We start from the raw sequence: 263,148 nt of genomic DNA, 5'->3' as shown, positions 1-263,148 counted from the left end.
AGAACAAATGCATCTATTGATTAAGTGTGTCATTTTATGTGGCACAGTTCAAGGCACCCCAGAACAATTACAAAATAACATCAAAGATCACTGATCACAGATTACCATAACAAATATAAAGAAAAAGTTTGAAATATTGTGAGAATTACCAAAATAAGACACAGGGACATGAAGTGAGCAAATGCTTTTGGAAATATGGTGCCAATAGACTTGCTCAAAGCAGGTTTGCCACAAAATTTCAATTTGTAAAAAACACAATTATCTGGGAAGTGCAGTAAAATAAGTTATGCCTATATGTCACTGGGCATTTTGTTGGATGTGGCTGGGTTGTTCCATGAGGGAGGAGTTTGAAAAGAGAAGCTTGGTGAAACACTATAAAAAACAGGTTGGAAACATGTTAATGTAGGCTCTTTACAAAGTGTCTTGCTTGTTTGGAAGCAATGAGATCATGTGTTGTAACCAAGCAGGACACATCATCCCCACCCTGCCATGTCCTCCACATTGTCTGTAGAAAAACTTTAGCCTCCTAGGACTTATCCGAGTTCCAATGAGTAAATTTATTCAGAGAAGTGAGAAAATGCATAAGGAAAGGAAAACAGTCAAGCAAGACAAAATAATAATTGTTTTGCCAATAAACAAAGTCAAGGACCTGTAGTTCCTCCTCAAGGGCTATAGATAATATTCTGAGCCATATCCTTTGAGCTGTTTTACAGATAGTGAAACCCCCACCATGTGGAAGAAGTTAACTCTATGTTGCCCACAAACATGTAGACCCCAGACCAGTTGGAACCAGAAAGTTGATGGTGTTGATTCCCAATTATCTCACCACCAACCAGACAGAAGAATGTACACAATCTGATCTTGCACCCCACAACCCCTCCTCCCTCACCCTCTCTTTAAAAACCTTTCTCTGAAAGTCTTTGGGGAGTTCAGGCCTTTTAAGCACTAGCTGCCTAGACTCCTTGCTTGTTACCCTGCAATAAGCCCTGCACTTTCCTTCACCACACCCAGTGTCAGTAGATTGGCTTTACTGTGTGTGGGCAAGTGGACTCAAGTTTGGTTCAGTAACAGTGTGGCTCTCTACCACTTAGTGGTTGGGTGTAGTAGCACCATAATGGGGATACTGAGTATCTAATTAACCCCCCTACAGCTATCCCATCTCCCAGAGTTAATAGGTGATGCTTCCCTTGAATTTTGTTATATAGAGGTATGAGAGCTGTAGACCACAAGAAGTATGGGCTGCTATTTGGAGAGGTTTTTGTAGGTATGACTCCCACACTTACCTGTCCTTGGCTGGTGCTTACCTACTGGCTGATCCAGCCCAGCTGAATGAGGTGTCAATTTCATAAGATATAAGTAATGTTTTTCCTACCTTTAAATCAGTGACCATTGGTCAGACAGCTACAAAAGAAAAAAAAATGACCCTTCTCCTGTTGCTTGGCAATATGACATCTTTATTTGAAAATTCTCAGCAGAATGTGGCAGAAATAGTATACTCACAAAAAGAAAAGCCAGTGCTATGTTTATAGTGGGTTTTGTTACTATTTCCATTCCTTTAACAAAGATAGAAGTGAAAGGTACTGGTGCTGTAAAAAGATAAGAATCTGCAATGTCCAATGTACAATTAGTCAAGATTTGGATAACATTATAGCCATTCAAAATGGGACAGGAAAATATGAGCACAACACTGAGGTTAAAGAAGAAGTAAGGAAAACCATGAAAAGCTTAAGACAACATTTGGAAGAACCAAATGCAACACCATCACAGGTACTTTGAAGAACTCTTTGTGGTATTGAGATGCTATAGGAAAGAAACTGATTAAAGAAGCAAGTAAATAGAACTCAAAATAAACATCAACCTCAAAACCCAACTTAATTGTATTGAACTGAAATTCCAGAGGAGTATAATTCCAGACACAGAGAACAATTTCTTATGCATTATTCCAGCGTTTGAGATGACAAAAGAATTCTTATTTACACAACTCATGACAATATACAATATTAAATGCCAGTACCTCATTATTCAGTGATGGCAACTTCAAGATGGCACCAACAGAGTTCACTCAGTTATTTACTACACATGCTGTAGTGTTGGGTTATACTATGCCATTGATTTATGCATTAACAATGGAAATGCGAGATGACACTTACAGATATATATATATATATACATATATATTTCATATATATATACATATATATTTCATATATATATATGAAAGTTCTTGAATTTGCATGGGAAAGAAATCTTGATATTATCTCTTCACTGTGTGTGATGAATTTCAAGATTGCAAATATGAATGCAATCTCAAATGCAATTTGACTATTCCTACCAAATGCACAACTAAAAATGCTTGTTTCACTTTTCACAATCATTTTGACAAAAAATATCTTCTTTGAGTCTAACACATGAGTGTATGACAATGGAAAGTAACATTGTACATGTGCATAAACATTGTTTAGACTTCCACTTATGTCTTTGGAAGATGTAAATGAAACGTTTGAGTATATTGTGGAGAATGCAGAAGAAAATTTAGATGAACTGATGGATTATGTTGAGAGAGTGTATGTCCATGGAAGGTATGGCGGAGAGAGAAAACAAGAAGCTCCAAGATTTCCACCAGAAACTTGGAATGTTTATACATCAGTACTGAACAGTGATCACAAGATGAATAATGCAATGGAAGACTAGCATAGCAAATTTCAAAAGCTGATGGTAGTGCATCATCGCTTAATGTGTCCTCACATAGTTTTCCTTTGTATATGCACACTCTTGGTGTCTCTTCTTTTAAGACCACAGTCCTATTGGATTAGGGCCCCATCCATATGACCTTAATTATCCTTAATTATCTTATTAACGACCCTATCTCCAAGTACAGTCACATTGGGTGTTATGACTTCCACACATGAATTTTGAGAGGACACCATTCAGTTCATAACAGACTCTTGCTTACCTTCACAAACCACCCCATGGCACCATCTTCCCAAATTGTTGACCAAATTCTATCGAACAATTCTTATGCTATCAACCTTACAAAATTACTTCTTATTTGGTAATAAAGTAACCATGATTATGTTGCTAACTAACAAGAAATTTTCAAGATAGTAAATTAGTTGAAAATACAGTGTATAGTTGTTCTCTGAGGAAAAAATGCAAATTCAATCATTCAATAAGAAAGCACAGATTGTTATACCTTTGCACAGTAACACATCCATCAGACCAGATAACTGTATATTCATGCATCGTTTGGTCTGTCAAAATAAAATTGTTATAACAAGACATCAATGTAGACTGCTTTGAAACTAAATACTTCATTTCAATAAATGTCTTGGCTTCTGCTATGATTCCATCTTACAATGCAATAACATTTTATTTGATCCACATCCTAATATTCTCCAATATTCTCTGTTAATTAAAGTTTAAGAACAATTGATTAATTAGATAGACAAAACAGATGCTTCTTCAGATCCATAGATTGTATACTTCAAGCTTATTTTCAGTCTTTGCCAGTTGTTTATGTCTAGCTTTCAGAAAATGGTAGGTTGCTATACTGTTGGTAGTGAATCATTGTTACATATTGTGCTTCATCTGAGTCACATTGACCTGAGGTTCATAGACACTGACTCACTCTTGTCACTTAGGACCTATTTAGTATTTTTTGCCCAACCCAAATCTTTAAAAATACTAAAGATATTATTCATCATATCCATTATGAAACTCTGGATTTGACAGTTGAAGTTAGCCAGTTATTTACATTAATATAGTTAAATTTCTAAAATTTACTTATTGAAAAGAATAAATACAGAAAATTATATTTTTCACAATTGACTTCTCACTATTGCAGCAAACTAAAAATATTTCTTTCTGGATGATTAAGTTTTTTGGGGAAAAATTTTTAATTTTTTTAATGTGTTTATCTTATATAAGATAACTTTTACTTTGTAACAAAACCAACATTACCACTAATAAAACATTGTTCTTTTATTAAATTTTAGAGTATTGGTAACAGATGCTTGCTGATCAAATAGTTTATTCACTTGATTCCTAAGAAATTATGTGATACTTCTGGAATGACCTGTTATCACAGAGAAATACCTAACAATGCATGCATATTACAATGGTGGGCAAATTGAAGAAATTTGATAGGTAGTAATAATTATAATAAAAATAGTGATTAAGATTCAAGGAAAACATGATTTTCCATATAAAAGTGGATTCAATTCCTGTATTTAATCAGAAATCACTCAACATACAATTATTGAGTGCCTACTATGTGCAACTCTCAGCAATAATCTCTGAGAATAAATAGTGCATCAAACAAAAACTATAAATATAGTTAACACAAAAAGAAGGCTCTTTTCTTCTGTTTACAGATTTTTTGGAACCCTATTTGCCCACATACAACATAAATTCAATTTGCATGATTTATAGCATAATACTTTGAGTGGGATTTTTTTTTCCTTCAGTACTCCATGACCACCCCAATGCAAAATTACTACTAATATCTATTTTTTTCTCATATGGTTCCATCATTGCTGGAAAATGTTAAAGAGATCTGTTCCTGAATTCTTCTTGAGAATTCTGAAATTTGGCTCACTATTCTTCATTTACTCCTCCAGCACTTCCTAGAAGAGAAAACTTGAAGTTGTTGGCCAAAGGCAAGAATATAAAGTTAGGAAGAAGTTGTGCTCTTTCAACTCTTTTTAGCTCACTGGTATTTCACATACATTAAAAAAAGAGAGAGAGAAAGAAAAGAAAAATGATAAGAGAAAGAAAGGAAGAGAAAAACCACTGTGTTAGCCCAGTTAAAAAAGTTTGAGAACAGTCAGCTCTATCACAGTTTTTCTTTGAGAAATTTAGAAAAAGAAGGTCAAAAAGGAAAAAGTCTCCATTCAATGTTATGTTTTGTAAATGTATTTCCCAAAGGTTTTTCAGCTTTCCTATAGGAAAGAATCAGAGTTCATTGATTCAAATGGTCATCTCTGCCTATGGGATTAAAATCAGATGAACCTAGATCTTTTTCTTGGCTAAAAACCTCAAAAGAAAGGAGAAGGGATACAATGGTGGTTGACTACAGATGAGAAAAAGAATTGGTTTGATTCACAGCTTTTCTGTAGTTCAATGAAGAAAATTTTCTATTATTATTCCCTGAACTCAGCTCTGTATTGTATTACTAGGCTAAAATTATCTTTAGACATGCTAATATATATATATATATATATATATATATGTATATATACATGAATGTTTCTATTAGAATTAAAATGCTCTTTGCAATTATTTGATATCAATCTAGTTGGCTAGAATTATATACATCTATTTATCAATTTGGAGATTAATCTCAAGTAAAATAAAGTAACATTAAATTACTAAAATTATTGCTTTGTGTTGGTTGAAGTGAACAATACAAGATAATTTGAAAATGAAGTGCAGAGGCTGTCTGGTGCAATTTCATGCAAACTGACTTAGAGTTTTGTTTTGAATATTAGGAAGCTGACCTAAATTGGGAAGCTACAGAGCTTTCTATGAACAATTGTGTATAGGTACATCAATTTATTATTGTTGATCTTTGAAAAATGAATATAAAGCTTAACTCAGGTGATTATACATACCAAATTTGAAGTTGATAATCATAAGGATATTTACTATGAAAACTTTGCCTCAAGACTTGGATGAGTCTCCACTGGATTGCTTCTTGTTAATATCAATCTCATTTCACAATGCCTAGGAACCCATGTCCTAAAGGAGATCTCCTTTTGGTTTTATTCCCATTTATTTTGTTAACTTACAGTTTTGACAAATACTATAAATTGACTTACTATACCTTCTATAAAATGGAAACAATAGCATTTGTTCTTTTCTTTGTTCCCATAGCATATATATAAAGTGATAATACGGAGAGTTTCTATAAGTACTTCCAAAAAATTGATAAGACTTCTCCCTGGGCACAAAAATAATCCTCCTTCAAAATAGTAAGCATAAATTGTAAAATCAACCATGATTTAACAAATATTAATTGTGCAATTTCTCTATATCAGACACTGTGATCAATGACATAAAAATGAAGAAGACAGTGTCCCTTTTCTCAAAAATTTTACCACCTAATAAGGGAAATAAATAAATATAAAGTGGTAAATTCTGTATCTATGGTGAGGCCCTCACTTCAAATCATAATTGTCAGTCTAATCTGAAGGTATCAAGAAGTAACTTGGTAAGATTTGATGTTTAAATAGAGTCTTGAAGGATGATTCTTCAAGCTCATCCACAAAAAATGAGGAGGAATTCTGTGTGCAAAGACACAGTGACATGAGATGGGAGTGTGTGAATGTGGTGCAGTATGGCTACACATTAAATGTATGTGTGAGGATTATATGAATCAGTACTCTTTTGATTGCAAGAGAAAGAAATACAGCTCAAATGAACTTAAACATATAAGGAAAATTTGTTGATTTAAATAACTAAACTACAAAAAGACAAAGATAGTCTTTAAGGCAGTGGGATCCAGAGACACAACTTCTATTAGGACTCAGTTTCTCCATCTTTGTCTCTTATCTCTTCTTTGTTTGTTATCTTATGGTTTGTTCCTTTTCACTATGCAGGGCTTTCTCTACAGTGCAAAGAACACAAGCACTGGGAGCTCGAGATTCACATTCTAACCTAACATCAAGAGAAAAGAAAGCTTTTTTCTTTCTTCCAGCTACAGAATGAGAATTTCCAGGGAAGGAGTAATAATAAAATAGGTCAGTGTGAGTCTTATAAAAGGGAGCAAATATAATAGCTACAACCTTATTACAGATAAGATAGGTCATAGACCATTGAGAATTCTTTATGCTATGCAAAGTTTGGTTTTCATCCTTTATCTTAAAGGGCAGCAGTGAAGGGTTTTACATAGTGGCATAATAGATCAGGTTTCTATACTTAAATCACAGAGTATGATAGCAAGGGCTTCCCTGGTGGCGCAGTGGTTGAGAGTCCGCCTGCCAATGCAGGGGACGCGGGTTTGTGCCCTGGTCCGGGAAGATCCCACATGCCGCAGGGCGGCTGTGTCCGTGAGGCATGGCTGTTGAGTCTGCGCGTCTGGAGCCTGTGCTCCGCAATGGGAGAGCCCACAACAGTGAGAGGTCCGCGTACCGCAAAAAAAAAAAAAAAAAAAGAAAGAAAGAGAACAGAATGACAGGAGGTGGTTGCCTTGATCTATATGTGAGATGATAATGGCTTGATTTAGAATAATAGCAGTAGTAGTCTAGGAGAAATGGAGTAAATAGGAGCTAGTATTCACTAGTCATAGGTGTTTGAGAAGGAAAGTTGTATGGAATGACAAGAAGATTTCTGGTTTGAGTGCTAGGTAAATAATGGCACTGTTAGCTAGAATGAGAACTATGGAAAGAGGAAAGAGGTTCATTCTGAATAAGTTGAGGATTGTGTGAGATATCGAGGTGATGTCCAGCAGCATCTTGATTATCTATGTCTAGAGCTCAGGAGACAAGTCAGCTAAGCTGGGAATATAAAGTTGGGGGATATTCACATAGAACTGGTAGTTGAAGTCATAGAGGAGGCTGAGGCAGGCAAGAGAATATGTAAGGTGAGAAAAGAACAAAATACAATTGTCCCTTTATATTCATTGGGGACTCATTCTAGGACCCCATGCAGATACCAAAATCTGAAGATGCTCAAGCTCTTTATACAAAATGGTGTAGTATTTGCATATAACCTACACATATCCTCCCATATATTTTAAATTATCTCTAGATTACTTATAATACCTAATACAATATAGATGCTATGTAAATGGTTGTAAACCCAAGGTAAATTTTGAGTAAATGGTTTCTGGTGCAGGGCAAATTCAAGTTTTGATTTCTGAAACTTTCTAGAAATTTTTTTTTTTTTTTGATTTGTGTTTGGTTGAATCTGTAGATGTGGCAACTGAGAATACAAAGGGCATACTGCACAGAACACTATTGAATTAATGGATGACTGTGATGACTTTGTAAAGTGTCCACTTCACTGAACTATATTTCTTAGAATTCTCTTTTTTTGGTACATTTCCAGTTGAAGTGGACTGGTGATTCTCTTGCTAGAGATAAAGAAGCAGAATGGAGGTGACAGCTATTTTGTTCTGTGGTCAAATATGTGGAGAATATTCAATATGTTCTTGAGAAGAATATCTATTCTGCTCTTGGGTGGAATCTTCTATATATGTCTATTAGGTTCAATTGTCTATAGTGTTGTTCAAGTCCTCTGCTTATTGATCTTCTGTCTGATTGACCTATCCATTATTAAAAGTAGAGTATTGAAATCTACTATTATTTTCACTATTTCCCTTTTCAATTCTGTCAACGTTTGCTTCATATCGTTGGATGCTTTGCTGTTTTGTACATAAGTGTTTATAAGCATTATGTCTTCCTGCTGAATTGATTATATTATGATTATATAATGTCCTTCTTTGTATCTTGTAATGGTTTTTGACTTAAAGTTTATTTTGTCTGCTATAAGTATATCCACTCCTACTCTTATTTGGTTACCATTTGCTTAGTATATCTTTTCCCGTCCTTTTACTTTCAGCCTATGTATGCCCTTATATCTAGAGTGAGTCTCTTTTAAGCAGCATATATCAATAGACCTTATTTTTTCACCCATTCATACACTCTATGTCTTTTTATTGGAGAGTTTAAACCCTTTATATTTGAAGAAACTGGTGATAGGAAAGAAAACCTTATATTGTCATTTTGTTTATTGTTTTCTGTATGTTGTAAAGCTATTTTGTCCCTCTTTTCCTCTATTGCTGCCTTTCTTGTGTTTAACTGATTTTTTGTAAAGACAGACTTTGATTCCTTTCTTGTTTTCTTTTGGGCATCTTCTATAGGTATTTTCTTTGTTGTTACCATATGGATTACATAAAGCATATTATAGCTAAAACAATCTATTTTAAACTGATACCAGCTTAACTACAGTGACATAACAACTCTACTCCTTTAAATTTTCCCCACTACTTTACATTATCAATGTCACAAATTACATCTTTTTTATATTTTTTATCCATTAACATATATTTATGAGTATATTTTTATGTTTTTATAATTTAAATTCTATACATGAACTGAAAATAATTTATGTACCACCACTACAATATTACAGGATTCTGTATTTGTCTAAATATTTACCTTTACCAGGGAGATTTATATTTTCACATCCTTTTATGTTCCAGGCTATGGTCTTTTATTTTAACTTGAAGAACTTCCTTTAGCAACTCTTGTAATGCATGCCTAGTGGTGATGAACTCCCTCAGCCTTTATCTTGGAAGTTCTTTATTTTTTCTTCATTTTTGCAGGTCAGTTTTGCCCCATATAGTATTCTTGGTCAGCAGGTTTTTTCTTTCAGTACTTCGACAATATCATCCCACTCCCTTCTGGCTTGTAATGTTTCTGCTGAGAAATCCTCTAATAATTTATAAGAGGACCCTTATATGTAACAAGTCGCTTTTATTTTGATGCTTTCAAGATTCTTTGTCTTTAATTGTGTGTCTCGTGCATTTATTCTCCTGAGTCAAATTACCGATGGGTACACTGAAAAATGAAATTCTTGGACTTACAAACCCAATAGCAAGACCATACTTTCCTAATCAGTTTATTTCCCTAGGAGGCCCTCTCTTAACAGCAAGCTGTGAGCTCCTTGAGAGTATCTTCCTTCCTTTTAGCTGACCTAGTTACTGCTCAGTCAATATTTGTTAAATAAGTGAATGAGTAAATGGCAAGCCAGAATCTTTAAATGATTGTTCTATAGTCCAACTCAACAATATGGATCATATCTGGAGGATTTTGAGTTTTTTTGAAAGAAGAATCATTTGAAACCAAGGGAGTGTAATGAAACACAGCATAAATAATATTAATCTCTTTATTGTCTTAGAAACATTTTTCTAACATCTTGCTTTCTTTATGAAGATAATTCTCACAAAAATTGTTCAGCATTTGATTATACGGTTGCCCTGATACATTATTCTCAGAAAGAGGCGCTGAACCAGAATATGGCTTTAGCTGTTGTAGGGTGTGATGGCACCCTCTCAAAGTTCTGTGAGCTCTGATCTCCTGTGGGTTGTTCTGTAGAGTCATGGACTTAGAAGTTAGGTCCACCTTGGTGTAGATGTTCCCCTAAGTTTTCATGTGGGTGTTGAATGACTTCTATTTTTAAAAAGTTCATTTTTCCCCATTTTTGTCCTACACAAATAATATTGGTTGTCAATTAGTTGTCCAAAATATGTCCTCATCCTGGCTCTTCAATACATTTCAAAGTAATATCAGTAATATCTTTGAGTAGATAATACAACCCACTCACTAAGTCAGTTTCTTTAGGTATCATGACCACAGACAAGAAAATTTCTTATTTAACTTCTAAAAATAGTAATAGAAAACAGTGGTTTCTTGGTGATATAATCAACTTAATATCCATAATCTTCGATACAAAACCAGTATTAACTAGAATTATGAATGGATTTTCCAACTTTATGAAAAAAAACCAAGTGTACATTTCAGAAATCTTGGTCAATTTGGATTAAATGAAATTTATAGATCAGGCTATCTAAATTTCTCTGGTTTAGTTAGTGTATGCAAAGTAAGGTTATGCAGCTGAATTAATCACAAGCTCAAGCTAATGTTTTTTGCATCCTTACTAATCAGGCTAGGATTTCTGTTCTATGAATGTAAGCACAGAAAGTTCAACAGTTTTGCTAGGGGCATGTTCTAAGTCATGGGAATTAAGTGAAAAGTCATCTTTCACTCCCTTGCTGGACTAAAAACAGAATCAATCCTTAATACCGAGTTTTAGATAATGTGGAATGTGTTGTATTCACAGAGCATATACTTTCTGAGCAACAACGAAGGTCATTATAGGATTGTCAGCTGAGTCCACAATGGTTCTTTGAATAGTGAAAAGTGATTTTGCATATTATGCCTTGGGATATTCCTTTACTTTTTTTTCTCCCTCCAAGAAGATTTTGTGGATTGCAATAATGCTCCACATGCTGATTTTTAGTATGAGATTTGCTACTTGATGTGCCAAAGGTAATGGGCAATAAAGCAGATAGCTTAGAAAGTTTGCGTTTTTCTCTAAGAGAGAAAATATTATATTAATTTAGAAGCCCTTATAAAAGATAGCAGTTGGGAAATTACATAAAGCAAAGTTCTTCACTCTTAAAGTTTTAGAATGTAACAATTTTGAAAAAAATCACAAAACATTGATTGAGGTTTTGCATTTAAAATTTCTATTACCCCAACCCCTATATACCACAGACCCATCTTGCTCTCTTAAATACATCAAAACGCCAGTGATTTCTTCTTCACTGTGGTGACTATAAGGCTTCATAACATCAGCCGAAAGAATTTCATGTGAAAATACTCCTCAGCTCCAAATCTGTACAATAGCTTTAGAAAACCTATTTCACTCAAATAATTGTGTGACAGCTAAGAAATACTGGAATGTGATTCTCTTCTAATTTCTATAACTTTACGTTTTTGTCCAGTTTTCTGATATTCTGGGTATTTGGCAGTTCATTGAATGTGGCAACTTTGCCTAAGGTCACCCAGAACATTTGAAAACCACAGTACTCATTTGTTCATTATTTTATTTGTTCAACCATTGAACAAATATTTATTGGACCCATCTTCAAGTTAATCACTGTACTAGTGAACCTATCTTTTCCCAAAGGCCCCAGGTGCTATTCCTGGGAGGTCTCATCTTCCTCTGACACAAGTGATTCCCTCAGTTTTGCCCAAATCATGCTTCTCTGGCATTCTCAACACCAGTAAGCCCAAGGATACATGGATAGTTGCTGCTCTCCAGTGGCAATGGATTCTATTATCACTATTAATATATTGCTCACCCAATTGCCCTTCCAGATCCCAGAATAGCACCCACAACTGAACCAAAAGGCATTCCCCTTATCTAAAGAAATCTGTGAAGTCTTGTGTATTCACTGTGCCCAATTATCCCATGAAGCCAACAATGTGTCCAACAAAAGTTAGACCCTCTCCCTTCCCCGGCTTCAAAAAGACACTTGGCTAACACTCCAGCTAACACCAGAAGCAATACCAGCAAACAGCTATTGCCCTCCTGGGATGGAACTGCCACTGTTGAGATACAAACACAGAAAGTCAAATTTCTGCCCTTGAGGGGCTCATAGCTTAGCTCAGTCACTGCTGTGTTACTTACCACTGCCCTTGCTTTATACCCTCTCACATATCTAGGTCTAGAGCTTCCTGATGCTCTGATTGGTACTCCCACTTGAGACTTTTTAACTCAGCTGATCACTGGAATTTGAACACTTTATCCCAAAGTTCTCTTTGGGTAGCAGATATGATCTCAGACACTTTGGCACCCAGATTGGCAATACAGAATAGATGGACCCATGTGCAATCGGCCAAGAGAGATCACTGCATGCCTGCCACTAAGGTACCTGGGTAACTGGCACACTTGTCATGGGCTCTAGGAGCGGCACATAACCCCTAAGCCTTACTAGGCTGAGGATGGGTCACCTGTGTCACTCTTCTTTTCCACTTATTCAGTACCTACCAGGACTCAGGCTTAGTCCCAGGAATTTAGCATTCATTAGTACTAATCTCCACTAATAAATTCTTCTACAACATAGGTACAAAGAAGCTTTTGTCACCCAAGGACACAAAGCCAGAATTCCAACCTCTTCAGCTTTCTGGTTGTGGTACTAATTCCCTGATGGGATTGATGTTCTACCTTGAAACTAGCCCATTCGGCTGGTACTTGTGTAATCTGCCTGGTTCTTACCAATTCCTTTCTCTTCAGAGAAGAGAAAGAAGAGACAGAAGAAGAGACAGAAACCTCTTCCCTAATACCCCAAGACATTCTCAAAGACACTTATATTTTGTAGCTTTTATTTGGACAGACTCTATGGGTCCTGATGCTGCAGTTTATCTGCCTGAAAATATCTCCATCATCTTACTGCTGCTGACTTCACCCACCAGGTCTAACTCCTTGGATGATGCTGACCATATGAGTGACATGGGAAACCACTAGTTTTCAAAGTATCAGACTCTATACTAGGACCTTTGCATTTAGTAGGTAATTTATTGATCACAAAAATTCTATGATATGGACATTGTCATCTCTGATTTATGAATGAGGCCCAGAAAGGTTAAGCCATTTGCCCAAGTTCTGTGACTAGAAACTGGATTCAAACTCATTGTAGTACTCCAAAATCCATATTCTGACGCTTAGGAAATATTATGATATAGGGCTTCATTTAGAGGATCAATCTCTCTGATTTAGGATGACCCATCAACCTGATTCTCCTAGGACTCTCCTGGTTTTAACTGAGAAGTGCCTCTTTTCTCCGAGGAAACCCCTCAGTCTTGGAAAAGTCAGTACTATTGGCCCCTAGCCTGTGTTAGAAGCCTTAACTCTGGCTCTTCCTCTTTTTGTGGTACTACATGGTCAGGCCTGCAGTAGACCCAATGTAGCAGTAGACACGTGAAGGCCAAAGTAACTCCTTCCTGGTGTAACTTAGGAAAGATTAGAGGCTTCTAGCACTCTGACCTCGAGAGTTACCCAATTCTGAGACTGTTTTGAGTTGTGTTGGTAAGGAACTAGGGGAGCATTGGGAAGCAATGTCCTTAACTCACATATTTTTTTACTTTGTACTGTTGGTTTTTTCTCAGTAGTAAATAGAAGAGACAACAATCTTCAGCTGACCCGAAGTTGTCACTCTTGGCAGTCTTAAAATCTGAACCTGTCTTTGGTGAAATGGCCTTACTTACCTTCCCTAGACCCATTCTTTGTCCCATACAAGGCTAGGTTTCTGGAATGTTTTTCCCATGGGAGCCATCTACAGCTTCAGAGCCCCCATGCTCTTGGGATGGCTCATGGTTGGATTCCTCCTCAGGTGGGTAGCAGAGGCCCATTTACCATGAAGTTATTGAAACTTAACAAGGTCCTGCACCTGCATGAGTCTTTTCAGAGTCCCTAAGAAAGACTTCAGTAACGTATTCACATGATGGAACTTTTTTTAAATAATATTTTTCAAAAGTAAGACATTTTAACCTTAACTTATTAAGACAGGTGTCTCTTTCCATACCTATGACTCCTGCATATATTGTACCTTTGATGGGTGACTTTTGCATAGCTGTGACTATACTTTAGGATCTGGCTAAGGAAAAGGTAAGCTGGGAATATGTTGTATTAAATGAACTTTAGAAGGATGTTTTAGAAAGTTTCAGTAAAACAAATGGAAATTACAGATAATTGATTTGACCTTATACTTTGTTTTAAAATTTACCTATTAAATATGCTTTTTAAAACTCAGATTAAAAATTAAGGGAGTAGGAAACAGAATCAAAAGTATGTACAAGGAAATTAAGACAATGATTCTACAATGAGAAATGAATTGCAGCACAACAAAAACTCACATAATACCAAAATCAGGAATTCTTTGTATGAGGGGATCATTTCCAAATAGAAATAATGAATAGGCACTGGTTTATTTGAGAATCCAATTAACAAAGAGAAGTAAATCATATTAACACATTTGAAGAAAATATTTAAATTGCCTGCTGATTTAACCAATATGAGCAATGAGAAATAATAAAATACTCAGAATACTACAGTATAACAAGAACACTAGTGACAAACTGGTTAATGCCAATTGTCGATTCAATGGCCACTTGAAAGTGGTCATTGCACAAGAAAACTTGAAATGCCCTGAAATGAGACAGCTAATACATAAAAGAAATTTTGATAGAGATTTTCACAACTTTGAAAACTATCCTAAATGTCCACATAACATTATTAATACCAAATCACAAATCTAAAATATTTTCAAAATTACCAACACAAAAATACAATTATTACTCAACCATGCTAAAAGAAATAATACATTTTCTATATTTAAAAATTTACATTCACAGTCATCTAGAAGTTCTTGATAAAGAGCGTTATAATTTAAAAATGCTGGAGAGAAAAGAGATGCCTAATGGAGCAAGGTCCTTTTGGTGATGGGACAGGAGGCACCAAAAGGAAGAAGAGTTGAACAGAAAGCAATGTTGCTTCTGCTGGGATTAGAGACAGGGAGGAAGGTTGGGCCGGAGACAGTAAACCTGGAGGTATGAGCAGGGCCAGCTTCAGGGGCCTGCGACTGTGAGGTGGCAGGGGCTCACCCTCACAAGGAGCCTATGTTTGCCCACTTTCAAATTCTTAATAATGTTCTCTTTGAACTTGCATCTCGTATGTGGAGTCCAATGGGACCATGAAGCACGCACATGAACAGAAAAGGTACGCCTGGCAGCTGTGCGCACACACTCAAGTTCAAGCCCACAGACACAACAGTCAACAGGCAGCCAACTGATATGCATTAAAGCATATCAGGGAGTTATTAGAATATTTCAAAGAGTTCAGAATTTCTGGGTTTGAAAACTGCAACACTGCCAAGCAAATGTCCATTAAATTGCCATGGTATAAATTTACATTTAAAATTAAATTCAGACTTAACACAGAACTGATAGTATGAAAAGTTAAATCTTTTTAGAAAAATTGTTCCACAAGAATCATCAGCTCTAGATGTACTAAAACTTATATTTCAAAATAATTTGTCAGAAATTTATCTCAATGCTGTCATAACCTGTAAAATACTCTTAAGAGATCCCAAATTATCAAAAACTATTTGCAATCTTGCATTGGAAAAGAGCAACTGATGTTGCTTTCAATTATATTGTTCGAAAATGAAGTCGCTGAAAGTAAAAATTATGCCAAGCTAATTAATGGACTTGTAGAAAAGTGAGCCAGAATAATCTTGTGATTAGAATGTCACATTAATAAAATATTGTCAAGTATTGTATTATATACAATTATGATACCAAAGGTATTATTTTTTTGTAATTTGTAAGCTTATGTTTTATTCATCTGTCACTATTACTCCTAATATATACTGCAGTTAATAAAATATTTTTAAAGGAAAAAAATTTACATAATTGCTGTCATTTGAAGTGGTGATTAAAGAGTATGCAGGGAAAAAATGTTTTAAAAACATTATAGAAGTGGGATTTCCCTGGTGGTCTATTGCTTAATACTCTGTGCTTCCAATGCAGGGGGCACAGGTTTGATCCCTTTCAGGGGACAAAGATCCTGTGTGCCTCGGGGTGTCAAAAAAAATCCCATCATGGAAGTGAATCCAGAATTTAATTAACTAAAAATAATATTATTTTTCTAGTTTTGGTGGTGTTTGTGACATTTGTCAGTTTTGTTACATTTAAAAATGTTATTTAACTTTTTTCTCAGTATAAATAAATAGTTATTTTTATACCTAATTTCATAATCTTATTCTGGATTTGAGAGGTCACTTCCCATAGTTTAAGCTCCAGATCCCCCAGAGCCTAGACCTGCTTTCTTCTTACTTGCAATGCCTGAGGGCTGTAGATTCAATCAACCAGGCCGGCCTGGGCTATTTCTGTATGCAGAGTCAGACTCCATCTTACGTAACTAGAACTTCCACTTCTTTCTTCAGGCACTAGCCTGAGAATTGAAACTACTCAAAACTTTCTCATTTTAAGAACAGAAGATAGTGATTCTCCAAAGCAATGTTTTGGAAGTATACTTATTAGGATACAAAAGTGTCCACCACTGCTATTTCTCCCAGTACATTTTAGAGTCTGTTTCTGAAGTTTTGGCTTAAATACTACAGAGCTCCAATAGATGTTCAATCATGTATTAATTATTTGCATGCAGTTAGAAGATTTGACAGTAAGTAAAGTTTTATAAATTTAATCAGTCTGATAGTAGAATCAGCTGGTTTTGCTTTATTTATTGTCATTATGTTACTGTAGTAGCTTTACAACTGGAAAAATCTTAAACATGAGATATCAAATATACCCAAATATACTCCACCCTATCCACCTCCGACCATCTGGTCCTTCACTTAACCTAGATTCTACTCATTTATCTATAGCATCAAGGAGTCTGGCAAAACTAGATCCTACTGTATAAAAAATTGAGGTGAATTAAATGCACCATAAATCAGTTTACTTAAAATAATTTCAACCTTTTGGGGACTATCTAGTTATTTACTAATATGAACAATCAAGTTTATTTGAAACATCTACCTTATTTATTAGAAACAGCCTAGGTCCCATGACAGTGAAGTTTGTTCAAATTATGACTTATTCTAAATGTATAACTTATGTATAACTTATGATTTCAGAACAACAGAGCAATAGAATAAAAAGGGTACAAGAGCCACACCTGGAGGTGACAGACTGAATCCCTGAGAATAAATGTTTTAGCGCATGAAATTTATATCAGGAAGTAAAATTAATATAAACTATTTAAAGCAGCCTTTGGTCTTAAGGCAGCTGAATTTAGACTTTGTGAACACTGTATTAAGAGTCAGTCAGAACTGGGTTTAAAAACTATCTGACACGGCCAAGTTATTGAGTTAGCTACACCTAACTTCCCTGGTATGTAATAATAATAATACTGACCTTATAAGGATATTGAGAAAAATGTACATAATAGACACCAATAAAAGGGTGATATCTTTAACCCTGTTCTAATAAAAGTTATACAATGATTTTTAAAAATAAGAGTGGTGTCTATATTATCTATATAAAATAACTTCCATTGTTTATTATACTTCATTTACCAATGTACAATTTTTAAATAATTAGGAGAAACATTTGGATGGCAGGGAGGATCTTTCAAAATATATTTGTCAACCTTATAGGAAGGGAGGGAACAAACTTCCTACTATTCCATAGACGCCGAATGTAGATGAGACAGTTTATCACTCACAGCAGAGTACACAGCAGGGACATCAGTAGAGTGGTGCCGGATCCTGGGTCCCCAAGTCCTACGGGCAACACCATGGGCCCAGATGGATGCTTAGAGCCAAGGGACAAGCAATCCTTGAGCAAGCAGCAAACAAGCCAGTCCCACTCCATGAGGGAATGAGGCCATTTTCTGGTCATCCGAACCTGCTTAGTGGCCCATGTGGCTAACTATGAAGACTGCTCAGGATCAGGAGATGGATAAACCTTGCAGTTTATGCACATGGCAGGAATATTCAGGGACACTCAGGGCCCGTGGACAATCGCTTTCCCTGACAATGTTATTTTCAAGAAATAACAATCTTCCTTTGAAGTTAAACACTAACTGGAGATGCTATTGTTTACATAATCTAATTCTGATTCGACCTTTTTACAAATTAAAGGTTATGAAATGATGAAGAACTTTCTTATCCTCTTCCTACCTGTCTAGAAGTTTAGACTTTAGAATTTAACTGGTATAGTATAATATAAACTGCTCTTGTAATACAGATTGACCATTTCATTTTGGCTATTGTGTTACTCTTTCTCATCTATACATGTTTTTTTCCAGGTCGGTTTCTGCTTCCATCTTCTACTCAGCCACAGGAGGATGTGGTAAATGATGATACAAAAATACAAAAGTCCAATAACAATCCACAAAGCATTAGCAGTTAAAAAACAAGTAGGTTGATTTTAGACTCTCTCATTGCCCCTTCACATTAGTAAATTGTTGGCAAAGTTACTGTAAGTCTCAGAACAATTTTTAACTTCTACAAAGCAGAAGATGAAAAAAGTATGTAAGATTATGCTAAATATCATTTAACACCATAGATTTTCAAAAGATCAACTGCCTTATATGATGTTAAATATAGTTGAATGTGGTCCCACATCTCTGCACCACTTGCCAAGTTTCCGTCGGATGCGATTTGCAACAACATATTAAACCTCCATAAATAGTCATTATAATGTAAACACTGAACACGCCTTATTGCAGCAGTGAAAGCAGCCTCTCCAAAATATATAAAACAGAAAACAAATCCTTGAATTTCATCTCAGGGCAGAAGGTGGATTTGAATTTGGAAACATGCCAAATGGTAATTTTGGGCACAAATATTTCAGACAAAGCTGATCCATTATGAGTAATAACAGCATATGTTAGTTTCTAAGTCAGTTTGTGCATGCCACAGAAAGCACACCCAAATAGTATGTGAGATCATTTACACTTCAGCAAAGTTATGAAGAGTAAATCATAACAATGTAGGTATAATCAAATTATACCTTCTATTTTAAATATGCATAAAAATCAGACACAAAAACAACAATACGGAGAAAAAGAGAATCTTAAATGAATTAAATCAGCAAATTAACTTTTTTTCTTTCTTTCTTCTTCTTCTTCTTCTTATTATTATTATTATTTTATTTTCACATAGCCAGCTGCCATGTCTCTTGATAGTTTCCTTTTAGCTAGCTAAGCCTCAGAGGATTAAAGAACACATTTGGCCTTTATGGTTTTCTGTGTCTGAATGTGTATGTCCTGAGGAGAAAAGGAGCTGTGCAAGAAGCTATTAAGCCTCAGTGAGTGAGCACGGATGTGGAAGATTTGAGTTATGTTCACCGAAACAGATGGCATGTCCCAGAATTCCCTGAGCTGCCTCAGGCTTTTGCTGGTGTCAACCCTATGGTAAATGGGTTTTCATAATGAATTTACTGTTAATTTCCACACACACACACACACACACACACACACACACACACACCATTAGAATCACATTAAAGGGCTGACTAAATGCCACCAAGACTCCAAGCATGACTGTCTTTTGTTCATTTGGAAGAAGCTCTGAAGAATCCAGAATCTCAAATCACTCATTCATGATAGCTTGCGGAGAATAGCAGGTCTCCCTGTGGCTAGAGAGGGGCAAATACTTTTGGGGGTTCCCAAATCCCACTCACTAGAGCAAGGCTTCTAATTTTTTTCCAGATAATCACAGTAATGGTCACTGCTCTCAATACCAAATATAGGGTATCTTATCAAACTAACTTGATTTTTAAATTTTTGTTTAGTCATTTCTCTCTAAAATATGTTTTAGCAAATAAAGCAAAAAACCTTTGGTTGGAATAAATAATGTAAATGTATTAGAGAAACACATATTCCACAGAGACTACCGACTATGTGTGGAATATCTAGAGGATAAAATAGCTTAATATAAATGCTCTGAAGGTAAGTATAAAAACAACAGGGAGAGTCACAGAGACTGACAGAAAGACAGACAGATAAGAGCATTATCAAAAGGGGACACTCAAAGTGAGATCTGTTTTTCAGAAAATAGCAAATCTACTAGTACATCTAACAATAATAAAAACAGCAATCAATTCTGTTGATTGAGCACCCAATATGTTTCAAGCACTATACTAGACGGTTTTCATTGTTTCTTTCTCATAAAAAGTGTCAAGAATAAAAGCTAAAAGCATTTGTAAATGCTTCCTTCATGCCAGGCTCTGTTGTCAACACCCACACCATCACCCCCAAGCCATACTGTTGTCCTTTCAATGTTTTAACACTTGAGATTTTTCTTGCAGCTCAGTTTTCCTCTTTGGAGTCCTCTTGTGTCAGCTTCACCTATCCTAAACTTGCTTTTTTGGGGGTATCTCCCTCTTCTCCATGACTTCTCACTTAAAAATCATCTCCTCTAATAAGCGTTGGGTTTCCCAACTGTCTCACTCAATCCCTCCTCTCCCCTCCTCCTTCCCAATCCCTCCTCTCCCCTCTTCCTTCCAGCTGTGTTATTCTCTATCATGGTGGTGACTTGCTTAGTTCCTCAGGACACTTTCTCAATTTGTAAGTATTTATTTGCCTTATTTTTGTCTTACTGCAGTAAAGTATCTTAAGGTCAGGTTCCAGCTCCTTTTCAGTCAACAGTCAATACACAGCACATAACAAGGAATGTGGTGCATGGTTGGTTGGTACTCAATAAACATTCATTAGATGAAAGAATGTGCTAAATGCCTTGCATTAATTATCTCATTTAATGAATGATCTTCCTGTGAGCTTACTGAGGACAATGTGCCCTTGCCCACACAACTAATAAATGCCTATGGTAAAATCCAAAGTCAATTCTGTAGGACTTCAGACGATGACCTTATCCGTTATATGCCTATTTGACAATCTCACAGATTCATAACATCAATTTGGTATAGATGTTTAAGATTGTTTTGTGTTTTTTTAAAAAACAATCTTTCACAATTTTGACCAATACACAAATCATTTTCAGTTTTGCTTTAACACTACCGTTCTTAAGTGTTCATCAGCTACATTCAGCTTAGTAGCTCATCAGCAACTTGGAGTAAAGTAGATCAAGAAAAGGCAAGACATATAGCTTCCGCAATATATATAGCTCTCACTGTATACAAGCCCAAGGAATAAAAATCTCCCCTTGTTTTAATACCACAGTATGGGTTAAAGCCACATGAAAGATAAGGGGGCTTTGTTACATGGGGCTTTGGTTAGAACCTGAAATTAATCATAATTCTATTTTACTGAGGCTTCTAACTTTAAGCTACTATGATGTATGTTTGTTTATTTTTAAAGAGAAAGCAATGAAGTTTCTATGGACTGAATTGTTTCCCCCATCCCCCATTCATATGTTGAAGTTTTAACTTCGGAAGTGATGGTATTTGAAGGTGGGGCCTTTAGGAGGTTTAGATGAGGTCTAGATGAGTTTAGATGAGGTCTTTAGAGTGGAGCCCTCATGATGGGATTTGTGCCTTTATAAAAAGAGACATTACAGAGCTTGCTTCTTCTTTCTCTCTCTTTGGCAGGCACCAAAGAAAGGCCGTGTGAGGACACAATGAGAAAGCAGACATCAAAAACCCAGAAACTAACACAGTATTGTGAAGCAATTATACTCCAATAAAGATTAAAAAAAAAAAAAAAAAAACAAGGAGAGAGCTCTCACCAGATACTGACCCTTCTGTCACCTTGACCTGGAACTTTCAGGCTCCAGAACTCTGAGAAACAAATTCCTACTGTTTAAGCCACCAGACTGTGGTATTTTGTTATGGCAGTCCAAGCTGACTGGGACAGTTTCCTCTGCCAGAAGCAAAACCCCACATAGTGTGACTACTTGATATTGTTTCCCATACATCATTTATCTGTGACTTTAGGTCATGTCCTTATGCTACTATCTTTCTCATAGTCATTGACCTTTGGGATATTGGGGAAATTTAAAGAAATAGAGACTACTTGCATACTGCCTTCTAAATATTTGTTTGGTGACATAGCATTTCCCATATTTTTGGAACTGAGCATATTTTTATGCTAGGAAAAATATTACATAAACAGTTTTCACAAAACCATTAATACACCACAGCATTGTAATATTATCCCATATTTCTTCCCAATCCCATCTTTATTTTATATATATAGGAAAAATGAGCAGAAGAGATTCTTAAATATATCTTTTCTCCTAGATAGTCTAAGATTTTTATCTCTGAATTTGTCATTATGCTTTGAAAACTAATGATTTCAAGCTCTATAGCTCCATAACTTTCAGAAAGTAACTCCAGGTATAAACCAATTATACAGAAGGGGAAAAAGCATAAACTAAAGCAAAATTGTGTATAAATCCAGCTAATTTTGCCCTTAGAATAAATAGATACACATGAAGATTAAAACAGAGAAGAAAATATGGATATTCATGGAATTTTCAAAGAAGAATATTTAGATTCTTGGTCATCTTAACCAGAGTTTAAAAAGATGAACTTTGGGGAAAACTTTCTACATCGTAGAGTTGCTTTAAGTATTAAATTATTATAATACTTTAAAGTATTTAAAACAGTGCTGACACAGGAGGTAATCAATAAATGATCATTTATATTTCACCCTTTAACATCTTAGACACTCTCCTGTGTGGCTCAACCACACTGACTCCAATTTGTCAGCTCCATCTCAGGTCCCAGTCCTAGCTCCAACTCCTTCCACATGACTGAGCTTCAGCCTACTCATAAGGAATGTACCCAAGCCAGATAAGTTCCCTATCAACATTTACTCTGCCTTTATCTGATATGAAAACTGAAGAATGCCTTTTGCTGATGCAGATAGTGGCCATGAGACCCCTGGTGGGGGGGTGCAGATGTGCCTCTCGCTAATAGTCAGATTCTACTTTTAGCCTTGACCCCTTTAGATCCACGTATACCCTTTTCAGCACAGAGGGCAGCTGCAAATGCCTCCTCTGGACCATCGTCAGCCCGATCCTCCCTATATGTAAGTTACCCACAATAATCTTCATAATTGCATTTTATGGAGTTGTCTGCCTCATTTTTTGGTATCAAATTTTCTTCTCATTTGGGAGGGTATTATTCAATATCTTCACCTTCCAACACTCTTATAAAATGAATCAATCAGGTGTACCTTATAACCTAGAAATATAACCAGCTCTTTATATCTTCAATTATTTTGTCAATTTTAATATTGATTTTGCCTCCTCTTGGCATTGGTCAAGGTGAAGAAGAGAATAATCTCTGGACATGTTATATTGTTTTATCAACAATGGCTTGAATTAGTTTTTTTTTTTTAATTTGTTTCTCCTTGATGTGCCTTTCCACTCCTAATCATGGAAAGAAATAGGATGCTATGTGGATATCCTGACCAAAGAATTTTGCTATGAAATTCATGAGATGGGGCATGTATGGCTGTTAGCATAACTGATGCCATCTTGGGCCCTTACAGTTTCTCCTGTCGTTTCACTGACTCTACTCAGGACTGTATTGTGAGTAAATCACTCTCTGTCATCAAGGGCATTGTAGTTAATATATATTGTTTGTTAATCATTAGGATCAAGTAGCCTCTACGGTCTGTTAGTCCCCAAACAATGATAAAAAACTTCACTGACATATTCCCAGTGCCCACAAGACTAGTTATCAATTCATAAACTTTGACTTAGGAATGCACATTCTGTTTCCAAGCACCCACCTCCATACCCTAGGTTAACTATGAAATTATCCCAATGGTCCCCCGGTAGTGCGGAGTGCAGCTGTGAATGCTTCTGGATCGTTGTCTGCCTGATCTTGATCTCACTCTGTAAGTTATGCAACTGACCCATTGATTATATGGCTATGATGCTCAGTTCAGTGGGCACTTTTTGTTCCCTCTGTCTTCCAACAGGGTGATGCAACTAGTTGTTTAGGTCACAGATTGGGAAGTGGGAGTTGTCAGGTCGGGGAGAGGAGAAAATAGAGGCTGGAAGGAGGCTTATTAGTGGGGGCTGGAAGAGCAGTGAGGAAGTGCTGTTGGAGACTAGTAAGAATGCAACTGAGTTACATAGTGGCAGAACAACAGAGAATACTGCCTGCAGGAATTTGAATATAGAAAATGAATTTATGGATCTGGCTAAGGAGAGTGTCAGGTAGCATTGAAAGTGCCATTTGGTTTTGGTTTTTGTTTGTAGGTGTTTCTTGTAAGGTGAGGGAAAGGAGAGATGAGTTAAGAGAGAAATTTTCAGTTTGAAAGCAGAATGTAAAGGAAATATAGAAAAGCTAAGAATTGCTTGGTTAAAATATAAAACAAATTCGCATTTCCATCCTGTAGAAGATTCTCATGTAAGAGATGATCTATAAATAAATATAAAGTAAATATCTATTTAAATATGAAGTTATAAAACCCCTTGCTAAGATCTCAGAAAGACTAAGGGTGGTGGCTAGTTGACCCTAATCAGTCAAAGGTTTTCTAAAAATCAAGTGTGTTGTCCCACAGCAGTTTTATATGCTCAAAGTAGATAGAGATCTGTTCCAAAAAGAATTATGTATATCACTTTTAGGGCATGGCATCAACACCAATAAGATTCATGACAATTTGAAGAGAATGATATTGATGCAAACCCTGCCTCCTTGGACCAAAAGGAACAGAAACAGGAAAAGAAAGGCCTCTGGAACTTTAACTTTCTATGAAAAATAGAGCAGGCTAAGACAGCTAATCAACTGCAAAAGCAGCTATTTCTATCAAAAAGAGAAGACTTCTCAGACAGCAGAACCAAAAAGTCTGAAGCTGAAGTCAAGATCCAAGAACAATGGATTTGAGAATCACTCCCAGGCTGCAGAACTTGACCGTAATTAAGGAACCTGCCTTGCTCCCAGAGGAGGGAAAGCTGGTGACATGTACCCAATTGTTTTTCAAAATTACAAGAATATCATGACTGCTATGTGCTTCCCACTCTTAGTCTCTTTTTTTTCTTAAAGTTTTTAAAAATTTTAGATTACTTTTATATTTACTGAAAAGCTGCAAAGATAATAGAGAATTCCCATATACTCTTCATCTACTTTTCCAAACTATTAACATTATACACAACCATGAAGCATTTGTCACAACTAAGGAACGAATATTGTAATTACAATATAGTAATTACACTGCTAATAATGAAACTCCACAGTGTTTCATTATTAAATAGTGAAAATTGTCACTATTTCCCCCACTGTCCTAATGTTCTATTTCAGAATATTCTGCAAGATACCACAGTGCATTCAGTCATCACGACTCTTCAGTTTCCTCTGTGATAGTATCTTAGTCTTTGCATTTGATGACCTTGACAGTTTTCAGGTGTACTGGTCAGGTATTTTGAAGATGAACTGGGGGTCTTTGACCCTCTAGTTAAGTTTTTCAGTTTTTTTTTTTAATGGACTAGAACCAGCCATCTCTCCAAGGAGCTCTGGTTCCTTCTATTGCTTAATAGAATTAGAAAACAAGATGTGGGTGTTGAATATTCCCATTGTTCCATTCTTACTTTTTTTGAACAGAAGTGTCTATTATGGTTATTCTGCCCCTCTCTTACCATTGTATACTGGTAAGAGAGTATATGTGTGTGACTGGAAGATCATTTGTGTTTCTAGTTCCCAGCTCTTAGAATCAAAAGAAGCTGCACCTGAAGAACTGGACCTGAGGAGCTCCACCCACACTGAACCAGACACTGGTTATGAGATACTGGACTCAAAACCTGATGCTATAATTGAGATGAGAATTTGGAGTCCTTGGATGTGAGTGAGCATATTTTGCATGTTGAAGGAATGTAAATAATTTGTGTGACCAGAGGTACACTCTGATATATTGTTTGATGGTTAAAACATTATGCACATCTCTTTGCAAAGTGGCTCTGCCACTCCTCCCATGCAGAGATAGAGTCTATTTCTCCATTCCCTTAAAATTGAACTGGCATTGTGGCAGAAGAAATGTGGTGGAAGTGACATTTTTTGAGTTCCTGAGCATAGGCCTTAAGAGCCTTGCAACTGCTGCCTTCATTCTCTTGGAATCCTATGACTTCTCTAGGTTTGTGAAGAAGCCCAGCCATCCATGCGATTGCAGGTGAGCCCCGCCCTCAGCTAACTCACCAGCTGAATGCAGCAACATGAGTGAACCCAGGGGAGCCCAGCAGAATCCAGCTGACAAATAGAATCATGAGAAATGATAATTCACTATGTTTTGGAGTAGTTTGTTAAGAAGAAATGGATAATTAACACAGTACAACTGACTACCAAAAAAAGATCATATTTCTATTGATCCAATATGTAGGTTCTATTTACCCAAGTCAGGGTTTTGGTAGGCAATAAGATATAGTCAACTGTAATAGCAAGTTAATATCTTAATTTTCTCTTTTCATTTTATAGTATTTTTACTGATGACATATGGAATTAATGTTTTACTGGAAAAGAGTTTTATCAGTAAAAAATTTGAGAATTGTAACAAATTGGCAAGGTATTTGGAGAATTGAAACTTCTGATTCCCCCTCAGATGTCATCATAGAGATACCTACTTACTCCGCCTGAAACTAGAGATTAGTTCTCTGGGAGTCAAGGTTAGGACACTGCAGTGTAATTGTGACTGGAAACTGGCAGGCTTATATTGTTCAGTAGAGACAGCAACATTTTCATGAAGAAAGTTCTATTTATCTCTCCAGATTTACTTCAAGTTACTCACCTTGTTTATTCTGTCCTAAACACACGGGCCTTCTGAGTCCGTTGAAGATAGATGCCAGCCTCTTTTCCTTAGGTGATTCCTAGGTTTTTAATATCTTTACATAGTGTTAATTTGGATTGACATCATTTCGTTCATCTCTTCAACAAACACATATTAAACATAACATTTAATGAACCAGGAATACAACAATGATTACCACATAGCTGATGCCTTTAAAAGGATACAAATGAAAATTTATCATGAAATACTGTCAGTGTAACCTTAGAGGAGGGAATGGGTAGGCATCTAATGTAAACTGGGTGAATTGTAATAAAGACTCTAACTCCATTATTTGACTACTGCTGACAGCTTTCAAACCAAACACCTTTCTTTTCCCCTCTGCCCCACATCTAAGCAAACTTATAGGAAGGCTTGAATGCTTCCTTCTTTGTTATGGGAGGTTCAAGAAGACTTTCCCTCGCCACACCTAACCACCATAAAAATCTTAAGCTAGTCTCCTTGCCTTGGTCTCTCAAATCATTTTTTATGAGGGTAGGAGGCCTGCCCACTATCCCCAGAAAGCTGATTATCTAAGTAACAAACATTTTCAAACCGTCTTTGTGCCTGTGTGGCACCATCATTCTCAAGACAAATTTTGAGAAAGCGTAGCCATCTGGTCTCTAAAGAGTGACCACAAAAGAGGTGATCATGAAAGGTAGCCTGGATGATATTTGAACAGCATCTTAAACTGTGTATACTTAGCATGTAGGATTATAATTCTCTTTTTACCTATTTATGTCTTGCCCGGAAGTAACTAATATCCTTAAAGGAAAGAAATCACTCATTCTTGTAACCATATCAACCAGCATGGTACATGGAATGTAATAGATGTTCAAATACTTTTTGAACACATGAATGGTTTTCAGATGCCAAGAGAGAGCACGATTTTAAGAAAGAGAGGGTAGTTGAGAATATGCAAAGCAAAGAGGATAAGTAAGATGTGTATTAAAAAGTAGCTACTTAGTTTGGGAATTTAGAAGTAAATGATCATGTTTTTTCAGAATCCTTTAAAGTGATGAGGGCAAAAGTCAGACTGTGAAGGCCAGAGATGGGCAAGTTGAGACAGTAAATGTTGACTACTGTTTTAGCAAATTGGAATAAAGATTATTCAGGCAAGACTGAAGATAAGCATAGAGAAGAGCCAGAAAAGAAAGCATGGCCAGGTGAGGAATTTTTTTTTTTTTTTGAGGAGGGGAGTAAGACGACAAAGTTTTTTTTTTTTTAATAAACTATGGTTACATCCAGTCAAGCAAAAGAGATTAAGATAAGACACTAGAAAGAAGAGTTAATTGATAGATCTTGCCGGGAAAGGCAAGATGGAAGTTTTGGATTTTAAAAAATGAAGCTAAACTAACAAAGAAAGGTAGGGAGGAGAAAATTGCATGTGGCAGACTTGATCTTGATTAGAAGAAAGTACACCTCAACCAAATATACTCAAACAATGTAAGTACTTATGGATATGGATGTGTGTATCTTTTACGTGGCTAGAATCAGTAGGACATTGAGGGAGAAAATGCATAATGGCTTCCTAAAGTGGTGGAAGCAAGGTTATCTGTGGAAGGCCCTGAGGAATGGGATTTAGAAGGAGAATTAAGGATGTGATGATGATTTAGAACACTGGAAAGTAGGAATGGCAGAATCACTAAGCACAGAGAAGTGAAAGCATTGACAGACAGCACATAAGGCCCACCTCGTGGTAGAGACTAGGACTTTTCAGGGACACTAATCTGCAGAAATGTGACATTTTCCCAGTCTGTATATACCACAGGAATTGGGATACAGGATCTCAAGACTATACATATTAGATTCCCCTCCATTCTCACTCAGACTGCAACTAATTTTTCTAACATTTATTATGTCCTGTTTTGCTTTATTCTCTCTCTCCCTCACATTGCTGTTAACCTAGATGGTTTGTCCTGGGCGAGTGAGGCATGGGAAAATGTGCAGAGAGGTCCCCCTCACAGCTCCTCTTGGACTTGGGTTGCAGAACATTGCTATATAACATTCACTTTAGAACAATTTCTGATTTCTTTAAAAAGAAAGAAATTTTAAAAAGATTGAGATAGAGTCCAAATACATATTTTTATTAATTTTTGGATCTTCTGAACATTTAATGTAATTAAATCAATTACCCATAGAAAGAGAATCACTTTAAAAAGTGGATAAGGGGGCTTCCCTGGTGGCGCGGTGGTTGAGAGTCTGCCTACCAATGCAGGGGACACGGGTTCAAGCCCTGGTCTGGGAAGATCCCACGTGCCACGGAGCAGCTGGGCCCGTGAGCTACAAATACTGAGCTCTGCGCGTCTGGAGCCTGTGCTCCGCAGCAAGAGAGGCCGCGACAGTGAGAGGCCCGCGCACCGCGATGAAGAGTGGCTCCCGCTTGCCACAACTAGAGAAAGCCCTTGCACAGAAACGAAGACCCAACACAGCCAAAAATAAATAAATGAATAAATAAATTAAAAAAAAAAAAAAAAGTGGATAAGGAATATACTGAAGTAAGAATATTCCACAAAAATGAAACCTGAAGACATACATTCATACATCTGGCAGTGATTCATAATTGAATATTATTTTCTCTGTAGTTATGAAGGTTTACATCAACCCCATTCCCAAACTAAAAGTAGCTGAGTAATATTACTGACAACATCTCTTTATCCTAGCTCCATAAGGGCAGAATAAAAGATTTTAATTACAATTCACTCTGGTAGCATTACACAGGAAATTTCAATGAAAATGCTGAAAGAAAATAATCACCCATGGAGCCTTAGGCTGGAAGGGAAATCTCTCTCTCTCTTTATGAAGTGTTTCTAATAGATATGTGTGAGGAGCAGCTTGGAGGATGAGACCATTTTCTTATATGACTATATTAGTATCTTTCAGAAACAGTATAAATTTGTGAAACAAGGAGGAGACTGAAATTTTCCATGATGAAAGATATTAAATACAAACTTCCTGTCTTAGGAAATTCACCCAAGAGTATATGAATAGGGATAGTATGTTTCAGATACTTTCTGACTCTGACAAACTCATATTGATCAAAAGGTATAGTGAAAAAAAAAAAAAAAAAGGTATAGTGAATTTGACACAGTCCTTTGCCATGTTATGCCCAGTTCTGGTAACTGAAGCATAGCACTCTAGATCCACTATATATCCACAATACACTGTGACTGATGCACAAGCCCAAATAAAACAAGTGGTGAACACATATGTGCCTAAGACTTAGAGTACAGGGCTTCTTTCTAATACCAGACTAAAGAAAGCCTTTGTGACAGTGATTCCAAACTTTAGAGTATAAAATGAAAGTGGATGATTTTTTAAAAACTCTTATCCACAAAGTCACTCCAAAGAAATTCTGATCCACTAGGTTTTGGGTAGGGTGCTTAAATCTACATATGTAGAAAATACCCATGGTGATTCTTGTGCAGATATTATAAAGATGACATTTTAACCAAGATTTAGGAGAGAGCTGGCACCATCATTTTCTTGGTTTTAATTGATTAAGCCACTAATCTGTTAAGTGAGACCCTCACTACTTCAATCTTTTCATCGGCAGAGTGAAGAGGAGCAATTGAAAAAAAAAAAGGTTTACACAAGGCAAGAATTGTATGTCAATTCCATTTTTGGCAGTTACACTGCTATTCTCAAATTTTAATTCCAGAGCCAAAGGCATGGGTCCAAACTCCAGGAAAAGCTGATATGTGGGAAGAACTGTGTTTGGTTTCATAAACACCAGTTCCACCATGTCTGTGTCTTTGGAGTAAGGTGAAGGGGTGAGGGCTTGGTCACCCAGTTATGCCTGAGGCACACTGTGCAGCCTGTCTCCCAAAGCCATATCGTCATTCTCATCCCTGCCCACAGCAGCACCCTGAACTCCAAAAGAGATTTTTAACCAGCCTTCCCTCATCAAAATTCATTCTGTGCTTTGTTTTTCTCAGCCCTTGATGACAGTGTCATAAGCTTATCAGATGAACCAGTTCTTCCTAACGCTAACACAATGCATGGCAGGACTTACATGTGTTCTTCCTTTCTTATAATATTTACTCCATCCTAAATAAGTGGTTAATGCTGAGAATCTCAGGCCCCTTGGAAGACTGATGAAGTATATATTTGGACTCAGGAGGCAGCTAGATATTCCTAAAATCATAGGGTTTGCCATGCCAACCAACCTCCTCCTCATCTACTCACTACCCGCCTTTATCCTCAGCCTTTCCTCCTCCCCCAAAACCATCTAGTGCCTAGGCATTGCATTCACTGCCCTCCCTTCCCAATACTCTCTCAGGCTTCATTAGCCGAAGGAAAGGCACCTTTATTTAAACAATAGATCCCTTGTTACAAATTAAGAAAATAGGGAGCATGGAAGCTTGAGAACTCTGTAGCATATAAATCAAGGTGTAAAGAAGTGTAGAAATAGGGCTGTTAAATATGGAAGTTGATTTGGAAAACATATTGCAGTCTAATAGAGTCTATCTTTCTTTACTTTTCTACCCTCACAAGGCCAGAAATTGCTTTAAAACAAAGAAGGGACAAAAGGCAGCTTTAGAAGCAAAGGAAATAAAGATACAATTCTATTTTTTTTAATTGAAGCATTTTATTTTTTTAATGCAACAATTGTTCTTGTTAAGTATAAATTCTTACTGGACTTATTCATTAGCCAATTTCTAAATGTGGCCATAAAAACAAGAGGCTCCAAATAGGCAAAAATACTAAATACTTTCTATACTTAGTAGAGAGACTGGTCTTTATTATTTAGGACAGAAAGGAAATATGTTTGACCAAGATAACCTTCCTGTTGCTGGATCAATAGAAAATGAGTGAGGATTTTTCATAATGGGCACTTTGAAAGCCATAATTTCAGAGCACTTAGCTAATTTGTAGTAACCTAGTATTCTTTCCTTCTTAATAAAAAAACAAACAAACAAACAAAAAACCACAAAGAAACAAACAAAAGAGTGGAAAGCTGTCACTGTAGTTAGCATCAGGACTCTGTTCTGCACCTGTCCCTGTGACAACTGGTAGAATTAAGCATGTCTCTTGTTATTTTCTTTAACAATATGATAGTTAAGGGAAAGCTAACTAATTCAATTCTATCTTCAAAACAGGATGGCTAATCATTAGAAACTATCACCAGAATACAATGTCTCAGCTTCTGAACAACCACTGGTATACTGCAAACCCATTCTGACCACTTCACATGTTTCATGGCCAGAATCTCATCTCAGTAGCCAGGTATGGCTAGTAATATTTATGCTAACCTATACTTTCTAGCATTGAAATGCTTTAACCAGACAGTTCACAATTATTTCTCATGTTTTTGATGCAAAAACATCATATTATATTAAATATAAATAAAATTCTAGTAAGCCTAATTTTCAGACATAAAAAGGAATTTTTTAATATATAAGAAATTTATAACTCCCTGCTATGGACTTGTGTCTCCCTAAAATTCGTATATTGAAGCCCTAACCCCCAATGTGACTGTATGTGGAGATTGAGCATATAGGTAAGTAATGAAGGTTAAATAAGGCCATAAGGGTGAAGTCCTAAGCTTATAGGTTTATAGGATCCTTTAGAAGAGACCAGAGAGCACTCTCTTTCCACCATGTGAAGGACACACCAAGAAAGTAGCTGTCTACTACTAGCTACAAGCCAGAAAAGAAGTTCTCACCAGAAAATTGCATCAGTTGCCACCTTGATCTTTGACTTCCCAACTTACCAAACTTTGAGAAATAAATGTCTATTGTTTAAGCTCACCAGTCTGTAGTATTTTATCATAGTAGTCTGCTAAGACATTCCTGTTATCATTATTCCTGCCACCCTATCTCAGGACACAACACCCACTTTTCTGCCATACTTTCTATCTTCTTTCCCTAATTTATTCTTATTCTTAGCACATATTATCATTTAACTTATAATAAAGGTATTTAAAGTTTATCCCATTTATTTTGTCTTCCCTTGTTAGAATGTAAGTTCCATGAGGGAAGGGATGTTTTTTCTGCTTTATTCACTGCCATACCTCCAACACCTAGAAGACTGACTTATCTTCTTTTTCTTTGAGCAGTAACCTTTAAAATTCTGGAGAATATTGAACTCAGCCTAGAAACTCAGGAAAGACAAACAACAGTATATAAATGAAGAACCCAAACAAATTAAATTATATATTAATTAAAATTAGAACACAAAGGATTTAAACCTGGTGTAAAAGGATTGTGTAAATGTAGTGTTGCAGCAAAAAGTAACTTTATTAGCCTTCCATAAATTGACATACTATACCTTACAATTTTAGGTTTAAATTTTGTAAGAACAAATTACAAAGAATATTTAATCCAGGAATTGTCAACACATTAGACTGTGGTCAGTCTAAGACAGCAAAATGTATCATTTGCTTTACAGGAGGGTGAATAATTTGAAATAATGGACACAAATCCATTTAAGCATAATAGTTACCATATTTCAGTTTATTTCCATGTAAATTGGTTGTTATATGTTGAGTCAGTGCAAAGGATTATTTAAAAGATAATTAAATGCATTGAAAAATATAAAAATATGTGTGACATATTAGATGATACGATTTTTAACTAAAAATCTTAAGGTTGTGCAAGCCTCACTTAACTCCCTATTGAAAATTTGGCAACAAAATCACTGCCAAAAAGCATATTTTACATTGAATTAGACGATCATCCCACAGTATGCAGAACATGCATTTCTAAGCACATGTATGTTCAAAAACATACTAATATATTTTGGTAACCACTAAATGTAAAACATTATCCATACAGGGTATTAACACATTAATGTTTTCATTAAAAAAGAGAGATTTCTTTCCTCATTACATTACACATTTATACAGTAGAGATCTGTCACATAAATTACTCCAAAGTAATTCAAGTTAGACTTTATAACACTTGAATCATATAATCAGGGGAAAATAACCTTTAAAATGAAAGACAAATGGTAAAATTTAAGGGCATTTAATTTGCATAAATATAATTTAACAGTCTTTTTCCTGGTTACACACTTTATGGTTAATTTATATATGTCACTCTATTAGGTCCTTAACTGGTCTTATAGGTCAGTTTTAATTTTTCCCAATTTTATTTTACCATAATAAGTAATATGAAAGTAATTTATCATATACAAAAATAAGGTAATCTCATAAAACTAATTAATCATGACTAGAAACAGTCTAGCATCAGTGCCATATTATAGTTCTCCTGTTATTAATGTCTGCTTTGAAATAAACGTTTATGTTTTAGAATCTTGTGTGTCTGAAACTCATATTCAGTTGTTGAGTTTTCAAAACTCAATTTCAGGGATTCCTACAGGTCTAGTCACTGGGATCTTAGTATGCAGGATAAGCCTTAGAACAAAGGGTTATTTATGGTACATGTTTTGATCTTCCTTTACTTTGAATATAATAACATTTGACACCAAAGTTATTAGTTTTTAAGTTTTATCCATTAGATGTCTATTATAAACACTGAAATGCATTCAAATACATCTTCTCATACAACTAGGTGTCAGCTTTGTTAATAAAATAGAAGAAACCATCCATTGATTACCTGTAATGATTTTAACGCCATCTACAGTCCATAATCTCTGACAAATTAGAAAATGTCTACAGTGCATGCATTTAATAATAGACTAAATTTGCATAGAAATACATCAATTTATACACAGCAAAATATATTTCTTTCTTAACTTCCCTTGACTCATGTTTATGTGCCAATGACCAATGGATTAGCGATGGTGAATGTTGCCACCATCGGAATAATTTAATCAGAAAAGGAGAGTGAAATTCCTTTCTCTAAGGAAATTTTACTTCTAATTATTACTTCCACATTTTCTTGGAACAGTATTTGATGGGAAGAAAAGTTGGCTTCACTCATTTCAATCCAAATTAGTGATGAAAGGATTGAAGGTTCCTGTGGGACAAAAACTACCGTTTGTAGTTCATGTCAATCAGAATTGACATGGCTAAATAAGTTACGAGAATTTGAAATGTTTATTATTCCCCTTTCATTTCATTACATTGTCTGTCTAGGACTCAATGGTAAAAATAAGGGCCATGTGAATGTTTACTACACATTTGCTAGGAACCATTACATCACACGGCAGATATTAGAATTTACTCTTACAGATGTTCTCAAAAACACCTAAATTACGAGTCTTTAAATTTGTTTTCAAACTACTTCTCAAACTCACTTTAAAGTACTTGGCTTTTTGTTAACTGGTAATTTCTAGAACAGTTAAAATGTCTTAAGACTAAAGCGTGCATCTACATCTATCTTTGAAAGTGAGATTTCTTCATAGGTAAATCAAATTGTTAGATAAAAATATGAAACTATATAATTGTATGTGATTGAAAATATATGTAGAAACATGAAAATAATAACTTATACAAGTCAGCCTGGCCTATGGTATTTATTTGTCAATACCTTGGTGGTTTAGTGGGTTAAAAGATAATCACTTACCTAAGCTCCCTTCTAACAAAAGAAAAGAAAAAGCATTCTAAGGAGATCTATCTATCTATAGGGGTATAGATAGATAAATGTATTATATTATATTGACTATCTCTCTGAAATAGGAAAGTCCCAAACTACTACAGTTAATCCTATATTGGAAAAGTACAAAGCTATTCTACTGGTGATATTTTCTTTTCTAAAAATCATATTTGTGAAAAAATCATAAGGGGTTCAACTTCTACATTCTCTGGTTCCAAAAAAACTAAAGCTGAAAATGGAAACTTTTATGGAGTGGGAATGTGGAAATTAAGGCTATAAGTTCTGAAGATCCTAAGCATTTCCAATATTTACAGCAAAACAGACTAATGTCAAGGACATGGTTTCACTGGGATACTACTTAAGTTGAAAACATTCCTGAAGACATCCACGCATGGAAAGGTATGGAGAAGAATGGTTTCTAGTTTGCCATTTGTTTTTGTTTGACTTACTTTCTGTGAATTTCATAATCATATTGCATGAAGTAACATTTAAGCTTATTGATATTTAATGGCTTCTTTGGTTAGGGAAAATGGCACACTTGCTAAGTTGTTTTTATGTATTAGTTACAGGTGATCCTGCATTTTTACAAATGGCTTGCAAATGTTCTAAATCTCTTATCATATGACAAAGTATTTCTGACTTTTACAAATGAACTACAACAAACTGAATTAACACAAAATACTTTGGTATGAAAAAAGGAAATAAATTCATGTTTACCTTTCAGTACACTAAAACTAAATGCATATTGATTTTTATAAAATAACTATGCAATAACCTACAAAGTGAATTTGCTTACTAACAAAGATTAGATAAAATTGTTGGCAAACCTTGAGCAGCGGTTATGTGGTTAGTAAGTCACATCACACATTTTAGTAGAGGTCATTTGTAGGATCTACACAACAAGAAATGTTGTGAAAATACTTGAGTATGGCCTCTTCGGGGCAGTTGCTAAAGAAAAGAGCTGTACTGCAGCAAAAGAGTCTCAGATTTCACTGTGGTCACTGAGTTTGCTCAAATTCTGAAATAGAAGGGGAAGAAATTAGCAATTGCTACTTACTTGACCCTTAAGTTGATATCACAGTCAAAGAACAGTAGTAACTGAAGCAAGCTGTCCAGCCAAGCTAAGAAAATGGATATTCTCTGAGGCATCAGAGCATAGAAGTTTAAAGCTCCAGGTCCTAGGTCAGACTGCTGACTTTGAAACTGGCTCTCCCACTTACAAATGGTATAACTTCCCTGGACCTCAGTTTCCTTATTTCTAAAAATAGGTTCAATAATAGTATCTACTTCATGAGGTTGTGGCAAATTTAGTGAAGTAACATAGGTAAAGCTCTTAGCACATTCCTGGAACATAATGAGCACAAAGTGAATGTTAGGTATATAACAGTAGTAGCAGCAGCAGCAGCAGCAGTAATAGTAGTAGTAGAAATGACAATAATAACAGTAATGTTATTATTCTGTAAATACATACTCTTCTAATTGCACATAATAGGGATGACTCAGAGAGATAACAGTTGCTGTTCTAGGGATAAGGAAAGGCCAAACAATTCAAAATCAAAGAAAAATTATGGGAAATCAAAGTTCTAGGAACAGTTCTTAAACTAACCATACAGCCCAGTATTGGAAGATAACTTTGACACTTCAAACCGTGTGAGTGTTGGGCTTTGCAAATAGTATTTCCAAAGGTGGCAGTATGAGCTAAGAGTAAAGGGTATGAGAGCAGCAAAAAGCTATAAGGCTATATTTAGAGTTTTTGCATTTGACAGAGGTGGATTCCAATTCCCAGGATAGTGGATCCTGGAAGATGCATTTATTTTCATAAGCAAGCAGTTTGCACTTAATAGGCGATCACCAAATCCTCTAAGCAGTGATATTGTTGGAAGATCCAAATTATTAAACAATTCATAACTTGTCCAAAAAAGGAATGAAAAAATTCCTTTACTTGTAGCAGAGGACTCTGAGGAAGGGGCACATTTTAATAGGTTTTTAGATGTCAGTGGGATAATAGGCTAATACAAAAAATGCAAAGCCCATGTATTCTACATTCCAATTTTCTTATAATTCTGGCATGCAAACTTGCTCAACTCACCTTATTTAAGTGGATGTTACTTATTGCAGCAGATACTGATTCAAAAAAAATTGGTTTCTCTGAATCTAGGTTTCCCCAGTATTTCATTGCTTTTATCAAAGAAGCTATAAGAAAACACAAGTGATATAAGGTCACATGGAGCAGCAGAAGGATCATGTCCAATGTTAGCCAAGGATACTCCCTTACCTGTGCAGTGGACTAATGATACATCCACACTCTTGTTCTTGCAGTCCATGAAAACCTGGAAGAATTAAAATAGAACACCCACAATTAATTCAGGATAGCTGGCAGGAAGGAATAAGATGAACTTCAGAAGGCAGAATTTCTAGTTAAAAAAAAAAAAAAGCCAATGTTTATGATACCACACCACCAGGGGGTGGCATTGTAACACATTCAGGCATACTCTGACCCACTTCTATAAGAGATGGTCTTAGCAAAGGAAGATGAACGCCAGCAAGGCATTTACCATTTTTTCTTTCTTTCTTTCTTTTTTAAATAGATCTTTATTGGAGTATAATTGCTTCACAATACTGTGTTAGTTTCTGTTGTATAACAAAGTGAATCAGCTATATGTATACGTATATCCCCATATCCCCTCCCTCTTGCATGTCCCTCCGACCCTCTCTATCTCACCCCTCTAGGTGGTCACAAAGCACTGAGCTGATCTTCTTGTGCTATGCTGCTGCTTCCCACTAGCTATCTATTTTACATTTGGTAGTATATATATGCCAATGCTACTCTCACTTTACCCCAGCTTCCCCCTCCCCCTCTGTGTCCTCAAGTCAATTCTCTATGTTTATGTGTTTATTCCTGCCCTGCCACTACGTTCATCAGTGCCATTTTTCTTTTTTTTTAGATTCCATATATATGCATTATTATACAGTGTTTGTTTTTCTATTTCTGACTTACTTCACTTTGTATGCCAGACTCTAGGTCCATCCACCTCACTACAAATAACTCAATTTCATTCCTTTTTATGGCTGAGTAATATTCCATTGTGTATATGTGTCACATCTTCTTTATCCGTTCATCTGTCGATGGACATTTAGGTTGCTTCCATGTCCTGGCATTTACCTTTTATGTAACTAAGTTTTGCTGCTTACATTTTCCATTTTATTTAATAAAAATAAAAACACTACCTTTCCTTCCCTGTAAGAATGATATAAAATTGTTTTCAACCGTCTTTTATTGGAAGTCAAGGACCCATCTGTGAATATGATGAAACTGTTTACCTACTGCTTACTTTAATATTTTACAACAATTTGCACATATTCATGGATTCTCTAAACCCCATCCATGGACAGTAAATTGAGAACCTCACTATAATCAAAGCCAAGTTTGATTGCCCAACTTCCATTTTTATGGTCCACCAAGATGAGAGATCCTGACTAATTTTCTTGGCATACTGCAGGGTCTTGCCTTCTTTTAAGTCCTAGAAAATCTCGAGTAGTAACAACCTTACTGAAGGCCCTGATCTTAAATTCACCCAGACCAAAGTCAGCCGACAAAACTCAGTAAATCCTGAAGTTTTAGTAACAGTAGGATGGATTTGGTTACGTAATAGTAAAGTGTCATACGTATAAAATGTAGAATGCTGCATTTACAAAACTTTTTAAGGGTATGCTTGATACACCCAAAAATTTCCCTTATATTCTTCCAGCAATAAGCAGTTATCTCTATGGTAGAAGAATTGTGGAATAATAGGAGACATCACTCTGGGCATAAATAAACAAGCAAATAAACAAATAAATAATACATGGTCTGAGACTTGCCATTGAATAAATGGCTCCTGTTTTCCTAAGTTGAAATGACAATTCAAAGTGATCTGTCAGTGTTTTACTTTTTCTTAAGCTCAGTGAAGCACAAACACATTGCTATGGGTGGTTTATTGATGCTGATAAACATATTCTCTAGTTCACTAAGTAGAAGTGTCCTAAGTAGAAGAACAAATAGCATTCACTCCATTTTCTTCAACCTATACCTCTTAGGAGAATCTTCCTTAACCAAAGTGACTGAGAAAATAATCCAGGGAGTGTTTTTGGGAAGCAGGAAGACATGCATGGCTGAAGAGATTCTGTGGCTCTTTAGTCTGGACCCTATTTCAGGGTGGCAGGAACTAAGAAATAGTATTAGTTGCAGTGATATTATTTTAGGAAATGACTTTTGCAAAATGAGAACAAATAGAAGCTAGCATTATTGAGTACTTAACTAACTTCTAGAAACCTTTTTATATGCTTTATATACAATATATCATTTCTAAGCTTCACAACAACTCGAAGTATTTCTAATTCCAGTTTACAGAAAAGCAAACAAATACTTAAACCCAGATCCTAGAACTAGTTATGTAGCTAATATTTGGACCTAGAATTTGTCTATATTTAAAGTTTATGATTGTAACATCCATCATAATTTACTGTAACCATGATGAAATAAACTAAATAGTAATAAGGAAACTAAAAATAGCAAATTAAAGGGCTTCCCTGGTGGCGCAGTGGTTGAGAGCTCGTCTGCCGATGCAGGGGACATGGGTTCGTGCCCCGGTCCGGAAAGATCCCACATGCCGCGGAGCGGCTGGGCCCGTGAGCCATGGCCGCTGAGCCTGCGCGTCTGGAGCCTGTGCTCCGCAACGGGAGAGACCACAGCAGTGAGAGGCCCGCGTAACACACACACACACACAAAAAGAAAGCAAATTGATACAAAACTGCTGGTTTTGTATATACAGAAAGGCAAATGTCTTTCTGCCCATTTAAAAATAAAATGCATCAGTTGACTTATTCCTTTATTATGTTGTGCAGTATTTTAAAACCATTAAGATGAATTCTTAAAAGTTTCTTTCTCACCATGCCCAAAACCTAGATTATTTGAATTCCTCTGAATTTTCAACCTTAGATCTTAAACTCACTGACAATAAGTAACCATTTCCTCTTCTTTACTAACTCTTAAGTCCTGATTTGCAATATCTAGAGAGGACAGCTAATAAATACTGGAATATATTCAAAACAAATCTTAAATACAATTAAACGAAAAATATACATACTGACTTTTCCCAGTAAAAGGACAATCCTAGTCTAGTGTTGCTCAAAACATAATCCTTGGACAAACTACATTGTTTTCAATGAATATTCCTGGGCCAGAACCAGGACTCAGAAAACTGCATTTTTTCCCTTCCAGTTTTATTGAATTATAATTGACATACATCACTGTATAAGTTTAAGGTATACAGCATAACGATTTGACATACATACATCATGGAATGATGACCACAATAAGTTTGGTGAACATCCATCATCTAATATAGATACAAAATTAAAGAAATAGAAAAAAGATATTTTTCCTCTGATGAAAACTCTCAGGATTTACTCTCTCAACAACTTTCATATATAACATACAGCAGTGCTCATTCTATTTATCATGTTGTACCTACATCCCTAGTACTTTTTATCTTATAACCAGAAGTTTGTACCTTTTAACTGCCTTCATCCAATTCCCCCTCCCCTCACCCCTTGCCTCTGGTAACCACAAATCTGATCTCTTTTTCTATGGGTTTGTTTGTTTGCTTGCTTTTGGAGTATAATTGACCAACAACACTGTGTTAGCTCCTGTTACATAACATAATGTTTCAAAATTTCTGTACATTTCAAAATGATCGCTCCATCAAAAGACTGCATCTTAAATAAGCTCCCCAGGTGATCCTTATACACATAGGTTTAACAGTGCTCTTCTAGACCTTGGCAACACAGTAAATAAAAGTGCTGAACACAAGAAGCCCTCTAATGATGAGAGACTCTCTGTTTACAGTCAGGATTTAGATGCAAGAAAAGTATTGAGGTTCAACCCTATGCCAAATTGTGCAAAGTTTTTATGGTGAGCAACAAGAAATTAAAAGCATATTACATGTGGAAAATTTACCAAAAACAGCCACTAGATTTAAGGCCTAGGATATTTAAAATTCTTTTGCATAATTTATTTCTTTTTTTAATATCTACTAAATCTGAAACAAAATCGTTCCCCCCATTTTTACAAAATGAATAAACTGAGATCCAGACAGGTTAGACAATTTTCCTAACACCTCCCAGCGGGTGTGATAGATCTGAGACTACGCTCTGTCACATAGTAAGCTGCTTCTCTTCACATAGTCCCACCCTATCTTCACAGGAAAGCCAGACTGAAGCTGCCCTTTGTACTATCTTGAGTTTGAAAGGTTGGACATTTCAAATTTAAAATATGAATGAATAGAGACAGTTATGCAACACCATGAGAAAGCAATCAAAATCTACAATGTGAGGCCTTCTAGGACTACTGGTTTTAACTCTTTAAAAGTCAATGTCCAATTTTGACTTCTGGCCATGAAGAGTAATTAATATAAAGACTATCCTATCCTTCGTAAATAAGTAGACAAATGGAGAAAATATATAAATTGTTTTCCGGCAATGGGAACAGGCAGAAAAGGGCTGAGTTTTCTGGAAGAAAAAAAAACAAACGAGGTGAGCTCTCAGATCATCTCAGCATTCTGCTTCAAAGCAGTTTGTGGACCGTGACATGATGAGCGGGGGGGACCCAAGCAAAATGCAGCCACTTTACTGAGCTGAGAAGACAGAACTGGCATTTAGGAAGGATTGAGTGGGTGAAATTTATGGGAGAGAGTAATGGAAAGAAGGGAAATATGCAGGGAAAGAGCTCCAGAAATTGCCATAGGTTATGATTAAGTTTTTGGCTGAATACAAAGCCTCACACAGCAGAAGACTGTATGAAGCCAGGGTAAGAGAACCGCTGGGGAACAAACCGCCAAAGGCGAGATGAACCAAGTTCCACACAGCAGAAACTAATGGAGGACTGAGGACAGCTGAGAAATAGACATTGCTTGATCCTCAAGATCCTCCCTCATATTTAGGGTATTGAGGAGAGAATAAATGGAAATAAGAAAGGGAGTACATTCCTTGTTGACTTAGTATTTACTCAAAAAAAGAGGAGGAAACAATTCCAGAAGTGTCTGAGTTTTCCTTGAATTGGCAATATTAGGTGTTCGATCTAACTAAATGGAGGCTTCAGTTTTAAAGAAATAAAACTTTTATTTTTTGCAACCGGGATCATGGAGACCCCATGGATATCATGGGGTAGAGGACACCATTGTCTGAGAGAATGGAGAAAAAACCCTGCACTGAGTATTATTTCAGAGACCAGGAATGGTTTCAGGTCAGACTGTACCCATCCATGATGTGAGAGACAACATCCTGCCATCATCAGGCCACTTGCTCATGGAGGGGACTTTTCTCCTTCTTTCTAGAAACCTAGGAGTTGACTGCCCAACATCTGCTATACCCATTATATCCCAAGTCTATGTTCTGTTCTAACACCCCACATGAATATCCACCTCTACTCCTCCCGCGCTCTCCAGATTCACACACAGCTAGAAACTTCATGGCATCTCCTGAAAAGAAATCTACAGTAGTGGGAGTAATAAAGTCTATGCCCTTTGGAGAGAATGGGTGAGATGAGTATTGAAACAAGCAGGATCAAAATCCCAGAGCTGAGAGAGAGGCTGGTGAAACCGTGTTACTAAAGGGAAGGGAAAGAATCAGTCCAAACACAAGCTGTGTAAATACCTCAACAAGCATGAAGACTCCAGAATAGTCATAAAAGGTCAATCCACTGCAATCTAGGATTAAAGAACACTTCTGATTCAGGCAAGGCTGTGTTGCTTCTTCTGTAGGAGGAACAGAGTTGAGTTAGGGAGAATTCTTAGAGATTTTTACTGTTGATATTGTTGAACATTGGGAAGATTAATGGTGGCCTCGTGTTTAACAAGGTCAATTCCAAACACTTTTAATTTTTACATTTTTCAGTTAATTACTAATTATTTTTGAACTCTTTGATTTTTGAATATTCAAATGTTGTCTCAGGTAATTATTACATAACTCAGATAGGAAGATGGGCTAACTTAATTACCAGTATCATTTCACAGATAAACAAACTGAAGCTCAGCAAGTTTAGACGATTCTGAAAGGAGACCTGGCAAGTTAGTGCCAAACACAGCCCAGAATCGAGGCCGCTAGACATCCTCAAAGTTCTCTTTGCACAATATCCCACATTTTCTTTCATACGTATGCCCAGAGGTAGAGCCCTATTTTGTGGTGTCTGAAGTTTATACAATTTTTGTGTCACACTAAGGAAAAGATTCTATCTTGGAGTGTGTCTCTCAGACTTAGAAGCATTCTGTGTGAGGGGCCTGAAAATTAAGCTTCATTTGGTTCATAGTAAATCTGACTCTGAATGCACCTGATGGGAATTTTGTTTTTAATTAGGAGTTCATGACCTCTTTCTCACTAATGTCCTCAGGGCCACAGTTTTCTCATGTGAAATGACATATTTCTAAACAGTGACAGGCCACCACATCTGAGGTCCCTCTAAAGAGTGATAAGGTTCTGAGAGCAAATCATGTCGGCCAAGATTCCCCCACCATTAGTAGGGGGAATTCAAATAAACTCCAATTCATTCATTATTATGAAATTCTCTGAAAATATACATTTTTAATTGGAATAGTTTTTCTATTTAAAATGTCCATGGTTTTCCTCTATAGTGGCTACAGAAAAATTGGAATATGGTTGTTTCTCAATTAGCATTGAAGGGAAGTATGAGGGAAACTCGGTATTTTTAAAAACTAAGAAATGCTACAAAGTAATTTTTTTTTTTTTTTTTTTTTTTTTTTTTTTTTTTTTTTTTATAAATTTATTTATTCATTTATTTATTTTTGACTGTGTTGGGTCTTCGTTTCTGTGCGAGGGCTTTCTCTAGTTGTGGCAAGCGGGGGCCACTCTTCATCGCGGTGCGCGGGCCTCTCACTGTCGCGGCCTCTCTTGCTGCGGAGCACAGGCTCCAGACGCGCAGAGCTCAGTATTTGTAGCTCACGGGCCCAGCTGCTCCGTGGCACGTGGGATCTTCCCAGACCAGGGCTTGAACCCGTGTCCCCTGCATTGGCAGGCAGACTCTCAACCACTGCGCCACCAGGGAAGCCCACAAAGTAATTTTTAATGTATTTTAAGAGTAGTATTCAGGTATAGGATTTGTTTCCAAGTTTCATCTTTAGATGTATATTCATATTTATTAATTGAAATAATAACGATAGAGCATGAGTTTGTTCAAGAAATATTTTGAAATGAAGTGAACCATACAAATGTGCAAGATCCTATCCCTTTCTTCCAGGAGTTTATCCTTGAGTGCCAAGGATAATATTGGTAAATAACACATGATTAAAAATGAAAAAGAATGGAAAATTAAAAGAGGAAGAAGTCTCTTTGAAGCAATCAGGGAAGGCTTCACACAAAAGTAAGCTTGAAGGGTATGTTTAATTCCAAAAAGTAGAAACAGGATGGAGTTTTAAGCACTCTAATCATGTGGACAGCTTTAATTAAACACTAATGATAGTCTGAGATCTCAAACTTTTCCTGCTCCCAGTCAATCAATATTTATTGGGGGCCTACCTCATGCCAGGCACTCTAGTAGTGCTTTCTGTTTCCCTTTTTCTCCAATGAGAAGGAGGGCTGAGGGTAAGTATAGATTCAGGCTATGATACTGGCTCCAAATGGTAAATTAGAAACTCAAATAAAATGAAAAGTGACCACAACTTAGCTCTTCCACTGACCACACAGTAGTAACCATTATAATTCAATATTTGCCTAACTAAAATAGGACCTAGACCTACTATACCAGGGCTCTTATTTATAGATTCAGATATAATGTGCCCCTGCTCATTATCAGAGATTGGAGAGAGGGTTTAAGAATACAGGAAAAATAAAAATATGTATCCTAAGCAAAGATAAACAGTGGAATGTTGATTGGTATTTATTCCTTTTATCTCCTAGTCTCACAAACACACACACACATGCACACACATATGCACACATATAGGTTGGCACTACATTAATTAGTTTAGAGATACATTTATTCTACCTTATTTAGAATTACAGAGGCAGCATTACTAGATCAATATTAAAATATTTGCTAAGACATTTGGCCAATTATTTGTTTGTGATATGTATTTCCTTGCACATTTTTTATGATTCATAAATATATTTTTATCCAATTTGGAAATATTTTATTGAATTTTAAGAGTATAAGAATCTATAACAATTAAATATCAGATAAGCTTTCCTGCAAAATTTCAACAATTAACAAGATAAACATACATAAAATATATATAATGGAGTAGATATTTCCTTACAAAGTTAGATATAAAAAAACTTTAGTAAGACTAATCGTTTGCAATGTACCATGGAGTTCAAAATTTGAAGGGCTTGTATGCAATTCTCCTGAATATATCTGTTTTAGAAAATAAACTGTATATGATTTTTTAAAAGACATCTCAGACCAGCTCTGTTTACATCTTTTCAGAATGTCAATAGTGTACATATCTTTTCAAGCTCTATGTTTAATGAAAACATATTTATACCATGGAAATCGGCAAGTGCAACAAATCAGTGCTTTTCCAACATCCCATGCCATAACCTCCACTCCAAGAGTTATTTGTCAAAGACTTACCAGCACATCACTACGTAAATCTGGGTACTCTTGTTAAACAAAGAAAATAATCAGTAATGTTTAAAAATTCAATGGCTTGGATTAAATAAATAACTGAAACCTCTGACATATTTAGCAATAGATCTTTTTTTTTTTCTTGTTTTTTTTAGCAATAGATCTTAAAATGACAGTGATGCTCTACACACAGCCTGCTGTCTCCACCTCCATCTTGAGTTGGGATGCTGTGCCACCACTTTGAGCTAGAAACTCTGCTCTGAAGGTGCTGGGTTTGAGGTCTCTGCACGCTGCACCCTATGAGCCAGTGAAACTAGACTAAATGCAAAACAAAAGAAAAAAAAAAGTGGCCTGGAACTGTACCAGCAATATTTTCAATGTCCTCCTGTATACAATTTGATGAGTTTGGACATACGCAAAAACTCATGAAAACATCACCATGATCAAGCTGAAGGTGTCATTACTGTGATCTGTGGGATGATTCTGCACACGAGCCGGTATTTATCTTTCCTCTCATCAGACTTGGAGCCGTGTGGCTGGCAGGGTCTTGGTGCTCTGGCTGGGTGTCAGCTCTGTGCCTCTGAGGTGGGAGAGCTGAGTTCAGGACATTGGTCCACTGAGACCTCCCAGCTCCATGTAATATCAACCAGTGAAAGCTCTCACAGAAATCTCCATCTCAACCTTAAAACCCAGCTCCACTCAGCAAGCAGTAAGCTACAGTGCTGGACAGCCTATGCCAAACCACTAGCAAGACAGAAACACAACTCCACCCATTAGCAGAGAGGATGCCTAAAATCATAATAAGGTCACAGACACTCCCAAAAAAGCCAACAGATGCAGTCCTGCCCACCAGAAAGACAAGATCCAGCCACATCCACCAGAACATAAGCACTAGTACCCACCACCAGGAAGCCTACACAACCCACTGAACAAACCATAGCCATTGGAGGTAAAGACCAAAAACAATGGGAACTATGAATGTGCAGCCTGCGGAAAGGAGACACCAAACACAGTAAGTTAATCAAAATGAGAAGACAGAAACACACAGCAGATGAAAGAGCAACATAAAAACACGCCAGAAAAAAAAAAAAAGAGAGAGAAAATAGGCAGTATTCCTGAAAAAGAACTCAGAGTAATGATAGTAAAAAGGATCCAAAATCTTGTAAATAGAATGGAGAAAACACAAGAAACGTTTAACAAGGACTTACAAAACTAAGAGAAAACAAAAAATGATGAACAACACAATAAATGAAATTAAAAATTCTCTAGAAGTAATCAACAGCAGAATAACTGAGGCAGAAGAACAGATAAGTGACCTGGAAGATAAAAAAATGGAAATAACTATTGCAGAGAAGAATAAAGAGAAAAGAATGAAAAGAATTGAGAACAGTCTTAGAGGCTACTGGGACAACATTAAATGCACAGACATTTGAATTATAGGGTTTCCAGAAGAAAAAGAGAAAAAGAAAGAATCTGAGAAAATATTTGAAGAGATTATAGTTGAAAATTTCCCTAACATGGGAAAGGAGATAGTCAATCAAATCCAGGAGGCACAGAGAGTCCCATACAGGGTAAATGCAAGGGGAAACACACCAAGACACATATTAACCAAACTACCAAAAGTTAAATACAAAGAAAAAATATTAAAAGCAGCAAGGGAAAAAACCAAATAACATACAGGGGAATCCCCATAAGGTTAACAGCAGACCTTACAGCAGAAACTCTGCAAGCCAGAGGGAGTACCAGGACATATTTAAAGTGATGAAAGGGAAAAATATACAACCAAGATTACTCTACGCGTCAAGAATCTCATTCAGGTTTGATGGAGAAATTAAAAGCTTTACAGACAAGCAAAAGCTAAGAGAATTCAGCACCACCAAAACAGCTTTAAAACAATTGCTAAAAGAACTTCTCTAGGCAGGAAACACAAGAGAGGGAAAAGACCTACAATAACAAACCCAAAACAATTAAGAAAATGGTAATAGGAATATACATATTGATGATTACCTTAAATGTAAATGGATAAAATGCTCTCACCAAAAGACAGAGGCTGGCTGAATGGATACAAAAACAAGACCCATATATATGCTGTCTACAAGAGGCCCACTTCAGACTAGGGACACATACATCCTGAAAGTGAGGGGATGGAAAAAGATATTCCATGTAAATGGAAAATCAAAAGAAAACTGGAGTAGCAATACACATATCAGACAAAATAGACTTTAAAATAAAGACAATTATGAGAGACAAAGCAGGACACTACATAATGATCAAGGGATCAATTCAGGAAGAAGAGATAACAATTGTAAATATTTATGCACCCAACATAGGAGCACCTCAATACATAAGGCAAATGCTAACAGCCATAAAAGGGGAAATCAACAGTAACACAATCATAGTAGGGGACTTTAACACCCCACTTTCACCAATGGACAGATCATCCAAAATGCAAATAAATATGGAAACACAAGCTTTAAATGATGCATTAAACAAGGTGGACTTGATATTTATAGGACATTCCACACAAAAACAACAGAATATGCTTTCTTCTCAAGTGCTCATGGAACATTCTCCAGGATAGATCATATCTTGGGTCACAAATCAAGCCTTGGTAAATTTAAGAAAATTGAAATTCTATCAAGAATCTTTTCTGACTGCAATGCTATAAGACTAGATACCAATTACAGGAAAATATCTGTAAATAATACAAACACATGGAGGCTAAACAATACACTACTTAATAACCAAGAGGTCACTGAAGAAAACAAAGAGGAAATCAAAAAATACCTAGAAACAAATGACAATGAAAACACACAGACCCAAAACCTATGGGATACAGCAAAAGCAGTTCTAAGAGGGAAATTTATAGCATTACAATCCTACCTCAAGAAACAAGAAACATATCAAATAAAAAACCTAACATTACACCTAGAGCAATTAGAGGAAGATGAAAAAAAAAAAAACCCAAAGTTAGCAGAAGGAAGGAAATCATAAAGAGCAGATCAGATATAAATGAAAAAGAAATGAAGGAAACCATAACAAAGATCAATGAAACTAAAAGCTGGTTCTTTGAGAAGATAAATAAAATTGATAAACCATTAGCCAGACTCATCAAGAAAAAAAACGGGAGAAGACTCAAACCAATAGAATTTTAAATGAAAATGAAGAAGTAACAACTGACACTGCAGAAATGCCAATGATCATGACAGATTACTACAAACAACTATATGCCAATAAAATGGACAACCTGGAAGAAATGGACAATTACTTAGCGAAGCACAACTTCTGAGAGTGTACTAGGAAGAAATAGAAAATATGAACAGACCAATCACAAGCACTGAAAATTAAACTGTGATTAAAAATTTTCCAACAAAAGGAAGTCTAGGACCAGATGGCTTCACATGTGACTTCTCTCAAACATTTAGAGAAGTGCTAACACTTACCCTTCTCAAAGTCTTTCTAAATATAGCAGAGGGAGGAACACCCCCAAACTCATTCTACAATGCCACCATCACCCTGATACCAAAACTGGACAAAGATGTCACAAAGAAAGAAAACTACAGGCCAATATCACTGATGAACATAGATGCAAAAATCCTCAAGAAAATACTAGCAAAAAGAATCTAATAGCACATTAAAAGGACGATAAACCATTTATCCCAGAAATGCAAGGATTCTTCACTATACGCAAATTGATCAATGTGATACATCATATTAACAAACTGGAGGAGAAAACCCGTATGATTGTCTCAATAGATGGAGAAAAAACTTTCAACAAAATTCAACACCCGTTTATAATAAAAACCTCTGGAAAGTAGGCAAAGATGGAATTTACCTCAACATAATAAAGGCCATATATGCCAAACCCACAGCCAACCTTGTTCTCAATGGTTAAAAATTGAAACCACTTCCTCCAAGATCAGGAATAAGACAAGTTTGTCCATTCTCACCATTAGTATTCAACATAGTTTTGGAAGTTTTAGCCACAGCCATCAGAGAAATAAAGGAAATCCAAAGCGGAAAAGAAGAAGTAAATTTGTCACTGTTTGCAGATGACATGATACTATACATAGACAATCCTAAAGATGATACCAGAAAACTTCTAGACCTAATCAATGAATTTGGTAAAGTAGCAGGATACAATGTTAATGTACAGAAATCTCTTGCATTCTTATACATTAAAGATGAAAAATCTGAAAGATAAATTAAAGAAATGCTCCCATTTACCATTGCAACAAACAGAATAAAATACCTAGTAATAAACCTACATATGGAGACAAAAGACCTGTATGCAGAAAAGACACTGATGAAAGAAGTTAAGGGTGATACAAGCAGATGGAGAGATATATTATGTCTTGCATTGGAAGAATCATCATTGCAAAAACGACTATACTACCCAAAGAAATCTACAGATTCAGTGCAATCCCTATCAAAGTACCAATGGCATTTTTCACAGAACTATAACAAAAAATTTCACAATTTGTGTGGAAACACAAAAGAACCTGAACAGTCAAAGCAATCGTGAGAAAAATAAATAAATAAATAAAACCAGAGCTGGAGAAATCAGGCTCCCAGAGTTCACACTATACTACAAGGCTACAGTAATCAAGACAGTATGGTATTGGCACAAAAACAGAAATATAGATCAATGGAACAGGATATGAAGTCCAGAGATAAACCCATGCACATATGGTCACCTTATTTTTGATAAAGGAAGCAAGAATATACAGTGGAGAAACGACAGCCTCTTCACTAAGTGGTGCAGGGGAAACTGGACAGCTACATGTAAAAGAATGCAATTAAAACACTCCCTAGCACCATACACAAAAATAAATTCAAAATGGATTAAAGACCTAAATGAAAGGTCAGACACTATAAAACTCTTAGAGGAAAACATAGGCAGAACACTGTATGACATAAATCACAGCAAGATCCTTTTTGACCCACCTCCTAGAGAAATGGATATAAAAACAAAAATAAACAAATGGGACCTAATGAAACTTAAAAGCTTTTGCACAGCAAAGGAATCCAAAAACAAGATGAAAAGACAACCCTCAGAATGAGAGAACATTTCTGCAAATGAAGCAACTGACAAAGGATTAATCTTCAAGATTTACAAGCAGCTCATGCAGCTCAATATCAAAAAAACATATAACCAATCCAAAAATTGGTAGAAGACCTAAATAGACATTTCTCCAAAGAAGGTATACAGATTTCCAACAAACACATGAAAGGATGCTCAACATCATTAATCATCAGAGAACTGCAAATCAAAACTACAGTGAGGTATCACCTCACAGCAGTCAGAATAGCCATCATCAAACTATCTACAAACAATAAATGCTGTAGAGGGTGTGGAGAAAAGGGAACCCTCTTGCACTGTTGGTGGGCAGGTAAATTGATACAGCCACTATGGAAAACAGTATGGAAGTTCCTTAAAAAACTAAAAATAGAACTACCATAAGACCCAGCAATCCTACTACTGGGCATATTCCCTGAGACAACCATAATTCAAAAAGACTCATGTACCACAATGTTCATTGCATCCCTATTTACAATACCAGGACATGAAAGCAACATAAGTGTCCATCGACTGATGAATGGATAAAGAATATGTGGCACATATATACAATGGAATATTACTCAGCCATAAAAAGAAATGAAATTGAGTTATTTGTATTGAGGTGGATGGACCTAGAGACTGTCATACCGAGTGAAGTAAGTCAGAAAGAGAAAAATAAAAACCATGTGCTAACACACATATATATGGAATCTAACAACAACAAAAAAATGATTCTGAAGAAGCTAGGGTCAGAGTAGGAATAAAGACACAGACATAGAGATTGAACTTGAGGAAACTGGGAGGGGGAATTGCAAGCTGGGATGAAGTGAGAGAGTGGCTTGGACTTATATATACTACCAAATATAAAGTAGATATCTAGTAGGAAACAGCCACATAGCACAGGGAGATCAGCTCAGTTCTTTGTGGCCACCTAGAGGGGTGGGATAGGGAGGGTGGGAGGGAGATGCAAGAGGGACGAGATATGTGGATATATATATATGTATAGCTGATTCACTTTGTTATAAAGCAGAAACTAACACACCATTGTAAAGCAATTATACTCCAATAAAGATGTTAAAAAAAAAAGACAGTGATGATACAATTTGATAACAAAATTAATGAAGTCTTTTTTTACATCTCCTTACACAGCATTGTTCTTAACAAATGTCATATGTTTTTTATAATATATTACATATTTCAAAATAAGCTAAATCTAAACTCCTTAGTCCAAAAATTTATGTAGAAAAAGTTATCATTAATATCTAATCCCCCAAATTATATAAATTATGAATTTTTGAGATTTTTAAGCCTTATTATTTATTTACTAGAAAGCATAATTGTTATTGGCAATATTTAATATAATTAAATATATATATTCAATATAATCTGAAAAATATTAACAACTATTTTATTTGGAAAATGTCAATGCATTGCTTTTCCTGAAGGAGGTACATAAATTATTACCCATAATTAACTTTATGGCATGCATTCTATCATCCCTATTCCTTAGCAAGCCAAACATGGCTAATCAATCATGGTAATTTTTCCACTTAGGTCAAAGAAGACCTTAGAATTTTTATCAATTCAGTGCTGCAGGACTTCACTACTAGTTCATAAGAAATTTACTTGTTGATCTGAAAATAACATTCCAGTGAAAAAACTCTGTATATATTATTTGGAGAGATTGATCACTAGATCTAAATGATTCGGAAATGGTGGCTAAAAGGTACAGAAAATTATTTAAGAACTAAGTTCCTTTCTCTTTTCTATCCTAGCACATTTATTTCACTTGTAAATTATACTTGCCATTCTCTGTATTTTCTTGCAATTATTTCATTATTTAAGTGATGATAGATTGTTAACTATGAAAATGTTTGGGTTTAATCAATAGAGAAACAAAAATTTTCCTTCCATTGCTTCAGTGTGCTTGCTCTGTCTTTCATTTTTACATTCAAGGTTGCTCTTTTCTGCTCCTTTATTCAAAATGCATGCACATTTTCACATCATCCAAAAAATAAAAAATAAAAGAAAGAATTGTGCCATGTATTTGTGGATAATCATTTAAGTAAGCTATATTAAGAGAAGCAATTCATGATGTTTTTTGTAAATAAAAAGACATTCTTAATGGCAAAGTTACCATTTCACTCAAATGGAAATTTAAATACAACGGACATTTCTGAAATCTTTCCAAAAATAAGTGAAATTTTCTTTTACACTCTCAGTTTTGCCATTGTAATGATTTTATGGCTATATCCTCGTGTTCTAAGCTTCTAAGTAAATCAACCAGTGCAATAAAAATCCCATTGTTATAGAAAAGAGTAAAGTGAATGCACAGCTAATATCCTGCCTTATGCAAAATGAGGTAAGCTTGGAGCATGTACAAAGGAGACAACTAATCTGTACCCATGTGGGATGTGGTAAATGACGGGCTTTATCTACAAAAAACAACATTTCAGAAAGAAATTAACAACCAGGTGTGGATGAGCAATTAACTCCAGACTGTGCAAGCCAGCTCTTTCCTGTGGAATATTCATTAACTCCTTTTATTAAAAAGTATTCATAGCTGCATAATTTAGGAGTGCTTCTTTTATGCTTCAAAATGTTCTTGACAGTCTGTGAGTCATTCATAATTTTTTAAAAGAAGGCATTTTCTGTTGATATCAAGTAACTATTGAGAAACAGATTTACATCTCAAACTTCTCAAGAAAACAAGGATCTCAGAAATATTTAGGACAAACCAAAACACTATCTTTGGAAAACATGTGCACATATTATTGAGCATCTCTAATTCATTCATTCATTCAAGCAGTCAATCAATATAGAAGTATTGGGTGCTTAGTCTAAGCATTGTCCTAAAAATACAAGCAGAATGATGGACAAGAGAGATGATGGTCCTTACCCTCAATAGACTCACAACCAAGCTAGGAAACCAGTCAGTTGAACTAGTAATCTGAAGTGTTACAAAGGCTGGGAAAGTTATGCAGAAAGTGCTAAGGGGGTACAGGATACACCTCATATTATAGACAGAATAATGACCCCCAATTATGTCCATATCTTAATCCCTAGAACCTGTGGAATATGTTGCCTTACATGGCAAAAAGAATTTTGCAGACTTGATTAAATTAAGGATCCTGAGATGAGCAGATTACCCTGGATTATTGCGGTGAGGGAGGTCCAATGTAATTACAAGGGTTCTTATGAGAGGGAGGCAGGAGGGTCAGAGTCAGAGGGGGAGATGTGGTGATGGAAGAAGAGGTCAGAGAGATATGAAAATGCCAACACCGCTGGTTTGAAGATGGAGAAAGGGGCCATGAGCCAAGGAAAGTGAATGGCCTCAAGAAATTGAAAAGGACAAGGAAGTAAAATTGTTCTCCCCTAGAGTCTCCAGACAAAATACATCTGGTTTGGGGAACTAGAAGTGGGGGTCGGTTGAGAGAGGGGAGCTAATTTAGGTTTCAGCACCCATGATGACAGAAATCATGCCTGCTTTCTTCATCCTTGAATATACAGCATCTGTCATCGTGCCTAGGACTCAGAAGATGTCCATTAAATACAAAAATATTTGCTGAGTGAACAAGGACATGATAATACAGGAGTGAAAGGAAGAATGGGACATGTAACCTGAGATTTGGAGGATAGTTTGAAGTTAAACAGGTAAGAAGGTGGTGGAGGGAGACCTTCAAGAAGGCAGAAGAGTAAGATGTGGAGATCACCTTCCTCCCCACAAATACATCAGAAATACATCTACATATGGAACAACTCCTTCAGAACACCAACTGGATGCTGGCAGAAGACCTCAGACCTCCAAAAAAGCAAGAAACTCCCCTCGTACCTGGGTAAGGCAAAAGAAAAAACAAAAAACAGAGACAATAGAATAGGGATGGGACCTGTGCCGGGGGGGAGGGAGCTGTGAAGGAGGAAAGGTTTCCACACAGTAGGAAACTCTTTGCGGGCGGAGACTGCGGGGGCGGAGTGGGGAAGCTTCGGAGCCATGGAGCAGAGCACAGCAACAGGGGTGCAGAGGGCAAAGCAGAGAGATTCCCACACAGAGAATCGGTGCCGACCAGCACTCACCAGTCAGAGAGGCTTGACTGGTCACCCACTGGGACGGGTGGGGGCTGGGACCTGATGCTCAGGCTTAAGAGGTCAGATCCCAGGGAGAGGACTGGAGTTGGCTGCGTGAACACAGACTGCAGGGGGCTAGTGAGCCATGGCTAGCCAGGAGAGAGTCCGGGAAAAGGTCTGGAACTGTCGAAGAGGCAAGAGACTTTTTATTGCCTCTTTGTTTCCTGGTGCATGAGGAGAGGGGATTAAGAGTGCTACTTAAAGGAGCTCCAGAGACGGGCGCCAGCGGCGGCTATCAGCATAGACCCCAGAGACAGGCATGAGATGCTAAGACTGCTGCTGCAGCCACCAAGAAATCTGTGTGCAAGCACAGGTCATTATCCATACCTCCCCTCCTGGGAGACTGTGCAGCCCGCCACTGCCAGGGTCCCATGATCCAGGGACAACTTCCTTGGGAGAACACACAGCATGCCTCAGGCTATTGCAACATCATGTTGGCCTCTGCTGCCGCAGGCTCACCCCGCACTCCATACCCCTCCCTCACCCCAGCCTAAGTGAACCAGATTCCCTAATCAGCTCCTCCTTTAACCCTGTCCTGTCTGAGCGAAGAACAGAAGTCCTCAGGCGACCTACATGCAGAGGCAGGGCTAAATCCAAAGCTGAATCCCAGGAGCTGTGCAAACAAAGAAGAGAAAGGGAAATCTCTCCCAGGAGCCTAAGGAGCAATGGATTAAATCTCCACAGCCAACCCGACATACCCTGCATCTGTGGAATACATGAATAGACAACGAATCATCCCAAATTGAGGAGGTGGACTTTGGAAGCAAGGATATATTTTTTTTTTCCCTTTTTCTCTTTTTGTGAGTGTCCATGCGTATGCTTCTGTGTGTGATTTTGTCTGTATAGCTTTGCTTTTACCATTTGACCTAGGGTTCTGTCTCTCTGTTTTCTTTTTTTTTTTAGTATAGTTTTCACCACTTGTTATCATTGGTGGATTTGTTTTTTAGTTTGTTTGTTCTTTCTTTTGTTCTTTTTTAAAATTAATTAAAACAATTTTTAAATAATTATTTTTGGGTTTTTCTTTTAATAACTTTTTAATTTAATTTAATTTAATTTTATCTTTTTCTTTCTTTCTTTCTTTTTTTCTCCCTTTTATTTTGAGCCGTGTGGATGACAGACTCTTGGTGCTCCAGCCAGGCATCAGGTATATGCCTCTGAGGTGGGAGAGCCAAGTTCAGGACATTAGTCCACCAGAGATCTCTCAGCTCCATGTAATATCAAATGGTGAAAATCTCCCAGAGATCTCCATCTCAATGCCAAGACCAAGCTCCACTTAACGACCAGCAAGCTACAGTGCTGGACACCCTATGCCAAACAAATAGCAAGACAGGGACACAACCCCACCCATTAGCAGAGAGGCTGCCTAAAACCATAATAAGGTCATAGACACCCCAAATACACACCACCAAATGTGGACCTTAGAAAGACAAGATACAGGCTCATCCACCAAAACACAGGCAACAGTCCCCTCCACCAGGAAGCCTACATGACCGCTGAAACAACCTTAGCCACTGGGGGCAGACACCAAAAACAACAGAAACTGCGAACCTTCAGGCTGTGAAAAGGAGACCCCAAACCCAGTAAGTTAAGCAAAATGAGAAGACAAAGGAACACACAGCAGATGAAGGAGCAAGGTAAACAACCACCAGACCTAAATAATGAAGAAGAAATAGGCAGTCTACCTGAAAAAGAATTCAGAATAATGATGGTAAAGGTGATCCAAAATATTGGAAATAGAATGGAGAAAATGCAAGAAATGTTTAACAAGGACCTAGAAGAACTAAAGTGCAAACAAACAATCATGAACAGCACAATAAATGAAATTAAAAATTCTCTACAAGGGATCAATAGAAGAATAGCTGAGGGAGAAGAATGGATAAGTGACCTGGAAGATAAATAGTGGAAAACACTACTGCAGAGCAGAATAAAGAAAAAAGAATGAAGAGAATTGAGGACAGTCTCAGAGACTTCTGGGACAATATTAAACACACCAACATTCGAATTATAGGGGTCCCAGAAGAAGAGAAAAAGAAAGAGAAGGAGAAAATACTTGAAGAGATTATGGTTGAAAACTTCCCTAATATGGTAAAGCAAATAGTTAATCAAGTCCAGGAAGCACAGAGGGCCCCATACAGGATAAATCCAAGGAGAAATGCACAAAGACACATATTAATCAACTGTCAAAAATTAAATACACAGAAAATCTGTTAAAAGCAACAAGGGAAAAAACAAATAACATACAAGGGAATCCCCATAAGGTTAACAGCTCATCTTTCAGCAGAAACTATGCAAGCCAGAAGGGAGTGGCAGGACATATTTAAAGTGATGGAAGGGAAAAACCTACAACCAAGATTACTCTATGCAGCAAGGATCTCATTCACATTCAATGGAGAAATTAAAACCTTTAAAGAAAAGCAAAAGCTAAGAGAAGTCAGCACCACCAAACCAGCTTTACAACAAATGTTAAAGGAACTTCTCTGGGCAGGAGACACAACAGACGGAAAAGACTTACAATAACAACCTCCAAAAAGTAAGAAAATGGTAATAGGAACATACATATCAGTAACTACTTTAAGTGTAAATGGACTAAATGCTCCAACCAAAAGACATAGACTGGCTGAATGTATATAAAAAGAAGTATAACTATACAAAAAGAAGAATGTAAATATGCTGTCTACAAGAGACCCACTTCAGACCTAGGGACACATGCATCCTGAAAGTGAGGGGATGGAAAAAGATATTCCATGCAAATGGAAATCAAAATAAATCTGGAGTAGCAATTCTCATAGCAGACAAAATGGACTCTAAAACACAGACTATTACAAGAGAAAAGAAGGATACTACATAATGGTCAAGGGATCAATCCAAGAAGAAGATATAACAATTGTAAATATTTATGAACCCAACATAGGAGCATCTCAATAGATAAGGCAAATACTAACAGCCATAAAAGGAGAAATCGACAGTAACACAATCACACTAGGGGAATGTAACACCCCAATTTCACCAATTGACTGATCATCAAAAATGAAAATAAATAAGAAAACACTACCTATAAATGATACATTAAACAAGATGAACTTAATTGATATTTATAGGACATTCCATCCAAAAACAACACAATACACTTTTTCTCAAGAGCTCATGAAACATTCTCCAGGATACATCATATCTTGGGTCACAAATCAAGCCTTGGTACGTTTAAGAAAATTGAAATCGTACGAGGTAGCTTTTCTAACCACAACACTATGAGACTAGATATCAATTACAGGAAAACATATGTAAAAAAATACAAACACATGGAGGATAAACAATACACTACTTAATAACCAAGAGATCACTGAAGAAATCAAAGAGGAAATCACAAAATATCTAGAAACAAAAGAAAATGAAAACAAGATGAGCCAAAACTTAAGGGATGCAGCAAAAGCAGTATTAAGAGGGAAGAGTATAGCAATACTATCCAACCTTAAGAAACAAGAAACACCTCAAATAAACCAACTAACCTTACACCTGAAGGAATTAGAGAAAGAAGAACAAAAAAACCGCAAAGTTACCAGAAGGAAAGAAACCATAAAGATAGGACCAGAAATAAATACAAAAAATAAATGAAGGAAACGAGAGCAAAGATCAATAAAACTAAAAGTTGTTTTCTGAGGGCTTCCCTGGTGGCACAGTGGTTGAGAGTCCACCTGCTGATGCAGGGGACATGGGTTTGTGTCCCAGTCCGGGAAGAGCCCACATGCTGCGGAAAGGCTGGGCCCATGAGCCATGGCCACTGAGCCTGTGCGTCCAGAGCCTGTGCTCTGCAATGGGAGGAGCCACAACAGTGAAAGACCTGTGTACCACAAAAAATAAATAAATAAAAAGCTGTTTCTCTGAGAAGATAAACAAAATTGAGAAACCGTTAGCCAGACTCAGAAAGAAAAAATGGGGTAAGACTCAAATCAATAGAACTAGCAATGAAAAAGGAGAAATAACAACTGACACTGCAGAAAAACCAAGGATCATGAGAGATTACTACAGGCAACTATATGCCAATAAAAAGGACAACCTGGAAGAAATGGACAAATTCTTAGAAATGCACAACCTTCCTAGACTGAACCAGGAAGAAATAGAAAATATGAACAGACCAATCACAAGCACTGAAATTGAAACTGTGATTAAAAATCTTCCAACAAACAAAGGCCCAGGACCAAATGGCTTCACAGGCGAATTCTATCAAACATTTAGAGAAGAGGTAACACCTATACTTCTAAAACTCTTCCAAAATATGGCAGACGGAGGAACACTCCCAAACATATTCTATGAGGCCACAATCACCATGACAACAAAAGCAGACAAAGATGTCACAAAAACAGAAAACTACCGACCAATATCACGGATGAACATATATGCAAAAATCCTCAGCAAAATGCTAGCAAACAGAATCCAACAACACATTAAAAAGATCAAACTCCATGACCAAGTGGGGTTATCCCAGGAATGCAAGGATTCTACATTATATGCAAATTAATCAATGTGATACACCATATTAACAAATTGAAGGAGAAAAACCATATGATTATTTCAATAGATGCAGAGAAAACATTCGAAAAAATTCAACACCCATTTATAATAAAAACCATTCAGAAAGTAGGCATAGCAGGAACTTATCTCAACATAATAAAGGTCATATATGACAAACCCATAGCCAACATCATTCTCAATGGTGAAAAATTGAAACCATTTCCACTAAGATCAGGAACAAGATAAGGGTGCCCACTCTCACCAGTATTAGTCAACATAGTTTTGGAAGTCTTAGCCACAGCAATTAGAGAAGAAAAAGAAATAAAAGGAATCCAAAGTGGAAAAGAAGAGGTAAAGTTGTCACTGTTTGCAGATGACATGATACTATACATAGAGAATCCTAAAGATGCTACCAGAAAACTACTAGAGCTAATCAATGAATTTGGTAAAGTAGCAGGATACAAAATTAATGCACAGAAATCTCTTTCATTCCTATACACTAATAATGAAAAATAAGAAGCTGAAATTAAGAATACGCTCCCATTCACCACTGCAACAAAAATTATAAAATACCTAGGAATAAACCTACCTAAGGAGACAAAGGACCTATATGCAGAAAACTATAAGACACTGAAGAAAGAAATTAAACGTGATACAAATAGATGGAGAAATATACCATGTTCTTGGATTGGAAGCATCAACATTGTGTAAATGACTATATTACCCAAAGTAACATACAGATTCAATGCAATCCCCATCAAACTACCACTAGAAGTTTTTACAGAACTGGAAGGAAAAATTTCACAATTTGTATGGAATACAAAACACCCCAAAGAGCCAAAGCAATATTGAGAAAGAAAAATGCAGCTGGAGGAATCAGCAACCTGACTTCAGACTATACTACAAAGCTATGGTAATCAAGACAGTATGGTACTGGCACAAAAACAGAAATATAGCTCAATGGAACAGGATAGAAAGCCCAGAGATAAATCCATGCACATGTGGTCACCTTATCTTTGATAAAGGAGGCAAGAATATCCAACGGAGAAAAGACAGCCTCTTCAATAAGTGGTGCTGGGAACACTGGACAGCTACGTGTAAAAGAATGAAATTAGAACACTCCCTAAAACCATACACAAAAATAAACTCAAAATGTATTAAGAACCTAACTGTAAGGCCAGACACTATCAAACTCTTAGAGGAAAACATAGGCAGAACACTCTATGACATAAATGACAGCAAGATCTCTTTTGACCCACCTCCTAGAGGAATGGAAATAAAAATAAACAAATGGGACCTAATGAAACTTAAAAGCTTTTGCACAGCAATGGAAAACATAAACAACATGAGAATACAACCCTCCGAATGGGAGAAAATATTTGCAAATGAAGCAACTGACAAAGGATTAATCTCCAAAATTTACAAGCAGCTCATGTAGCTCAATATCAAAAAAACAAACAACCCAATACAAAAATGGGCAGAAGACCTAAATAGACATTTCTCCAAAGAAGATACACAGATTGCCAGCAGGCATATGAAAGAATCCTCAACATCATTAATCATTAGAGAAATGCAAATCAAAACTACATTGCGATATCCTCTCACACTGGGCAGAATGGCCATAATCAAAAAACCTACAAGCAATAAATGCTGGAAAGGGGGTGGAGAAAAGGGAAGCCTCATACACTGTTGGTGGGAACGTAAATAGATAGAGCCACTATGGAGAACAGTATGGAGGTTCCTTAAAAAACTAAAAATAGAACTCCCATATGACCCAGCAATTCCACTACTGGGCATATACCCTGAAAAAGCCATAATTCAAAAAGAGTCATGTACCACAATGTTCATTGCAGCTCTACTTACAATAGCGAGGACATGGAAGCACCCTAAGTGTCCATCGACAGATGAATGGATAAAGAAGATGTGGCACATATATACAATAGAATATTACTCAGCCATAAAAAGAAACGAAATTGAGTTATTTGTAGTGAGGCGGATGGACCTAGAGTCTGTCATACAGAGTGAAGTAAGTCAGAAAGAGAAAAACAAATACTGTATGCTAACACATATATATGGAATCTAAAAGTAAAAGAAAAAATGGTCTTGAAGAACCTAGGGACCAGACGGGAATAAAGATGCAGACCTACTAGAGAATGGACTTGAGGACATGGGGAGTGGGAAGGGTAAGCTGGGACAAACTGAGAGAGTGGTAGTGTATATATGGACATATATACACTACCAAATGTAAACTAGATAGCTAGTGGGAAGCAGTCACATAGCACAGGGAGATCAGCTCAGTGCTTTGTGACCAGATAGATGGTGGGATAGGGAAGGTGGGAGGGAGGAAGATGCAAGAGGAAAGAGATATGAGGATATATGTATAGCTGATTCACTTTGTTATAAAACAGAAACTAACACACCATTGTAAACCAATTATACTCCAATAACTATGTTAAAAAAGGAAAAAAAAGGGAGAAAACTCAAAACAATAGAATTAGAAATGAAAAAGAAGTAACAACGGACACTGAAGAAATACAAAGCACCATGAGAGATTACTACAAGCAACTCTATGCCAATAAAATGGACAACCTGGAAGAAATGGACAAATTCTTAGAAAAGCACAACTTTCTGAGACTTAACCAGGAAAAATTTTTAAAAATATACAGACGAAACACAAGCACTGAAATTGGGACTGTGATTTACAATCTTCCAACAGTCATAAGCCAAGGACCAGAAGGCTTCACAGGTGAATTCTATCAAACATTTAGGGAAGAGTTATCACCTGCCCTTCTCAAACTCTTCCAAAGTAAAGCAGAGGGAGGAACACTCACAAACTTATCCTATGAGGCCACCCTCTTAATAAAACCAGAAAAAGATGTCACAAAAAAAGAGTACTATAGGCCAATATCAGTGGTGAATATAGATGCAAAAATCCTCAAAAAAATAGTAGCAAACAGAATCCAACAGCTCACTAATAAGATCATACACCATGATCACGTGGGGTTTATCCCAGGAATGTAAGGATTCTTCAATAAACGCAATTCAATCAATGTGATACACCATATTAACAAATTGAAGGAGAAAAACATATGATCATCTCAATAGATGCAGAAAAAGCTTTCGACAAAATTCAACACCCATTTATGATAAAGAAAAAAAAAAGCCAGAATGTAGGTATAGTGGGAACTTACCTCAACATAATAAAGGCCATATGTGAAAACCCCACACCCAACATGGTTCTTAATGGTGAAAAATAAAACCATTTCCACTAAGATCAGTAAGAAAACAAGTTTGCCCACTCTCACCAGTGTTATTCAACATAGTTTTGGAAGTTTTAGCCACAGCAATCAGAGAAGTAAAAGAAATAAAAGGAATCCAAATCGGAAAAGAAGAAATAAAGCTGTCACTGTTTGCAGATGACATGATACTATACATAGAGAATCCTAAAGATGCTACCAGAAAACTACTAGAGCTAATCAATGAATTTGGTAAAGTAGCAGGATACAAAATTAACGCACAGAAATCTCTTGCATTTCTATACACTAACAATGAAAGATCAGAAAAGGAGATTAAGGAAACACTTCCATTTACCATTGCAAGAAAAAGAATAAAATACCTAGGAAGAAACCTACTTAAGGAGACAAAAGACCTGTATGCAGAAAACTATAAGACACTGATGAAAAAATTAAGTATGAAACAAACATATGGAGAGATATACCATGCTTTTGGGTTGGAAGAATCAATATTGTGAAAATGACTACACTACCCAAAGCAATCTACAGATTCAATTCCATCCCTATCAAACTACCAATGGCATTTTTCACAGAACTAGAACAAAAACTTTCCAAATTTGTATGCAAACACAAGAGACCCCAAATAGCCAAAGCAATCTTAAGAAAGAAAAACAGAGCTGGAGGAATCAGGCTCACAGACTGCAGACTATACTGCAAAGCTACAGTAATCAAGACAGTATGGTACTGGCACAAAAACAGAAATATAGATCAATGGAACAGGATAGAAAGCCTAGAGATGAACTCACACACATATGGCCCCCGTATCTTTGATAAATTTGGCAAGAATATCCAATGGAGAAAAGACAGCCTCTTCAATAAGTGGTGCTGGGAAAACTGGACAGCTATATGTAAATGAATGATATTAGAAGACTCCCTAACACCATACACAAAAATAAACTAAAAATGTATTAAAGACTTAAATGTAAGTCCACACATCATCAAACTCTTAGAGGAAAACATAGGTAGAACACTCTATGACATAAATCACAGCAAGATGATCTTTGAGCCACCTCCTAGAGAAATGGAAATAAGAACAAAAATAAACAAATGGGGTCTAATGAAACTTAAACGCTTTTGCACAGCAAAGGAAACCATAAACAAGATGAAAAGACAACCCTCAGAATGGGAGAAAATATCTGCAAGTGAAGTAACTAACAAAGGATTAATCTCCAAAATTTACAAGCATCTGATGCAGCTCAATTACAAAAAACAAACATCCCAATCCAAAATTGGGCAGAAGACCTAAATAGACATTTCTCCAAAGTAGATATACAGATTGCCAACAAACACATGAAAGGATGCTTGACATCACTAATCATTAGAGATATGCAAATCAAAACGACAATGAGGTATCACCTCACACCAGTCAGAATGGCCATCAACAAAAAGTCTGCAAACAGTAAATGCTGGAGAGGGTGTGGGGAAATGCTGGTAGGCATGTAAATTGATACAGCCACTATGGAAAACAGTATGGAGGTTCCTTTAAAAAACTAAAACTAGAACTACCATGCGACCCAGCATTCCCAGTACTGTGCATATACCCTGAGAAAACCGTAATTCAAAAAGAGTCATGTACCACAATATTCATTGCAGCACTATTTACAATAGCCAGGACATGGAAGCAACCTAAGAGTCCATCAACTGATGAATGCATAAACATGTGGCACATATATACAATGGAATATTACTCAGCCATAAAAAGAAACTACATTGAGTTATTTGTAGTGAGGTCAATGGACATAGAGACTGTCATATAGAGTGAAGTAAGTTAGAAAGATAAAAATAAATACAGCATGCTAACACATATATAAGGAATCTAAAAAAAAATGTTCTGATGAACCTAGGGGCAAGACAGAAATAAAGACATAGACATAGAGAATGAACTTGAGGACATGGGGAGTGGGAAAGGTAAGCTGGGATAAAGTGAGAGAGTGGCATGGACTTATATATACTACCAAATATAAAATAGATAGCTAGTGGGAAGTATCCTCATACCACAGGGAGATTAGCTGGGTGCTTTGTGACCACCTAGAGGGGTGGCATGTGGAAGGTCGGAGGTAGACGCAAGAGGGACTACATATTGGGATATACGTATATGTATAGGTGATTCAATTTCTTGTAAAGCAGAAACTAACACACCATTGTAAAGCAATTATACACCAATAAAGATGTTAAAAAAAGATGGTGGAGATGAACCTGAAAAATCACAATGCTAAGAGAGACGTTGACAGAGTGCCTCTTGGTAATGGCACAATGTGACTAAAGTGTTTTGGAACACAACATACTAAACATGTTAATGGAAGATTTGTTCACATTTGTGCAATTTTTGTTTTCATTCAGAGAAATATGATGATTTCCATCTTATTATTTATGTAGTTTATATGTATTTACATATTTTGATTTTTCAATCCAATCTTCCTCTTCTATAAAGATTGTTTGGAGGGGGTATTTTTTATTCTCTTTCCTCTTTCCTATTCCCTTTCCCAGCTGATAACTCCCTTTGCTTTAGTTACTTCCAGATCTCTTCAGTGGTCCCCAAAACTCATGGATGTCTCCTGATGATCTCCCAGTATCTTAAATTCACCATCTCCTAAAATAAACTTCCCTTTCCTTTTAGCTACCCTCCTGGATTTCCTGTTATTTATCCCAGTTTGAGTGGTTCAAAGCTTCAAATCATCATTTGTATTGCCCTCTCTCTTCCCCCAACACCCAAACTGTGCTGGTTATGTTAATTACATACTGAAATCTCTTTTAAGTCCAACCTCTATCTCCATTTTCACAAGCTTTCAACCAAAGCAGAGGAAGATGGTGCTGTCTGTTACCTCCTTTTCCCTGTATTAGCACCAACCAACCCTTCTTGGTTGTGTTCCTGCAGACTGCATCTGGCTCAGAACTCCCAAATCCCAGCTTTAAGCACCCTTTCCTGTACACATGTCTGTCTTCGACAGGGACTTGAGTTCCTCCTCTGTCCCTAACCAACTGCACAATCCTGAGCAAGTTAGTTATCTATGTCCTCAACATTTTCATCAGTAAAATGAATAGTATCCTATTACCTATTTGAAAATGGAAGTATAGTTGCCAATTATCTATTTCAGTTATTCAGAAGAATGTCCTTTGAAAACTTGGAAGTGCTATACAAATATTAGCACTGTAATTTTCATTCACTGACCTAGTGTTCATTGGACAATGAAGGATAATGCAATGGAATTTAAAACACATTTCTTCCCTTAAAAATCTAGTTAGGAGGAAAATATGGATGAATGAAACAACTTTATAACCATGTAAGGCGATATGTGACTGAGTGAGGCATGTGGTAGTCTCTCCATATTACTATGATTTCCATCTTACAGCTGAAGACACTGAATTCCAGGCTGCACTTGACTGTATATTCCCCTCTATGGATCTGGCTGACTTCTTTGTCTACCTGAGATTGCCAAAGAGTGTGTCCTTTCAATTTACTTTACTTCTCTATTAAACCTTGAAGAAAACATAGTATTTGGATTGGCAAAAAAGTAGATTGTTCTAGAATGGAGAAGATAAATAAAGGATCAGATCTAGGGACAATAAAATTAGATGTAGGGGTCATGAACTGATTCATCTGATTGGGATAGAGAACTTGTGTAATGTGTAGTAAAAGGGAAATCAGTTTGAGAAAATAAGGAAGGGCTTTAGTTGTCAAGATGAGGAGTGGGCACTTGATCCTCAGAAGGGAATCTTTATAATCTCTAATGCATAAGAAGGCTTTTTTAAAAAGGTGATTTAAGATTAATGTATTATTACATCACAGAATAGAATAAAGCTGGGATAGCAACTACATCTCAGCTTGTGTGCCAACACCAACCATTTGTAGCAGCTTCTTACAACTGCCTGTTTAGAAGATTCTCAGGTTACTTTGGCTCATAGGAGGAAGTGCCTTGATTAATTAATTCTGTCTGATGTAAGCATGGGAAACTGGGTATTTTCTATCCATGGAGTAAGACAAAGACTGTCTCATAGCAGAAAAAAAAATATGAAAGTCATACTAATTCATTTTGAATATGGTTAAGGACAGAATTAGAGTCACAGAAGTGAAAATGTAAAGGCAATAAAACCAAGAGCTATAGGTTTTACTAGTTAAATTGAGAGAAGAAACCAAGAACATGAGCAGTAAATGAAACCTGAGGATCTAAAGCACAGGTAAGTGAGAACAGGAGGTTGCCCCTGAACAAGAGTGAGAGATGGGAGAACCTAGATACTTTGGAGTGTCAGAAGAGGGGAGAGAAGGAAAATACCAGAAAAATATTCTGGTCAACCAGTCCTAGCTACTATAAAAGGGTCACTGGGTGCCAAAATTTCACAAGGACAGGGCAAAGGTGACCATGCCCATCAGCTACTGCTCTGTGCAAAGTGAGCCTGATCTAGTGATGCAGAGGTGAGAATGCCCTTAAAAAGTTTCCAGATTAGCAGAAAAGTGAGACCTTTAAGAAATGATCATTAAATAAGTACAATACCAGTATTATACAAGCGTCCTTTGAAAGCACAACGTAGGAGAAAGTAAATTCGCTACAAGAAGTCAGAAGAGACCAGAGAAGCTAACATCTGAGCTGCACCCATGTTGATGTGGGTCATGCAATTAATTCATATATTTATATGATATTTATTTTATTCTATTCTATATGTTATACATGTATTTAGAATACTTTACATAAAGTAATATAATAGATATTATAATATGTATTTATTATAATATGTATTTACATAAACATTCCATATGTTCTTTATCCACTGTACTGTTAATAAATATTTTAGTTGTTTCTGCATTTGGGAGAATTATAAACAAAGCTACTATGAACAATCTTGTATATGTTTCCAGGTACAGATATTAAGAGATTCCTTTTTTATTGTCTTTAGAAGAACAAAAATCAGTATGTCAGCTTTTCCTGTGTTTTTTTTTTTTAAGTTTATATAATGGAGTTTGAATTTAATGTTTTCTTTCATCTTTTTATTTTTGCCCAATTAAGTTTATAAGACTCATCTAGTTTTCATTATTGTATATGTATATAGTATAATAAATATATCAAATAAAAATTCAAATGTACAAATATTCCATAGTTATATATACCTGATAATTTTTTTTTGAAATATGAGCTGTTTCCAGGTTTGTGTAGTTACTAACAATACTGTGTGAACATTCTTGTTTATGTAAATTGCTAGAATGTATAACTGGGAGTGGAATTGCTTGTCATAAGGTATGGTATCTTCAACTTTATATGATATTGTGAAACTGTTTTCCAAGGTGGTTGTAACAGTTTACACTCCCACTAGCACTGCAAGAAATTTTTTGTTGCTGTACATCCTCACCAATACTTGGTATTGTCAGACTTTTAAAAATATCAATTATATATATATATATGTGTATATATACATATATATACACATATATATATACATATATATATGTAGTGTTACTTATGAATTTAATATACATTTCCTCAATAATTATTATAAATAACAATAGTGAATTTAAGCATATTCTCATATGTTTATTGGTATATTTGAAAATGTCTCATTTTGTGAAATGTCTGTTCATGTCTCTTGCCCATTTTCCTAACAGGCCATCTGCCATTTTTACTCCTTGATATCCTGGGGAGTGCAATTCTTTCTCCATTCTATTTGTTACACCTATCTCCTTTTACTCTGGCTTATCTCTTTATGCTTTATATGATGCCTTTTGGTAAACAAAAGCTCTTGATAATAATCTAGTGAATTTTAATGATAATGTTTAACATTTCTTATATATATTCTCCTATGTTCTCTTCTAAATTTATAATTTGTCTACCACTCCTAGGACTTTGATCCAGCTGGTACTGATTTGGGGTATGGCATGAGATAAAGGTCTAATTTCATTCATTATGGATACATGATTGTCTCATCATTGTATATTAACAAGACTGTCTTTTACTCACTGCTCTCCAGTGCCACATTTGTCACAAATAAAACACCAATATATGTGAGATTTTTTTCCTTACTTCTGTGCTCTCTACTCTGTCCTATTGATCTGTTCACTTATCTTTGAACCAGTACCACACTCCACTGATTATTAGGGCTTTATAATACATCTATACATACATAAGAAAACATGCTCTCCCGCTTGTTCATATATTTCAACAGTTGTGCCTATTCTTGGCCATTTGTTTTTGTACAAAATTGAGAATGAGCTTGTCAATTGCCATTAAAATGTCCTATTGGAATTTTAATTGTGATTCAATTTATATCTATAAATAAACTCGAGAACTGACATCTTTTCAATATTGTACATTCTGATCAGTGGACATTGTATTTCCTTCCATTTTTACAAAAATAGTACCATTAATTTGTGTTTCAGGTATTCTTAACACCTCATAATAAAGTTTTACACCTTCATCCTTTGTAGGTTTATACATCTTAAATTCACTTCTAATAGATTAGGAGGATGAGAGGGAAGAAGAAGAAAAGAAGGAGGAAGGGGGAGGACAGAATAGGAGAGAGATAAGAGAAAGAAGGAGGAAGAGAGAAAAAAGAGAGGAGGATGGAGTAGGCAAAGAGGAGGGAGATGGAAGAGGAGAGAATAGGAGGAGGGAGGAAGAGAAGGTGGAGAGGGGAGGGAGGATGTAGATCAGGAGGAGAGAGGGAAGACAGAAGTAGGAGGCAGAGAGGGAGAAGGGGAAGAAGATTTCATTCTCTGGTCTATATTCAAGTCAGTACACTTAGTTGTTTTTTAAGCTAACTCACCATTGCAAATGCCATTGGATAGAGAATTGAGCAATGTGTTTTGTTCACACTGAAATGAAAACAAATATAAAGAAGAATAACATTATAAAAATTCATTTCTGTCCCTGAAAAAGAACATCATTCTTTTCTCCATAAATAACAAAGAAAACTTGTATGCAATAATTATTTTTCCTAGTTTTTTTTCAGAATGATAAATACAACAAACTAAAATAATAAAATAATTGGTTCTAAGCTTATGTTAGCTCAGTAGATAATTTAAATTATCAAGTCAGACTATCTTCTTTAGAACGTTTTCTGCAAGATTAAGTTTGTTTTAATATTTGATTAGGAATTGAACATTTGTACGTATTTTTCATTGTAGCGTACCCAGTCAGAAATTAACTTCATTAACACAGCACTCTCAAAGAGAGACCGCCAACCATATATTTCATATTATACAAAAGTTAGCTGTTCGCTTAATATGATAAACTCTAGGTCCATCCATGTTGCTGCAAATGGCATTATTTTATTCTTTTTTATGGCTGAGTAATGTGAAGTAAGCCAGACAGAGATAAATATCATATGATATCGCGTATATGTGGAAGCTAAAAAATAATGATACAAATGAACTTATTTACAAAACAAAAACAGACTCATAGACATAGAAAACAAGTGTATGGTTACCAATGGGGAAGGTGTGGGGGAAGGATAAATTAGGATTTGGGGATTAACATATACACACTACTATACATGAAGTATATAACCAACAAGGACCTACTGTGTAGCACAGGGAAATGTACTCAATATTTTGTAATAACCTGTAAGTGAAAAGAATCTGAAAAAAAAAGATACATGTGTTTGTATAACTGAATCATTTTGTTGTAACCTGAAACTAACACAATATTGTAAATCAACCATACTCCAATAAAAATAAATATTTTTAAAGTTAGCTGTTCATCTGAAGCTCCATGAAAATGTCCAAGAAAAAATATTCCTGATTTATGGAAATGCTGGAGAATGAAAACGACTCTATATCCTACAATTAAACTTCTTTGAAATTAAAAATAATTGATTCCTCTAACATTATAACATGCCCTGTACTTCTCAAAAATGTGTTATTGTTATTACTGTTAATGATGATAACAATTGTTATTTCTTGAGTACTTATTATATACCAAGAACTTTACATTAATCATTTAATCCTCAGAATAATCCTATGAATTTACTGATCTCATTTTTCACCCGAAAGTTGGAAAATTTCTGAATTTGGAAGACTTCTAAAGATTGAAATGGTTAAATAATCTGACCAAAGTCACAAAGCTAGTAAGAACTGAGTTAGAACCTGAGCTCATGTCTTTCCACTCTGCACCTCATGCTTCAAACTTCTACATTATATTGCTTTTCTCATGAAATCAGATATCATCTTAGAGGGTGACCACACAACATCTATTTTCCCTTCTTAATCCCAGTGGTTCAGCGTATATATTTTAAGTCTGATTCTGACAGTTATCAAATAGTTTTCACCAGGTTATTTTACATTTCTAAGTCTCAATTTTTCTTTTTTGTAACATTCAGGTAAAGTCAGTTACATCATGGGGCTGATAACAATTAAGTTAGATAGCCCACTTAAAGGGACTTGCCCTTGAGAGACAGTCAACAAATGTGATTCCTTTCCCTCCTCTTAAAATACCTTGTCTGAAATCTCTCCTGCAAAAGAAGTTTAAATCAGATACTCCCCCCTCGAGAAGGTGGAGAATGACTCCACACTCCTTAAGTACAGGCTGCACAGAGTGACTTGCTTTCAAGGACTACAGCAGGGAAAGGGGGAAAAGGAGTAACTTTACAGTGAAGAAACCTGACAAATACTATCTCATCCAAGTGATCAAGGTCAACATCAACAGTGATAAATCATGCTTATATTATGTACCCTTGAAACAATGTGATGAAAATGGCACTTCACCTCTATAGTTTTCCTTCTGAAAACCCATATATCCAGTCCTACTATGAGAAAAATAAGAGATAATTCCACCAGAGGGGCATTCTACAAAATACCTGACCAGTACTACTCAAAACTGTCAAGGCCATCAAAAAAGGGAAAGTCTAAGAAACTATCACAGCCAAGAGAATCTAATGAGACAGGACAACTAACTGTAATGTAATATCCTGGCTGGAATTCTGGAGCAGTAAAAGGACATTAGGTAAAACTAAGTAAATCTGAATAAAGCATGGACTATAATTAATGATAATGTACCCATATTGGTTGATCGATTATAATAAATATGTCACACTAATACAAGAAGTTAATAATAGAGGAAACTGTGTGGTGTGGGGTATATAGGAACTCTCTATACTAACTTCTCAATTTTTCTCTGTAAATCTAAAACTGTTCCAAAAACTAAAATCTACTTTAAAAAAAAAACCTTGTCTGAGCAAAAGAAAATTTTAGGTAAACAGCAGATTGAAACTTCTCTTGCAAAGTGAGACCACAAAATGGTGATAATATTATAGTGAATATCTGTAGCCTATATAATAATGAGCATGAATCCATCAAACACTAGCAGCCTGAGATCCTTCTAAGCTTCTGCATTCAGGGAGACATTTAATAGTGATATACAGGAAGTATAGCAGTATAACGATATAGAAGTATATTGTTACATAACCTAACAGGGGATCCTTTTTCAGTTTATGTTTTGAATAGGATGTAAATCTTCCTGCTCTGGAATGTTTCTAATGCCCTTCCATCACTACTATCTGTTGAAAATTCAGCTGTCAGAGAAGAGAAGATCAAGTCCCTGGCAGAGCACTCCAGTTCAAGGAACAACTATTGACTGCTATGTTCAGCCTGAAAAAGGGAGGCAAAGCTGCAGCAGAGATTAATTGATGCAGACTTGTTACTCCAAAACTGAACTTACAATAAGTGCATAGTCCTTAAAATAAGTAGATATCCTAGGCAGACAGTGTGTGACAAGGACAATATGAGTTGCCCAAAAGAGCATCCATGCTCAAGACTATCCTTTTAAGCATTCTGAATAAAGGTTTACCCCAGGTTCCTCTGAGAGGAGGAATTCCAGAGTGCCATCTGAGTCCTTGTTGTGTCCTTTAAAACTCATAACATACAAATATACATACAATATTTGCTTTATTATCATTAGAGTAGAGCTCAGTTTCAACAAATTCTTTCTCACCAACATAAAGTTCTGAATTAAAGAATCCTTTTGGGTGCCATTACGTACCAATAACCTAGATTCAATAAACTCTATTTGATTTTTAGACTCAATTTTCTGAAGTCCCAAGTAGGTAAAATCATATATGTAGAACCTTCTCACAGAAGACTGTGTTAATGAAATTTGTTTCTAAGGTACACCACAAGGTAAACACATGCCAATTTGCAATTTCTGAAAACAAGTTGGAGCAACCTTAATCTTGCAGGAAAATATTCTAAGGAAAACACTATCGACTATCGGTAAATAATTTGTTATAAGAATCCTCATGTCAGGTACTCTACTAGAAATGATGAAGTCCACAAACTAGTGTATTATTTCAATAAGTAAATTTAGATTTTGGTAAAATAAGACCACAACTTCTTGTGTGTTAATTAGGTTATTTGACACTCTAGACAGATTTTCCCACAATATTTTTATGCATGATGTTATGAGCTTAATGTCAGCCACAAGAGCCTTCCTCTCTCATAATACAGTTTAACACTCTGTAAGGTATAGAATGGCTTTGTGATTAAAAATAGGCCTAATATACAATTTGAACAATTAGGAATATATCTCCCCCTTTGGCATAAGAGCAAGTTCTTCTCACCCCAAAATCAAAGGTGCTAGTTCCTAATATTCCAATGAAAGTTGACATCCTAAAGATCACAGTGAGGGGTAAAGAAGGTCTGGAGATATATAGACAGGGCCAGCTTCATGGGCTTGAGCCCTGTGCAGTCACATAGGACCCCATGCTTAGAAGGGTCTCTCATTTGGCTTAATGTTCTGCTGTCACCATTTTGAAATTCCTAACAACTGTTGAACAAGGAACTTCACATTTTCATTTTGAACTGTGCCCAGCAAATTTCATATCTGATCTTGTATTTAGGACCTCTGTTGTGTGGATCACTATGAGGCAGAAGCATGAAGCTGCAGAGACAGGAATGTGGAATTAGCTCCTGAGACACCAGAAGTGGAAGGGCCAAGGTCTCCTATGCATCTGACTGACTGGGAGATAGTATATGCTCAAGGATACAAGAGAAAAAAGAGATCTTTGTTATCTAAAAGTCAAGAAATGCTTCATTGAGAGGGCATTATTTGCACTCAATCAAACTAATAATTCTAGCTAAGATTTTATAGTATTGAGTAGGTTAGGCACTATTCTAATTTCTTTGTGTATATTAACTCATTTAATCATCTCTAGTACTGATTAGGAAACTGAAACAGAAAAGATTAAATAACTTGGCTAGGGTCCCACCATTCCTAAGTGGCTCACCCAGGCAGCTTAGCTCCAAAGTCCATGCTCTTAACATTGCAGAGAGCTTAAGGATTCAAATGATTACAGATAGCTCATTCACATGAACTCATCCTGATGAACATTTGATTTGCTATCTGTGTTAATTGAAATAATTTATGAAGATAAAGAATGATGGCATTTTAAAATAACGTTATAATGATGGCAACAGTTTATCCTTCTCTGAGTCATTTACCATATTCTCTTTTAGAGGTAGATCTAACTCTTCTTTCTCTTGGTAAAAAGATCCTTTGATTTAAGTGATTTGTCTTATGTATTCTCCTCAGGGTTATAGCACTTAGTACACATGTCCATTAGATATGTGCTGAATTAATGAGTAAGTGAACAACTGAACAAATGAATGAACAAAAGCGATTACCTAAAGGCTAACTACAAGAGCCAAATAAAATGTATAATACAATATAAGGTTTTGCTCAGGAAGAGGTCTCTAAACACTTTTATAACATATTATATTTACATGATAACGTTTTTGGGGCATCATGTTATAAGGTTATCTGTAGCATGATATTGTAATCATGAAAGAGTTGACCCTACCTTGCTGATTTCATCAAGTGGCTGGTTGCTGACATTTTCTTTTTGGATTATGTTCATTAGATCAGTATGAAACTTCTTTACATTCAGAAAAACAAGTGGGTTGTTTATTGAGATAATTTTCACCTGCTGCAGGGTTTCCTTTTACAAGAAAAAAAAAAGGAATAGATTCAGAGTTCTGAATGAAATAAATCCTACAATGAATTGAAATCCTACAAGTCCAAATGCCACTCATTTATGGAAGCAATCTCCTGGCTGATGTTTTCATTAAAATTTCTTTGGAGAATTTAGTATACTATCATACTTCTCAGGGAAAATATGTACTTCCTCTTTATTAAGAAACATTAGTAACCATGAGATAAGTCTGCAGCTTTTCAGAAAAATGCTCCTTATTCCTACTAATTGGGTTTTGGGGAGGCAACAGCCTAGACTATCCAAAGAGTATCATGAAGACTTATCCTCCTAAAAGTACCTCTTCCACTCAGTCTAGAAATTTAAAATTCCTTTACCTAGCCATCAGTATTTTTAAAAATGAAAATATGTCCTAAAGGGTCACTGTCAGTCATTTACCTCATAATGACATAGTCGTCCTTAGGCAGGAATATAACCTTACAAGTGACTGATAGTTCTAACTGAGGGAAAGAAACCAAGAGGTATTATCAGGAAGGTAATTTCACTTTGGGCAGGCCTAGATTACATTGGATTTAGGATATAGGCAAGACATGAGGAAATGGGGAAGGAAAAATTTCAAAACAAAAGGTGTCTGCTTTGGCCATTTGCCCAGGTCTTCCTGGCAATACCATCTTCTCCATGACCTTTGGGGCAGGGGTCTGTCTTAGAAACTGAGAGGATGGTAAGTTCTATGAAATGATAACTCCTTACCAACTAAATAAAGCAATATCCCTTCAGACTTTAGTACTCACATTGAGGAGGAGACACATACAGGCAGAGATAGAAAGGTAAAAGAAAATATCAGATATATGAATTTGGACAATTAGTTTAACCTCTCTTAGATTCCTTGCTTTTTAAAGTAGGTAATTTTTTTAAAACAATTCCATCATTTAATAAGTCTGAATTCATTTTTACCACATGGTATTGTACATGGTCAGCTGTTGAAACAGATTTCTTTTAAACAGATCTTAGTTTTAAAAAAGTCATAGATACTGTGAGTTCTGTATAAACTGGTGGATAGTAAATTAGTTCCTTTGTTTTGACTTATAAGCCTCAATTTCACTGCAGAGTAAAGAATGTAGGCCAAAGAAAGCATAATTGGTCACTCATATAGAACAGTATTATTTCTATAATTTCAAGCTTTCTGAATGGATGGGTTCAAGCCTGATATAACTGTAAAAAGCTTACTTAGTGAAAAGACTAGATGGAAATCATACAAAATGTTATTAACTTTAATCAATAACTTAAACAGCACTATGTTACTAATTGCTATTCAAACTCAAAAATCTGTTTTTGAACCCCCATGAAGGCAGCAGGGGTACACAACCATGCCACCTTGTACTTAGGGGAGTGTCAATATATATTTCAACAGAAACTTTGGCTTTAGGAAAGAGTCATAATGGCTTTATAATGTCAAATAATGGCTTTAATTGTCATTTTAAGTATACCACAGGGGAAAGTGTGCTTTAATTAAATATATATACCAGTGATGCTGGTAAGGTTGAAAGTTACTCCTAATTTTGATAGCTATAAAAACTAGTTTGTACATGACAAGACAATGAGAGAAAAACAAGCAATTCCTTTGAAACAAATAAACAAACAAAAAAGTTCACAGTGTTTTGTATCCAACAGTATGCATTTTATGACAATAACGTACAGATTGAGCACACTAGGTCTCTATATCCTAAAGAAAATGAGCATTTACATTATTCATGGGCTGTACTGAATTTTAAAAAAAAGATCAACTATACACTCACCCCTTACACAGGATAAACTGTCCTGGGCTGTATAGCTTTAGCACCATCACTAAAGTTGTTTGTAAAAGCTGACCAATATACATTTCAGTTTTAAAAATGAAGGATATATAGTATATGTTACAAGTCTCAAGTAGGCAGTGTCAAAATGACATCTATTTCTTTGCTTGCTTTGTGATCATACCCCTTGGAGGTGTTATGGGTCTCATGGTATTTGGTTTCTTTTTCTCTGCAGGATTAAAATCTGAAAAGGACATATTAGTGTTTCATCCACACTCATCATGGCACCTGCATTGTCAAACCCTCCACAACAATTGGGTGCAGAAAACAGAGTGACCAATTGTCTCTTTGCAAAAAAATTATATCCGTCTTCAACCACCTGATAGGCTCTACATATAAAATCCAAATCATACTTATGGAGAAATTTTGCAACCACTTCTGCACCAAATGTGAAGGACACGCCTCTGTCATTTTCCACCCAGCCTAAGACATCTTTATCAGGGTCAGACCACAAAAGATCACAAAGAAGACTTTGATCTGGTACATCAATTGGTCGAATAATTCACTGAATCTGCTCCATAGACTGAAGATCCTGGTGATAAACTTCCATGACAGCAGAATATTTTCTCATCCATGATGGCTGCTATCGGTAAACAGTTAAAGCAATCTGTGAAAGTTTTCCATAGTTTAATGTTGTATCTTCTTTTACATTCATCATAAAATCCATAAATTCTATTGATGCTGGCACATTCGTGATTTCCTCTGAGAAGAAAAAAATTCTCGGGATATTTGGTTTTGTAAGGCAATAAGAGGCAGATAGTCTCCAATGACTGCTATCCCCTGTCCACATAGTCCCCCCAAAACAGGTAATTGCTTTCTGGAGGGAAAACACCATACTCAAAAAGTCGAAGCAAATCATAGTATTGCCCATGGATATCACCACATATTGTGAGTGGTGCTTCAAGTTCCAGTAGGATAGGCTGACTTTGGAAGATTTCTCCGAACTTTAAGCAAAGTCCTCTGATTTCGTTCTCCTGTAGCTGGACATTCTTACCAGGTTTGGACCCTCTCACTTCCAGCAGCCATTGGATGATGCTGTCGATGTTCAGTTTATATCTTCCATTACGCTCCCCCCGCCGACCTTCCCGTAGCGGCAACAACTACGGCTAGTGCCTTGGGATTCACGCCTCCTTTCCCACACCACCAGCACAGACATGGTGGTGGCAGCGGTGGCAGGGGATCCCTGTTTCCTCCTTCTCTCCCCACTGGAACCACGAGAGCTAACGTAGGTAAATTTTTAAGCTAGATAATGTCAAAAAGTTTCTATAGCTACACAACTGTTTAAACTCTAGAAAGTTAGATTTGCTGAAAATAAACAATTCAAGAAAACAAAAACGCTTAAGTTACCAAATTAACTTTTTTTTTTTGCTGTACGCGGGCCTCTCACTGTTGTGGCCTCTCCCATTGCGGAGCACAGGCTCCGGATCCGCAGGCTCAGCGGCCATGGCTCACGGGCTCAGTCGCTCCGCGGCCTGTGGGATCTTCCCGGACTGGGGCACGAACCCGTTTACCCTGCATCGGCAGGCGGACTCTCAACCACTGCGCCACCAGGAAAGCCCTACCAAATTAACTTTTAATCAAGAGGAAATCTCTTATAAGCCAAAAATAAAACAATTATTTGGCCTGTCAGGTTTAGTTATGACAAAGACCCACATCTTAAATTGACTCATTAATCACACCACATGTTTGTGCCAATATGGTTTAAGATAATATACTTTTTAAAGATAGATATTTATTAAGGAACAGAGACTCAAATGGGGCAAGAAAAGAAATTCTCAATAGAGTTGAATTCACTGAGTGGGGAGGGGTCTTCCAAATTGAGAATGAGTGTTTCATGTGAAGAAGGGGTGGGAGCATGCATAAACAGAAGGGAGGAGTGACAGATCACCACTACTCTTGAAGTTAGCTAAAAATTCCACCTAAGAGTTCATATTCAAATTTTTCTCTATCTTACTGTTTTCCCTCTTAGTTTTGATACAAAACATTAAATAACTAGTGAGGTGTAATATTCTAATAAGATTTCCATGTGACACAGTTATTATTCAGGTAGGTAGCTAGACTGGAACAAATCAAGTTTTAAAGACATGGAGAAATTTCAGCACTTTCATCTTCCTGCAAATCCCCTCATTCACTTCCTCACATAATTAGCTTGACAAGAAGGTATGAATTAGGTAGAATTTATTAACCAGTGATCTTTAAACTGAAAAATACCAAACTTGAATTCTGTTTCAAAGCTAAGAATGTCAAGGCTATTGGAATACGGCTGTACTTGTGGGGTGGCTACACTGAGGACTTTAGAGGCCTGAGTCAGTCTGGGACTTTGTATGAGCATTAAATTCCCATGGAAAATTTAAAGGAGGAAAAGAAAGGGATAGGAAAGGAAGGTAGCATTGGTGGAAAACTCGAGCCTGGGACACCTTCAAAGTCTTTGAACTCCAATAGCTTTCTATGAAGCAAATCTTTCCATACTTGTTAAAAAACACAAGCCATTTCCCTAGGTGTCACAGAAGGACTCCTGCTGCTACTTTCTACTTCCAGTCTACTCAGAAATACCCTGACACTGATCCTTCTGATAGGAGGCCAGTTCTCTCTGTTCTGAGGGCAATCATGAGGTACTAAAACAAGCAAAAATGAAAAATAAAGAAAAAAAAGGTTAGTGAAACATTACAAAGCAGGTTCAAAGTAAGGCCAATTTTTTAATTGACAAAAATTCAAGTTGACATTTTCTTTCTTCACTTTAAACTTGTTTGGGTCATCCTTCAGAACAAGAAGCTAGAACTCAAACATAATTGGCCTGCCTAAACATGGATTGAGTGAGACAATTCATATGTTGTTTCCTTAAAAAGGTGTCCACTGTGCAAGAAACAAATCCTAGTGGCATCAATTACCCTCTGCTAATAAAACAGAGGGTCACTGATTGTGTTAACAAATACCATGACCCCACTTTGCTTTATTCCCTTCCCTATTCCCTATCTTCCTCCATCATTTTATTTGGAATAGACTATTAGTTTAGTTTGACTGTTTTATGTCAACTTAATAATGGAAAAGAGGTTTCCAAATAACTGAACTAGTCTGGACCATGATTATTCTGTGAACTTTACATCTATGACCCATGCTACCCTCTTATCTGCATGCTGATACAAGTTTTCTGTTGTTGTTCTATTGATTTGTTGCCTGTTGATTGCTATATATATGGTGGTTACACATGACACTGAAAGTTCAAACTAATCAACAATAGAATTATCATTTTTAAAGTAGTAATTTATCTGCTTATGATACCTTGAAACTATCTGACCTACAAAAATTATTAGTTGCACGAAGGAAAAGGAAACTAAACTTACATCATCCATTTCTGTCTTCACTTTAAATTCCATTTCTTTCATATTTTTTATACTCAGAGTCTTTGCTCTAGAATTAAGGCAGATATAAAATACAATGTCATTTCCAAATTACTACATTAACCATGAAGAAATAAAAAGGATAAGTCATTTTATTTTAACAATTAGAACATATTTAGAAGGGTTTAGATGCTATATCCCATTTGTTCATAAGACACTGGTAAATGTGTATCTCTCTGGGATCCTCAGAAACAGAGACATCTAAATAGAGATTTTAAAATGTAATTTATCTCACCTGGGCTCCCAGCTACCATATCTTCAAGCTAAAGAGGTGGATTGATAAAGAAGAGCAATAAGGGAGAAGGCTAGAAAGTATATGGTATTTAAGAAAATTTTGTTTTAGGGTAAAGGAAGTAAAGAGGGAATCAATGGCAAGATCGGACCACATAACAATGAATCTAGATATAGAAACTTCATAAAGATAGAATCTATAGAGGTAAAACTTAAATTTTTAAGAATATATTATTTCACAAAGAATTTCAAGGGAAGGATGAGAAGTGAGTAGAAGCATTATCAGATGATGAACATTGGGAAACAGAAAAAGAATTGATCAAAATATGGAATGGTTTACAGATGTGCAGTAAAAAACAAAAAGAATGTGTTCATTAATAAATTATCTAGAAAAAAGTAGCTAGATTAATAAAGCTTCTGAAAAATTAAATTTTTTGAGGTTACTTAACTTTTCAAATGATTACATTGTTATATGGTTTGTGTCTCATTAAATACTATATCCATTCACTTAAAAAATAGCTCTGTGATGCACTGTATAGCTGTGGGGTTAATTTGTTTACTTTACTTTAATAGATTTTATATATTCTATTTTATAGTTCTGACAAAATATTTCTCTTCATTAAGACAAGTGCTGTCATATATCACATGTAGATAAAAACTTCTATATAAATAAAACATGAGAGTAATACTATCTATTCCACAGAAATAAAAGTAACTGGCAACAGTATATTTGCTGCTGTGTCAGAATAAACAGCATTTAAATAAGATCTTACCTTGGGAAACGACCAATCACAATAGCTATGGTACACACAACACCAAACAGCAGCCCCACATTGGCAGCAAAGCATATTGTAAATATATATGTACTGACCCATATGCCCTGAAAGACAAACAGGAAACAAGCTATGGGTCCTTTATATTCTCATCTTTCTCGTTTTTGCCAAATTCCTCACAATCTTGTTCTCTACCATTCCTGTGATGAAATCTCTCAGCAAGAATATATTACTCAAGGAGTGGTAAACAGAAGCCCAGAAACACAAAAACAAACCCAGGCCCCAGCGGACTCCCAGTGACAGAGGTTAAGGGAAAGACAAAGGGAAAAGGCACATTCTTTTTATATAGATGCTGCCAACCCTTATTTCAATCCCCAAAAAACTTTCTGTTTAAGATCTGTAAATAGTTGGCTGATGTGCTTGCTTCAAAAGCATTCCATAATTACCTACTGTTTTCTCATTTGGTGTAATAATATTACAAACAAGTGTTTGTAAATTTTTGGTCATTCTCAGTAATATTCTGTTTTCTGGGATTGCTATAAAGAGAACTAAGATAGCTTATTACTACTGATACATAGGACTCTCAAAGCCTATTGTTAAAATGACTGACTCTAACAGCACAACCAAAGCCACTTTTAGGCCAACCACTATAAAAATCGTTATACTTTTATTTGCAAGGGTCACTTCTTGTGAAATTGTGAAAGCTAAAAACTCAAGGCCAACTTAGTTCTTGGGAATATTTCAAAAGATTGCAAGAAAATTCTATTTCTCCTTCAACTGGGATTCCAACAATATTGCAGTTTTGTCTACCACCTGAAATTACAATTTGCAACAGGATACTGTATTATATTGGCAATTCTAAGTTTATTTCTGACAAAAATAGCTTTAAAAGGAAAATAATTTGTGAAATCCAGAAAGTTATATTTTCTAAACACAAAATTCTGCATTTGGCAAATAGTAGACCAACAAAATTATCAAACTCTCTCTTTTCTCCCAAATTACCTGCATTACTTTATGCAAGTAATTCTAAGTTGATTTCTTTCTGTCCCAATAGCTGTATTACCATTTTAAACAACATAATTCAATTCCATATGCTAATGAAAGATAAATTTCTCTATAATCTGAAAACAGCACAGATTCTTGGAGGGGTATAGGTTTCTTTTTTCCAGACAAGTTTGAAACAAATGTTTCTAAAAGGTATTTTTTAACTTGAAATTTTTTACTTCTCCTTTATCTGTATTATTTATCTACACTGAGCTTGAGTGGTTCTTAATGTTGAGCTATTTTCAAAAGCTAAGCTCTTGGAAGCAAATGGACAGATTTTTATCTGTAAAATTCCTTTTTGATATAGAAGAAACAAACATTTGGGAATAAATGAGAAACTATATTTTAAGTGTTCTCATGTTAAGATCCATCACGTACAAATGTAATGCTGTTAGCACTTATTATTACACCATCCTGTCATCTAATAGGTTAGACACTGAGATGTTTTTCCTCTATTCAGGTGAATGGAGAGTCATTTGAATCTTCTATTTGTACACAGTGTGTCTTTTCCTTCCCAACTTATTGCACCAAACTTGATTGTGTACAAAATAAGGCTGCAAATTTTTGATCGTTACTTCAACTTGCCATGATTGCTCTGTTTCTCACTCAACCCCTAATGCTTACTGAACCTGCCTGGGTGTGGCAGAATAAGACCTCACCAAAAGCTTCATAAGTCCTGTTCTTCCTGGCCAACCTTCATGATTCAATATAGCATGGGGAACTGAGGATCCTGGTCCCTGCCGTTTAAAAAAACACAGAGCCTGGATGCCATGATTCATCAGAGCGACCAAAAATGTTGGTACCATCTGGTTCTATTTTTAAAGTGAATTTACTCTCCCACAATATCATCTATTGTAAGCTGGACTTATAATGCTTCATTATTTTCCAGGGCTACATTTATAACTTTGAAAATAATATCAAATAGAAATTAGTAACATAGACAAGTAAATAGTTCCACTGGTTAGAATAAGTCCCAACACTATTCTGTAACAATTCCTATTAAAATCCAAATCCTAGATGTCATAGCTATAAGGAATTGGGTTCTTGAAACCCCCTTTTTTTTTTTGAAACATTTTTTTGCATTATGCATTCTTACTTTATCTCCTCCCTATTTGGCACTCACAGCCCCTAAACATAAGATAACCCCAAAGTTGGCCTCAAGTAGGGAAGACATAAACTCTTCCTTTTACAGAAAATATATCGGTGTAAAACACAGTTCAGCAGATAATCAATCACTTCACTTCTCTGCTCCATCTGTTATGGTGATTGATCCATATTATTAAATTTCTGTAGGTCTTAATTCTATCTCTACTGTTCAGTTACTCAAACTCAGTTCTAAGTCCATCAGTAAGGCTTCCATTTTGGATCCCTATTTCCTCATTATCTCAAAGAGGGCTCTGATCTACAACTCAAAGTAGAATTATTATTAAACTGTAAAAAGTTTAAAGAAATAAAAATTTCTAATTTTTCTTTTATTTTAACATCTTTATTGGAGTATAATTCCTTTACAATGTTGTGTTAGTTTCTGCTTTATAACAAAGTGAATCAGCTATACATATATCACCATATGTCCTCCATCTTGCCTCTCCCTCCCACCCTCCATATCCCACCCCTCTAGGTGGTCACAAAGCATCGAGCTGATCTCCCTGTGCTATGCGGCTGCTTCCCACTAGCTACCTATTCTACATTTGGTAGTGTATATATGACCATGGCACTCTCTCACTTCGTCCCAGCTTACCCTTCCCCCCACCCTGTGTCCTAAAGCCCATTCTCTACATCTGCGTCTTTATTCCTATCCTGCCCCTGGTTCTTCAGAACCTTTTTTTTTTTTTTTTTATTCCATATATATGCGTTAGCATGCGGTATTTGTTTTTCTCTTTCTGACTAACTTCACTCTGCATGACAAACTCTAGGTCCATCCACCTCATTATAAAAAACTCAATTTTGTTTCTTTTTATGGCTGAGTAATAGTCCATTGTATATATGTGCCACATTTTCTTTCTCCATTCATCTGTGATGACTATTTACATGTTTTCTTAAACTTTCAATGTTCAAATTGCTTTACACATACATACATCTTTGGTAACTTTGCTTCATATTTAGGTATATTCTAACTATTGAGTTATCTGGACATATTCTGTCTACTGGGTGATCTAGCATATATCCACAAAAGTCTGTGCAATATTATCACTAAAAATGCTTTGCCCAGATCATATTCCAATAACCCATGGCCTCTCACTGTTGAATTCCTTAACAACTAGAGATACCTGTCAACTTCAACCACAGGAGGCCATTGTCAAGCTAAACCCAACATCGCATTTAATTATCATGTACCTGCTATATCCGTGTCACCTTTCTCAACATTATTTTCTTCCCAAACCATACTCCCTACTTACTCCAGGTTTTCAACTCCTACCTCTACGTAGGAGATTACAAATTATGAGCCATTAAAGCAGTTTCAAACAGTCTACCAAATACCTTCAAACTCAGTGTGTCCAAATGCAAACTCATTAACTTCATCCCCCAAATCTTCTTCTACTGTCCTCTTTCAGTTATAACACTAATATTCTTCAAGACACTACAATCAGAAACCTTGGAATAATATTTTACTCTTTCTCCTTTTTCATCTACTTGTCCAATCATTTCCAAGTCCTATCAATTATTAATAAAAAATATCTCAAATTATACCCTCTTCTCAATTCACTGATAATGTCTTAGTTCATAATTTGCTATTGTTCCCTTAAACTGTTCTAACAACCTCCTACTTAACTATCAGCTTTTGTTATCAGCATTGTAAACCATTTGCCATACTGCTGTCAGAATAACCTTTCTAAGTATAGATTTGGATATCAGATTTAGAGAGTGCATTAAAATCATTTTTACTTTACTCCCCTCTATTAAATTCCTCCCAAAGCAATATAAAAATGAATATATACAGAGGAAAGTCCAGCTTTGATGAAACAAGAACATAGTCACAACTCTTAACTATAAAATACAATGTAGACTTGCAAAATTTGTAAGATATCAAGGACATTGGAAGCCAACAAATTTATCCTCAAAGTTTAATCAATCATAGATTTCTCCATGAATGTCACAATTTTAAAAATTCTATACAATAATCTTCTGATAAGAGCTTTAAGTTCTAGGGGCAATAGTGGACCACCAGAGAAGAAGGAAAGGTACCCGTATGGTATCTATTTGATACTATATAAAGAAGAGCAGTAAGATAAAATGCCATTTGTATCACTTACAACCTAGCTTCCTAACCAAAGGAGACTGACAGAGATGAAACAAGGTGAAGAAGGTAGAGGAGACAGCTAGTAAAAGGTCATCAGAGAACCTGTGATTTGTGAGGCTTTATTTCAACTAGGGACAAATCTTCAGATGACATAGTTAAATCAGAGTCTTGAGATGCTTCACTTCACTTCCTACCTTCTGCCCTCCCCACATTATTTTTCAGCAAATAGCTACGTCCACTAAAGATGCATCATAATCATAAAGGAATAATCAAGGAAGCTATATATATAAATGGGAAAAAGAAATAAAGTAACAAAATAGAGACAGAGAATAGGTTTAGGCAATAAAATCTCAGGAAAAATCCCTCAAAAATAGATATGAAGAGTCAAAGAAGAAAAACTGGGAAAGAAATTGGATGGAAACAAAAATATTACAGAGATAAAAGCCATATTTAAAATTTACTAAATAGGATAATCACAATAAGAAATACATAATCAGAGATACAGTGAATAGTCCAGAGAAACCATATGCACACACACACACACACACACACACACACACATGCACACCCCAAAATAATCACGGGAAAATGTACAGATTTTAAGAAACAAAGTAAATTAAAAATACATAATTCATTAAGAGAACAGAACATATATATTTGAAAAAAGATTCAAAGACATATTAGAAGAAAAATTTTGTATGTAATTCTTGATTCCGAGATCACAAGGATATGTCACTCTCTTAGAAATTTGATACTAACTGTTCAACCACAAGAAATATTCTGACAATATTACCAAACTTTATGAGCAAGAAAGAAACTCACTGAGCATCCATTTAGAAAAATAAGCTCACATTAAATAGTAAAAAATTATGTTGACCTGTGATTTCTCTGCCTTATCCCTCAATGTCTGAAGATTATTCAAGGTTAAAAAGCCTGGGGGAAAGCATTTTAGACTCAGCCAAAAACTTCCTTCTAGTATAAAAAGAAAACATGTTTTCACCATGAAGTAGTTCTGGGAATATAAAACACATGAGCCCTTCTTGGAAAACTGCTTTGTGATAACATACAAAATACAGCTAGAGGAACTGAAAGGAATAACTCAGGAATGCGAAACTATTTTTTTAAAGACTAAAGGTAACAACCAAATGCATTTAAATAAGGTTCCATGTTCTATAATTCAATGAATGACATCGTTTTCCTCCAGTGCTGTTCCTAACTGAAAACTTAGGAGCCACTCCAGACTGATGCACTTCATGTGATGAATTGGTGATGAGGGATAACTAATGAAACCGCTTTAGTATTTTTCAACTCTATTCCTTCCTTTTGAATCTCAAGTGTTAGTTGTGGTCCAGGCCTCCTCATTTATTTGCCTGAATTATTAAAGAAGTGCTTCCAATTGTTGCATACTTCATCAGATCGATCCATCTTCCTCAAATTACTCATATGACCTTCCTAATACATAAATCTTATTCCTATTTCTCCTTTCAGTGATGCCTCACTGTCTTCATGATGAAGTCGAATCTTTGCAGGATGTAAGCAGCTCTCTCAGTCCAACCCTTTCTTAACTTTTCCAACCCCATCTGTTACTACTCTCACCTTCATGCTATAGGTTCTGTCCATCATTTCCTGGAAAAAGCCTTCCCTGACACCTCTCCCCTTCCATGATGGTAATGTGCTCCCCGTTACGTGATTAATGAGTTCCTTAGAAACACCTTTATCACGGGGTTTTCAGTAGCTTGTTAAATAAGTTTATATCTTCTCATTTTTCTGTTTCCATGTGCCATCTCACACATATCACCTTAAAAAAGTCATTATCCTCCAACAGCCTAGTTAATTTTGGTCTCTTGGACTGCCCACAAAATACTGTTCCTTCAAGTCTCAGTTCATATTTCAGCTCTGCTCTAAGTCTTCTGTATTAACCCAGTACAAATTAAATGTTCCAGCCTCTATTTTTCTCCAGTACTAAGTTTTTTCTTTTGCTTCCAGGTCATATTGTATCTTGCATCATATAATAGTTACTGTTTCTGTGCCTGCACCCTGCACAAATATTAGTGTCTAAAGAAGGTAAGTATTTCTTTATTCATCTCTGAATTCCACATGGCACCCACTATTGTACCTTGGTAGAAGCTCAGTAATATTGAGACTTAAGAGGAATATTATCGTTTTTTAACATCTTTATTGGAGTATAATTGCTTTACAATGTTGTGTTAGTTTCTGCTGTATAACAAAGTGAATCAGCTATATGTATACATATATCTCCCCATATCCCCTCCCTCTTGCGTCTCCCTCCCACCCTCCCTATCCTACCCCTCTAGGTGGTCACAAAGCACAGAGATGATCTCTTTGTGTTATGCAGCTGCTTCCCACTATCTATTTTACATTTGGTAGTGTATATATGTCAATGTTACTCTCTCACTTCATTCCAGCTTATGCTTCCCCCTCCCCGTGTCCTCAAGTCCATTCTCTATGTCTGCATCTTTATTCCTGTCCTGTCCCTAGGTTCATCAAAACCTTTTTTTCTTTTTTTTTTTTAGATTCCATATATATGTGTTATCATACAGTATTTGTTTTTCTCTTTCTGACTTACTTCACTCTGTATGACAGACTCTAGGTCCATCCACCTCACTACAAATAACTCAATTTCATTTCTTTTTATGGATGAGTAATATTTCATTGTATATATGTGTCACATCTTCTTTATCCATTCATCTGTTAATGGACATTTAGGTTGCTTCCATGTCCTGGCTATTATAAATAGTGCTGCAATGAACATTGTGGTACATGACTCTTTTTAAGAGGAGTATTACTAAAGTACGTGCCAGCATAAGTTCCCCCAAAGTGTCTCAGATCAAAGGCCCTGAAGGAGGGAGAATACATAAATAATTGCATTTCAATATAGTGAATGCCATAACAAAGCTAAACAGAGGCTACTCATGAAATAATTCACCCATATAGGAGAGGGAGAGAATTTTGGATGTTCTTGCATAGATACATTTCTCTAGAACAAGTATATTAAACATTTATGTTAGTAAAATTCATATTTTATCATTGTTCAATATAATTTAATCTGTTCCTAGCAATATCCTATTAACATAATGCTCCTCTCAATGTAACCCATTTAAAAAACAATTCATGAGACTCTTTGTATTTAGAATGAATATGGTCACTATTAATATGTTTATCCTATATTAATGCAGCATACATTTCTTAGCAATAATTAATGCTGGCTTTTCATATATGTTATAAATAGTCTTATTTCTACTAGCTATTCTTTGATGAACTTCACTTCCAGAATCAATTCATAATGGAAACTGGGAATCCCCAAACCACTCAAGTTAGCTAGCATTTCTTTAAAAGTTCTTAAACACATCAATCAAATTTTGACAGAATTCCATTTCTGTTTCTTATAAAGACATTTTACATTTTAATATTTTTATTGAGTTTGAAGAAAGATAGCTTGTAAAATGTAAGTCTCAAATGGCTAAAACTATTTTTTGCAAATGGAACTATTAAAGCTTATTTTGTAACATGTGTTTAAGCCAAAGATAGTAATTTTAGATCAAATTTCTACTTACCCAATCAATTTTATTCACATTCCAATATTTTTTTAAATCTCGAAACTGTATTAGCATTCCCTTCAGTCCCACGACAATAATACTTGCAAGAACACACTACAAATAAGAAATAAGTTGATGAAGATGTAAGATAAAGATTTTAATCTAAATTTAAAAGAATCATGGTATTTTTATGTCTTTGTCTTTGAAGTACTTACTAAAGAAAAGCAATAACCATTTAGAAGACTGAAGTAATATTCATTTTGTTTAGAACTAACCTATTATTGTACTTTAGGAATATAATAGCAATTCTAGAAAACCACAGGGTACATGTTATGGCATTCTAAAAAAAAGGAAGAAAGGAAAAGAAAAGTAGTGAATTATAAGGGTGAATGTTATAAGGCTGAATGTCCTCTTAACTTTATAATAATTATTCACTGCCATTTGTTTGAAATGTGTTTGTTGCAAAAATTAAATATTTACATAATGTATTTCTTTAGAATTGTCTTGAGTATCAATTTTCTGGTTTCACCTGAATGTATTTATAACTCTCTTGAAAAGTGAACTTGGTTATTGGGAGATCCTCTCGTGAAAGTGATTTATTCTTATTACATGAAAGAAGAATTAGAACAAGAAAGGCCTGACACTATCTCTGGATCTCTGAAGACGAGGATCTTACTCACATCACTTTAGTGCCCCAGGCTTCTGAAAAGCAAGGTAAATACATGTACTAATACTCTGAGTCACTTTGTATAACCATGCATCAAGGGTGGCAAGATGCATTTTGTTGCCTACTCTCTTGCCCAGTATGTATTTTCTAATAGTACAAATTTTATAAAATTCTTCCAAAGTCTACTTCTTATAACAGACTTCCCTGGTGGTCCAGTGGTTAAGACTCTGTGCTTCCACTGCAGGGGGTGCAGGTTCAATCCCTGGTCAGTAAACTAAGGTCCAGCATGCCACATGGCACAGTCAAACAAAAAAAAAGAATAAAAGAATGTCATGTACTTCTTATAACAGAGATTGCCTAGTTCCACCTTCCAAATGAATACAGAATAAATCTAATTCCACGATGTCATTTTTATACAAAAGCCTAAGAATTAGAAAACAGCCATAGTACCCTCCCATACTTTCCCCATCAAATGTGGAATCTTTCTACCTTTCCTCCATTCAGCCATTACTTATGTCACATAAGATTTCAGATTTAGGATCATTGAGGTTGTTCTTCAAAGAAATTTTTAAAATACAATGATTCACATTAAAAGTAAAGTTAAAAAGTAAATAATAAAAAGCACTACTTACCATGGGCAGCCAGTAAAGCAAGGGTCCTATTGCATAGATGACTATCAGGATGAAAATGCAAGATATTAGACAAGCCACCTGTGAAATACAAGACAGACAAAAAAGAAAGCTTGAACTTTCTTATTATTCCAAAGTTATAGGGGGAAAAAGATAATTCTTTGTTCTTCTTGATAAGAAGAAACAAAATGTTGGCACGTGATTGTTAAATTAAATAGACTGTCATCTATATTTTGGAGCTGAAGGAACCCAAATGTGACAGCTGACAAACTGGTGCAATCAAATTAAGTCAGCAATGTCAAAAAAAGCAATTCTAAACAAAGAAATAGGACACCATCAACTTTTATCACACATCACAGCATGGCTTTTTTGTTTGTTTGTTTGTTTAATAGTGAAAATGACATTTCAGCTAAAAGTCCTTTAGCCTATAGTTGTTCAGTCTGGCCCCCCTTCTCCTAGTTGTTTGGGTAATAACAATATGCAGTTTAGGGTTTTTCTGTGCTGATGACAAATTTCCACAGAAGCCTTTACTCTCTTCGTTGGAGTCCTTTGTTAATATGAAACAGTTATATGGGATTAAGGAAGCAGTCTCTGCAGTGAAACAGACTTAATTTTATTAATCCTGAAAAGTCATTAGTATTGTGTTCTAACCAACTCAACTTGCTGACAAAAGGTAATTCAAAACAGCTCACTCCTAGCTATGCTCCACTTAATGGAGAACAAATTTCACATAAGCAAATGCTCATGTCTTAATAGAAACATTTAGCCAAACTGTCAGCCTAACAAGAGGAAAGAGGGCTTTCACAGGACCAAAACGATACCCAAAATATCTTTATGGAAAAATCAAAGGAAATAAAGCCTATTAGAGTGGCTAAAAATAAATATATAAACAAATAATCAATAGCAAGGGCTGGCAAGGACTCAGAGCAACTAGAGTTCTCAGACACTACTAGTGGTAATTCAATATGGTACAGCCACTTCAAAACCAGTTTGGCAGCTTCTTATGGAGTTATGTATGACCCAGAAATACCTAAGAGAAAGGAAAACATACACTTATGAAAATACTTACATGTAAATATTTATAGCAGTTTTATTCATAAATACCAAAAACTGTAAATAACTGAATTGTCCACTAATTTGTGAATAGATAAGTTTTGGGACATCCATACAATAGAATACTATGCAACAATAAAAAAGAACAGACTATTGATACATGCAACAGCATGGATGAAACTCAAAACCATTAAACTAAATGAAAGAAGGTTGATACAAGTTCCTTCCGTATTTAGTGGAGCTCATCTACAGCACTCCCCAGCATATAAAGGGGGAAAAGTCCTTCTGTGGGGAATAAGTTATTAGAGAACTAAAGACTGTCCATAAAAGAAGTTATAGTACACAAAACTGTCACTAAACTGATTATTTAGGAGTAACTGGTGATTTTACATGATAATAATTTTTAAATAACAAAATATTATGCCTGTAACTCCACTAGACTGGAGAGAGCTAGTTGTCAGAAGGCAGATTAAAGGATTCATTCAGATACCCATGTGACTCAGTATATCCATGTTTATGTGGAAAGAAAATGACACCAACCGCTAAGGTGCACTTCATATCAAAAGACAATGGCATGAGGAGGACTTTCAAAGATGGTGGAGGATTAAGATGTGGAGATCACCTTCCTCCCCACAAATACATCAAAAATACACCTACATGTGGAACAACTCCTATAGAACACCTACTGAATGCTGGCAGAAGACCTCAAACTTCCAAAAAGGCAAGAATATCCTCACTTACCTGGGTAGGGCAAAAGAAAAAAAAAAAAAAAGAGACAAAGGAACCAGGATGGGACCTGCACCTCTGGGAGGAAGCTGTAAAGCAGGAAAAGTTTCCACACACTAGAAATTCCCTTCACTGGCCGGGGAGGGGGAGCTTCAGGGTGTCAGAGGAGAGCTCAACAGGGTGTGGAGGGCAAAGTGGAGAGATTCCCACACAGAGGATCGGTGCCAACCAGTGGGTGGGGGCTGGGCTGAGGCTTGGGCTTTGCAGGTCAGACCCCAGGGAGAGGATTGGTGTTGGCTGCGTGAAGACAGCCTGAAAGGGGCTAGTACACCACGGCTAGCCAGGAGTGAGTCTGGGAAAAAGTCTGGACCTGCTGGAGAGGCAAGAGACCATTGTTTTGGGGTGCGCAAGGAGAGGGTCTTTCTGCTCTGTGTGCCCACAGACGTCAGAGCACCGCCTAAGTGAGCTCGAGAGATGGGCGCAAGCCGCGGCTATCATCTCAGACCCAAAGGCAGGCACGGACTGCTACTGCTGCCGCCGCTGCCACCAAGAGTCCTGTGTGCAAGTGCAGGTCACTACCCACACCTTCCTGGGAGCCTGTCAGCACACCACTGCCAGGGCACCATGATCCAGGGCCAACTTCCCTGGGAGAACACACAGCACACCTCAGGCTGTTGCTACTTTACACCAGCCTCTGCCATTGCAGGCATTCCCCACATCACAATTGTGACTAGCGTACCCCTCCCTCTCCTCGGCCTGAGTGAGCAAGAGAGCCCTAATCAGCCTCTACTTTAACCTTGTCTTGTCTGGGTGGGGAAGAGACACCTGAGGGCAGCCTACATGCAGAGGCAGGGCCAAAACCAAAGCTGAACTGCAGGAGCTGCGCGACAAAAGAAGAGAAAGGGAAATCTCTCTGTGCAGCCTCAGGAGCAGCAGATTACATCCCCACAATTGGCTTGGTAAACCCTGCATCTATGGAATTCCTGAATAGGTGTTCCCAAAATTGTGACTGTGGACTTTGGGGGCAACTGTGGACTTGGGGTTTAATTTCCGTGTTTGACTTCTTTTTGGTTTTATGTTTATCTCAATTTAGTTTTTAGTGTTTCTTTTCATTTATGAGTTTGTTTATTGGTTTGGTTGCTCTCTTCCTTTTTTGTTTTCTTCCCTTTTGTGAGTGTGTGTGTGTGTATGTTTCTCTGTGTGATTTGTCTGTTTAGTTTTGCTCTTTAAAAAAAATTAAGCATTTATATGAATACTCAGGAATATAAAACTGGCCAGAAGGAATTTGGGGTTCATGTGATCTAGAAAATATTCAACATTAAACTGATATCTGGTATTGAAGGTGGCTTAAGCTTGTTGATCTAATTAATATAGACATGTCTTTAGAGTCACTAATATTAGGCATAATACTTTATTGTACCTAGGAATGGAATAAGAGCTTATTACATCTGTTGCAAGGAAAATAACGTGATAGTATGAAACTTTAAATGTAAATGAGATAAGAGCTTTCAGGTAAATGCTATAGGAATAATTATGTTCTGAAAATTATCTAAAATAGTGTCTCCAGATTTTGGTAACTATTACTTGCCACTTGGTTTTCACTAAAAATTAAGGTTTTTAAGAGTTGGGGACTCTAATTTAAATATGTAATTAAAGCTACTAAAAATAATAAAATCTTTCACTATATAATAGGAAAGTGGGACATATGTTTTGAGTAAAAAGGAGTTTTATGCATGGTCAGACTGAGAGTATATTAAACTTAATTGGGTAAATGGATTTTGTTATTAAAAGTAGACTGGTGGGGGGACCTTGAAGATGGCGGAAGAGTAAGACGCGGAGATCACCTTCCTCCCCACAGATACACCAGAAATACATCTACACGTGGAACAACTCCTACAGAACACCTACTGAAGGCTGGGAGAAGACCTCAGACCTCCCAAAAGGCAAGAAACTCCCCACGTACCTGGGTAGGGCAAAAGAAAAAAACAGAGACAAAAGAATAGAGACGGCACCTGCACCAGTGGGAGGGAGCTGTGAAGGAGGAAAAGTTTTCACACACTAGGAAGCCCCTTCACGGGCAGAGACTGCGGGAGGCGGAGGGGGGAGCTTCGGGACCGCGGAGGAGTGCACAGCGATGGGTGCGGAGGGCAAAGCGGGGAGATTCCTGCACAGAGGATCGGTGCCGACCGGCACTCACCAGCCCGAGAGGCTTGTCTGCTCACCCGCCGGGGCGGGCAGGGCTGCGAGCTGAGGCTCGGGTTTCGGTTTCGGATGGAGCGGAGCACAGGGAGAGGACAGGGGTTGGCGGCTTGAACATAGCCTGAAGGGGTTACTGCACCACGGCTAGCTGGGAGGAAGTCCGGGGAAAAGTCTGCACCTGCCGAAGAGGCAAGAGACTTTTTCTTCCCTGTTTCCTGGTGCGTGAGGAGATGGGTTTAAGAACGCTGCTTAAAGGATCTCCAGAGACGGGCGCGAGCCGCGGCTAAAAGCGCGAACCCCAGAGACGGGCGGGAGATGCTAAGGCTACTGCTGCCGCCACCAAGGGCCTGTGTGCAAGCACAGGTCACTCTCCACAACCCTCTTCCGCGGAGCCTGTGCAGCCCGCCACTGCCAGGTTCCCGGGATCCGGGGACAACTTCCCCGGGAGAACGCATGGCGGGCCTCAGGCTGGTGCAAAGTTACGCCGGGCTTTGCCGCCGCAGGCCCGCCCCGTACGCAGTGCCACTCCCGCCCCCCTAGCCTGAGTGCGCCAGAGCCCCCGAATCAGCGACTCCTTTAACCCCGTCCTGTCTGAGCAAAAAACAGACGCCCTCCAGCGACCTACACGCAGAGGCAGGGCCAAATCCAAAGCTGAGCCCCAGTGAGCTGTGAGAACAAAGAAGAGAAAGGGAAATCTCTCCCAGCAGCCTCGGAAACAGCGGATTAAAGCTCCACAATCAACTTGATATACCCTGCATCTGTGGAATACCTGAATAGACAACCAATCATCCCAAATTAAGGAGGTGGACTTTAGGAGTAAGATCTATGATTTTTTTCCCTTTTCCTCTTTTTGTGAATGTGTACGTGTATGCTTCTGTGTGAGACCTTGTCTGTATAGTCTTGCTTCCACCATTTGTCCTAGGGTTCCATCAGTCCATGGTTTTTTTAAAAATTTTTTTCTTAATTAATTTTAATTTTAATAACGTTATTATACTTTACCTTCATTCTTTCTTTCTTTCTTTCCTTCCTTCCTTCCCTCCTTTAGACAATGAATCATCCCAAATTGAGGAGGTGGTCTCTGAGAGCAAGATTTATGATTTTTCCCCCTTTACCTCTTTTAGTGAAGGTGTATGTGTATGCTTCTGTGTAAGATTTTGTCTGTATAGCTTTGCTTCCAACATTTGTCCTAAGGTTCTATCCATCCCTTTTTTTTTCTAAATAAGAATTTTTTAATTCAATAACTTTATTATACTTTATTTTATTTTTACTGTATCTTCTTTCTTTCTGTCTTTTTTCCTTCTTTCCCTCCTTCTTTCCTTCCTCCCTCCCTCCCTCCCTCCTTTCTTTCCTTCTTGCCTTCTTTCCTTCTTTGCTTCTTTCTTTCTTTCTTTCTTTCTTCCTTCCTTCCTTCCTTCCCTCCTTTCCTTCTTTCTTTCCTCATACTTCTACTAATTCTCTCTACTTTATCTCCCTTTTATTCTGAGCCATGCGGATGAAAGCCTCTTGGTGCTCCAGCCAGGAGTCAGGGCTCTGCCTCTGAGGTAGGAGAGCCAACTTCAGGTCACTGGTCAACAAGAGACCTCCCAGCTCCACATAATATTAAATGGTGGAAATCTCCCAGAGACCTCCATCTTAACACCAGCACCCACCTTCACTCAACGACCAGCAAGCCACAGTGCTGGACAACCTATGCCAAACAACTAGCAAAACAGGAACACAACCCCACCCATTAGCAGAGAGGCTGCCTAAAATCATAATAAGGCCACAGACACCCCAAACCACACCACCAGATGCGAACCTGCCCATGGAGAGACCAGATCCAGCCTTATCCACCACAACACAGGCACTAGTCCCCTCCACCAGGAAGCCTACACAACCCACTGAACCAATCTTAGCCACTAGAGACAGATATCAAAAACAGCAGGAACTACGAACCTGCAGTCTGCACAAAGGAGACCCCAAACACAGTAAGATAAGCAAAATGAGAAGACAGAAAAACACACAGCAGATAAAGGAGCAAGATAAAAATGCACCAGACCTAACAAATGAAGAGGAAATAGGCAGTCTACCTGAAAAAGAATTCAGAATAGTGATAGTAAGGATGATCCAAAATCTTGGAAATAGAATGGACAAAATGCAAGAAACAGTTAACAAGGACCTAGAAGAAATAAAGAAGAAACAAGCAATGATGAACAACACAATAAATGAAATTAAAAGTACTCTAGATAGGATCAATAGCAGAATAACTGAGGCAGAAGAACGGATAAGTGACCTGGAAGATAAAGTAGTGGAAATAACTACTGCAGAGCAGAATAAAGAAAAAAGAATGAAAATAACTGAGGACAGTCTCAGAGACCTCTGGGACAACATTAAACGCACCAACATTCGAATTCTAGGGGTTCTAAAAGAAGAAGAGAAAAAGAAAGGGACTGAGAAAATATTTGAAGAGATTATAGTTGAAAACTTCCCTAATATGGGAAAGGAAATAGTTAATCAAGTCCAGGAAGCACAGAGAGTCCCATACAGGATAAATCCAAGGAGAAATAAGCCAAGACACATATTAATCAAACGGTCAAAAATTAAATACAAAGAAAGTATATTAAAAGCAGCAAGGGAAAAACAACAAATAACACACAAGGGAATCCCCATAAGGTTAACAGCTGATCTCTCAGCAGAAACCCTACAAGCCATAAGGGAGTGGCAGGACATACTGAAAGTGATGAAGGAGAAAAACCTGCATTCAAGACTACTCTACCCAGCAAGGATCTCATTCAGCTTTGATGGAGAAATTAAAACCTTTACGGACAAGGAAAAGCTGAGAGAGCTCAGCACCACCAAACCAGCTTTACAACAAATGCTAAAGGAACTTCTCTAGACAAGAAACAAAAGAGAAGGAAAAGATCTATAATAACGAACCCAAAACAACTTAGAAAATGGGAATAGGAACATACATATCGATAATTACCTTAAATGTAAATGGACTAAATGCTCCCACCAAAAGACACAGATTGGCTGAATGGATACAAAAACAAGACCCTTATATATGCTGTCTACAAGACACCCACTTCAGAACTAGAGACACATACAGACTGAAAGTAAGGGGATGGAAAAAGATATTCCATGCAAATGGAAACCAAAAGAAAGCTGGAGTAGCAATTCTCATATCAGACAAAATAGACTTTAAAATAAGGACTATTAAAAGGGACAAAGAAGGACACTACATAATGATCAAGGGATCGATCCAAGAAGAAGATATAACAATTGTAAATATTTATGCACCCAACATAGGAGCACCTCAATAGATAAGGCAAATACTAACAGCCATAAAAGGGGAAATCGACAGTAACACATTCATAGTAGGGGACTTAAACACCCCACTTTCATCCATGGACAGATCATCCAAAATGAAAATAAATAAGGAAACACAAGCTTTAAATGATACATTAAACAAGATGGACTTAATTGATATTTATAGGACACTCCATCCAAAAACAACAGAATACACATTTTTCTCAAGTGCTCGTGGAACATTCTCCAGGATAGATCATATCTTGGGTCACAAATCAAGCCTTGGTAAATTTAAGAAAATTGAAATTGTATCAAGTATCTTTTCTGACCACAACGCCATGGGACTAGATATCAATTACAGGAAAAGATCTGTAAAAAATACAAACACATGGAGGCTAAACAATACACTACTTAATAATGAAGTGTTCACTGAAGAAATCGAAGAGGAAATAAAAAAATGCCTAGAAACATATGACAATGCAGACACAATGACCCAAAACCTATGGGATGCAGCAAAAGCTGTTCTAAGGGGAAAGTTTATAGCAATACAAGCCCACCTTAAGAAGCAGGAAACATCTCAAATAAACAACCTAACCTTGCATCTCAAGCAATAGAGAAAGAAGAAAAAAAAAAAAAAAAAACCCCAAAGCTAGCAGAAGGAAAGAAGTCATAAAAATCAGATCAGAAATAAATGAAAAAGAAATGGAGGAAACAATAACAAAGGTCAATAAAACTAAAAGCTGGTTCTTTGAGAAGATAAACAAAATAGATAAACCACTAGCCAGACTCATCAAGAAAAAAAGGGAGAAGACTCAAATCAATAGAATTAGAAATGAAAAAGGAGAGGTTAAAACTGACACCACAGAAATAAAAGGATCATGAGAGATTACTACAAGCAACTCTATGCCAATAAAATGGACAATCTGGAAGAAATGGACAAATTCTTAGAAATGCACAATCTGCCAAGACTGAATCAGGAAGAAATAGAAAATATGAACAGACCAATCACAAGCACTGAAATTGAAACTGTGGTGATTAAAAATCTTCCAACAAACAAAAGCCCAGGACCAGATGGCTTCACAGGCGAATTCTATCAAACATTTAGAGAAAAGCTAACACCTATCCTTCTCAAACTCTTCCAATATAGCAGAGGGAGGAACACTCCCAAATGCCTTCTACGAGGCCACCATCACCTTGATACCAAAACCAGACAAGGATGCCACAAAGAAAGAGAACTACAGGCCAATATCACTGATGAACATAGATGCAAAAATCCTCAACAAAATACTAGCAAACAGAATCCAACAGCACATTAAAACAATCATAGACCATGATCAAGTGGGGTTTATTCCAGGAATGCAAGGATTCTTCAATATACGTAAATCTATCAATGTGATAAACCATATTAACAAATTGAAAGAGAAAAACCATATGATCATCTCAATAGATGCAGAGAAAGCTTTTGACAAAATTCAACACCCATTTATGATAATAACCCTGCAGAAAGTAGGCATAGAGGGAACTTTCCTCAACATAATAAAGGCCATATATGACAAGCCCACAGCAAACACCATCCTCAATGGTGAAAAACTGAAAGCATTTCCACTAAGATCAGGAACAAGACAAGGTTGCCCACTCTCACCACTCTTATTCAACATAGTTTTGGAAGTTTTAGCCACAGCAATCAGAGAAGAAAAGGAAATAAAAGGAATCCAAATCGGAAAAGAAGAAGTAAAGCTGTCACTCTTTGCAGATGACATGATACTATACAAAGAGAATTCTAAAGATGCTACCAGAAAACTACTAGAGCTAATCAATGAATTTGGTAAAGTAGCAGGATACAAAATTAATGCACAGAAATCTCTGGCATTCCTGTATACTAAAGATGAAAAATCTGAAAGTGAAATCAAGAAAACACTCCTATTTACCATTGCAACAAAAAGAATGAAATATCTAGGAATAAACCTACCTAAGGAGACAAAAGACCTGTATGCAGAAAATTATAAGACACTGATGAAAGAAATTAAAGATGATACAAATAGATGGAGAGATATACCATGTTCTTGGATTGGAAGAATCAACATTGTGAAAATGACTCTACTACCCAAAGCAATCTATAGATTCAATGCAATTCCTACCAAACTACCACTGGCATTTTTCACAGAACTAGAACAAAAAATTTCACAATTTGTATGGAAAGACCCCGAATAGCCAAAGCAATCTTGAGAACGAAAATAGGAGCTGGAGAAATCAGGCTCCCTGACTTCAGACTATACTACAAAGCTACAGTAATCAAGACAGTATGGTTCTGGCATAAAAACAGAAAGATAGATCAATGGAACAGGATAGAAAGCCCAGAGATAAACCCACGCACATATGGACACCTTATCTTTGATAAATGTGGCAGGAATGTACAGTGGACAAAGGACAGCCTCTTCAATAAGTGGTGCTGGGAAAACTGGAGAGGTACATATAAAAGTATGAGATTAGATCACTCCCTAACACCATACACAAAAATAAGCTCAAAATGGATTAAAGACCTAAATGTAAGGTCAGAAACTATCAAACTCTTAGAGGAAAACATAGGAAGAACACTCTATGACATAAATCACAGCAAGATCCTTTCTGACCCACCTCCTATAGTAATGGAAATAAAAACAAAAGTAAACAAATGGGACCTAATGAAATTTAAAAGATTTTGCACAGCAAAGGAAACCATAAACAAGACCAAAAGAGAACCCTCAGAATGGGAGAAAATATTTGCAAATGAAGCAACCGACAAAGGATTAATCTCCAAAATTTACAAGCAGCTCATGCAGCTCAATAACAAAAAAACAAACAACCCAATCCAAAAATGGGCAGAAGACCTAAATAGACATTTCTCCAAAGAAGATATACAGACTGCCAACAAACACATGAAAGAATGCTCAACATCATTAATGATTAGAAAAATGCAAATCAAAACTACAATGAGATATCATCTCACACCAGTCAGAATGGCCATCATCAAAAAATCTAGAAACAATAAATGCTGGAGAGGGTGTGGAGAAAAGAGAACACTCTTGCACTGTTGGTGGGAATGTGAATTGGTACAGCCACTATGGAGAACAGTATGGAGGTTCCTTAAAAAACTACAAATAGAACTACCATATGACCCAGCAATCCCACTACTGGGCATATACCCTGAGAAAACCATAATTCAAAAAGAGTCATGTACCAAAATGTTCATTGCAGCTCTATTTACAATAGCCCGGAGATGGAAACAACCTAAGTGCCCATCATTTGATGAATGGATAAAGAAGATGTGGCACATATATACAATGGAATATTACTCAGCCATAAAAAGAAACGAAATTGAGCTATTTGTAATGAGATGGATAGACCTAGAGTGTGTCATACAGAGTGAAGTAAGTCAGAAAGAAAAAGACAAATACCGTATGCTAACACATATATATGGAATTTAAGGGGAAAAATTGTCATGAAGAACCTAGGGGTAAGGCAGAAATAAAGATGCAGACCTACTGGAGAATGGACTTTAGATTATGGGGAGGGCGAAGGGTGAGCTGTGACAGGGCGAGAGAGAGTCATGGATATATACACACTAACAAACGTAATAAGGTAGATAGCTAGTGGGAAGCAGCCGCATGGCACAGGGATATTGGCTCGGTGCTTTGTGACAGCCTAGAGGGGTGGGATAGGGAGGGTGGGAGGGAGGGAGACGCAAGAGGGAAGACATATGGGAACATATGTATATGTATAACTGATTCACTTTGTTATAAAGCAGAAACTAACACACCATTGTAAAGCAATTATACCCCAATAAAGATGTTAAAAAAAAAAATGTAGACTGGTGCAGGACCAGACTTGGCTCCTCTCTGCTAAGAGAACAAGTTTACTTAGAATCCTGCTTTTGATAACGTATTGTGCGAACTATCTTGCCCTTAATTGAGTTGTATTTGTTCTTAAATATTCTATCTGACCAAATGCTTTTTAAGAAAAAGCTTTTTGGTATTTTGGATGAATTTCCTATCAAATTTTAATTAAAGTTCTTTTGACTTCAGCTAGCTTTGGGATGCTTCAGAGGGCCCCAGAGAGCCTTCCTTATTGCATAGGCTTCACCTGTGGTGGAGCGTTGATTGGGATTTTCCCTTTTGAACTAGCCTTGGTCATTCATTCAGCTTTATCTTCGATGGGGCATTGGTTGGGTTTCTTCCCTTTTGGACTGATGGGGTATTGGTTCGGAATCTTCCTTTTTTGTGGCTGAGGAACTGTGACCCCGAGAGACTGATTTGATAACAGGACTCGTGTGTGACAGCACCAGGGTATACTTCCCTACTTCATTGGTTTTGCCTGCAGCGAAGCGTTCATTGGGATTTTCTTCCTTTTTGGGGGTCTAGGGAACTGTGACCCTAAGGCACCTCAGAGGAAAATAAATATTATATATATATATATACATATATATATATATATATATATTAAACTGACTAGAAGTGGTTGGTATGCTAAATTACATGGAAAGCATTGTCAAATGAGCAATAAGCCTCCTCAGATTATATGGTATGAATAAATGTTATTAAAATAGATTTTCTAAAAATTATACAAAGTTTCTGAAATTTGCATATGTTCTGGTATAATACTATACTTTTAGTTGTTATCTTAAAATGCTGTATGTCACAACAACTTGGATAAGCTTCTTTGCCAAGAAGAATTCTGATCACATCTTTATCCTTGCCATTTTAAGACTTTTGTCATTCATAGGCAGCTTAGGTGATGATTTGCAAAACTGCTACATCTTCAAGAAGGCTCATAAAAAGGAACATTTTTTTAACAAATATGTTTCTGATAGCCTTTAGATAATACCACTAGACTGAGTAACAAATGACAAATCTGGATGAACTGATTACTTCATCCAGATCAACAGGAATTAATTACATGGGACTGAATGAACTGATGAATATGATTTATAACTATATGACTTTGGGAAATATACTAGCCTTAACCTTTGTTTCCAGAAAAACATTTTCTCTTATATTATGACCTACAACAAGTTGATGAAGTATACCCTTGTAAACAAAGATGAAACATTTATCTTTTCTCTCTACCTGATCCTGCCTGAATTTGGCTTCTCCAGCTGGCTCTCCTGTGGTCTTGATGGTTTATTGTAACTGGATTACAACCAGTTATACTAAGCACTGTTTTTGCTTATTCTTTGTTTCCAAATTGTTTATGCTTTGTGTCTTCCTGCTGCACTATGACTTTGTCTATGTTACTACCTGCATTACTTATATCCTGTCTATTTTATAAGATTGCTGTCTCTTACAGTGTGTAATCAGGCCTCCAACAAAATTGATGATGGCTAAACATCCTGAGGAAATAGATCACATTTATGACTCTTATAGAATAATTGTAATAGTATGATTCTAAGTATGGGAAGAAGCAATAAAGGAAAACATTTCTTGGATCACAATAGACTAGAAAGACAGAGGATTCAGAGAATCTTTAATTATCAACAGGGCCTAATCCAGAAATTAGCCCCTGGAGTGGCATATCAACAAGAATTTTTACCTGATCTGGGATGAGCCTCCCAGTGCTGTGGGACAAAATTTGGTCATGAAATGTCTCCCAAATACTGGTCAAATTCCAGACCAAGAGGAAGATCTGAGAAATTGAATATTTCCATTAGTCTGCCATCTTCTCAGATGCCAATCTTTCTGAATAAAGTCGCTATTCCTTGCCTCAACACCTCCTCTCCCAATTTATTGGCCTGTCGTCCGGTGAGCAGAGCAAGCTTGGACTTGGTAAAAGTATCAGCAAAATTGACTAGTTTTATAATTATCAGATACTTTCATTTTTCATTAATTCTTTTTTTTGTGTGTGTGTGGTACGCGGGCCTCTCACTGCTGTGGCCTCTCCAGTTGTGGAACATAGGCTCCGGACGTGCAGGCTCAGCGGCCATGGCTCACGGGCCCAGCCGCTCCGCGGCATGTGGGATCTTCCCAGACCGGGTCACGAACCCGTGTCCCCTGCATCGGCAGGTGGACTCTCAACAACTGCGCCACCAGGGAAGCCCCATCATTTTTCATTAATTCTTTCCACACATAGTTATTGAACACCTACTATGTGTTAAGTCTTGGGCTGGACACTGAGGATATGGTGAACCAAAGCAGACATGGGCTGTCTAGGAGCTGAAGTCAAGAGCAGAAGGCAGACATCAATCATATAATCACACTGATGAACACTTAATGTTAAACAGAGCTAAAGTCTCTGAAGAAAAGAACACAGTTGACCCAAAAGTGTCAGTGAGATCTGAAGGATGGGAGGAGTTAACTTAGAGGAGGCAGCCACAGAGACAAAAGGAACAGACACTGGAGCCGACGAGGAAGGAGGAGCTGTGACTGGTGAGCTGAGACTGAGGTGGAGACGAGTCCAAGATGAGGCTGTAGGGGGAAGCACTCAGTTTTGGTAACATAAAGGTCTGAATTCTCAGACCTATGTAAAACCTTTTATGGGCTCTAGGAGGAAGTAACAAGATCATATTTGTATTTTAAAAGATATCCTTCTACAGAAATACTAATAGTGTTTCTGAACAAGAAAGAGTCAGTTGGTGAAATAATTGGCAAATGCAAGGTGGTTCCCACTGCAACTTTGATTGGCTATTATTAGTCTAAAAGTGGAAGGGTTTTAATTCTTCTAGATTAACTTACTGGGTATAAGTCTAGTACCTAGGAGAGACAGAGCTATTTAAGGGATTACATTGTGAAGTACTGTCACATAGAAAACTGGTTTCACAGCCTATTTAGAACAAAACTTTTAAGACTTGGCTTACTCAGGGCCTTCTTCAAATCATGTCGGTTATCTCCATGTAAACTTAATAGTTGTAATGCCAAAGTGACTACCATGGGAAAGCATCCTCGATTTGGGTATGCACAGTAAATCAGATTCCTTCTCTGTGCAATTTAATGGGAATTGTTGAGCAGATTAGCGACAATCTCAACAAGCAGATCAGCATGAAAATACTGTGCTGCTAAGCTTTGTTTCCCTGAACTAGTGTTTTGTTAGGTACCTTTTGTTTCTTCTGAAGTCTGATGAATAGAATACCATGCAGAAATGATGAGAGGAAATCTAACACACTCATCCTTGTAAGAAACTAGGTGGAAACCACTATAGAATCCTAGAATTTTATAGATAGAAGAGTCTCCAGAGTAAGGAATGATACTTGAGTACACTATGTATTAAACATTCAAATTTAGGTTACAAGTATGTGAGAGTTTGCAAAAATGTTTATGCCAATACACATGATAAACTTATGCTTTAAATCATAAACTGTGTAAAAATCAAATTGTCATGTAAAACAATGTTGAATGAGAATTACACATCTTTGATGATGAGTTGTGGTAATATGTCAAATTATTATAGATTCAGAATTTGTTGCTGCTTCCCCTCTGCTCCATGGTACGTTCATCAAATTTTATTCATTAATTTTACGCAATATTTTAACGTTCATTTACCCATCTTTCTCTGGCCACTTGCCCCCAATGTCAAGAACCATATCCTTTTCAAATTTACTCTTCTACAACCCCTGAAAAGGACTTAATATAAGGTATACTCCTAATAAATGTTTAAATTATCACATAAAATGTTTTATAAATTCTCATTCAACTCCAATTTAAAATAAGTGTGAATTGTTTTATAATGGTTAGCTGTTAATGTTAATTTATTAAATTAACATATACATGAATTTTCTTGTATAGAACAGTATTTAAGAATGCAAGATTTGGAGTAGATCTATCTGGGTTCAAATCCCAGCTCTGCCACTTACAAGCTCTGTGACTTGGATAAGTTAGTTTAACCCTCTTTTCCTCAACTTTCTCATGTGGAATCCTAGCATAATAATTACATCTCCTTCATAGAGGTACCTAAGAGATTAAATGAGTTCATTTATATAAAATGTATGACATGCATATAACTTGATATATGCTTCCACCAACACCACCATCATCATCATCATCACAGAAACATCTTTATTACTACCATCGACATCTTATCAGTACCAAGCATAATAACTAGTATATAAAAGGTTCTCAAATGTCAAATTGATTTGAGTTCCTAAAAATACATAATTGTTTCTTTAAACCGAAATGTGCACAGACATCGTATTATTCATTTACATACATGTACATCTCTATAGACAGGAATGTCATTGTCAAGGACTGATTTTTCATACAGTTGTTTTCATTTTATTTAAAGGAAGTGAACAAAATTTTAAAATTTCAAATTGACTGGTTAGATTAGCAAAAAGTACAATCAGAGACACCACTAGAGGGAGCATTTGTTCAAAGATTGACAACAATAAAGCTGCCATTAATACAGGATTTTTTTGTCTGCTTGTTGAATCATTCAGTTTCTCAAGGATCTTTCCTAAGAAAGAGAAGAGATAGAATTCCTTGATACTAGTTTTAAGAAATTGAAGACGTAAAAATATTCTCAGGATTTTAGAGAGAAGCTCATTCTTCCCACTCTCCAAGGAGAGTAAAGGCCCATCATTTCTTTTGTCCCTGCTGAAAATAAAGTTACCTGTGTCTTTGCTCCCGTGCTATATAGGACAGCGGTCCTTCCCATTGCAGCAGCACTTGGTATGCAGAAGAAAAATGAAGGAATCACATTGCTGAGGCCATGGGCCAAAAGTTCCTACAGGAATGATAATAGGAGAATATATCATTTCCTAATCACAATCAACTTTTAGAGACCACAGGTAAAACTTGTCATGGAATGAGACTTATTCTGTATTCTATTTATGTTCTCTCCACTGGTCGTAATTTAACCATTATTTTAAGAATAGCTAACATTTATTGAGTGCTTACAATGAGCCAGAAACTGTTCTAAGCACTTCATTGTTTCATCCTTATAACAATAACAACCTTATAGGGAAGTACAAGGTATTTATTGTATCGGTTGCCAATTTCTCCTCTTTCAGGTCATTAGAATCAAGGTTTTGTTCCCACCACTTCACCAATGACCTCCACAGTGCTAAATCCAATGGTTAATTCCTATCCTACCTGACCTAAAATTAGCATTTGACACAGTCACTCACTTCCTCCTCCTTAAAGGCTCCTTCTAGGACCTCTCACCCTCCTGGTTTTCTCCTACCTCCCTGGCCATCACTTCTCAGTCTCCTTTGTGGTTCCTTCTCATCTAACCAATCACAGATATTGGACCACTTCCCTCTCTAATCTTAGCTACCCAAATACACGTTGACAGCCCCCAAATTTATATCTCCAGCCTAGACCACTCTTCTGAATTTCAGACTGACATAGCCAACCTGCCACTCAGCATTTTCATTTGGATGGTTAACAGGTATCTCAAACTTACCTAATCAGGCTATGCTCTATAGATTCCCACCCTGGTTCTCCCACATCCTTCCCTGTCTCAAGCTCCAGTTGCTTGGGCCAAAAGCTTTAGAGATAGTCTTGACTACCCCTTTTCCCAGATAGTGTCCACATCCAATGAAGAATTTGTCCCTTTCTCATCTCCTTCACTGCTACATCCTGGTCCAAGTCATCAAGTGTCATTTGGATTATTGCAAAAGCCTCCTAATGTTTTTCTGCTTCTGCTGTTGCCAGTAAATAATACAGACAAAAATCCCTGCCCTCACAGACTGGAGTTCTAGTGAGGGAATGCTGACAATAAACAAGATGAATATGGAAAGTAAAGCAGAGAAGGGAGTGGAAATTTTTGGAATTTAGGATTTTAGCTTACCAAGGAAGGACTCCCTGAGAAGGGAACATTTGAATAAAGGAGGCATGCAGCTACCTGAGGGTACAAAATTCCTGGAAACGGGGACAGCAAGTACAAATGTCCTGAGCTAGAAACATGACTAGTGAACTCAAGGAAAAACAAGGCAGTAAGTGTGGCTAGAACTATAAAAGAAATATGGGATCATAGAGGAAAAGTGATGGTGGCAAGGTCAGGTATGGCCTTGTAAGCCTTGGTAATAGGCTTTTAATCTGAGTACTATGGGAAGTCACTGGGAGGTTTTGAGATGAGGAAAGACAATGTTTGCATTATGTACCATTGTATCCCTTGTTCCTAGGCCAGTACCTGGTAAATAGTAGGGTTCAATACACATCTGTTGAATGAATAAATCTGCTTTTTTTACAGATGACAAAACTGGGGCACAGAAACAATTTCAGAGTGAGATTTAGATATAGGTACTTTGGCATTCTAACCACTATTCCATAGCTATCTCTGCAGGCCTGTGCAGAAATGTAGGGCCACAGGGCTTGAGACAAGACACTAGCAGAAGTAGATTCAAAAACATGCTCAATAAAATCTTCATCCTTTGGTATTCTAAGAATAGACCCTTGCAACCTTTAGTTTTTTACTAAGAAGAGTAATATTAGTGTTCTTTGTATTTTGAAATCCAAAATTTTTAAGTCAGCATGAAATGGTAAATATATTTAGATTCTCTCCTAAAACCAAATCATCAAGATGCCCCTCTCAAAAACAGTGTACCATAACCAATCCACGAAAGTCAGATTTTCACCTTTCTATGAATGACTTAGATATTTTCTTTTGTTTTCTTCTACCCATTTGTGTTATGCACTTAGGAAAGTTGTATTTTTCATAAGTTCAACATTTTCAGGATCTGGGAGTACACCGTACAGTGATACAATAGCTATGGAGAGGTGTGGAGAGGGGTTGGTGCGTACTCCACCTGGTTGTCATCAACTGAATATTTGAATTTTTTGGCAGATCCTTGAGCAAGAGCCAGTGAGGCCACATAGCCTACAAGTGCCACTCCAAAAGCTTCAGTGATTACTGCAGAGAGGATGTTCATTGGGGGAGCTCTAGGTGGAGGAATTCTGTTGAAAGAAAGACCATATTGAACTCATCAACTTTCATGTTATTTCTGTAAAGCTTGCAGTGAATTCAACTATGGCAATGACTCTGAAGTTTACATAGAATACATGAAATATCCCTGAGGAAACCAAGCAATCTTACCCTTAGAAGCCTTTTGTTTTCAACATTATTTAGCAGAAAAGCAAAATCACAAAGAACACCACAAGGACAGCTCCATGCGTCTAACTGGCATTCACTCCCAGAGAATTCAGGTTATAGCACAGAAAATTTGACTCAACAAAAATTTCCTGTATCAGAACAAAAGCAAATCTGGAGCATTCTTTCATTGAATCTTCCTAAACTTTTATTTGGCTGGCATTAGAAACTGTATTTCCTACCTTGAATACTGCAGTGCTGTATGCAAACATTAGTTTACTGTGAGCTACGATTCTTGAGCTAATCCTTAAATTTTCCATTGAGTTTATAATCTTAATTATGTTTTTTAACATGATTCTTTCACAGTACACTTAACTATTGTTAAAAAAGAGACAACAGGCCCACAATGGAGTCACTTGTGCTAAGCCCCATTTAAGCAAACTAAGAATTTAAGCAAACTACCTAATTTAACTGCAGTTTCAGCCTTTCCCAGGAATGTAACCTTAGCCAGTCAATCTAGAATTACTTGGTCAGCACTGCCAAGGTAATTTGCCCTTCTGTCCCACATAGGAAAGTGACCTTGCCTGAAAGAATCCACTCTTTGCTAGAAACTTCCTTTTCCTGCCCTTCCCCTTCTCACTATAAAAGCCTTTCATTTTGTACAGCTCTTCAGGGCTCCTTTCGATTTGCTAGATGGGTTGCTGCTCAATTAAGGAATTGTTGAACAAAGTCAATAAGACCTCTAAATGTACTCAGTTGAATTTTGTTTTTTGACTCTATGTATCACACGTTAAGAAAAATATCTATAAAGTGTCCAGTTACACTCTGTTGCAAAATACAGGACCACGGTTAGCTGTTTCTCAGTTTTAAAGAACTGTTTAAAATATTTCTTCCTAGTAATACACAGTCATTGTCTTTTGGAAAATCACTTGAGCCCAGTGTCATTGTTTATTTATCCCTGATGATGCTTTGTGACACTTACTTCCCCTCTTTAAAAAAACCCTCTGGGGCAAAAGTAGAAGAAAAAGGTAAAATAATTCATGCTGATTTAATACTGAGCATGTAAATTGAATGCTCAGCACTTTCATATTAGCAGTTTTATTTAATTCTCCCCACAATCTCCAGACCAAGTACCACTAATGCAATGTATAGAGGAGAAAACATTTTGAGAAATGTATCTAAATCACAAAATGAATTTAACCTCAGCTCCATTTCTTATCAATGCCATGTTTTTCCTATGATTCTTTAAGATGGGTCTGGAAAGGTTACTCAAAATAAAGAAGAATTAGACTGGATGGAGGAGAGGCATAATTTTTTTTACCCACTCCCTCAAATTTATCCCCAAGTCAAATTGATTTGTACCATTACAAGCCCTAAGATATATGATACATAAAAGTGCTACCATTTCAAACTATAAGAACTTTTGTTTCATATAAAATTGAGCTTGCCTAATTATTAGTAATGATAAACTAAGCTAGAGAAAAAAACAATAAACTAAATTTGAAGGTGAAAAGTAGAGAACCCTTTAGAAAACACAAGTTGATTCCAATAATCACTATTAGCCTATATCTTTAGCATAAAGGCTAAAGACAGGATTTTTTTAAATTATCTTTTTAATCTCTGAGAATTTTTCTACTGTCCCTCCATTTTAATGTAGTTAGAAGCCAAACTTTGGGACTGGAAAATAAAAATATAGAAGACTCAGCAACTCTAACTTTGTCCCAAATTTATAAATATTTGTGTATAGTACAGCCCATTAAAAGAGACATCCCCTTTCTCCCCTAAGATGACTTTATTTTCTTTCAGGCTGTATTTGGAACAACATTTTGTCTTTTTAGGGTGAACACTTCTTCTTCTTGTTAATCTTCCTCTTAGTGTCCTGAGGAAGGCTTTAAGACAGGTGGGAAACATGCCCTCGTCTCCACTTCCACCCTCTCTTTCACGATTGTACACCACTCATGCCTATAGGTTTGCTATTTCAGATGATGCTTGTGTATTTTTACTATGTTTTTTTTTTGTTTGTTTTGTTTTTTTTTTTTGCGGTACGCGGGCCTCTCACTGTTGTGGCCTCTTCCGTTGCTGAGCACAGGCTCCGGACGTGCAGGCTCAACGGCCATGGCTCACGGGCCCAGCCGCTCCGCAGCATGTGGGATCCTCCCCGACCGGGGCACGAACCTGTGTCCCCTGCATTGGCAGGCGGACTCTCAACCACTGCGCCACCAGGGAAGCCCTACTATGTTTTAAGTGAAATAAAAATAGTCATAGGAATATGTGAGTGGAATAGAGAAGACTATATCCTAGAGCATGACTCTAATTTGGAAATTCAATGTCTTGCTTTCTTTTTCAAATAATATTCATGTAATTTCCAAATCTTTTACCTGAAGCAATGCTGTATAAAATAGTTATCAACTTCCTAAGTAATTGATAAGCAGTCTAAGAAGTTATTTTTTTCTTTATTGTGAACTATTTGTTTCTATCATTGTAAAATAGAAATTAATTGGAATTTTGTCCCATAGAGAGCCTTTGAAAGAAATGAAATTCACACCCACCTACCTCCAGTTGCTTCCTCCATCATAAAACAAATTAAAGAAAGAAAGAAAACAAAGAAGAAAGAAAGAAAGAAAGAAAGGAAAAGAAAGAAAGAAAAAAAAAGATTACATTACCCTTTTGGAATATGACCAACTACTTCTAATCCATATGTGTTTTCCATATTGGTACAATAACAAGTAAATGATGCAGCAATAATCTGTGTGGTTCCATTTGAAAAAAGAAAAAGAAAATTATTCCTGGCTTCTCAAACATCTTAAAACTATTTTTAAAAGTAAACATTGTTCATGTGCCCCATGATTTTCTCGAGTAATATAGCAGTGGCACAGATTTTTAAACACTAAGAAGAATTTTAAAAATCAAAACATCCCTCTGGGATATGATAGCACTTAATTTGCAGTCTCAAAAATTAAATGGCATTATAATAATGCAACTTTTCTTATATCCTTCCCAATTGTGTCTGATTCTGAAGGGGAGCAGAACACAGACTATAGGAGTGTGTGTGTGCATGCGTGCATGCTTGTGTATGTACAGATACCACAATCCAACCTAAATACTTGTCTCTTGTAATATGAAGGGATGCTTTATAACACAGAACATTTTCCCTCCATTGCAGCAACCACCTAAGAGTTTAAGATGTTGCATCAATATTCCTAATGTAGGTTAGTAATCAATTATGATTTACAGTCTCCTTGAATAATTTTGAATTTTGAATTTTGCTATTTCTTGAAGTAAAATATCCTAGTTAATAATGTGTCGAACTTGATACTTTTGAAATTACCTCCCTGTAGTCTCAGGTGCCTGACCCTCTGTTATATGATATAATGATATATAATAAGTGAAACCAAGTGTTTGCAAATATCCATGATCATTTTTAAAATGTATATTCAGAATTCTATTCAGCATTTGTTTTTACCAGCCATGCCACTTAATGTTTTCCATCCATTTTCACATTCTTTTTTCATTCTTCTGATAATTTAATAGGTGCTGTAAATTTCACATGGTTATCATATCAGTTTGGTATAACTATTTATATACTACACTTTTTTGTTTAAAAGAGACACACTAATTACCTATTTAAAGTACAAATTTACCATATACATGGTCAGAAAAAAGATATAACAAAATCACACTAGCAAAATAAGGAATATCTAACAATGCCCAATAATATTATTTTGTAGGGATTTTTCCTGTGTATTTCTGTTCTCTGTGATGATACTTAACTGAATTTATAGAAGTTTTTAAAACATCGAATAGACTTAAAAAGCAAAAGAGCCTTGAGGATATTTTTTAAAGGCAGCAAAACTCTACAGGTTATACTTTAAACTTTATAGATATTGTGCTATAATTGTATTTTCTACAGAATATAGTAGTAGTTAAAAGTTCAGGCTATTAGGTTGGAATCAGAAGTATTAATGTATTCAAAAATTTCTAAGCCAATTAATAAATTTTAATTGCTAATAATTTTCATGAAATATTTATATCAAGTCAGAAAATATTGTGAGCTGTAAAAGAAAATACACCATAGCCACAAGATGCTGGATCCTTATTGAAAATGGAAGAATACATGGTGTTTAATACACAGAAATTAAGTAATCTAAGTCATTAACTTGGTCTTTCAGACAGTGCTTTAGAGGGTTCTAATCTGGTCATCCTCCTACTGTAGCTCTCCCCATAAAATGGGAGTTTTGTGGGGGCAAAGGGAGGTACCCAACTCAAACCTGGACTCCTCTTTCTGGACCACACCCTGAATCATCAGGAATCTATAATTTCCTGCCTACATGGCTCCAAGTCTACTTCCAGAATACCTTCCCCAGGTCTATCCTTCCAGTGTAGCCCAAGGAAAGGCCAAGGGACAGTTGTAGTGCAAGGGTATCCACATTTATACTTATGAATTCCACTGTATATGGGATAGAGCTGAAGTAGGAAGAGAAGAGGCAGGCCAAGGGACTGGCTTTCCCCTTGCTGCCACATTCTAGCAGAACCCAAAGGATTAGGAGAATTCTCTATTTTAACCTGACTTTCAAGGTAATCACTAAGGTTTTTTAGTCAAGATAGGAAAATAGAACCTATTTTATTTAACATTTTGATCTATAACTCAAGTATTTGGGCCTGCATTATTATTTTTGCCTTAGGTCTTAACACATATTAGGGGCAACACTGTATAAGGAGTACCTTTTATTTTTTGTAAGGATAATTCTTACAATTTTTGTATTGAATGAACAACTGTCTTATTCAGTGTTTTATTCAGTATTGAATAAAAAGAGTTAAGAGTCTTCTTCCCCAAGGTTAATTTCAATTTCTGGTTTCATGAAACATATAATTAAGCTTCCCAGGATATAATAAGCATTCCTTAATACCTATAGGACTTTGGAATAAAATATGTTTCACAGTTGTCTCCATGAAAACTACTAATAACCACAGTACCCTCCACTTGTCTGGCTTATTTGAAATACACACACATATATAAGCACACACACATTATATAGATTACATATGTTATATGTATCACTACAAATTATACAAGGCCTAATTATGGAGAGAAGCCATCCATCTTAGTTATGCAGAAAAAGTGTCATATCCTTCAGAGACAGTTGCCAATGTGCTAGCCTTATACTATACCATTTCAACAGTATGAAGGGATATTTCAATAGGTGAAATTATTTAGACACCACTTGTCAAATACATGTATATAACTCAAAGACCATTAAAAAACTAAAGCCAATTAATAATAAGTAAGTTAGTAGACTGTGGTTGGCTTAACATTTCAATGTAATGCTTTGTTTAGTTAAGAGTTCCCATTAGAGGCACTTAAAATTTCAAAATGTAGTTTTTAATGCCATAAGTCTTAGGAGCAAAGTAAGATTTGTTGCTTTGCCAAGTACAACAACAACAAAAACATCTTAGAGAATCAGCCCTGGCTAGTGAAAATCATGAGTATCCTTTAATAAAGCAAAATTGGGTCAATAAAAACAGTGTCAATAAATTTATCAATCATTAATGGACCTTTGTCAGTTGATAATATTTCTATGCATCATACCATACAAATAATATATCAATAGGATGTGGTATCACTTCTTGTTGCTTTAGGAGAATCATGCCAGAGATATTTTGGGTCTCATCCTTAGAAATGTCTCCTTATTTAAAATCTTAAGCTACATGTTTTCTTATTTACCTAAAAATTTACAAGCATCTGTGAAAATTGAAAACGCGTGTGCCTCCTTTTTAAAATTATTGACTCAACATATTTCCTGTCTTTACATTAATGTATAGCCACTCAAATTAGCCCTGCTTTAATGAGAGACAGGATTAGCTGTGGCTTACTTTAGACAATAATGTGAGCCTCTGCAGGTTACCCACAGCAACTGCAAACATTGCAGGGCAGAATGCTAAATGTTGATTCATACTTACCAAGACTAAGTCAATAGGAAGAACAATTTTAATTTTCCTTTTAAATTGTTCATTCAGCTCTTTAACCAGAACAAGCACCACGATGCTCAGCAAGGATAAAAGCAGTGCTTCCAGTCGCACAGACTTGATGTTTTCAAAGACATATGCATAGATCTACAGTAATGAGGAAAAATACAAACAAAATTCAGGATCACCCACAATATATCAAAACTAAAATCTGGCCCCCAAATGAACTCAGTGATGTTTTGCAAAAATAGCTGAAGGTGGGTGAAAGGTGAAAGGTGGGTCATAGAAGGGTAGTCAGTGCTGATATAGAGCAAGCTATAATTCATTTGCATGTAGAAAATTACTTTGCCCTTGATTCTTCCACCAAACTCAGTGTTTGTTCCTTCCTACATAAGGACTCTACTACACTTCCAGCTCCTCCCCAAACACTTATAGGCAGAGATGCTAAAACTCATTAGCTACATGCAGATTCATCATTAACAGCAAGTGAGGGGACTATAGGCTCCCTTGAACCCCACCACTCTTCTTCAAACCTCAGAATCAAAATACACACATACTTTAAATATCAATGGATATATCTGGAAGCTAATAGCTCTGTGTAAGGAGATATTTGTGTTAATCTGTATCTTCCAAATTTTCTCTTACAAAGATGTATGACTTGTATAATTTTAAGGTTTCACATAGGCCTTAAATGCTTACCTTCAAAATGTCTCAACTCCTCCTTTTCTTCAAATATGTTAAATCTGATTTTTATAAACTCATGTCTATTCATCCACAGCTGATTTATTAAGTCTAGTTTCAAGTGATAAAAAATAGTTTTTACTTTAGCATACAGACAATTCTTATAGTAGCCCAACTTGTTGGTGTTCTTTGCCCTCTCTTTTTAGTATCTCAAAGATAATTTGACCACAACTAAAAATATTGGATTAAAATACTATATAGACAACATATCAAAAGAATTTATATAGACTATGTTCCTCAGCGTCTCCTAAAATTCTGCTCAGTAGGTTTCCTCATTGAACCCATCTGATCCAAGGATCAGGAACACACCTGGTGTAAATGAGGTACATCAGGCTATCTAACATGGATTCTATATATTGAATATTATCATTAACACTGTAACTCTTTCAAACAAACAAAGAAAATATACTCAGTTAACATGGAGCCTTGTTGGGTGAACGGAATCGGGGTAATGTAGAATCCAGAATCTCCTTTGTCCACACAGTTAGAAAAAATTGATTGTGTAATCAAATGCATTAAGGAATAATTGGGGGTCAGATAGCTTTACTGGTTACCCTTTTCACAGCATTCTAGTATTCCACACTACTTGGAAAGAAAATCAGGTACTACAATATCATGGTTATCTGAGATGCAGACAATATTTTTCCTCTCTGCTTAAGCTGTGAATAATAACGGTTCACAGAACTCCTACAGCAAGTGAAGAAGCAGGTTGCATTTCTCATAGTTACCCCTTACTCAAAGCCCAGGACAAAAATCCAAAATGCTACTCAAAGAAATATATTCTATAGTGGATGGAGTCAGAGGGATGTCAAGAAAACTTGGTCCAAATACACAGCTTTCTGATGATTTATTATGATCCAAAGATAAAAGTGAGACTATCATTCATATGATTTGCCAAGAATAAAACAAGCATCCAAACGTTTTAAAACATTTAAGGCTTATTCCTTCTGTTTTATCCATGGTATTAAAAGTATGCCATGACAGTGCCTGTATAAGGAATCAGAGAAATGTGAAAAACTCGCAAGCCATACCAAATTTGCTGTAATGTGCATTTCGAGAACATGTGTTTGCAGTAATAAAAATGGCCACCCCAGAATGAAAGGAATGAGAAACTCTCCCCCAGGGTTTTTATTGTCTGTCTGAATTAAACTACAATTTGTAGAGCAAATTACGTCTCACAAGATGCTCCAGAAGAAGATGGGGGCGGGCAGAGGCTTGTTGCAACCAGCACGAAGAACAACAATAGAAAAATAGGCTGATGAGGAGTTATACTAATGACTATCATGTGGACCCACATGGAGAAATCACAGCTAAAGATGGCTTCTAGGAGATGAGTGGCATTTGGAGATAGAAATAGGGACAGGGATAGGCATGTGCAAACACACACACATGCACACATTTACACATGCTCATTTAATATAGGTCTAGGCCTCCTAAACACACATTGACATGTCTCATTTCTAGTATAAATCAAGTCATTTGGGTATGTTATCACACGCTACACTTCAGTAGATAAAAATTCCTATTGAAGATCATTATTCATTTCCCAGACCTCAGAGAAGCAATGATAGTTTATATGTGTATAGATAAATAAGTAAACTCTTTCATTAGAACTGACCAATCTGTTTTATAAAATAGGAGTTTAGCTCAGTTTGAGACTATAATATTAGTAATTCTTTAAACTGGCCATTAATATAACGACATAAAATGAAAAAAAAATATCAGTATACATAAACAAATGCATTTTGAGATATTTCAAAGAATGAAAATAGCCTATCCAACATATACATATATTATTTTTTATAATTTTCTTTACAGAGGAGACTTTTCTGAAGCACTTAATGTACATTTACACACACAAACACATTCATACATACACACCACTACTTATATAATGTGTTTTTATCTGATTTGGACATTCTTAATACATTTTTTTTTCACTGATGGATTCTCAACTCCTAGAATAGTGTCTGGCAGACAGCAGGCACTCAATAAACACTGTTGAACGAATAAAAGATTTGGTCTAACATAGTAATAGTAACAATAAATCTGTAAATAGGAGTAGATGTTACCCTGAATAAGCAGAATGACGGAAGAACTCACACTCCTCTTTTCTCACTATCAATACTTAACTGTATCATATTAAGGGGATTTGTAGTTATAATTTATTCATTCACTCAACATATTTTTTTCATGTTCATTCTGTTTATATTTTTAAAATTTTTATTTTATATTATAGTTGATTAACAATATTGTTAGTTTCAGATGTACAGCAAACTGATTCAGTTATACATATGAACGTATCTATTCTTTTTTAAATTCATTTCCTATTTAGGTTATTACAGAATATTAAGCAGCGTTCCCTATGCTATACAGTAGGTCCCTGTTGGTTATCAGTTTTAAATATAGCAGTGTGTATAAGTCAATCCCAAACTCCCAATCTCTGCCTCCCCCTCTAACTTCCCCACTGATAACCATAAGTTCATTCTCTAATCTGTATGTTTCTGTTTTGTAAAAAGGTTCATTTGTATCATTTTTCTAAGTTTCCACATATAAGTGGTATCATATGATACTTGTCTTTCTCTGTGAGACTTACTTCACTTACTATGATAATCTCCAGGTATATACATGTTGAGGCAAATGGCAATATTTCATTCTTTTTAATGGCTGAGTGATATTCCATTGTATATGTGTACCACATCTTCTTTATCTTTTCATCTATATATGGACTTTTAGGTGGCTTGCACATCTTGGCTATTGTAAACACTGCAATGAATATTGGGGCACACGTATCTTTGCGAACTATGGTTTTCTCTGGATATATGCCCAGGAGTGGGATTGCTGGCTTATATGGTAACTCTATTTTTAGTTAGTTTTTTTTTTTTTTAACATCTTTATTGGAGTATAATTGCTTTACAATGGTATGTTAGTTTCTGCTTTATAACAAAGTGAATCAGTTATACATATACATATGTTCCCATATCTCTTCCCTCTTGCATCTCCCTCCCTCTCACCCTCCCCATCCCACCCCTCTAGGTGGTCACAAAGCACCAAGCTGATCTTCCTCTGCCATGTGGCTGCTTCCCACTAGCTATCTATTTTATGTTTGGTAGTGTATATATGTCCATGCCACTCTCTCACTTCGTCCCAGCTTACCCTTCCCCCTCCCCATATCCTCAAGTCCATTCTCTAGTAGGTCTGTGTCTTTATTCCTGTCTTACACCTAGGTTCTTCATGACCTTTTTTTTTTTCTTCCTTAGATTCCATATATATGTGTTAGCATATGGTATTTGTTTTTCTCTTTCTGACTTACTTCACTCTGTATAGCAGACTCTAGGTCCAACCACCTCACTATAAATAACTCAATTTTGTTTCTTTTATTGGCTGAGTAATATTCCATTGTATATATGTGCCACATCTTCTTTATCCATTCATCCGATGATGGACACTTAGGTTGCTTCCAACTCCTAGCTATTGTAAATAGAGCTGCAATGAACATTTTGGCACATGACTCTTTTTGAATTGTGGTTTTCTCAGGGTATATGCCCAGTAGTGGGATTGCTGGGTCATATGGTAGTTCTATTTGTAGTTTTTTAAGGAACCTCCATATTGTTATTCATAGTGGCTGTATCAATTTACATTCCCACCAACAGTGTACTCTTTTTCCAACACCCTCTCCAGCATTTTTTGTTTGTAGATTTTTTTTATGGTGACCATTCTGACTGGTGAGAGGTGATACCACATTGTAGTTTTGATTTGTATTTCTCTAATAATTAGTGATGTTGAGCAACTTTTCATGTGCTTTTTAGCCATCTGTATATGTTCTTTGGAGAAATGTCTGCTTATATCTGGTCATTTTTTGATTGGGCTCTTTGTTTTTTTGATATTGAGCTGCATGAGCTCTTTATATATTTTGGAGATTAATCCCTTGTCGGTCTAATTGTTTGCAAATATTTTCTCCCATTCTGTAGGTTGTCTTTTCATTTTTTTATGGTTTCCTTTGCTGTGCAAAAGTTTTTGAGTTTAATTAGATCCCATTTGTTTGTTTTTATTTCCATTACTCTAGGAGACGGATCCAAAAATATATTGTGGCAATTTATATCAAAGAGTTTTCTGCCTATGTTTTCCTCTAAGAGTTTTGTAACATACAGTCTTACATTTAGGTCTTTAATCCATTTGGAATATTTTTATGTATGCTGTTAAAGAATATTCTAATTGCATTATTTTACATGCAGCTGTCCAGTTTTCCAAACACCACTTATTGAAGAGACTGTCTTTCCTCCATTGTAGGGTCTTGCCTCATTTGTTGTAGATTAATTGACCATAGGTGCATGGGTATATCTCTGGGCTTTCTATCCTGTTCCATTGACCTATATTTCTGTTTTTGTGCCACTACCATACTATTTTGATGATGTAGCTTTGCAGTAGAGTCTGAAGTCAGGGAGCTTGACTCCAACAGCTCCAGTTTTCTTTCTCAATATTGCTTTGGCTATTCATGGTCTTTATGTTTCCATACAAATAGTAAAGTTTTTTTGTTCTAGTACTGTGGAAAATGTCATTGGTAACTTTATAGGAATTGCACTGAATCTGTAGATAGCCTTGAGTAGTATAGTAATTTTGAAAATATTGATTCTTCTAATCAAAGAACATGGTATATCTCTCCATCTGTTTGTGTCATCTTTGATTTCCTTCATCAGCATCTTAAAGTTTTGGAGTACAGGTCTTTTGCCTCCTTAGGTAAGTTTATTTCTAGGTATCTTATTCTTTTTGATATGATGGTAAATCAGATCATTTCTTTAATTTCTCTTTCTGATCTTTCATTGCCAGTGTATAGAAATGCAACAAATTTATGTGCATTAATTTTGTATCCTGCAAATTTACTTTACTCATTGATGAGCTCTAGGAGATTTCTGGTAGCATTTTTAGGATTTTCTATGTATAGTATCATGTCATCTGCAAACAGTGACAGTTTTACTTCTTCTCCAAATTAGATTCCTTTTATTTCTTTTTCTTCGCTGATTGCCATGGCTAGGACTACCAAAACTATGTTGAATAAAAGTGGCAAGAGTGAATATCCTTGTCTTGTTCCTGATCTTAGAGGAAATGCTTTTAGCTTTTCACAATTGTGTATGAGGTTAGCTGTGGGTTGGTCATATACGGTCTTTATTATTTTGAGGTATATTTCCTCTATGCCCACTTTCTGGAAATCTTTTATCATAAATGGTTGTTGAATTTTGTCAAAAGCTTTTTTCTGCATCTACTGAGATGATCATATAGTTTTTATTCTTCACTGTGTTGATGTGGTGTATCACATTGATTGATTTGTTTGTATTGAAGAATCCTTGCATCCCTGGGATAAATCACACTCCATCTTGGTGTATGATCCTTTTAATATATTGTTGGATTCAGATTGCTAGTATTTTGTTGAGGATTTTTCTGTCTATGTTCATCAGTGCTATTGACGTGTAATTTTCTTTTCTTGTGGTATCTTTGCCTGGTTTTGGTGTCAGGGTTATATTGGTATCATAGAATGAGTTTGGAAGTGTTCTAAACACTGCAATTTTTTGGAAAAGTTTCAGAATGATAGGTGTTAACTCTTCTCTAAATGTTTGATAGAATTTTCCTGTGAAGCCATCTGGTCCTGGACTTTTGTTTTTTTGGAGTTTTTTAATCACAATTTCAATATCAGTACTTGTGATTTGTCTGTTCATATTTTGTATTTCTTCCTGGTTCAGTCTTGGAAGGTTGTATCTTTCTAAGAATTTGTCCATTTCTTCTACATTTTCCACTTTATTGGAATATAGTTGCTTGTAGTAGTCTGTAATGATCCTTTGTATTTCTGTGGTGTCCATTACAACTTCTGAGCCCTCTCCCTTTTTACTTGATGAGTCTGGTTAAGGTTTATCATTTTTGTTTATCTTTTCAAATAACCTGCTTATAGTTTCATTGATCTTTTCTATTGTTTTGTTCATCTCTATTTCATTAATTTCTGCTCTGATCTTTATGATTTATTTCCTTCTACTAACTCTGGGTTTTGGTTGTTCCTCTTTCTCTGGTTGCTTTAGGTGTAAGGTTAGGTTGTTTATTTCAGATTTTTCTTGTTTTTTGAGGTAAGATTTTATTGCTGTAAACTTCCCTCTTAGAGCTGCTTTTGTGAAGATGGTGGTGGGGCAAGACACAGAGTTCATGTCTCCCCACAACCAGGGCACCTGCCAGACACTGATGGGGGACCTCGCTGCCCAAAGAGATGGGAGGAACCCCCGAGTGACCAAATAGGATGTAGGGGGAGTGAGGGGGAAGGAGAAGTGGAGGCTGGACAGGACTGGTGCCCCTGAGGGGTGGCTGAGAGAGGAGTTCCAACACCTGGAGGGACCCTCAAGGGTCTCAGAGGATCACAGGGGAGCATGCCTAGCATTTCCCCTGCCCAATTGGACCCGAGGAAGCCTGCAGGGTTCCAGGCTGGGTCCTCCATTCTCTGGGGCCCCCTCTGGCCTCGTGGGTTCTAGGGGTGTTGGAGGGAGGGAGAAGGGGGAAAAGCAGGAGAAGCAAACAAGGAGGGACCCTCTGGAATTGGAGGATCAGGGGAGGTGTGGAGGGCATTTCCCCCACCCTCTTGAGCCCCAGGAATGCTGCTGGGCTCCTGGGTCTGGTCCTGCATCCTCTGGTGCCCCCTCCAGCCTCATGGGTCCTAGGAGCCTGTGAGGGAGGGAGGTGGGGGGAAGAGTAGGAGAGGCAGATGGTGGGTGGGTGACCTTCTACAACAGGAGGATCAGGGGAGGTGCAGCAGGCCTTTCACCTGCCCACTCAGACCTGAGAAGTTTTCCAGGCTCCCAGGCCAGGTCACCTGCCCTCTTAGGCCCCCTCCAGGCCATGTTGGTCCTAGGGGAGTAGGAGGGAGGTGGGGGAGAAGAGGAGAGGCAGATGGGGAGAGGCTGTCTGGGATCTGAGGACCAAGGAAGGCATGGAGGGCACTTCGCACACTCACTTGGGCCCTGGAAAGCCTGCTGTGTTTCCAGGCCTGGTCCTCTGCTCTTTGAGGCCACCTCCAGCTTCAGGGGTCCTAGGGATGTAGGAGGGAGGGAGGGGGGAAAAGGAGGAGAGGTGGATGGGGGGACCCTCTGGGGCCAGGGATTCAGGGGAAGCACTGCAGGCAATTCCCCACCCATTCAAGCCCAGTGAGCCTGCTGGGGTCATGGACCTGGTCCTCCACCCTCCAAGGCCAGAAACACTGCTGGACGCCTCATGCTACACTGAGCCGAAGCCCAACCCCCTAGCCCCTTAGCCTTGTGCATCCTAAGCATAGGCTCTGCCCACCACCTAAACCCCGCCCCTTCCTAAGCCCCGGCCCCACACAGTGAAAGCCTTTTCTGGCTTTTTTTTTTTTTCTCCTCTTTTTCACTATTGTGGTTCTGTTTTACCTTCCAGTTGTTTCATCTGTATTTTTATTTTTTATCTTTCTAACATATCTGTTATATTTCTAATCTTATTTTGTTTTTTACTCTTTGCTATTTTCTGCTCCTATTTTTCAGTTTTTCTCAACGCTGCATGGCTTGAGGGATCTTGGGATGTGAGCCGGGGGTTGGGCCAGAGCTCCTGCAGTGACAGCTCTGAGTCTGAACCATTGGACTAACAGAGAACCTCAGACCACAGGGACTATTCATCACAGTGAGGTCTCCTGGAGGTCCTCATCTTGACACTGAGACCCAGCTCTACCCAACAGTCTACAAACTCCAGTGCTGGATGCCTCAGGCCAAACAACCAGTAAGACAGGAACACAATCCAACCAATCAATAAAAAAATGAGATGGCAAAAAAATATGTCACAGATGAAGGAGCAGGGTAAAAACCTACAAGACCAAATAAATGAAGAGGAAATAGGCAACCTTCCTGAAAAAGAATTCAGAGTAATGATAGTAAACATGATCCAGAACCTCAGAAATAGAATGGAAGTATGGATTAAGAAAATAAAAGAAATGTTTAAAAAAGATTTAGAAGAACTAAAGAACAAACAAACAGAGGCAAACAACACAATAAATGAAATGAAAACTACACTAGAAGGAATCAATAACAGAATAACTGAGGGAGAAGAACAAATAAGTGAGCTGGAAGACAGAATGGTGTAAATAACTGCTGAGGAACAGAATAAAGAAAAAAGAATAAAAAGAATTGAAGACAATCTCAGAGACTTCTGGGACAACAGTAAACTAACCAATATTCGAATTATAGGCATCCTAGAAAAAGAAGAGAAAAAGAAAGGGTATGAGAAAATTTTTGAAGGGATTATAGTAGAAAACTTCCCCAACATGGGAAAGGAAGTAAGGCCAGGAAGTACAGTGAGTCCCATACAGGAAAAACCCTAGGAGAAACACACCAAAACACATATTAATCAAGCTAACAAAAATTAAATTCAAAGAAAAATATTAAAGGCAGCAAGGGAAAAGCAAAAAATAACATACAAAGGAATCCCCATAAGGTTATCAGCTGATTTTTCAGCAGAAACTCTGCAGGCCAGAAGGGAGTGGCAGGGTATACTTAAAGTGATGAAAGAGAAAAAACTACTCTTCCAGCAAGGATCTCATTGCAATTTTTTTTTTTTTTCTCATTGCAATTTGATGGAGAAATGAAAAGCTTTACAGACAAGCAAAAGGTAAGAGAATTCAGCACCACCAAACCAGCTTTATAACAAATGCTAAAGGAACTTCTCTAGGCAGGAAACACTAGAGAATTAAAAATAGACCCAAAACAATTAAGAAAATGGTAATAGGAACATACATATTGATAATAACCTTGAATGTAAATGGATTAAATGCTCCAACAAAAAAGGCACGGACTGGCTGAACGGATACAAAAACAAGATCCATATTGATGCTGCTTACAAGAGACCCATTTCAGACCTAGGGACACATACAGACTGAAAGTGAGGAGATGGAAAAAGATATTCCATGCAAATGGAAATCAAAAGAAAGCTAGAGTATCAATATTCATATCAGACAAAATAGACACTAAAATACTGTTACAAGAGACAAGGAAGGTCACTACATAATGATCAAGGGGTCAATCCAAGAAGAAGTTATAACAAATATAAATATTTATGCACCAAAAATAGAAGCACCTCAGTACATAAGGCAAATTCTAACAACCATAAGAAGGGAAATTGACAGTAACACAATAATAGTAAGGGACTTTAACACCCCACTTACACCAATGGACAGATCATCCACACAGAAATAAATGAGGAAACACAGCTTTAAATGACACAATAGAACAGATAGATTTAACTAATATTTATAGGACATTCCACCCGAAGGTGGCAGAATACACTTTCTTCTCAAGACCACATGGAACATTCTCCAGGATAGATCACACCTTGTGTCACAAATCAAGCCTCAGAAAATTTAAGAAAATTGAAATTGTATGAAGCATCTTTTCTGACAACATGCTGTGAGACTGGCAATCAATTACCAGAAAAAAAATTGTAGAAAACACAAATACATGGAGGCTGAAGAGTGCACTACTAAATAGCCAAGAGATCACTGAAGAAATCGAAGAATTGTAAAAAATACATGGAAACAAATGACAACAAAAACAAGACAACCCAAAACCTATGCAATGCAACAAAAGCAGTTCTAAGATGGAAGTTTATATCAATTCAATCTCACCTCAAGAAACAAGAAAAATCTCAAATAAACAGCCTAACCTTACACCTAAAGCAACTAGAGAACAAAGAAGAAAACCCAAAATCAGTAGAAGGAAAGAAATCATAAAGATCAGAACAGAAATAAATGAAATAGAAATGAAGAAAACAATAGCATAGATAAATAAAATTAAAAATGGGTTTTTTGAGAAGATAAACAAAACTGATAAACCTTTGGCCACATTCATCAGGAAAAAAAAAAAAAACAGACAGGACTCAAATCAATAAAATTAGAAATGGAAAAGGAGAAATTACAACAGACACCACAGAAATAGAAAGGATCATAAGAAAATACTACAAACAATTATACACAAATAAAATGGACAACCTGGAAGAAATGGACAAATTCTTGGAAAGGTACAATTTTCCAAGACTGAAATAGGAAGAATTAGAAAATATAAACAGACCTATCACAAGTATTGAAATTGAAACTGTGATTAAAAATCTTCCAACAATCAAACGTCCAGGACCACATGGCTTCACAGGTGAATTCTATCAAACATTTAGAGAAGAGGTAACACCTATTCTCCTCAAACTCTTCCAAAAATATTGCAGAGGGAGGAATACTTCAAAGTTCTTTCTACGAAGCTACCATCACACTGATACCAAAACCAGACAAAGATATCACAAAAAAAGAAAATTAGAGACTAGTAACACTGATGAATATAGATGCAAAAATCCTGAAGAAAATATGAGCAAACAAAGTCCAACAACACAGTAAAAGGATCATAGACCATGATGGAGTGGGGTTTATTCCAGAAATGTAAGGATTCTTCAATATACACAAATCAATCAATGTGATACATCATATTATTAACAAAATGAAGAATAAAAACCATATGATCAACTCAATAGATGCAGAAAAAGCTTTTGACAAAATTAAACACCCATTTATGATGAAAACTCTCCAGAATATGGACATAGAGGGAAACTACCTCAACATAATAAAGGCCATACATGACAAACCCACAGCAAATATCATTTTCAATGGTGAAAAACTGAAAGTATTTCCTCTAAGATCAGGAACAAGTCAAGGGTATCCACTCTCATCACTATTACTCAACATAGTTTTGGAAGTCCTAGCCATGGCAATCAGAGAAGAAAAAGAAATAAAGGAATACAATTTGGAAAAGAAGAAGTAAAACTGTCACTGTTTGCAGATGACAGGATACTATACATAGATAATCTTTAAAATGCCACAAGAAAACTTCTAGAGCTAATCAATGAATTTGGTAAGTTTGCAGGATACAAAATTAATGCACAGAAATCTTTCACATTCCTATACACTAATAATGAAAAATCAGAAAGATAAATTAAGGAACTATCATATTTACCATTGCAACAAAAAGAATAAAATACTTAGGAATAAACCTACATAAGGAGACAAAATACCTGTATGCAGAAAACTATAAAACACTGATGAAAGAAATCAAAATGACACAAACAGGTGGAGAAATATACCATGTTCTTGGTTTGGAAGAATCAATATTGTGAAAATGACTATACTACCCAAAGCAATCTACAGATTCAGTGCAATCCCTATCAAACTACCAATGGCATTCTTCACAGAATTAGAGCAAAAAAATTAACAATTTGTATGGAAACACAAAAGACCCCAAATAGCCAAAGCAATTTTGAGAAAAAAAAAAAAAAAAACAGAGATGGAGGAATCAGGCTCCCTAACTTCAATCTATACTACAAAGCTATAGTAATCAAAACAGTATAGTACTGGAACAAAAACAGAACTATAGATCAATGGAACAGGATAGAAAGCCCAGAGATAAACCATCACCTGATTTATGACAATGGAGGCAAGAACATACAATGGAGGAAAGACAGCCTCTTCAATAAGTGGTCCTGGGAAAACTGGACAACTACATGTAAAAGAATGATATTAGAACACTCCCTAACACCATACACAAAAATAAACTCCAAATGGATTAAAGACCTAAATGTAAGACTGGATCCTTAAAAATCTTAGAGGAAAACATAGGAAAAACACTTTGACATAAACCACAGCAAGATCATTTTTGTCCCACGTCCTATAGTAATGAAAATGAAAATAAACAAATGAGACCTAATGAAACTTAAAAGCTTTTGCACAGCAAAGGAAACCATAAACAAGCTGAAAAGGAAACTGTAAACAAGATGAAAAGACAACCCTCAGAATGGGAGAAAATATTTGCAAATGAAGCAACAGACAAAGAATTAATCTCAAAAATATAGAAACAGCTCATGGAGCTCAATACCAAATAAACAAACAACCCAATCAAAAAATGGGCAGAAGACCTAAATAGATTTTTCACCAAAGAAGACATACATATGGCCTAGAGGCAAATGAAAATATGCTCAACATCACTAATTATTAGACATGCAAATCTCTAATAATTAGTGATGAATGATACAATGAAGTATCACCTAACACTTCTCAGAATGACCATCATCAAAAAAACTACAAACAATAAAACCTGGAGAGGGTATGGAGAAAAGGGAACCCTTTTGCACTGTTGGTGAGAATGTAAATTGATACAGCCACTATGAAAAACATTGTGGATTTTCCTTCAAAAACTAAAAATAGAACTACCATATGACACAGCAATCCCACTACTGGGCATATACCCTGAGAAAACCATAATCCAAAAAGATACATGTACCACAATGTTCATTGCAGCACTATTTACAATAGTCAGGACATGGAAACAACCTAAATGTCCAACAATAGATGAATGGATGAAGATGATGTGGTACATATATACAATGGAATATTACTCAGCCATAAAAAGGAATGAAAGTGGATCATTTGTAGAGATATGGATGGACCTAGAGTCTGTCATACAGAGTGAAGTAAGCCAGAAAGAGAAAAAAAATATTGTATATTAATGCATATATGTGGAATCTAGAAAGATGGTACAGATAAACTTATTTGTAGGGCAGGAATAAAGATGTAGACATAGAGAATGGACATGGGGGTTAAGGGGAGGGTGGGATGAACTGGGATATTAGGTTTAACATAAATACACTACTGTGTGTAAAGTAGATAGCTAGTGGGAACCTGCTGTATAGCACAGGGAGCTCAGTTCGGTGCTCTGTGATGACCTAGGTGGGTGGGATGGGGAGGTGGGAGGGAAGTGCAAGAGAGAGGGGATATAGGTATACTACAGCTGTTTCACTTCATTGTATAGCAGAAACTAACACAGCATTGTTAAGCAATTTTACTCCAATAAAAAATTAAAATTAAAATAATAAATAAATTAATTTTAAAAAGAATTGCTTTTGCTGCATCCCTTAGGTTTGGGATCATTGTGTTTTCATTGTTATTTGTCTCTAGGTATTTTTTTTTTCTTTTTTGATTTCTTCAGTGATCCATTGGTTGTTCAGTAGCATACTGTTTGTCCTCCACATGTTTGTGTTTTTTTACAGTTGTTGCCTTGCATTTGGTTTCTAACTCATAACATTGTGGTTAGAAAAGATGCTTGATATGATTTCAATTTTCTTAAATTTACCATGGCTTGCTTTCTGGCCCAGCATGTGATCAATCCTGAAGAATGTTCCACATGCACTTGAGAAGAATATGTATTCTGCTGCTCTTGGGTAGAATGTTTTATACATATCAATAAGGTCCATCTGGTCTAATGTGGCATTTAAGGCCTGTGTTTCCTTATTGATTTTCTGTCTGGATGATCTGTCCATTGATGAGAGTGGGGTGTTAAAGTCCCCCACTATTATTGTGTTTCTGTTGATTTCTCCTTTTATGCCTGTTTTATTTGCCTTATATACTGAAGTTCTCCTATGTTGGGTGCACGTATATTTACAATTGCTATATCTTCTTCTTGGATTGATCCCTTGATCACTATGTAGTGCCCTTCTTTGTCTCTTGTAACAGTCTTTATTTTAAAGTCTATTTTGTCTGATAAGAATATTGCCACTCCAGCTTTCTTTTGATTTCTGTTATCATGGAATAACTTTTTCCATCCCCTCACTTTCAATCTCTATGTGTCCCTAGATCTGAAGTGGGTCTCTTTTACACAGCATATATATGGGTCTTGTTTTTGCATCCATTCAGCCAGTCTATGTCTTGGTTGGAGCATTTAATCCATTTACATTTAAGGGAATTACCGATTTTATATATTCTTTTTTTTTTTTTGCGGTACACGGGCCTCTCACTGTTGTGGCCTCTCCCGTTGTGGAGCAGAGGCTCCAGATGTGCAGGCTCGGCGGCCGTGGCTCATGGGCCCAGCCGCTCCACAGCATGTGAGATCTTCCTGGACTGGGGCATGAACCTGTGTCCCCTGCACTGGCAGGCAGACTCTCAACCACTGCACCACCAGGGAAGCCCCGATTTTGTATATTCTTACTGCCATTTTCTTAATCGTTTTGGATTTGTTCTTGTAGGTCTTTTTCTTCCCTTCCTCTTTTGTTCTCTTGTGATTTGTTAACAATTTTAGTGCTGTGTTTGGATTCCTTTTTCTTTTTTGTGTGTGTATCTCTTGTAGATTTTTGGTTTGCAGTTATCATGAGGTTTTGATACAGTAGTCTATAAATAAACAAGATTGTTTTAAGTTACTTGTCTTTTATTTTCAAATGCACTTCCAATATCCTGCATTTGTGCTCTCCTTGTTGCACAATTGCTGGTTTTGATATATTTGTGTGTGGATGATTTCCTACCTTTACTGTATGTTTGCCTTTACTGGTGTGCTTTTCCATTCGTATTTTTCTTTTAATAGTTGTAGCCTTTTCTTTTCCACATAGAGAATTTCCTTTAGCATTTGTTGCAAAGCTGGTCTGGTGGTGATGAATTCTCTTAGCTTTTTCTTTTCTGTAATATTTTTGATTCTCCATCGAATCTGAATGAGAGCCTTGCTGGGTAAAGTATTCTTGGTTGTAGGTTCATCCCTTTCATCATTTTAAATATATCATGCCACTCCCTTCTGGACTGCAGAGTTTCTGCTGAGAAATCAGCTGATGACCTTATGGGAACTCCCTCATTTGTTATGTTGCTTTTCCCCTTGATGCTTCTAACATTTTTTTCTTTGCTTTTAACTTGTCAGTTTGATTACTCTGTGCCTTGACATGTTCCTCCATGGGTTTTTCCTGTCTGGGACTTTCTGTGCTTCTTGGACTTGGGTGACTGTTTCCTTTCCCATGTTTGGGAAGTTTTCATCTATTATCTCTTCAATTATTTTCTCAGGTCTTTTCTCTCTCTCTTCCCCTTCTGGGAACCCTGCCATGCAAATGTCAGTTACTTTACTGTTTTCCCAGAGTCTCTTAGACTGTCCTTGTTTCTTTTCATTCTTTTTTCTTTATTCTCTTCCACGACAGTGATTTCCTCCATTCTGTCTTCCAGATCACTTATCCATTCTTCTGCCTCAGCTATTCTGCTATCGATTCCTTCTAGTGTATTTTTCATTTCAGTTATTGTATTATTCATCTCTGTTTGTTCTTTATTTCTTCTAGCTCTTTGTTAAACATTTCTTATATCTTCTCAAGCTGTGCCTCCATTCTTCTTCCGAGATCTTGGATATCTTTACTATCTGAATTCTTTTTTGGGTAGATTGCCTATCTCCACTTCACTTAGTTGTTCTTCTGGGGTTTTATCTTGTTCCTTCATCTGGAACATATTCCTCTGCTAGCTTATGTTGTCTAACTTTCTGTGATTGTGGTTTCCATTCCACAGGCTGCAGGACTATAGTTCTTCTTGCTTCTGGGTGAGGCTGTCTAACAGACTTGTGCAGACTTCCTGATGGGAGGAACATGTTTCTGCCCACTGGTTTGTGGAACTGGGTCTTGTCCCTCTGGTGAGCAGGGCTGTGTCAAGGGATGTGTTTAGCAGGAAGCTGTGGGCTCAGGAAGACTTTAAGCACCCTGTCTGCTGATAAGTGGGGCTGTGTTGCTGCCCTGTTGGTTGGTTGGCCTGAGGTGTCCCAGCACTGGAGCCTACAGGCTGTTGGGTGGGGCCCCCTCTTGGTGGAAAAATGGAAGCCTCCAGGAGTGCTCATGCCAGTGAGTACTCCCCAAAACTACCACTGCCAATGTATTTGTCCCTTCAGTGAGTCACAACCACTACCTGCCTCCACAGGAGACCCTCCAATTCTACCAGCTAGGTCTGAACCTGGCTCTTATGAGGTCACTGCTTTTTTCACCATGTCCTGGTGCACATGAGACCTTGTATGTACCTTCCAAGAGTGGAGTTTCTGTTTCCCCCAGTCTTGTGGAATTCCTCCAATCAAACCCCACTGGACTTCAAAGCCAGATTCTCTGGGGGCTCCTCCTCCCATTGCTAGACTCCCAGGTTGGGGAGCCTGATATGGGGCTCAGTTCTCCTGTGGGATAACTTTTGTGGTATAATTATTTTCCAGCTTGTGGGTCACCCACCCAATAGGTATGGGATTTGATTTTATCACAGTTATGCCCCTCCAACTGTTTCATTGTGATTTCTCCCTTTTCTTTGGATGTAGGATATTCTTTGTGTTAGGTTCCAGCATTTTTTTGTTGATGGTTGTTCAGCAGTTAGTTGTGATTTTGATGTTTCTGTAAGGAGAGGTGAGCTTACGTCCTAATACTGCACCATCTTTCTGAGGTAGCCCCTGGAAACCTGGAGATCCCATCATGACATGGCTACTGCTATTATTTGGAGAAGCAATCTCACTCAACATGTTTATTAGGGTTCTACTTGTACAAGACATTGATCTAAATTTTAAACCTATTATTACAGTAAATCTCAAGTAATCCATCTTTGATATATGCTATTTGATCTAAATAATCAGATGTTAAAGCATTCTGTTTTTATAAGAATGAAGCAAAATCCAAAGCTAAAAACCCTCATATTCAGAATTTAATTAAGAAAAAAGGAGGTCATACCCTTTTAATAGTTTCAATGGTCATACCCATTCAATAGTTTCTCATTGTACAACTGTTACTGAAGTTCTAAAGAAGGCCCTGTGTAGAAACACCTGTGCCCAGAGAAAAATAGGTTTGTGTTTCACTAGAGAAACAACAAAGTGATAGTATAACCAACAAAATTTAATAAATCTGACAGTACACTACTTTATGGTAGGTATTAAGTACTGATCTGAAATCTATGAATCTTAACTCCCAATATATGACTTTGTGTCAGTCATCGACCACAAATCCAGGAGTATCTCCAGAAAAATGGTAACATTCATACATGCTTGTTACCATGTGTTCAGACTTTGGTCTGAAAACACATTTGGCATAATCTATGCATAGACATTTGTCTAAAATCCAGTTACGTGTACCCTTATAGGAGACAGAAGAGGAGCAGACACACACACAGAGGGGAAGGCCATGTGGTGACAGAGGCAGAGTTTGGTGTGATGCAGCCATAAGCCAAGGAATGTCTGGAGCTACCAGAAGCTAGAAGACAAGGAATGATTCTCCCCTAGAACCTCCAGAGCATGTGTGGCCCTGGTGACAGCTTGATTTTGGACTTCTGGCCTCTGTAAATGAGAGAATAAATTTTTGTGTGTTGTTACCATGTTTATGGTAATTTATTACAGTAACCATAGGCTACAAACACAGTTACCAAGTAAAATGCTTCTCACTGCTGAGACAATTCAAAGAGGGTGTTATGGACTCAACTGTGTTTCCTTAAAATTCATATGTTGAAGCCCAGATCCTCAATACCTCATAATGTGACTCATAATATTTGGAGACAGGGCCTTTAAAGAGATAATTAAGTTAAAATGATGCTTTTAGGGTGGACCCTAATCCAATCTGACTGGTGTCTTTATAAAAAGAAGAGCTTAAGACAGAGAGACACCAGGAATGCACATGCACAGAGGTGCTACCATAAGAAGAGGCAGGAGGGTGGTCATATACAAGCAAAGGAGAGAAGCCTCAGAGCAAACCAGCCGTATTGGCATCTTGATTTTTGACTTCCAGCATTCAGAACTGTGAGAAAATACATTTCTATTTTTTAAGCCACTCAGTCTATACAGTTTGTCATGGCAGCCTTAGCAATACAGCGGACAAAGGGACTCAAAGCTTTTGCCTTTGGAGTTCCCTATATACCCTAGTAAATTCCTTCCTCTTCAAGTTAACAAAGATAAAAGTAACCAAGATAAAACACAAACTGAAACTAAACAGAAAGCTTTTAGTAACAGTGACTAAACAATTAGTACCATTAAGAGAGACAGCCAACTGATTAAGCACCTGTCACAGATAAATAGGCATGGTGGATAGCTGTGGTAAGGATTTCAACTACAGTGCCTAACAAAGGCAGTATTTAGAATACACTTGTCAGAGCTAGAAAGACCTTAGAAATCAACCAGTTGAATGTACTCATTCTACAGATGTAGAAACCAAGACTCCAAAGATTTGTAACTTACCTTATCCTAGGAGACTTGGCTTGTGAGTGACAGAGTCAAGACTGTGACTCAGGTTCTCTGAACCCTAGAGCAACACATTCACCAATGCCTCACACACTATTCTCTTCTTTCAGTCCAGCAAACAATTTTTGCAAACTTCCCCAGTGCTTCCTTTTTCCCTTGGGATATATGGAGGGGCGATGCCACACTTTGAAAGAGAGACTATCATGGAGCATGGAGTCTGATTTTGTTTGTTAGTGGTGGGATTCAATGGCACCTATCTGCTTCTCAGACAAACAAGCTCTACCCACCTGCTGCCTTGTGCCTTTAACACCAGCAGCAGAATCAAGTCAATCCAAGGGAAGCAATAATGCCTTCCAACTTTATTCTAAAAACTTTGAGAACATGAACCATGACTGTTTTTTTCTTAGCATATACACATTTGGTGAAAGTATATTTGTATCTATACAGTGCATTCACCTTAGTTCCTTCTCTCTACCTCGAAGAGAAAGAAATTTTTATATTATCCTTACCACAAACATATGGTGGGAGGGCAGACTGGGATGGAAAGAATAGGAGAGATTGTTTAAAATTCATCACTTTCTAGAAGAGTGGGGGGACTAACATTTCTAGGCACTAGGCTAGCCAACCTATATGCAGTGACTCACTTAATTACTCAATTAACATAAGGTGAGCATAATCACTTCTTCACTCTATCACATTATCTGCTTCAATTACACTGCCTGGTTTCTTTCTTTAACACTATCTGAGATTATCTTGTTCACCAATTTTTCTCCTCCCTTCCTAATTCACATCGCCCCTGCCTCAGCATTTCAATAAAACTCCATGAGAACAGGGATGTTATTTCTCAACTGTATTCTCATCACCTATGAGGTGGTCAATTAACATTTGTTGAGTAAATCCATTATAGTGGTTCTTAAACTCTTGAATCAAGGATGCACACTAACCTTTTCCCATCCACGTGTAGATTATTCTGTTGAATATTTCTGGTTTTGAAGCCTCACATTTAGTTCAACTCTCCCACTTTTCAGTTGAGACTGAGGTCTGCTGCGGGCCCTGGCTTTTGTTTTTTAAGGTAGCTTTCACATCCTTGGAGACTTTAAGCATGAGCCACAATTGCCCAGGCACACCCTCTCCCTGCCCCAATTTGCTTTCAACTTGATTATATTTGTCTATTTTTTTAATGTTTTTTTTTTTTTGGCCGTGCCATGCAGCATTCGGGATCTTATTTCCCTGAGCAGGGATCAAACCCATGCTCCCTACAGTGGAAGCACGGAGTCTCAACAACTGCCCAGCCAGGAAGTTCCCAACTTGATTATATTTGAATTCTACCTAAGCAGATCTAGATTCCTGCTCAGGGACCATTAAAGCCATTTATGATCATTCCAAAATTGATGCTGGCACAAGTTCTCTCTGGTATTCAGAATTTGATGTCTCCTATAAACTTTGCCTACATATCTTTAAACAATTTAGAATGGTTATTGTTAAGATCAACCTCCCCTAATCCCTCTACTTCCCAAAGTGGTACACACTAATAGAAAAACAAGACTAATATTAAGTTTAAAGCTCAAACACAGTCTGTGTTTTCATGAATACAAACACAACCCCAAAAGGAAGAAAAAAATTACAACATTCTATTATTCTTTACATCATTTTATATGCATATTTCTGATCAATAACTGCTTCTTACACTAGAAATTTATCCCAATAAACTACTGCTTTAAGGGATACTTTAAGTCTCCAAACAAAATGTGATCTAGGGGAAGTATGGTATGTTAAACAGCTAGAGACAGCATGGGTGCACAAAACTCACTTGCACCAAACTCACAATCAAGCATGCCAAGGCCCAAGTGGCATCCAGCCATCCTTTGTTTAGAAAACCAAGTTTAATTTGAATTACTTAAGCAACTGGATTTTGTGCTGATGCATTTTTCAGTGAATTGCGGGGGATGGAGAGCTTAACCCAAGATAATCGAATTGCTAAAATATTTGCCTTCTGATTTAGAATTTTAAAGTAACCTTTGTTACAAATTCCCATATAATTGTTTCATATCCAAATTAAACCTGCCACATTTTCTCTCCCCTATATCCCTGATTGATTCAAGCTGCAGATTAACATTCCTTTTCTCTCCCCTTCAATTTATTCTGTCCATTTTTCAGGGTGTATTGAACGTCCTTACAATTCACAATAGAAATATCACAATAACTGCAGAGAAAATGTGGGCTGTCATAAACTACCAAAGCATGTTCTTGATTCAGAAATCCCAGAGGGCCTGTGTCTTCAAAGTAGATTTGTTCACATATAAGCCTCATTTTTACATTTTTAATTGTGATCTCATTCTCTATGGAAGAAAATGTTTCATTGGCTTTGATTTCCTTCTGATGTTTCTAGCCCAGTTTGTTAATATCCTTGGTTCCTGCTTTGTAGCCTTCAGAGCTACCCAAACTAGAAAAGTACTTTGCTTGTACTTCAGGGATGGGAGTGGGAATGAAATTGCTTTCTGGTTCTGAAACTCCTCAATTTTGAAAAAGGAAGTAAAAACTTCCCAAAAAAGGTAGGTGAATGTGTTGCCAAGCTTGCCTTGTGCTCTTGGCTTTAATGTACAGAATTATTTAGAAGAGTTCTCATATAAAGCCATGCCAGTGAAAATAACTTTGCCAAATTTATCATAGGCTGCTACAGGCTGAGACACTGGTGTCACCTCAAAGAAATTCACATTTGCTAATATGAACTCGTAATTTTTGTTTTATTGTGCCTTTTGGGGGGAAACATCCTTTCTAATAAAAAGATACATCATCATTTCTCAGTATAAAAAATCAATTTTTGTATTGACAAGAATAATTAACCTTTTCCCTGTTATCTGTGTGGGACCAACTATCAGTCAAAAATTTAAATTTGATAAAAAATTTTATTTGGTCTTGACCTGCTATCTTCCTGCTCTCTGATTGCCTTCTCCAGAAGCTTTTAGGCTTCAAAAATTCACATAGTGAGACTTTTTCTCTAGATTTTGGCTTTATCAATTAGAGAATTTCCCTTCTAATGAGTATTAAAATAAACTTCAAAATTATTTTTCTTTTTATAAAAATCTCTCAAAAGGGAACCCTAGTGCACTGTTAGTGGGAATGTAGATTGGTGTAGCCACTATGGAAAACAGTATGGTGGTTTCTCAAAAAAACTAAAAATAGAACTACCATATGATCCAGCAAGTCCACTTCTGGGTATTAATCCCCCAAAATGAAAATGCTAATTCAAAAAGATACATATACCCCAATGTTCACAGCAATATTGTTTACAATAGTCAAGATATGGAAGCAACCTAAGCGTTCATCAATAGATGAATGAATAAAGAAGATGTGGTGTGTATATACCATATATATACAATGGAATATTACTCAGTCACACACGCAAAAAAATGAAATTTTGCCATTTGCAACAACATGGATGGATCTGGAGGGTATTATGCTAAGTGAAATAAATCAGACAGAAAAGACAAATACTTTATGATACGACTTATATGTGGGGTCTAAAAAATAAAGCTAAAAAATATAACAAAATAGAAAAAAAATTAATTTGAGAACACAGGAATAAAATGATTTAACTGGTGAGTCAGGGTCCAAAGATAGAAGTGACTCATAATATTATTGCTTCTGCTTGTTTTACAATATATTGCAGAACTGTTTATAATTTATTAAATGGGTTTATAACTGGTTGGGGGGGAAATGAGCTGAATAGATAGAATTATTTTAAATTAAAAATAAAATAAAAAACATAGCATTTCTTTACTTCTGATGACTAACCCTCATTAATAGCAGATATTTTTTATGTTTTACAAATTTTGGAATCATCTTTATTTGTAAGTTGAAAAAAAGATATAATTTTGTTTTATTATTTAGATTTGCTTATCTGATTAACAGTCCTCTAGAGAGGAAAAGGATTAGTATCTATTACTTATATAGCACTTTTTAAAGTGCACTGACATAGAAAACAAACTTATGGTTTCCAAAGGGGAAAGAGAATGGGGGGAAGGGATAAATTAGGAATCTGGGATTAACAGATAAACAGTACTATATATAAAACAGGTAAACAACAAGGATGTGACTGTATAACAGAGGGAACTATATTCAATACCTTGTAATAACCTTAATGGAAAAGAATCTGAAAAAGAATTACACTTGAAACAATGTAAATCAACTATAAGTCAAAAAAAAGGATCTATTGGAAGTCTGTTCTATAATCTGAGAGGGAAGAACTGAGTATGTAACACTAACCTTATCTGATTCAAATTAATCGTTTAAAATATTCCATGGAAGCAAGAACATCTGCCAGCCCTAAGTAACCAAAGAGATAGAGATTTTAGCTAATCAAACTAGAGAATTAGATTCTCTTAGTAGAACGGAATCAGGCATCCACCAGGAAGAAGACACTGTAGAAACCATTGCAGTGGCAGATGGAAGATACCTCAATATGCAGTAACCTAAGAACAGGATAAAGACAAAAGGCTATGTTTTCTCTCAAAGTTGACCATAAGCGCTGCTATTACTGGAATTAATTAATGCACATTTTGATTGGCCAATTTTGAATTGTTTTAGGAAATTTGAGTGTTCCAGCTGAGACTATTGAGAGTGGTGACTGGCACATTGTATAAGAGTCTCAAATAGTCTAGATATTAATTTATGTTCCAAGGAATATCAGTAACATATTCTTTATCTTTCATCAACTTGAGTAGCTTTCATAAAGGATATAACAGTTTTGAAAACTTAGAAGCAGAAAAAATCCAAAAATATGTTAAATCATTCTCCTCTAGGTTCTTTGACCTGACGATCAAGGCCTCTATTTTGTCCTCTGTACTGAGTTCAGCTCTCCTCCTTCACATCCCACCTAAATGATCCATGGGCAAGTTCAGATTTACATTATTATCATCAGATTCTTTTTTAGCCTAACTACACCAAAGCACACCTTCTAAATGTCCCAGTGTGACCTATGCATGATGCAAAATCTATTTCTTAATCTAATGCTCAGATCACAATTTTTGACTTTGCAATATTAGCATTAATTTTGAAACCTTGGCAAGAACCAAAGCATCATTCTTACCTAGGTGCCTAACAGTGCAGGGCTCTGAGACTTTGAAAAGCAAGAGCAACTTTTCTTTGTTTTCCATCTACACAAAGCATACCAACTTCCACCAACTGAGTAATGCAAATTTAGTCAGCCATCTAACAATATTTCTAAATCTGATTACATTTCAGTATGAGAACTTACAAAAGACCCCCAAAAGTCACATTACAGTGTCTGATCTACAAGGCAAAGAAAAAGTAGCTTGCAGCTTAACCTTCCAAGAAAACAAAATTTAAAAAGTCATACACAAAACACTTCAATGTAGAATTTTATACACATTGCCACAAGAGAAACAAGCTGAAAGACCAAATGTTCTCATATCCGGCTGTCCAGCTTCTTTAACACAACTAGTGAAAAAAGGAATGATTATTTGTGTAATGTGAATATGACTGAAGTGGCCAGCTTGTAACCTGCACTCATTTCTTTACACTGCTCATGCACAGACAAGCATGTTGTTCCCAGCCAGGATATCAGGACAGAATCTAGTACTGATTTGGTTCTGTTGGTGCACACCTGGCATCACCAAAAGTTTTAACTCAGCCAGTCACCTGATAACTTACAGCTATTTTGATCTACTTTTGTTTGATTTAGAGCTTGAAATTATATTGTTTCCACTTCCAGTTTTAGTGTTCTTGTTTTAGTTTTATGCTTTCTTATAATGAATGAATCACTAAGCAAGATATTACTCAAATAACAAAAATTTAGAACAAGCTTCCAGCTTTGTGTTGCCAATTACTATCTATATTAACTACTTTACCAACTAATCAGAGAAACACACAAACAGAAAAGTGATACTATTTTTCACATAACAAAATGGCAAATTTTAAAAATAGTAATAATCAGAGTTGACGATGAGAGTAAATATTAATTGGTACAGCTTTTCAGATTGATATTTGGCAAAAATATTTTAATCCAGTGATTCCATAACTAGGAATTGATCTCAATGAAATCATCAGGGATGCAAACTAGAACATAGGAATAAAACAAATCTTCAATGAGCTGTGTATAATGGTGAAATACCACAAACCACCTCAATAACAGGAATTAGATAATTTATTAAACTTCTATATATGGAGCTACTATTCAGCCATTCCTTGATTAAGAGCAAGAATATTAGGAATGGGAATACTCTCATTATAAAACATTAATGTAATTCAGTATAGAACATTACATTGTAGGAGACCAGAATATGCCACTCCAAAATATGCCTCTTTGGTATCAGAATTATTTTTAGCTTATTATTTTGAGAAACAGCAGACACAGGAAACCTCTGAGAACAGTGTAAGTTACCCTTTCATAGAGAAATTTACATTTATATAGAAAATCTCTGTTTGCAAGGGTGTCTTCCTCTTAGTACCAGGAAGAAAAAGATGACTCTAAATCACAAGAGATTCTTACCAATGGAGAAGGCAGTGATTTAAACCTGCATAATAAATCTTACCCACGTTCACTGTATTTTTCATGGTCACCTTCTCATAACTTGCTTCCCTCAACTCTTATTCCTTTGTTTTAACTAAAGATAGTGTTTAAACCCAAATCCTAGCCACTTCTTTTGAGTTACTAATCCCGGAGTTTCTCCCATGTGTATATGAAATATACATGCTAATATACTTGTTTGTTTTTCTCTTGTTAGTCTTTTGTTACAGGAGCCCCAGCTCCTCAAGGATAGAAGGAAAATATACTTTTCCTCCTCTACAATATAAAATTAAATAAAATGAAGTCTGGTTGCTCTCAACTTCATTAACAAGAAATTGATTTTCTTATAAAACTCCAATAGGATGTGACTTCCCGAGCAGTCATAAATTTTAGGTCAGCTTCAAAAAGAGACCAAGAAGAATGGGGAATTATTAGGATAATATGTTCAAACTGGACACATGTTCCTATCTCAGGTTCAAGTGACTTTTAATAACTGATTGTCTGCTATTGGGACTCGACTCCAGTTTTGGTCAAGCCTCTGATTTGATCTATACCAGGGTTCACAATATGCAAAGAATGTGGTAAGGTGTACTGTTGTTACACTGGGCCATAAGCCTGGTAGATGGCTTCCATTAGAAGTTAGCAACATATCTGGTCACAGAAAAATTCAAGCTATTTTTCCAACCATGTTCCCAAATTATACCGTATTTAATTGTTTATTACAAAGAATTGCTCCCCAAATTAGTAGGTTTTACTAATTAGTTTCATACCCTTAATCACATTAAAAATATCCTAAAAGATTTTATTTAAGCCCAAGTTGCTTTAAAATAGAATAATCTCAACATTGTAATTAACCAAATTTTACTATGTGAAACACACACCCAAAATATATGAACAAAGACATACGGAAAAACTCACATAAAAGAATCCAAGTGGTCCAGATATATACGGCATTTTCATTCCCAAGAGATATTTGACTTGTGAAGTCACGACATGGGTGGCAGCCCCAGTTGTCATCGCACTGATCACAGGTTCTGTAAGCAGGAATGTGGCACTACCCAGTTGTAGCACAAACATGGCCACCTAAGAGGACAAAGGAAGATGAAACTTCCCAAGCTTCCTAGAAGGATTAATATCTGACACACTTTCATTTTCAATACACAGACATAGGGAACTGATGTAAAATGTGCTCCTTAAATTTTATATATTCAGTAGCTTGAGTTTTCTTGAGAACATTACTAGTTTCCAAGATTCCCCAGATGTTTTGGGGTACAATTACAAGTGCTTCAGTTAAAGTTAACACAGTTTTTTTCTGAATATTGACTTTTTTTCTCTTTTCCTAATAATATATGTTACAAAAAAGGAAATATGTTCAAATCAGTTAATATATGGGGTTCTGTGGGGAAAAATAAAATTTGCATTATCATATCTATAATTTTTTTTTAATCCAAAGGACATGATTCACTACTTTATACCCAGTAGGCTTAAAACTTCAAAAGCATTGAGGAGGAAAAGCCATTTCTTGAGTTTCTGCCAGGTTCTGAGAAATGGAAACCTACTGTTTTGACTAGATACTCCATCAAGTAGCTGTAAAGGGCAAATATTAATAGGAAAACATCAGGACTTATGTGTATATGGAGAAGAGCAAAAGACAGAAATAGGTTAAAGGAATATGTCTTAAGAAACCCAGGAATCAGTAGGAAAGTCATTCTTCTTAAACTTTTCCTTTCTGCTTCTAGCATCATGCTCAATTGCAAAACTATTTCATGGCCAGACAAAATAATCTCATCTGAGTAGAAGGTGTGCATTGAGCTCTGCTGGACAAAAGATGGCAGCAAAAATCAATTCTCTTTTCTCCACTAACTACTAACATTGCAATGATTAGTGCAGAGAAAGAACTTTTAGGAGATGGCCCACTCTTTGACTGAATGCATCCATGTAAACTCAGTCATAGAGATTTGTTGTTTTGAAAGTAACATTAAATTACATTAATGAGTATCCACACTGGAAAATGAACACAAAGTGGGTCACGCTGATATATCCTCTTAATGTGTTAATTATAATATTTAGGTCAGGTCTTAAAATTCTTGTTGGAAAATAAGATTAACTATTAAAGAAATCAAAGGAAAGAATAGCAATTAGATCTCTTTCTATCAAAAGGTCACAGTGATAAATATGAGAAGTATAAAGTGCTGTCTAAGTACCACCAGAGCATATATTGCAAAATATATCATTTCCATCATATCACAATGTCCCTTGGCCAAAAGCAGTAATACTCTAAACTTGTATTAGGGTGGAGTTTTCTGGGCTCAAATCTGAAAACTTAAGTTCTGATTCTGGCTCTACCACATCCTAGTTTTTGTGACTATAGAAAATCTGTTAAAAATTTCCAAGCCTCATGATCTATAAGTAATTAGAATGATGTCTGCCCTATTGATATTGCAGAATTGTTGTAAAGTGAATGTGAAGTAACATATGAAAGAGCTTTGAAACCTGTAAAATGTGCAACATATGTGATGTACATTGAATGTCATAAGGTGCCATATATATTTACCCAGCATGGAAAACTAGCCACGAGATTTCAAAATGTAGAAAAGGTCACACCATATTTTCCACTTCTGGAGAACATGAACAAATTTATCAGTGCAGAAAGAAATGTATTTGAACTGTTTGCATCTATGTGTCAGTTTGTCAAATAGAAATGTCCCAAGGGAAATACCCAATCAATCAATAGTATAGGTACAGTTGGAACACACTGATTCATAGTCTGTTGATCTTCATCCTGAAAACACAATTAGTTAAGAAAAATACTGAAACAGTTTTTCCCAAGTATCTTTCTACTGGTTAGTTGCAAATTATGACACTAACTCTTAAAGGCCATGAGGATGAAATTAGCATATTATTGGGGTAAGATGAACTCCAGAGAGTTGGATTTTCATTTCAGCTAAATGCAGTATACAAGCAATCCAAATGTTTCAAATTGTGAAACCTGTTTGCATATATGGAATTTTATGCATACATGGAATGTTAGAAAGTTCTTATCTGTATGACAAGAAATCTTATTTTCATTTATTTTGAGAAGCAAACTCCTTTGGGAGGCCTCGTATAGATCATCACCATTTTATTTTCTGGTTTTTATTTGTTTCCTACCCAGCATCTACTTAAAAGAGTTAATGTTTTCTCATGCCTGAGAAACAAACATCACCTAACCTGAAGTGATACACCAACAACTTCCAGCTAACCACCATCTTCTAGTAGCAACTTCTTTATGTCATTTCCACAACCTGAAAGTTACAAATGGAAGGGTATGGGAAAAGTTCAAGATATAAAAAGAGTTCAGCCCTTTCAAATGTTCAAAATATATGTACCTACCTTACAATATAAATCAAAAAGATTTAAAACTTATCCAAAGACTCAAAGTATTTTTGTAATATTCTACTCGTAGTTTTATACTTAAAAAAAAAATCTTCCCAGCAACGAATAAATTCCTAAAATGGAGAATTCTTGACTTTGAAAGTTCAACAAGCCCCTTAAGACCTCATTTCTGATACAAAATATTGTGTATGTAAAGGATGATTGCAAACATGTGAGATTTAGCTAAAGAGAAATTACTTTCTTCTGGATGACAACATTCTCCATAACCCAAAACAATGGCAGACATTTTAAGAAGGAAAAAGAGGAAGAGGAGGAGGAGGAGGAGGGATAGGACAAGGAGGAGAGAGAAGAAGGAGAAATTTAAGAACTCCCCTTTCCCCAGCACCCAAATCTCAACAGTTTATTCACATCAAAATTAGGGATCTAGCATACAGAGGTTGAGGTACACAGGTAGAAGGCAGCAAGTACCTGTGCAACACAGGCTTTGTAAGAGGTGCCCACAGATGGAACTGTTGTTTCCAAGATTTTTCTGGAATTTAAGTATGTAAAATGAGGATCCTTCTAGAATATTTCACTTGGAGGCCTAGTGTTTAAATTTTATGCCAATGTTAAACAATTTTTAAGCTAATGACTTAATAAAGAGCTACATCAACGCCTTTTACTAATAATAGGAATGATGATAATTCTAATCTGGCTAGCTAATTCCCAAAAACTTGCCCATGCAACATTTTATGAGAAAATAAATTTCTTACAATATATTTCAGCTGTTTGTAGTAATGTTGATGTTCTGGGCTAATGCTGAAAACCTCTGACACACATTATCAAGGTTCACTAGCATGATACTATTTGGTAATGCTTTTATAAACACCATATGTTCTATATAAATTGAATGTATGTCAGATTTCAGGCCATTTTTTGCAAGTGGCCTTCAAGTAGTGAAAAAAGAAAAGAGTGCATAGAAAATAGCTATACTACCCAAGTGGATGGAATATTGCATGCATTTCAGGTTTTGTCAGTTTGTCTGCAATCTGGCTCTCACATTATACCAAATCACTTATTTGTTTGTTCAGTGAATATTTATTGAATACCTACTCGGGGCAAGGCACAACAACACTGTTGCAGAATACAGAGATAAAGATATAACTCACACTTTGAAAGAACTTATAAAGTGAGATGAAATGCTGATGTTGGGAGCAGAGAATGTTAACCAGGAGCATAAAGAACTGTAATGCAGGTGTTAATAGGGAGGTAAGGTCTAAGAAGCTGTTTGAGTGGGAGCTAAAACCCTAAAAGCCCTTTGTTCTCTACTGAGTATAGTATGCAGGTTAGGGGGAGAGAGCTAAATTGTTCGTGATAATAGGAAAACAACTGAGTACTGTATAGGGATATGGCAGAAAAAACCTCTGTGTGACAAGAGAACATGAGAAAAAAATGTCAGGTGGATACCTATGAGGTTATGTGCTGTGGAATTCAGAATATAAAGCCCTTCTCCATACTATTCAGTAATAAAAAGGAATGGCTTATCAAGCCATGCAAAGACATGGATGAATCTTAAATGAATATTGTAAGCAAATGAAGACAGTCTGGAAAGGCCACATACTGCATGATTCCATTTATATGACATTCTAGAAAAGGCAAAACTATATAGACAGTAAGCAGATCAGTAGTTGCCAGGGGCTTAGGTGTTGGAAAGTATGTAAAAGGTGAAACATAGGGAACTTTTTAGGATGGTGAAATTATTCTGTATGATGCTATAATAGTGTATATATGACATTAAGCATTTGTCAAAACCCATGAACCTTAATGTGTGCAAATATTTAGAAAATCATTTGGAGGTCAGGAGACCCCAGGATGGAATGCAGAATGTGACAAAGAATCTAACCGATGACCAATGCTTCATTTACTCTCTATATATGTTTTGCCTTTTCTAGAGTGTCATTTAAATGGACTCATACAATGTACAGATTTTTAAGACTTGCTAAATGTATGAACAAACCTCACTGAAAGGAATGCAGAAAATGTGCTCATGTGAATAGCTCTGGAAATTGGTAAAGAATGTAAAACCAAAGGCAAAAAAGAAACACTGTACTTGAGTTGATAAAGTTATTTCCTATGGGAGTAGAGGTTAACAATTCTGAAACCACTATAAATATACACTGGAATTGAAAAATTAAGTAAATGGATGATAGACAGTGAGAGCCAGGTTTCTCACTATTGCATAAGTTATAGACAAGCAAGGGGAGAAGGCTAGAACCATCAGTATGGGAGGGATAAGAGTTGCATACATCAGTAGGAAACCATGTTTAGTTTAACACAGATATAGATGGATACATTTAGAAATATATAGGTATGTTTACATACTTTTGTTGATATACACACATATATGTCCTTGCTGTGTCAGCTGAAATGGCTTAGAAGCCAACAACACCCCTGTGGCACACCTCACACCCAGATCTTAATCTCTAATACCATTGTCCAATGAAAGAGACCAGATCTCCTTAGAAAAATGGCTGATTCTAGGACTAGGGTAGGAAATATACACTATGAGCCTGGATCATCTTGTAGTGCCAGAAAGTGAAAAAGAACTCCAAAATTAAATAACAAACAAATAAGTGGGAGTACATTAAGGAGGGACATAGAAGCCAACTGAAAAAAAGCTCCCAATGTTCAAAGCTGGAACAATCTGAAGAACAACATAAAGTAGTACTGAATTATAACCCAAAGGATAAAATAAATATGCTTGAATCCATACTGATATAAATGATTGACTAAATTTTAAAATGGGAGAGTTGGAAAACTACTGTTCAGAAGAATTCCAGTAATTTATGTAGATAATCCCCACTTTTTATCTTAACTCTCTTTTAATGTAACTCTCACATGTTAAGAGTAGGCTGTGCATATTGACTTTTTTCCAAAAAATGCAGTATGGAAAAGTGAAAAATAGAGTAACTTAGAGAAACCTAACAAACTAGCGCTAGTTCAACCAGGTGATCCAGGTTAACATTAAGAGTGATAAGTTATATTGATAGTCTATACTGTTAGTAAGATGTGATGAGAATATCACTCTGTCTCTCTCATTTTCCTCCCCCAAACCCACAACCCCAGTTTAATCATAAGAAAAACATCAGACAAATCCCAATTGAGGGACATTCTAGAGAATACTGACCAGTAGTCCTCACAACTGTCAAGATCATCAAACACAAGAAAAGCCTCAGACATTTTCACAGTTAAGAAGAGCCTACCAGGAGACAAGACAACCAAATGTAATGTGATATACCAGATGGGATCCTAGAACAAAAAATAACATTAGGTAAAATTTAAGGAAATCTGATTACCGTATATCGACTTTACTTAACAGCAATGTATCAATCTGATTCATTAGTTGTGACTAATGCACCATGCTAATGTAGATATTAATAATAGGGGAAACTGTGGGTGGGTGGGGTATGTGGCAACTGTGTGTACTAGCCTTGCAACTTTACTGAAAATCAAAAATTACTCTAAATCAAGGTTTTTTAAAAAAAAAAAGAAAGAAAAGAAAAGAAAACCTCCTCTACCTCTCTCACAGAAACTTCAGGTAAGTCTACATTTCTCCAACATGCATGTGTTGTTTAATATGAATTCCTGAGTTCTGCAATACATGGGGACAGGGGAAAAGAGGAACTCCAGAAGCTCCAGGCAGCTGGGTTTAGAGGCATGATATGTGTAAATAACCACACCAAGATAAGTCTGTACACGTATAAAAGGGAGGAATAGAAAATGTGCCACTAGTTTTCAGAAGGAGAATGAAATAGTGCTGGATAGGAATAAAAGTGTATCTTGACACTTAAGGAATACAAGAAGAAAGAAGTTATTAGAAAGCATTTCAGAAAGAGGGAAGAATATGAGTATAAAGCAGGACAGCATGGGATATGCTCAGAAGACACGGAGTTGTTAGTTTAGAAGAACAACTAGCCAAAAGGGAGTAATAAAAAATAAAGCAAGACATTTTGAAGTCCAAGTATGGAGCACCTTAAAAGTAGTGAAAAGAGAGTTTTCCAGGTGTGAGGGACATCACTCTTCCATACATTTATTAAACACTTAATTTTGCAAACAAGTGTGGCTCAAAACACTGGCTCAAAAATCAGAGCTGTGCTTTGGTAGGATCAATCTGATGATAAAATGTGAAACAACTAGCTGGTTTCAAAGGTTAGTATGAGAAGAGTAGCAAGAGGAAAAAGGACAAAAGCAGCTAAACTGGACATAGCAGGAATGGAGAACAGATATGAGACAAATATTGGATTATCCAGTAGGCAGACTTATCATATGCTTAGGAAACAAACACAAATTATGTTTTATTTGATTTTTTATTGTGGAATATATCAGAAAGTCACAGGGCTTAAGAATTATTTTATTTGGAATTACATGTTTGAAGGCAGCCTCATAATCTTTTCAGTTCTCAGACTTTTCTAGAAAATAAAAAGCCTCTAAAGCAAGAGGCAGTGAGAATCAGAACTGCTAGGGATGGACAACAATTTGACTCTTCTGCCTTCCATTCTGCCTTAGCTAAAGAAAATGATAAAGATTTAAAATGGGGTGATTGAAGCATGATATTATTAGCCTTGGTGTGTGCATGTGTCTTCTTGTGGGGGATGGAGGGAGAAAATGATAAATTAGAAAAGGTAAAAATAAAATCTCAATTTAATTTTGGTTATTTGACATAGTGATACTACTAGCATTAAATTGATCTTATTCTTATACAAGTTATTCAACTCATGTTTATTCTGTACCAGCTGTTAGAATTATAGAGCTCGACAGTCTCTGTTATATAGAAACTAACTTGAATGTCTCCAGAGAGACATTCAAGATGGCAGAAAAGTAAGACGTGGAAATAACCTTCCTTCACACAAATACATCAGAAATACATGTACATGTGGAACACTCCTACAGAACACATATTGATGCTGGCAGAAGACCTCAGACTTCCCAAAAGGCAAGAAACTCCCCACATACCTGGGTAGGGCAAAAGAAAAAAGAAAAAAAACAGAGACAAAAGAATAGGGATGGGACCTGTACCACTGGTAGAGAGCTGTGAAGGAGGAAAAGTTTCCACAGACTATGAAGCCCATACACTGGCAGAGAAGGGGGATGGCAGGGGAAAAGCTTCGGAGCCACATATGAGAGAGCACAGCAACAGGGGTGCAGAGAGCAAAGGGAGAGATTCCTGCACAGAGGATCAGTGCCAACCAGCACTCACCAGCCTGAGAACATTGTCTGCTCACCTGCCAGCCAGGACGGGTGGGGGCTGGGAGCTGAGGCTCAGGATTTGGACGTCAGATCCCAGGGAGAGGACTGGGATTGGCTGCGTGAACACAGCCAGAAGGGGATTAGTGCACCACAGCTAGCCAGGACGTAGTCCGGGAAAAAGTCTGGACATACCTAAGAGGCAAGAGACCATTGTTTCGGGGAGCACGAAGAGAGGGGATTCAGAGCATCGCCTAAAGAAGCTCCAGAGAGAGGTGCAAGTGGCGGTTATCAGCGCAGACACCAGAGACGGGCACGAAACGCTAAGGCTGCTTCTGCAGCCACCAAGAAGCCTATGTGAAAGCACAGGTCACTATCCACACCTCCTCTCCCAGGAGGCTGTGGAGCCCGCTACTGCCAGCGTCCCGTGATCCAGGGACAACTTCCCTGGGAGAACACAGAGCACCTCAGGCTGTTGCAACATCATGCCTGTCTCTGTCCCCACGGGCTTGCCCCACATTCTGTACCCCTCCCTCCCCACCGCTTAAGTGAGCCAGAGCCCCCTAATCAGCAGCTCCTTTAACCCCGTCCTGTTTGAGTGAAGAACAGATGCCCTCAGGTGACCTACATGCAGAAGCAGGGCCAAATCCAAAGTTGAACCCCAGGAGCTGTGTGAACAAAGAAGAGAAAGGGAAATCTCTCCCAGCAGCCTCAGGAGCAGCAGATTAAATCTCCACAATCAATTTGATGTCCCTGCATCTGTGGAATAACTGAATAGACAACGAATCATGCCAATATTGGGGTGGTGGACTTTGGGGGCAAAGATATATGTATTTTTTTCATTTTTCTCTTTTTGTGAATGTGTATGTATATGTTTCTTTGTGTGATTTTGTCTGTATAGCTTTGCTTTTACCATTTGTCCTAGGGTTCTGTCTGTCCCTTTTTTTAGTATAGTTTTTAGCACTTGTTATCATTGCTGGACTTGCTTTTTGGTTTGATTTCTCTCTTCTTTCTTTCTTTTTCTTTTTTTATTATGTTATGATTTTTTTATTTTTAATAATTATTTTTTATTTAAATAACTTTATTTTTTCTTTCTTTCTTTCTTTTTTTCTCCCTTTTATTCTGAGCCGTGTGGCTGAGAGGGTCTCAGTGCTCCGGCCAGGTGTCAGGCCTGTGCCTCTGAGGTGGGAGAGCTGAGTTCAGGACACTGGTCCACCAGAGACCTCCTGGCTCCACGTAATATCAAATGGTGAAAGCTCTCTGAGAGATCTCCATCTCAAGGCTAAGACCCAGCTCCACTGAACAACTAGCAAGCTACAGTGTTGGACACCCTATGCCAAACAACTAGCAAGACAGGAACACAACACCACCCATTAGCAGAGAAGCTGCTTAAAATCATAACAAGGTCAGAGACAGCCCAAAACATACCACCAGACACAGTCCTGCCCACCAGAAAGAAAAGAGCCAGCCTCATCCACCAGAACACAGGCACCAGTCCCCTCCACCAGGAAGCCTACACAACCCACTGAACCAGCATTAGCTACTGGGGCAGACACCAAAAACAATGGGAACTATGAACCTGGAAAAGGAAACCCCAAATACAGTAAGTTAAGCAAAACGAGAAGACAGAGAAACACACAGCAGATGAAGGAAGGTAAAAACACAACAGACCAAACAAATGAAGAGGAAGTAGGCAGTCTACCAGAAAAGGAATTCAGAGTAATGATAGTAAACATGGTCCAAAATCTTGGAAATAGAATGGAGAAAATACAAGAAATGTTTAACAAGGACCTAGAAGAACTAAAGAGCAAACAAACAATGATGAACAACACAATAAATGAAATTAAAAATTCTCTAGAAGGAATCAATAGCAGAATAAGTGAGGCAGAAGGACGGATAAGTGACCTGGAAGATAAAATAGTGGAAATAATTACCTCAGGGCAGAATAAAGAAAAAAGAATGATAAGAATTGAGGACACTCTCAGAGACCTCTGGGACAACATTCAATGCACCAACATTCGAATTATAGGGGTCCAGAAGAAGAAGAGAAAAAGAAAGGCACTGAGAAAATATTTAAAGACATTATAGTTGAAAAATTCCCTAATATGGGAAAGGAAATAGTCAATCAAGTGCGAGAGGTGCAGAGAGTCCCATACAGGATAAATCCAAGGAGAAACACGTCAAGACACATATTAATCAAACTATCAAAAATTAAATACAAAGACTATATATTAAAAGCAGCAAGGGAAAAACAACAAAAAACACACAAGGGAATCCCCATAAGGTTAACAGCTGATCTTTCAGCAGAAACTCTGCAAGCCAGAAGGGAGTGGCAGGACATATTTAAAGTGATGAAAGGGAAAAGACTACAACCAACATTATTCTAAACAGCAAGGATCTCATTCAGATTTGACAGAGAAATTAAAACATTTACAGATGAGCAAAAGCTAAGAGAATTCAGCACCACAAAACCAGCTTTATAGTAAATGCTAAAGAAACTTCTCTAGGCAGGAAACACAAGAGAAGGAAAAGGCCTACAATAGCAATCACAAAAAAATTAATAAAATGGTAATAGGAACATACATATCGATAACTACCTTAAATGTAAATGGATGAAATGCTCCAACCAAAAGTCATAGACTGGCCGAATGGATACAAATACAAGACTCATATATATGCTGTCTACAAAAAACCCACTTCAGACCTAGGGACACATACATCCTGAAAGTGAGGGGATGAAAAAAGATATTCTATGCAGACAGTAAACAAAAGAAAACTAGAGTAGCAATTCTCATAACAGACAAAATAGACTTTAAAATAAAGGCTGTTACAAGAGACAAAGAAGGACACTACATAATGATCAAGGGATCAATCCATGAAGAAGATATAACAATTGTAAATATTTATGCACCCAAAATAGGAGCACCTCAATACATAAGGCAAATGGTAAGAGACATAAAAGGGGAAATCAACAGTAACAAAATCATAGTATAAGGAATTTTAACACCCCACTTTCACCCATGGACAGATCATCCGAAATGAAAATAAATAAGGAAACACAGTTTTAAATGATACATTAAACAAGATGGACTTAATTGATAATTATAGGACATTCCATCCAAAAACAACAGAATACACTTTCTTCTCAAGTGCTCATGGAAGATTCTCCAGGATAGATCATATCGTGGGTCACAAATCAAGCCTTGGTAAATTTAAGATAATCAAAATCGTATCAATTACCTTTTCTGATGACAACGCTATGAGATTACGTATGAATTATAGGAAAAAAATCTGTAAATAATACAAATGTATGGAGGCTAAACAATACACTACTTAATAACCAAGAGATCACTGAAGAAATCAAAGAGGAAATAAAAAAATATTTAGAAACAAATGACAATAAAAACACAATGACCCAAAACCTATGGGATGTAGCAAAAGCAGTTCTAAGAGGGAAGTTTATAGCAATACAATCCTACCTCAAGAAACAAGAAACATCTTAAACAAAAATCCTAATGTTACACGTAAAGTAATTAGAGAAAGAAGAACAAGAAACCTCCAAAGTTAGCAGAAGGAAAGAAATAATAAAGATCAGATCAGAAATAAATGAAAAAGAAGTGAAGGAAACAATAGCAAAGATCAACAAAGCTAAAAGCTGGTTCTTTGAGAAGATAAACAAAATTGATAAACCATTAGCCAGAATCATAAAAAAAAAAAAAAACAAAAAAAAACGGGAGAAGGCTCAGATCAATAGAATTAGAAATGAAAAAGGAGAAGTAACAACTGACACTGCAGAAATAAAAAAAAATCATGAGAGATTACTACAAGCAACTCTATGCCAATAAAATGGACAATCTGGAAGAAATGGACAAATTCTTAGAAATGCACAACCTTCTGACATTGAACCAGGAAGAAATACAAAGTATAAACATACCAATCACAAGTACTTAAACTGAGATTGTGATTAAAAAAAATTCCAACAAAAGCCCAGGACCAGACGGCTTCTCAGGAGAAATCATCAAATGTTTAGAGAAGAGTTAACGCCTATCCTTCTGAAAATCTTCCAAAATATAGCAGAGTGTGGGAAACTCCTAAATTCATACTATGAGGCCAACATCACCCTGATACCAAAACCAGACAAAGATGTCACAAAGAAAGAGAACTACAGGCTGATATCACTGATGAACATAGATGTAAAACTCCTCAACAAAAGTACCAGCAAACAACACATTAAAAGGATCATACATCACAATCAAGTGGGGTTTATCCCAGAAATGCAGGGATTCTTCAATATATACAAATCAATCAATGTGATATACCACTATAAAAAATTGAAAGATAAAACAATATGATCATCTCAATAGATGCAGAAAAAGCTTTCAACAAAATTCAACACCCATTTATGATAAATACCTTTCAGAAAGTAGGCATAGAGGGAACCTACATCAACATAATAAAGGCCATATATGACAAGCCCACAGCCAACATCTTTCTCAATGGTGAAAAACTGAAACCATTCCCTCTAAGATAAGGAACAAGACAAGGGTTCCCCTGTCACCACTATTATTCAACATAGTTTTGGAAGTTTTAGCCACAGAAATCAGAGAAGAAAAAGGAATAAAAGGAATCCAAATTGGAAAAGAAGAAGTAAAGCTGTCACTGTTTGCAGGTAAAATTATACTCTACATACAGAATCTTAAAGGCTCTACCAGAAAACTACTAGAGCTAATCAATGAATTTGGTAAAGTAGCAGGTTACAAAATTAATGCACAGGAATCTCTTGCTTTCTTATACACTAATGATGAAAAATCTGAAAGAGAAATTAAGGAAACACTACCATTTACCACTGTAAAGAAAAGAATAAAATACCTAGGAATAAACCTATCTAAGGAGACAAAAGACCTGTAGGCAGACAACTCTAAGACACTGATGAAAAAATTTAAAGATGATACAAACAGATGGAGAGATATACCATGTTCTTGGATTGGAAGGATCAACATTGTGAAAATGACTATACTACCCAAAGCCATCTACAGATTCAATTCCATCCCTATCAAACTACCACTGGCATTTTTCACAGAACTAGAACAAAAACTTTCCAAATTTGTATGCAAACACAAGAAAACCCAAATAGCCAAAGCAATCAAGGTAAAGAAAAATGGAGCTGAAGGAATCAGGCTCCTGGACTTCAGACTATACTACAAAGCTACAGTAATGAAGACAGTATGGTATTGGCAGAAAAACAGAAATATAGATCAATGGAGGAGAATAGAAAGGCCAGAGATAAGCCCACACACATATGGTCACCTTATTTTTGACAAAGATGGCAAGAATATACAATGGAGAAAAGACAGCCTCTTCAATAAGTGATGCTGGGAAAACTGGACAGCTACATGTAAAAGAATGAAATTAGTACACTCTCTAATGCCATACACAAAAATAAACTCAAAATGGATTAAAGGCCTTAATGTAAGGCCAGACACTATAAAACTCTTAAAGGGAAACCTAGGCAGAACTCTCTATGACATAAATCACAGCAAGATCCTTTTTGACCCACCTCCTAGAGAAATGGAAATAAAAACACAAATAAACAAATGGGACCTAATGAAAACTTAAAAGCTTTTGCATCGCAAAGGAAACCATAAATAGGATGAAAAGGCAACCCTTAGAATAGGAGAAAATATTTGCAAATGAAGCAACTAACAAAGGATTAATCTCTAAAATTTACAAGCAGTTCATGCAGCTCAATATCAAAAATCTAACAATCCAAGCCAAAAATGGGCAGAAACCCTAAATAAACATTTTTCCAGAGAAGATTTACAGATTGCCAATAAACACATGAAATAATGCTCAACATCACTAATCATTAGAGGAATGCAAATCAAAACTACAATGAGGTATCACCTCACACCAGTCAGAATGGCCATCATCAAAAAATCTACAAACAATAAATGCTGGAGAGGGTGTGGAGAAAAGGGAACCATCTTCCACTGTTGGTGGGAATGTAAATTGATACAGCCACTATGGAGAACAGTATGGAAGTGCCTTAAAAAAACTAAAAAATAGAACTACCATATGACTCAGCATTCCCACTACTTGGCATATACCCTGAGAAAGCCATAATTCAAAAGGTGTCATGTACCACAATGTTCATTGTAGCTCTATTTACGATAGCCAGGACATGGAAGCAACCTAAGTGTCCATCAACAGATGAATGGAAAAAGAAGATGTGGCACATTTTTACAAAGAAATATTACTCAGCTGTAAAAAGAAATGAAATTGAGTTATTTGTAGTGAGGTGGATGGACCTAGAGTCTGTCATACAGAATGAAGTAAGTCAAAAAGAGAAAAACAAACACAGTACGCTAACACTTTATATAGAATTAAAAAAGGTTATGAAGAACCTATGGGCAGTACAGGAATAAAGATGCTGATGTAGAGAATGGACTTGAGGACATGGGGAGGGGGAAGGGTAACCTGGGATGAAGTCAGAGAGTGGTGTGGACTTATATATACTATCAATTGTAAAATAGATAGGTAACAGGATGCAGCTGCTTAGCACAGGGAGATCAGCACAGTGCTATTCAACCACCGAGAGGGGAGGGTGGGAGGGAGATTCAAGAGGGAGGACATATGGTGATATATGTATATGTATAGCTGATTCACTTTGTCATGAAGCAGAAACTAACACACCATTGTAAAGCAATTATTCTCCAATAAAGATGTTTAAAAAAAGAATTGGTATTTTTAGCTATTGATTCTTAAAAAAAAAAAAAGGAACTAACAGTCCATAAAGGAAGGTAAATACATGGAAAACATTTTCTTGTAGTTTGAGAAGTCCTATAATGTAAGTTATGAGCAATGTCTCATAGAGGAAGTAAGGATAATCAGTTAAAACCATATTCAGAGATATCAGTGAAGGTTTGTCTGAGATGATTATATTTAAGCTGAGCCCTGAACGACATACAAGTGTTGTCATGTAAATGGTGCTAGAAAGGACCTTGAAGGTCTCAAGAATGGCAGGTACACAGTTGTACAGCCAAGTCTATTGCCCTACCAGACAAGTCATGCCTAGCACACAGGCTGCTGCTACTCTTAAGGAGAGAACTAGCACAATGCCTGGCTGGAGCAGGTGCTGGATTGAATTTCCTTGCTTCCTTTCTCAGTATTAGTTTAAAAAGCTGTGTAGCATAGCACTTAAGTGACTGTATACTTGAGTCCAACTCCTACCCACCAATTCCTAACTATGAGATTCTAAATAAGTCGCTTAACTTTCAATATGTTCATCAGTATATTGGGAAGTATAATATTATTTATTTCATAAAATGCTGATGGAGATCAAATATATGAATACATGCAGTAAGCTTAGAACAGAGTTTGGCACATAGTAGGATAATAAATATTATTACTGTTTTTAATATGTGGAATTTTCAATCTATAATTTTAAGGATGTTATAATCCTAAGTTTATTAAGTGAATTTCTTCTTAGATTTGCCAGGTACAAACATAGCTGGAAAGATTTAGAGTAAACAGAATAATGGCTTCTTCTCTGTAATAGTTGTGAAATAGTAAAACGTCATCAAAAGGGACTTTAGATTGTCTTCCCCAGCATTACAAAAGAATAAATTCAATTTTTCTGGAAGGAGTAAGAATGATGTGTTGAATAAGCAGGTTAAATGAGTTAACATCTTAAATCCTTTGTATACTCATGATCTTATTATTTAGAAAATGCAAAAAAATATTTAGTACAAAATCAAAAGTAAATGGAAAATCTCTTATTTGGTCTGCAGCTGTTTTTTTATCATTTGTGAAGATGTAAGACTATGTGTTTCCAGAATGTACCAGTATGATAATAAAAGGCTCTGTCAGTAAACACCCCCACCTATGCCACCCCATGCTTGTGCAACTGTTGAACAAAGGAGCCGTATATCCCCACATCTCCCAGGGCAGAAATCTTGTCCTGTGGTTGCTTCAGAAAAGTAAAGTTTGGGGAAATTTCCAAAGGTAAATGGATGGGGGACAATCCCAGACTCCTCTAAGTTCTTGGAAAAAGGAATCGGCAAAGTGCCCATTATGGAGAATAATAAGAGCTACAGGGAAAAGAGAACAATGGTTTTTAAAGTGCCATAATTTTTTTTTTTTTCCTGTTCGTGGACCTCTCACTGTTGTGGCCTCTCCCGTTGCAGAGCACAGGCCCCGGACACGCAGGCTCAGTGGCCATGACTCACAGGCCTAGCCACTCCATGGCATGTGGGATCTTCTTGGACCAGGGCACGAACCCGTGTCCTCTGCATCGGCAGGCAGACTCTCAACCACTACGCCACCAGGGAAGCCCAAAGTGCCATAGTTTTTAATGAGGGTTTGTTTCCCCAACAAAAATGCTTATTGATACTGTCATTTTAAATGGTTTTACCTTGTCTCAAAATTAACACCTCATTGCTATAAGCAAGTAATCAATTCCTCTCTTGGCTGCTACCGTTTTTTGGCTAGAAAATGTTTCCTTGTGTTGAAAAGTAAGAATAATAGTACAAACTTACATCAGTAACAGCGTTTCTTTTTAAAATGAGACATTTAAAGTATCTTATAAATAGATGACATAAATGGAAATTAAAATATTCCCAGAGCAGTCAGTTCAGTCACAATCAGATAGTGCATGAGTTCTACTCACAGAGGTCCCTACTGTGTTACAAAACCATTACAATAAAACTAGAAAATCAACAACAATAAAGTTATGCAGAGGGAAAGAAACCAGACAAAAATAATACAATGGATACATTTTTATAAATCTCTAGAAAATATAAATTAATCGATAGTGCTTAGTGGTTGATGAGAAGGGGGTTTCCTAAAGGAATGAGAAGAAGGTCAAGTGTCAGGGGAATAATTTAAGGGAGTGACAGATATTTTCATTATATTGATTGTTGTGATGGTTTCATGGGTATGTCCATATGTCAAACCTCCAAATATGTGGAATTTATACTTAGATAAAGATGTTTTTAAAGAGCCCATAATGTAATCTACAACATAGAATCATATCACATTACATCACTGTGGTGTAAAAGTACACTTTATACTAGCAACATAAAAGAAATAGTAAGGGAGAAGAGAAATAGGAATGATTTATTTTATATGAATGACAATGAATGAGAGGCATTTGAATGCATTATGATGCACATTTGTACAGTTTACCTAAAAGGTGATCAAACCACTACAAGGCAACGTCTGTTTACTTTGATAAAGGCAACCTACAGTAATGAATGCACTATTTTTTAATGCAAGAAAGATCAAGTAGACAAAAATAATAATAATATTAAAGATGTAACAACATAATCAGTAAGGTAGAACTTATAGCTAGACATTAAGAGACACATTTTCCCCCAAGTGCTCATGAAACATTCACAAAAATTTATTATATATTAGGTTATAAGGAAAAAGTTAGTAAATTAGAAAATGTAGATCTATTACAAATAATAATCTCTGACCACAATGCAACAACAGTAGAAATTATAGACAAAATTGAAAAAAAAAAGCCTCATTCTTTTGGAAATTTAAAACCATTTTCCTAAATAATCGTTGGGTGAAAGGAGAAATATGAACTGAAATAACAAAATTTCTAAAAAATATCAATATTGAAACACAATCATAATGTATAGAAAATATTTCAAGAGATGAGCATAGGAAAATTCATAGTCCTAAATAATTTTATAAATAAAAAATTTTTAAGTTATAATAAATAAATTGAATTCCTAGCTCAAAAACTAGAAAAATAATAAACTAAAAAATAGCAAAAGGAAGGAAATAATAAAGATAAAAGCAGAGATACCAATAGAAATAAAAAGATCTACTATTTCAAAATCCTGTTATTTAAAAAAATAAAGAATTAACCAAATAGACAAACCACCAGCTAATTTGTTCATGAAAAAAGGATAAAATAAGAAATGACAAAGGGGAAAAATGATTAAAATAAGAGATTATTTAAAAATCGTAAGAAATTAAAGACCTACATACAAATGAATTTGAAAAGCTGCACGAAAAGGATAATTTTCTACAGAAAATTTCTAGCAAAATTTCAATTGCCAAATTTGACAAATTAGAGATAGAATGCTTAAACTGATCAATTTTTGTAGAAGAAATAGAGTACATTATCAAAGTCACCCCAAAGAGCACCAGGGATCAAATGATTTCAATGGGAGATTCTTTAAAGGAGGATTCTACAAAACCTTCAAAGACTAGATGTTCCAAAAGTGTGATATATTGCTTAAGAGCACTGGAAAAGAATGTTAAGAAGAAAGAAAAGCATTGATAACTAGATCTGATAGAGATAGTACAAAAACGAAAACGATACACCAATACCACTGAAGAAGAATTATACAAAAGTACTAAATAATTTAATAAACAGAATCCAAACACAATAAAAATAAAATAGAGGTGTGGCCAAGATAGTGGAGTAGGAAAACCCTGAACTCACCTCCTCCTATGGGCACACTAATATTACAACTATTTACAGAGAAACTATCTATGAGAACAACCTGAAGAGTAGCAGAAATGATGTTCCACAAACAGAGATATAAAAAGGAAACCACAATGAGATGGGTAGAAGGGACAGAGATGCAGTACAGTCAAGAACCACACCCTAGGTAGGCAACTCACGAATGGGAGGACAATCACAACTGCATGGGTTCTCCCCAAGAAGTGATGGGTCCTAGTCATACATCAGGTTCCCAAGCCTGGGGGTTCTACACCAAGAAAATGAGCTCCCATAATATCTGGCTTTAAAGACCAGGAGGACTCGCATACAGGAGATCCCAGAGAGTTGTAGGAGCAGAAACTCTCTTCTTGAAGAGTGTTTGTGACGTCTCAGTTGTTCCAAGTCCCAGCATGAAGGCAGTGATTTAAAATGAACCTGGGTCAGATCCAACTGCTGATCTTTGAAAGTCTCCTAGAGAGGCAGGAGGTAACTGGGGACATAGATGCTGGGGTCAGCTATTTTTTGGAGGTTGTTCTACCACAAGGACACTGGTGCTAGCAAGTGACATTTTGAAATCCTCCCTCTAGTCTACTAGTCCTGAGGGCATACTTACCCACCAGTGGGCCGGCACCATCCTGGGCCCATGATAGCTAGCTACCTGAGGATGCAGCCCTGCCCAACCGTGACACTGAACCACCACAGGATCTCCCAAACTTCATGGCCAGCTATCCCACAACCACTACATGAAGCATGTTCTTAAAACAACCAGGCCAGTAGCTAGGCCCACATATGCCCTAAAAGGGCCCACACAGCCCATATAGGAGGAAACGTTCAATCATATAGCTCTGGTGACCAGAGAGGAGTGTGCTGCTGAGCTCCACATGAAGTCTCCTACATAGTCACTTCTCTAAGATACAGAAACATAAATGACCTATTAGATAGAAAGAAACACAGAGATTTGGGCAAAATGAGGAGACAGAAGAATATGTTCCAAACAAAGGAGTAAGAAAAAAGCCCAGAAAAAGAAATAAACAAAGTGGAGATAAGCAATCACTTGATAAAGAGTTCAAGGTAATGATCATAAACATGCTCAATGACCTTAGGAGAAGAATGGATGAACACAGTCAGAATTTTAACAAAGAGTTGGAAAATATAAAGATAACCAAAAAGAGATGAATAATAAAATTAATTAAAAATACACACACAAAAAAATCAACAGAATATTAGATGGTACCAAAGAAATGAATCAGTGAACTGAAGACAGGTTAGGGGAAATCACTCAAGCCAGACGGAGAAAAGAAAAAAAGGAATTTTAAAATAAGGATAGTTGAAGAGACTGCTGAGACAACATTGGGACAACATCAAGCAAAGTAACATTAGCATTATAGGGATTGCAGAAGAATAGAGAGAGAACGGGGCAGAGAACTTATTTGAAGAAATAAATAAATTAGAAAATTTCCTAATCTGGGAAAGGAAACAGAAATCCAGGTCCACGAAGCACAGAGAGCTCCAAACAAGATGAACACTAAGAGGTTCACATTAAAACACATTATAATTAAAATGTCAAAACTTAAAGAAAGAATTTTAAAAGCAACAAGAGAAAAGCAACTAGTTATATACAAGGGAACTACCATAGAGCTATCAGCTGACTTTTCAGCAGAAGTTTTACAGTCCAGAAGGTAGTGGCATGACATATTCAAAATAATGAAAGGAAAAAAAAATCTATGACCAAGAATACTTTATCCACCAAGGATAGTTTTCAGATTTGAAGGAGAGGTGAAGAGTTTTACAGACAAGCAAAAGCTAAAAGAGTTCAGTACCATTAAACTGGCTTTAAAAGAAATGATAAAGAGACTTCTCTAAGTGGAAAAGAGAAGGCCACAACTAGAACTAAGAAAAATCACAAAAGTAAAGTCTTATTGGTAAAGATAAACATATAGTAAAGACAGCAGATCAACCACTTATGAAGCTATCAGAAAGGTTAAAAGACAAAAGTAGTAAAATCCTCTATATCCACAATAAGTAGTTAAGAGATACACAAAACAAAAATATGCAAAATAAGATTTCAAAGAAATTAAGTGGGGGGGGATGAGTAAAAATGCAAGGTTCTTCAAATTCATTTGAACTCAAGAGATCATTAACTTGTTATATATGAACCTCATGGTAACTACAAAACAAAAACATAATATATACACACAATAAAGGAGAAAGGAATCCAAGAATAACACTAAATATAGTCATCAAATAACAAGGGAAGAGAACAAAAGAAGAATAAAGAAAAAAACAGCTACAAAAATAATCAGAAAACAATTAACAAAATTGCAATAAGTAGATAACTATCAATAATTATTTTAAAAGTTAATAGACTAAATGTTGCAGTCAAAAACCCACTTCACAGAGTGGCTGAATGGATTAGAAAAAAACAAGACTCATATATATGCTGCCTACAAAAGACTTTTCAGAAATAAAGACACTTGGGCTTCCCTGGTGGCGCAGTGGTTGAGAGTCCGCCTGCCAATGCAGGGGACACAGGTTCGTGCCCCGGTCCGGGAGGATCCCACATGCCGCGGAGCGGCTGGGCCCGTGAGCCATGGCCGCTGGGTTTGTGCGTCCGGAGCCTGTGCTCCACAACGGGAGAGGCCACAACAGTGAGAGGCCCGCGCACAGCAAAAAAAAAAATAAAAATAAAAATTAAAAAAAAAAAAAAAAGAAATAAAGACACTCACAAACTGAAAGTGACGAAATGAGGAAATGAAAGTAAGCAAATGAAAACGAAAAGAAAGGTGAGGTAGCAATATTTATATGAGACAAAATAGACTTTAAAACAAAGACTGTAATAAGACACAAAGAAGGAAATTACATAATGATAAAGGGATCAATCCAATGAGAAGATATAACAACTTTAAATATATACGCACCTAACATAGAAGCACCTAAATACATAAAGCAAATATTAACAGAAATAGAGAAATTAACAGTAACTCAATAATAGTGACAGACCTTAACAACCCACTTACATCAATAGATCATTCAAACAGAAAATCACTAAGGAAAACTGGCCTTAGATGACACATTAGACCAGATAAACTTAATAGATACATAGAGAACATTCCATCCAAAAGCAGCAGAATACACCTTCTTTTCAAGTGCACATGGAACATTCTCCAGAATAGATCACATGCTAGACCACAAAACATGTCTCACTAAACTTAAGAAGATTCAAATTATATCAAACAGCTTTTCTGGCCACAATGTCATGAGATCAGAAATCAACAAGAAAAAAAATGCAAAACCACAAACATGTGGAGGCTAAACAATATGCTACTAAAAAACAAATTGATCACTGAGAAAATAAAAGAGGCAACCAAAAACTACCTGGACATAAAAAGGAAAAACAATGATCCAAAATCCATGGAATACCACAAAAGTAACTTTAAGAGGGAAGTTTATAGTGATAAAATCCTACTTCAGGAAACAAGGAAAATCTCAAAAACAATCTAATCTACACATAAAGGAAGTAGAAAAAGAAGAATAAGCATAACTCAAAGTTAGTAGAAAGGAAAAAATTAATAAAGATCAGAGCAGAAATAAATGAAACAAGATAAACAAAATTGGGACAAACCTTTAGCCAGATTCAGCAAGAAAAAAGAGAGTGGGCCTAATTAAATAAAATAAATAGAAATAAAAGAAAAGATGCAACCAACACCACAGAAATACAAGAGGTCATAGGAAATTACTACGAACAATTATATGCCCATAAAATGGACAACCTAGAAGAAATCAATAAATTCTCAAAAAGTTCAATCTACCAACTCTGAATCAGGAAGAAATATAAAATATGAACTGACCAATTACCAATAATGAAATTGAATCAGTAATTAAAACAAAGAAACAAATAGAAATCCAGGATCAGACAGTTTCATGGGTGAAGTTTACAAAACATTTAAAGAAGAGTTAACACCTATCTTTCCCAAACTATTCCAAAAAACTGTAGAGGAAGGAACACTTCCAAACTCATTCTATGAGGTCAGTCTTACCCTGACACAAAAACTAGGCAAAGACACCACACACACAAAAAAGGGAACTACAGGACAGTATCACTGATTAAAAATGATGTAAAAATTCTCAACAAAATAATAGCAAACCAAAATCAATACAGTAAAAGGATCATATACCATGATCAAGTGGGATTTAATCCATGGATATAAGGATGGCTCAATATCCACAAATCAATCAATGTGATACACCACATTAACAAACTGAAGAATAAAAATCATATGATCATCTCAATAGATGCAGAAAAAGCTTTTCACAAAATTCAACATCCATTTGTAAAAATCTCAACAAACTGGGTATAAAGGGAACATACCTCAACATAAAAAAGACCATATACACCCCACAACTGACATCATATTCAATGGTGAAAAGCTAAAAGCATTTACTATAAGATCGAAATAATACATTGATACCCACTGTTGTCACTATTATTCAACATAGTATTGGAAGTTCTAGCAAGAGCAATTAGACAAGAAAAAGAAGTAAATGTAATCCAAATTATAAAGGAAGAAGTTGCAAATGATATGATACTGTGTATAGAAAATCCTAAAGACACCACCAAAAACTATTAGAACTAATATAGGAATTCAGTAAAGTTACAGGATAGAAAATTAATATACAGAAATCTGCTGTTTGTATACACTAACAATAAACAATCAGAAAGAGAAATTAAGAAAACAATCCCATTTACAATTGCATCAAAAAAGAATAAAATACCTAAGAGTATATCTAACCAAGGTGGTAAAAGAACTGTCCCCTGAAAACTATAAGACTGATGAATGAAATTGAAGATGACACACACACAAAAAAAATTGTAAAGATAATATTGTGCTCATAGGTTGGAAAAATTAATATTATTAAAATGATCAGACTACCAAAGGCAATCTACAAATTCAGTCTTTATCAAAGAATCAATGGCATATTTCGTAGAATTAGAACAAGTAATTCTAAAATTTGTATGGAAACACAAAAGACCCAGAATAGCCAAAAAATCTTGAGAAAGAAGAAGAAAGCTGAGGGCATCATGCTGCCTGATTTCAAACTATATTACAAAGCTGTAATAATCAAAACAGTCTTGTACTGGCACAAAAATGACACATATAGATCAAGGAAACAGAATAGAGAACCCAAGACCTCATACTTACATGATCAAGTAATCTACAATGAAGGAAGGAAGACTATATAATGGGGAAAAGATAGACTCTTCAATAAATGATGTTGGGAAAATTGAACAGCTAAATACAAAAGAATCAATCTAGATTACTTTCTCACATCATATACAAAAATAAACTCAAAATGATTTAAAGATTCAAATGTAAGACCTGAAACTATAAAACTCCTAGAAGAGAACATAGGCAGTACATTCTTTGACATCAGCCTTAACAATATTTTTTTGGATGTCTCCTCAGGCAACAGAAATAAAAGCAAAAATAAACAAATGGAACTACCCCAAATTAAAAAACTTTTGTATAGTGAAGGAAACTATCAACAAAGCAAAAAGGAAGCTTACTGATGGGAGAAGATATTTGCAAATATATGTCTGATAAGGGGTTTATATCCTAAACATATAAAGGACTCATACAGCTCAATATCGATAAACAAACAACACAACTAAAAAATAGGCGGGGGACCCAAAAAGGCATTTTTCCAAAGAAGACAAACAGATGTCCAACAGACACATAAAAAGATGCTCAACATCACTTATAATCAGGAAAATGCAAATCAAAACTACAATGAGATACCACCTCACACCTGTCAGAATGGCTATCATCAAAAAGATAACAAATAACAAGTGTTGACCAGGTTGTGAAGAAAAGGGAATCCACATGAAATGTTGTTGGGAATATAAATTGGTGCAGCTACCATAGAAAACATTATGGAGGGTCCCCCCAAAATTAAAAATATAATTACCATTTGATCCAGTAATTTCACTTCTGGGTATTCACTTGGAGAAAACAAAAACACTAATTCAAAAAGATATATTCATACTAATGTTCATTGCCACATTATTTGCAATAGCTAAGATATGGAAGCAACCTAAGTGTCCATCAACAGATGAATGGATAAAGAAGATCTGGTATGTATATACAATGGAATATTACTCAGCCACAAAAGAGAATGAAATCTTGCCACTTGTCACAACATGAATGGATCTAGAGGGTTTATGCTAAGTGAAATAAATCAGACAGAGAAAGACAAATACCTCATGATCTCACTTATATGTGGAGTCTAAAAAGCAAAACAAAGAAAACAAAATAAAAACAGACTTATAGATACAGAGAGCATATGTGTAGTTGCCAGAGGAAGGCAGGGTGGGAGGTAGGGAGCAAAAGAGTTTCAGGTGATTAAGAGGTATAAACCTCCAGTTATATAATAAATAAGTCACAGGGATGTGATATACAGCATAAGTAATATGGTCAATAATACTGTAATAACTTTCCATGGGACAAATGGACTAGACTAATCATGGTGATCATTTCATAATGTATACATATATCAAATCATTATACAGTACAACTGAAACTAATTTAATATTGTACGTGAACTATATTTCAATTAAAAAAAAAGAATAAAATACACCATGATCAAGTGGTATTTATTTGAGCAAAAGAATGTTGGTTCAATATTAGGGAATCCATTCATATAATATACCACATAATAGATTTAAGAAGAAAAAAATAATATACTTGTCTCTATATATGCTGAAAAAGCCTATAACAATATTCAACACTTTTTCAGATTTCTATTCAAAACACAAAATTATAAAACAATAAATAATTTCTTAACATAATAACATATATAGACTTTATTTTTAAGGCCAGCATCTTAATTGAGATGCTAATGGCATTTTAAGTAAGCTTAAGAAAAAGACAAGAATGTCCACTGTTTCCACTATTATTTAACATTATAATAGAGTATAATCTAATGCAATTGGACAAGAGAAATCACAAATTATATGAATTTGTAAAGTAAAAATATCTCTAGAAAATACCAGAGAATCAATGAACAATAAAATGAATTTAAATAATGAACTTAATAAGGTATCAAGATATATAAAAAATATCAATAGCTTTCATAGACACAAACAATAACTAACTAGATGGCATAATGATAAAGAAAGTCTCATTTGTAGTAGCAACAAAGATGACTAAATACATAGGAATAAACTTGACAAAAATGTGCAAAACCTACGAGAGGAAACACTCCTGAAAGACACAGAACTATGGTTGAACAAAAGGTAAGACATCCCTGTTATTGGATAGGACAACTCAACATCATAAATATGTCAGTTTAACACAATCCCAATAAAAATATCAACCAACTTTTTTATGGAGCTAGACAAGGTGATGCTAAAGTGTATAAGGAAAAACAAACATATAGGAATAGCAGGAGCATACTAAGAAATAAAAACTACAAAGGTGGATTACAGCTGCAAGATATTAAACCATACTATAAGTCTCCATCTCTAAAACAGGGTGGTACTGCCACGAGGATTTTATGTATAGACTAATAGAATAGAATAGAAAGTCCTGAGCTAGATCTAAATAAAGATGGATATAATGAGGGCTGCATCTTAAAACATGGAAACAAAGATGAGCTTCTTAATAAATGTTGCTGGCATAACTGGCAAGCCATGTAGAAAGAAGATAAAGTTAGATCCATATCTCATGCCACACACAAGAATAAACTCCACACTGATCATGAAACTAAATGTAAAAGAAAAATTATATGTAAACAAATATATAATAGAAAATAATTTAATAAATTAATGTGGAAAAATATGGTGAATTCCTCTTTAAACTCAGTGTAGGAAAAAGATTTCTAATGCTGACTCAAAATCTGGAGGCAAGAAAAGAAATAATTCATCAATTTGACTATATAAATTTTTTTAATGGCATGGTAAAATAAAGTTAAAGAAAAACTGTCAAATTAGAAGAAAACATTTGCAGCATATATCACAGATAAAAGACTAATATCCATAATACATAAAGAACCCATAAAATTTGAGAGGTAAAGGACCAAAACTGTGATAGAAAAATGGGAAAGATATATGAACAGACAATTCACAAAACTGATATAAATGGTCTTAAACATATGAAAAAGTGTCAAATCTCTCATAATTTAAGAAACACAAATTACCCTTGTAATATAATTTCTCACCTACCTGATTGGCTAAAATTGAAAAGTCTCACAACACATTCTGTTGGTGAGGCTGAGGGAACTCTCACACATTTCCATGGGAATGCAAACTGCTACAACTCCTTTGGAAGGGAATTTGACAATAGCTAAAAAGTGTACATATGCACACTGACTACAGTGTACATATGCACTGACTTTTTGGATCCAGGAATTCCATTCTAAGACTTCACCTTGAACAGATACCAATAACATTGTGAAAATTCATGTGCACATGCAGAGCAGCATTGTTTACAATTGCAAAATATTGGAATCAACCAAAATGCTCAAATATAGATGTGTTGAATCACTATGATATATCCATATAATTAAGTACTATGCAGCAATGAAAAAGCATGAAGGACCTTTCTATGAGCTGACATGGAATGATTTCTAGGATATGTTGTAAAATAAAGTAAAATACAAAAGAATACTACCTTTCATATGACAAAATGTGGCAAATAAGAAAATACAAATGTATCTTCTCATTGTGCAATAAGAAAAACTAGAAGTATAAACCTGGAATGAATGAGATGGGTTACCCCCAGAAGGTGAGTGAGACTAGGATAGAAATGATGAGAATATGGGGGGTGAAGTGTGAGGAGACTGAAATTCTATGAGTGTGCCTTCTTTTAAAATGCCCTCTTGATATAATCATAATTAAAATCAACAAATGTCAGATTCAATTATTTATTTTAATCACAAAATTATTACCTAGCATAATGTTTGCTATTTCTTAGGTTTCAGATTCCTGAACTAATATAGGCATATTTCAGTTTATTGTACTTTGCAAATACTGTGTTTCTTTTAAAAATTGAAGATAATGTGGCAACCCTACATCAAGCAAGTCTGTGCCATTTTTACAACAGCATTTGCTCAATTCGTGTTTGTGTTGCTCAATTACCAAAATCACATTTTGGTAATTCTCTCAATATTTCAAAAATTGTCATTATTATTAAATTTGTTATGGTGATCTGTGATCAGTGATCTTTGGTGTCACTGTCACAAGCCTCTGAAGGTTCAGGTGATGGTTAGCATTTTTTAAGCAATAAAGTATTTAATTAAGGTATGTACATTGCTTTTCTAGACATAATACTATTTAACACTTAATAGACTATAATATGCTGTAAACATAACCTATATTTGTACTTGGAAACCAAAAACTTTGTGACTTGTTTAATTGCAATATTCACTTGAGGACCTGGATCCAAAAGATCCAACAGACCATACGGTTTTGATTGACAACAGACAGATGGCTTTGGAGGTCAAATAAAGTCCATCCATTTGTTTAAAAATTGGCTAAAATATAGGTCACATGTCCAGGATCAGAGCTAATGACAAAGGAAAGCAGATGCTTGATGAAGTTACAAGACGAAATATGTTAACTCTGGATCAGATCTTACATGTAATAAAAGGCCATGAAAACCAAACTATTTTTACTATCTTTGATAATATCCTGTTTTAATCTTGTGATTCTATGGAGTTTCATTCTGGGAAATGAGACATTTATTTTTATGTTGCTAGAATTGTGGCATTTACATTTATATTTTATTATCATTTAAATTCTTAATCCAGGAAGCAGCCTAAATGCCTATTTACAAACGAATAGATAAAGAAGATGTGGTACATATATACAATGGAATATAACTCAGCCATAAAAAGGAACAAAATTAGGTCATTTGTAGAGACGTGGATGGACCTAAAGACTGTCATACGGAGTGAAGTAAGCCAGAAAGAGAAAAACAAATATCGTATATTAATGCATATATGCACAATATACAAGAATGGTTCAGATGAACCAGTTTGCAAGGTAGAAATAGAGACACAGATGTAGAGAAAAAATGTATGGAAACCAAGGGGGGAAAGTGGCAGCAGGGGGGTGGTGGTGTGATGAATTGGGAGATTGGGATTGACATATATACACTAATATGTATAAAGTGGATAACTAATAAGAACCTGCTGTATAAAAAAATTAATTAAATAAAATTCAAAAAATAAATAAATAAATTCTTAATCCAAATTGTCTATATAATAACAAAATACCTGGTAATTGTTCTAAACTCACAGAAAATAGTTAAAATGAAAATAAGCAGAGGTTGCTGGATCTTATTGCTAATTATATATGCTCTTAGACTTTTAAAAAATACTAATATATACCTAAAACTACTTTCTCCATGCTGAATGGGATAAGAGAACGTCCAAACCTAGGAAAAATCATAAATTCAAAGAGAAATATGAATGGAAAACAATGGGACCAGAAGAAGTAGTGATAATATCTTTGCTGTGTTAACACAGAGATTTTTATTTTAAGTGAACATAAATTAAGGAAAATCTATACCAAATCTATGGCAACATATCCAAATCTGAATCACCAGTTCACGTGGCTGATTATTTCTGAGATGGACACAGATAATAGATTCATGAGGGGGACTCACATAGGCCAAGTTAGGAGGAAAAGACCACTAACCTTGCTTTTGCGAGTCTCAGACATAGGCTGACATCATTCATGTCATGTTAAAAATGAATAGCAAATGTTATAAGGTACCCAGGCAACAGGTTTATATTTCATGAAAGCACAGACTCAGCCACAGAATATATCTATTGGCCCTCTAGTCTAATAATCAACTAGGTAAAGCTACCACTTAGATGATCTGTTTTCTGAGGAACTGTGAATGCTAGAGTTCTTTGTCTTACATCCTTAATTCTTCCATCCTTTTTACATAGCTAGAAGGCAATGTAACTCTAAGAATTTTAATGTTTCTTTCCCTCTAGGTTATATTTTTCTTCCTACCATCCAATTACAGGCAATCATCAACTATTTTTCTCTCTTCTTGTAATTTACACCATCTTTGACCTTGTAAATAATGTAATACTGTAAAATAGAGCCTCTAGCAACCCAGAAAACAGCCACCAAGGAAGTTAATGTATACCTAAGCCAGTTTAAAATGAGAGAGTAAGCCAAAATGGCTATCAAGTAGGCAACCCATGTCTAATGGTCAGTACTTGTCTACATTTATTTTATTTTCACTTCTGAGTTATCTAATTTTGACAACTGATTAGAAACAGTAAATTATGTGGTCTGATATTTTTTTATCTTCTAAATTTATTTATTTATTTATTTTTTGTCTGTGTTGGGTCTTTGTTGCTGTGTGAGGGCTTTCTCTAGTTGCAGCAAGTGGGGGCTACTCTTCAGTGCAGTGCCTGAGCTTCTCATTGCAGCAGTTTCTCTTGTTGCAGAGCATGGGCTGTAGGCATGTGGGCTACAGTAGTTGTGGCGTGTGGGCTCAGTAGTTGTGGCTCGTGGGCTCTAGAGTGCAGGCTCAGTAGTTGAGTCACATGGGCTTAGTTGCTCTGTGGCATGTGGGATCTTCCCAGGCAAGGGCTCGAACCTGTGACCCCTGCATTGGCAGGTGGATTCTTAACCACTACATGACCAGGGAAGCCCCCATAGTCTGATATTTTGAAGAAACAGATAGACTCGAGCAGATCTGGCAACAACAAACATGCTTGATGCTGAAAGGGGCAAAGACTGGTACAGATCTGAATACCAAACCCTCACACCAGCAAGTCTATGGCACAAACTAAATACCATTTTTTAACTGATGTATACAGTAAAATCATAAGATCTGAAAATTGGGAAGGATCCTAGCAATCTAGTCATGTCTCCTTCCCACTGTAGGAATTTCTCCTACATTATCCTACAGTGATGATCTGATCACTGTGTGAATACAAGGACTACATCATTGCCTTACAAGGAAGCCCATTCCCTTTTAAAAAAAACATTTTTTAGAAAGCTCATTCTTGAAAAGTCAAGAACTCCTTCCCTGTAACTTCTATTTATTTATTTTAATTCATTTATTCAACCAGTACTTATAAAGTAATTACTCTATTTAATAGACACTATTTTCATAAAGATAAAACACATCTGCCCTTTATCCATGTAGAGAGACAAACCCATGAACAAGAATTAAAAATAAAGCAACAGAGTAAGTGGCCAACATGGGGGAGTAGGGAGACCCTGAGCTCACCTCCTCCCACAGGCACATCCAAAATTACAACTATATACAGAGAAACTATTGATGAGAAAGACTGGAAGACTAGCAGAAAAGATCTTCTACAACTAAAAATATAATGAAGGAACCACAATGAGATGAGTAGATGGGTGGAAACACAGTATAGTTGAGACTCACACCCCTAGTAGGTGACCCACAAACAGGAGGATAATTACAATTGCAGAGGTTCTCCATAAGGCGTGAGGGGTCTCAGTCCCACATCATGTTCCCTAGCCTAGAGGTCCTGCAGTGGAAAGAAGAGCACCCAGAATGTTTGGCTTTGAAGGCCATGGGGGCTTATTTTGGGGAAAGCCAGAGGACTGTGGAAATATAAACTCCACTCTTAAAGAGCACACAAAATCTCACACACTCTGGAACCTAGGGCAGAAGCAGTTATTTGAAAGGAGCCTGGGTTAGACACATTTGCTTACCCTGGAGAGCCTCCTGTAGAGACAGGAGGTAACTGGGACTCGTCCTGGAGACATAGACACTGGTTGCAATCACTTTAGGGAGCTCATTCTGCCATGAGGACACTGGTGCTGGCAAAGGACATTTTGGAATCCTCCCTCTAGCTTATTAGCACTGGGACCCAGGCCCACCCACCAGCCTGTAGGCACCAGTACTAAGATGCCTCAGGCCAAGCAGCTAATCAGGCAGGGACACAGCCCCAACCACCAGCAGCACTGCTGCATTAAGACTCTCTGAGTCCATAGCCACTGTGGGACAGGTCCTACCCACCAGACGGCTGACACACTAGTGCAACCATACTAGCCTGAGGCCACACCTCCCATGCCTCACAGCCAGAAATAGGGAGCCAGCGCCACCCACTAGTAGACCAAGATCAACTCTGAAAAACTCAGCATCCTGAAGCCAGAGACCCTGGGACACAGCTCTGCCCACCAGTGGGCAGGCACCAGCCCTAGGACCCACTGAGCCCTGGCACCACCCATTAGTGGGCCAGTACACCAATGCCAGATACCCAGGGCCCTGCAGCCAGGGACTCTGGGACCAAGCTCCACCCACCAGTGGGCCCACACTAGCCTCAAGAACTGGCTTCAACCACCAGTGGGTGGACACCAGCCCAAGGACAAATGTGACCCTGCAGCTTGTGATGTCATGATGCAGCTCACCCACCAGCAGACCAATGCCAGCACTGAGACACCTTGGGCACCTCAGCCAGCCACCCCAGGAACCTGCTCCACCCACCAGAAGGTTGATGCCAGTTTTGGACCCCCCAGAACCCCAGCCAACTGTGTCAGGAACAGGTCCTGTCCAGCAGTGAGAAAACTCCAGCTCTGGGACCCTTAGGGCCCTGTAGCCAGAGACCCCAGAACCTGGCTTCACCCACCAGTGAACTAGCACTAGCCACTGGACCCCCAGGGACCAGGCCCCACCTACCAGCAGGCTGACACCAGCTTTGGGAAACCCCAGACACTGCATCCAGCCACATCAGGAACTGACCCCACCCACTAGCAGGACAACACTATATCCAAGATTATTGGTCCCACAACCACCCACCCCGGAACCCAGCTCCACATACCAGTAGGCCAGCACTAGCCCTGGAACCACCTAGGGCTTTGCAAACAGCCACATCATTACCAGGCCCTGCCCACCTGCAGAAGGCAGTTTTCCCAAAAGGCAGGACCTAGCAACCAAACTGGACAGACCACCTACAGTAGTCAGCCTGCAAAAGCAGAAGGATGCATACAGCTCAATAGGGGGCACATCTAACAATATATAGAACTGATGATCAGAGAGTAGTGTGCTGCTGGGACAGATAGGACATCTCCTACAAAAAGCAACTTCTCCAAGGTCAGGAAACATAGCCAACCTACCAAATACATAGAAATAAAAATAACAAATTAGGAAAATAGAGGTAACAGAGGAATATATTCCAAATGAAAGAACAATAGAAAAAACAACAAAGTGAAGTGGAGATATGCAACCTCCCCAATAAAGCTTAAAGGTAATGATCATAAAGATTCTCAGACAACTCAGGAGAAGATTGGATGAACAGAGTAAGAAGGCAGAAGATTTTTAGCAAAGAGTTAGAAAATATAAAGAAGAACCAAACAGAGATGAAGAATACAGTAACTGAAATAAAAAAAACACACTAGAAGAAATCAACAGTAATTAGAAGAATGGATTCGGTAGCTGGGTGACAGAGTAGTGAAATTCACTGAAACTGAGCAGAAAAAAGAATAAAAAGAAATGAGGACAGTTAAAGAGACCTCTGGGACAACATCAAGCATACTAACATTCACATTTTAAGGTCCCAGAAGAAGAGAGAAAGGGGCAGAGAACTTACTTGAAGAAATAAGGGCTGAAAATATTCCTAACCTGGAAAAGGAAACAGACATCCAGGTCCAGGAAACACAGAGAGTTCCAAACAAGATGAACCAAAATAGGTTCACACAAAGGCACGTTACACAAAGGCACATTAAAATAACAATGTCAAAAATTAAACATAAAGAGAAAATATTAAAATAAGCAAGGGAAAGGAAACTAGTTACCTAAAAGAGACTTCCCATAAGGCTATCAGCTGACTTTTTGGCAGAAACTATACAAGCCACAGGGAGTGGCATGATAAATTAAAGTGATGAAGGAGAAAACTCTACAACCAAGAATACTCTACCCAGCAAGACTGTCATTCAGATTTGATGAAGAGATGAAAAGTTTTAAAGACAGGCAAAAACTAAAAGAGTTAAACACCACCAAAACAGCTTTACAAGAAATGTTAAAGGGACTTCCCCAAGTGAAAAAGACAACTAGATATGTAAAAATTGAGAAAGAAAAAATCTCATTGGTAAAGGAAAATACATAATGAAGGTAGTAAATCAACCACATATAAAGCTAGTTGGGAGGTTTAAAGACCAAAGTAGTAAAATCATCTAAACCACCATAAGTAGTTAAGGGATATTTTTTAAAAGTTGTAAAATATGAAACATTAAATGTGGGGTAGGAGATGCAGGACTGTTAGAATGCATTTGAACTTAAGAAATGAACAACCCCAAATAATCACATATACATATAGAGATTTCTATACATAAACCTCATAGTAACCACAAACCAAAAACCTATAATAGATACACACTCAATAAAAGAGAAAGGAATCCAAAGATAACACTAATGATAGTTATCAGATCACAAAGGAAGAGAACAAAAGAAGAATAAAGGAGCAAAAACCAACCACAAAATGATCAGAAAACAATTAACAAAATGGCACTAAGTAGATAAATATTAATAATTACTTTGAAAGTTAATGGACTGAATGCTCCAATCAAAAATCCACTCCACATAGAGTCACTGAATGGATAAAAAAACAAGACCCATATATATGCTGTCTACAAAAGACTCACTTCAGAAATAAAAACAACTGCAAACTGAAAGTGAGGTGTTGGTAAAAGTTATTCCATGCAAATGAAAATGAAAAGAAAGATGAGGTATCAATATTTATATGAGACAAAATAGACTTTAAAACAAAGACTGTAATAAGAGACAAAAAAGGACATTACATAATGATAAAAGGATCAATCCACAAAGATATAACAATTGTAAATATATATGTACTCAACATAGGAACAACTAAATACATAGAGCCAATATTAACAGACATAAAGAAAGAAATTGACAGTAACACAGTAATAGTGAGAGACTTTAACATCCCATTTAAATCAATGAATAGATCATGCAGACAGAAAATCAAAGAGTGGCCTTAAATGATGCATTATACCGAATGGACTTACTAGTCATATATAGAACATTCTATCCAAAAGCTGATGAATATACATTCTTTTCAAGTGTACATTGAACTATATTCAGGATAGATCCCGTGCTAGACCACAAAGCAAGTTTCTGTAAATTTAAGAAGACTGAAATCATTTTAAGCATCATTTCCAACCACAACACTTTGAGACTAGAAATTAATTACAAGAAAAAAAACTGCAAAAACACAAACTCATGGAAGCTAAACAGTATGCTACTAAACAAAATTTTAAAATCAAATAGGAAAAAATCAAATTTGAAATAAAAAAAATCAGAAGATTAATGGAAATGAAAAGACAAGGATGCAAAATTCTATGGGTAGCAGAAAAGGCAGTGCTAAGGGGGACTTTAGAGTGATACAAGCTTACCTCTGGAAACAAGAAAAATCTCAAATAAACAACCTAACCTGATACCTAAAGGAACCAGAAAAAGAAGAACAAACAAAACACAAAGTCATCAGAAGGAAAAAAATTATAAAGATCAGAGAGGATATAAATTAAATGGAGACTAAAAATAAATAAATAAATAAAAAGTTCAAGGAAACCAAAAGCTTGTTCTTTGAAAAGATAAAGGATCATAAAAGATTACTAAGAAAAACTCTATACCAATAAAATGGACAACCAAGAAGAAATGGACAAATTCGTAGAAATGTACACTTTCCAGAGATTGTACCAAGAAGACATAGAAAATACAAATAGATCAAATACCAGTAATAAAATTGAATCCATTAAAACAAACAAATAAACTACCAACAAACAAAAGTCCAGGACCAAACATCTTCACAGGTGAATTCTAGCAAACATTTAGAGAAGAGTTAACATTTATCCTTCTCAAACTACTCCAAAAAATTGCAGAGGAAATAATGCTTTCAAACTCATTGCAATCTGTATCAAAATCCCAATGGCATGCATTTTTCACAGAACTAGAGCAAATGATCCTAAAATTTATATGGAACCACAAAAGGCCTCTAATAGCCAAAGCAATCTTGAGAAAAAAGAACAAAGTTGGAGGTATCACACTCCCAATTTCAAACTATACTACGAAGCTACAGTAATTAAAACAGTATGTTGCTGGCACAAAAACAGGCACATAGATTAATGGAACAGAATAGAGAACCCGGAAATGAACCCACACTTATATGGCCAATTAACCTACAACAAAGGAAGCAGGAATATACAATGGGGAAAAGACAGCCTCTTCAATAAATGTGGTTGGGAAAACTGGACAGCTACAAGCAAAAGAATCAAACTGGACTACTCTCTCACACTATGCACAAAAATTAACTCAAAATAGATTAAAGACTTAAATGTAAGACCTGAAACCATAAAACTCTAGAAACAGGCATTATGTTCTTTGGTTCTGTTTTTTTTTTTAATTAAAAAAAAATTCAGGTAGTATGCTCTTTGACATTGGCCTTAGTAATACTTTTATTGGATATGTTTCCTCAGACAAGGGAAACAAAAGCAAAAACAAACAAATGGGATTCATCAAACTAAAAAGTTTTGTACAGCGAAGGAATCTATGAACAAAACAAAAAGGTCACCTACTGAATGGGAGAAGATATTGCAAACAGTATATCTGATAATGGTTTAATATCCAAAAAAATATTAAAAACTCCTAGAACTCAACATCAAAAAACATACAACCCAACTAAAAAATGGGAGAGGATCTGAACAGACATTTTTCCAAAGAAGACATACATTTGGTCAAAAGGCCTGTGAAAAGATGCTCAACATCATTAATCATAAGGGAAATGCAAATCAAAACCACAATGAAATATCACCTCACACCTGTCAGAATGGTTATTATCAAAAAGACAACAAATAACCAGTGCTGGTGAGGATGTAGAGAAAAGGGAACCCTGGTGCACTATTCGTGGGAATGTAAATAAGTGCAGCCACTATGGAATACATTAGGGAGAGGCCTCAAAAAATTACGAATAGAAATACAATATTATCCAGCACTTCTACTCCTGGGTATTTATTCAAAGAAAATGAAAACACTAATTAGAAAAGATATATGCACCCCTATGTTTATTGCAGCATTATTTATAATAGCCAAGATATGGAAGCAACCTAAATGCCCATCAGTAGAAGAATGAATAAAGAAGATGTGGTCTATGTATACAATGGAATATTACTCAACAATATAAATAATGAAATCTTGCCATTTGCGACAACATGGATGGACCTAGAGGGTATTATGCTCAGTAAAATAAGTCAGACAAGGAAAGACAAATACTGTATGATTTCAATTGTATATGGAATCTGAAAAACAAAACAATAAATAAACATAACAAAACAGAAGTAGAAATATAGAGAGAACAAATAGATGGTTGCCAGAGGGAGGTGGGTGGGGAAAGGAAAGAAATAGTTGAAAGAAAATAGAAGTACAAACTTCCAGTTGCAAAACAAATGAGTCACAGGTATGAAATACACAGTGTGGGGAATATAGTCAATAATTATGTAATATCTTTGTATGGTGACAGATCTTAACTAGACTTATTATGGTGATTATTTTGAAATATATAGCAATATTGAATCACTATATTATGTAACTATAAGATAAATAAATACAATGTGATAAATGTAATTAATACTGCTGTATGTCATACATGGAAGTTGTTAAGAGGGTAAATCCTAAGTGTTCTCAGTACAAGAAAAAATACTTTTTTTTCTATTTCTTTAATTTTGTATCTATATGAGATGATAGATGTTCATTAAACTTAAATTCCATAATGTATGTATGTCAAATCATTATGCTATACAACTTAAGCTTATATAGTGCTATATGTCAATTATCTCAATAAAACTGGAAGAAAAATTCAATTGACAAGAAAAGATGACTTTAATAAATAAAACACCAATTGCCTTTTCTTTGTTACTGTCTCCCTTTCTTTATTCCCAAGTTTCAGTATACTTACCTGAATCACACCTCCCAAGAAGGAAACAGCTGCAGCAACACCAATCCTTTGCATCTCAAAGTCAGATAAGCCCAGCACACTTGTGTTACTCTGTGTGGTAAGGTTCTGACTGTTCAGAGGGACAAGCCGTTCCACTGCATTAGCTGATATTAAGGATGTCAAGGCAAAGGTGCCTAAAGCGGGTGGGGGGGGATCTTCTGTTAGTAACAGACTCAATAAACATTATTGGATTCCACCATTAAAGTTGAATCCATGTTGTAAAACCAAAACAGATCTATTAGAAGCACTCTCCTCTGCACCCCCACTATTCCACCCTTCACTCCATGGAATAAACAAAAACTCACCTTTTTATATACAAATTTCTTCCACATACAGCCATGCCATCTACTTGCTATTCCCTCCTAGGCCATACATTTTCCTACCTCTCTGCAGACCTACATAGAGAATGCCCTCAAAACAGGGATTAAGATCATGGTGTGGATTTGAATCCAGCTCCTCCATTTATCACTATCACGATTTAGAGCACATTACTTTGAGTCTAAATCACCTCAAGCATAAAATGCAGGTAATGTTTTAGAGTTTGAGGAGAATATAAATGAGATGATAAATATGAAGACCTCAATAGGCTCAGTGGAAAATATGACTCTTTGCTGAATCTGGGGCTCATTGACTGAAATTCTTGCTCCTCCAATCTACTTATGAAAACATCCTTGTCTTTCCTGGTCTGGCTCAAATTCCATATTCAACATAGATCCATCCCAGATTCCCCAGTCCAGGTTAAATATTTCTATTCCCTGTGCTCTCATAACAGAGTACACCTTTATTATAGTATAACAACAACATACTGTGGCCCATAAAATGATGAAACATACCATTTCTGTCTACTGTAACTAGATAAGTTTCAAAGGTATATCCCAGGAATTGTCCTGGCCTCACACAAATGCAGGACCATTTTCAGTGTGTTCCCCTCTTCCTGCCAAGAGTTCTGATGCTCTTATCTTGGCACAGCATGTCTGAGAATGTAGCCACACCAGCAGGGAAATGCCATTTCCCAAAGAGAGGGTTCAGCAATTTTGGATTAAAGAAACAAATTGCAGCATGGTAAAAACATTCCCCCAACCCTTTACCTAAAGACCTTACTTTGCCCCAGGTCATAAATGACACTGCGTGAAAAAGGGCCTGTCACAAGATATAGACATCTCAACAAATGGTATGCAGCCTCATAGGGCAAGAGAGCCAAGTCAGACAGAAACAAAGTCTCAATGGAAAACTGACGCAGAAAATCCTTTGGTTTTAAAGGATAAGTGAGGCAGTATGTGCTGTGATTCAGAATAGTATGGTGATTGTAGCCTCCAATAAACCTCACCTTAAATCTCAGTACCGCCATCTCAATATCTTTATCTAAAGACAGAAAGCATTCCTCACCCAAGGGGGTTGTGATGAGACTTAAATGAAATAATGTACTATACCACATATCTCAATATATTGCATGTAGCTGACACCTATAAAAAGTAATTCTTAATAAGATTAAAACCAGAATGCTCTGTTATAGTCTGTTATTCAATGTTCACTGTTCCGTTGAATTGATGGTATATAAATACATAGAGCAAATTGCATAAAGTTCTCTTAGGGAGCTAAGTCATTCTCAATAAATCATCAAGTCATGATCACTGTTCTCATCATAAAGTACTAAATTAAGAACACATCAAGGACCAAATATATATAATGATTAGAGACAAGATTCTGACATCAAGGATTGGCAATGCCAAATAAGGAATATTTGCCATAGGATCTGCCCTTGCCTTATTTTTTCAAGGTATGCTACAACAGAATTTCTCAGTCTTATATTCCTGAAAGTAAAGAAGTGTGTATTTTGGGCTTTAAATCTAGAACATAGAGCAAAATGATTTGTACAAAAGCCACTGAACAAATGACTAGAGAACTGAGAACAAAAATGATCTAGAGTTAATTTTTGAGTAGGCCTAGCTTTCCTAAGATTTGAAAGAAGATAAGAAGGAATTGAATGGTAAGAGAGAACAGCCATCAAAAATGTTTTGTTGAGAAAAGAAAAGTGAGTCTCACCTGTGTGTGAGTCACATCCCAAGAACTTCTCTAGAGAGAGACATTGCCAGAAATGGCTATGGGGTTACTTACTGTGTCAACATGGTTATGGGAGTATTGCCTCTTTTCAAAGGATGACACTTTGCTGTTTCTGAGATAGTTGAGAACAATCAAGGATGTTGAGGCTGCTGGTGACTATACGATGATGTTGTGAATGACATTTTACCTTCTCTATCTTATTGGTCTTGCTTTGTCTTTATCTTCTCCCTACTACTCCTCTGCTCTTTCCTTCAATTTCTCAATGTTTCATTCTGATTAGGCTTTAAACCTACTAGTGGTACCCTTAAATACCACTAAACCCATCTAGTAGCTTAAGAGTGGGTGGCAAGACCTAATAGGAAGTGAATTGGGGCCTCAGAATTGGACAGGGCTAAGTTCAAATTCCTGGTCAAGGTACCTAACCTCTCTCAGCTTGCTTATTTGTAAGATGATGATAAAATATCTAGCTACAAAATCTGGGTAGAGATTAAGTGATATTTCATATATAAAAACATCTGTCACAATTCCTACCACATTTGGTAAATAATTGTTTGCTTATTTTCTTTTCTTCTACAGAGCATTCTATTGTCTCCCTAATCTTTTCTCTAAATTAATGAACATATTTTTCTCTTTAAAATTTTTTTCTCTAATTTAGAAGATAATTATATCCTACAAATTGTCACATATGGGTTATCTTCAACAATTTTGTTTCCACTGGACTGATACCCAAGTTTCTGCTCTTTTCCTTTTTAGTCTAAGATATGTTCTTTGCAAGTCACAAGAAGCAATCAATGATTTATTCCTTTTTAAAATATATATGTACTTTAAATTAAAATAAGAAAATTGTGCTGTTAAAAATACAGCACATTTGGTGTCTTTATATTCTAGCTTTTGGATTATTTGCTTTTAAAGATACCTCAAGCATTATTTATTATTGCATTTAGTAATTCATTATTGCATTCTGATTACCTGAGTTGGAGGGAAAATCCCAGATAATGTGATTTTTCTTTATGAAAGCAACATCAATCTCTTAATAGTAAAATGGAAGTAGGCATTCCCACACATATATATATATATATACACCAAAATATATATATATACACCACACATATATATATATATATATATGTGGTGTATATATATATATACACCAAAATATACCAAATATACCAAATATATATATATATATATAATATACCAAATATACCAAATATATATATGTGTGTGTGGTGTATATATATATACACCAAAATATACCAAAATATATATATACACCAAAATATATATATATACACCACACATATATATATAAATATACACCAAAATAAAGTACAATAATATTATTTAAAAGAAAAATATGTTCTCTATGCTAAATGTTTGCAGAAAATTTAGGTTGGTTCCTATAATTAAGATCATAGGAAGTTCAAAAATAATTAGTTTGTATATTTCTCCTGATATATATATTATATTTAATATTATTAAATTTGTTAAATATAGAGCCTTATACAAGTGGTAATGTGTATATATAGAAATATAATACCATGAAGAAAAAGGATAATTTCTTTACTGATTCTAAAGAATTCTAAATCTGTTGGGATAAAAAGAGAAATGAGGAGATCCAGCTGGCTCTGTCTTTTGGAGAAGTGCTTATGCAGAAATAAAATGCCTTAAGCATTTATTGTGCTATACAGTATCTATAGTAAAGCCTGTAAATTATATGTATTTTGAAATGTATATTATTTACCTAGTAGACTACGAGATTCCTATAGCTGTTAATAATATTTGTTAAATCCAAAGTTTTATATAAATGGCAATTTCAAAACCATGTCACCAGTAAAATGTTTATGATTCCTTAGGAAATAAAGTGGGTTATGTAAATACATACTTAGGTATATCAAGTTAAGTATTTTTGACTTCTTAAAGTAATTATGGTCTATTGGGAATTTTTTTTTTACCTTTTCTTTTATTCTTTGTTTAACAGAGGAGATGTTTTGAGTTCAGCTCTAAAAATAATCTGCTTTTTCTTGCTAATGACATATTTAAGTGTTTTGAAGAATGAAAATAAATTTCCTAGGAAATTAGGGAGCAGGAAATTTTGAATATAATAGGCTTCAAGAACCTGTAATTCATTATTGTGCTTTTCTCCCTTTACATCAACACAAAAGGAAACTGCATTCTTGAGCAGCTGGTTGTAAAGAGAAGAGCTTGGGCTTCAGATTTGACCACACCTGGCTTGTAATCCATGCACCTACAACTTAATCTGTGCTCTCACAGAAAACTTTATGAAATTAAGAGGTATTTTTAACCTAAATATGCAAATAATGATGTCTATTTAAAATAATTGTATTAAGATAAAATAGCACACTTAAAGCTCTTAATAAAGCATCTAATAAATAGTACGCCTAAGGTTCTCAAACTTAAGTACATATATACACATACATGTGTAGATAGATAGATGCGTTATTTTAAAAAAACTGGAGATTGTGTGAAAATGCTGATTCTGATTGAATAGATCTGAAGTGGGAACAAGATTTTGCATTTCTAGCAAGATTCCACATAAAATTGATCCTGCTGGTTCGTGGACCATACATTAGGTAGCAGTGTTGTAAATGTCTGATAATTGTTGATCCTATCCTCCATGACAAAGTGGATTATATAAGAAGCCAAATTTACATAAATAAGACATTATTTTATAGGTTAATTTCTGCATGAGAAAATGCATGTAACAATGTGGTAGGCAGAATTATGGCCTTCCAAATGCATCCACATCCTGTAAATATCTTATGTTACATGGCAAAGGGTAATTAATGTTGCAGATGGAATTAAGGTTGCTAATAAACTGACCTTCAGATAAGGAGATTATCCTGGATTGTCTAGGTGTACCCAGTGTAATCACAAGTGTCCTTTAAACATGGAGGATGGAAGCAAAAGATCATAATCAGAAAGAGATTTCCCTGCTGACTCTGAAAATGAAGCATTTGAGCCAAGAATTCAGGAAGCCTTTAGAAGCTGGAAAAGTTAAGAAAACCAAATTGTTCTCTAGAACCTCCAGAAAGAAATGCAGCTCTACTGACATCTCAATTTTAGCCCTGTGGGCCTCATTTCAAACTTCTGATTTCTAAAACTATGGGATAATAAATTTTTCTTGTAGGAAATAAAGTTTTCTTCAATAACACAAACTGACCACTGAAGAAAGAGACACAAAATGGTATTGCTTGCTTACAGACAGATATCTTGCATAAACAAAATGGATAAAAATGCCTCTATGGATATTTCCTCTTGAGTACTTTTATTATTATTACCATAATATTTAAGATTAAGGTATCATTTTTGTAATGATAGCAGATTTTATTATTTTTTATGTAGCAAGTAATAAATTAGACACTTGTACATCAATTATGTTATCAATATAATCATGATTTTTTTTGACATTTTACTATCAAGAAAGCAGCAAATAGACCTTTAAAACTTTGCCCAATCTCATGCAGATAGCAAACACCAAATGTGACACACACCCAGGTCTATCTAACTTCCAAGCCATTGTTTTTAACCAGGCTGCTCTATTATCAGATTACTTGTTCACATTTTATTTGGTAATGAAATGCTAGGCAATGTAAGAGATATACTAATTAGAGGGCATTGTGGAACCTAGCTTGGAAGAAACTTAAAAGATTGTTTAATCTAAATATTAATTACATGGAAAATAATTTTCAATATTTGAGTAACTAAATTTTATAGTCTTTTCCTCAGAGTGCTTATTTTCATTTCATTGTAAATTCAGAACATTTATCCTTCTCTTACAGTCTTTTTACAACTCAAAAATGAACAGAATCTTTAACAATAACCTTGGTTACATAGTAATATAGCAATAAATCCCAGTATGTGTTGAGGCACAGAAAGTTAAATGTCTTGCCCTAATATTTGCTGATATTATTTGCTGATAATATTTGCCCTAATATTTTCAGTAGTAAAGTAAGAATTACATTGGAAATGTAATCAGTAACAAATGATCACTTCTGAGTCCCCTTCATTAGTAATATGAGAAGCATAAGCATAGACAGAAATTATTACCTGTGGCAACATGACGTCCCATTCCAAATATGGCATAAATGATGGCAGGAAACAGAGACCCATACAAACCAAACACAGGGTGCACAGATGAGAGAACAGCAAAGGCCAACCCTGTGAAGAAGAACCAGGGTAAATAGGACCATCTTATAACCCCAAGATACAGTCCATTACAAAGTAGAATGGATATTGGTTTATTTAATGATGAAAGGAATTATGATTTAATTATTCTACTTGCTCAGTGAAAGACTAGCATCATTGTCCTAAATAACAGAAAATTCACTCATTAGCTCATATTTACATTTCAATTCTAAAACCATTCTTTTCGGCCTACTACTTTTTACTTGATTACAGAGATGGCTACAAGAAGACATTAGCTCAGAGTGAGAATCATTTTTACATGTTCATTCTATTCACACAATAGCATCTGTGAGATAGGCAGAACTAGTAGCAATACCACTGACAAATAAGAAGCCTGACATGAAATGTAATTAAGGTTGGGGCAAAAAGGATGCACACATTCGAAGGTGCCTGGTTGGCTGGCTAGCTGGCTGGCCTAAGATTGTGTATGCCAGTGTTGGGCCAGTGTGTGAATCCATGAATGTCTCATAACTGGACCCCAGTCTGTATTCAGGTACAATTTCTTAGAGTGAAAAAAACTCAACTTTGCTTATTCAAAGAATAAGTAAGGTGTACCTTAAAACTGTTAATTTTTGTTCTCCTTAGATACTACTGCCTGCACAGTTTGTTTGTCACAGGCACATAGAAAATTTTCCTAGACATGTCTAAATTACCACTAGCCATTTAAACATGACCAAAGTGTGCATGCGTATAAACTGATTAAAGTGATCTTGTTTGCCGCTGATCCTTGGCATTAAACAGGTAGTTCTGAGGCAGGAGATAGATGGGCTCCAGGATAGAGATTTACAACTTGCCTGCCTGTTTACATTCCCTGGGGAGAGGAAAAGATGGGCTTCAGGCTGGACACTTACAACTAGCCTCCTGTTTATATTTCCTGAGACAGGACATAGGTGGGCTCCAGGTTAGATATTTACAACCAGCCTCCTGTTCGCACTTTGAAATAGAAATAACAACAGAACAGGTTAAATAGCTAGGCTTTGTCTCCTGAGGACACTCTAAGATAACAGTCATGGCAGGAACAGAGAGGGGCTAAACCCTGTCTGAGTAAAGATCAAGAGGTCATGCATTTCCCATCCTTGGGGCAAGGGAGACACTGCACATGCACAGAAAGGCTCTAAAAGGAGGGGGCACCACCCCATAACATGTGACTCTAAGGCCACTCCTGGGCTGAAATCCATTTTGGAAAAAAGTTAGGCATGCATATTGGGAAGCGTCCTATGGCAGGTCAGGTGTAGAAGAAGAAACCAGATAATTGACCAAAGGTAAACAAAGACCCTGAAGAACTGCCCTATATAAGTGACTTAACCACCTCTTTACCACTTTCCTCATTAGGGAGGATGCCCACACCCTTTCTCTCTGGGTGTGCGTTTCTGCCTCGCTTCTATCTTAACTAAACAATTTCTTTGTGTTCTATCCCACTTGTTGTGCTATGTCTCTAATAATAAACTTTGTACCTGTTTTTACAGTTTTTGCCTCCATGAGAAATACATTTTTAACCGGGGGCGAGAACCAAGGAAAAATAACCTCTAGCCCTTGATGGTCTGGTGGCTAAAGTTCCTGGTTTTCATCCAGGCTACCCAGGTTCAATTCCTGGGCAGGGAATTAAGCCACCACTCACTGCTGCCTCTCCAAGATCAGTTCAGCTAGGTGCTGATAATCCATTCAAGTTTACACAGTTTAATAATAGCCATTTGATTGAGCATAATGGACTTGACAAGCTACAAAAAGATTTGAGGAAGGAGCTGGCATTAGAACCTAGATTACCTGAACATTAGGCCAGTTAATTATTCACACTATGGAGCCTGGCAATCTGGTTCCCATATCAGTACTTTTTACTGTTTAACTTTTACTATTTTAAAGTTAAGTTTAATCTCTTTAAAATAAATAAACTCTAGTTTTACATCAAATATTTTGTTTCAAGAAGTACAAGATATTTCAGTTACAATTAAAATGCATGAAAGATCTACCAATAACCAGTCCCTTCTTCAGTGTTAAAAACCTGCTTGGGTTGCTTGTTTGCTGACAATGTATTCCTAAAAGTCTGGTGAAGACAAATAAAAAGTTGTTATAGAAGAATTAGTGGCAGAGGCTGCTCTAGAATTTCACACAGGCAGGATGAGAGGCAGCAATCTTGCTGTTGAGAAAGGTCGTGTGAAAGTGCAGGTCTCCAAGCCAGGTTAGCATTGTAAAGCTAAACTTTCCCCCACCCCAATAACAAACACCTCCTGGCATTTATTATAGTGTAAGCAACTGTGTAAGAACATTGTGTGCATTAAATCAGTCATATGGAAAGCTAAAAAGCAACTTTTTCTCATCCATTTTCAGAATGAGTTACTTGATAAAAATTACCTATCAAGAGACAGAAATACAGAGTGCTTCCAAGTAAGAAAAAATGTTGTCCACATTTCAGATCACCCAGATCTACTAAATCAGTGATGGGGGGAAAGGGAAATATGTATGTGGCATATTTAACAAAAGCACCTTGGCTGAATTGCATGGACACTAAATTCTGAGAGATGTGGTAAATACCAACAGAATCAAGTTTGCCAGAAGTACCCTATTTGGCTACATTTCTACTCCACCTGCAACAGCAAATGTAAATATAAAACTAGAAGCAGTCAGAATGGCCATCATAAAAAATCTAGAAACAATAAATGCTGGAGAGGGTGTGGAGAAAAGGGAACACTCTTGCACTGCTGGTGGGAATGTGAATTGGTACAGCCACTATGGAGAACAGTATGGAGGTTCCTTAAAAAACTACAAATAGAACTACCATATGACCCAGCAATCCCACTACTGGGCATATACCCTAAGAAAACCATAATTCAAAAAGAGTCATGTACCAAAATGTTCATTGCAGCTCTATTTACAATAGCCCGGAGATGGAAACAACCTAAGTGTCCATCATCGGATGAGTGGATAGAGAAGATGTGACACATATATACAATGGAATATTACTCAGCCATAAAAAGAAACGAAATTGAGCTATTTGTAATGAGGTGGATGGACCTAGAGTCTGTCATACAGAGTGAAGTAAGTCAGAAAGAGAAAGACAAATACCGTATGCTAACACACATATATAGACACAGACCTACTAAAGAATGGACGTGAGGATATGGGGAAGAGGAAGGGTAAGCTGTGACAAAGCGAGAGAGTGGCATGGACATATATACACTACCAAACGTAAAATAGATAGCTAGTGGGAAGCAGCCACGTAGCACAGGGAATTCAGCTTGGTGGTTTGTGACAACCTAGAGGGGTGGGATAGGGAGGGTGGGAGGGAGGAAGACTCAAGAGGGAAGAGATATGGGAACATATGTATATGTATTCACTTTGTTATAAAGCAGAAACTAACACACCACTGTAAAGTAATTATACTCCAATAAAGATGTAAAAAAAAAAAAAATACTAGAAGTAGCTGGACTCTCTCCTCTTGCCTTGTGAATAGGTACTTTTTGTTTGCTTTATTACAAAACTCATCTCTCTCTCTGTTCATCCCAAGTGAAATCTATAAAAAATTAGTTCAAAAACAGAATTTCTTTGGATCTCATATTCCTATCAAATTAAAATAGGAATAATCATGGAAAACATTTCTAACTGCAATCTTTAAAAGATCTCTTGACCTATAAACGCAAAATATCACCTCAGTAGATTTTACAAGAACTATCTCAAAGACCAGAAATCATGTAGACACTTCCTTAATCTCAAATGACACTGATACTGAGCTTTCACATTAAGCAAATGTTGTACACTCTCAATGAGAATCTATTTTTCTGCTAATATGACAATGAACAATGGCCAAAATGAAGGAATGAACTAATTAAGAAATACAATGCTTTAAATTTCAAGTACCCCTTCCATAGATAAAAACAAAAACCCAAACAACCCTCCCATACCCACCTCGAAAAAGGAGAGGAAACTGCATAAAGTTTTCTTTCTCTGATTCATTTATTATTCTGGTTCATACTGTAACCAACATACATATTTTCATACAAAATAAATATGTTAAATCCTCCAAAAATAATGAAAATACTAACTAGTTAGAGTCACTTACAAATTAGTAGAATTATCTACACTTTTCTCCATGTTTAATAAAACAGGGCGTTCAATTCAATCAGAGCAGAATTAGAACTCTCTATTACTTTGGGGGAAATTTCCTGCAAATACTGATAGATATTTGTATTATTTAATCTCACTTAGATAAGAGCAAAAGCAGCACAACAAACAAAAGTATAGAAGAATAAAAACAAAATGGGGGGCTTCCCTGGTGGTGCAGTGGTTGGGAATCTGCCTGCCGATGCAGGGGACACGGGTTCGAGCCCTGGTCTGGGAAGATCCCATATGCCGCGGAGCAACTAAGCCCGTGAGCCACGGCTACTGAGCCTGCGTGTCTGGAGCCTGTGCTCTGCAACGGGAGAGGCTGCAACGGTGAGGGGCCCGTGCACAGCGATGAAGAGTGGCCCCCGCTCGCCACAACTGGAGAGAGCCCTCACACAGAAACGAAGACCCAACACAGCCAAAAATAAATAAATGAATTTATTAAAAATAAAAAAAATTGGGTATTAGGCCAAAGGGTGCCAAAAGGGGACAGAGGAGGAATGAGAGGAGAAACGGAGAGAGAGAGAGATTGATTGATTGATTGGAGGAGAAAACCCATAATGAGATCTTTAGATAGCTGATTATTTTTAAAAATCAAAAATCATGTATTGGTAATGCAAGTTTGATATATCCATTAAAGAATGATCACTAGAAGACTTTGAAAGATGCAATTTTTAAGAAAACATGTTTTATAGGTGTGATAACGGTTATTAAAGTAGAAGAAACTCCATATTCCCATGTCAACATTATCAGCAGTTTCAGGGCTTATGAACACTCCCCAACTTTTGAGGGACCCTGAGTGTGAAGTTGGACATTTACCACTGGCAACACTTGCTCCTCCAACCCAGGCTACAGTGAAAATGGCTTCCCTAGACAGAGTGCCTGACCCCTGTCAAGGAAGAACACAAAAGCAGGTAGTTAGCTCACTCTGCCTCTGCACTTACCACAATCTCTTGGCTGAGATTGCTAGAAAGTGACCAATCACTGCTAGTGAGAATGAGAACTGTTTATCACAGAGATGATATTTTATATTTTAAGATACAATTTTTATTTCAGCTTCAGACCAGTTTTATTTGGATTTGTATGATAGCAATTATTTAGAAAATTAAAGAAACCTGGAACTGCAAAGGATCATGTCTAGAAATTGAATAGTGTATCTGAAGTTGTTAATTGGTGCTGGAATTACATACAGAGAGCTGCTCTATTGGGGACTTTATATTTTCTTGGCTTAGTGACCTCACTTCTTTATTGAGAGCCCAGGCAGCTAAGACTCAGAGGCACTGGTTTATTCCCCTCAAGCATGAATACAAGAACAGCAGTATTTCATAGACTGTAGCATTTAGTTATGGAGCTTCAAATACTACCCAGAAAACTACAGTTACCACAACTCAATGAAACAACTATTCCAGTAGAATTCACTGCTCCCAGAATGTCAATCCTTTTCATGAAACACCTTTGGGCTTTCTTAGGGGTTGAACTATTCCCCACTCTGATTCATATATTGAAATCCTAATTCCTAGCACCTCAGAATATGACTTTATTTGGAAATAGGGTCATTGCAGATGTAATTGTGTAGGAATTCACAAGGTTGTAGGATGCAGTCATCCCAGAATACAGTGGGTTTATAATCCAATATGACTGATAAAAGAATGCCATATGAAGAAACATAAGCACACAGGAAGAATGCCATACAAAGATGAAGGCAGAAATCAGGATAATTATTCTGCATTCCAAGAACACCAAAAGTTACCAGCAAACCACCAGAAGCTAGGAGAGTGGCACATTAACAAATTATCCCTCACAGCTCTCAGAAGATATCAACTCTGCTCATACCTCGATTTTAGAATTCTAGCCTCCAGAACTGTGGGGCAATAAATTTCTGTTGTTTAAGTCACCCAGCTTATGGTATTTTGTTACAGAACCCCTAGCAAACATACAAGTATTAGTTTTTGGAGGGAGCAGGAAGTAAGAGGTCATTTGATGCTGTGGTGTTCAATCTCACATTCTGAACAGGACTGAAACACTTATCCTTAAAAAATATTAAATAATATTTCCAACTTTGAACTTCCAATTCATAATCCCTAAATCTATATAATATCATTAAAAATTTGTATTTTGAATCATCTCAAATAGCATCTAAGCAATTTAGCTCCTAAATAATGAGTGTCTAGAAATTAAATTGCTAAATGTTAAAGATATTCTTCTGAAGACTGCTTACTCAAAACCCAGAAGTGAAAGGTAAAGTCCCATTCAATCTCTATTATACATGGTACCATCACTAGAAGTTGTGTTGGCAGGAGTCTCAAAGGCACTATTCTTAGTACTCAGCTTCTATAACTTGAAGGAAATGGAGCTTACTGAGTGTCTAAAGGCAAATGTGAGTAAATTTGGGCCAACCACATTTGGAACAGTGGTCAGTCTTTCAAGGCTTTGTAGAACTGAGTTTCTACAAGAAGTAAATTCTTCCACAAGAAGTAATACAAGTTAATTGTCTCATTACTTTCTCCAATTCCTAATACACAAGAAAGAAAATAGTTGTAAAAATACTAAGAAAGTTGAACCCATGCTGACCTGCTCAAGCAAAGCTCTTACAGGTTCTTGGCCTCTGCAGCCAGCACACATCTAACCCCACCTGCTGCTAGATCATTCAGTAGCCTTGTGTAAATTAGAAAAAGAGACCCCCTGCTAGATGATCTAACCAACTTTATTTGTGAACAGTGACTGAGGAAATGCCACTCTCCAAAAACCACTGATAGCTTCCCCCTATCTTCTACAAAAATGGGAAGCTTTGGTCAATTCTGAAAATGTCCATTTCTCAAAATCATGTTAAAGCACTGGATTCATGTTTTGGAAGTTGCCAAAGAGAAACCAAACAATAATTTTCAATTCTAAATGTTGAGCTCACGGGTGAATTACTGCATTTGGCTATAGTAGAAGAGGAGATATTTATTTTAAAACCAAAGATAAGATTTTTATCCTAATAAGTCAGACTACATGATAAATCATAGCATTATCCCACCAGAGTGCATCCCTGTGCACAATCACAAGGGCGCTAAGCTAGATCCAGGGAAGAGTCCACCATCATTGAAGAGCTTCCTATGCATTCCTCTTCACATTTGGGAGGGGGCAGCTCAGTGGTGTGGCACCAACCTCTCTGGCCCTGACCCAGCCTCTAACCAAGGTGCACACACTGGGGAAAAAGTAAAATCAGCATGGAAGTTCAGCCCCAAGCCCTCAGGCCATAGCTACCTCCCACCTCCACCTCAAACCAAGGTGGAGACTGCCATCACACTCGAGAAACCCAACTTTGCTACTGCTCCAGCCCCTCAGGCCCCAAACCTAATTGGACTGTGATGACCACTGAGCATAGTAGAAGCCTGACTTGCACCTGGCTCTGGCTCAGGCCCCTCCAACTCCAGACCACCCACTAAGGTGGTGGCTGCCAGCACAGAGGAAGAGGAGCTCACGATCACCTCAGATACAGTTCTCCCACCAAAGACACGGGCACGTGCAGACTACATAGGGATGCTCATACACAAGGGCACTGGGAATATGCAGACTGCATAGGGATGCCTTCAAGATCAAGATAGGTAAGTGTTTCACATCATTTCATAGAGTGAGAGAAAGTTAAACAAATTAAGAAGACAGAAGAATATGTTTCACATGAAAAAATAAGAAAAAATCCCTGAAAAAAACCTAATGAAACAGAGATAATTTACCTAATAAAGAGTTCAAAGCAATATTAATAAGAATGCTAACTGAACTGGGGAAAAGAACAGATTAACATAACAAGAATTTTAACAAAGAACTGGAAAATATTATAAAGAATCAGTCAGAGCTAAAGGAACAATAACTGAAATTAAAAATACACAGGAGGGAATTAATAGCAGATTAGGTGATACAGAAAAATGCATAAGTAATCTGCAATACATAATAATGGAATTCACACAGTCAGGAAAGCAAAATGAAGAACAAATTAAAAATAATGAGGACAGTTTAAGAGACCTCTGGTACAACATCAAACATACTAACATTCACATTATAGGGGTCCCAGAAGGAGAAGAGAGAGAGAAAAGAGTTCAAAAAATATTTGATGAAATTATGACTAAAAACTGAAGAATTAAACAGATGTCCAGGTACAGGAAGAACAGAGAGTCTCAAATAAGATGAAGTTAAAGAGACCCACACAAAGATATATCATAACTAAAATGGCAAAAGGTAAAGATTTAAGGACAGCAAAAGGAAAAAAAGAGTCACATACAAGGGAAACCCCAGAAGACTATAAGCGGATTTTTCAGCAGCAACTGCAGGCCAGAAGGGAGTGGTGTAATATAATTAAAGTCTGGAAAGAAAAAAAATGTACAACCTAGGATACCATCTCCAGCAAGGTTATCGATCAAAACTGAAGAAGCTATAACTCCTTAGAGAAGCAAAAAATTAAAGAGTTCATCAATACTAAATTGACCTGACAAGAAGTGTTAAAGGGTCTTCTTTAAGTGAAAAAGAAAAGGCCACAACAAAAAACAAGAAATTACAGGAGGGGGAAAATTCCACTGGTAAAGGAAAATTTAAAGACTGTGGTTCAATGATTGAAATAAGCTAGTACAAAGGTTAAGGACAAAAATTGAAAAATCAGCTGTGATTACAATAAACAGTTAAGGGACCGACATGAAGATATAAAATATGACATCAAAAATACAAAGCACTGTTGTGGGGAAGGAGAAAAATATGGAACTTTTAAAATGTGTTTAAGTTAAATAAGTATCAGTTTAAAATAAGTAGATATAGTTATAGTTCAATATATATGAACTCTATGGTAACCAGTAATCAAAAACTTACAATAGATATACAAAAACTAGAGAAAGGAACATAACATCAAACCACAAGTGAAGATACTAAAAGAAGAAGAAAGGAACAGAGAAGAACTACAGGAAAACAAATAACAAAATGGCAGTAAGTATATAACAAACCAACAATTTAAATGTCAATGCACTAAATGTACCAATCAAAAGACATAGCATGGCTGACTTTATAAAACAAAACCAAAAACACCATTATATATGCTTCCTACAAGAGATTCACTTCAGGGCTAAGAAACACACAGACTGAAACTGTGGGGATGGAAAATGATATTCCATGCAATGGGAAATGAAAAGAAAGCTCAGGTAGCACTCTTCATATCAAAGTGAACTTTAAAACAAAGTTTATAATAAAAGACAATGAAGGATATTATATAATAGCAAATCAATCAGTACAAAAAGATGATACAATATTCACAAACATATATGCACCTAATATAAGAGCACCTAAATATATAAAGCAAATATTAACAGACACAAGGAGAAATTGACAGTAACACAATAATAACAGGGGACTTTAACACCCCACATACATCAATGGACAGATCATCCAGACAGAAAAATCAATAAGGAAAGAGTGGCCTTAAATAACACAGTAGACCAGTGGGACTTAATAGATATCTATAGTACATTCAATCCCAAAACAGCAGAATACACATTCTTTTCAAGTGCACATGGAATTTCTTCAGGGTAGATCATATGATAGGCTGGAAAACATGTCTCAACAACTTTAAGAGGATAGAAATTATATCAAGCATCTTTTCCAACTATAATGGTGTGAAACTAGAATCAATTATAGAAATAAAAATGGAAAAACACAAACATGGGGAGACTAAACAACATTCTACTAAAAAAACAATGGATCAATGAAGAAATCAAAGTGGGAACCAGAAAATACCTTGAGATGAATGAAAATGAAAATACAAATTTCCAAAGTCTATGAGACACAGCAAAAGCAGTTCTAAGAGAAGTTTATAGTGATTAATCCCTACCTCAAGAAACAAGAAAAATCTCAAATAAACAACCTAATCTACCAGCTAAAGGAATTAGAGAAAGAAAAACAAGCAAAACCCCAAAGTAAGCAACAGGAAGGGAATAGGAAAGATCAGAGAGGAAATAAGTAGAGACGAAAAAGCAACAGAACAAAAAATCAATGAAACCAAGAACTGGTTTTTTGAAAGGATAAACAAAATTAATAAACCTTCAGCCAGGCTCACTAAGACGAAAAGAGAGGAATTAGAAAAAGAACAAACAAGCTCAAAGTCAGCAGAAGAAAGGAAATAATAAAGACCAGAGAATAAATAAATAAAATAGAGATCAAAAAGGCAATAGAATAGATCAAAGGAAATAAGAACTGGTTTTTTAAAGGATAAACAAAATTAATAAATCTTTAGCCAGGCTCACTAAGAAGAAAAGAGAGGATGCTAATAAACAAAATAAGAAATGAAAGAAGAGAAATAACAACCAATACCACAGAGACACAAAAAACTGTAAGAGAATAATATGAACAGTTATATACCAACAAATTAGACAACCTAGAAGAAATGGTCAAATTTCTAGAAACATACAACCTGCAAAGACTGAATCAAGAAGAAACAGACAATCTGAACAGACTGATTACTAGAACTGAAGTTGAATTTGTAATAAAAAATTCCCAGCAAAAAAAAGTGCAAGACTGGACTGCTTCACAGGGAAATTCTACCAAAATATAAAGAAGAGCAAATACATATCCTTCTCAAAATATTCTAAAAACTGAAGAGGATAGAACACTCCCAAATTCATTCTATAAGTCCCAATTACCATGATATCAAAACCAGACACTAAAAAAGAGAAAAGAAAATTACAGGTCAATATCTTTGATGAATATACATGCAAAAGTCTTCAACAAAATGTTAGCAAACCAAATCCAACAATATAGAAAAAGATCATAAACCATGATTGACTTGGATTTATTCCAGGGATGCAAGGATGGTTCAACATCTACAAATCAATCAATGTGATACATCATATTAACAAAAGGAAGGATAAATATCATGTGATCATCTCAATAGACACAGAAAGAGCATTTGACAAAAATTCAACATTGATTCATGATAAAAACTCTCATCAAAGTTGGTATAGAGAGAACATATCTCAACAAATAAGGTTATTTATGACAAGCACACAGCTAACATCATACTCAATGGTGAAAAACTAAAAGCCTTTCCTCTATTTTCAGGATAAGACAAGGATGCCCACTCTCTCACTTCTATTTAACATAGTATTGGAAGTCCTAGGCACAGAAATCAGACAAGAAAAATAAATAAAAGGTATCCAATTTAGAAGGGAAGAAGTAAAACCATCACTATTTGCAGAATGGCATGATCCTTTATACAATAAAACCCTAAAGTCTCCACCAAAAACTATTAAAACAAATATATAAATTCAGAAAAGTTGTAGGATACAAGATTAACATACAGAAATCTGTTGCTTTTCTATACACTAATAATGAACTCACAGAAAGAGAAATTAAGAAAAGAATCCCATTTAAAATCACATCAAAAATAATAAAATACCTAAGAATACACTTAACCAATGAGGTGAAAGACCTGTACACTGAAAACTATAAAACATGAAGGAAATTGAAGATGATAGAAAGAAATGAAAAGATATCCTGTGCTCTTGGATTGTAAGAATTAATATTGTTAAAATGGCCATACTACCTAAAGCAATTTACAGATTCAATGTAATCCATATCAAAAGACCTATGACATTTTTCAAAGCTAAAACAAATAATCCTAAAATTTGTATGGAACCACCAAAGACCCCAAATAGTCAAAGCAATCTTGAGGAAAAAGAAGAACGTTGGAAGTATCATGCTCCCTGACTTCAGAATATACTACAAAGCCACAGTAATCAAAACAGTATGTTACTGGCACATAAACAGACACATAGATCAATGGAACGGAATAGAGAGACCAGAAATAAACCCATGCACACATGGTCAATTAATCTATGATCAAAATATACAATGGGGAAAAAACAGTCTCTTCAAAAATTGGTGATGGAAAAAGTGGACAGCTACATGTAAAAAATGAAGTTAGAACATTTTCTCACACCATGTACAAAAATAAATTCAAAATGGATTAAAGACCTAAATGTAAGACCAGAAACCATAAAATTCCTAGAAGAACATAGGCAGTATGCTCTTTGACATAAGCCTTAGCAATATATTTTTGGATCTGTCACTTCAGGCAAGGAAAACAAAAGTAAAAATAAACAAATGGGACCTAATTAAACTTAAAAGCTTTTGCACAGCAAAGAAAACCATCGACAGAATGAAAAGACAACCTACTAAATGGGAGAAGATATTTACAAATATGTCTGATAAGTGGTTAATATCCAAAATATAGAAATAGGTCATACAACTCAACAATAACAAAAAAATATAAACACCCAATTTAAAAATGGGCAGAAGACCTGAATAGACATTCTTCCATAGAAGACATACAGGTGACCAACAGGCACATGAAAAGACATTCAACATCACTAAGCATTAGGAAAATGTAAATCAAAACAACAATGAGCTATCACCTCACACCTGTCAGAATGGCTATAGTCAAAAAACAACAAATAATAAATTTTGGTGAGGATATGGAGAAAAGGAACCTTAGTTCACTCTTGGTAGGAATGTAAATTGGTACAGCCACTATGGAAACCAATATGGGGGTTCCCTAAAAAATTAAAAATAGAACTACCATATGATCCAGCAACTTTATTCCTTGGTATATATCCAAAGAAAATGAAAACACTGATTAGAAAACATATATACACCCAATGTTCATAGCAACATTATTTTTATAATAGCCAAGATATGGAAGCAAACTAAGTGCCCATCAACAGAAGAATATAAAAAGAAGTGGTATATATATAGAATGGAATATTACCCATTAAAAAGAATGAAATCTGGACCTAGAGGGTATTATGCTTAGTGAAGTCAGTCAGATAGAGAAAGACAAATACTACATGATCTCACTTATATGTGGAATCTAAAAAATAAAATGAATGAATACAATAAAATAGAAACAGACTCATAGATACAGAGAACAAAGTAGTGGTCACCAGTGGGGAGAGGGATGGTAAGAGGGACAAGACAGGGGAAGTGGATTAAGAGATGCAAAGTACTAGATACTGTGGACAAAGAATGTTGCCTGCCATATCAGTAAATAAAAGATGTTGCAGCCATCAGGCCATCAGCCACTGCAGCTGCCATCCCCGAAGGTGCATCATGGAGAAAAAAACAGGACACTGGCTCTAAACAGTTAAGGTGCATATCAAAGGAATAATTTTATTAAGGCCAGACTCTTGCATCTTTCCATACATAGAAAAGTGCTAAATTCAATAGCTTGAGATGTCCTTTTTTTTTTTTTCAAAAACTCCTATGTATCCTGCTCCTCCCATCCCCTTTGAAACAGTCCCTCAGAGCTATCCGAGAGGCTGTCTCCTGGGCTTTAGTCCTCAGTAAGTCTGCCGAGTAAATCATAATTCTCAACTTTTAGGTTGTGCATTTTTTTCAGTCAACACTATAAAATAAATAAGATACAAGGATATAATGTACAACATGGGAAATATAACCAATATTTTATAATAATTTTAAATGGAATATAACCTATAAAAATATCAAATCATTATGTTGTACACCTGAAACTAATATAACATTGTAAATCAACTATACTTCAATAAACAAATTTTTAAAAATCATAGCATTATCCGAAAAACACCCCCTCATTAAACGTATTGCATATGAATAAAAGTTAGCCGTTGACAAAAAATTATTTCTTAAAAAGACTGGGTGTTAGTAGTGGAAATGACAGAGTGATATCTTGAATACTGAGCATCAGAGGTATTTTTGTATGCTTCTCAGAACTTATTCTGAGCCTAGAATTGCTAAAAATTTATGCACTTAAAAGTTCTCAGGGACTTCCCTGATGGCCCAGTGGTTAAGACTTTGCCTCCCAATGCAGGAAGGGCAGGTTTAATCCCTAGCTGGGGAACTAAGATCCCACATGCCTCATAGCCAAAAAACCAAAACATAAAACAGAAGCAATATTGCAACAAATTCAATAAAGACTTTTAAAAAAATGGTCCACATCAATATGTATAGCTGATTCACTTTGTTGTAAAGCAGAAACTAACACACCATTGTAAAGCAATTATACCCCAATAAAGATGTTTAAAAAAAAAAAAAAAATGGTCCACATCAAAAAAAAATTTTTTTAAGTTCTCATTGAAAGGAATAAGGACTAAGTACCAATAATTCCATAAATAAAAGGAAGAGTTTAGAATTGGAGAAAATACTAGCAATGAGCCCCAACAAAAGGAAATGAAAGATTAAATCCTGTGCTGCATTCCTTAATCGCTGACTTAAGGTTCATATGGAAGGCAAGGTGAACTTGAAACACTTTTCTAGGTTAACAATTAGAAAGAAGGATGGTTGCTTAAGGAAATATGAAGGTATTGTGCAATTGTCTTCTCCCTCCAACTCTCTCTCCCTCTCTCCCTCCTTGTTCCTCCTAACCTTCTTCTCTTTCTCTGTTTTTAAACTAGTTTTATATTTTCTCTGATTCAAAAGGAGCTGGTGGAAATATTTGGAATCTCTTAACATTGGGACAGTGGGAAGATAAGAATCTTGAGTCACTACAAATGGCCTATCAGCTACACATTTCATTTCTTCTTCAAATGAAGTTATTTGTCCCAGGAATAGAGGCAAACTTGACGCATTTATAAATCTGATAATGAAAGCTAATTTTGGATATGTGCCCACACACACACATAAAATGTCAGGAGCTGCACACCGTGTGGAATGCTTCTGGGCAGGTTACTGACAGACTGAACAAAGGGCATTCTGTGTGCTACACAGGCCACTGACCTTTAGGTCCTCCAGAGAAGTGGGCCTAGACATACCCTTACTCAATACATGGATTCTGTTTGGAAAAACCTCTGAGGCCTTAGAAATCAAAGTTAATTAGTTACTGCTGACTTCTACATGTTTGCTGAGAATATTCACTTCTCAATTCTAGATAGGGTATATAACCTTTATAGGGTAAACAAAATGGACATGTGTTCCAAGTTGATCAAGTCGCCCACCATAGCTTTAGGCTAACTGAACTTTTCTTGAGTCAGATTTTACTAATAAAGTGATACACGTATAGAACTTCAAAGCCTCAGTGTTTCTGTACTTCCTATGCTCCCATATGATGGAATCCTTGTCTACAACATGGGAACAATGTCACTCACCTGCCTCAGTGTTTGAACAAGCCATTAGCTCCTGTTACTGTAAGATGTTTGCTATGTTTTAATCACCCAATTCCATTCTTCCTTCTTTCATTAGCAGCACACTAATTTCCTTCAAGAAGCCACTCTTTCCACCTGAAGTACATGGGCTGAGAATAAGGGAATTGACCTCTACCCCAAATCTAGGCATGGCCACATGACTCATCCCAGCCAATAGGAAGTTTGCACTCCCCTCACCATAATATCTGGTTTAGAGAAGGGCACAGGATGTATGTATGTTCAGTGAAATCTCATTATACTTTTATTGGAATTGTTAGATGAATACATAGTTACATAAGAATTACATTGGAATGTATACCTAATGCTGTGTATTACAATACTTTATGTGCTGATTAAACATGGAAATGACCGAATGCCCATCAGTATGAAGATGGTTAATAAATTCTGGTACAATGATGTTATGGAATATCATGCAACTGTTAAAAAGATTGAATTAGAACCATAACCGTTAATCTACTATATATTGTTAGACATGACAGGTTTCAGGCTTATATTTTTTTGTATATACTTTACATAAAAATCCAAGAACAAGGCTACTGGTGTTTCTTATACATCTTTGAAAGATATTTTTTCACCTTGTACAATGAGTTCATAAACCTATACAACTTAATTTTTGATATAGACTTTTTAAAGCAATCTGAACATTATCATGAATGTTATAGAAGCCTTTAGAAGATTTTTTTTCTAATGGAAACAAGATAATGAAGTTTCCTTTTTAAGTGATCAAAGTAACAGTTATATGGAAGACACACTAGATTGGTGGAAAAAAAGAACAGTTAGGAAGTTACTGCTGATTTCCAGGTAGTCGCAATAGAGAAAAAGACACCATTTCTCAAGGAAATATAGTTCCATCATATATAAATAGATGTTACTCAGACACATAAAGAAAACAAATCAGTTCCATTGCCCTTGGCTTTAGCAGAGAACCCTTTCTTCCTAGAACATGTCAGAGGTCTAAAGTTGATTGAGTAAATATGAGCAGGAAATGACAGGAACCTCCTAAAAGACAACTAAAGTCCTGGATTAAGTCACTCAAAGAGAGTGGTCAGATTAGAGTAAGATGAGCAGAAGGCTGGAGGCCTTGGTCAACGTCAGAATTCAAGGAGTAAAGGAATTGTCAGATGCATAGAAAAAGAACTAGAAGAAAAGAGTATAAAAAAGCCAGGGCCAGTCATCTGCAGCAACTCCACAGAAATGGTATTCATGAAAAAGAGCAGACGTGTCTGTTGAATTGATAATACAGGGTTCTGGTGATCTTAAGAAGAGCACTTCTTGGGGAATCGAGGGTGTAGGAACCAAGTGGGAGCAGTTTAAGAAATAGATATGAGTGGAGGGAGAGGAGTCAGGAAACATGAACTAGTCTTTGAAAAACCTTGTTTGTGAAGAGAAGAGAGGGAAAGGCTTGGTGCCAAATGAGGACATGGGATAAGAAAACTTGTTTATTTTTTTTATTAGTTTTCAGATAGGATAAACTTGAGCACAGGAGTGATCCAGGTTTTGTGAGCCTTAAATCCTATATATCGTAGGGGCTTCCTAGAAAAAAGATAAAATTACAATATAAAATTAATTACAAAGGCAATGTATTTAAAATGAGAAATCACAACAAATTATAAATTTTAAAATGCTGGCAAATTCCATGATCAAATATCCAGAAAAAATATAATATTTTTATTAACTATTTGCCTGATATACCTGTATAATAGCTTTTCCCCTTACAATTTTAGGTTGTATATTCAATGATTTTTGCAAGATTTTCTATAGAGAGAATAGAAAGATAATTTTAGCTTTCCTCTTGCATATCAGACATTTCTAATACATCATTTCAGTGCTGTTGGTGTTGCCTGTTTCTTGTAGCTCTGCAAAGGCTGTCTGACTTCACATGGTGCAATCTGACAGCTCCTGTTTTTCTCATACCCTAGGATTTCCCTGTTAACACTTGTTCTGGGATTCAACTGTTAATGCCCAGACTCACCTATGCAAACTCAGAGGAGCACCGAGAGGTGAGTCTTTGACCAATGAGAGAGTGAGCAGTCCATGTTTCCTCTTTTCTCCCCACTGAAAGATGGTTTGGAGGTGCAGTTGATACCTTCTCGGGGGTATGCTCCAGTGATAGAGCCATCTGCCTCCCTTAGACGCAGCCAGCCCTGTAACAGGCATTCTCTGCCCCCTGTCCCTCACTTCTGCTATCTGGGCTTACCCTCCCTAATAATAAAGTAGTACATAAGCCCTCTGTCTCAGGCTCTAATTTCTGGGAAATCAGAGTAAAGTATATTTAAGTTCATTTTTCATATTAATAGATTAGAAATTTTTATTTTAGCTTTATAAGTAGTTAAAAATATCATGTGAAATTCAAACTGTCAAACTGAAAACCTCTATTAGAACTCTTAAAATGATATAATTTTATAAAATTATAAAACTATAAAATTTCAAGGCATTTCAAGTTTTCTTATGCAAAAACTTAAATACTATTTGAAAATTACAGACATTAATTAACCAGGTCATGACAATGTCCTTTATACAATGCCATACAATGAGCTTTATTTGATCTTCATCAAGTCAGGTTTTTGCGGCAACTTACTCTTAATCAGACCCCAAAAATATCTGCAGCCACTCCAAAGCCACCAGACATAAGAAGCATGGGGGTTTCCCTGGTGGCGCAGTGGTTGAGAGTCCACCTGCCGATGCAGGGGACACGGGTTCGTGCCCTGGTCTGGGAAGATCCCACATGCCGCGGAGCGGCTAGGCCCATGAGCCATGGCCACTGAGCCTGCGCGTCCGGAGCCTGTGCTTCACAACGGGAGAGGCCACAACAGTGAGAGGTCGGCGTACCGCAAAAAAAAAGAAAAAAAAAAAACATGATTCAAGGGAAGTTGAGTTAGGAAAAGTGAGTACTTTTAAGTTCTGTTAAAATATCTTTGGAAATTCCACAAAAATATATGACCATGTGAAGACAATTGACCTTGGAAGTGGCACATGCAAATGGAGATGAAGTACTGAACAAGATATATATTGATGGGGAGGGGGAGGGGTGAGTTTTGACAGGGCGAGAGAGAGTCATGGACATATACACACTAACAAACGTAGTAAGGTAGATAGCTGGGGGGAAGCAGCCGCAAGGCACAGGGATATTAGCTCGGTGCTTTGTGACAGCCTGGAAGGGTGGGATGGGGAGAGTGGGAGGGAGGGAGACGCAAGAGGGAAGACATATGGGAACATATGTATATGTATAGCTGATTCACTTTGTTATAAAGCAGAAACTAACACACCATTGTAAAGCAATTATACCCCAATAAAGATGTTTAAAAAATATATATATATATATATTGAGCATGTAAATATGTGTGATATGTTTTATACATGAATTATCAAGGGCAATGGAAGAACGATTAGCTTCCACTTGAGAGGGGTATTTGGGAGATAATGCCCTTAAATGAGAAAATCAGCTTTTAAGAAAGGCAAACAGGATGTCTTGTGAAAATTCTGCAAGTTCAGTTATTCCCTAAGTTAAGAGTGCTTCCTCCTGCTACACTGTTGGTGGGAATATAACCTGGTACAACCACTATGGAAAACAGCATGGAGGTTCCTCAGAAAACTAAAAATAGAATTACCATATGATCCAGCAATCCCACTCCTGGGCATATACCCAGACTAAACTATAATTTAAAAAGGTACATGCACCCCTACATTCATAGCAGCATGATTCACGATAGCCAAGACGTGGAAACAACTTAAATATCCATCAACAAATGAATGGATAAAGAAAATGTGATATATATATATACAATGGGATACTACTCAGTCATAAAAGAATGAAATAATGCCATTTGCAGCAACATGGATGCAACTAGAGATTATGCTACTAAGTGAAGTAAGCCAGAAAGAGAAAGACAAACACCACACGATATAACTTATATGTGGAATCTAAAATATGACACAAATGAACCTACCTAAGAAACAGAAACAGAATCACGGACATAGAGACCAGACTGGTGGTTGCCAAGGGGGAGAGAATTGGGAGAGGGATGGAGTGGGAAGTTGGGGTTAGCAGAGGTAAACTATTATACATAGAATGGGTAAACCACAATGTCCTACTGTATAGCATAGAGAACTATATTCAATATCCTATGATAAACCATAATGGAAAAGTATATAAAAGAAGAATGTATATATGTATATAACTGAATCACTTTGTTGTAGAGCAGTAATTAACACAACATTGTAAATCAACTATACTTTGATTTTAAAAAAAAAAGTGGTTCCTGAGGGTGCATTGGTAAAGGCTTGCTGTGAAGCTATCAGTGGAAGTACAAGCCAGGGAGGAGGACACACATGGCAGTGTCAGAGAAAGAGAAGGGAAAGATGATTAAGAAAGGGCCTGATTTCATGTGGTGACCAATGATGACATGAAACAGAGACAAATGTGCAAGTATATACTTAATTATACATGACATATGCCATTTTTCTGTCTCTTCTTACCATATTTATATTGGACTCTTAAGACCTCCTGATTAGAAAGAGAAAGAGACTACCATAATAGTCCCTGGTTTTCCTGGTCTTGAAATAGGTCAATCTGAAGGACTTTTTCCTTGTCACTCTCATCTTTTAATATTTTTAATGAAAGAGATGTTACTTATATATAGTCAGACTTCTAATTTTCAAAGAAAAAAAAGAAGTAATCTCTTAACTTTAGTGATACAATTATATAAGTAAACATCAGACCGTGAACGTAAGCAGACTGGGCAGACCAGTACACAGAGCTGCAGTCAGGCTGGCACTCCCTTGCCACAAGATGGTACCAGGGCAATAATGATGATGCTTCTCTCTGCGCAGTGCCATCCTCTGGCAATACCCCAGTTTAATGAAATTGGTCATGGACCTATAGGATACAAATAACTATTAAAATGTTCTTTTACTCAATCATGGAAATAAACGTTGGTTCATGTGCCTAGAGACCCAAACAGAATGATGCAATGAACTTAAAATGCTAATTAGGCTACTTGGCATCTCTTCCCACTCCCTTTAGGATTTGTTTGTTTTCATTTGTTTCTATTTTATCTGGGTAGATGGGGCAGGAGGAAAGGGCAATGAGACAGAGATGCGTATATTCATGCAAAGACTACCTGCAGATGTTAAATGATGTCTGTCTAACAATTGACATTGGTAGTAGCTAAGATTTGGAGAGAAAGGTTCAAAGTATCTGTCCTTGGCAAATTTGGGAGGGTGCCCTAGACAGTTTTTAAGAGGCCTAGAATTTCTCTAATTTACTTGTTTTGAAAGATTTTTGGCAACTTCCCTGGTGATGCAGTTGTTAAAAATCCGCCTGCCAATGCAGGAGACACGGGTTCGATCCCTGATCCAGGAAGATCCCACATGCCATGGAGCAATTAAGCCTGTGCATCACAACTACTGAGCCTGCACTCTAGAGCCCGCACGCCACAGCTACTGAGCCCACACACCACAACTACTGAAGCCCACGTGCTCTAGGGCCCACGTCCCACAAATACTGAGCTCGTGTGCTACAACTACTGAAACCCACATGCCTAGATCAAGTGTCCCACAACAAGAGTAGCCACCGCAATGAGAAGCCTGCGCACTGCAACAAAGAGTAGGCTCTGCTCACCACAACTAGAGAAAGCCAATGTGCAGCAGAAGAGACCCAATGCAGCCAAAATTTTAAAAAAAAGAAAGATTTCTTGCAAACTGATATTCTCTACCTTCTTACCTTCCTCTTATCTTCAAGTAGCAGAATTAAAACCCAGAGGTAAAAAATATCTGCCTAGAATTAAACACCTACTATGTGCCAGGCACTTGAGATAAATCAATTAACAGCCCATGTAAAAATTCCCACCTCCATGGAGTTTACATTTTGTGAGAAATAGAAGATGGTAACAATAATAACATTAAAATAAGTCTTTATGGAACACTTCTTTTGTACTAGATTCTGCCCTGAGTGCTTTATTTTCTCTCTTTTACTCTTCAAAGCAATTCTGTGTACTAAATATTATTATCCCCATTGTACATATAGGAAGACTTAATCTTAGAGCAGCTAAAGCACTTGTCCAAGTGATGTATCTGGAATTCCAAACTGAGGTCTTTGACTGTTAGCCTACAAGTACTCATAAAGCTCTTACTATGTATCCAAATCCACTTATTAAATTTCATGAGAGATTTAAAGGAACATGAAATATGAACTATAAGGTCCTTGCCTGAAACAAACATTATCCAACATTAAACAATTATATGTGCAGTTTATAGAACAATCAGTGTAGTCAAAGTTTAGAGAAGATAGAGATATTATGAGAGACATAATCACAGAAACTTTTATTGGAAGATTATAATTTAAGTGTGGGTTGAAGGATAGACAGAACTTTTACAAGTTTTTTCCACAAATTGCCCACATTTCTGAAGAGTTGTGAAGCACTTTGTTCTGGTACAACTGATTTTGTCATTAAGAATATTTTCCAGGGCTTTTTGTTGAATTTTACATTTTTGGTTCTAAGCATTATTGCTTTCGTCCTGGAAACTCTATGTTTCATACATACATTTTACACTGTCAACCATACCTTTCTTAAAGCTCTTATCCATTGGCTCCCAGAGCACCATGATGTTCATGGAGCATGTCTTCTCATTCCTCTTTGTTAACCCCTGAGCCACTTAAATATCAGTGTCTCCCAGGGCTTCTTCCATTCTGATTCCTCTTTTTATTGTACACATTAACCATGATTATCCCATCCATTCCCATGACATTAGTCATAGGATCTTAATCAATATATCTTAATAATATCTCTCCTAAACTCCAGATCCAGACATACATCAACTAGAGATCCCACAGGTGGAGGAGGAGTCAAGATGGCAGAACAGGAGGACACAGAATTTGTTGCTCCTCACAAGTTCATCAAAAACACATTTACGAATGGAACAATTCCCACAGAGCTCCTGATGAACAGTAGTGGTAGACTTCAGACACCTAAAAGAATGAAAGAAAGAAGAAAAAAGAAAAGAGGAATGAAAAATGATACAAGCAACCCTGGCGGGAAGCTGAGGATAAACAGAGATCCCCACATTAAAGAAGATTCTCTCACGGAGGGGAAATCAGCTGGGACAGAAGAGGAACTTCGGGGGATCAAAGGAGAATGCAGCAGATGGTCTGTGGAAGGCAATACAAGGTAAGAACTGCACGCATGATCTACACTGCAGCTCTGTGCATTCCAGCCTGAATCATGAGTTGCCTGTTGCAAAGGGGAGCTCTGTGTTGGAAAGAGGGGTTTGGAGTGCAAACCCAGGGAAAGGAGAGTTCTTGGCTGTGAAAAGACAGCCCAAAGGGACAGGAGCAAGGGGTGCCACAACCAGGAAAGTCTGTGGGAAAAGCATGACACACCATAGCAAGGCATCATTGTCAAATGGTGTGCAAGGGGCGGAGCCTCCATTATTACCCTCTTCCCCACCCGCCGGCTTCTTTGGCCTCTGAGGGCATTGGGAGGGGCTCCCACCTGAGTGGGCCTGCCCACCCCTCTGGCCAGGGTCACCTCCGCCTGCATAGGCTCTGGGGCCCTGAGCGCTGCTCACCCCAAAATCTTCTTGGGAATCAGCCCTGGGCACCCCTGCCTGGGATGAGAGTCCACCAAATCTGGCAGGGTCAGAGGGCTTTAGCATGGGGTTGGAAGAACGGACCCAGGGAGAGAAACGCAGTTGGCTACACGGATACATAGAAGGGACAGGAGTAGGGGATGTGCAGCCAGGAATGCCCCTAGAGGAAGCAGGGTCTGCCTGGAAGGTGAGGTGCCATTGTTGAGAGGCGTGCAAGGGGTGGGGCTGACAACATTCTCATACACCAGCTCCTGCCACTGCAACCACTGGGAGTACCCAAGTGTGCTCCAAGCAGCCACTGCTTTTGCTCCCACTCACCTGGGCAAGGATCAGATGCCTTAGGGTGGCACACACACAGAGGTGGGATTAAAACCAAAACTGAGGGACCTTGAAGATGGCGGAAGAGTAAGACGCGGAGATCGCCTTCCTCCCCACGGATACACCAGAAATACATCTACACGTGGAACAACTCCTACAGAACACCTACTGAAGGCTGGCAGAAGACCTCAGACCTCCCAAAAGTCAAGAAACTCCCCACGTACCTGGGTAGGGCGAAAGAAAAAAAGAAAAAACAGAGACAAAAGAATAAGGACGGCACCTGCACCAGTGGGAGGGAGCTGTGAAGGAGGAAAAGTTTCCACACACTAGGAAGCCCCTCCGCGGGCGGAGACTGCGGGAGGCGGAGGGGGGAGCTTCGGGACCGCGGAGTGGTGCACAGCGACGGGTGCGGAGGGCAAAGCGAGGAGATTACTGCACAGACGATCGGTGCCGACCGGCACTCACCAACCCGAGAGGCTTGTCTGCTCACCCGCTGGGGCGGGCGGGGCTGCGAGCTGAGGCTCCGGTTTCGGTTTTGGACGGAGCGCAGGGAGAGGACAGGGGTTGGCGGCTTGAACATAGCCTGAAGGGGTTAGTGCACCACGACTAGCCGGGAGGGAGTTCGGGGAAAAGCCTGCACCTGCCGAAGAGGCAAGAGACTTTTTCTTCCCTATTTGTTTCCTGGTGCGTGAGGAGAGGGGTTTAAGAGCGCTGCTTAAAGGAACTCCAGAGACGGGCGCGAGCCGCGGCTAAAACCGCGGACCCCAGAGACGGGCGGGAGACGCTAAGGCTGCTGCTGCCGCCACCAAGGGGCCTGTGTGCGAGCACAGGTCACTCTCCACACCCCTCTTCCGCGGAGCCTGTGAAGCCCGCCACTGCCAGGTTCCCGGGATCCAGGGACAACTTCCCCGGGAGTACGCACGGCGAGCCACAGGCTGGTGCAATCTCACGCCGGCCTCTGCCGCAACGTCACGCCGCCTCTGCCGCTGCAGGCCCGCCCCACACACAGTGCCCCCCCTTCCCCCATCCCCAAACCCCCGGCCTGAGTGAGCCGGAGCCCCCAAATCAGCGGCTCCTTTAACCCCGTCCTGTCTGAGCAAAAAACAGACGCCCTCCAGCGGCCTACATGCAGAGGCAGGGCCAAATCCAAAGCTGAGCTCCTGTGAGCTGTGAGAACAAAGAAGAGAAAGGGAAATCTCTCCCAGCAGCCACAGAAGCAGCGGATTAAAGCTCCACAATCAACTTGATATACCCTGCATCTGTGGAATACCTGAATAGACAAGGAATGATCCCAAATTGAAGAGGTGGAATTTAGGAGCGAGATCTATGATTTTTTTCCCTTTTCATCTTTTTGTGAATGTGTACGTGTATGCTTCTGTGTGAGATCTTGTCTGTATACTCTTGCTTCCACCATTTGTCCTAGGGCTCTATCCGTCCATGGTTTTTAAAAAAAATTTTTTTTCTTAATAAGTAATTTTAATTGTAATAACTTTATTATACTTTACCTTCGTTCTTTCTTTCTTTCTTTCCTTCCTTCCTTCCCTCCTTTAGACAACGAATCACCCCAAATTGAGGAGGTGGTCTCTGAGAGCAAGATTTATGATTTTTCCCCCTTTACCTCTTTTTGGGAACGTGTATGTGTATGCTTCTGTGTAAGATTTTCTCTGTATAGCTTTGCTTCCAACATTTGTCCTAAGGTTCTATCCGTCACTTTTTTTTTCTAAATATTTTTTAATTCAATAACTATATTATACTTTATTTTATTTTTACTGTATCTTCTTTCTTTCTGTCATTTTCCTTCTTTCCCTCCTTCCTTCCTTCCTTCCTCCCTCCCTCCCTCCCTCCTTTCTTTCCTTCTTTGCTTCTTTCTTCCTTCCTTCCTTTCCTCCTTTCCTTCTTTCTTTCCTCATACTTCTACTAATTCTCTCTACTTTTTCTCCCTTTTATTCTGAGCTGTGTGGATGAAAGGCTCTTGGTGCTCCAGCCCAGGAGTCAGGGCTCTGCCTCTGAGGTAGGAGAGCCAACTTCAGGACACTGGTCAACAAGAGACCTCCCAGCTCCACATAATATTAAACGGTGGAAATATCCCAGAGACCTCCATCTTAACACCAGCACCCAGCTTCACTCAACGACCAGCAAGCCACAGTGCTGGACAACCTATGCCAAACAACTAGCAAAACAGGAACACAACCCCACCCATTAGCAGAGAGGCTGCCTAAAATCATAATAAGGCCACAGACACCCCAAAACACACCACCAGACGTGAACCTGCCCACTAGAGAGACAAGATCCAGCCTCATCCACCACAACGCAAGCACTAGTCCCCTCCACCAGGAAGCCTACACAACCCACTGAAACAACCTTAGCCACTGGAGACAGACATCAAAAACAACGGGAACTACGAACGTGCAGCCTGCAAAAAGGAGACCCCAAACACAGTAAGATAAGCAAAATGAGAAGACAGAAAAACACACAGCAGATGAAGGAGCAAGATAAAAACCCACCAGACCTAACAAATGAAGAGGAAATAGGCAATCTACCTGAAAAAGAATTCAGAATAATGATAGTAAGGATGATCCGAAATCTTGGAAGTAGAATGGACAAAATGCAAGAAACAGTTAATAAGGACCTAGAAGAAATAAAGATGAAACAAGCAATGATGAACAACGCAATAAATGAAATTAAAAGTACTCTAGATAGGATCAATAGCAAAATAACTGAGGCAGAAGAACGGATAAGTGACCTGGAAGATAAAGTAGTGGAAATAACTACTGCAGAGCAGAATAAAGAAAAAAGAATGAAAAGAACTGAGGACAGTCTCAGAGACCTCTGGGACAACATGAAACGCACCAACATTCGAATTATAGGGGTTCCAGAAGAAGAAGAAACAAAGAAAGGGGCTGAGAAAATATTTGAAGAGATTATAGTTGAAAACTTCCCTAATATGGGAAAGGAAATAGTTAATCAAGTCCAGGAAGCACAGAGAGTCCCATACAGGATAAATCCAAGGAGAAATACGCCAAGACACCTATTAATCAAACTGTCAAAAATTAAATACAAAGAAAGCATATTAAAAGCAGCAAGGGAAAAACAACAAATAACACACAAGGGAATCCCCATAAGGTTAACAGCTGATCTCTCAGCAGAAACCCTACAAGCCAGAAGGGAGTGGCAGGACATACTGAAAGTGATGAAGGAGAAAAACCTGCAACCAAGACTACTCTACCCAGCAAGGATCTCATTCAGATTTGATGGAGAAATTAAAACCTTTACAGACAAGCTGAGAGAGTTCAGCACCACCAAACCAGCTTTACAACAATTGCTAAAGGAACTTCTCTAGACAAGAAACACAAGAGAAGGAAACGACCTATAATAACGAACCCAAAACAATATAGAAAATGGGAATAGGAACATACATATCGATAATTACCTTAAATGTAAATGGACTAAATGCTCCCACCAAAAGACACAGATTGGCTGAATGGATACAAAAACAAGACCCTTATATATGCTGTCTACAAGAGACCCACTTCAGACCTAGAGACACATACAGACTGAAAGTAAGGGGATGGAAAAAGATATTCCATGCAAATGGAAACCAAAAGAAAGCTGGAGTAGCAATTCTCATATCAGACAAAATAGACTTTAAAATAAGGACTATTAAAAGGGACAAAGAAGGACACTACATAATGATCAAGGGATCGATCCAAGAAGAAGATATAACAATTGTAAATATTTATGCACCCAACATAGGAGCACCTCAATACATAAGGCAAATACTAACAGCCATAAAAGGGGAGATCGACAGTAACACATTCATAGTAGGGGACTTTAACACCCCACTTTCACCCATGGACAGATCATCCAAAATGAAAATAAATAAGGAAACACAAGCTTTAAATGATACATTAAACAAGATGGACTTAATTGATATTTATAGGACACTCCATCCAAAAACAACAGAATACACATTTTTCTCAAGTGCTCATGGAACATTCTCCAGGATAGATCATATCTTGGGTCACAAATCAAGCCTTGGTAAATTTAAGAAAACTGAAATTGTATCAAGTGTCTTTTCTGACCACAACGCCATGAGACTAGATATCAATTACAGGAAGAGATCTGTAAAAAATACAAACACATGGAGGCTAAACAATACACTACTTAATAATGAAGTGATCACTGAAGAAATCAAAGAGGGAAAAAAAGTACCTAGAAACAAATGACAATGGAGACACAACGACCCAAAACCTATGGGATGCAGCAAAAGCAGTTCTAAGGGGAAAGTTTATAGCAATACAAGCCCACCTTAAGAAGCAGAAAACATCTCGAATAAACAACCTAACCTTGCACCTCAAGCAATTAGAAAAGAAGAACAAAAAAAAAACCCAAAGCTAGCAAAAGGAAAGAAATCATAAAAATCAGATCAGAAATAAATGAAAAAGAAATGAAGGAAACGAGAGCAAAGATCAATAAAACTAAAAGCTGGTTCTTTGAGAAGATATACAAAATAGATAAACCACTAGCCAGACTCATCAAGAAAAAGGGAGAAGACTCAAATCAATAGAATTAGAAATGAAAAAGGAGAAGTAACAACTGACACTGCAGAAATAAAAAAAATCATGAGAGATTACTACAAGCAACTCTATGCCAATAAAGTGGACAATCTGGAAGAAATGGACAAATTCTTAGAAATGCACAACCTGCCAAGACTGAATCAGGAAGAAATAGAAAATATGAAGAGACCAATCACAAGCACTGAAATTGACACTGTGATTAAAAATCTTCCAACAAACAAAAGCCCAGGACCAGATGGCTTCACAGGTGAATTCTATCAAACGTTTAGAGAAGAGCTAACACCTATCCTTCTCGAACTCTTCCAAAATATAGCAGAGGGAGGAACACTCCCAAATGCCTTCTATGAGGCCACCATCACCTTGATACCAAAACCAGACAAGGATGTCACAAAGAAAGAAAACTACAGGCCAATATCACTGATGAACATAGATGCAAAAATCCTCAACAAAATACCAGCAAGCAGAATCCAACAGCACATTAAAAGGATCATACACCATGATCAAGTGGGGTTTATTCCAGGAATGCAAGGATTCTTCAATATACGCAAATCTATCAATGTGATAAACCATATTAACAAATTGAAGGAAAAATACCATATGATCATCTCAATAGACGCAGAGAAAGCTTTCGACAAAATTCAACACCCATTTATGATAAAAACCCTCCAAAAAGTAGGCATAGAGGGAACTTTCCTAAACATAATAAAGGCCATATATGACAAGCCCACAGCAAACATCATCCTCAATGGTGAAAAACTGAAAGCATTTCCACTAAGATCAGGAACAAGACAAGGTTGCCCACTCTCACCACTCTTATTCAACATAGTATTGGAAGTTTTAGCCACAGCAATCAGAGAAGAAAAGGAAATAAAAGGAATCCACATCGGAAAAGAAGAAGTAAAGCTGTCACTGTTTGCAGATGACATGATACTATACATAGAGAATCCTAAAGATGCTACCAGAAAACTACTAGAGCTAATCAATGAATTTGGTAAAGTAGCAGGATACAAAATTAATGCACAGAAATCTCTGGCATTCCTATATACTAATGATGAAAAATCTGAAAGTGAAATCAAGAAAACACTCCCATTTACCATTGCAACAAAAAGAATAAAATATCTAGGAATAAACCTACCTAAGGATATGAAAGACCTGTATGCAGAAAATTATAAGACACTGATGAAAGAAATTAAAGATGATACAAATAGATGGAGAGATATACCATGTTCTTAGATGGGAAGAATCAACATTGTGAAAATGACTCTACTACCCAAAGCAATCTACAGATTCAATGCAATCCCTATCAAACTACCACTGGCATTTTTCACAGAACCAGAACAAAAAATTTCGCAATTTGTATGGAAACACAAAAGACCCCGAATAGCCAAAGCAATCTTGAGAACGAAAAAAGGAGCTGGAGGAATCATGCTCCCTGACTTCAGACTATACTACAAAGCAACAGTAATCAAGACAGTATGGTACTGGCACAAAAACAGAAAGATAGATCAGTGGAACAGGATAGAAAGCCCAGAGATAAACCCAGGCACATATGGACACCTTATCTTTGATAAAGGAGGCAGGAATGTACAGTGGAGAAAGGACAGCCTTTTCAATAAATGGTGCTGGGAAAACTGGACAGGTACATGTAAAAGTATGAGATTAGATCACTCCCTAACACCATACACAAAAATAAACTCAAAATGGATTAAAGACCTAAATGTAAGGCCAGAAACTATCAAACTCTTAGAGGAAAACATAGGAAGAACACTCTATGACATAAATCACAGCAAGATCCTTTCTGACCCACCTCCTAGAGTAATGGAAATAAAAACAAAAATAAACAAATGGGACCTAATGAAACTTCAAAGTTTTTGCACAGCAAAGGAAACCATAACCAAGACCAAAAGACAACCCTCAGAATGGGAGAAAACATTTGCAAATGAAGCAACTGACAAAGGATTAATCTCCAAAATTTACACGCAGCTCATGCAGCTTAATAAAAAAAAAAAAAAAAAACCCATCCAAAAATGGGCAAAGACCTAAATAGACATTTCTCCAAAGAAGATATACAGAATGCCAGCAAACACATGAAAGAATGCTCAACATCATTAATCATTAGAGAAATGCAAATCAAAACTACAATGAGATATCATCTCACACCAGTCAGAATGGCCATCATCAAAAAATCTAGAAACAATAAATGCTGGAGAGGGTGTGGAGAAAAGGGGACACTCTTGCACTGCTGGTGGGAATGTGAACTGGTTCAGCCACTATGGAGAACAGTATGGAGGTTCCTTAAAAAACTACAAATAGAATTACCACATGACCCAGCAATCCCACTACTGGGCATATACCCTGAGAAAACCAAAATTCAAAAAGAGTCATGTACCAAAATGTTCATTGCAGCTCTATTTACAATAGCCCGGAGATGGAAACAACCTAAGTGCCCATCATCGGATGAATGGATAAAGAAGATGTGGCACATATACACAATGGAATATTACTCAGCCTTAAAAAGAAATGAAATTGAGCTATTTGTAATGAGATGGATAGACCTAGAGTCTGTCATACAGAGTGAAGTAAGTCAGAAAGAAAAAGACGAATACCGTATGCTAACACATATATATGGAATTTAAGGGAAAAAAATGTCATGAAGAACCTAGGGGTAAGACAGGAATAAAGACGCAGACCTACTGGACAACGGACTTGAGGGTATGGGGAGGGGGAAGGGTGAGTTCTGACAGGGCGAGAGAGAGTCATGGACATATACACACTAACAAACGTAGTAAGGTAGGTAGCTATGGGGAAGCAGCCGCAAGTCACAGGGATATTAGCTCGGTGCTTTGTGACAGCCTGGAGGGGTGGGATGGGGAGAGTGGGAGGGAGGGAGACGCAAGAGGGAAGACATATGGGAACATATGTATATGTATAGCTGATTCACTTTGTTATAAAGTAGAAACTAACACACCATTGTAAAGCAATTATACCCCAATAAAGATGTTTAAAAAAAAAAAAAACCAAAACTGAGACTACGGGGGGTGCAACCAAGGAAGAGAAACACAAATCTTTCTAGGCAGCAGCACAAGCTGTGAATTAGATCCCCAAGATCGGCTGGGTAAATCCTGCATTTGTGAAATACCTGAATAGACAATTGTTTCAAAATCTGAGACAAGTCTAGCCTTTGCAGCACCAGAATTTGGGCCAGATCAGTCTGAGCTGGCCCCACAGTGTCCACAGCAAGTCCAGACCTACATAGAGGTATTAGAAGTCCTCCTGGGGAGGTGGCTCCAGGAAAGTATTCTTAGTACTAATATTTCTTTGTTGGTTTGTTTCATTTTGTTCACTTGTTGGTGCTGCTGCTTTTATTATTTTTTAACTTTTATTTTTTTATTTTCTACTTTTTAAAAAAAAATTATCTTATGTTATTTTCTTAATATATATAAAGTTTTTATTTTTATATTTTTCCTTTAATTTTTTTGTTGTTCTGTGGATTTTGTCTTATTTTTGTTCTTCATTTTATATATATTTTTCCCCTTTTCTTTTTTTTCAATTGTTTTTAAGTGTATATTCTACATTTTATTTGTTGTTGTTGATGTTGTTTGCTTGCCCCCGTTTCTGTTTTATTTTTCATTCTTTGTTTTCATTAGTATAATCCTTATTGACTGTTCTTATATCAGAATTCTCCTGTTTTGTTGTCTGTTCCCTTGGTTTTTTCTCTGTGTGTGTGTGTGTGTTTGTGTGTTGCTGTTGCTACTGTTTGTTTGCTGCTGTTCTTGTTGTTTGCCCTGAGCTTTGTTTGTCTGTTTTTGTTTTGTTTTGTTGTTATTGTTTGGGCTTTTTGTTTTTCTTTTTTCCTTTTCTCTATTTTTTGTCAGGTCACACTGTGCAGTTTGCAGGCTCTTGGTTCCCCAACCAGGGGTCAGGCCTGGGCCTCCTGGGTGGGAACATAGAGTCCAGGATGTTGGAACAACAGAGAATTCCTGGGCCCAGTGAATATTAATCGGTGTGCGCATTCCTGAAGGTATCCATATCAACACGAAGACCTGACCCCACACAACTGCCTGCAGGGTCCAGTGCTAAACACCTCACACCAAACAACCAGCAAGACAGTAACACAGCCCCACCCATCAGTAGACAAGTTGCCTAAAGTTGCACTAAGCTCTCAGACAACTGAAAACACACCACCTGACATAATCCTGCCCATCAGAGGGAAAATACTCAACTCCATCCGACAGAGCGCAGGCACCAGGCCCTCCCACCAGGAAGCCTACACAAGCCCCTGGACCAACCTCACTCAACAGGGGTCAGTCCACAGAAACAAGAGGAACTATGACCCTGCAGCCTGCAGAAAGAAGACAATAAACACAATTGGTTAGAGAAAATGAAACAACAGAGAAATACACTGCAGACAAAGGAGCAAGGTAAAATCCCACAAGAACAAATAAATGAAGAGGAAATAGGCAAGGTATCTGAAAAAGAATTCAGCTAATGATAATAAAGATGTTCCAATATCTAGGAAATAGAATGGAGAAAATACAAGAAACTTTTAACAAGGACCTAGAAGAACTAAAAAACTATCAGTGATGAACAACACAGTAATTGAAATGAAAAATACCCAAGAATGGGGCTTCCCTGGTGGTGCAGTGGTTGGGAGTCCGCCTGCCAATGCAGGGGATGCAGGTTCGTGTCCCGGTCCGGGAAGATCCCACGTGCCGCGGAGCGGCTGGTCTCGTGAGTCATGGCTGCTGGGCCTGCGTGTCCGGAGCCTGTGCTCTGCAACAGGAGAGGCCACAACAGTGAGAGACCCGCGTACCGCAAAAAAAAATAAAAATAAAAAATAACCCAAGAAGGAATCAACAGCAGAATAACTGAGGCAGAAGATTGATAAATGAGCTGAAAGATAGAATGGTGGAGTTAAACAGAATAAAGAAAAAAGAATGAAAAGAATTAAGGTCAGTCTCAGAGAATCTGGGACAACATCAAACGCACCAACATTTGAATTATAGGGGTCCCAGAAGAAGAAGAGAGAAAGAAAGGGACTGAGAAAATATTTCAAGAGATTAGAGTTGAAAACTTCCCTAATATGGGAAAGGAAATAGTCGATCAAGTGCAGGAAATGCAGAGTTCCACACAGGATAAAGCCAAGGAGAAACATGCCAAAACACATTAATCAAGCTAACAAAAATTAAATACAAAGAAAAATAAAAGCAGCAAGGGAAAAGCAACAAATAACCTACAAGGGAATGCCCATAAAATTATCAGGTGATCTTTCAGCAGAAACTTTGCAGGCCAGAAGGGAATGGCAGGACAAAGGGATAAACCTACACCCAAGATTACTCTCCCCAGCAAGGATCTCATTCAGAATTGACAGAGAAATCAAAAGCTTTACAGACAAGCAAAAGTTAAGGGAATTCAGCACCACCAAACCTGCTATAACAACAAAACAATATGCATTAAAAACAAAGCAAACAGACAAAAATGCTGGTAGTTCCTTGTTTACTTATGCCCTATCTCAGAAAATGGCATTGACACGCAAATAGTCACCCAATTCAGAAATCTAGAAGTTATCAAAAATGTTGTCTCCTTCTCTTTTTCACCCTCACATTGCAGAGCACATTGATCGCCTTATCTATTCCATTTAATACTGGTGGATTCTGTCTCTCCTACTGCTCCTAATGCTGCCTTTCTCTGTTCAGACCACCGTTTTTTCTTTCCTGAACAGGATTTATCCTAATTAGTCTTTCCTAACTAGTTTCTTGCCTCTGTCAAGTATGTAATTAAGCTGCTGCCAGAGTGATTATTCTATAACACAAACTTTTGTCACTCCCTGGCATCCTTCAAGATCCATCAATGTGCTCCATTACCCTGGAAAATAAGCCCAAACACTTTTTCCATGTTACTCAAGAAGACTTTTATGATCTGGACTCTGCTAACCTCTCCAGCTACAACTCCCACCAAGTTAGATTATTGACAAGTATTTAAACAAGCTATGTTCTTTTATTCTTCTTAACACTGCATATTTTTCTTCTTTCTATAGTGCCCTATATCCATGGGCTACCTGGGAAACTTGTATTAGCCTTCAAGATGCAGTTAAAGTATAATTTCCTCTTGAAACTTTCCCTGACTACCAATCTCATCCCCACTCTAGGAAGAGTTTATAATGTTATCAGTGCTATTGCTGTACCTTATACATTCTTCATTTGTAAGACCTACCAAAATTATTATAATTACCTGCTTTTGTATCCAGGTCTCCAATTATATTGGGAGATCTATTGTTAAGGAAGCTAATAAGAATTAATTCCATTTGTAAGTAAACTAGTGTGCATCAAGCTAAGTACTGGTATCTCTTTCATGGGGTTTCAATAAAAAAAGAAAGAGGCCTAGGAATAAAATGATACATTTACCCAAAGCTATGAAGACTATGAGAAGGAAAACAAAGGGTCAAAGCAAAGAAATGTCCTGATTATCAGGTGGATGAAGGCATAAGCGAGGTTAAGTGGTCAAGAAGATTATAAAGAGGTCAGGAAATGAGGTTAATAAGCAGTTCATTGCAGAACCCAGTACCAACTCAAGGGTGCTGAATGCTAGATTTTTTAGGAGGTGCTGACCACATAGAGCATGACTGGGAGTTTCAAGGCTTCTCACAGGTCCTGACCGTCTTTCCCCTTGAATACTCTGAGTAAAGTTGAACAAGGACTTTACCATGGCATATTTTATTGGTTTTTGTTGCTTTTGTTTTTGATTTTTGTTTTTGTTTTTTGAGGACCAAGTTTATATAGCACTCCTCTAAACCACACACTAGGCCCAGGACCAGCAGAGGATAAGAACTTTCCTCCCCACTTTACATTAACTGCTGGCTAATGTCTTCTTCCTTATTTCTCTTTGCCAGCTTGGTGCATCTTCTCACTACCTCCTATGGGCTCAGGCCCACCTACCAAAATTTGAGGCCTGCTCATGTCCTGGATAGAAAATTAGAAAAGACTATGAGATCTATTCATGCTGCTGGGTCCCTAGACTGTAATTGAAAACTTTTTACCAAGGATCTTGGACCCAGATACTAATCCTGAGTTGCTCTTACACTTTGCCTGAGCTTCTGACACTTTATTTTCCAGTTTTACCTTTTGTGTTCTGGTCCCACTAGTTGACACCCAGGTGCTAAACTTTACACTCACAAGCTGAGTTTGTATGCCTTAGCTAATCTCCCTGGACCTGACCTCAATTCTACCTTCTCAAATATCTTGATTCCATCCACCTCTCTCTAGTTACAGTGCCACAACCTCAGCTCAAGTGGTAGAGCAGAAGTCCTCAGACTCCTCTCCACCACCTTCCACTTCCCCCACCCAAGAGGAGGACTGCTAATAGGAGGGGTCAAAATAGAACACCGAGGAAGACAGATTTCTTGATGGGAAAGGCTATGTCCACATGTGTATGTTTTTGCTCTTGTACTATTTCTTCATCCATGCTACTGATATGATAAAAAGACCAGGGCCTGCCTCAAGGTCAGCTCTGATACATCTCTTTTCTTTCTACAAGCACATCCAAATCTTAGCTTTACAAGAAAAAAGGAAATAGCTCTTCAACCTCAGGCCTAAATTGTTTTGCTCCACTCCAGGTTTGCTAGATCTATGGTTTAAAACACTAATTCAGCTAATAAAGTAGGATACATTCCCTAAATGTTACCTGTGTATATAGTTCCCTTGAGATCCTCTCCAGAGAAAGTGCTTGGCAGGACTTGATTTCTTAAAATTCCATTTCATACAATACCATGTGCCCTTAGGTAATCAAATCTTGCCAATTTTTTAAGACTGTCATTTTCTTCTCTATGTTGATCCAGTTTTTACAACCAAACATTCATTTCATGTCATGTTATATAGATAGGATTGTACTACTCTTCACTTTTCTTAATAAAAACACAGAAATCTTTGGCAGCTCCCTAGGTTATACAATCTACTCAGAAAGTGGCTGAAACCAATACTCTACAAACTTTCATTAAGAAAATGTTCCCACCCTTATGTACCCACACTGGAATATCTTCAAGGTTGAAATAACAAGATCATATTCTCATATACTTTTGTACAAATTTCTGAGGAAGGAAAAAATAATAAGGCCATTGTGGGCTGGATTGTTGTCTTTTTCTTCTCTCTTTCCAAGAACATAGCAAAGGACTACTTTTTCAAGTATTTTTTTAAAAATAGAAATGAATAAAGAACCCTAGGAAGACAGATTAGTATTCTTGAAAACAAAATAATTAGGTGGTAGTAGGCACTTCCAAGAATTATATATAAGAAATCAAACACAAACTGTGTGGGTAATGATAAAAGTTATTTCCCTCTGGCAAATGGTTTATGGTGGTCTTAGCACTGTTATTAACAAACCACAATATAATCAGCTGTCTGGTTCACAGCATCAGTGGGCTCAGGGTTAAGTGATATTACAAGTGGATCTCTCAGGGTAAATTTACATATATCCAAGAAACATAACTGTGTGAAACAAAATTCCTATAGAAAGACATTCTCTTGGTTCACAGACAAGTATTATTAATCAAAGATCATTGGTTCTAATCACTAGAGGGGTTAAGGCAAAATACATCATGTTTTCATACTGTAGCTTATTGTACAGGTGAGATCTCACAAGAGTGAAAATAATTACCATGATCAAAAAGCTTCATGATCAACAGACCTACAAGCTTAAATATTAGAAACAGTAAGAGATTAAAAGTTTCCATGGGGAGAGTAGCCGCAGGAAAGCTCTATCCCATCATCTCAATTATGATTTTTTACTATCAAGAAACATTTGAGCACCTACTATGTGCCAAAGGCATTGATAAGAGCTAGAAGGGTTTCCTAGGACTCAGGATATTCATTGCTAAAACCAGGATGATTGGTCATCCTAAACGGTAAACAGTCCCTGCCACGAAGGAACTTATAGCTTAGAAGAAAAATCAAATATAAATCAAAAACAAATGTGACAGAGTTAATTAAGTGGATAAGAGAGGGTACTCTGGGAAAACAAAATAGAGGTATCTATCAAGCATCTTCTGAAAGCCCATAGTTCTCAACCCTAGCTGCTCATTTTACTTTATTTGTTATCATTAGTTGAGGAAGCTGAGGTGCAGAACATTAAATGATTTGCCCTAAATTCCTCAGAGATTTTGATTTAATTGGCATAGGGCTTGCTTGGGCATGGGTATTTTTTTAAAGTGCTGAAAGAGATTATAATATACAGCCAAGGTTCAGAACTACAGAGCTAAACCCAGCCTGAAATGTGCTAAGATATAATCAGGTGAAGGGGGCCAGGGGAGAAAGATTATCCATTTAAGAGGAAGCAGTATGTGCAAATGTCCTGAGGCAAAACAAGCATGATCCTTTAGAACACTAAGAGCAGTTCAGTGTAACCAGAACATAGGGTGAATGTAAGGAGAGATGTATGTGAGATCCAGATATTGAAGGGCCTTGAAAAAACATTTTCAGAAGTTCATGCCTGTGTAAAGAGAGAAAAGTTGGATATTTATAGTTTGCTTTTTATATAAAACAACTTGTTTTTCTGAATGCTTTGATACGTTTGGACAATCAGAGTGTCTTTGAGCTGAGTTTGAAAACATCCTACTCTAGATCTGAAGAGGATGAATAACAGGAGTGAAGCGGTATTAACGTAAAAGGATAGAGAGTGTTGGGGAATATGACAAATTGCAAAGTCCATGCCTACATAAAGGGTGCAGGCACCGGTCAACTTTAGCCTCTTGTTTCCATTCAGGAATATTAGCCCTTTGCTGTTAGATGATTAGATTTAAATGCTGAAAAAAAAACTCTCAATTTTAAAATGAAGTCTTCTAATATTTATACATTGACTCCCAACATTATACAAGCCAATAAAAATGCACCTGCAGTTTCAGTTCCAGGGAAGTATCTGGAGTTCCAGGGAGCCAAGACAGAAGGAATGAGAAGGGATGAGAAGGGAAAGTGAGAGAGGCCAGTGACATGGTGTGAAACAAGGATGCTATGAAGAGTAAAATAGCAAATTAAAAAGCCATTTGCAATGGCACAGCTGAAGGAATTTAAAACAAAGATACCCACTGTATAACTTAATTATTTTGTGCAGTTTGGAAATAGATAATAGAGGGACAAAATTATAAATGAGAAGACATTCTAACTGGCAAGAAATGAATAATGGTGACTTTTTATTAAGATAGGAGCACAGACTCAAGATTTAGAAAGACACACATTTAAACACTTCCTATGATTTATAGAAACTGTATTACCTTGCAATACAAGCAAACTAATCAGCCTTCCTTCATCTGTAAAATATAAATAATATCAAACTCTTGGGTTATTATGAAGATTCAATGATATAGCACGCAGTGAATGTTTAGCACATTTTGTGGCACATTTTAAGCATTTAGCAAATGTAATATCTACTATTACGAGGGAGGTTGCCACAAGGACAATGGGCATTCAGATACATTAGAGAGACATTAAAAGGAAAGAATTTATAAAACTTGAATAACTGAATATGGCTGAAGGGGGAAGAGGCAGTAAAAATTCCCACTAGACTTCTGACATAGACAGAAGTTGAATAGATGGGGGTGACTTTCAGTATAATAAAGAATAGAGGATAAGGACTATTTTCCCCTTTTATTTCTCCCTAGCTTTTAGTAAACTCTCATACAGACATTTTATCCTGTGTCACCTCTGCCACATGGTAAAAGCTATTGTCCGTTGATGCTCAGGCCAGTATTAAAGCACATCTCTCCTTCCTCCCACACCCTAAGCTAGTGTAGCAGGGGGTATGAGAGGCTCTCAAGGGAAAGAACAGGAGCTCTGGTGTAGGTACTTCTTCCCACTGGCACAGCCCTCTTCCCCTCTCAACCAGAATCTCTGGGTTTTATTTTATCAAGGAAGGTGACATGTCATCATGTGATGGGGCAGCCTGAGGGGCTGTTGTGCAGTGTGCTGCTCAGTTCATTCCCAGTCCCACTCAGGTTATGTCTGTTATACACAAAGCAAACTGGAGAACAGAGAGCAGTGAGGGATGAAAGATGGAGCCCAGCAGATTTACATTTCAATCCCTCTTAGCAGTACTAGAATTAAGGGCAAGTCACCCAGTGTTCTCAACCTCAAACTCCTCTTCTCATGAAAAGGACTGTAAAGTATGAAATATCTACCTTGCTGGGTTTTATAAAATTAGAGACAATTTGTGTAACACATTTAAATTGCAATAACCCTCAAATGTGTAGTTAAGGTGATTAGAAGTAATCCAACTTAAACCTAATTAACAACAACCAAAAAAGTGTTTGCACATGCAAGTGAAAAGTCAGAAGTGTACTAGCTATCATCAGTACTCAGTTTCTCTCTGCTACGCCCTTTGCTGGGTTGGCTTCATTTTCAGGCTTTGGAGGCCCAGGGAAGTTGTAGAAGCACATCATCCTGACTGTTAGTAGTCTCAGCACAAAGGAAGATGTCTTTTCCTTTCTTTCTGAAAGATTCCACACACGTCCTAGGATCCAGAGTGAGTGGACCTTTCAGGTCATTTGTATTGCCATCACCATTTTAAAATAGGAAATGACTGTTTTTTTGTGTTGTAAACCCCCTTGTGCCTAGGGGGGAAATTGTCACCATTGAACCAGTCCCTGGCCAGGTGTATGGACTTGTGCTAATTATCAAGACGAGCCACAAGTCTTCACCTGGATCAACAACTGTCTGGTTGCAGCTCTCAACACTGATGCACATTAGAATCTGGGACAATTTATAAAGGAAGAAACACAATGCCTCCATGTCTGGGAACTACTCCCAGGAAAGCTGATTTAATTGTTTGTCATGCGGCCCAGGTACCAATGTTCTTTTAGGCCCCAAGTTGGTTCCAGTGGGCCCCAAAGTTGAGAATCCTGGTTGAGGGAGACTTACTTTTCTGATCATCCTAGAGCCAAAATTAGAATCTCACCTGAACCATGTATACCAAAAATGGAAGAGGGGTTGTTCCTCAAAACAAATCCAAGGCATAATTACTAAAAGAAGCAAGGATGGATCCTAGCTGGCAAAAACAGAAGTCTATTACTATATAGGTCACACACCTTATCTTCACAGCCACTACACATCTGTTTGTTGCAAACCTTCCCAAGTTTTCACCACTCTAAAATGGAAGGTCATGGTTCTTCCATGTGAACAGGTCTGAATATTATAGGGAGTATTATTCTAAGTGCAGAAATATATAAATAGCCTTTGAATATATAAATCACCATTAATTTACATTTATGAGAAAAAGGAAATCAGAAGTGCTGAATGAAGCCTAGAGCTATGGGTAAGAGCATGTGTCATGGGATGAGGGGAAATGGAGAGGTGAAAAGCCAGCAGAGTGTTCCTAGCTCCTGTGTCCATTTTTATGGAGGTCAGGGAAAGTTTCATTTAGATTTATTTAGCAATATTTGGCTGCATTGTTCCTGGAGAAAAGTTACTAGATATAATAAATCATTATAATCTCTCTACATTATAATCTACATGTTTACAGTGATTAAGGGTGTTAGGTTAGAGATATGTAGCTAATGCTAGGATTCTTAACCCTCAGGGCTGAGACCATGCAGGGAGAAGTTCTCAGATAAGCCTTTAATTTTCAAAGTGCAGTCTGCTTCAGGAATTTCCACTTATCGTTCCACATGTCACTAAGCTGCCCTCAGGAGTGCAATGAAGATCCGCTTCCACACATTTTGGTGCCAGTAATGCCACAAGTTCTACATAATTATAAGGAATATACACCCTTTGTCTGTGGCTCAGAACACTGTGGTTTGAACATCAGGCAACCCTATGGCAGCATAAAATTTTCATGGTTTGGCAACAAAAATTCTAGGTGATCCCTTGGAATGCAAGTCAAAACATTCTCATATTCCTCCTCAGTGTATTAGATACTTATATGGCAAGTCATGCATTTTAGGTCTCCACCCTGTCTCAATGCTTGAGTTTTTCAGATTGGAAAAAAAAAGAAAATATTTCCTGCAAGTGGTCGTTCAGGGTAGAATGTGAACTACTCTAGAGTCATACTGCTTAACTTGCCAACCATGTTAGTGACATGTTTAAGTCAATGACATTCTCTAGAATGTTTGTTCACCCTCAAACTACATTCTGTAGTGAGGTCCTACAAGATGTCAATTAAAGAACACTGTGGTAGATGCCAGTTATAATGGTTTTCACCTGATGTTAGTACTGAGTGCTCCCAAATGTTTTTAATATTTTAAAAAACACAAAGCATTTCTAAGAAATATTTGAACATGGTGAAAAAAAGTCCTAAAATTCCTTTTCGTTTTTTCTTTGAAATGAGCACACATACACATATTTATTTACTTCGGGGAGTAAATATCTACTTTGAGGACTCCTTTAGCAGTCTGGTATAGCCTATGAACCCCTTCCTAGAATACTTTCTTAACATAAGTAACAGAAAATACATAGAATTATAAAGAAATGAAGTATTCATGCTCTCCCTGGCCAGGCCTAAGCCACGCCACACTAGGGACAGATGTTCCTGCCCCTCGCCTCCCCCACCCCAGCCCCGTCGAGGGGGTGTGTGGAAGGGAGGGGTGCGGCCTCCAGCTCTGACCCTCAGTCTCCTGCCCCCTGCCTCATGGCCTCGGGGGAGCCGTGGTCCTCTGACGCAGCAGACACTCTCGCTTTGCCTCCTTGGCGTGTGCCTCGCCATTGGTTCTCCCTGAGGTGTGGGGGGGGTCCCGCCCGGCGGGGGTCCCGCCCGGGGAGGGGTCCCGCCCCGCGCTGCGCGCCCCTGTCGGTGCCTGAGCGTGCCTCTCCGGACCCTCTGTGGTGCCCCTGGAGCGCTCCAGGTCATCCCTCAGGTGCCTGAGGCTGAGCGGTGGTGTCATTTCCCTTTCCCAGCGCGCTCCTCTGGTCCCTGCCACGGTGGTGTGTCCCATGAGCAGCTCTCTTGGGGGGTTCGAGACGGTAAGAGAGGTGTGCCTGTCCCCCACCCCTCGGTGGAGCTAGGTGCCACCTCATCGTGGTCGTCCTCTTGCGGTGTGCCCTGGGGAGACTGACTTTGGCCGGGCGAACGCCACGTGTGCCCCTTTGTGGGGGTCGTAGGCGGGCGTGGGGTTGATCATGGTGGGACAGGGCCTGCGAGAGGGGAGGCTGTCACGCTTCTCGGGCGTGCTCCCCACTTCAAGAGCCCGCTGGACGAGACTGAGAGCAACACAGGTCGTGCCCCGGCCCTGACCGTGAACGCTGCTGTGGGCCGTGTGCCTACCCATACTGCAGCAGCCCCTGCTCCTCCGCCCAGTCAAGGACTGGCGTCTCGTGGAGCGCCTCCGTGGGCCCGAAGGGAAGACGATGGGTGGGAGACGACGTGCCCTCGGTGAGAAAGCCTTCTCTAGCTATCTGAGAGGGAGCCTTGGGGTACCGGAACCCCCAGCTGCTGCCCCTCCCAAGCGCAGTGGCCACTGTGGCGAGTGCCAGAGCACGTGGGAAGAACCTCTGGCCTTCCCCGGATGGGTGCGCCTGCCTGCAGTGGGGCCCAGCGCCTGCTCTTTGAAAAAGAAAAAAAGGAAAAACAGAGAAAGAAAAAGATTAAAAACAAAAGAAAAACAAGAAAAGAAATGAAGTATATTAGAATATATTCATGCAAGTCCACAGACCTAAAAGTTGTGCGGATTTAAGTTAAGAGCCTAGTCTTACGTATTCTCTTTTAAAGGTTTTATTCAAGAATGAGTTCAAGGTATTTCAACAAAACATGTTAGAAAGTGTCTTGGCAGGGGATACAAATTCAGACACTCATAGGGATAGGCAGATAATAGGGATACTAGGAGGAAGCGTGACAGCAGATGTGTGTATGGTGGAAACTGTAGCAAAATACAAAGCACATGCCCTGTCCACAGGGGGAGTGAGCAGGTTTTTACCACATGGGAACATGGGCCTCTTATGGCCATGTACTTCCCTTTTTCAAGAGAAGCCAGGCACCTAGATTTTCATATGAACTATACAGATGGGTTAATGTTGGAGAAAAATTAAACACTGGGACGAAGGAAACACAGACAAATCTTTTACCAGATTTGTCTGGTGGGCTATAAGTTTATAAATTCAGGGAAGTAAGGGAAATTGGAAGAAATTAATTACTCACATTTTTATGTAATTTTTACTATCATATCTTTATTACATTTATTTTGAAGACATAAGAATTAATTTAAATTTAATTTCTTTCCTAGAGTGGCAGCATGTTACCATAGAACAATCAGAGGCTTCAGGAGCTAAACTGTTTATTTAATGATATGGAGAAACATTTACTGAAAATCTATGTTACTGAAAACCTATGTTGATGCACCAGGTACAAGTCGGCAAAAATATAAAGATTAAGACATTCTTTCCAAAGCTTACCCACCAGTGCATAAAGAGTTGTACCAAAAGATTACAATGCAATCTGATAAGGCCTATCATAGAGATATGTAAAAAGTACAAAGGGAGTAGGAGGTAAGAAAACATACATCTTTCCCAGGAGATTGGGAGGGATTCTCAGAGGAAAGATCTCTTTGAGTAGAACTTTGCATTAAGAGGCCCAGATTATTAATGATCTAATAGATTATTCTGAAGAATCAGGCTTTTATCCTAGAGGAAACAGAGGGTCACTGAAGAATTATGAACAGGGAATTGATGTTTAGATTTTTATGATCATTCCAGCTACAGTATGGAATGGCCTACAGGAGGAGATAGAGTAGAGAATGAAGACCCACAAGATGATGATTTCAGTAGGTCAGTGAACTAGGGCAGTAGCCGGGAACATGAAGTAAGACTACTAGTTTGGAAAGATATTTAGGGAATAGAAACAACAGAACCTGGTGGTTGATTGTACACTAGATGGTAGAGTAGCAAAAGAGAGGGAAGAGTTGAAAATGACTTGAGACTCTGTGAGAGGTAGTCTGGTACAAAGGTGAGAACATAGTCCCTGGAGCCAGACCACTTGGGTTAAAATCCTATATCTTCTAACTCATTTACTGTGTGACTTTAAGCAAGTTATTTATTCTCTATAAGCCTCAATTTTGTATATATGTCAAGTGTTCTTTTGCGTCTAAAAATTACTGTTATTATTTATTATAATAATTCTGGTTAGGATGGTGGCATCATTCAGTTTGTTTCTTTTAGAAGACTAGCGTTGCCTTTGAAGTGCTTTTAGGAGATTCTAGGTTTGTATAGTTGAAGATGTGGATCTCGGGCTGAGAAGAAAGTTTCAATAGTACAGTTAAGGTGTTTAGAGCCTCTGATGCAGATGAAATAGCCTAAGGCATTCATTTTCAGAGAAGAAGGCCCAGTGTTTGAGTCTCCAGGACACTAATGTTTAATGGGTAGATAGAGTAGGAAGCAAAATCTGCAAAGGCTCATAATAAGAGAAGGCCAGAGAGGTAGCAGAATGTAAACAGAAGAGCAGTGTCTAAAACCCAAGAGAAGAAATGGTTTTAGAAAGGCTATAGTCAACACAGAAAATACTACAGAGGAATCAATTATGATGATGACTGACAAGTGTCTATATTTAACAACTAGGAAATCTTTAATAAAGTAATTTAAAATGGCTCCTTGGTATTTGACATATAGAAAAGACTCAAATGTTAGTTTCCTTTAACCTTAATTTTAAATGCATTTCTAGAGAAAGAAGAATTAAAAACAACTACTGGATTGAATTATATAATTTTTTGTATTTGTAGGTTAAAAAACATTGAATTCAACAATTTCATGTAATTCAACTATGTTGAATAACTGAAAAGCTGCTTCAAAGACTGGTAGAGTAAAATCAGATCTTTGTTTCTACTGTTTGCATTATGATGCAAGAGCAAAAATTACCCCTTCTTTCTTCTAATTTTTCCTAAAGAAATGGAGTTGATAATGATTGCCAATACTGTATTCACATGAATAGCAGGTAATGATATCTAAGTGCCTTCCTTACTCCATGTTCTACTGTAGTTATTTCCCTTGTCACTCTGCCTTTGAGTCTAAAAACTACAGGGGTGAAACCTAAATGCAAAGGTAATTTAAAGGAAAGGATGTTTGCACCTTTCCAAAGAAATGCCTTCTATTACTAATAACATTGGTTTTATGAAAAAGTCTAGTTATGTTGGCAGTGTAGAGTATAAAGCATAAAATGTTGAGTGTTAGCTTTGGAATCAAGTCCTGACTCTATCACTTATCAGGCATGAAGTCCAGGAAAAATTATTTACTTGTCTAAGCTTCCACTTTCTCATATGGAAAATGGAGGACTGCTATCATTTGGGATTTTGTCATGATAGGGTAAGATAATGTATATAAGGGATTTACAACAATGCCCCTTACAACAAATGGTAGCTTATGATATTTACCCATAGTGAGTAAGCATGAGAAAGTTTGAGAGAATTGTTTTTAAAGTACTTTTAGAAGAATTAGTCTGTCCATACACCAACAAAAACCTTTAAGTTCTTTCTAGCAGTGTAGCTTCCTTGCCCAATCACTGGGAGCCTTCCAAGAGAACCAAGAGCCAGATACATAACTTCCAAGACACAAGGGCTGAGTAAGCTTTGTGCTTCTCATCAGTCGGGGGCTGGTAACATATTTCTTCATAACCAGTGAAATGCATGACTCATAAAACAAAACCCCTCAATATTTATATCCAAAGAAAAGCCATACAATTAACTACCAAAGACACATAAATGATAATGCTAATGATGTATCACAGGTATCTTTATCATATCCCCAAATTTTCTTATTAACCTGATATTTAACAAAGATGAAAAATATTTAGTTTTAGAAATATATTTTTCTTTCACTTTACAATAAATTAAAGCAAAATAAATTTATAAAATATACTGAAACTATCTGGTGACAAAGTCCTTGTAAGCTCATCACCTTAGTTTCAAAGTCCATGGTAGTGTTTCATTTCGATTTTAAAGTTCAATAAATACAATCCTAAAAAATGCCTTAACCTGCTATTTACTTTGCATTTTTATGAAAGACTACTATGCTTTGCTTTTGGCAAAATGGTCATTAAAAATATAATAGAAGACTATTCAGGGAAATGGAATCCCAGAAAGTATGATAGTATTATGGATCTTAAAGTAAAGCCACCAGTGCAGATGTTCCTAATCATACTAAAAACAGAAACACATAAACCAGTTTGTTCCAGCTACAGAATAATTCAGTTATAAAAGTGCTTATAATTTAATGGTATGAATAATATTTCAAGCCAGGGAGGTAGTAAAACTGCAAAAAAATATAAATCTACAGAGTCTGTGCCAAGGAATATTTTACAAATTCTCAAGGCTGAAAAAATCAATTCCTTTTCTTGCTATAGGTAGAAAATTATTACCTGAATTAATTTTTAAAAATACAATGAATATACCTTTCAGGAAAATACACACACAAAAAACACATACATGATCATACACTGTATGCACACTAGTTACCTAAGAGCTTTCACTAAGAGAAACATCTATCTAAATCCAGAATATCATTTATAATCTGCTTTGGGAAAGTTAAAATCAGACTTCTCAACAGTTTAAATTTCGTATTGAGAAAACAAACAGTATGTAATGTGATACAGAATTAAATCGGCATGTGAAAACGTAAGCTCTAAGGACACACAGGATTCTCTTTGCAAATAATGATCTTGGCAAAGAGCCTCCTTTATGTACAGAAAGGTCTACTCCTTGCTTATAGCAACTCTCAAGACTACAAAGGTAATTGTATGCTGCTAATTAGGTTTACAAATGACTTGTTCAAGCCAGGAGATATTTTATAGCTTGATTCAGCTTAAGTAGGAAGCTGTATCAGCAAGGTCAAACTATAAAAACTCATTCTCCCACAATTACTGAAATTATTGATCTTTACTCATATAGTATGAATTTTAACATTGCAAATATATAATGCCATTAAAAATTTGGTTTGATGCTTATTAGGTATCAAAAAATAGCAAAAATAAAAGACAACTAGGAGAACATTTGTATACAGTTATTCAATGTGTTTATTCCCCCAAAGTTAATTAAAATACATTTCATTAGTAGATCTTAGGTCACAATACTCTTCCAAGAAAGCAAAGTGATATCTATTCTGCATAAAACAGGAAAATCAAATGCAGTACATTACCTTGTGTCACCTGTTGAACTGCCAGCATTATCCCAGACACAGTGTCTGGAAGCAAGTTTTCTTTCAGATTATAATGTGTTGCCCATTCCAAAATAGGTAGCCGCCTTCTACAGCACTGTTTAAAGTCTTCACAGTGGGGCATATTCATCTTGCTCCAGAGCACACTTTTCTTTTTTCTCTTTGCCCCTGTCATTTTCAGATTACCTCTTGTAGAAGTAAACTTCTTAAAACAAGAAAAAAGTCGTTGCAGAACACCTCCTTTCAATGCCAGGCTCCAACTCGTCTGTGGTTTACAATGTCAAAGCAATCCAGAAAATAAATCAATAAAAGAAAGAGGGAGAGAGACAACACTTAAATATATGCAGCCAGGCTGTATGTGTTATTATGGTACAGCTAATTATGCTAGATGAAAGATACAGACTAAAACCTTGAATTCTTATTTGAATGAGATGGAGAAATGGTCCCTATTAGTATAATATTTTTCTCATCTTGGAAAAGTAATGGATTCAGTATTAAGTTGGTGTAGAGTTCTCTTGCCAGTAATTCCCCTTATATTCACTGTAGTCTTATGCTTTGGCTTAAATCCCAGCAGCTAATGAGGTAGTTCTGGGCATGTGTTGGAAGTGGGCTGGGTTATGCTAATGAACCCAGGACGCATTTAGCTATTCCTCTCTCTCCCTACAAGCTATGCAAAACCATAAAATTGCCAGAGAGGTTTGCCATGCAAAATGTATTCAGAGAATCTAGATTTACTTCTTTGGGGAGTGTATATTTTCAACGTATCAAACAACTACCAGTTCTAAAACATTCAGAAACGTAAGAGGCATTGCTAAATGTCTTTATTTTTTTTTTGCCTGGGAGACGAGATTTTCATTCATACAGAAACATTTAGACAGCTACTGCCCAGTCTGGGAACAGAATAGCCAGTTCTCATAAACAAACTGAAATTTCATTTCATGGGCTAAGAAAATATGCATACAATGAACAATTATTTGTGGCAACAGTTATTTCCTGTCTCTGAATTGTTCATTCAGTTTTCTCTATTTTTCCAATTATATAATTCTCACACTCGTGCTCTTGTAACTGAAATTTCTGAGGAATGACATATGGTTCATACTACTGTTTGAAATGTCCCCAATATTTTTTATGATTCTGGCCTCTTTTCACATGACTTTTGGGGGGTTTCTCTATTTTAAAAAGGATGTTACATTTCATAATGGAACAGTCAGGCTGTCAAAGACCTTTATTTTATGATTGTAAGGCCCAGCCCCCAGAATAAAAAGCCTGCATTTATGAGCTGTGCCATTCGAATTAAACCAAAAAGCCAATATATTAACTAAAATTGTGAAGTTAAGGAAAAGAATACCATGTATAGAGTTTGCTGGAGCCCTTTTAATGCCTATTTGTCCAGAGAGTAGAGATCTGTTTTCTGGAAGTCTTTAGAATAACGAAGTACTTGGACACCTTGGCTACCTCCAAGATTCCCTGCTGTACTTTTTTCCCATTGTTTGTAAATTAAGGTGAAGATCTACTCTTTCAGTCTTCCCAAAATGACATCACTGGCTTTCTATCTGTGCAAAAATACCTCTCTTTTTATAAATCCATTGAATCCTAAACATGTAGTGATATATGTACACTTTATTCATGTGTACAGAATAGAATTTGCTTTGTGTTTTTCCAATTGTTTACATATGTTACATTTATGAACCTTTCATTAATTTAGATTTGGAGTCCCATCAGAGACTCAGTTGTAGTATTTTAGCCCTATTCTTCTGGTGTCAGAGGTAGACTCATCAGATAAGGAAATCCACCTTTAATAGAGATGCTATGTTGCTTTTTCTTCACAAATAGCAATCTAACTTTGTTTTATATACTCTACTCATTACATAAACAAAGAAATACAGAAGCTGTATATAAACTGAGTATTATTACTTTTATAGTCAAAATAAAGAGTAAAGATTTTTTTTCTAAACATATCTAGGTGAAAAATTCAAATCCATGTTAACAAAATGAGAAGAATAATTGAAAGCTTAAATACTGAAATCACCAATCAACAACTATGATTTGTGTAATTTCAATCATGTAAAAAAAAATCTGTGTTCAATGTTAGTAACAAAGAATTCACATGAATAGAATTTTTAGAATTGAAGATGAATCTATATAGAAATATCTAATCATATTAGTGCCAGAAATTGTTCTACAACATCCTAAGACCAGGAGGGAAAAGAAATTAGTTTGATAAAATAGTTCTGTAGTCTCTCAATAAAAGAGATAAAACTCCTAAAAGTCACAGTAAATCTTTCCTAAAAATATTTTGTTAAATATAAATCTGGAATTACAACTCCAGGTTTTCTTCCAACTCCATGTGCTTAGACATTATTTAAAACATGCCAAAATCTCACTCCAAAGCATGGTATCAAGAGTAGGATTGATTATAACCAGCAATACCAAAAATCCTTTGTGAAAAAATTTATTCACACCCAGGATACTCTTAGAGCACTTTACCCAGCCCATAAAATTCAAGAGTAAACATATTTATTCAAAAGTTTCAATGGCTAAAATTAGCTTAAAGTTCAGTACTACATGTCATCTATATAAGATATCTCTTCCCAAATGTCCAGGTAACACCTATGCAAATAAAAAGTTGAACTTATCTTCCACCTCCCATGTAGAACAACAGAAAAATTCTTTTTCCTAAAATATTTTGATCACATCCCTGACATGTTAGAACTTCCAGTGATTTCCAATACTACACTTAAACTCAGTAGCACAAGCATGTGACCCTTTCTCCACATCTCTATCCCTCCTCTAACTACATATCAACTCTATTTAAATCAGCAACTATTTATTGATGAATCACATTTTGCTAGACTGTGGGAAATGCGATAGAAGGATGGGGGAGGGGAAGATATTGTCTATTTTCTAGGGGTTATTTAATGAAGGAAATAGAAAAAGGCAGAATAGGATAAACTAACAATCAAGTCACACAATGAGTGTTATGGGTGCTCAAAGGATGGAGAGTTGCATTCCCAGTGAGAAAAAAGGCTTCCCACCTTGCCTAGACCCTGTGTTCTAGCAGGTTAGTATACTTGCTATCTGCTGCACACTGACTCTTCAGTTTACCTCTATACTAATTTCCCTAGTTCCATGGTTTTTTCCTTGTCTAAACATTTACTCAATACTTACCTCTTCCATGAAAATTTCCCTTGCTTCCCCACAGTTCTGTTCTTGCTGAACACCCAAGATCCAGGTAACCAGGCTATTCACGGGTATACAGCTATAGTCATTTTCACTGTCTATTGATATTCTTCCTCGAAATTTATTGCATGTGATTTTAACCAGTCTGGCTCATGAAACTGTAAATTCCGTGTGAGTAGGGATTATTCACATAACCTGTTTTGCCTCTTTCCTCAGGATCTAATGGAAGGTTCTGCAGACATAGGATCTACTCAGTAAGTATTAACATATGAATGTCCCTACTCTTGAAATTACCAAAGAATCATTTAATCTATCTCAGCCTAGTTTCCAGACTGTGCTGTTAAAGAATCAGGAAAATAGGTAGAGATAGAAAGAGAGTTGGAGATAGTAGTGGGAAAAATAAGGAGAGTTTCTGTTTTTACTTGCTCAAACTCTCCATATTCTTTCATAATATAAGGAAAATCCTATCTTTTTCAACATGATTCCTTTCTCTTATAGAATTGAAGAATGTGGAGAGGAAAAACTAGAATAAATGCAGAAGAAGAAAGAGATGAGACAAAAGAGAGAAAACCTCATGGACAGGAGTTTCAGAGAGAGTTTTAGAGGGTTAGTGTGTGACAGGAAAATTGCTCTGGAGCAATTATGAAAAAAGAGAGAACTGAGCCAGGCACAAATGAAGAAAAATGTTAAAGAAAAACATTTTAAGAAAAGTTGTGCACTAGAAACTGGATCACATTTAATAGTTTTTGAGAAACACTAGTAAAGACTGAAATTCTTCTCACATTACTTTTTATTGTGACATTATGCTTCTTTGAATGTGGTCTATGTGGAGACCAGAACACCTAAAGCAGTGATTTATATTCACATTACACTTGGAAAGGTAGACTTATAAATATTAGAGGGCATTAACTCCAAACTCAAGCCTACTTCAAGAAGTTGATCTACAGCATTCCTAATAAGAGGACATTGCAAAAGTTTCCTATCTGAGTAGGTAAGTAGTAGCTGAAACTGAATCCATGTTCTACTAAGTCATGTAGCTGACATGGTGATACATCAACACAGAGGGAGCAACTTTAATTAACTCATCCAGTAGATATGGTACCTTTTTCACAATTTGCTTAAAATGTCATATAGGCTGGCCTAGCCCTGAATCCAACCTATGTTTTAATTCTTCTAATGGCTGTAATTGACAAGCTTAGAAAAATAGCTTTTTCCAATTTTCAGACATTCTAATTGTTAGAACATTTTTTCTATTCATAATTGAGCCAAGATCTGCTATTTAAAATACCCACTGTTTACCAAAGGACAGACAGAAGGAGCAAGAAGAACTACAGTCCCAAAGCCTGTGGAACGAAAACCACCATCACAGAAAGATAGGAAAAATAAAAAGGCAGAGGACTATGTCACAGATGAAGGAACAAGATAAAACCCCAGAAAAACAACTAAATGAAGTGGAGATAGGCAAACTTCCAGAAAAAGAATTTAGAATCATGATAGTGAAGATGATCCAGGACCTCAGAAAAAGAATGGATGCAAGGATTGAGAAGATGCAAGAAATGTTTAACAAAGACTTAGAAGAATTAAAGAACAAACAGAGATGAACAATACAAAAACTGAAATGAAAACTACACTAGAAGGAAGCAATAGCAGAATAACTGAGGCAAAAGAACAGATAAGTGACCTGGAAGACAGAATGGTGGAAATAACTGCTACAGAACAGAATAAAGAAAAAATAATGAAAAGAAATGAAGACAGCCTAAGAGACATCTGGGACAACATTAAATGCACCAACATTCACGTTATAGGGGTCCCAGAAGGAGGAGAGAGAGAACCCGAGAAAATATTTGAAGAGAATTATAGTTGAAAACTTCCCTAACATGGGAAAGGAAATAGCCACCCAAGTCCAGGAAGTGCAGAGTGTCCCAGGCAGCATAAACCCAAGGAGAAATGCACCAAGATACATAGTAATCAAATTGACAAAAACTAAAGTCAAGGGAAAAATGAAAAAATACATACAAGGGAACTCCCAAAAGGTAATCAGCTGATTTCTCAGCAGAAGCTCTGCAAGCCAGAAGGGAGTGGCATGATGTATTTAAAGTGAAGAAAGGGAAGAATCTACAACCAAGATTACTCTACCCAGCAAGGATCTCATTCAGATTCTACAGAGATATCAAAAGCTTTACAGACAAGCAAAAGCTAAAAGAATTCAGCACCACCAAACCAGCTCTACAACAAATGCCAAAAGAACTTCTCTAAGTGAGAAACACAAGAGGAGAGAAGGACCTACAAAAACAAACTGAAAACAATTAAGAAAATGGTAATAGGAACATACATATCAATAATTACCTAAAGTGTGAATGCATTAAATGCTCCAAACAAAAGACACAGACTGGCTGAATGGATACAAAAACAAGACCCATATGTATGCTGTCTACAAGAGACCCATTTCAGACCTACAGACACATACAGACTGAAAGTGAGGGGATGGAAAAATATATTCCATACAAACAGAAATCAAAAGAAAGCTGGAGTAGCAATACTCATATTAAGTAAAATAGACTTTAAAATAAAGAATGTTACAAGAGACAAGGAAGGACACTATATAATGATCAAGGAATTAATCCAAGAACATATAACAGTTATAAATATTTCTGCACCCAACATAAGAGCACCTCAATACATAAGCCAAGTGCTAACAGCCATAAAAGGGGAACTCGACAGTAACACAATAATACCAGGGGATTTTAACACCTCACTTATGCCAATGGACAGATCATCCAGACAGCAAATTGATAAGGAAACACAAGCTTTAAATGACACAATAGACCACATAGATGTAATCAATATTAATAAGACATTCCATCCAAAAACAGCAGATTACTCTTTCTTCTCAAGTGTACATTTAACATTCTCCAGGATAGATCACCTCCTGGGTCACAAATCAAGCCTCAGTAAATTTAAGAAAAGTGAAATCAAATCAAGCATCTTTTCCGACCACAACACTATAAGATTAGAAATAAATTACAGGGAAAAAAATGTCAAAAAATACAAACACATGGAGGCTAAACAATATGCTACTAAAGAGCCAAGAGATCACTGAAGAAATCAAAGAGTAAGTCAAAAAATACCTAGAGACAAATGTCAATGAAAACACAACCATCCAAAACCTATGGGATGCAGTAAAAGCAGTTTTAATAGGGAAGTTTACAGCAATACAATCCTACCTCAAGAAACAAGAAAAATCTCAAATAAACAATCTAAAATTACACCTAAAGGAACTAGAGAAAGAAGAACTAACAGAACCCAAAGTTAGTAGAAGGAAAGAAATCATAAAGGTCAGAGCAGAAATAAATTAAATAGAAAAAAAGAAAACAATAGCAAAGATCAATAAAACTAAAAGCTGGCTCTTTGAGAAGATAAACAAAATTGATACACTTTTAGCCAGACTCATCAAGAAAGAGGGAGTGGACTCAAATCAATAAAATTAGAAATGAAAAAGGAGAAGTTACAACGGACACCACAGAAACACAGAGCATCATAAGAGACAATTACGAGCAACTAATGCCAATAAAATGGACAACCTGGAAGAAATGGACAAATTCTTAGAAAGATATAACCTTCCAGGACTGAACCAGGAAGAAATAAAATATATGAACAGAACAATCACAAGTAATGAAATTGAAACGGTGATTAAAAATCTTCCAACAGCTCTTCCCTGGTGGCGCAGTGGTTGAGAGTCCGCCTGCCGATGCAGGGGACACGGGTTCGTTCCCTGGTCTGGGAAGATCCCACATGCCGTGGAGCAGCTGGGCCCGTGAGCCATGGCCTCTGAGCCTGCGCATCCGGAGCCTGTGCTTTGCAACGGGAGAGGGCACAACAGTGAGAGGCCCGTGTACGGCAAAAAAAAAAAAAAAAAAAGAAAAGAAAAAAAATCTTCCAACAAACAAAAGTTCAGGACCAGATGGATTCACAGATGAATTCTATCAAACATTTAGAGAAGACCTAATACCTATCCTTCTCAAACTCTTCCAAAATATAATAGAGGGAGGAACACTCCCAAACTCATTCTATGAGGCCACCATTATCCTGATACCAAAACCAGACAAAGATAACAAAAAAAGAAATCTACAGGCCAATATCACTGATGAACATAGATACAAAAATCCACAACAAAATTCTAGCAAACAGAATCCAACTACACATTAAAAGGATCATACACCATGATCAAATGGGGTTTATCCCAGGAAAGCAAGGATTCTTCAATATATGCAGGTCAATCAATGTGATATATGATATTAACAAATTGAAGGATAAAAATCATATGATAATCTCACGCAGAAAAAGCTTTTGATGCAGAAAAGGCTTTGGACAAAATTCAACACTCATTTATGATAAACATTCTCTAGAAAGTAGGCATAGAGGGAACTTACCTCAACATAATAAAGGCCATTTATGGCAAACCCACAGCAAACGTCATTCTCAGTGGTGAAAAACTGAAACCATTTCCTCTAAGATCAGGAACAAGATGCAGATGACATGATACTATAGATAGAAAATCCTAAGGATGCCATCAGAAAACTACTAGAGCTAATCAATGAATTTGGTAAAGTTGCAGGATACAAAATTAATGCACAGAAATCTCTTGCATTCCTATACACTAACAACAAAAGAACAGAAAGAGAAATTAAGGAAACAATCCCATTTACCACTGCAACAAAAAGAATAAAATACCTAGGAATAAACCTACCTAAGGAGGTAAAAACCTGTACTCAGAAAATAATAAGACACTGATGAAAGAAATCAAAGATGACACAAATATATGGGGAGATATACCATGTTCTTGGATTGGAAGAATCAATATTGTGAAAATGACTATAGTACCTAAAGCAATCTACAGATTCAATACAATCCCTATCAAATTACCAATGGTATTTTTTACAAAACTAGAACAAAATTCTTAAAATCTGTATGGAGACACAAAAGATCCTGAATAGCCAAAGCAATCTTGAGAAAAAAAATCGGAGCTGGAGGAATCAGACTCCCTGACTTCACACTATACCACACAATATGGTACTGGCACAAAAACAGAAATATAGATCAATGAAACAGGATAGAAACCCAAGAGATAAACCCACGCACCTATGCTCAACTAAGCTATGACAAAAGAGGCAAGGATACACAGTGGAGAAAAGACAGTCTCTTCGATAAGTGCTGCTGGGAAAACTAGACAGCTACATGTAAAAAATGAAATTAGAACACTCCCTAACACCATACACAAAAATAAACTCAAACTGGATTAAAAACCTAAATTAAGACTGGACACTATAAAGATCTTTTTTCACCCACCTCCTAGTGTAGTAGAAATAAAAACAGAAATAAACAAATGGGAGCTAATGAAACTTTAAAGCATTTGCACAGCAGAGAAAACTATAAACAAGATGTAAAGAAAACCCTCTTAATGGAAGAAAATGTTTGCAAACGAATCAATGGACAAAGGGTTAATCTCCAAAATATATAAACAGCTCATTCAGCTCAATATAAAAAACAAACAACAACCTAATGAAAAAATGGTTGGAAGACCTAAATAGTCATTTCTCTAAAGAAGATATACAGATGGCCAAGACACACATGAAAAGCTGCTTAACATCACTAATTATTAGAGAAATGCAAATCAAAACTACAATGAGGTATCACCGCACAGTGGTCAGAATGGCCATCATCAAATAATCTAGAAACAATAAATACTGGAGACGGTGTGGAGAAAAGGGAACCCTCTTGCACTGTTGGTGGGAATGTAAATTGATACAGCCACTATGGAGAACAGTATGAAGGTTCCTTCAAAAACTAAAAATAGAATTACCATATGACCCAGCAATCCCACTACTGGGCATATACCCAGGGAAAACCATAATTCAAAAAGACACATGCACCCCAATGTTCACTGCAGCACTATTTATAATAGCCAGGTCATGGAAGCAATCTAAATGTCCATAGACAGACAAGTGGATAAAAAAGGTCGGTACATATATACAATGGAATACACTCAGCCATAAAAGGAATGAAATTGAGGCATTTGTAGAGACGTGTATGGACCTAGAGACTGTCATACACAGTGAAGTAAGTCAGAAAGAGAAAAACAAATACCGTATGCTAACACATATATATGGAATCTAAAAAAAAAAAAAAAAGCTTCTGAAGAACCTAGGGGCAGGACAGGAATAAAGAGGCAGTTGTAGAGAATGGGCTTGAGGACACAGGGAGGGGGAAGGGTAAGCTGGGAGGAAGTAAGAGAGTGGCATGGACATATATACACTACCAAATGTAAAATAGATAGCTAGTGGGAAGCAGCCTCATAGCACAGGGAGATCTGCTCGCATAGCACAGGGAGATCAGCTCAGTGCTTTTTGACCACCTAGAGGGGTGGAATAGGGAGGGTGGGAGGGAGATGCAAGAGGGAGGAGATATGGGGATACATGTATATGTATAACTGATTCACTTTGTTAGAAAGCAGAAACTAGCACACCATTGTAAAGAAATTATACTCCAATAAAGATGTTAAAAAAAAAAAAAAGCCTGCTGCATAGCACAGGGAACTCCACTTTGCTGTATGGTAGAAACTCACACAGCATCATAAAAACAACTATACCCCAATAAAAAAATTTTAAATAAAATAAAATACCCACTCTTTAGTCTTTATACTAATCCCTGTGACACATAACAACCTCTCAGGGCTAATTCATTTAGTGCTATCCCAAAAAAGCTCTGATGCTTTTATGGTGCTGTTCATTTTAGAAAAACTGCTACATTTAAATGTGGATGCACATATATGTCAGTTACAGTCCTTAACAGTGCAGTTAATATTTTACTTATGATAGGCCAACCAGTAAAGAAAATGAGCACAATCCTGTGCTCTCAGTGTTGATTGCTAACGTAACTTACTTTGCTCTCTTTGGATTAAATAACACTTTACAATCTGTTTCTTTAACATGTTTTTTCTTCTGCCATTAGTTTATGTTCTGTGGCTTATTTTGCCTCATAATAGGGGTCAAAAGGAAATAGCTCTAGTGAAGTAAAACAATGCCTAGGGAAAAGAATCACTTGTACTTTCAAATGAATGTTTTACCAGGATCCAAGGCATTTTCAAAGAGAAAGGAGGGAAGGATGAGGGGGGCTAGGGAGGGAAGACAGAAGGTGTTATGGACTGCAGGTTTGTGTCCCCCCAGTATTTTTATGTTGAAATCCTAACAACCAGTGAGATGGTATTAGAAGGTCGGGCTTTTGTGAAGTAATTAGTTTTATACAGTGTCTTGAGGGTGGAGACCATGATGGGATTAGTGTGTTTATAAGAAGAGAAAGAGACTAGAGCTTGCTCTCTCAGTCATGTGAAGATACAGCAAGGAGCTGGCAATCTACAAGCCAGGAAGAGGTCCTCACCAGATATAGAATTTCCTGGTGTCTTGATCTTGGGCTTCCAAGTCTTCAGAAATGTGAGAAATAAATATCTGTTGTTTAAGCCACCCAGTCTATGATATTTTTTGTTATAGCAGACTGAACTGAAAAAGAAAGGAAAGAAGGAAGGAGAAAGGAGGGAGAAAAAAGGAAAGAAAAAATAAAGAACAGCAGTTCACTGAGGATTAGTAAAAGCTCCTTCTCATTTCTGACCAACAATTGATAAACAGTAAGTAAAATAAACTATGGCTGGGGACACAGCTTGACTTGAAAAGATCTGATGATACCAAGAAAGAATTATCCCATACAGTGCTAGAAATGCACTTTCTTAGAAGTGCATTATTGTGGACCTATGACTGCTGCTTCAGCTCTCCTATTTCTAGGAACAATAACACTCATGCTGAAGGAAATATGTGTAAATATTTATATGTCCTTGTATTTAATGTGGATTTCTTATAGGCAGTATAGAGTTGGGTCCTGTTTTGTAATCCAGTGTCACAATCTCTGCCTCATTTGGAGTATTTAGATTATTTATATGTAACGTGGTTATTGATATGGTTGGGTTTAAATCTATCAATTTGTCATTTATTCTATATTTATCTCATCAGTTCTTCACTTTTTCCTTTTATTACCATCTTTTGGATTATTTGTATGATTCTATTTTACCCCTTTGTTGGTTTATTAACTATAACTTATTTTGATGATTGCTTTAGAGTTTATAATGTACAACTTTAACTATTAAAGTCTATCTTCAAATGATAGCATACCACTTCACATTTAGTATAAGGACATTACAACTGCGTACTTCCATTTTCCTTTGTACTACAGTTGTCATACACTTAGGTTTACATGTGTTATAAGCCCAAAATAAAATATATTAGTTTTTTGCTTTAAATTTGTATATCTTTAAAAGACATTAAAATAATTTTTAAAGTCTTTTATACTTACCTGCAGAGTTACCATTCCACTACTCTTCATTTTTCGTTGGATAGTTCCAGATTTTCATTTGGTATGATTTTCCTGCCTGAAATACTTACTTTAACATTTCTACTAGTGCAGGTTTGCTGGATAAATTATTTATATATCTGAAAAATGTTTTATCTTCCCTTTGGTTTTTTTTTTTGTTTGTTTTTAATTAAATTTTATTGGAGTATAGTTGCTTTACAATATTGTGTTAGCTTCTACTGCACAGCAAAATGAATCAGCCATACATATACATATATACCCTCCCTATGGATTTCCTTCCCATTTCCCTCCCACTACAGTGCATTAAGTAGAGTTCCCTGTGCTATAGAGTATGTTCTCATCAGTTGTCTATTTTTTTTTTTTTTTTTTTTTTTTTTTTTGCGGTACACGGGCCTCTCACTGTTGTGGCGTATCCAGTTGCGGAGCACAGGCTCCGGACATGCAGGCTCAATGGCCATGGCTCACGGGCCCAGCCACTCCACAGCATGTGGGATCTTCCCAGACCGGGGTACGAACCTGTGTTCCCTGCATCGGCAGGCGGACTCTCAACCACTGCGCCACCAGGGAAGCCCCAGTTGTACATAGTATCAAGAGTGTATATGTGTCAATCCCAATCTCCCAATTCATCCCAACCCACCCCTTTCCCCCTTGGTATCTATACATTTGTTCTCTACATCTGTGTCTCTATTTCTGCTGGGTAAATAAGGTCATCTATAACATTTCTCTAGATTCCACATATATGCATTAATATATAATATTTGGTTTTCTCTTTCTGACTTACTTCACTCTGTATGACACTCTCTAGTTCCATCCATGTCTCTACAAATGACCCGATTTCATTAATTTTTTATGGCTGAGTAATATTACATTATATATATGTATCACATCTTCTTCATCCATTCCTCTGTTGATGGACATTTAGGTTGCTTACATGTCCTGACTATTGTAAATAGTGCTGCTATGAACATTGGGGTGCATGTGTCTTTATGAATTATGGTTTTCTCTGGGCGTATGCCCAGTGGTGGTATTCCTGGGTCATATGCTGGTTCTATGCTTACTTTTATATGGAACCTACAAACTGTTTTCCATAGTGGTTGTATCAATTTACATTCCCACCAACAGTGCAAGAGGGTTCCCTTTACTCCACACCCTCTCCATCATTTATTGTTTGTAGATTTTTTGATGATGGCCATTCTGACTGGTGTGAGGTGATGCCTCACTGAAGTTTTGATTTGCATTTCTCTAATAATTAGTGTACTTGAGCAACTTTTCATGTGTTTCTTGGCCATCTGTATGTCTTCTTTGAAGAAATGTATATTTAGGTCTTCCGCCATTTTTTGATTGGGTTGTTTGTTTTTTGATATTGAGCTACATGAGCTGTTTATATATTTTGGAGATAAATCCTTTGTCAGTTGCTTCATTTACAAATATTTTCTCCCATTCTGAAGGATGTCTGTTCTTCTTGTTTATGGTTTCCTTTGCTGTGCAAAAGCTTTGAAGTATAATTAGGTCCCATATGTTTATTTTTGTTATATTCATTTATCTAGAAGGTGGGTCAAAAAAGATCTTGTTGCAATTTATGTCAAAGAGTGTTCTGCCTATGTTTTCCTCTAAGAGTTTTATTGTGTCTATCCTTACATTTAGGTTTTTAATCCATTTTGAGTTTATTTTTGTGTATGGTGTTAGGGAGTGTTCCAATTTCATTACTCTACATGTAGCTGTCTAGTTTTCCCAGCACCACTTATTGAAGAGGCTGTCTTTTCTCCATTGTATGTTTTTGCCTCCGTTGTCATAGATTAGGTGACCATAGATGTATGGATTTATCTCTGGGCTTTGTATCCTGTTCCATTGATCTATATTTCTATGTTCGTGCCAGTACCATACTGTTTTGATTACTGTAGATTTGTAGTATAGCCTGAAGTCAGAGAGCCTGATTCCTCAAGCTCCATTTTTCTTTCTCAAGATTACTTTGGCTATTCGGGTTTTTTGTGTTTCCATACAAATGGTCAAATATTTTGTTCTACTTCTGTAAAAAGTGCCATTGGTAATTTTATAGGGATTACACAGGGGAAAGAAAAGTAAGAAATACAAATACATGGAGGCTAAACAACACGCTACTAAAGAACCAAGAGATCACTGAAGAAATCAAAGAGGAAATCAAAAAATACCTTGAGACAAATGACAATGAAAACATGAAAACCCAAAACCTATGGGATGCAGCAAAAGCAGTTCTAAGAGGGGATTTTATAGCAATCCATCCTACATCAAGAAACAAGAAAAATCTCAAATAAACAACCTAATATTACACTAAAGCAACTAGAGAAAGAAGCACTAACAAAATCCAAAGTTAGTAGAAGGAAAGAAATCATAAAGATAAGAGCAGAAATAAATCAAATAGAAATGAAGAAAACAACTGCAAAGGTCAATAAAATTAAAAGCTGGATCTTTGAGAAGATAAACAAAGTTGATAAACCTTTAGCCAGATGTATTAAGAAAAAAAGGGAGAGGGCTCAAATCAATAAAATTAGGAATGGAAACGGAGAACTTACAACTGACACCACAGAAATACAAAGGATTATAAGAGCAACTATATGCCAATAAAAATGGACAACCTGGAAGAAATGGAAAAATTCTTAGAAAGGTATAACTTTCCAAGACTGAACCAGGAAGAAATAGAAACTATGAACAGAACAATCAAAAGTACTGAAATTGAAACTGTGATTTAAAATCTTTCAATAAAATCCAGAACTATATGGCTTCAGAGGTGAATTCTATCAAACATTTGGAGAAGAGCTAACACTTATCCTTCTCAAACTCTTCCAAAAATTTGCAGAGAGTGGAACACTCCTAAGCTCATTCTACAAGAGTACCATCACCCTGATACCAAAACCAGACAAAGATACTACAAAAAAAGAAAACTACAGGTTAATATCACTGATGAACATAGATGCAAAAATCCTCAACAAAATACTAGCAAACAGAATACAACAGCACATTAAAAGGATTATAACCATGATCAAGTGGGATTTATCCCAAAGATGCAAGGATTCTTCAATATACACAAATCAATCAATGTGATACACCATAGTAACAAATTGAAGAATAAAAACCATATGATCATCTCAATAGATGCAGAAAAATATTTTGACAAAATTCAACACCCATTTATGATAAAAACTCTCTAGAAAGTGGGCATAGAGCCAACCTACTTCAACATAATAAAGTCCATATATGACAATCCCACAGCAAACTTATTCTCAGTGGTGAAAAACTGAAAGCATTTCCTCTAAGATCAGGAACAAGTCAAGGGTGTCCACTCTCGCCCATATTATTCAACATAGTTTGGAAGTCCTAGCCACGGCAATCAGAGGAGAAAAATAAAATAAAATAATACAAATTGTAAAAGAAGAAGTAAAATTGTCACTGTTTGCAGATGACATGATACTATACGTAGAAAATTCTAAAGATGCCACTAGAAAACTACTAGTTAATCAACGAATTTAGTAAAGTTGCAGGATACAAAATTAATATACATAAATCTGTTGCATTTCTATACACTAACAACAAAAGATCAGAAATAGAAATTAAGGAGAAAATCTCATTTACCATTGCAACAAAAAGAATAAAATACCTAGAATAAACCTACGTAAGGAGGTAAAAGACCTGTAAGCAGAAAACTATAAGATACAGTTAAAAGAAATCAAAGTGGACACACATAGATGGAGAGACATACCATGTTCTTGGATTGGAAGAATCAGTGTTGTGAAAATGATTATACTACCCAAAGCAATCTACAGATTTATTGCCTTTGTTGTTTTTGTTTTGTTTCATTTTTTTAAATAAATTTATTTATTTATTTTTGGCTGTGTTGGGTTTTCGTTTCTGCGCAAAGGCTTTCTCCAGTTGTGGCGAGTGCAGGACCAGTCTTCATCGTGGTGCATGGGCCTCTAACTGTCACAGCCTCTCCCGTTGCAGAGCACAGCCTCCAGACGCGCAGGCTCAGTAGTTGTGGCTCACAGGCCTAGCCGCTCCGTGGCATGTGGGATCTTCCCGGACCAGGGCTAGAACCCAGTCCCCTGCATTGACAGGCAGATTCTTAACCACTGTGCCACCAGGGAAGCCCCACTGACTTTGTTTTTGAAAGATAATTCCATTACGTGTCGAATTCCAGGTTGGCAGGTATTTTTTGCTGTTATTGTCATTTTCTTTTTGTTTTAGTACTTTAAAGACATTGCTCCACTGTCACCTAGCTTGCATTGTTTCCAACAAGGAATTTTTTTGCCATCTTTATTGTTCTTCTGTACATGTTTTCTTTATCCTCTAGAGGCTTTTAAGATTTTCTCTTTAGGTCATCTTAAAGCACCGAGTTGATCTCCCTGTGCTATGCTGCTGCTTCCCACTAGCTAATTATTTTGCATTTGGTAGTGTATGTATCTCGATGCTACTATCACTTCATTTGAAATAGGGAAGGTGGGAGGGAGGTGTAAGAGGGAAAGAATATGGGGATATATGTATGCATATGGCTGATTCACTTTGCTGTACACCAGGAACTAACACAGTATTGTGAAGCAATTATACTCCAATAAATATCTATTCTAAAAAAATTTTTTTAAAAAGGTTTTTATTTACCATTGGTTTAAAGTAATTTCATTATGCTGTATCTTGGTGTTTCTTCCTTCCATCATATTTTGCTCTTATTTATTTCTTTATTTATTTGTGCTTGGTGTTTGTTGAGCTTCTTAGATCTGTGAGTTTACAGTTTTTAACACTTTTGGAAAATGTCTAGCAATTATCTACCAAAATATTTTCTATCCTACTTCCTTTGGAAACTCCAAATAATTATATATTAGGCTACTTGATGTTGTCACACAGTTTAATGGTGCTTTGTGTATTTTTTTAAGGCATGTTTTTCTTTCATTTTGAGTAGTTTTTATTACTATGTTTTCAGGTTCACTAATTCTTTACTCTACCATGTCTAATCTACTGTTAATTCCATCCATCTTTTTCTTCATCTCAAAAATTAAAAGCCAAACCTGAATTATACTGATAGGTGGGACAAGAGCAACATTTATTCCCACTACTGTGGCAGAACTCGTTGCCAGTTGATGCTCTGTGGACTATGGAATTTTCACTCTGGGTAATGGAAACATGAACCTTGTGTGAGTCCCTGGGATTGCTCCTTCTAATCATTTTCCCAGTGTCTGCAAATTCCCTACACTTCTGTGCAAATCTTTACTTGGCTTAACACTATGCACATGTGCAGATTTCTGGGGCTCTCTCTCTGGCACTCTGCCATGTGAAATCCAGCTGCTTCAGCCTCTCCAGACTTCCAGGTCCTTCTCTTCAACTTAGGGAGACTGTCTCCTCCTGGGTTCTCCTCCACCTTCATACTCTGCTGCACAATGGCCTGGAAACTCTCCTAGCAGTAAATTGGGACAATCACTGGGCTCATTTCATTTGTTTCCAACCTCTCCAAGATTATTGTCTTTTGTTGCCCGATGTCCAAAATCTTGACAATATTGTTTCATATTTTGTCAGGTTCTTATTTGTTTCAGGCAGGAAGATAAATGTTCCTTCAACTCCATTCTAGCTGGAAATTATCATATAATATGACTTTTAATTAATTAATTTATACATGAAGAAGGATTTTGTTTTTTTAATTTGGTTGTGCAGGGTCTTAGTTACAGCAGGTAGGCTTCTTAGTTGTGGCATGCATGTGAGAGCTAGTTCCCTGACCAGGGATTGAACCCGGGCCCCCTGCACTGGGAGTACAGTGTCTTAACCACTGCACCACCAGGCCAGGGAGGTCCCCATGTAATATGACTTTAAAATTGTCCATCATTATGATCACACTCCTCATGATTTGCTACAACTTGCCAATTTTCCTTTTAGTATGTGATACCAAAATTTAACAGTGCTTAGCTGTGTTCTGGCTTGAAAAGTGTAAACAATACCATACAATTAAACTCTTTTTCCAAACCTACTCTGTTAAGTGATATATTCTCCATCCTTTATTATGTAGGAGCCTTTTTATAAAAATCTAAGCACCAAGTTTTATATTAAACCTTACCTGATATATTGAATCTGCTCAGTTAATTCGTTGTGATAAAATCTTTCTGAATCTGATCTAGTCATTATTAATACTGATAATTATGTACTTCACTTAAACGTATCAGCTACTCCTCCAAACATTGTTACTTGCATTATTAGTCAGCTCAGGCTGCCGTAATAAAATACCAGACACTGGATAACTTAAACCACAGGAATTTATTTCTCACAGTTGTGGAGACTGTGAAGTATAAGATCAAGGAGCTGGCCAGTTTGGTTCCTGATGAAGGCCCTCTTCCTGGCTTGCAAAGAGCCACATTCTCACTTTGTCTTCATACAGCAGAGAGAAAGCAGAAGTACCTCATGACATGACCTAAAACTAATTATCTCCTAAAGGCCTCATCTCCAAATACCATCATATTGGGGGTTAGGACTTTAACATATGAATTTTGGGAGACATAACACAGTCCATAGCATTACCCAAAAATTGATAAAGCATGTCATATAAGTCCTTATTCAAATCAATAAATAAGAAAACCAAGATACATCTACTAGACTCTGTCCTTCAGACTGAAATTTATTTAGTAGGAATTGAGAACAGTCAGTCAAATATAATGTTTTTTTCATCTTGTCCACAAAGGTATCTTAAGAATTCATATCAAACTTATTGCTGAAATCAAATATGTCTTCAGTAGTCATGTAATTTTTCAGTTTAGTACTTCTACTAAAAGAGATAATAGAGTTTGTCTAATAACTTCATTAGACTTTCCCTCTGGGTACAGAGTCTCATCTACAAGCTATCATAATAAAAGAGAAAAAAAATCGACTCTGGGATTGCTGTGTTACTCAGAAGAAAAATGTCTAAAATACTCCATACAGCCTATATTTCCGCAAAGTGATCATCAAAAAAGCAAGTTTCCCCAACACTTTCAAACAGTGTTTGATTTATGCAATTACTTTTAGTGGAAATTCAATACTAGCACAGATCTTGTAGTGTTACCTCATTAGGTCTTAAGTCTTAAAATTGAAATAGTACCTAGAGGTGACTCTTAACGAAGAGGATTCAAGCAGTGTGAAAACATTTTTATAGCATTCCTGAGAAATGGTCACTCAGCTTTTTATGCATGAAATAGGGAGCTGGTCTAAGATTCAGGACTGATAATTACTCTTAGGTTCTCACTTGCAACAAGAAGTATTTTTATCAAAAGATAATTATTGTGTATATGAAATATGAGTAAACTTACAAAACTGAAAAATAACCAAATGCATATATATATATATATATATATATATATATATATATATATATACCAAAAATTAAAACCCAAGTTTCTACTTATTCCATTGCTTTTACTTTCTGTGGTCAGCTTCCATGGTTTTGCCTACTTTGTGCCAAGGAGCAATAAGTCAAAAAGTAGAACACCTGCACTTTGATAAGAATTCAGAAGCCATTTATTTTTTCCAATACTTTTAATTTTTGTGATTATTACATAATCAAATTACTTTATAAAATAGAAAGTTTTGTAAAGTATAGAAATGGTGGCGTTAAACAAAAAGATATGTTCCATGATCACACTGTTGATTAAATTTTTGATATAGTTTGTTCCATTTTTTTCTATGAAATATTTTTCTTTACATAGTTGAGACAATACGGTACACATAACTTTTTTTTATTTCATTGAACATTATAAGCCTTTGCTATATCATGAAAAACTCTTAGAGAACACCATTTTTTTCATGAGTGCACAATATTCCCTCATAAAGATGTACCAAAGTTTACATAGCCATCTTCCTAGGAATAGATACTTTGGTTCTTCCAGTTTTATGGAGTTTTTTTTTTTTTTTTTCAAATAACACTAGGCTACACATCTTACTAATCATGTCATTTTTTTTGGTGGATATTGTTCTCATGCTCCAATGAGGCTTTTTGGGTTAACATCTTATGCCAGCAAGATGTATAAGAAATTCATCTTTTGAGTGGTCTTATTGGGACATTCTTCAACATGTTACATGTTGACTTCCACAATACTTAAGGATGTCTAGTTTTCTGGATCAACTGACTTCCCAAAGGGAATTTAGAGCACTTATGCTTAGAATTTCCTGGGACCTTGAAGCCATGAAACATATTTTTCTTTTGAGCTAGTTTTTTCTTGCTGGTTTACATTCCATACTTAATGACATAATTCAAATATGGGTTTCTACCACTAATGTCTTATTACCAAAATGTACATAATAATATTCAGAAATTCTCAGTGCTCAAGCTTATTTGTCCCCATAGGAAGTCAAATTTGGTGGCTAAGTATAACTCAGACAGTGGAGTCAAATTAAAAAAAAGAAATATTTAGGGCTTCCCTGGTGGCGCAGTGGTTGAGCGTCCGCCTGCCGATGCAGGGGACACGGGTTCGTGCCCCGGTCCGGGAAGATCCCACATGCCGCGGAGCGGCTGGGCCCGTGAGCCATGGCCGCTGAGCCTGCGCGTCCGGGGCCTGTGCTCCGCAACGGGAGAGGCCACAACAGTGAGAGGCCCGTGTACCGCAAAAAAAAAAAAAAAAAAAAAAAGAAATATTTATCATTTATTGGAAGATGTAGACAAATACTCAAATAATTTTAGCTTATTGAAAATTCAAATCTTTGAGGTGCTTTTTAGGACTTCTATAAAGCATTTCTTTCACTTCAAGAAGTAGCATGTAGGTCTTCCCTGGTGGCGCAGTGGTTGAGAGTCTGCCTGCCGATGCAGGGGACACGGGTTCGTGCCCCGATCCGGGAAGATCCCACATGCCGTGGAGCGGCTGTGCCCGTGAGCCATGGCCGCTGAGCCTGCGCGTCCGGAGCCTGGGCTCTGCAACGGGAGAGGCCACAACAGTGAGAGGCCCGCGTACGGCAAATAAAAAAAAAAAAAAGAAGTAGCATGTAGGGAATAGTACCAGAGTCCTCATTCTCCCAATTACCTAGTGGCATAACTGAAATTTACATGAGAAGTTGCAAGATCTATATTGCACATAGATTACAATGATATTTTGTACCATATTCACTATATATTTGGCAGTAAAAAAAAAAAAAGAAAGAAAGAAAATACACTAGAGGAGATAAACCAAGCCCGGGGAACATTACTTTTTATTCATGTCAAAAGGAGAACAAGAATAAAGAAGTAGTTGAAGTGTTGTATTATGAAACTGGATAATCAACCAGCACATTGGTGAACAAAGCTAAAATTCCATGCCAACTTTTCAAGGTCTTTGAGGGGAGGACTTAGATAAGTAAAGTACCAAGGACAATGTCTGGCATATGGGAAAAGCACTGATAAATGTTAGTTGTTAACGTCTATAAATTTCTTTCATTACTTGCTAAGACGATTTGAATAATGTATTTCAATAGTTTTGAACTGACTTTTTAATATGTCTTAATGCATTGAAAGCATAAAGTAAGAAAACCATATATGTCATACGTCCTATCATTATTCAGTTAGAATGGAATATTTTCTTCTTCTGGGATGAACAATCTTATCCAGTTTATATTTTTTGCAAACCAGACTACTTAGATTCCAAATAGAATAACAAACCAAATCTATTTCTATCTGCCTTGCTTGAAATCAAAATTCTGAATTGGACTATGACATTATTTATCCTCCCCAAAAAAATGGTCACGTATCCCTGTTTAGTTTAAAGATCTGCATGTCAACTCCATTCTTCCTTTTCACACTCTAACCTTTGTCATGTCCTCAAGGTGATCCTGAAATGCCTAAGCTCTTGACTTTATCTTCTTGTATTTATACCTTCTACATTCTGAAAATGATTAACAAAAAAGTCATCCATATCTTGGGTCAAACAGATGAATTAGTTCTTCAACTGAATTACTGAAATGAGTTCAGAAGAATTCTGAAGCAGTGCATCCATGCTCAGCAAGAAAATTTGCATAAATCTCTTAGTGATATATGCCATGGTTATTGGTGGGAGTGTAAACTTAACATTATTGCTCTAGCAGTTATTAATCTAAATTAATTCTTTATGAGAGCCAGGAGAAATATTTTCATCTATAAACTGCTTTTAACAAATTGACTGGGGGGTCTCAACTCAATCTATAAAAACAAGGTTTTACTGTACCTAGAAACTTAAAACTCGTGTGAAGTAAGAAGTGATGAATATGCTTAGTAGCACAAGTATTTATGCCTGTCAATTCTTTCAGCTGTCTATAGAGAAGGGATTACTTTTGGTGGACAGCCTATTAACCTGTACTTAAAAGAAAAACTCCACTTAATTAAATTTATACTCCAAAAGTCTCCAATCCAATGAACAGTCTTATTATTTGAAGCCACTGTTTTAATTGGTTGCTTTAAAAATTACACTGGATGATCAGAATGTTTTCTGATAAATCTCCATGGATTATTCATTCCCAAGGAAGTCCCAAGAATGAGGGAGAATTATACTTCAGGAGACTTAACATAATTAGGATTGTAAAACCAAGAACAATAGATTTAAAAATTCAAGGTCTAAACTTCACTTCTGGAATTGATTTCTGAGATTAGGAATAAGGTAGATTGTATGTATTATCTTTCCCACATTCTAATCAGCATCTTAAGCAGATAATGCCCAAAACAGTGAATGTAGTGAAAGTACCTATATCACATTCAGCAACAAAGCAATTTCTGAATCTGATAACCCATTTCGGGTACAGGAGAAAAGAATTACTTTCATATCTAACCTCCATTCTCATGGACTAGAAGATCACTGTCAAATATCAACCAGCTGAAAGCAGAGGGATTATCAACTTATTCACAAGTCCAGAAAAGAAGAACCCCACCACAGAATATGCCTTTTAATTCTGGCAGTCCCAGGATAATTATCAGTTAAGGGGATGAAGGCAAGAAAGATGAAATACAATTCTTTTACTGTCAATCTTAAATCCTTTTGAAGAATCCTCTTCCTTTTGATGGTAATATAATCAGATTGAAAATCAAAAGGAATAGAGAGATGCAAGAATGTAGCAGAGGTAGAATCCACGTAATACAGCAGAAAAATTGGAGGCCAAAAAATGTCAAAGAGGAATGTTTTTATGTGACTGAGTATATTGTATGGTGATGTCATACTACAATGGAGACACAATTCTCATTCTACAATGAGAATCTGAGAATCTATCACAAGAAGAAGGTGATGATTCATCCATGAGAAAAAATACAGAGAGACTAAAATAAAGAATTAGAGATGGAACACCATCAAATAGAGAGGAAAAAAAAGAAAGACGAGGGCTTAGAAAAGTATGGAATTTAGCAATTAGAAAGCTGTTGAATGAGTTTGGGGAGAAAAGTTTTATTACCAGTTGCAGTTGTTTGAAGAGTAAATGGGTGATAAGAAAATAGGGTCTGCTCTTTGAAGAAGTATAACCAAATAGAGTAGAGAAGAAGCTTGAGGTTTTTTTGAGGTACAAATCTCTAATCACTTTTATAGATGGGAAAAAGACATGGTAGTGAGAAAAACAGTGAAAATGAGACAGGGATGATGATAACAAATGGAGCAAGTCTGAAGAGAAGCAGGAAGCAAAAGGATAAAGGATACAGATCATAGGATCATCCTCTAAAAGGATAAATATATATTCCTCAGGAATGGAGGGGGAAATAGTGAAAGGAGAGAGTCCAAGATAGAAAGGGAGAAAATTGAGTGAGTTTTGTTAAACTGCCCCAAATTAACTGAAATAATAGATAAGGTAATGTTGACAGATTTAGCAAATTAAAATACAGGAGACCTACTTAAATTTGCATTTCAGATAAATAAGAAATAATTTTTATTTTTAATATAGATATGCCCCATGCAATATTGGGGACATACTTATACAAAAAATGTATATATTTGTTGTGTACCAGAAATACAGATTTTTGTATGGGACATACTTATGCTAAGAAATCATTTATCTGAAACACAAATTTAAATGGGAATCCTGTGTTTTATCTAGCAATCCTAAATTAAGGTTTCCTCCTGTGAATAAAAATATTAGTAGGTATACCAAATAGACCCAGAGTTTTTTCACAGATATGAGTTTCCAAGAACACCTTTTAAAAAGTGCTTTGTGATGACCTAGATGAGTGGGATGGGTGGTGTGGGGGTAGGAGGGAGGTCCAAGAGGGAGGGGATATATGTATACATATAGCTGATTCACTTCATTGTACAACAGAAACAACATTGTAAAGCAACTATATGCCAATAAAAAAAAAAGTAATGGAAAGGAAACTGTATTATGTTTATGTTAAACTCACCCTGCTGTTTTTCCATAGGCCCTCTTATTTTAATATAGACAACTTGATTGGAAATACATACCATCACAGAGCTCAGGTTGTAACCTGTCACTAAGCTTGCTGTGTGACTAAAGGGGCCAGAGAAGCCGTCATACAATGTTTGAATTTCAGTTCTGCCACTTCTTAGATTTGTAATCTCCTACAAGTTTGATTGAGAGAAGGATTAAGTTAAAGTACAAAGGTCATCACAGCGTTGACAAATTTTAGACATTGGTCTTGTGGTGTATGGTACTAGGAGTAGCAGCAGCAGTAGTAGTACTTAGTAGTTTGTTTTATTATAAGCATGTGTATATTTTATATAATAGATAGTAATAATGCTGATGATCAGTATTGGTCCAATTTCAGGCTAATATAAACAATAGTGCTTCCTGTATAACTTGTGTAGCTAATGGAGCTTCCTGCACTAACTTGGTGAAGCAACAGTGTCACCTAGTGGTTGTCAACAACGAACGATTACGAACACCTGGATAAAGGTTGCTAGGGCAAAATCTGTACAGAACTTAACGAATTTATGTCAGTGATGACTTTGATGGTAATTGATATTTTTCATAATATATTACATCAAAGTCGTCTCACTTTGCATTAAAATGATGCACACACTACCTACAGAAGAGTATTGGCTATCTGCTGCTTTTACCTACCTTCACCTAACAGTCTAACATACTTTGTTAAAGAAACAAATTCCTGCTGCCCAGGATGTTTTAATTATAAAATTACTCATAGTTTTTGAACTTCTCACAGCATCTCCTAACTCTACTATTCCCTGAAAACCTCAGCAGAAGGGGAGGAGATGGTGGGGAGAACTGGAAATATGAAGCTTGAGGCCTACTCAATTACCAGCTTCAAATTTATTTTCCATCTATTCAGGTTAGAGGTTTCTCTTTTCTTTTGCATGTAGTCAAGAGGATCTATGATTTTCTTTGGGAAAAGAAAAGATGTTGCTTTTCTAAAACTCAAATTGAGATATAAATATTCAATTACAAATTTTGTTTCTATATTAGCTGGGGACCAGTGTCTACTTCAGTTATATTTTATAGCTTCTGTCCTGAGGGCCTCTCAAGGAGATAAGAGATTTATAGCTCTTAGGGTTATGTATGTAAGTAAAATTTTTAAGAAGTAATGAATTATGCAGCTTGTGATCACTTCCAAAAATGTCAAGAGAAATTAAGAATCCCAAGTAGCCTTTGGGGGAGATTTTACTCTGACCCTACTTAATCTACTTCTTATATGAGACTATTATAGAAGTCCCAAACTAGAATCCCATGGACTAGTGGTCAACAGATGGCTAAACTAAGCAAACATTGCATTAAAACTGGTAATATATCAACTCAGATATGACTCAAGAGTTATTAATCAATGACTACTAGAAATATTTCCTGAGTTTGTGAGAAATACACACACACACACACACACACACACACACATTTCAAACATCTGTTAGGAATCATTCCTTTTAAAGAACCAAACTTTCTTAGATATATATTTTAAATCCCCAAAGATTCTTAATTATCAAAATATTTCTGTGGCTCCCAGACTTTTCACAGTTCTTTCTTCCCCAGACTCCATCCAAAAGCTTTCATAAATATTTCATGACTGACATTGATTCACAATGTTCCTGGACTGGTGAGAATTATGACTTTCTCTTTTTCTCCTGATAAGAACGAGTAAAAATATTCACATGGATAATTTATTAGCATGCCACAGTCCCTAAAACCAGTCCTAAACATGAGCAAAAATCCTGTAAGATTTCTTTCCATCTCCTCTAGTTGTTCCTTCTCCTCTTGATGGTTATTTTTAGGACTTAGGGGGACTAAGCTATCAATACCAGAGGTAGATAGCTTAGATAAAATTCTACCATGCAGAAGTCCCAGGTATAGCAACAAGGCCAGAGCACTTCATCCCATAAAAACCTCCAACTCCAGCATACCTGGGAAACCACTTCACTAATTCATGTCACGTCTATTTGCAGGACATCAATGACTGCTACTAGAAGAAAAGCTAAATTTGAAGTAACAGGAGATATCACAGAATCCCCTTGAACTAATTTATGAGTTAGTCAAGGAAAAGAATGACATGCTCTCCTTGAATGTATGTACTGCTTATCTGAATACATCTGAGAAAACCAACTAGCAACACGACTGTCCATAACGTGTATTCATTGAATAAGACTGATTTCAATCATGATCATTTACCATCTGAAAAAAATACAAGGTCTCATTCAGGTTTAGCTGTCTTATTTAAGAGCACCAAACACTTAAAAATTAACTTCTCAATTCCTTCATTAGAATTGAGAATGGGCCAGGTATTTTATGCAGATGAAAAGAAGGCAAAGATATGTGCCCTTCACTGCTAAGTCTCTCTGCAACATTTTCATAAATAATAGAGGAGCCATCCAATGTTAATTGATGCAAGAACTATGACATATACGTGTGTGTATACATACATATATAACTGTTTTAGTAATGACTTAATGATAAGCAACTATTCTACATAATCTACTACTTAAGGAATCTATAAGAATTTCCTAATACACAAACCAACTAATGAAGATTTTGGGGAGCCACTATGAAAAAATAACAGGTTTAAAACTTTCAGCAAGAATGTTTTAATAAATTTATTATAAGGCCAACAGAGTTTATTAAACCCAATTAATTTATAAGCTAGTGATCTCCAAAATATATTCTTGACCAACATTCCACACCTATAAGGATGGTGGTCACACTGTGAAGAGAAAAAAACAAAAACAAAAAACAGGTACTCTGAAAATTTCAGAGAACTGAGAATTACAAGCATACCTCTTTTTATTGTGTTTCACTTTATTGCACTTCACAGGTATTGCATTTTTCACAAATTGAAGGTTAATGGCAACCCTGTGTTGAACAAATCTATCAGCACCATTTTTTCTAATAGCATTTGCTCACTTCATATCTCGGTGTCACATTTTGGTAATTCTTGCAATACTTCAAACTTTTTCATTATTATTATATTTGTCATGGTGATCAGTGATTTTTGATGTTATTGTAAGACTCACTGAAAGTTCAGGTGTTGGTTAGCATTTTTTAGCAATAAAGTATTTTTTAATTAAGGCATGTACTTTTTTTTAGACATAATGCTATTGCACACTTAATAGACTATAGTCTGGTGTAAACATAACTTTTGTTTCTTTTTTTATTGAGGTATAGTTGATGTACAATATTATGCAAATTTCAGGTGTACAACTTAGTGATTCACAAGTTTGAAAGGTTACATTCTACTTACAGTTACTATAAAATATTGGCTATATTTCTTGTATTGTATTATATATCCTTGTAACTTATTTATCTTATACGTACATACCAGTTTGTACCTCTTAATCCTCTACCCCTATTTTGCCCCTCCCCCATTCCCTCTCCCCAAACCACTAGTTTGTTCTCTATAACTGTCACTGTTTTTGTTTTGTTATATTCACTCACTTGCTTTATTTTTTAGATTCCACATATAAGTGATATACATTATTTGTCTTTCTCTGCCTGATTTATTTCACTAAGTTTAATACCCTTCATGTCCATCCATGTTGTTGCAAAGGGCAAAATTTTATTCTTTTTTATGGTTGATTAGTATTCCATTGTATGTATATACTACATCTTCCTTATCCATTCATCTGTTGATGGACACTTAGGATGCTTCCATATCTTGGCAATTGTAAATAATGTTGCTATGGACATTGAGATACATGTATATTTTCAAATTAGTGTTTCTGTGTTTTTGTTTTTTTTTTTTACAAATACCCAAGTGTGGAATTGCTGGGTCATATGATAGTTTAATTTTTTAGTTTTTTGAGAAACCTCCATACTGTTTTCCATAATGGACACACCAAGTTACATTCCCAACAACAGTATATGAGAATTCCCTTTACTCCACATCCTTGACAAAATGTATTTGTGGTCTTTTTGATGATAGCCATTCTGACATGTGTGAAGTCACCTGTGGTTTTAATTTTCATTTCTCCGATGATTAGTCATTTTGAGTATCCTTTCATGTGCCTGTTGGCCATCTGTATGTCTTCTTTGGAAAAATGTCTATTCAGGTCTTCTGCCCATTTTTTAATCAAGTTGTTTGATTTTGATGTTGAGTTGTACAAGCTGTTTATATATTTTGGTTAACTCCTTATTAGTCATATCATTTGCAAATATTTTCTCCCATTCAACAGTTGTCTTTTTGTTTTGTCAATGGTTTCCTTTGCTGTGCAGAAGCTTATACGATTAGGTCCCATGTGTTTATTTTTGCTTTTATTTCCTTTGCTTTAGGAGACAGATACAAAAAAATATTGCTATAATTTATATCAGAGAACCAAAAATTTTTGGTTCTCTGACATAAATTGTATAGAACCAAAAATATCTCCAAGGTATGCCTATATGTATACCAGTTGAAGAAAAATTAAACTAAGTTAAATATGAAAATGAATTTCAGATTCACAGCAAAATTAAATCCATTCTTTTCATTGTCCCAGTCTTCTATATCTGCCATCTAATCTATATGGAATAAGCAGATGTTTCTGAAAACTCAAATTTAGAATACCATCCTTAAGGGTGTTGGAGAAGAAAAGAGATAAATGACAGAGTAAAGGAGGGTCACAAGGCTAAAAGGCAATAACTGCACTTAAGTGTTTAAAGAACAGCATTTGTGTAGCAGCAAGGAAATTAAAGAGATATGTTGTAGAAATTCTGGTTTTCTGGAAGACTCTATGGGCAAGTTATAGGCATAGTTGAAATAAAACACATTGAACTAAGCTAAGAGTTTAGCCTTTTCCACTGACACACTGTATGGTTTTGAACAAGTTACTTTACCTTTTCAGGCTTCAGAAACATATTTGTTTGAAAAGCAAGATGTCAGGTTATATGCCCCTCTCCCATGTTTTCTGAGGGGAAAGCTGCCTACTGTTTTTCCACACTGTCTCTTCAGTGATCAACTTATTTATTCCTTTTTCTCTTCACATTTCCTCTTCTTTCCTTCTGGGGCTCACTCTGCTTTACGGTGCTTTATAGTCCCCTTAATGAAAGGGTCAATCTGATGAGTCTTAACTAGGCTAAAATAAATTATTCTTTGTTTCAGGGTTGCTTCTTCATCAGGCTCTCAAAAGCATACTAAAAAAGCAAAATTTAAATATAATCAGTCAGGAAAGCATCTTGCAAATCCAGGGTATTCTCCACCAACTTGGGAATATTCCCAATATACTTCAGCTCTCCCAATGAGCACTGAGCAGCATTCTTGGCTAGAGTTTTCACACCTTAATTTGTCAGTAATCACCAGGTTTAGAAATGCATAGCCCTTCTTGGAATCACAGGACCAAAAATAATTTCAAGAGATCACCTCGTTCAATCATCTGTATTGTCTAAACATTTTTCCCCCTAGACAAATCAACATTTTGTATACATTGAAGCTACACAGAGTTGTATCATAAGCCTGCTAGGCATAGGCAGTGCCTGATATTTTATATAATACTTAGAGCCCTGTGAGTGTTAATTCAACAAACACTAGCACCACGAAATAAACAAATTTAGCATGCTTGGCGACATCTTCACTACTTTCCCCCCTCCTTGTCACCTACTCAAGCATTCTGGCACTATGGTTTCCCCATGCCAAACCACTGTGATTTCTTTAGATGCTTCTGAAATTCAGCAAGACATGCTCAACTACAACTGATTATGGGACATACACCCTGGAAAATATATCAGTACTAAGCAAATAGGAATCCCCTTAGCATTGTAAGAAAAATAGTACAGTGGAAAAATATTTTTCTAACAAATAATTCCTTTCATGAAATGAGAAGTTTGGAATTAGTGGTAAGATAAGTGGTATCTGTTACATGAAAGATTCTCTCACTTTCTCTAAATACCTCTCTAAAAATATAATGTATCAGAATTCTAGTTCATAACACAGATCCTCATATGAACAAAAATACAAATAACATATTATGAACAGATTCACTTGGTTAGATAACTTCTGAAAGTGCTTAAATTGAAAGAATTTAATTCCATGAATGTTTCTATCAGGTAGGTACTCACATATACTTTTAAAATACATCCAGGACAGTTAAGATGGTGGAGGAGTAGGAGGATGTGGAATTCATCTCTTTCCATGGATGCATCAGTAATACACCTATAGATGCAACAATACTCACAGAACACTGGCTGAACACTAGCAGAAGATCTTGGACATGGGAAAGGACTATAAATATCCCTGCATAACTGGGCAGGACAAGAAAAAGAAAGGAGAAGGAGGAGGAGAGGAATCGGGATGGGACCTGCACCCTGGCACAGGGGAACTGAAGCAGAGGAGAGATTCCCGAATTTGAGGGAATTTGATGGGGAAATCGATTGGGAGAGAAGGGAAGCATTTGGGGCTGCTGGAAGAGGGTGAAGCAGCAAGTCTGTGGCAGACGTGACAGAGTGAGAACTACACAGATGGTCTGTACCACAGCCCTATGTAGCCTGGACTGGGATGTGTGTTCACAGGTGTGCAAGGGGGCTGGGAGCTGGAGAGTTGGGACTGGAGAACAGGCCCACGGTGAGAACTGCTGTTGGCTGTGGGGAGACAGACTGAGGGGATGGGAGGGAGGAAATCCATAGCAAGGAATGCCTATAGAGGAAGACTGGACTGCCATGGAAGCAGGCGCTACTGCTGAGTCTCACACAGGGAGAGGAACCACTGTTGTAGCCTCTCTCTCCCCACATGCCAGAGCCTGCATGGACAATAAAAGCAGCCCTCTCAGGGCTAGCCCTCACACGCTGGCTTCAGGGCAATAAAAACAGCCCCCTCAGGGCTGGTCCTCATGCACTTATGCAAGGAGCTAGAAAAGACCCTCACTAGGGCCATATCTCTTGTGCCTGTGGCCACCAGCTTCCCTGAACATTTGGTTCATCCCAGGGCTTCTGTGATCCAAGCAATCATACCACCTCTGCACCCTGTTCTCACTGGGGCAGACCCAAGATCTCCAAGGCAGCCTCAGGATCAGACTCCTCTGGGTGGACCACACGCTGAGGTGGGGATAAAACCAAAGCTGAACCCCAGGGATGGGGCGACTAAAGAAGAGGATCAAAAATCTTTCCATGAGCTTCACAAGCTGCAGATTAAATCCCCACTATCAACTACGTAGACCCTGTGTCTATGTAATATCTGAGTAGACAGTGAGTGTTCCCACAAATGAAAACAGTCTAGCTCTGGCAGCTGAGGACTTTGGAGGCAAGTACACGCAGGAATTGGGCCAGATCAGAGTCTGAATGGTCCCCACAGGGCCCACAGCAGGTCCAGAGACCAGCCCAGAGGCAGAGGAGGGCCTCTTGGGGAGGCAGAAGTGGGCTGTGGCTCACAGTGTATGCAAGGACACTTACAGCTGAGACTCAGGGAAACATAATTATTACTATTCTTTTTAATATGTGTTGACTCATTCTGCTGTTGGTTATGGCTTTTTTTGTTTGTCGTTTTACTTTTTTTATTTAGTCTTTTAGGATCTTTGTGTTTTGTAACATCGTTTTTATTTTTTTTAATATATATTTCTATTTTTACTTTGCTTTTCTGTTCTGTGTTCTTTTCCCTTATTTTTTTCTTTTTCTTTTTCTTTAACTTATTTTTTTTTTTTTTTTTTTTTTTTTTTTTTGCGGTACGCGGGCCTCTCACTGTTGTGGCCTCTCCCGTTGCGGAGCACAGGGTCCGGACACGCAGGCTCACCGGCCATGGCTCACGGGCCCAGCCGCTCCGCGGCACGTGGGATCCTCCCAGACTGGGGCACAAACCCGCGTCCCCTGCATCGGCAGGCGGACTCTCAACCACTGCGCCACCAGGGAAGCCCCTAACTTATTTTTTATACTTCCATTTCTACTTTGCTTTTGTGTTGTTCTGTGTTTCTTCCCTTTTCTAAAATTTTAATCATTTTTATCAGTTTCTTCTGTTTCTGTGCTTTATTCTTCAGTGGGCACACTGCTTTGGTTTTGTTTTTAGGTTTTGTGTTTTTGATATTTTTGATTTTAATTGTTTGATTTCACTCTTGGGTTCTTCTGTTTGTCTGGTTGTTCTCTTGCTTTTTGTTTTATTTGGTCCTGTTTTTGTTTCTTTTGTATGTGTGTGTGTTTCCTTGTTTCTGTTTTTGTTTATTTGATTTTGTTTTTACCATTTGTCTGGGGATTGGTTTGTCATTTTTTTTTCTTTAATATTATACTTTTTAAATTTCTATTTCTACATTGCTTTTCTGTTGTTCAGTCTTCTTTCT

At 36.7% G+C, this 263,148-nt stretch overlaps 1 protein-coding gene and 1 pseudogene across 1 annotated transcript; both read right to left on the bottom strand.

Moving 5' to 3' along the window:
• Window positions 1-36,235: 36,235 nt before the first annotated feature.
• On the bottom strand, window positions 36,236-231,152 carry SLC26A7 (solute carrier family 26 member 7). Its single transcript, XM_032610680.1, has 18 exons — window positions 230,960-231,152; window positions 183,962-184,072; window positions 177,791-177,963; window positions 140,674-140,838; window positions 114,436-114,588; window positions 111,141-111,223; window positions 108,197-108,344; window positions 106,057-106,170; window positions 90,220-90,297; window positions 88,939-89,034; window positions 81,082-81,188; window positions 80,021-80,087; window positions 74,698-74,835; window positions 69,670-69,718; window positions 43,005-43,105; window positions 37,588-37,642; window positions 37,402-37,505; window positions 36,236-36,330 (listed from the first exon to the last, which is right to left on the bottom strand). The coding sequence occupies exons 1-18, from the start codon at window positions 231,150-231,152 to the stop codon at window positions 36,295-36,297; spliced, it is 1,971 nt and encodes a 656-aa protein (XP_032466571.1). The 3' UTR covers window positions 36,236-36,294.
• LOC116742683 lies at window positions 76,775-79,793 on the bottom strand (annotated as a pseudogene).
• Window positions 231,153-263,148: the final 31,996 nt, after the last annotated feature.

Source organism: Phocoena sinus, chromosome 17 (genome assembly GCF_008692025.1).
Source record: "Phocoena sinus isolate mPhoSin1 chromosome 17, mPhoSin1.pri, whole genome shotgun sequence".
Taxonomy (NCBI): domain Eukaryota; kingdom Metazoa; phylum Chordata; class Mammalia; order Artiodactyla; family Phocoenidae; genus Phocoena; species Phocoena sinus.
This window is presented reverse-complemented; position numbering and strand designations above follow the sequence as displayed.

Coding starts and splice junctions, on each gene's coding strand:
- SLC26A7 (XM_032610680.1), bottom strand. CDS start 231,152: ATGACAGGGGCAAAGAGAAAAAAGAAAAGTGTGCTCTGGAGCAAGATG. Junction 184,073..230,959: donor AGTTCAACAGGTGACACAAG/GTAATGTACTGC, acceptor TCTTCTTCACAG/GGTTGGCCTTTGCTGTTCTC. Junction 89,035..90,219: donor TGCTTTACTGGCTGCCCATG/GTAAGTAGTGCT, acceptor TCTTATTTGTAG/TGTGTTCTTGCAAGTATTAT.